At 38.3% G+C, this 288,358-nt stretch overlaps 5 protein-coding genes and 1 long non-coding RNA gene across 23 annotated transcripts in view; 3 read left to right on the forward strand and 3 right to left on the reverse strand.

The window, feature by feature from the left end:
• Positions 1-20,485: 20,485 nt before the first annotated feature.
• Positions 20,486-22,292, reverse strand: LOC127640194 (C2 calcium-dependent domain-containing protein 4C-like). Its single transcript, XM_052122632.1, has 2 exons — positions 22,149-22,292; positions 20,486-21,892 (listed from the first exon to the last, which is right to left on the reverse strand). The coding sequence occupies exon 2, from the start codon at positions 21,859-21,861 to the stop codon at positions 20,491-20,493; it is 1,371 nt and encodes a 456-aa protein (XP_051978592.1). The 5' UTR covers positions 21,862-21,892; positions 22,149-22,292; the 3' UTR covers positions 20,486-20,490.
• A 7,287-nt stretch (positions 22,293-29,579) lies between these two features.
• LOC127640202 (talin-2-like) lies at positions 29,580-217,954 on the forward strand. Its single transcript, XM_052122659.1, has 57 exons — positions 29,580-29,645; positions 113,801-113,974; positions 115,336-115,433; positions 115,590-115,719; positions 116,313-116,465; positions 117,263-117,405; positions 122,274-122,401; positions 122,683-122,746; positions 124,393-124,497; positions 130,301-130,456; positions 132,063-132,164; positions 134,121-134,197; positions 139,028-139,211; positions 140,473-140,586; positions 143,198-143,306; positions 145,249-145,457; positions 145,752-145,850; positions 146,161-146,328; positions 148,264-148,558; positions 151,218-151,384; positions 153,659-153,787; positions 155,943-156,056; positions 156,147-156,260; positions 156,488-156,622; positions 156,890-157,018; positions 157,178-157,280; positions 166,547-166,755; positions 167,790-167,909; positions 168,526-168,723; positions 170,114-170,253; positions 171,055-171,148; positions 174,794-174,883; positions 174,975-175,097; positions 175,611-175,754; positions 176,056-176,217; positions 176,409-176,549; positions 181,787-181,968; positions 182,851-182,983; positions 183,523-183,624; positions 186,103-186,273; positions 186,493-186,639; positions 189,132-189,233; positions 189,928-190,047; positions 192,357-192,503; positions 195,145-195,311; positions 196,025-196,208; positions 197,272-197,397; positions 198,507-198,623; positions 200,252-200,437; positions 200,988-201,095; positions 201,182-201,287; positions 202,666-202,790; positions 210,633-210,758; positions 210,842-210,904; positions 212,963-213,145; positions 213,420-213,545; positions 214,285-217,954. The coding sequence occupies exons 2-57, from the start codon at positions 113,839-113,841 to the stop codon at positions 214,411-214,413; spliced, it is 7,632 nt and encodes a 2,543-aa protein (XP_051978619.1). The 5' UTR covers positions 29,580-29,645; positions 113,801-113,838; the 3' UTR covers positions 214,414-217,954.
• A 29,786-nt stretch (positions 217,955-247,740) lies between these two features.
• On the forward strand, positions 247,741-277,171 carry LOC127640199 (tropomyosin alpha-1 chain-like). Of its 18 annotated transcripts, none has more exons than XM_052122644.1 (10): positions 247,741-247,994; positions 248,509-248,634; positions 248,792-248,917; positions 256,649-256,782; positions 264,355-264,472; positions 264,738-264,808; positions 267,952-268,027; positions 268,528-268,590; positions 268,685-268,754; positions 276,371-277,171. In XM_052122644.1, the coding sequence occupies exons 1-10, from the start codon at positions 247,881-247,883 to the stop codon at positions 276,451-276,453; spliced, it is 981 nt and encodes a 326-aa protein (XP_051978604.1). In that variant the 5' UTR covers positions 247,741-247,880; the 3' UTR covers positions 276,454-277,171. The 18 variants fall into 18 exon arrangements, with proteins under 18 accessions (XP_051978604.1, XP_051978606.1, XP_051978605.1 ...); XM_052122646.1 differs by lacking the exons at positions 267,952-268,027; positions 276,371-277,171 and adding exons at positions 266,671-266,746; positions 270,474-270,556; XM_052122645.1 differs by lacking the exon at positions 276,371-277,171 and adding an exon at positions 270,474-270,556.
• A 2,137-nt stretch (positions 277,172-279,308) lies between these two features.
• LOC127640191 (serine beta-lactamase-like protein LACTB, mitochondrial) lies at positions 279,309-285,033 on the forward strand. Its single transcript, XM_052122625.1, has 6 exons — positions 279,309-280,175; positions 280,894-280,967; positions 281,081-281,271; positions 281,494-281,809; positions 282,696-282,861; positions 283,832-285,033. Exons 1-6 carry the CDS (start codon positions 279,844-279,846, stop codon positions 284,367-284,369), a joined length of 1,617 nt encoding a protein of 538 aa, XP_051978585.1. The 5' UTR covers positions 279,309-279,843; the 3' UTR covers positions 284,370-285,033.
• LOC127640206 (uncharacterized) lies at positions 281,122-282,586 on the reverse strand. Its single transcript, XR_007970082.1, has 3 exons — positions 282,066-282,586; positions 281,737-281,806; positions 281,122-281,236 (listed from the first exon to the last, which is right to left on the reverse strand). It is a non-coding gene; the product is annotated as an uncharacterized LOC127640206 (long non-coding RNA).
• Positions 285,034-286,235: 1,202 nt separating the features above from the next.
• LOC127640201 (pro-neuregulin-4, membrane-bound isoform-like) overlaps positions 286,236-288,358 on the reverse strand; it is a 5,743-nt gene continuing 3,620 nt past the window's right edge. The window contains exon 5 of the mRNA XM_052122658.1: positions 286,236-287,249. Within this exon, the coding sequence (XP_051978618.1) occupies positions 287,180-287,249 (70 nt within the window). The 3' untranslated portion in view covers positions 286,236-287,179. The remainder of the gene's footprint in view (positions 287,250-288,358) is intronic.

Genomic DNA, 288,358 nt, shown 5'->3' on the forward strand with positions numbered 1-288,358 from the left:
ACGGCACAAAATTAGAAGAATAAAGTTATAATTTTATTATCTTAATGTCATAACATTATGTGATTAACGTTTTAACATTACAGGAATAAAGATGTAACGTTTTGGGAATATTCTCATAAAAGGCCTTGGACGAGAATAAAGTCATAAAATCTCTAGAATAAAGTTGTGTCATTACAGATTAAAGTGCACTAGTAATATTTTGAGAATAGCTAAAATGAGAAGATTATTTGTTACATTACAGGAATAAAGACGTAATGTTTATATTGCCTTAGTCTTTCTTTATGGATGGCTACTCCAATCCCAATCAATAATTACCAGAAGAAGAAAAAAAGTGGTACACAATATGGGACTTTTAATTATAAAGAAGGCCGAAATACACTTGGGACACTTATTTGGAAATGTCTGCTGTCCCAGATGTGAATCTGATTCAAACTGCTTACCTGAGCTCCTGAGTTCAAACCCTCAGTTCTTTTCAGGTGATTCATGAAAAAGACCCAGTTCAAAAGAGTCATTTGTTCACGACTCTCTCACGCTGGGTTTGTTGTTTGCTAGCGAGCTCATCACAACAGAATGGATGAAAATTGGCACGAGACACACTGGTGATGCACGCTTTAAAGATGTATTCAATAAATCACAAATTGATATCTGGCGAAACCGCATATGAAAGCACACAACACGACTCTCGCCAATGGCGACTCGTATGTTCAATTATTGTCGCAATCAATAATGTTTGGTCGCATTTGCAAACATTTTAGTCGCAGTCTGGAGTCCTGATACAGATTATTGTAATTATTGGGGACTAGTTACAGATGTTGGCATGAACTGTCATTAATGTCATTATAGTGCATTGAATCAAAAGTCATTAAGTTTGATAAAACTTTATATTCTAGCGATTTATTTTACATGCTGTGGTAACAACATAAAACCTAGGGACAGGCAGGAAAAACTTCACACTTTTAAATTGGACACTTGTAAGTTCTTTAGGCCATTTGTAGGTTGATTTCACCTAAAAGTGTAAAACTTTGACTCTGTGTGTTATTAAAACCGCCCTCTGTTTGAATGACCCATCCTAATGAAACGACATTGGCTCAACCAGTGGAAGATGGGGGAGTTTTCTGAAATCTGTTAAAAAACTGATTATTTTTGCAATTCCATTTGGTGATGCTAGTGGCGCAGACATTGTACACTTCTGCTTTAATCAGAAGAAAAAGATGTAAAAACATATTCAATGCTGGGACAGAAAGGGCTCATAGTTACAAAATAACCCCACATCTGGTTATTCTTTGTGAACATCAGATTGTGGAAGTCAAGGCAATCACCAGATGTTGCATTCAAATTTATTCACACATGGATCATGTCTAAAAGCTGTATCCTGTTTACGGTGCTATAATCAGATCTAGTGAAGTACAATCAGTACCTTGACATGGCTGTTATACACAGAGCCGGTCATAGTTGATGTCACCACCATAGTGTGTATATGTCTGCGGACATGTGTGTGTCTGGATTTTAGTGGCTACATAACCCAGGGCAGGTGCAGTTGTCTCCAGACAGATCCAGTACATGCAAGATTCATATATATATATATATATATATATATATATATCCTTTTACTTTTTACCATTACAGCAGTGAATTCAGGACATCTGCAATAGAGAATCTTATCCTTAAAGGAATAGTTCACCAAAAGACACCCAAAGAAAATCGTACACATCTGGGTTGGTGTGAGGGTGAGTAAATTATGAGAGAATTGTAATTTTTGGGAGAACTATCCCTTAAAATTGATATTTCAGGTTGAGAGAAGAATTTCAGAAGGTCAGAACCATGTAGAGATAGGACAGGAGGCTTTACTCTTCCAACCACCTTTTGTAAGATTGGGAAAATCAATCGACTGGGGATATGTTCAGTGTGTAAGTCATCAAGCCATAAACACGTAGAACAGAGGAACTTTGTGACCTTCAAGCATAACAAGCCTATGAATCATTCTACCAATGGATCACAGCACTGCTACACTGATATGATGTAATACAAACATGCTCCATAATTGATGAGGTGTTAATCATTGCAGAGATGCTCAGCAGAGTTTTTGTATAACATCCCGTAGTGTGAAAAGTGTTTTTTTTTTTAATGTTTTTATTTTAAGATATGACCAATATGCATATTTAAGACCCAGTTAGGGATCAGATTCTAGTACATCATTGGTGTGCATAATTATTATTAGTGGTGCATGTTTACAATTTGGACAAAAAAATTGAAAAAAAAAAATACTTATATTGAAGGAGACACCAAATATAGGAACTAGAAAATCATTTAAAAAGTAGGTTATTTTGATGATTTTGATACATTGAATAGCAATGCGCTAAAAAACATAATTGTGTCTAGAAGATAACCATAAAGCTGGGAAAATATCACAACATTCATACACTGTGTTTATTAACCCTAACCTTAATCTACACTCCCAACCCATAAATCTAACCCTAACGTTAGTAACAGCAAACGAGACTCTTGTGATACTTTCCCAGCCAGACAGTTACCTTCTAGACAGCCAGAACACCCTAGCAACTGATTAGCCATGCCCTGGCAACCATTTAAAACACTCTAGCATTGTGGCAACAAGTACTGCAGGCAAAAACCTCTCAGATTTTCTTCAGAAAATGTAAAACTCTACACAGAAAAACTTGGACCTGAGCCATATCAAGGGACCAGAATATCAGAACTTTTCTCTTTTAAATTTTGGCTAGCAAGCAACCTCTTCATAACCACCCAGAACACCCTAAAAACCCCCTAGCAATGTCCTAGCAATCACCCAACACACCCAAGCATCATGGCGTTTTTTTTTTTTTTTACGAATAGACTTGGTTAAAAACCCCATGAAACAATGTGATGAGTGAAGTTTTCTTTCCTTTGGTGATGTACTGTATATCCTAAAAAAGAGAAGGTTTGGGAGGGACATTCCGAAGGGCTCTCTCACTACTTTTTTTATGGAAAATGGGCTTTAGGTACATCACAACCATAAACCATGATTTGCTATTAGGGGGAGGGACATTCTTGATCTGGAGAGCATTTGACTGAACAAATTTCATGTAGTGTGGGATGAGTCATCAGTATTTTTGGTCAATTTTCTCAAAAGAAATCTGCTGTATATTTAAAGGGATAGTTCACTCAACATGAAAATTCAGATGTACATCTTTGTGCCCTTTTAATGATTCCCAATACACCATGGAGAACTGTAGTTGTTTCAGTTTTAGCAGCATTTCACCCATCTCCACTTGCAAAGCTGCTACTGAAGATGTTCTGAAATGCTCGCTCCTCCCCCGGTAGATGGAATCGCTCCTCCCATTCTACGGCGGATGGCAGTGGTTCCTCCGGCTCTCAGCGGCTGGCAGCGACCCCTCTGTCTCCAGGCAGCAGGCCGTGGCTGCTCCCCTGGTGGATAGCAGAGGCGAGGCTTCCACGACAGCAAATCCCTCTTCCCTTCCAGGTTTCGGCACCACTGTAACAGTTCAAAGATGGGCAAGGAGGAGGCGGGAACCGGCTTTACAGTCAACATAAAGGTTTAATGATATAAATAAATTTTATACAACATAAAACATAAATGAACACAGACACACATGCAGCATAACTGGAGTCTCCAAATCCCCTTTATCATGCTCTCCTGCTGATAAGATGAATCAGCACCGAATGTGCACCATCACGGCCCAGCCAAGCCCTCCTCCTTGTCACACTATCCCTTAAAATACTAAAGGTTTTTTCTCCTACTTCGGAGTACACTAGCTTATAGATGGCTTCAGAGCTAAAAACCATCAAACTCAATGTTGATCTCATGGGGTCTTTAAGAAAATCTTATTTGAAGTGCCTGGCGCAGGTTTCCATGTTGAAGTTTTTCTTTTTTTTTTTCAGGTGTGCCTCTCTCCAGATGAGCTCCATGCATGACTGCGCCAATTCATTTTCCCATGTTGTGACGCAGGAGCATGATGCTGCAATCACAACAGCAGTCTGAAGATTGCTCTCAATGACCCTGGCTCACTAACTCTATATGCAGAAGCTTGACAAGTTCAATTAACTTCAAATGTACTGCAAACACATGACTAGGCTAACATGACAGGCAAATAAATTGATGTTAAATTGCGTTGAAGTCCTGCTTTTACCTTGATGGAAAAAAGGCCTAAAGAGGCAACAGTAAGGCTTTTACGGTCTGAAATCTACACAAATCTAGGCCAAGAAGAGAACGTAGTCCATAAAATGTGCTTACTATTGTTGAGAAAGAAAGAGAGACATTTCAAGGGATCCAATATAATCCTGTATTCATGGAGAGTCTAAATTGAATGGATAACCATCATGCCTAAATATAATATGCTATGTTTTATCCTATTTAGTTGCAGTATTACTGTGAATACTGTTGTATAATGCATGTGACACTTTGTGATCTTTGGTGTTTTTCCAGGGAGTTGCACAGGGGAATTCCATGTTTTTCATCGCAACCCTTTTCCAGCATGTGAAGAAAAATTATTACTATTTACAAGAACCTCAAAGAACTGTGCAAACAAGTCTGTGCCAGGAACTTTCACTTTGCATTTGCCAAGCTAAGCCATTTACAATGAGGAAGATACACAATCGAGGAACATAAACATGTAGGTTTAAAAAAACCATGGTGTCTTGGGGGCCTGGGTACCTCAGCGAGTATTGATGCTGACTACCACCCCTATAGTCGCAAGTTCAAATCCAGGCCATGCTGAGTGATTCCAGCCAGGTCTCTTAAGCAACCAAATTGGCCCGGTTGCTAGGGAGGGTAGAGTCATATGTGGTAACCACCTTGTGGTCACGATTAGGGATTCTAGCTCTCAATGGGGCGTGTGGTAAGTTGTACGTGGATCGCAAAGAGTAGCATGAGCCTCCACATGCTGTAACTCTCCGGAGTGGCATGCACAGCAAGCCACGTGATAAGATGCACGGATTGACTGTCTCAGAAGCGGAGGCAACTGAGACTTGTCCTCCACCACCCGGACTGAGCTGAGTAACTGCACCACCACAAGGACCTACTAAGTAGTGGGAATTGGGCATTCCAAATTGGGAGAAAAGGGGATAAAAAATGTAACAGGTCCCAGAAAGAAAATAGTTCATATGTGTTGTTTAAACCATTGGATTTTAAAATACTCTTCACACCGGAATTCAAACTTAAAAAAAAAAAAAAAAAGGTAGCCTACATCCAAGGCACAATCAAAAAGGATGGAAAAATATGACTTAGTGGTAAACATTATAACTGTTATTCACTACTACTACTTTTTGAGAGTCAGAATGGTGAAAACAGTTTGGCGACATCCAAAAACTACCACATGGGGCATGATATTAACTTTAATAATGTCAAAACAAATGTTTCCATAACACATATGTAATTACAGTATTACATTAAAAACAACAACTGTTGTAAGCTGTCATATTGAATACATAGGGAAAAGAATTATCTCAAACTTTTCATGACCTAAATATTTTTTTTCAATGTAGTTGTGCTTGATCTAATGAGTTTTTCTAAATCTGTTGATATATTTTTATCAATTATGTCACTTATTTGTTAACTGTAAGTAACACAAATGAAAGATTGTTTCATGATAATATAGTAACGCTCAGAGGTTTTGATAAACCCCTAACCCTAACTTTTAGACTTCAGCAAGAAACTTGTCCTGCACCATTTGTGCTCCAGACATGAATGGTATTTCAAATCATGTGGCTTATTGAGGGCAGGGGAGAAATTAGTTTTCTAACATATTGGACTGCTCACATATTCATCACTGATTATTTGTTATTTCAAATTCTTCCTTTAAACCTGACCTGGAGAAGGGAAAATAACATTCAGCATGACTTCATCATGTGACAATACTTAATGAGCAGTTCTCAAATAATTTCTTGACCACAATGAAAACATAGAAACCACATTCAAACATAAACTAGCTTTTAATTGGCTAACCAAGCCAAAACGCCTGTTAAAATACAAACAGACGATAAGGAAAGCATGGTTTTCACCTCCATTGTTGGAAACACATGGAACAAAGCCAAAAAACTATAAACAAACAGGAGGGGCCTTTACAGTAAATGGTTGTTGTTACTTTATCCTTTGAAGGAAGTGCCACTCCCAAAGACATTTTGGGAAAACCATCATTCATTAAACATGCAAATAAAGTGGTATCTGTAACTTTTATTGTTCTTGCTGGTGTTATTATGACCATCGGTACATACGGTAGGTGAGACTAGGGCTAGATGTTGCTAAGAAGTGTCAATTTCTTAGTAGGTGCATACCTCAAAGTCTTTGCTACAAAAAGAGACTTTGAACATTTCCACTGTTATTGCCTAGGAAAAAAGATACAGTTCTTTGAATACACACTGACCAACATAACATGGTGTATGTTTTCCTATTATATTTTTATATTATACTTTCAAATATAAGCCTACTCTGAGAAATATTCACTGGAGTAAAAAGTGTGACAACTAGCCCCAGATCTCCTTTATACATAATGCACTGTTCTATTTTAGTGACAAAATGATCTAGGCCTATAGCAACAGTAGAATGTTAGGGTCGGAATTTGCATGGTGTTATGGCCATTACAGAGAGGTCTCTTTGTACAGGAAGTGAATTTGTCAGTTGTCAATTGTATTCCATGTTGACTTTCTAAAAGTGCAAATATGGCCAGATATTGATGGCAATGATATAGACCACACATAAACAGTACTCTCACGCATAACTGATACCAATGGCTAATAACCCTCTTATGATCAAAATATGTCCACATAATATTTATAAGCCCATATATTAAAGGGTTGGACATCTATATTTTCGTGAGTGTCCAAAGCGCAGCGCTACACGCTAGGACTGTTCACACCGTCTTATCCAATTTTCATGAGAGCGCTAATTCTAAGTGCAATTTTTTTGCCAATGAAAAGTGCACATGGGCATGGGTGGGAGTGTTTGAGCTATCTGCTGGTGTATGCCTGCAAACTGTGGGTGTATTGTATATTAATGAAGTAGCGCAAAGTGCAATTTTCCTGAGAAATAGGTCGTTGCACTAAGATGTTTCAATATCACCTCTTAACTCAGCGCAAAGTTTAAATTCAGTTCCTGCATTTTCATTTTGGAGATAACACCAGCAGGTGGTAACAAAGTTCATGTCCAAATTCTGGAAGTACAGAACATCAACTAATGTCCCTGACAATCACAATTTTTCAGGGGTAATCGCTTGAGATTTGTATTAAACTTTCTAGAGGTCATGGTTTATTACATGGTACTAGTGTTGTTGAGATTGATTTTTAAGTCACTGCAAAAGGGGCCAGTGGAAGAAGGAGAGACTAAACTGTTTGGAGTGGTGGTGGTGTAGTGGTCTAAGCACATAACTGGTAATCTGGTAATCAGAAGGATGCTGGTTCGACCCCCACAACCACCACCACTGTGTCCTTGAGCAAGGCACTTAACTCCAGGTTGCTCCAGGGGGATTGTCCCTGTAATAAGTGCACTGTAAGTCACTTTGGATAAAAAGCATCTGCCAAATGCATAAATGTAAATGTTTGGATTGGGTTTTTGTAGCTCTTCATTATTTTGATTATATTTCTGTTTTGTATAAATTGAATTTATAAATATTTTTGGTTTATTTTTTTCGTGTTTGCATACATTTTTTAAAATCAAAATTAATGTGTTTATTACTACAATGAGCCTAAGCCATGTATTTGAACTTCCACCCAATACGGGTGCACTAATATGCATTAATACTGTATAATTACTGCATTATTGCTGCAAATTCATGCGTTAATTACAACAATTACTTAATGATGAGTTAATAGTCACGTGCCTCAACAAGTAAAGTCATAAATTAATGATATCTTTGCAAAGTTAATCATGACTTGATAACTAATTTATCATTAATGACCATCATTGGACTTTATTGTTCTTTAACATCGGTTTCCAAAAACATTGCCTCACTAAAGAAAAAAAAAAAACAGAGCGATGCAGAGATAAAAAATAGAGATATACGAAATATTGCATATACATACCTTATATGCAATATTTTGTATATCTCTTTTTTATTGTTGTAATTAACACATTAATTTGCAGTAATAATGCAGTAATTAAGCATGTATTAATGAATATTAGTGCACCCGTATTGGGTGGAATTTCAAATACATGGCTTCAGCTCATTGTGATAATTAACACATTAATTAACACTATTAGTTAATATAAGTTGTTAGGGAATTGATCCACGATGACACATTTAATTAATAGCAATTCATATATGACTTAATATATTAATCAGACAGACTCTTTATTAGTTGCTGATGTGGCAATCATTAATGAATGGCTTAGTTAATCATGAGTCACACATTAACTTAATATTATCTGTGCATTAGTTCAGCATGAATTAATGCATATAAATGCACCCGTATTGTAAAGCTTTACCGAATTATATATTCCAACACACGCTCCCAAACATAAGGCATATGTCACTGAATGCAAGTAATCATGAGGTTAATCAGAATGTTGTCTGCACGTTATAACTGCAAGGAATTCATTACATTTAAGAGCCATAGTGGCTTCAACTTTTATTTTAATTTTAATTTTATACCAGGTTCCTCAGAAGTGATGATGTTGTTTTCTTGAAAACACATGTTTTTGTGATATTGTGATTTTGCACATAAATTAAATTCATAATTTGGATGGAAGGATGACTACTGAACATAGTATCAAGCATTTCTCATAGCTACATGTCTCAAAATAAACAGATTGATCACACTATAAATCTGGCAACAGTAGGTCAAAAGTTACGATGCTGAATTTCGGTCTGTGCTTACCGAAATTTTTAGGACTGCCCCTGGTGGCTGAAGCTGGAGGTGTTGTGAACCGTATCGACAAGTGTGACCTTCAGTTCCCTTTTAAGCTCTTCTCTCTGTGCTGTGTCATGAAGCTGATGCTAGGTTTCACTCCTTGGAGCCCCGATCTCCCTGAATACACAACACATTCTCACACCCCAACTCGTCACATATGGACGAAGCGTCCAGGACCCCTTGGCGTCACTTATTGACGCACTGGGTATACCTTTGGCGTCATTTTTCAACGTGCAGGGTAGTCCGATAGACTTCTATATTGTTAAACTCACCGATGAATGCGGTTAAACTCACCGATGAATGCGGTTGCCTATGAACGCGCTAAACCTTTGCTGAGAGGGCACTTTGATATCAGATTGTGAGGGTTTTTAAACATAAAAAAAAACAGTTGGAGGGCCAGATAAAGATGATCTGGGGGCCACCATTATACTAGCCCTGGCATAGATCATTTATTGTAGCCTATTCCTTTTTATTTTTATTTATTGCTGTCTCGACTCTCGACCCATTCGCAGCCCAAGACGTCAAATTTCAACGCTACAGGCTCCGGTTCTATCGGACTACCCTGCACGTTGAAAAATGACGCCAAAGGTATACCCAGTGCGTCAATAAGTGACGCCAAGGGGTCCTGGATGCTTCGTCCATATGTGACGAGTTGGGGTGTGAGAATGTGTTGGAATACAATAAAGTAATTCCAATCCTATTGGATTGAGATTCGGCATAAACTGGGCATAATACTGATTACCGCTGAAAAGGGTAAAGAGTTTGTCTCTCCTCTTCAGGTAAAATACTGAGGGAATGATGCTCACAGCTGCTATTTATACTCTCCAGAGGTGGAGCTTCGAGCATCATCTGCCAATAGGATTGGCGTGATTTTATTATATCCAAGGCGTAGCCCCTAGCAAATCATTTTACACTGGACTGCTTTGTTAATGAGTGTCAATATAAAACAGGATTTTCAAAAAAATTGATTCTCAAGAATGGATCGGTACCAACTGTTCGTGTTCCAGCTTTATATCCTGAAGATCACACTTTATATTTTGTGAATGTTTGCAAATCGCTTTCCCGAATATGCTTGTTAGCTGATACCACGGCTAATGCAGCTAAAGTTACCATTGTCTCTGATTGTATTCACGGAGACCAGAGCTATGTCGGGGGTGGGGAGAAGCAGCACATTTGCATTTAAAGAGACACACACGAAAACAGCATGTTTTTGATTCCACCCAAAAAGAGGCATTTACAACATGGTATAATAAATGATCTGTGTGGTATTTTGAGCTGAAACTTCACAGACACATTCTGGAGACACCTTAGACTTATATTACATCTTGTAAAAAGAGGCATAATAGGTCTCCTTTAATGGCGTCACAACCAGCACATCTATGCACCCCCTCAAACTGTCCCCTGTACTTTTTAAAACTAAGTGATGCCCTTGGAACAGACATACACAAGTTGTTGAGCCTCAGATGAGACTAACATGTTCCAGGTGCTTGCTTGTTCTACATATTTTTTCTGAAAAAAAAAAATACAATAAATAAACTAAAGTATGTAAGTCCAAATGGTAGTACTCATGGTACTGACATTATGGTTACTGTTTTTAGGTTTGTAACTGTGACTTTGACATTAGAGTACCTGACCAGGCAGAACATTCCAGCCAGGAATACCATCTCTCAGGTGATGACTGTTTAGTCTTCAACATTAGCACAGAGTTATACAGCTGTGTGCGCTGCACAAAGAGATAAAACAATGTTTGCTTGCTTGAAAGTGTATGGAGTTTCCAGCTACTTCGGTGGGTTCACCCAAGATTTCTTTGTATCCCTTGCTTAAAAAAACAACTTAGACTAGTATCAATTTCCATGTTAGTCCATGGGAAAAACCCTAAATTAATCAAATTAATAAAAAAACTCTCTTTTCATTTTTATGCTCTAGCTTCTGTGCTACTCTAGCTTCTATAAGAACTTGGCAGTGTGACACTGCAGAAACTGTTGGCTTTTGTAAGACAAATTGCTCATTCTATTCCTCATTTGTAAGTCGCTTTGGATAAATGTCTCTACTAAGTGACTAAAAGTAAATGTTAATGTCCAGGCTGGTTTGAGCTGCACTGGTGCCAGTGAAGCAGGTGAATCTGATGTTCGAATGGCTTAAGTTGTCTCTGCATATTAAGCTTAGACACTAGAATGTATTTTAAAGTCCAAAAATGTACACATTTCACTTTTAACACTCACCTGTCATCTTGTGATCTTCCTTGGCACGAATGCTTGTAGCTACTTGATGTTGATGACAACTCTAGAATATATATTTTTAATTCTAGGTCACAGACTAGTGCTAAGTATAAGTTGTCCGACTGTCTTTTTTTGGATGTAATATTCCTCTGTCCTTGGAACACAGAGGAGCATCTGTGTAACCAAGCAACACTTCTGTCACTGGACACTAAAGAGGGTCTTTTAAGTCATTCCTCCCTGTTCACAGAACAGACATAGCCTTGACACACATTCAGATGACTCCAGAATCTTCTGCAAAGCCCCAGAAAGATCCAGAGTATTAATACTCCATGCAAAAGTCTAGTTTGATCAACTAGTTTTTCTTAAACACTGAATGGTTTCGAAATATACACAAATTGTATAAAATCAGGTGATTTCTTTTAAACATGAATTAAATCTTTATATTATAACATCTTTATAATAATATGTTATTTATATTATATACTTCATATTATTATGAAGTATACTTATATAATGCAATTATGTAATGTATTATAACATTACGAATTATGGTGTATGCTTTTATCAATTAAAAGTATACCCCAAAAGACAAGTAAATATAATAAATAATACATGATAATTCAGATCATTATACATGTGTATATATATATATATATATATATATATATATATATATATATATATATATATATATATATATATTGTTTGTTTTATTTACATATCATTCAACATAACCTTAATAACTGGCCTGTAGTGGCCTTTAGTTGTCAAGTTATTCTTATGTTTCCCCTCAAGGACTCTTATTTTGAAGTTTTGAAGAGACTCTTATTTTGAAGTTTTATATCTTCCTCTGTTATGTCCTGTCCATTACCCTAATTGTATTCCAGGTGCTCCTCATCTTTTTGTTAGCCCATGCCATGTGTTTGTAAGTGGTGCGTTATTAGCCAGCACACTGCTGCTGTAGAGTTTGTGTTATTTTCTTTTTCGTATGTTTACCTTCATCATTGTATCCTCTTCTTTTGTTTACAATTAAAGTTCTGCTTTTGTATCCTCACTCACTCATCTCTTCCCTTCACAAACCATGACAATAGTCCACCGCAATCCATTTTCAAGCTGTCCGCTCTCACAGGACACGTTCTAATGTTCTCATTTTTGATTGTCAGTCAACGTACATATGCTTCAGATGGATACTTTAGAGCGCCTTACTGGTTTTCAGCATCATAAACGGCACATTTTTAGGAGGCTGTACCAAGTTAAAAGAAAATTAAACTTTAAAAATTGCATCTCAGATTCCCTGCATTCTGTTGTATTTTGTCTAGCTGTCTGTAACGTGCCTGTCCCGTGCAAGGAGCTCGAAAATAGGTCCTGTGTGAACATACTGTCATTTTATTACCGAATTTACTTACAAATCAGAGGTTACATATTTATAACTTTTGCTTTATTAGATTAGATTACATTACATGGCTTTCTGGAATACTCAGTTCTGATTGGTCTATGGCACCATTCAGTGGTCCGATATTGCTCTGTAACAACCGCACATCCATGTATCAGACCGCTCATCTGGGTACTTTGGGTCTCTCCTGCTTCTTGAATTACTGTGCGATCTGTACAAGTAAGCTAATAAAATAATTTGAACTCAGATCAATGTTTCATATGCATTTATTTGTGTATTTGGCAAGTAGTCTTGTAATAGGCTGAATAATAGAGTTAGACGGTCATTTTCAGAAAATAGACGATTTCTTGCTTCTCAAATTACAAAATTTCAATGCAAATCAATTTTATATGTCTATGTATTTGTTCTTTGGTTATTAGCCGTGTAATAAGCAGGATAATGTACAGTCAGCCGGGTATTATTGCAAAATAAACCCCTTCAGGGTGACACAAGACCCCTCCACTTCACGTCGGGATCCTGTTCACCCTGTCAAGGTTTATTGTGCGATAACAACCGGTTGACTGTACATTATCCCTTACATATATTATATTATATTAAAAAGTTAATATTAAGTATCTAATGATTTATTGAAAATGTGTCCACTTTGGAAGCATCATTGCTTTTATAGAAAGATTACCATATAACAAATCTATTAAGGACATACATTTGCATTACAACCTGACAAATTAATAATTAATGATGTGCCCAGTGCCATTCTTCTGCTATATATAGAGTCCCTGACATGTAAACTAATGTTAATATCTGTACTCTATGGTTGCTGTGCAGTAAAACACAGTAGTTAGGTGAACAGGTGAACAGGTCTAATATTACTATGTTATGTAATTTAACATGGCTGGATTGCTGTTTTGACAAATTAGCATTCAGAATTATATATTTTAAAGAGATATGATTTAAGAATAGCTTTATAATATATTACGTATACACAGACTTCATAGAACGTCTATTTAACATACAGTAATGAAATTACTGATAACTCCGACAAACTTTGAATAACAGTTTTGATATGAAACACAATCCATAATGTGGCAATCTGTCAGCAGGCAGTGGGAATCACCTGTAAATCCCCATTTATAACACAAGCATGTCAGCTGAATCAACAGGGAATACAACAATATATCTGCTCCCACTCAGTCATTAGCATTTGCCTGTTAAGCCATAAACGTAGATCAGATCTATGTGTAAAGAGGGTGACGAGTGCAATAGCTGGCGGTAACCAAGACAGTGAAAACCTACTGCACAAAGCATCCTGATCAATCAATACAACAACGGTGGGCAACCCCAATCTTTCTCTTTTTTGTCCATGTGAAAGGGGGGATTGCATGTACGTCACTACCAGAAAATATGTGAGGAGGCTTTCTTACAAAACGTCATTAGGAATTGTTCAAGAATAAAGGATCGCACAATGATAACATTGTGAAGTGTGTTCGTTCAAACTAATGACTGGCAAAATGCTTTCATGTTTGTCTTAGTAATCTACATTTACATGGCTCTATTTTTAGTTGTTTATAGCGCTCGTCCCCAGAACCAGATTAAGAGCTTTAAGCTTAATATTTAACTAGAAATATCACTAACTCAGAATAGCAACAGATGCTCTTAATGATACATCAGCACAGCTTAAAGCAGCTGATATCAGCAAAATCTGCTTTATGGTCTTGTCTCCTTTGGTTAAAAACAACTCCCTACACTGTTAAAGTGATAGTTCCTCCAAAAATCTGAATTCTGTGATAATGAACGCGTATGACTTTCTTTCTTTCGTGGAACGCAAAGGGAGATGTTAGGAAGTATGTCAGCTTCAGATTCACTTTCATTGCATATGTGTAAAGGGATCAATGGAAAGGAGGAGGCGAGAACCGGCTTTTCAATATAAATAATAGTTTTAATGATAAACTCAAAAGACCACATAAACACACACATGACGGACATGTCCGTGAACGATCTCTCTCTCTCGCACGATACTCTGCAGTCAACCTTTAAACCTCGGAGGCTTGATTAGCCTAATACAGGACCGGGTGTGTATGATCACGACCCGGCCCCGCCCTCCGCCCTGCCACAATATGTTTTGCATCCAATAAAAGTGAATGGTGACTGAGGTAGTAATTTTGGTTAACATCTCATTTTGTGTTCCGCAGAAAGAAAGGTGAGTAAATGATGACAGCTTTTTCATTTTTGGGGGAACAAGCTTCTCTCATAGAACTCATGAATGATCAACAGACGCCAAGATTTGAACTGGAAAATTACCCAAATTCTATTGTATGCATTCAGAAGACTTAGCTTTTGCATAGGATACTTTTGTGTGTGTGTGTGTGTGTGTGTATATGTGTGTGAGCATGTATTTATCACTTTGTGGGGACCAAATGTCCCCATAAGGATAGTAAAACCCGAAATGTTTGACCTTGTGGGGACATTTTGTCGGTCCCCATGAGGAAAACAGCTTATAAATCATACTAAATTATGTTTTTTGAAAATGTAAAAATGCAGAAAGTTTTCTGTGAGGGTTAGGTTTAGGGTTTGGGTTGGGTTTAGGGGATAGAATATAAAGTATGTATAGTATAAAAACCATTATGTCTATGGAAAGTCCCCATAAAACATGGAAACACAACGTGTGTGTGTGTGTGTGTGTGTGTGTGTGTGTGTGTGTGTGTGTGTGTGTGTGTGTGTGTGTGTGTGTGTGTGTGTGTGTGTGTGTGTGTGTGTGTGTGTGTGTGTGTGTGTGTGTGTGTGTGTGTGTGTGTGCGTGTATTTATCGCTTTTTGGGGACCAAATGTCCCCATAAGGATAGTAAAACTCAAAAGTTTTGAGGTTGTGGGGACAATTTGTGAGTCCCCATGAGGAAAACAGCTTATAAATCATACTACATTTTGTTTTTTGAAAATGTAAAAATGCAGAAAGTTTTCTGTGAGGGTTAGGTTTAGGGGTAGGGGTAGAGTTAAGGGATAGAATATATAGTTTGTACAGTATAAAAACCATTATGTCTATGGAAAGTCCCCATAAAACATGAAAACCCACAGTGTGTGTGTGTGTGTGTGTGTGTGTGTGTGTGTGTGTGTGTGTGTGTGTGTGTGTGTGTGTGTGTGTGTGTGTGTGTGTGTGTGTGTGTGTGTGTGTGTGTGTGTGTGTGTGCGCACTTTTTTGGTGCAACCTAATTTATTCAGGTTGATGCAGTCCAATTAAATTATATATTTTTTTTAAAATAGGTAAAGCGAGTTTGTTTATACAGCTAATTATAATTACCATCATATAAGGGTAATATAAGTGATTGCATGATTAAGAGAAAGCAAAAAAAAAAAAGACAAGTTAAAGTCATTTTTAAGTTTTCAAAATGAATAAGGAAAGAAAGTTCAAATAAAAGTTTAATTCAGATAATAGAATGGGCTATTAGTGGGCTGATAGTATAAAAGTAGAGCCAAAGAGATTAAACTGACTCTGGAAAGCAACAAAAAACAAGCATATTTGGTGGATGTATTTAGCAAATAATGTGGTCACATCAATGTTTTTGTCTGACACTGTTTCTGAGCTGGACAATATAATTTATTTTAACTGATGCCAAAGCAGATGTGCCCAGCCAGGCTGGCTGCTTATAAACCAAATGCTTAATTTAATTTGATTTGATGTGAGTACATAATAAAAAATATTAATTCTCTATTTTGCTGTGGGAACAAAAAATAACTTTTAATTAATCTGGAAGGCCGAACAAATAGCAGTGATGTTGACCATGCCTATCTGTGCAGAGCTCGACGTGGCAAGACATTAGGCCTAACCATGCTGAAACGAGTTGCCTGGCAACCATGAGGTCTCTCGCTCTCTCTCTCTCTCTCTCTCTTTCTTCCACAGTAAGGCCGGACTTTCTATAATAACGTGAATAAAGTATGACCACCATCTCTCTACTGAGGACTTGTGTAGTTGTCACAGTCATTATTTTCTTTAGAGAATGTACAAATCTAGATCATAAGTCAGTAAACATTAAAAATGCATATTTCATATCTGAAACCATTTGGTCATAAATAACAATGCCTCTTTATTATGATTTGGACAACCTACATTACAGTCACACTTCTGAATTGATTTACTTACATGTATAAACCATGATTCTTATTATCACCAGATTAGAACTAATCAACTGATGAAAAAAATCAACCAATGACCATCTGTCACACCTTTTATGAATATATTGATGGTTATGGATATGGGCGCTCTTTATGTACAGTATATATTAACAGGAATGACTTCTCTCTTTCATTCATTCTCACTAATATTTATTTTTTTGCATATTCATATTATGCATAAGAGCGGTAATAATAACCTAGAGCAGGCTATACGCTGTTTTGTTTTAAAGTATTACTGCACTCCTCATACATGCATTAATGTGGCAGCTCTGCCAGTGAAGCACATGAAAAACCCATGTGCTTTTGGCTGTTATGTGATCAAAATGCCCAGTGATGGAGGTAGGGACATTGGTCCGGGTACCCGATGCTCCACTGGCTGCCCCCGATCGAGCAGGAACATACCGCATACCTGTGAGTATTAAGGTACATACCAGGCCTTGGTGGATTCGGGTTGCTACCAAACCTCCATACATCAATGCCTGGTTCAAGGCGAGACGAAACCCTTACTTTCAACCAAGTGAAAGTAATTGATGGTCTATGTCTTCAGCCAGACATTGCACTCACATATCCATACTTTTCTATTATAAATGATCGGTTGTATCTAGTGACGCAGGACGCTCAGTTAAATGAAGATCCAACCCAGTTGTTGATATCAATGAGCTGTCGGGAAATGCTATTCCAGATGGCTCATCGTAATCTGATGGTGGGTCACTTCGGGCAGGAAAAGTCACTGAATCATCTAATGGCCCATTTCTATTGGCCGGGCATTTGTGGGAATGTTCGCAGATGTTGTGCATCATGCCGTGAATGTCAGGCCACCCCAAGAGCACCTTTGCACCCACTTCCCTTGATCAAGGTCCCCTTCGAAAGAATTGGTATGGACCTCGCCAGGCCATTAGAGTGGACGGCATGCAGACATCGCTTTTTGTTGGTTCTGGTGGACAAAGCAGTGCCTCTATGCAACATTTCAACATGTAGTGTTGTGGAGGCATTCTTCAGAATCATATCGAAAGAAATCCTCATTAATTAAGGCACTACTTTCATGTAACGTACACTATGCGAGCTCTATGAATTGTTGGGTATTAAATCAATTCAGAGAAGCGTGTCAAATGGTTCAATCAAACCCTGAAAAACATGATTCGTAAATTCGTGCACAAAGATGCTCGGAATTGGAATAAATGGCTTGTACCCATATTATTTTTAACCATATAAGTCCCGCAAGCCTCCACGGGGTCCAATTTTGGCTTTGTCCCATAGCTTTCCTGCTATTTTAGATCTAAATTCTAAATTAACTAGTCCTAGACCTTTTGGCAGATTGGAATCAAACCATTGCAGAAAGATTCAGCAGATTCCCAGTATGAAAATTTATCAAAGGTATATTGAAATTTTGGTTCATCGTCAAACAGTATGCCAAAACAAACATAGTTGGTGGGGCCACTTTTACTCAAATGGTTATAACTCTTGAACAGAATGAGATATTATCACCACATTTGGTACACTTATGTATGAGGACTTTCTAAGGACACACACCAAAAATTGTGTTATTGTGTACATCTGTTGTTGGCGCAATAATAATTACAAATCTAAAAAGGACTTTTACTATGGAACCGTTGGTCCGATTGACTTGAAATTGTGCATGCAGTTTCTTTGTCCAAGGTGTCATCAATGTCTATGAGCACAGTTGCATATCTTGAAAAATATGGCTGCCATCGACCAATCGGCTTACAGCAGCTTTTATATAGGGTTCAATAATGTAGATCGGAACAAAACCTGAAAATAATTGGCCACCAGGAGTAACTATCTTGTTTTACATGGGTGTAATACACCACAGTATTTCACAGAGAAACACCCCTTATTCTGAACAATTTTGTGATTTTGTGAATTCAAGAACCATTGGTGTGAAACAAATAATTTGTCAAATATTTGAGATAATTTTTTATAAAAAATACTTTTTCTAACTTGTCCTAGGCCATTCGTTTGTTCGGAACCAAACCAGTGCAGAAATATTCTCTGGAGTCCCAATATTAATAATTTTCAAAAGAATGTCGGAACTTTCCATTCACAGTATGCCAAAATGGACAAAGTGTGCATGGCCACATTTTTTTTAAAAGGTAAAAATTCTTGAATGGAATGAGATATCAGCTCAAAATGTCAAAGTGTCATGACGACACAAGAAACAAATTGCCCACCTATGCCACTTGGTGGCGCTGTAACTGTCAGGAATGTAAAAAAAAAAACATATCTCTGTGATTCTTAACCTGATGTTTCTGAAAATTAAGGCTCTATTATGAAAATTAAGCATTAAATTATCATTGTTTTAGGTGCTAACAGACTGTCTAATTAATGTTTAATATCGGTAACATGCTTAAAGGACCTTAAAGGCTTGAACCCCGTTAATCGCTGCTTGTAGCTATATTTCTATCTTGTTTTCAAAATATTTAGATATTTTTACTGCAAAACAGGATAAAGATACTGATTAAGAAAACAATTTTTGCTGTATCTTTGATACCCCTAATAGCTAATTATTTTAACAGTTTTCTCAGAAATCAGTCTTTCCTATTAGTCTGAGGTAATTATTTTGTAACTTTTGAAATGGTTAAGATCAGAGCTTAAGTGGGATTGACTGATTCAAGGTCATTGGAAAATCTGAACTTTCCTTTTACTCATGTTGTATGCTTGCCTACTTCGCAACCCTGTAAAAAAAAAAAAAAACGTTTTAATGAGAATGGTCCATCAACATCTCAAGTTACTCTAGGTATTTATAATCCCTGCAAAGGTCAACAGGAAACAAGGAAATAAGAGAAAGTGAGTTATTTTGCCAGCACCAAAGGTAGACTTGTTATTGTTTACTTCCTCAGTGAATAATATAGGCCCAGCCATTTAGGAATTACTGACATGTCAAATTGTCTAACACTCTTTTTAAGTTTAGTGCTGAGGAAATACAGCATATAGCTGAAATGACTTAAGTCAGTTTCAGACCCCAATCACAGGCCTCCTTTAGCTGAATGAGTTTCTATTAAAACCAGCCTATTTCTATTTTTATTCATTTTTGAGGGACATATGGAAGGACTCGTCCCTTTTTAAAATAACCAATAGTCTTTTCGTCATAGCTAATAGAGCACAGCTGCAGGCGGTATTAGAGGGAGGAACACTCTCAATCAATAGATCATTTGATTGGACAAAAGTCTGTGTAGTGCAAGATGAGTCACCAATATTTTTGGTCCATTTACCCATAAGAGAACAATAGTAAATTTGCAATGCGTGTTTCTGGTAAAAGTCAGTTTTGTCTAGTTTTTGGATTACATAAGTATATAGATGGCTTCAAAATTAATAGTCAGCAACTGCAAGCCACAAAACTGAAATATTTTCATCTGCCACAAAAGCAGTTTTTATATTTTGTAGAAAAGTTTATATTTGCTCAGTGTTAAATATGCTTTGCATTCTGTTTGGGCGAATATTAATATGTTGTATTAAAAAAACCTTTATGTGTAATTATGTGTAAACAAGTCGATCTGTTCATGATGAGATCGAAGCCCAACACGGCAATAAGGAACCTTTTGAGACTGTGATTCTTTTGATTCATATTCATAGCTGTTCTTTTCATGGATAAGTGATTATTAAGAGAATACCTGAAATGATCCCCTCTTTAAAGAACAAAGAACCATGGATAATATTTTTTTGCTTTTAATATAAAAGAAGTCTTTGGTAAATAAACAAATGTGAAAATAAATAGCACTTTATATAATATATAACATACTGTACATACACGCACGCATGCCCTCACACACACACACACACACACACACACACACACACACACACACACAATACATTAAGAAAGACAATTTGGATTGATTTAAAAGGTGACAATGTTAGTAAGAGGAAGATCACAGTTGCCTAAAATATAGTCTCTTTTCATGGTGGACATCTTGTTAACGACTTTGAATCGGAGTGACCTCTGGCAAAGATCATCCTCCATTATACCGTCAAAGAAAAAGTCCTCATTGAAGATCGGATTGCGGCTCTTTCGGATCACTGTGCTCCGCTGTTTCTGGACTTTTCCGGGCATAAGAGACAGACTAACGCTGCAGTTAATGCTTTTAGGGTCCACAGACAAAGCGTACAGGCCTTCCGCACTAATTAGTCGTACACGTAATCTCTGGTTCTCAGCGCAGTATTCTCCCAACAGCCGCAAGGTTCCATCCCTGCCTACAGGAAACAGATTTTCCTTCATCACTCTCTCCCGGTGCAGAACTAAGTCCATGGGGAAGATAGCAGGAGGTGTCAGGCCCAAACCACATGGGAGAGGTTCTTCAAGCCCTTCAGATGATCTCCTCATGACGTTGGGGCTGTTGTCTGTAGAACTACCCTCATCTGTTGATAAGGAATTGTTCCTGGACACAGCAGCTTTCCGGAGGTTGCGATAGAGCAGTTTGTCATGGCTAAGTGCTTTGAGGAGAGAAGGTTTTGGTGGGCATCTGTTCAGCAAAGGTGAACTGAAAGGAGAAGATTCAGCAGAGGAAGTAGTGTCACTGTCCAGAGTCCCCTGTCGGAGCAGGGTGAAACTTTTCGGAGAAAGTCGGGAGGTAAGAGTATTCAGGCTAAAGATAGAAGGAGACGGGGATGGAGGCAAGCCTGGGTTTGTGACCAAAGATCTGGAACATGTGCCGGACCTACTCCGGGGAAGAACCAAGGGGAGTCCAATGGAACTAGGGTCATTGTGGAAGAGGGACTCTTTTCTCCTGGTGTGGGGACTTTCTAGCAAGGTGCAAAAGCCATAACAGGTTTGAGCTTTGGCCAGGTGGGGCAGGGAAAGGGCAGCCTGGCTTTGAGGATCAGCATTGGTGTTTTCTTCATCACTACAGCCATTGTCATATGGCCCATCTTCTACACTTTCCACCTGGATTATATGGTTGTTGGGTAGCTCCCGTGCAGCAGCCTCGCGTTTTGGACTGCCCTTCTCGCATGGAGAGACTCTGATACATGGAGTCAGCCTCAACTGCTCCGAACTCTTGCCCTCCAGCTGGGTTGGGATTTTTGGGGGAATGCAGAACACTGGGATAGTGTCCGGGGTGATGATGTTGGGACATAGATAGACTTTCTTGGCTTTGTCAATGGATGACTTGTCTCCAAACATTACGTCTCCGATTTTGAAGCTGTATTCCGATATAGGAAGTGGTAGGTTGGTCTTTTCCACTGACACTCTGATTTTCTCTACCACCCACATGGGAATTCAGGTTGGAATCCGGTTTGAAACTCTGCAAAAGTGGAAGATTTGGCAATCATAAGTCTGGGCAAGTACGTGTCCATTCACTTAAACAGTAGTTTAAACCCAAAAATGAAAATTCTGTCCCTCGCTTGTTAAAATACATATGGCTTTTTTTCTTCTATGGAACACAAAAGGATATATTAGACAGACTTTAACTTTTTGTGTTCCATGAAAAAACAAAGTGAACAGGATGGTCACATGAAACAACGTGTAAAATCCGACAGACTTTTGCCTAAAAAGCTTACCTTATCTGTGTTTTCCAGTGGAAGAATTCACCAGAATGTCTATTCAGACAGGTTCATTAGAATGTTCTATATGCTGCATAAAACAGGATCTTCAAGTTGATCTTACAGGTGTGACTCTCTAACAAGCAGACTCAGTCTCTCTCCTCTTAGCCCGGTGTTTCTTTGTGACATATGTGAAGGGCTCTTGGCCTTATATACAGAGCAGCAGCATGGGTGGAGGCATGGTCTGTTTTAACACGCCCACCAGTTGTGGGAGGGTTGTCCCACTGTTAAAGGCTATCAATTCCCATTTAAACTCACAAGTGACAACAGCCTAATCTAAGCAACCAAATGCACGGAAAATGAAATGCAAGTAAGATTAGCAAATTGTACTGAAATGCAACACATTTTGTTAATAAGGCAAGTGTGTGTTTGAATTTCCATTACTCAGTGTGAGAATTGTGACATTAGGTGTGGTATATAGGTTAATGACAATTGAAAATGATGCAAATGAAGTTTATTAAACAAACAGAGCCAGATGAAAAAGGCATTTTTAGGCATACAGATGACGGAGCAAAGTTTTTGATGTATCTGGGTCAGCCAGTCCAAAGACAATACAGTCCTGTATTGAAAAGCATATTTATTGACTTTGTAAACATGCATTCACAAGCGAAGGTGTGGTAATACTACAGTTATGCCCAATAAAACTTACACCAAAAGAAAAAATTAAATAAAGTAATATATATATATATATATATAAAATCAGTGGCACTTGCAGCTCTATGACTGTACACACTCTGCTCTCCATGAGCGCTCCGATTGACCTGAGAAACATTTTCTATCAGAATATTTATAATGACGTCCCATATTTTTGTTGGGTGTTTTAAAATCAGAACTAGCGATGCCCGATTAGCAAATGAATCATTCTTTTGAGTCTGTTCTTTTCAGTAAATTGGCTCATCCTCGTAAGTCTGTCGTAAAAGACTGAAGTGATGTCTGACTAGCACCAGCTGTAGTTTGTTGTCATTACTCCACGACTCATAGCAATGGAGTCCAACACCAAGCAGGAACGGGGCTGGATCTAGTAATGGTAATAATAATAAAATTATTATTACCGGTTCTGGTAATAATAATATTAGCATAGATGTCATTCAATTTATTACAGAGTTATAGATTATGATCATTTTTTATGACAAATGTTTCTGGAAAATATCTGTGCGTACCCTCAGATGAAACCCTGCAGGCGCCCATGCAAACAATTGCACATACAAAACATGCAAAGTGTATGAATTACAACATCAGCACATTATTTACTTTCTTTCCTCCGAACACAAGAAATACTAAAAACACATTATAATTATTGGACGTAATAGTTCAAAATATATCTTATGTTCAAATACATAGAAAGAAACAGAAAAACAGATGAATTCTCTCTTGTCAAAACACTGATGGAAAAAACAAGTAGGCCTACAGGCCATAGATCTCAGGAACGCTCTCTTGTGGCAGGAGAAAGAAAATCTTTTCTAAATTTCAGTGTAGAATTTGCTTTAAAGTTCTCCAATAGCCCTACCACATCATAGTAGTCTGACAGACATTTTCTTAATATTTGTTTGGATAAAATGTGCGTGGCATAGCCTTTTCACCTTCATAAAGTTGATATATCTGAAACTAGAGCTGTCTATGACATCATCCCATGCGTATTTATGTCTTTGTTGACTGTTAGCTTATGGTCAAAGTTCAAGCAGCCTAATGCAGTAACCTAAGAGAATCAGAGTGGTGGTCAGACATAATGACCACTAGACTGATGCATTTTTGATGGTTTCTACGAACTGTTTTGTTCATGTTGAGTAATATTAAGTTCTTTATCAGCAGTGAAAGGCTACTCTAATGTTTGGCAAGCGTGAAGTAAACAAGGTTTTACTGTGAATAAAAGTTCTCAAAAAGCACTTTGAAGTCATTTAGAGGTTATGAACAGATGTACAGGAAATTATTGGCAAATGAATTGGATTTTGTGATACACAGTTGCAAGAGTCACCGCACACCAGTTTTGTGCCTTTTTCATCTGGGTTGTGCACCATTCAGAATTGAATGAATAATGTCAATTTAATTCAAATTCAATTCCTGAGGAAGCTAATAGGTTGTAGAATTGCTGTTTGAATTTAAGGAATAGAATTCAAATGGAATGTAATTCAAATAAATTAATATGACAATGTTTATTTTTTTAATAATACATTGGATTTTTCAGTATAACATAAAACATATTAGCATATGACCATATGCAAAACAAATGAGGTATTGCTGGAAAGATCACACTGAAATTAGTTTTTTCTTTGATCAAGTAAACAATGCTGAGAAAATTTTACTTGATTTTTGTAGGATTTTTTACAGAATGCATCTCAATGCAGTTTTTCTTTTACAACATACTTCTTTTCTTTTTAAGTCAAACCAACAAGCACAGAGGGAGTTCAAAGTGTACACAAAATGTTTATGTGGTTCAGTCCCATTTACCCTCTTCCCAGCATGCACTGGGGGAATGAACAATAGGGTTGCATTGTTTGCCTATTTGCATAGTTTTACATACATTGTTGTTGTTAATTTTGTTGTCACGTAAGGTAACTTGTTGTTTTGGGATGTCATGATGAATTTATTTCTTATTGTTACCCTTGTTGTGTTTTATGTACCAATTGTTGAGGTCTGTGCATATCATTTTAAAATACGATATATTCATTTTTTGTCTCAGAAATGTTCATGTGATGAGTAAATAAGTACGTTCCTTTTGATATATGTAAAGAAATGTACATAAGATATTCAGAATAATGAACAGTTTAATAAAGTAAATCAAGTACAGTACAAGTTTAGTTTAGAAATCTTTTTACGTGCCTAATATAATTGTTAAATATGTACATTGTACTGTAATATGTACAGCTATGTTAAAAGCATGACAGGTTGACATTTTAAGTTAATTTACTTAAAATAAAGTCGAATAATTCAACTTAAAAAAGCAATGCAAACTTAATTTCTTTATGCTCTATAAACACATCACTTTTACAGTATTAATAGTCAATAATAAAAATAATAAAATGTAAAAATGTTTACATTTCCATTTAGTGTATTTCTAATTTGCATTTTATTTATTTTTCTAGATAATATAAATAATATAATTTTAAATCTATTTTTACAATTTCTGGTATTGTACAGCAAAAACAAAATCGTATGATGGCTATGTTCATTTTTGAATATTTTCCCCTCTATTTTAAATAGAGAGAAACATTATTTCTAAGTTAAAAATATATATAATATTTAGGAACAAATAGGAATATTTGGTCAAGAATTATAATGTAATCATTTGCCACAAAAAATATGTCTGGACTAATGAAATTTGAACTGTTTTAAATTTCTTTTAATTGCAATTCAATAAATTTTACTTCCTATCATTCCTATTTAAATTCCAATTCAACTTCCTGTGGGGCGTGGCCAATTAAATTCAAAGTCCAACTCATAAATTGAAAGGGAGTTCATTCTGAAATTCAGAATTTTGCGCAACCCTGTTTTTCATTAGTTTACTTTAATTGGGTGAAAACAGACTGGACTGGTCTAGATAAAAGCCAACTTTTAATTCGATTTCCTTTATTTTAATCAAAATATCAATGCTTTCACATCCATAAAAGAACATTATTAAGGTTTTTGGTGAAATAAAAGGAATAAAATGAAGAAAAGAAAGAATAGTAATAATGAAAATAATTGTTATTATTATTATTATTAATATATAAAAATATGATTATTGTTATTTATCATGAAAAAGACAACTGATTCTATCTGCGAATGCAGCACACCCGAGGCTGAAATGATCATGCAAAACAAATTTTAAATGAGATTAAACAAGAAATAAAGAATTAAAAAGTGATTTCAACACAATAGGCCTCACTCATGAAGCATGAACAGAACAAATTTGTGTTTAAAAGCATTCTTACATTTGTAAATTGTCCCATTGTACACACATTTGTTCTGCTCATGTTCCATTAGGCCCAATGTTTGTAATTAAATAATGACATACCTCTAGATAATATTTTTGCTTAATTTTTCAAACATCTTATAAATACTGCCCCTCAACCTCTTTCATAGTTTTGTTTTGTTTTCCTTCTATCAAGTGGAGCTGACCCCTTACCCAGCAAGCAGCAGCTGGTTTTAATAATCATCATGGGTTTTAGGGTCACTTTTAAATGTGACCTCTAAATACCTCACTGAGAACTGTTCCACTCTGCGGCTCCAGAGACAACCCATCACACATTAAAGGATAAGAGGGCCTCTAACCAAATATTGATGTTTCGTAGACAAGGGGAGGAGTTTCAACACTGCAGTTTTCAGTTTGACCACTAGGTGTCAGCATCCTGTCAATTATGGTGAGCAAAGCTTCATTTTTCTCTTTAGGTCAAAAGAGCATGCAGAAATGCAGAGCTAGTGACTGCTTCTTCATTTACGTTACATTTAGAAGGTTTTATCTCTGTACTGTGATTATAATGAGATACAACATTAGAAATGATTGTTCTTTCCTATGTTTGGAAATTGTCTCTATAATTCCACAGCCATAATGGATATCAATCAAGGGCTTTTAAAAAAATAATTATATTTCGCAATAATTAATCCTTTTGAAAGACTCATACAATAATAACTTTTCAAATCGTTCTAGTAAGTTCAAGTAAGTTTATCTTGACATTATTGAATTACTACCATTAGTAATAGTGTGAACTTCACAAAAACATGTCCAGGTCACATTTCAATATTATATATTTTCCTATTTGTTTTTTTGTTTTTTTTGACAATTAAGATTTTTTTGCATTGTGGAAAACAAACAGTGTCAAAAATACTGTAATTCAATTATTTATTTGTATATTTCAGCACAAATTAAAGGCAGAGCAACAGATACTATCATGATGAATGACCACATTGCATTTTAAACAGATTATAATTATATCCTTATGATAAGTTATGTCAATATACTTGCTGTTATTTTTTAAATGCACACATCCAATCAAAAGCAACTCACATGCATAATAATTCACATTAAAACTACTGATTAAACAAAAAATAGCAGACATTTTTAGTCTTTGTCACCTCTGTTGTATACACATTCTCAGTAAGTAACAAGCTGGACTTCTGTTTTAATCACCTATAACTTTTCATGCCCAGTAGTCTATTTTTACCTTTGCAAGAAACTCCTATACACGCAACACAAGCCTTTGATCCTTTCTGACTTGTCTCAGTTATTTATCATTCAGCCAGGGATGCAGATGCTGGTATGGTCCATCTATTAATGCTTTATTTTTTATGAATGCATGACAGTACTTAACCCCTAATAATACACCCAATTTTCTGCTCCATTAGCCTAATTAGATGTGCTTGTATATTCATCATGTGCACAAGCAGCAGTTCAAATTCCATCACCACGACAACACTATCAGTTACAGCCACAGTCTGTAACGACTTACAATGTGCGCGCACACATTCTAAATTACTGTAAAGAGGAACAGAAATCAAATAGCTTATGCTTGACCATAAACTACAAGAGAAGGACTCAATTCATACAAAATCAATATCTCAGGCTGGTCATTGTGAGAAAGGTCACATGGTATACAAGATAGACTGCAGACATACATTCTTGAAGTCTTCATGGACTGCTGCCCTATAAATGTTTGATGGCAGTTCTCTGAGACTCACTAACAAAAGTGACCAGAGCATTTTTCTGAAATAACTAAATCAATGACTCATTATCCATTTCATATGAAATGGTAAAAACAACATTCATATTTGGATACTTTGTGATGAAAGCAATTTTTGCATACCCATGTGCGAGTACATTGCCAGAGATGGGCATATCTACTATCAGGCCTACTCTTATGTCTACGCAAATATGCTTTTGTTTGAAAACGCATGGATTTTGCTGCGATTATGCCTCTCATCCACACTGGAAGGGTGTTTTCTGACACTTAAATAAGTAGACATTTAGTACAGCGTTCTTTGAAAATCAATGACATAAGTAAATCGAAAATGCATTAGTGTGGACGTGGCCTCAGTAATGTTGCCTTTATACAAAGAAGTACTGAGGTGATACCATGGTTTTGAAATTATCGGCATCAGTCAAAAAAACGTGTCAGTTGGACAATTAACAGACGGGGTTCTTCTGATCTGTGTCAGTTCCATTTTATTCTGTTTTATATTTAGTGATTTTGAGTAAGTATAGTGTAAAGTATGTGCTCCTTTAAATTTAGTGATTACATTTGCTATCAATTTATTATGTGTATATCACCATTTATCAGCATTATTCTGTGCTCTATAGCTCTTAGTATCGGCATCACTATACTGTGTATATATATATATATATATATATATATATATAAACACACAAAACAAAAAAAATTATTCAACCAATAATAGAATTGTTCTGAATTATTACCATGGTCTCTATGTGGTACTCCAAGGTACAACAAAGAATACCATGGTACTGGGGTGGTTTTAGATGTCAGGGCCTTTTCTGAGCATATGAGGGCCCCAAACCAAATCCTACTTGGAGCCCCCTGCAAATACTCCCCCTCCCTATCATTACATATTCCCTTCCCCCTATGTATGTCTAATTGAGCCATAACGGATATCTGAGTCTTAATTGCATCTTTCAGTATATAAAAATTTACCTTGCATTTTGGGACCCCCTGGTGGTTCGGGGGCCCTAAGCGTCCGCTTATACTGTTTATAGCTAGAAATGATCCTGTCTGATGTAATGCCATGGTAATTTGATTAACCGATAGTATTGATTAACTGATTTATATTGACCTGGCAGATTAACTGGCCAATAATTTTCCATTTTTAAATTATTGGTCAAAATGTGCCAATTGGACATTTAACAGAAGTGGTAATTCTACTCTAAGACAGTTCTGAAATCTTCCAACAGCAATGTAAATAGTTAGTGCACTTGTATTCATCTTCTTCATTAATTTTGAGTTAATATAATGCAAAACATTCAAATTTAGCTCATTTTATTGTATCTGCAGTAAACCCTATTGGTATCATCCATTAAAAACCCATGTAAAATTAACACACAAAAAGCATGGTACTGAGTAATACCAAATTCAGGAAGGCTACTATGGTATTTATTTGGTATTCCAAGGTGTGTGTGTGTGTATATATATATATATATATATATATATAGGGGATTGTTTATGATTATAACCATTTTTTCACATTTAAAAGTGGACAGAAATACATGTGGAGAGGTCATGAAATTGACCCAAGCTGCATGCCCAGGTACTCATCAGTCTAATGATTGGGTGGGTAACTGAGAGTACGAAAGCGCACATCGTTTAGTAGTCGCATTTCAAATCAATTATCTCTACAAACTAGTATTGCCTCGATGGGGACCTATTACCAAGAGGGGCGGGGCATCGCGTTTCAGAGGCAGGACGGCAGCTCAGCTCGCGCTGCCACTGATCAACTCATCTATTGACGAGAGCGCGTGCTGCCTTTCAGGTAGGAAATCGCTATTTCCCCCCTCGCTTCTTGTTCGCAAATGACCAGTTTTCAAAACTACTTAACGACGGCATCGTATGTGTAGTGCTGCTTCGCCTGGAGTTCAAGGCGTATTGGTGTTGATTTATGGTGGACATGTTATGATGGAGCCGAATGAATGGGCGGTGTTGTGTTGAGTCTCGTGCGGCGTGATGTTTGATTTCTGAAATCAGTCATTGCATTAGAAATCAGTGATATTGATACTTCCGTGCGTATTTGTGGATTGAACGTGCAATATGTTTAAAGCGCAATAAATGTCATTATCCAATTTTGCTTCTTGATGTTTTTAAATGTTTCATACTTGAGGAGGATTTTAGCTACTTTGTCCGAACCGGAGTTGCATGCCACAGTTTTACATTTAATGGAAATATTGCTGGATGTCACGCTGGTTTTAGGTTGCATGAAGTCGCATTGACATCGAGGAATACGAGGAACGGGGTCGCGTAGCCTCCCTCTCCCAAATGTTGGATGGATGGATTTCTTTGGGAAATTAAACCTCCCATTTACATGCATAGTGTCAACGCAACCTGATTGCAAATGACTGAGAGACTCTGTATCCCCTGCAAGGGGTCGTTTCAGAAGGGCGAAATCTGAAGCCGCCATATTTTAATGGTATGTACTATAGCATTTATCTATATATCTCTACATCTAATCTGAATGCACATACTCAGATGTGTCCTTCAAACCATTGCACTGAATGCAATTACAACAGGCTCATCTCTAGAGACGTAGATATACAATCCAATTTTATGTATGAGCTCAAAATGTTTTAAAGCTTTAATAGTACATCGCCCTTGACAACTGGTATATTAATTGCACATGGCTCCCTTATATTTATCTGCCCAATAGTACCTTGATAGCAGCATCATTATAATATTCTAACAAACTAACATTAATCTTCAGAATGGAAATGATGCAATTTACTAATAGAACTCAATTCTCCTATGAAACTGAACAGGAAAAGGTTTTATCCAGAATTAAGCATTGAGCCCCTAATGCAAATTGCATTCATCCCTAAAACATAATCCAGTAATATTTATTTTAGAGTTGCATGCACAAATGAATATATATATATATATATATATATATATTTCAGCGGCGACATTCAGACAGCAATCTTCATGGGCATTTGCACTTCAGCAGCAGTGTTCTCGGCAGTTAATGTCCTGAAATTTAATATTTTCTCTGGTAGTCAGATGCAAATGGATGGGAATGAAATTATCCATATGTAGGTTGCATTTTCCTTTTTTAAAGAAATTAGTTTTCCTCCACATCCCATGTGTAGCACCACACCCTTTTGAATATGTGCTGTACTTCAAGACATCACAGCTTGTAATTAATAAATGCAAAGTATAAAATGTTTTATATATATATTATATCCACACCCACCTCCGGTATAGACCATTGCAAAATGATCCGTTTCGCTGGATTTACTATTTATAGGTATGTGTTTATAGAATAAAACAACAATTTTCATTTTACTCAAAGTATTGACAACATTACTTCCAAATGAAGATATTGTGATATAGAGCATTTATTTGCAGAAAATGACAACTGGTCAAAATAACAAAAAGATAGTGTTTTCAGACCTCGAATACTGAAAAGTAAAGTTCATATACATTTTTAAACAACACAATACTAATGTTTTAGGTTCACTCCTGGCACAAAACTTCAAGAAGCTCAGCTTTGTTTGATGGCTTGTGGCCATCCATCTTCCTCTTGATCACATTCCAGATGTTTTCTATGGGGTTCAGGTCTGGAGATGGGGCTGGCCATGACAGGGTCTTAATCTGTTGGTCCTCCATCCACACCTTGATTGACCTGGCTGTGTGGCATGGAGCATTTTCCTGCTAAAAAAAAACAATCCTCAGAGTTGAGGTACATTGTCAGAGCAGAAGGAAGCAAGTTTTCTTCCAGGATAACCTTGTACGTGGCTTGATTCATGCTTCCTTCACAAAGTCAAATCTGCTGATTGCAGCCTTGCTGAAGCACCCCAGATCATCACTGAAAAATAGAAAAATATTTCAGCTCAGTAGGTCCTTAAAATGCAAGTGGATGGTGATCAAGACTTTTGATGCTCCCAAAATCACAGACAGTCAGCATAAACGTCATCCATACGATTCACTTTCTGTCAGCAGCCATATACACATTCACGAGAGAGCCGTGCTTGAACATGCAAATGCGATTACGACACACATGTATACCGCTGCTGACTGGAAGCAAAATATAGTTAAAAAGAACTTTTGATATTGATCTTTTTCACACCAAAAGCAAATGTGTCACTTTAGAAGACATTAAGTTATCCATCGGAGTCTTATGGATGACATTTATGCTGACGGTCTGTTCTTTTTGGAGCTTCAAAATCAAAAGTTGAATCACAATCCACTTGCATTTTAAGGACCTACTGAGCTAAGATATTGTTGTAATTTTCTTGAAATTGGTTCTGCTGAAGAAAGGAATTCATACTCATCTGGGATGGCATGAGGGTGAACAAATGATGAGAGAAGTTTAATTTTTGTGTGAACTTTAAGGAGACCCATGGTTCTCTGTAACAGCAAAAAAAAAAACATTGTATGTGTGTGTTCCATGGAAATATAACAGCATACTGGTTTGACAAGACATGGGACTGGTAGTGAGTAAAAAATTACTATTTTAATGTTAACACATGTCTGATCTATAAAAAATAGGTGAAGAGGCTTTTAGTTCTCTGACTTCACTTTATTCAATGGGAAGGAAGCATGTTTTGGTGATGAAAGTGCACGGTGGGAATTAAAATGTATGATTAAAAGACAGAGAGCTCACTGGCAAAGGTTATTGCATATTATGTGTATTGATTATGCTGTTCTTCTGTTCTCAGTTTGGTGTTCCAAAAATGCTAGTCAGCAACAACCGTGTCTTGATAAACCTCTTAAAATTACATTTGAATACATGGCTGCCATGAACGTGTGATTGTGTATGAAGACGTGTGCTTTGGTGGGTTGATTTGAAAAGTGGGCTAAAGGGAAACCTTTACCCAAAAATGAAAATTATCTAAGCATTTACTCACCATCATGCCATGCCATATGTGAATGACTTTCTTTCTTCTGCTGAACACATACAAAGATTTCTAGAAGAATATCTCAGCTCTGAAGGTCCATACAATGCAAGTCAGTGGTGACCAAAACTCTGAAGATCCAAAAAGCAAATAAAGGCCACATTAAAGTAATTCATACAACTCAAATGGCCAGGCCACTTGAACCTCCAAAAGGGAGAACAAGTCGGCATAAATCTAATCCTTAAGACTCCAGTGGTTTAGTGTTTTTTTTTTTTTTGGACTTCTGAAGGAATATAGTTGGTGTTGGCACCAAAATCTAACTCCTTTTTCACTACACATCTTGTCATTCATTCGATCATCATTCAAGCTCGATTACACTTCCAAGCGCTTGACGTATGCGCAGAGCGCTCGATGGCATAATAATTTTAATTTGCCTATAGTGACCTATGATATGATGCATGATATGAAATTATAGTTGGTCATGTTTTCTTTGGCTTAAATTTAGTCTTAAAGGTGAGGGGTCAAATTAAATATGTTCACACAGTAAATTGACAATCTGCTGCCGAATGTTTCGGTACCAACTAACCCCATTCTGCCGATGTTACTGACAAGTGCCAATCAGGCATTTTAGCATCAAATCAATTGTGATTACTAGGGATGTTCTGATAACATTTATTTTTGAAAACGAGTTAGTCAAAAGAAACTAGCATAATTCAAAATACAACATTGGAGTTATAATATTTTTTTTTCTTCAAATAAATAGCATAACAAAGATTTTGCTTCAATTTAATACAGTTAGCCTACTGTTTTTTTTTTTTATTTATTTATTTTTTTTTATTATCATCAGTAGTAGAAGTATTGCAGGAAATATTACTTAACTATACAGTATGTTTCTGTTAAAATTGAGCTTTTATTTTGTCAGAAGCTTTTATTTTTAAGTGTTTCTGTATTGTATTGATGCAAGCTTCTCACTTCCAGAAAAGCAGGTTGCTACATGACCCAGTATGATTATTGAAATGCAAAAGGTTGCTATTTTATATTAAATAAATATAAAGCCTTTATGTGCCACATGCTTCAAAGTGAATTAGCGCTCTTCTCGCTGTCATCTGCTTCAAACAGTGTGCACAGTGCTCATGATGGTGCTTGCCTGTTTAAGCTAAAGCGCTCACATTTGAAGAGTGCAGCACATGCAAACTATATATTTATCTCATTAAATTGCAGCCTTTGCATCACCAGATGGAATTACAAATGTTTTCATACAGGTTTCCCAAACCCTCCCACTTCAGCCATTGGTCATCAAACAGATAATCCCACCTCCAACACATGCCATTGGTTGAGCCTATGTTATTATGTGGGGCTAGTCGGAAAAAATCACAACCAATCCTAAAGCCTGCAATGACAAGTACAGTGAAAAAAAGAGTTACATTCTGGTCGATTCTCAATAAAAATGTATTAAATTGTTTCAGAAAACATGGATTAAACCACTGAAGTCTTATAGGTTACTTTAATGTGGGTTTATGTGATTTTTGGATCTTCAAATTTTGGTCACCATTCACTTGCATTGTACAGACAGAGCTGAAATATTATTCTAAAAATCTTCATTTGTGCTCTGCAGAGGAAGAAATTCATACACATCTGGGATGGCATGAGGGTGAGTAAATGATGAGGGAATTTTCAGTTTGGGATGAACCATTCCTTTTAGCATGTTAAGAATAGTTGTTTTCAGATCATCAAGAAAATACTGCTAACACCTTTCCTCTGGCTGTCTATCCCATATGTGAGGTTATAATTAGCTCTCCCACTAGTGTCACAATCTGGGCTGAAGTTCTTGCTTGCCAATGTTGGATAAAATCTACACCACCAATGAAACTAGACACAAACAGAGGACAAAACAAGAATAAAAGTGAAATTGGAAGAAACCTAAATATAAAGTCCCTATCACTAAATGTCTGTTCAAGTCTGGATAGGATCTCGTTTAGGGCTTCAACTCAAACCCAGAGACACGGTAGGTCTTGATAATCCAAGAAGAACATTAAGAGAAACATTTTGGAAAGGATGCTGCACTTTCTGAGCACTTATGCAAGAGGATCAGTATCTCCCACAAATTAAAGCAGCTGTGTTTGATTCATTGGTGAACATGATTCTTCCTTTTGGTGAGCCCTTGCTTTTAATTATGGTCAGTTCAGTGTGATGGTTCAATTAATGTAGTGGACATGCTTCAAGATAGGAATTATTTGGAGCTTGGAGGACTGTTGCATAAGTGCTAAACCAAAACATTTCCGCTTTTATCTGACAAATTCTGCAATGCCCCATCACTCATGTATCAATCAATTTAAACTTTTAAGACTCCAAAATCAGCTTTCAAGCTGCCATAAAACCTGTTGGAGCAACCAACATCATTGTACAGTAGACGTCTGTAAAGCCAGTTGAGGTAATATAATCAGGCAATTAACGTGAGTCATATCATCTTACCTCATTGTACTGTATGTCCCTCGTATTTGCACCGAGTGTAATAAAAATCATGCCTTCTGAATATATTTTGTGCGCATTGAGCTGGATCACAAGCCTGCTGTTAAAGAGGCCATTATCAAAATGTTTTTGGATTATGGATTATTAAATTAACCCTTAACACTTACTTTTAAAAACAAATTTAAACCATGACTTGCACTGTACATAATTAAGTAATACTGGCATTATATTCATGCTGTTTAGCCAGAGGGGAACTGGCACCCACAGTGAGCCTGGTTTCCCACAGTGAGTTTTGTGTTCCTTGCCACAGTCGCCTACGGCTTGCTCACTGGGGCTCTAAATACAATTATTATTTAAATATTTAAGTATTTATTTTTATACACAATTTACAATTAAACCATGATGACTCTAAGACTTTGTAGATATTACAGTTTAATTTTCTGTTAAAGCATGATTTTCTGTAAAGCTGCTTTGAAACTATGTGTGTTGGGAAAAGCGCTATACAAATGAAAATGACGACATATACAGGACCGTTATGACTTGGGTTATTATAAGTTCTGAAAGAGCAATAATGTCCTTTACAATTTGAATGGTTAAAAGGCAGAAGGGTTATTGTTTGGTTGTTGTATTAAGTTGGCTAATCTGATACCCTTTTTAAGCCTACACTCATCCTCTTATAGGCCTATATGTTACTTAGGCTTTAATTAAGAGCTTATTATGTCTTATCCTGAAGTAATGTCATATGGTTCAGTATAATAAGAGACTTCCCCATGAAGATGAAAATCAATAATCTATTAAGTCATAGGTTTTGGCTTATTCTGTCATTTACTCATAGCCTATGTTTGACTTAATTATTGCTTGTTTTGTGATGTGCAAAGCTATCAAAAGTCTAAAGAAGACTTGAGATATAGTGCACAACTCATAGGGGTACAATGTGGCTAAAGGACCCTTGCCAGCAGCCATATCACCCTGTAGCTCATAACCGGTTGCCCACTGAAGCTAAGCAGGGTTGAGCCTGGTCAGTACCTGGATGGGAGACCTCCCAGTGTAGTTAAGGGGACACTGTACTGTAAAAAGGTACCGTCCTTTGGATTAGACATTAAACCGAGTGTCATTAAAAATCCCAGGGCACTTCTCGTAAGAGTAGGGGTGAAGCCTCAGTGTCCAGGCCAAATTCCGCCTTTTGGCCCTTCACAATCATGGCCTCCTAATAATCCCCATCAATTAATTGGCTCTATACCTCTACTCTCTCCTCTCCACCAATAGCTAGTGAGCATACTGGTGCACAATGGCTGCCGTCGCATCATCCAGGTGGATGTTGCAGACTGGTGAGCAGAGTAAATCGCTTTGAGTGTAGTGTCAGAAAAACACTATATAAATGTAATGCTCATTCATTCATTCATTCATTCATTCACAAGTCATAGTGGTGCAACGTGGCTATAGTTTTTGTCAGGGTCCTTAACTAAAGAAAATTCATTTTTTCTCATACTAAATCAACATTTTGACTTAATACATGCACTAATATGCTACATGCATCAACATAAAATGCACTTAAAAATTTTATATCAACATATTCAATTTTCTAAACCTGTACATCACTATAGAAGGTATACCTTGCTATTAAAATGGACACAAGAAGGGATGTTGTGATAATGCTGCTCGAGTCTATTAATCATCCATGGAAATCCCACATGAACACCCCAAACGCTTGAGTTATTTTTTTCATGTCTGTCCGAATTAGCACTGAGTGCCTGCTTAAAAATGGAAGGGAGTGTGTGCAGTATCGGCTCACCTGCGGCTCTTTCCCTGGGTAATGTAGGTGTAAATTATTAATCATGTATCAATGTATTACTATAATGTTATCTTAATGCCATTCATTAAAGCACATTATTGATGCTTGTGATAGATTACAGCCACGCAAGGAAACAGGAAGAACTAGCGTGCACGTTTTAAATAAACCCTCACATATTGACATATATTACCAGTGTACATCACTCATGTCGTGCGATGTCTGCAAACAGTGCCTGTTTTGTTAACGTCATTTGACCGTCACTGTTGTAATTAACTGCAAAAACAAAATGTTCCCATAAAGGAGAAATGCAGAGGGGTTCTCAATCAGCATTTCCTCCACTTGCCATTTTAACTACACACAATGTTGCAGAACAGTGATGTCATCAAGCTGACCCACGTGAAACACAGGTGGAGCGTATACATTTGATCCATTCAGGTGCATTAGCAGAGATTGTAACTGTGCCTGTCTGTTTGACACTTTGTTTTCTTGACCAAAGCTTGTGCTCCAGATGTGTCATTGAATGCACGGTGAACCGACCGCAGTGCTAATGCTTCCCGAACCGTGGGTGGCAAACGGTACAGTTAGTTTTTTTTACCGACAACCATTACACCCCTAATATTAATTTTTTTTGAGACAAAGTACTTGCATGTATTTCTCATTTTCAGTTACGTTCAAGGTGATTAATTCAAAAGTTTTCATAACTGTCCAAAACGTTATAGGCTAGTATTTGGGGTAAAAAGTAGTGATCGACCGATATGGGTTTTTTTTAATGGCCGATTTCCAAAGACCAGGGTGGCCAATAAGTCACACAACTTTTATCCAAAGCGACTTACAGGGACAATATACCTGGAGTTAAGTGCCTTGCTCAAGGACACAATAGTTCGGGAACTACATCTGTTTAAATGAGATATTTGCATATGGTATATATAATAGAAGTTTCATTGATATTTGCCTTTTATCATTAGAAAAGTACGTTAAAAGTGACAGAACATCTGAGGAGAAACTGTTAGATTGCCTGCTTCAGAGGAAGATTTATGAGTGGTCAGGATGCTGGATCTGCTGAAGTTGTGTGAGGTTGGTTTAATACTTCTGTTCAAATGATGTGCTTATTTGCAGATAGTATATGATATTAGTTTTATTGATATTTGCCTTTTTATAAAAACAGACGAACACTTGAACATTATGAGCTCAAACGCATCTGCCGCAGCTCTGATATGCAGACCGTTTAAATTAGACTGTTGCGCACCAGTCTATTATTGTAGTAACACGATGGCATGTAATAACAAATCGAACCGTATCTGGTTGTTTACATGTCTCAGGCCTAGTCCACACTAATACATTTTCGTTTGAAAACGCATCTTTTTCTCTCCGTTTTGGCATTCCGTCCACACTGAGACTGCGTTTTTGTCTGCGAAAACTGAGCTTTTTGAGAACGCAATCCAAAGTGGATAAATTTGAAAACGCTGTTTTCACATTGTAGTGTGGACTGTGAAAACGATGCTTTGGAAAACGATGACGCATTTTTAGTCATGTGATCTATCCAACCAAGATAGTGGCCTGTGTTATAGTGCTGTTGTGCCAGATTCTCACATTGATAGCGTTGTTAAAAAATAAATGTCACTTTGTACAACCTTCACATTGCATACCTTCTAAGGCGAAGGGAAGTTTACTCGGAATTGGCGTCCGGTGACGGAACACGAGGACAATTGCGTTTCAGACCGTACATGCAGCGGGGATGTTCCGCATGCACAGTGACAGCGATTAAAACATTTTCTTACGTTTCAGTGTGGACGAGCAACTCTTGGAAAATGCTTGAAAACTTGAGTGTGGACGGAGAGCGTTTTGAAACAAAAATGCCATTTTCAAATGTATCCGGATTAACGTAGACGTAGCCTCAGTCACTTTACATGTAAGCAGGTGAATATCGTCACCCTTAAGAAACAAATAGTTTTTGTTACATCACTAAGTAGGCAACCGCATGTGTTTTTTTACTCTATTCAATGTGCCTGTATGACAAGCCACAGGTCGATAAATACACATTCCCACACGTTTAAAGGGATCTTTCACCCAAGAAAGAAAATTCTCTCATCATTTCCTCACCTTCAGGCCATCCCGGATGTGTATAACTTTCTTCATCAGAACATAAATCAAGATTTTTAGAAAGAGATTTCTTGTCTGCAGGTCCTTACAATGCAAGCAAACACAAAAGTAATCCAAATGATTCCAGTGGTTAGTCCATGCTTTCATATGTGTGTGGGTGAGAAACAGAGCAATATTTAAGTCCTTTTTTTACTCTATAGCTACACTTTTACATTTTACATTTGGCATGAGGGTGCGTAAATGATGGGAGAATTGTCAATTTGGGGTGAATTATCTCTTTAATATACCTCTAAAACCTGAGAAATGTGGTGTAAAATCAACAACTACCATCAGATATGCAATATGTGTCTTTATCTCCTCAATTATTGGTCCACGTGCAGTAAATATGATTACATATTCAAACTAAATAACAACCGAGTTTGACCAAGTTGACCAAGTTACTTACTATGTTCAGTAAGTGCTGTTGTGGCAGGACAGGTGCGCAATCACCCTGTAAGATCTTCAAATATTGATCTTGTTCATATAAGATCATCGTTGGGTCATATTTGGCTTCAGTGGTTGCAATTTGTGAATTTTTTACCTTATTGATTACCCTTAAATAATACTTAATTGCACTTTATCATATTTGGAGCTCAACAGCCCTTGGTCACTGGTGACTGGTTTATGCTTAATGGAACAGAAGAGAGAAAGTCAAACCGGTTTAGTAAAGAGTGAAAGTAAATTATTTTTGTTTTCGGATGAACTATACCTTTACTGTTTTAGTGTTCCATTGCATCCGGAATTTCTTTGGCACACTGGAAAGATACTGGTGGTAGACTGATGGAGCTGGCAGGCAAATGCAATTTTGCAAACAATTTTAAACCATGTCTTTGGCTTTCTGAGGCTCTTGACTTTAAAGTTTTATGCATATGTCTAGTATCAATTAGATTAATTTAATAAAATTGATTCACTCCACTTATGAAATTGATTCTGGGTAATTAGTTTGCCTCTTCATTGGATGTCACTCTAGTTAGTATTAGGTCAATTTTGCTTGGTTTATCCTAGTTTCAGTTTAGTTTGATGTGCTTTGGTTTCATGCGAATTAATGTTTTCTTCTATGTTAAGAAAGCTCTGTCAGACATTGCTGAATTGAGCCTGACTAATCTAATAAAGCTAGCAGACATTTTTATTTCACACAGTATGTAAATTGTTTTTTAAACACAATGGATTGAGTGATTAAGATCCTCTGAGGTCAGTATAGTCCTAATTGAGATGGGTGATGGTTCCCCAGTTTAGTGTTATGCATTATGGAAAGCTAGTCAATTCCTTGAAATATTATTTAAGAGGTCTAATGGCTATATATGATAAGCTGTATTTTTTTAAACTACAATGAATCTCCCTTTCCCTCTGCAAATGAATGGCTAGAACAAGATTTCCCTCTTTCTAATGTTGACGTTGTTTCAGCTCCAAGAATAACATGCCTGGTTGTAATCCTCAGGAAATGTTTATTCGATGGACCGAGAGACAAAGGGTTTCATGGCTTATTGTCAGTGAAGAGAATCAGTGTGGTGTTTGTCCTAAAATGGCATGAAAACTTGAGCATGTGGGTGTGTTTTCCATAGCACAGAACCAAAATACCTGTATTGTTGAGCGCTTGTTGAACCTTAAGGCCCGGGTATACTACTATTTTTCTGCGTTCCAGATCTGATTGCGCCCGGCCGAGGACCACGCGGACTGTGCTGATGACAAACTTTTCATCATGCATATTGTGAGCGGAGTGATCAGCAACGTGGACAACCAAAGTATAATTTGGCCATTAGGGTGAAGATTACTCATCATAAATGTGTGTCCCAAAACCCCTTTAGTAACTTTTATGACAGAAACCTGAAAGAAAACCTGAAATTCGATTGACAAGGCTTGCAGTTAATTTTGGAACTGGTATTATTAGGCTGAATGACACATTTTCAGCCATTTAGGCACAGTTATCGCCCAATGCCGATCATATCAAAATCACCAAATTTTGGTTGATTTATTGGACTATCATTAGTCTTTAACACTGAAGTCAAGTCATTTATGAACTCATACAATGGTTTCATTGCAAGCCTTGGACTTGACTACTTTCTGGCAGTTAAAATTAGCACCTTCTTTCACAAGCCACAAGATAAAAGGAAGAAATGTTGTGTGCGGTATCTTTTGTTCCCAATGAGGCTGTTTGGGTTGAATAGAGGCGAGTTAATCAGGCTTGTCCATGTGAGTCTGCTCATTAAGTGGTTCCACCTTTGGCTCAGCTCTGCTTGTAAATGTTTTGAGTGTGGGTTTTGTTATTGTCAGCCGTAGTTCTCAAGAGATTTGTAGTGTATGGCAGTGGTGGACAATGTGCTAGTAGACACTTTCACACATAAAACCTGCGTGCACACACAGACACCCACATGTCTGGCAAAGACATGTGGAATCAAATAATAAATCCCGTCTTTTTAAATTCGCTGCCCGGCATTAGCATAATCAGGGAAGTAAACTTTGTTTTATTTGCATATAGCATGGGAATTGGAGATCGGATTTATATCCCTTGGGCGGAGACACATTTATGTGGCCAAGTGTAAATGGAATGTCCTTATTCAATCGGATAGCAATCCTTTCAGTAAAAACGCATGATGTGACAGAGTAAATACCACATTAGTTGCAAATCCCCACAGGGTGTCAGTGACTTTTTTTTTTTCACCTCTAGAGGCCCCTGTTTCACTGTAGATTCAATCAATTCTAACTGTAGAATCCCTCAGGCCGGCCACAGAGAAAAAAAATATCTATTGGCAACTATAGTCATAGTTTTTTTGCGATAACCATATTTCTGTAACCGTTAAACATCGGCCAAGTCGGGGGCCTGGGTAGCTCAGCAAGAATTGATGCTGACTACCACCTCTGGAGTTGCGAGATCGAATCCATGGTGTGCTGAGTGACTCCAGCCAGGTCTCCTAAGCAACCAAATTGGCCTGGTTACTAGGGAGGGTAGAGTCACATGGGGTAACCTCCTCTTGGTCACGATTAGTGGTTCTCGCTCTCAATGGGGCGTGTGGTAAGTGGATCGCGGAGAGTAGCATGAGCCTCCACATGCTGGGAGTCTCCGAGGTAACATACACAACAAGCCATGTGATAACATGCTTGGACTGACTGTCTTAGAAGTGAAGGCAACTGAGACTTGTCCTCTGTCACCCAGATTGAGGTGACTAACCGTGCCACCACGAGAACCTACTAATTAGAAAAGGGATAAAAATAAAATAAAAACATCGGCCAATAATCAATACTTCCAAAAAGTAACTTGCCACAGATTAATTAGTACAACTGATATTTTGTCTACTTCTAGTAAATCTGTATTTTGGTAATGCTATCACATATTAGTTATTTTGGGGGGGGGGATTGTTTTCTATTATATCTCAATTTAGTAATGCATATATTTTGATAATGCTGTGAACTAAATACTTTGCAAATCAAAGGTATTTCATCTCATTTGATAATTTTTTTTATTTGAAACTTGAATGAAAAATCTGGCGGCAAGGCAAGATGATGAAATGATGACTGCATACAAAGATCCTAGAGTGTTGGGCAGCCTCAAATAACCTATATCTAGACTGAATGCAGGCGACACAATGCTCAAAAACTAAATCGCATTATAATCAACAAAACTGTTTACACTGGAAGTACCCACCTGCAGCTCAATTTGCAGTGTAGACCAAAGTCTTCTCTTTTGTGGCAGATTTTAAAAAATCGCACATACGTGTAATACGTAACAGTTAAGCAGAATCTCTACCTATTGGTGCATTTATACTGTCAATTAGTGATGGGAAGTCCGATTCTTTTCTGTGATCCAGTTCTTTCGGATGGTTCGTTTCAATGAACTGGTTCAAAAAAACGATTCACCAGTTAATTTACATCACGTAATGACGTCACTATATTTAATGTATCGTAGAGTATTCACACAAACACATTCAATAAAGCCTGTGGGTAAATATGTAAGGGCATATTCCTGATTATAACATTTTATTTTATTAAGTTATAATAATAAGGGAGTATATTGTCATCAGTGTTTTATATTTCTTTCAGTAATTTTACAATACATTCTACATAAATGTTTTGTACATAAAGCACCCAATACTAACACTGATATACAAACGTGGATGTTCTACACATATTTGAAGCACAAAAGGTGATTAAACTAGTCTTAATAATCTCACCCGTTTTTACCGAAACCATGATTCAGCTCATCACAAATTCAGATACAGTATAATATGCACAATTACTCGATAGTAAAATTTGTTTACATCTCGTGACTGAAAAGTTTCTTCCCCTCATTCAAGTCCTCGGTTCATACATGCTCATCAGCTGCTCCCTGATCAGCAGTTCTCAGTATTATATCCGAAAGAGGCGATTTTCAGCTGATGCGAGAACTGCTGTGAATGACTCAATGTACTGTTGACTCGAGAGCTGCTGTTCTCGGATCAGTGTACTGTTGACTCGAGAGCTGTAGACTGAATCATCTTCATACGTTGATAAAATGGAAATACAATCAATTCATAAACATTTCTAGTGTGTTTTATTTGTTACACTCTCTGTTGTTCAGCAAAATTCACCTGAAACATACATTTTGCCACTTAATCACACACATGCTCACTGTCAGCAGCTCATCGGTTCTCAGTATGACGAACAACTCCGAACGAGGCGATTTTCAGTTCAGTGTACTCTTGACTCGAGAACGGCTGTGAGCGACTCATTGTGCTGTTGGCTCTAGAGCTGTTGCGACCAGAGCATTCAGTCCGATTTGTGAACTAGTTGGAGCAGTTAATTGCAAATGCAGATATCACCAGATATAGGATCATATTACTCCCGGTTATCGGCTCATTTCGATTTGGAGTGTCAGGCACATCCGAGAGACAGGTAAAGATAGAGTAAATTTTCAAATGATTCAGTCCGATTTGGTGAACTAGTTCAACTCATTCACTAAAAAGAACCGGTTCAAAAGAATGATTAGTTCATGAACTGGACGCCACTACTCTCAATTGATATATTTCTTCATACTGCCCAGCCCTACCTGAAAAAAATGCACATCAGCACATTTACAGTGCTATACTGTTAATCAATTAGTGGTAGTTGGAGACATCTCATATCACAGTAAAGATTATAAAATTCTGCTCACACTTTCCCACAAGTGCTAATGCATTTGTTCAAGGACCACAAATCATTCTGCCTTACTTTTTATGTAATTTTCCAAAAGAGATAAACATGGCCAAATTGTACAGCACCAAGAGAGTATTGTGTTGGAGGGGATATTTGTATGAGTCTCATTGTTGGATCTTTCCTCATTCACATTCACAGCTCTCTACTAATTTTCTTGTACCTCTCCTCACAGTCAGAGCCCTTTCGAGGGGGCTCGTCCAGGATCAGAAGTCAGCAAAATGAAGGGAATACCAACTAATCACGTTGTTGTGGATCCGTTGCTGGGTTACTGCTCAGGGAGCATGGAGTGTTGGGAAATGGGCCAGTCAAGGAATTTTGATCAAGTTTGGAAGGAGTTTGCCACACAGTTGCCAAGCGATTCACAGTGGTGGCTTGTGGAGGATTGTTGCTATTGTAACGTTATCATATAGTACATCGGTGATGATTGTTAACAGATGCTGATTATGATTGTGATGAAGGTGATTATGAATGTCATTAATGATGAGATGTGATTGTGATGAAAGTAGTGTTGAAGATGATATTGCTGTTTCTTCTTGTATGGGTTGCATTTACCATGCTACAGTTGCTGCTGTTATTTGCCTTCATCAGCATCATCGTCACAGTTCCATAAGTCAGAAAGTCCTTTCTCTAGGTTAAACATCATAGCCCTCAACCAAGGAGGTCTGTAATAGCTGTAGAGTGCTATGCATTAGCATTCCCATTCATCGCAATGGTAGAAAATATTTTAACATCCACAAAATGAGTTTTAAGTTTTGCTTTCAAGGCTTAATTTTCCCTGATGGTATCCTACATGGTAAAGATTAATAAAGCTGAAATTTTTTTTCTTGCTTGTCACAAAATTGAAACCATTTAGTGCATTTTTTTTTTAAAGTATATAAAGAATGTTTGGCAGTTAGGGATGCTCCGTTCAGGATTTTCATAGCCGATACTTGGCCGGCTGTGATTTTTAAATATCTGTCTGATCGTGGTTATTTGATCTAACCACAGTTATTTGAGAACACGATTATTGTGCACTTCAAATTCCTATAACATTTTAATGCCCAAATAAGGGAATTTTAAGCAAATATACTGTATATAAATGCCATCAACGGCTCGTTTGTGTCTCATTCAGTTGTACTCCTGTGTGTCACTGAAGTACACCACAAAGTCAACCGGAGCAGCTCCTGTCCTGAAGAGCACATGAAGTGCTTCTCTTATGTGCATGCCATCAGCAGATGCTTGCACCAAACTCCATCTGAAATATAGGGTTGCAGCGGTGTCACAGTATACCACGGTATGAACATTTACGGTTATCATAGCATGTACATTTGTACATTTATCTATGGTATTGAGAGAAAAAAATACAACTGGATGGAGAATCTCACCTGCGCCTCTCCCTTCCTCCTCGTCTGCCTTTCAGACTCGTCTAATTGTGCCACACACACACACACACACATGCAGTGGAGAAAGTGTCAGAGAGAAGCTAGGTGAGGGGGTCTGACAAGTGAGTGTCTGTGTGAGTTAAAGCAGTGTTTCTCAACTGGTTGTTCGCAGGTCTATTCGGACTGGGTCATGTACAGCAGGGAAAGAACAATGCCATATTTCTCCCATTGAACATATTTGGCGGCTGCCCAAGTGATGGCCTATTTAGGACAGATTTAATGATAATCTCAGAAACAGCCAAAAACTTCTCATCTGCACTATCGCACGAGGGTATCAGAACCAGCACGCGATAATTATCTGCTCTTCTCTCTGACGTGCACGTGCAACAACCGGGCTTCCCTCGATATTGCGGAGTGCAGAGACTTTTCTAGTTTAAAGCATTACGGAGAAAGTCAAATTGAACCTCTCAAACAGTAGGCAGCCCTGACATGCCAAACAGCACTGAGGAGGAGCAACAATGTGCTATGCGCTATTTTTCTTTTTATTATACATCATTGCCTTTACAAAATTCTTTCACATTTAACATGAGCAAAAGTAACTGTTATATTTTGACAAAATTTTATAGTTTCATATTAAATAATCTAAAGGTTGGATCTATTAGACCTCATATCAACAGTGGCAGTTGTAGTTAAAGTTTCAAGGTGTGTTTCAGCTAGTATTTATTTTTTTCATAAATACTATAATTTGTTGTTATTATTATTACTATTATTTAAGACTAGCTACACTGACCTAACCATGGTAATGAGGAGCCTTTCCTCCTGTGTAATATATATGTTCTGTTTGAATTATGTTTGAAATTAGGAAACAAACGGGATAATAATGGGCTCATATAAATAAATATGCTCTTCAATTTTTAAAAGGGAGGAGAGAAAATGTCCTGTTGTTTTTGTTGTTGACATCAAGAACAAAAATAATGTCACTTGATACAAGTGCTTGTACTTGAAAACCATGAACAAAACTATGCAACATAAAAGGAAATGTGACCCAGCATACATTAAATACAGGTTATGTTTAATCTATGGCAGGTCGACACTTGATGTCCAATGTAAAATCTGTCCTGAAGCAAAACCAGCTGAGAACCACTGAGTTAAAGGTACAGACAGGAGCAGTCACACACCTACAGTATGCTAATTATTAATAATCATAGGACATTACTTTAAAAGTTCACACAGCTGATGTTATTTGTCATTTTGTAGTTAATTTAGCATGCTATGCTAACATGTAAACTAACATGCTTTAGTTTGATCATGTTTATAATTCGGTTTATTATTATAATTCTATTAGCTTTTTTTAAGATGCGCGGATTGACGGTCTCAGATGCGGAGGCAACTGAGATTCGTCTTCCGCCCCCGGATTGAGGTGAGTCATTACGCCACCATGAGGACATAGAGCGCACTGGGATTGAGCATTCCAAATTGGGAAGAAAAATAAATTCTATATATTTTATAGATAGCCCTGTAAAAATTAAGCTTGGAGTCAAACTGAAGACAAACTGATAACCCATTGGTGGAATTAAACTTAATGTGACATTTTTGGTTATTGATTCCTAGTCATTATTTGATATAATATTAATAATTATTCCTTATTTTCGCATTATAATTAATACATTATATTGTTGTATATTAATATTGTATAAAGAATTATTATATACATAAGTTCCTTCCCTGCTTTTTCATTTAGTTGGATGATTGCATTAAAAGTTAATTTTTCACTTGTTGCTGCTTGAACTTCTTTAATGAGGGGAGGCCGTGCTCTTTCTTGAGGGCAAGAGATGAAAGGAAAGTGGAGAAAGAACGCATGTTCTGGATTCTACAGGTGCTACTTTATTAAATATCTCCTGATTAAACAGCATTAACAAAAGATATTTTAATAACACCACATCTTTAAAACTTGCATTATCACTGAGATGCTGATGCCTATGCCCTATGCCAGAGACTGAGAAGCTACCGCCATGAACGATAAGGACTTTTCCCTTTGCCTTGTCACGTGTGAAAATGCCACATTATCAGTACAGTATACAAACTTTTCTTATTTGCCATACCTCCCCCACTGCATCGTTCTTAACTGCTGAAACAAGCTAAATTGTTAGCAGCAAATCATCAGTGATTGATTTACCGTTAACAGCCCTAGTGGCAAGTGCACACAATTCCCAAATGAAAGCTAATGCACCAGACATAATTGCTAAAGTCATGTTAGTTTCCAGTCGTTTGAATTGTTTTGAATCTGGTAGAAATTTAGTGTGGGAATTTTTTCTGCACAGAAAAGAAGAATTGTATGGAGAGTTTTTAGTGAATGAGACCAATTGTCTTTTGAAGATGTCAAAATCTAGTTCGTTTTGCAATTCCATCTGGTTCTGCAAGTGGCACTGACATTGAAACAGTGCAGCTTGAGCTGACCCAGAAACCACATGCTACATCCTCTCTGTACCAAGCAGCATCCCTTAGCTCCTTCAGTTTTTTTCCAGCCGAGAGAGAGAGAGCGCGTTTGCCCACTGTACTTTTGGCAGTGGCACCATGACTCCAGTCCATTAAGTGAATTGGCATGGGGCTTTCCCGGGGCATGGCTGGATGGGATTGCCCCACCAATCAGCATGCACCCAGCCCCCCTTGGCAGCCCGTCCTCTCTAGTGCTGTAGGTTAATGACGAGGCTGCTTAAGAGATTGCTCACTGTACGGTTCATTCAGACCGAAGAAGAGAAAACAAGCAGCAGCATACATTGATATGATGCCGACTATTTTCGGATATTTTCCCCCTGATTGTTTTTTGTGATACTGAAGATTATCAGCATTATCAGGTATGAATCGCTGCCATGGCTACATGATTCTCTAAAACAGTTTGAGAAGGTATTTGTAACTTTTCAGTAATTTGTGAAGGGGTGGGTTGGGAAATGTTTTTAAGAGAATAAAGTACAGTTCTCACCTACCTGGACGATGTCCTTGTCATTGTCTAATGAAGATGTCATGCGTGCAGTGTTTACTGCTGGGAATGCTGCTGTGCTCTTGTGAGCTTTTCTGTGACATGTTGCTGACCCAGCAACAACAACTGTAGCTGTTCTTCCTGTGGATCTCTTTCTGTTGCTCACTCTCCTCTGTGCTTGCCTGCCTTTTTCTTTTCTTTAAGTTGTCCCATTCTCTTTTCCCTTTTCATTACAGTTTCCTTATCTATTTCCATTCTTTTAATTTCCCCTTTTCCTGTTCTTGCCCCTTTTTCCTTCCTCCTTTCTCCCTTTTCCTCTCCTCTGTGCTGTCAGCACCTCACTCACATTCTTGGATGAGAGGTGTGCAAACACAACATGAATTCTCCTGAGGGAAATGCACAGCATAGTCAGAAAATAATAATGAAAAATCACTTCTCATAGCATAATGCATCCTTATTGACCTTGTGAAATGGTCATCAAAATATTTTTATCATTTTCAGGCAATGTTGAAATGGATACCATGTGAGCATCCATCCATCCATCCATCCATCCATCCATCCATCCATCCATCCATCCATCCATCCATCCATCCATCCATCCATCCATCCATCCATCCATCCATCCATCCATCCATCCATCCATCCATCCATCCATCCATCCATCCATCCATCCATCCATCCATCCATCCATCCATCCATCCATCCATCCATCCATCCATCCATCCATCCATCCATCCATCCATCCATCCATCCATCCATCCATCCATCCATCCATCCATCCATCCATCCATCCATCCATCCATCCATCCATCCATCCATCCATCCATCCATCCATCCATCCATCCATCCATCCATCCATCCATCCATCCATCCATCCATCCATCCATCCATCCATCCATCCATCCATCCATCCATCCATCCATCCATCCATCCATCCATCCATCCATCCATCCATCCATCCATCCATCCATCCATCCATCCATCCATCCATCCATCCATCCATCCATCCATCCATCCTTATGCAGATTTGCGTATCTTTGTGTTCGTGCTCTTAATGAAAAGCAGGGTGGAGGACATTTCTCAGGACAGGGGGGTGACCACAGCAAAGTGACGAGTGAGTTCCCTTTGAGTTGCATTTGTTTCTGGTTGAATGGCACTGTATCATATTACTGAACATACAATTTCTGGATCCAGTCTCCTTTCTCCAGCATCTCTTTGTGTACCTGATTTTTAGCTTTTGAAATGTAAATTTTTGACTTTAATAGAATAAGTCTATTAAAAGTCTAAAAGTAAGAGGCTTTTGACAACATTGTAAAGTCTTTATATATTATAATATTTCCCTGATTCCCATGTTGGTAGAAGCTGTATGTAAAGTTGGGTTGTATGTTGTTTCACTTTTGTTTCTCTACTTGAGAGGGAGTCCTTGACTGTCCTATAAGCTAAATATAAGTTCACCCGAAGTCTAAATTTCAGTGCAATTTTAAAAAGAAACAAAAACGTATTTTTTAATGTTGAAATTTTGTTCAAATCCGCACAAAAATTGGTAGTTGGAAATGGTATGTGTAGGCTGTTGTTTATGGGCTATGTTATTACATTTTGCTCAATACAATCATTCAAACAGCAGGTAGACTCAATTGCTTCGTATGTTCATACCTTGGAAAAGGATTTTTCTTTGCATTACCCAACATGTATTTGTCTGGAAATGGTGTAATGGTTTGATAAGCATTTGCTTGAGATAGTAAGCATGTATTCAATATCAGACAGATATGGGAACCCCAGGCTAACTCTGATCCCATGATATCATGATGTCTAAGGTCAATGTCTTCCTAACCATGTCCATTTCCATATGAATACATGTTGTCATTCTGTTTGTGTGTTCAATTATCTGTTTGAAACAAAATCATGAAGGAAAGAGACAAATCATTGTGTTTCCCCTCACAAACCAGCCTGAATTTAATTAGTAATGGAATTTGAGAGTAAGCAAATCTGTGCCTTTCCCATTCATCTCAGAACCAGTAATCTGCATGAAATTCAAGCAATTACAGGAGCGCAATAAAACAATTGGGCTGAATCCAAATTTGCATAATATCCATCCTGTGTAGTATGTGAGATTAGGATTGGTGCATCCCAAATCACCTTGAAAAAAGTATGTCAGAGGTGCTTGGATGGCATACTATTTTTTTGATGGATTTTCAAAGTATAAACTCATTAGGAATGCGTAAATCTACATGTATTTTTTCAATTGACTATTCGGTGGGTTGAATGGACTACTTGTCAACTGATCTATTTGGTCTTTAATTTGGGCTCACCTGACCCCAGTCAGACATTTTTTGGGACATTTACATTAGATTAAGTTTGCATAAAAAAAAAAAAAAAACTAAGACAGAGTGCAACGGAATGCAACTGAACGCAGAGGACGTGTTTTTCAGTTGTTTGAAAAGTTTAACTATAAGTAAATAATGAATATTAAATGCAACACTCTTTGAAACATTCTCAAGAACAGCTCGAGACATTACACAACAGTCAAAGATACCCATCTGAACATGTCTGGCTGTAGCGGCAGTACTTTAACAGGAATTAATTTAAAGACAGCTTTTCCAAGAGGGTTTAGCCTTGCAAACTGTCTAACAAGCACTGTAGTAAAGTACACAGTCAGCATGCTAAATGAAAGCCCCACCATTTAAAACATCAAAACCAAAAATAAACAAAAATATCTTAACTGTTTGACTAGTTGGTTGTTGGAGGAACTAGTCAACCATCGTGACCTATCCCTAGCATCCATGCATGTGTTTTGGGCTACTACCAATAAACCCTTGCGCTATGCTAGTAGATTGGTTTGCGATAGCTCTCTGATTTGGTATCACACTTTTATGACATTACGCTGTGTGCTAACACTGGCATATTTGCTCACTTCATACTAAATACATTATTATCAGATTACGTGCTTTTGATATTTTGTTTCTTCAACAATTAACCTGTCTTGCTAGCCCAACACACACTGAAAATTCATGTTGTTTTTACTAAATAAAACTGGCAGCTGTGGTTCTCTTTTAAAATATATTTATTTTAATATATAAATATATATATATTTATATATTTATTCTGTTTTCCCTCTCTTGTTTTTAATATACAATGCTCTGCTCATTAAATTGCACAGTGTTCATGTGGTGCCTCTTTATGTAGAATATGAAGTGTTGGCCCCTTGAAAGCCCTGCTTGTGAATGTAGGCTAAATGGTGTCTTTATTAATTGTGGGAGAACACAATGTACTGTGGTTCACTGAGCCAAATGAGTGTGTTAATATCGTTGGCAGATAAATGCAAGCTGTACAGTCATACAGTAACAGGACACGATAAAAGCTAACATGCACCAGTAATGGGTGGAGAGAGAGAGGGCAGACGGTGTTGTCTTGTAGACAAAAGAATGGATCACATGATCACAGGTTCCTCTAAAGCTGTAATGCATGAGAGAGATATGGAAAATGGAAACAGGTGGGGCTTACAGTCTGCGATGGATATCTCAAGCTGAAACATGACTGATTATTTCCACCCCACCAGCATCCACTACAGCAAAATGCAATCTCACTTAAAAAGGGTGGGGTGGGGGATAGAATGAGATGAACAACACATTTACACGCACATAGCATTGTGATTGGCTGGAATCTTTGATAAGCTCCTGAAAATGCATAAGGAAATTCATTTGTGTTTTGGGTTCTGGTTCTTCTAAGCCTTAGACAGAATGGTAATGGATCCATTACCATCTTTGGTCTACTATTTAGCCTTTTACAAAAAATGGCAAGAACTTTCCAAAATTTGCAAGCTTCAATCTGATTAGCTGACCGCAAATTTCAGGGACTCAAAGTGTACAAGTTTGTATTGATCTGCCAGGAAAGTAATTCTTGCAAGTTCCCAGGCTGCTAAAGTGAGCACTTTAAAAGAAGAACTAGGCTAGTCATTTGACAAAGTTTGTGAGATTCATGGCATAATTTCATTGAAAAATAATCAAATTTTTTTTTATGTAGTTAGAAGCATCTTAATTACATGTCCTTGAACGCAACTGTTTATTCCCCTTTGTTCTTTTTATATAGAGTTATGCCCATTGTAATGTCAACATGAAATTTTCACAAGTAATTTTTCTTCTGTAATAGGATGTAAAAATGTAGGGTGGGAATTGACTGGATTGTGAAAAGTGAGTGTTATATACCATAAGGAAGCCAATTGTTTGGAGGACAGAAGTTGAAGAGAGCTGTGTGATGTCTGCCAAGAAAAACTTTTTTCTTCTTTGGGATAATGTCAGGGTTTTTCCTTTGTCAAAAACGGTCTTCAGTGGTGACCGACGTTCACATAAATGTTCATAGCGCTGAAAGTGTGGAGGTCCTATTTTTCTTCTAAGGATTATTATTATTAATATTTTTAGGGCCCAAACACTGAAAGTGCAGAGACCCCATTGTTCTTCTAAGGATTATCATTTGTAATTTCTTTTTTTTTTAGGATTTGGGGGCTTTTTGGGCACTTAACATGCTCAAAAACTTTGCAGTTGTTGGCCATTGCTCCTCAGTTGTTAGTTAGATAGTCTTTGTTAAACAATAAACTGTTTATTTGTTATGAAAAAATAATAGCCTAAACACATTTTAAAACTTAAATAAAACTACCACAGCTGTGATAAAAATGTTAGTAAGGGTGTGTTGTAATTAATTCATTTTCTCCCAACATGTAATGCCCAATTCCCACTACTTAGTAGGTCCTCGTAGTGGTGTGGTTACTCATCTCAATCCGGATGGCGCTGGACAAGTCTCAGTTGCTTCTGAGACAGTCAGTCCACCATCTCATGCATGACACCTCGGAGACTCCGAATGTGGAGGCTCATGCTACTCTCCGTGATCCACGCACAACTTACCATGTGCCCCATTGAGAGCGAGAACCACTAAGTGTGACCGTGAGGAGGTTACCCCATGTGTCTCTACCTTCCCTAGCAACCGGACCACTTTGGCTGTTTAGGAGACCTGGTTGGAGTCACTCAGCACACCCTGAATTCAAACTTGTGACTCCAGGGGTGGATGCTACCCAGGTCCCCATAGTAAGGGTGTGTAGATGTGAAAACTCTTGTTTTTGATGCTGGTGGAGGTGTTCTCTCTTTCTCTCATCAGTGCTGTAACCATTTGAAATGGTTGAATTGCTCCATAACTCTTTAAAATAGAAAATTCTTATATAGAATTAAAATGGGTTGTATGAGGTTTGTTATGTGCCATGATATCAAGGGAAGCCCAGTTTAATCATGAATGTGATCCTCTCTGCACTATCATGTTACCGGAGCGCGCATTTCGACGGAAGCCCTGTTGACACACCTGCACATGCTCCAGTATACAGTAGTAGGACAGAGAAGAGCGCATAATTTGCGTGAGAGATTCTCCTTGGTGTATTGCGAGACACACAAGTGATACCAGTCTTCAATCACCCAGCACACATCCGTGTACCACATGAAAAGCATATTCATCTTGCTTTCAGCACTTTATGTCATAAAATTTGCCTTGGCAGCCTGAAATTTCATTTTTGCCTCCATAGAAATTTTTTCAATGCAGGAAAAAAAACCTGAATGTGTATAGATGTTAATACAGTATATTCGCTGTAAGACTAGGAATATGGATTATGAACATATAAAGCAAAAGGGTGTTTAATGTTCATTCTTCAGATCTACCTGTCCAAAATTATCATTAAATGGCTGCTATACATGTCAGTCAAACAGTCTCTTCTATCTAAGTGGGTAGTTCTTGGCCAGAGTAAGCGGTAAAGTGTAGCAGACTTTATGCCGACTGTCAGAAGTCTGCCTCTGTGAGACATCTGGTATCTTTTTTTGCTATAATCAGAATCATTTGTATTTTTGCCAAAAAAAAAAAATTCTCAGTTACATATGTAACCTTGGTTCCCTTAGGGGAACGAGACGCTGCGTATGATCACTGTGGGACACCGTCCGTGTGTCACGTGGTCTGAAGCCTTATACAATCACGACAATTTAGTGGCTGATGGCGCTTAAGTGGCACCTCTTAGGGATCTACATCATGGGCTCCATAAAGGCACTCACTTTCGTGCCATTGAGTCAGATTTTCTGACACCCTGGTAACAATACAGAGTAACAGACCCTGTCTGGACAGGAGGCCCACTCCTAAATTCAACCAGCCCAGAAAATGTATGGCTTGTAGAGACAGTACATTATTATGTGCCCACAAAAGGATACAATGTGCCAGTCTCAGCATGGCATGAGCAGATCCGTAAACATCTCCAGACAGTGTATGTGTCAATCCAGGCTCTGTCTTATACATTGCCCCAACCCACGGAGGAGGTATCTGTCGTAACCACTTAGCTGTGACACACCTGTCCCAATGGAATGCCTGATATAAGAAAACAAGTTTCCATGGCAACAGAGCCTGGTAGCACCCACGTGTCACTCTGAAGGGATGAAGCTCATGCGTCAGTGGTTGAAGTCCCTTTGTGGAGTTCATCCAGCACTGAAAAAGGTCTAGTATGCTTAAATCCCAGGGCAATGACAGCGGACACTTATCAAGTTATCTGGGATTTTTACTTCCACTTCTGCCTCTAAAGAGATTTAATCAACCACAGGGAACATCTCCAAATGCTTTCAATTTCTTTTTCTCAATATTTATTGAAGATTTTCAGGATTTTATTTTCCAAGTTTCATTCCTTCGTCAACATAATCAGACTTTTGTTCATTTGATTGACAGGCTGTTTGACTGTCAGTCAGGTAGACAAATAGTTAATTTGTGTTTGATAGGTTTGACAATTAGGGTGATAACATTAAAGAAAACAAAAATGTACAATAATTTATTATTAGGTTTTGTGTAAATGTAAACACCAAGTACAATCTGACTAAATAAAGAGACATATTTTATACACACTTTGTCATCATTCAATTAGTTGCTATGTCTGGTCTTCCATCCATCCATCTTCAACCGCTTATCCGAAGTCGGGTCACGGGGGCAGCTGCTCCAGCAGGGGGCCCCAAACTTCCCTATCCGTAGCCACATTAACCAACTCTGACTGGGGGACCCCGAGGCGTTCCCAGGCCAGTGTGGAGATGTAATCTCTCCACCTAGTCCTGGGTCTTCCCCGAGGCCTCCTCCGAGCTGGACGTGCCTGAAACACCTCCCTAGGGAGGCGGCCAGGGGGCATCCTTACCAGATGCCCAAACCACCTCAACTGACTCCTTTCCACGCAAAGGAGCAGCGGCTCTACTCCGAGCTCCTCACGGATGACTGAGCTCCTCACCCTATCGCTAAGGGAGAAGCCCGCCACCCTTCTGAGGAAGCCCATTTCGGCGCTTGTACTGCATAACCTAGTTCTTTCGGTCATGACCCAACCTTCATGACCATAGGTGAGGGTAGGAACAAAAATTGACCGGTAGATCGAGAGCTTTGCCTTTCGGCTCAGCTCTCTTTTCGTGACAACGGTGCGATAGAGCGAGTGCAATACCGCCCCCGCTGCCCCGATTCTCCGTGAACAAGACCCCGAGGTACTTGACCTCATTCCCTACTTGGAGTACGCACTCCATCGGTTTCCTGCTGAGAACCATGGCCTCAGATTTAGAGGTGCTAATCCTCATCCCAGCTGCTTCACACTCGACTGCCAAGCGATCCAGTGAGAGCTGAAGGTCACAGACCGATGATGACATGAAGACAACATCATCTGCAAAAAGCAGCGATGAGATCCCCAGCGATGAGCACACCTTCCCCACCCTGACTATGCTTCGATATCCTGTCCATGAATATCACAAACAGGATTGGTGACAAAGCGCAGCCTTGGCGGAGACCAACCCCCACATGGAATGAACTCGACTTCGTGCCGAGGACCGGACACAGCTCTCGCTTTGGGCGTACAGGGATTGGATACGCCCTAAGAAGGGACCCCCGTACTCCAGCAGCACCTCCCACAGTCTCTCCCGGGGGACCCGGTCATACGCCTTCTCCAGATCCACAAAACACATGTAGACCAGATGGGCATACTCCCAGGCCCCCTCCAGGATCCTTGCGAGAGTAAAGATCTGGTCCGTCATTCCATGGCCAGGACGAAAACCGCATTGTTCCTCTTCAATCCGAGGTTCGACAATCGGCTGAACCCTCCTCTCCAGCACCTTGGAGTAAACTTTACCAGGGAGGCTGAGAAGTGTGATACCCCTGTAGTTGGCACACACTCTCTGATCCCCCTTTTTGTAGAGGGGAACCACCTCTGCCACTCCTTAGGCACTGTCCCAGACTTCCACGCAATGTTGAAGAGGTGTGTCATCCATGACACCCCCTCCACATCCAAAGCTTTCAGCATTTCTGGTCCGATCTCATCAATCCCCGGGGCTTTGCCACTGCGGAGTTGTTTGACTACCTCAGTGACCTCCCCCAGGGAGACCTCTGTAGACCTCTGGGACAACAAATCCCGGAAGGCCTCTTTCTTCAGTCGGACGGCTTCCCTGACCACCAGTGTCCACCACGGTGTTCGAGGGTTACCACCCCTTGCGGCACCTAAAACCTTGAGGCCGCAGCTCTCCACCGTGGCTTTGGCAATGGAAGCTTCGAACATTGCCCACTCCAGTTCAATGTCCCCAACATCCGCAGGGATGCCTGAAAAGCTCCGCCGGAGGTGTGAGTTGAAGATCTCGCGGACAGGGACCTCCTCCAAACGTTCCCAGTTCACCCGCACTACTCGCTTGGGCTTCCCAGGTCTGTCCAGAGTCTTTCCCCACCCCCTGACCCAACTCACCACCAGATGGTGATCGGTTGACAGCTCTGCCCCTCTCTTTACCCGAGTGTCCAAAACATATGGCCTCAGATCCGATGACACGATTACAAAATCGATCATCGACCTTCGGCCTAGGGTGCTCTGGTTCCACGTACACTTATGAGCATCCTTATGTTCGAACATGGTGTTTATTATAGATAATCCATGACTAGCACAGAAGTCTAATAACAAACATCCACTTGAGTTCAGATCAGGGAGGCCGTTCCTCCCTGGCCAAATACTCTGAACTGCTTTTCGGTGCATATGCACAGACAACAGTCAGAGTTTCCCCCCCCACAACCCGTAGGCGTAGGGAGGCGACCCTCTCGTCCACCGGGGTAAACTCCAACGTAGTGGCGCTCAGCCGGGGACTCGTGAGTATCCCCACACCCGCCCATCGCCTCACACCCTCGGAAACTCCAGAGAAGAATAGAGTCCATCCCCTATCCAGGAGTATGGATCCAGAGCCAAAACTGTGCGTCGATGTAAGCCCCACCAGATCCAACTGGTAACGCTCCACCTCCCTCACTAGTTCCGGCTCCTTCCCCCCCAGTGAGGTGACATTCCACGTCCCCAGAGCAAGCCTTTGCTGCCCGGGTCTGGTCCGTCGAGGCCCACGGCCTTCACTGCCGCCCATATGGCAGCGTACCCGACTCCTGCGGTTCCTCCAATGGGTGGTGGGCCCAAGGGATGTAGAGGGGGGTTCCACGTCGCTTCTTTGGGCTGTGCCCGGCCGGGCTCCGTGACAAACCCGGCCACCAGGCGCTCGCCGACGAGCCCTCCATCTGGGCCTGGCTCCAGACGGGGGCCCCGGGCTTCCTCCGGGCAGGGTAACTCCTCCTCTTGCCGTTTTATCCATGAGTCATTGTGAACCATTCTTAGTCTGGCCCCTCACCTGAGACCACTTTGCTTTGGGAGACCCTACCAGGAGCACATGGCTCCAGACAACACAACCCTCAGGATCATAAGGGCACACAAACCTCTCCACCATGATAAGGTGCTGGTTCCCGGAGAGGAGAGTCTGGTCTTATCTTGTTATATATTTTTTATATATATATTATATATTTTTTTCTTTCACTTAAACACCTCATTAACATTGCACATCAAACTGCTTAAACAAGCTGTGCATTTTCTTCTCATCTAGATCATATATATATAATTTTTGCATACACCCACACTTATCTAATCAAATACCAATGATTTAAATAAATGCAATATATTTATTATAACCTTCTCAAATGACTCACTAGGTTAAAGTAACATTATATCATCAGTCCAAACAGAAATTGAATTTGAATCTAGCATCAGCATCCCTGGGGATGACCGTAAGTTGATGCACTTCCCTTTTCACTCCGTGCTCCACTTTTTACAGTGTTCAAATTTTCCAGTTTGAGCTGGCTTCTTATACAAGTGATGAACTGCGATGTTAATCAATTGATCTGGTCACACTCTCAGTCAATGCACTCTTTTGTATGTGTGTATTTGCCTTGTAAACTGTACTCACAATCAAGCACCTGCTCCCTTTTCTCTCCATTCTTCATTTTTTCCCGCTTCTCTTGGCTTTTTCCATCGCTATCTGCATATTCCGTCAGTCGGCTTCTTCCGCTTTATTAACATTAAACATTCATAAAGACTTCTTTGTAGTTACTCTTTCCAGCATTTTAATCAACGACATTCAAATCCATGTTTTAGCTTCACACCTCCCACTTGAGCTCCTGGTTACTGAAACCAAGGAGTTCACACTTCTGTTCGTCTTTATAACTATTCTCTTTTCTGTTTTTCTTTGGGAATCAAGATGACTAGATGCCTGACATCTCTATGAAGAACTGTGGCTTGGATTCTGTTGTTTAGTTTCTTGGTAGTTTTACTGCCCTTGCTTGGGGCTCCTGCTTTGCTAGATTTGATGACTGGAACTGGGTAGTTTGTAAAGATTCTGACATTTATATATCTGGCAGTGCCTTTATGATCAGCATTGAGTTTGATTACTCTGGCCAATTTATATTAACCTCAAAACATCCTGGTCAGCCAACCAGACCACATCCCCTTCAGCAACATTGTGCCATTTGCTTCTCACAAATAAATTGGGCCTGCCAACTGACATCACTTCTTCCAAAACTTATTTACCTTTCCTTGGATGACTCTCAATCTTTTGTATGGGTACCCTTTGAACCTGGGTCTCCTTTTGGTCCTGACCTACCCAACAAAAGGGAATTGGAATTAATATATTCTACAAAATCCTCTTGTCTGTGTTCTTGAGTCTATAGGCCTCTCATTCACCAAGTTAGCAGCCATGTGGAGGAAGGTTTAGAATTCCCCCCATGTAAAAACAACATCACCTCCCAGGTTACAGCAGCATCTACAGCTCCATTCCTGTGAGGAGAGTCTGCTGGGTGAATCCAAATCCACTCTGTGCCATGTCTAGCAGCTTCTTCCTCTAGTTCAGATTTTTCCATTCCATCCAGAAATCTATAGAGCTCTCCCAAAGCAGGTTTGCTCCTATGAAGTTTGAGCGTGGATCAGACCACAACTTTCTTGGGTGTTCCCTAAATGTTGTGAATCTCTGATGGGCTAGCAGAAAACCTTCTGCTGACTGGTTGATTACTACATCAGTGTGAATAGCTCTTGACGCCATACAATAGCAGACAGTTCCCCAGACTTTGAGTGTAACTCTCTTCCTTGTCTTTCACTTCGTAAGGGCCAAGCAGGTCCTCTGTTGTAAACTCAAATGGTGTAGCTGGTCTTGCCCGCTCAGATGGAAGGTCACCAATAATTTGCTGGCATTGTTTTGCTCTTGCCTTCCTACTGATTATGCAGCTGTTATCTGGTTTCCAACCATTTATTACCCAGGCTTTCTTTCTCATTCTTAGAAGGGTTAGTGCTAGTTCCTCATGAGTTACATTGTGGGCTTCTTGGGCCAACAGTGTAGGCATTTTCTTGCTATTTTACTGTCAACACAGCTTGTTTTGTCTTCCACTTTGCCTTCATTGAGTTTTTGCACTTCATCTCCAGTCACCTTCTTGAAGCTCACAACACCCAGCCAATGACTTACTAGACTGGTCAAGCTGCTAAACTTCTCCATATCTGCCAATTTCTCGCTTAGTAGATCAGCAGGTATTCTCACTGGTGAAGCCTTTCCCACTTTTTTCCCTCTCACATCCCTATGGATACCTGGGTCAGGAGCATTGCTGGATAAGTCATCTTTTCCCACAGAGTCCATTTCCTTGGGGCTTGTAATCAGTCATCACTAGATCTTTCTTTTCCTGAGTTCTCGTTAGCGCCGATGAGAAGGCCTTCCTCTGGAGCTTGCTGACTTTTTCTCTAGCATCAGCAGCCACTCCGCTACTTGCCATCTAAGAGTTCCAAAAGCCTGTAAAATTTTCTTGCAGGGAGAACACGTCTGAACATCGATAGATACAGGTGTAATGACAGAACATGAGCTGGAGACTGGCACCTGCATCACTCGTGAATCTTGCTCATACATAGAAACAGTCTGTTGCCTTGGTAATAGGATGCTCTAGGTTCCCTCGCAGCCCTAGTTTGCTCAAATGGCTGAGAACGACACCTGTGTGTTGGGCAGTCAGAATGTCTGAGTGAGCTAACACCAACCAATCATCGAGATAATTCAACGCGGATGCCTTTAAAAGCCTCTAGTGCATCAGAGCTTCAACAATACTTTTCGTGAAAGTGAGTGGTACCAGAGTATGTCCAAACGTAAGAGCGCAAAATTTGTTCGCTTTGCCCCCAAAAGTGAATCTGAGAAGGCACCTCTGCTTCGCCGCAATCTGAATATGGAAATAAGTATCCTTCAAATCTGTTTTCACAAACCAGTCCCCCCAGCTGTACTGGAAATTATTTCTGTGTCAACATTCTGAATTGACTTTTCATTAGAGTGAAAATCAAACGTCTCAAATCCAGAATGGGATGCCATCCTCCGTGATATAACCATGCTCTATCATTCGAGTTACCCATTTCAAAATGTTTTGCAACTGCTGCCAAGTCATTAGATGGGCAGACTGATGAATGAATGCATGGTTTTCTCCTGTAGTGCAAAGTGTAACCACTAGATGGTGGTGACTGTTCTACAATCAGTGGCACAGCGGAAGGAGACCCCTCTGCTTTGTGGCAGACAAAACTTCGAGCATTTTTCATCAATAAAAACTTGAGCGGCCCCTCCGAAAGGTGCCGATACGAACTCCAAGTGTTCATCTGTGAGACGTGATATGTGTGGAGGGAGTGTCTGAGAGTTTTCTGTCACCCTTGTAAACAAAACCATTGCCTTGACCTACTCGTTTCCTAGCACGAGCCATGGGGGAAATTAAGGGTAAGTACAAACGGAGCAGAAGTAAAAACAAAAAAGCATTCCTTAACGCAATGCGCTTGGTTGGACTGCAAAACCATCGTGTAGAGCCAGCTGCTGTATGAAAAGAGCATTTTCCATACTGCCATCGAAAAATAGAGCAGAGATAGCAGTGCATGTCTCTTCTCTCGCCAGAATGCCCACCTGATCCACGAAATTGCCGAAAGAAAAAACTAGTTAAAATACCTTGCAACTCATGATAGAACCCAGAGATAATGACGACACAGACAATGCAATCCACGCGTTGGGTCGCCATAACTCAATTGGGGAATATTCTCTTATTCTAGTCCTCTTGTTCTGCGGCTGGGCACACGACTCTATTCATGATCCCCTCCACCACAAGCAGCAATTAAAATGGGCAGGGGAGAGAGAGAGAGGCCGAGGCCACTCCTCTATTGCCTTATTCATGTGCATTCTCCCAGAATGACACAGAAAAAGACAATAAGGACAAAGGGGCCTATTTTGTTTCCTTACCATCCAACAACAAATTCTCTCATACAGCGTTTTTTAATGCACACGGAGCTCCAAATCTGGAGGCCATAGAACTGGACCAAGTTGGAATAACACCTTGTGGTCAGAAATTGCAAGCCTCGACGAAGCGCCATTGTCTTGGTTGGTTCCTTGAAATGTTTGGAAAAACCGCATTGAAATTGATCTGAAATTTACACGGTCAACGACGTCCTGATGTTTTTGCCTCTCAAAAGGGGGAAAATAATCCTCGCTTCGACGTGAGTCACTAGAAACATGGGCTTAGACAGTTTGTGCACTGTGGAACAACAAATCTGATTCAGTGGCGCAAAAGCAAGTGCCTTTATGGAGCTTGTGATGTAGCTCCCTAGGTGGCGTTGCTTAAGCGCCATCAGCCAATAAATTGCTGTGATTGTATAAGGGCTTCAGACAATGTGACACTCGGACGGTGTCCCATAGCGATAATATGCAGTTCGAGTTCTACGAAAGGGAACCATTTATGCCTGCATGCATTTGTAAAAATCCTGTCATACTTGCCCATGTGCTTAACTCCGTATCTGTATCTCATTTGCCAGTTTCTCTTATTTCTTTTAAAATGAGTCCCCGCTGCAAGATGAAAGTTAAAAGAAACTTTTGTAATACATACAGTAACAAGGGTTCCACTGAATAAAACTACAGGCCGATGATGTGATCTATCCCGACATGATTTTCAGATTCACTGTCAATACAATGCTTGTTTCTCACCAGAACCTATCGTATGCCTTTTAGAAGACTTGCATGGCGCGCCAATCGCATGGACTACTTTTATGATAGTTTTGGGTAGGGCTGGGCGATATAGCAAAATATATTATCATGATATTTTTTTCCATATTGATCGATATCGATATTTGTTACGATATATAATTTAATAATGCTGCCCGTTTGAAAAGTATACTGATAATGATGCCTGAAGAAACCAGAAGGTTCAAGAGTTGTTGAACTATATAGTTTATTAACATAAATAACAATGCAAACATTTAACTGTGCAAACATGGATTGGTTGAGAATATATTTTGTTATAAAAGAATATTGATAAACTTTAAATCTAAATGTTAACATTTTACTTTTAGCAAACATGCTTTATCTGCCTTGACAAAACAATGCAAGTTAGCTTGCCTTGTAACTTATTATAAAATATAAAACTAAAAGCTGTGACTACAGTACTATCACATCAAATTTCTTTGGCAGGGCAGCAAACATTTCAAAATGTTTGTAGAGGTACAACCAAGACAATGAATGTAAACAAGTGAACCACAAAGTCCCTGGCAGATTTAAGTACTTAACTGTCAGATAAATAAAATAATAATTGTGTACTGGTTTTAAATATCTCAAATGTTTTAGAGGTAGAAATCTGAGTAAAAAGTGCAAAATGTTAACATTGTAAACCAGTCACTATGCTACACCTTTTAGGTAGTGCTCATCATATGTAACCCTAATTACCCTATTATAGGTTTTTTGCCAGAAAGACTAGTCTGTCCACAGCATCTGGTTTTAAAGCTGCCCTGTGCATGTTGGGCAAAACTTGTGGACTGAGTAAGATTAACATGGGCCCGCATTTTCATACTCTGGGTGTGGTCGCTGGGATGGTACCTTTTCAGGTGACCGAAAAGGTTTGTTGTGTTTCCCGTCTTGGTTATCACCGACCGACGGCATATTTTGCAGACCGTCTTTATTTGTGCATCGTCGCTTTTCAGATATCCAAACCACTTCCATATAATTGACGTCTTGTTACCTTTTTGTCAACAATTTCCTCAGCTTTGGAAGATAGTTCAAGTTCACTTTCACCGTCGCTTTCGTGTTCGTCGTTTCCACTCATTTTTTCTTTACATTCACTTTCTTCACTGCCGGTAGCTCAAATAGTGCTGTGCTAGCAAATGGGCCTGTACTTAGACGCACAAGCCAAAATCTGCGTTCTGACTGGCTGTTGTCCGTTTATTTCTGCTTTGTAATAGGCTGTTAGGTCTATCCATATCGAGTAAACATGTCAAAAGTTTATCATCGTAGTCTAAATAAATATTATCGCGATGCCATATCGAGATCTTTTTATCGCCCAGCCCTAGTTTTGGGTCTGTTTTAAGTGTGTCACTATCCACTTTTATTGTATTGAAAAGACGGTTCTTCATTTTCATTAAAACATCTCTTTTGTGTTCCGCATAAGACAAAGTCATATTGGTTTCAAAGGTGAGTAAATGTCCGAATTAAATTTTTTTGGTAAACTATCACTTTAAAGGTGACCACAGTTAGAGGTAAAGTTGATTTAATTGGTGTTAGAGCCACTAACAATTTGATTTGATTTCTATGTTGCCAGGGGAGCATGGCTATAGTGAATTATGAGGCCATCATACAAACAGAGCTCTGCATTGAATTAATCCACAACAAAAAACATGCTTTGTTGTATGAGAGATTCCACAATTGTCTTGAATGGGCAAATACCTTTTGAATAACTTATAAATAGAACATTTGAGTCGTGTCATAATAAGTTGAGATGAAGGCCGCCCAACAACACACTTTTTTTTTTTGGAGATTTTTGGCAAATTAGCATGAAGAAAGTTTAAAAAAGCAGGGACTTTACATGCACCGTACTTACCAAAATATCTGGGATGTTTGCCCGGCATGCTTGGCCATGTGTGGACAGATACATCCAATTCTATTCATGGATGTTAGCTATTGAGCTAAGCTTAGAGACTAATTTAATTACTATCACTAATGTATATACACACCACACACACACACATTAATGCACACACTCCCATATGAGGGCATCACTAATCATTTGGAATCCTTTGAGGAGGTGAGGAAGGTTAGGAGTGGTCTTTTTCTGGTCTGAAACAGTCTAGCGCACTATGGTTTAATTTTCCAGCTAATCTTCGCATGTGGGATTAGATGGCGTTTCTCCAGAAGGTTCTGTCCTAACCTAGTGACGTCTAAATCGGGGCTGGTGGCAGCAGCCTCAAAGATGTGCAGACAACCTTAGATTTTACTTAACTGAAAACAGTGCCTTGGAGTAAAGATTAATAAAGGAGCAGCCATAATAGATTACACCATACTGTTTCACTGGCATGTGTAAGTTGTAATTCAATACGATTCAATTATAGTATGTTTTTAGGTCTTTTTATCCCTTAAAGACACATCTAAATGGATATTTGTAAAACTAAATTACTTGGCGGAGGCATATGTGTCTAGAAAACTATTTCGTTTTAAATACGTGACCATATGCTCTCTTGCAAGAGATGAATGGGTGATTCTTAAAAAAAGAGTTTTGTGTATGAGATGGCACTTGCCTGAAATTGTTATTGACAACTGGGTGACTTTATGCGAGTTATTCATTCTTAGTGCAACTAGACTCCGGGATTCCAAAAATTCATGCAATGTGTCTTTTGTATTTAGAATTATTCGAATTTAGATAATGTCCCAGTGGTATCCAACAAACCCTTCTCAGGTCATGACTGCATCATGCATTTATAAAATTAGAAATTCTGAAACGCATGCATCCCATAAATCAGTGTTAGTTCTCAGTCACCAATTTTCACTAATCGTGCATTTAAATTCTGACATCTCAAAGACTACAACCCTCAACTGTTGCTTATTGTGCATTTGAATTATGACATCACAATGATTACAGTTGCTCGCTATTGCCGGTTGTGCTTTTGAATTACGACATCACAATGATTAGGCACCAACTATCACAGATTGTGCTTTGAATTGTGACATCACAATGATTACCGTCACCAACTATCACTGATTGTGCGTTTGAATTATGACATAATAATGATTACACTCACCAACTATCACTGATCGTGCTTTTGAATTATGGCATCACAATGATTACAATCACCTATACTATCACGGATTTTGCATTTCAATTATGACATCACAATGATTAATGTCGCTCGCTAATGCCGGGTGTGCATTTGAATTATAATATCACAATGATTACACTCACCAACTATAGCCAATTCAACATTTGACTATGAACTATGACATTTCAATAATTTCTGTAACTAGTATTGATTCTGCGTCTGAATTCTGACATCTCAGTGAACATAACTACCAACCACTGATTCTTCATTTGAATTTTGGCATGCGTAAAATTGCCAGCCATCACTGATTCAGCTATGAAAAAAGATTGCAGTTTTTATTATGACAAATACTGTGTTTCTATTTAATGCTGTTACCATTAAAACATTTTACAGCAGTTGCCGAAACCTAATTATAAACAAACCCTGTTAATATTTCATCTGGGGTTCATATGTTATCGACAATGTCCTGTCCGGTGCATTCTCGATACATATTTTTCACCCACACAAGTGTCAGTCAAACTTCCCTCGGAATATATTCATTGACTCAAACTTCACAGCTGCTTCTGCATCACGCACACACTTGATTGAGAACTTGCGAGACGGAGGCTCCTGACAGCACGTACTGAACGCCGTCAGGACTTCATTCAAGTAAGACTTTGAACCGTTACCACTGTTGCTGACAAGTTAAAAAAATGTAATCGTTAAGCTGCAATTACCACGTGACTGACATGATATTTGCAGTGAAATTGTGACACTTATCTTCACACATGAATTGCTCATTGCCAGTATATTGAACCACTTAATAATAATAATAATAATAATAATAATAATAATCATAAAACCCTGCAGATTCAGTCCAGACATTAGAAAATGTTTTGTATAGATGGATGGTTGCAGATGTAATACAACTTGTTTTTTGTGAGACCACTCTCTGTAAACATTCTGTTCATTTAAATGCACAATGCAGAAATAATACATGCCACACAATGAAGACAGGTCGGCACTCCTAAGAACATGCAATATTACATATTTATTCACTGTTATTTTCACATTAATGTGTAAAAACCAGAATGACAATTTTAAAAAGCAGCACTTACTGTTTGCACATGTTGAGGGGAAAACCCATCCAAAACTCTATATTAATGGCAAACGTTGACCTCTGAGACATTGGTATAATATCCGTTAATGCAGCATTGTGGAATGAATAAACATTGAAATCGCAATGTAGCCTTGCATGTCATATCCATGTAAAAAACAGCCTGCGTTGACAGCTTCAATTACAGTAGTACTGCACTAGCTAATGGCCCCATCTAGTGGCCGTGTGCGGGACACAATGAGATGACCGCATCAGATGATCCAGTGTTATCATATTACAGTCCAAATCATTAAGCTTTTTAAAATGATCCCTTCCCAAATGTTTGCTCTAGATTTCCTAAATTCTGTGCTCAATTCTATTTGTTAACATTAATGCATTAGTTATCATGAACTAACAATTAACTATATCTTTTTTTTTTACAGCATTTATTAATCTTTGTTAATGTTTTGTTAATAAATATAAAAATATTTTCATTGTTAGTTCATGATAGTTCCTAGTGCATTAACTAATGTTAACATAAACTAATGTGTGATCAGAAAAAAAAATTCAAAGCTAAAAGTTTATCTAGAATTATACGGTATTTTGAAGTGTCCACGATAACAATCTCGTGCATGTTAATTACCGTGATATACCCTATAACCGAATACTGTCACATGCCTAGCTGTCTATAGCCATCTTGGGCTTCTCTATTTATAAATCAGATTCAGTTAACATCTGTGGCAATAATGCTAATGGAGCTCCAGTATTGGGTACAGAACAGTGCATTTATTGTGTTTCCTGTAGCTTTGGACTAGATCATATGGGAATATCATATCTAAAATGAAGATTAGAGTAGCCGATGTCTCTGGGGACTGTCACTGTGTGGTGCCTCAAGTAAATGAGCTTTACTTTAAGACATGTCTGCTTTCCCTCCTTCGCCCTCCCACTCTAACTTAAAGCCCAAGAGAAAGACCTTATGCTTGTTCTAGACTGAGATTTCGTGTAGTTGGTCAAATGTATTTTGACGTACAGACAATGGAGCCAGGTCTGTTTCTGTCATCTCTGTCAGTGAGATTGAGGCTTAGGTAGTGTTTTCGACTGGTTGTCTAAAGATTTAGACATTTCCCTGCTGAAAAAATAACTTAAAACTTAAACCAGCTTAAAGGTTGTTGGGCGGTCTTAGCTGGTCTTTGTGTGCTGACACAGTTCTGACATTAGTACCATGTTTATTGATGGTTACAAATTGTTCACTCATTGTAATGTGTAATAATGGTAAGAGAGTTTTAAGTCTTATTTTTGAGTAGGTATAAGATCCCCCCTCCCTCATGTAGCAGCACCACCACGTCCGTCCTTTTTTAGACAGCTTCTTTTTTAAGTTTTTTATTTCCGCCTCAAGGGAAATGTTCAAATTTTACAGCCATGAGTCTTTCTATGTGGTGTAAGCAGTCCTTTTGATTCTGTCACATAAAGCCGTACATAAATATCTTGCCCTTTCATTATATCCTTGTGATACACTAAGCCTGAAAGCATTTGTTTTGGACTAGCATTAGATATCACCATCTAATTCTGGCTCATAATGGTGGTGTAAGGAATACATTTGATCTCAAGCCTAAACAAATAAATAAAATGCCAAGACCCTGAGCAAACATGTGCATTTCAATTTTATGCACAAAATAAAAAATAAAGACCATTAATCTGTGTTTTCTGTGCTATTGTTTATCTATGAAATAATATGAAAGTTACCATAGTTTCAGTATAGTAAGACTAAAGGGCCAGTTGAATTAAAAATTTAAATGCCAAACCTACGTCAAAACATTGAGCACTTTTTTGCCGCTTGGGTTGCCGCTTCTCCAACTTTTCCCCCCCGCAGGTGAGCGTATTTAATAATAACAATAAAGTTTATTTGTATAGCACCTTTCATACATACAGTAAAATGCAACTCAAAGTGCTTCACAGTTGGAAGTATAAAAATATAGAATTTAATACTTCAGAGAAAGTAAAACAAATCATGGCAATAAAAATAAAGCAGTACAAAGATAATAATAAAAAAAAGAATTAAAACAAATGTAGGGAAATCCATATTGTAAACATACAAATGGAATATAATGATAATCAGTAAAAAACATAAAATAGCTTAATCAAAATCTAGTTTGATTTTTAAAAATGTAAATGCTTGGTATTGTCTAAATTCAATTGGTAAAGCATTCCAGATTTTTGGCCCATAGTGGCTAAAAGCAGCTTCACCAGATCTCTTAAGATATACATTACAGTATGTAAGAAATTCTGCATTGGAAGACCTCAAACTGCGAGTTGGAACATAATTTGATAAACAGTCAGAAATGTATGATGGTGCTAAAGCATCAAGTGCTTTAAAAAATGTAATTTTATTTTTTTAAATCAATCCTGTATTTATCAGTAACCAATGCAACTGGTGTAATGTGGTCTCTCCTCCTGGATTTGTAAGCACTCTGGCTGCAGCATTCTGCACCATTTGCAGTCTATCTTTACAACTCTTTGGTAAGCTGGTGTAAAGTGCATTACAATAATCGATGCGAGAAAAAATAAAAGTATGAATATTTTTTTTTTTTGCATCAAGTAAAACAAAGGGTTGAATTTGTGCAATATTTCTAAGACGGTAAAACAGGCCTTACTATAATAATTATAATTGTTATGTATTACACAATTACTATTATTAGTGAAAACAGAAGGGTTATTTTATTTATTTATTTTTGAGCAAACACTTTATTATAATTGAAACTTGAAACCATTTATTTTATTGAAGTATGTGTTACACTTTTAAGAATGATGCGGCGTCCACTCTTGGTACATATGTGTAAAAAAAAAGTCTCCCTTTTGAAAATAAATAAATGGAAAAAATAAGAAAGCTAACAGAATTATAATAATAATAAACATGATCAAAAATATAATGTAACTGTAACATGTTATATAACTAAAGCTTGTTAGTTTGCATGTTAAATGAACTACTAAATGAAAAATAGCATCAGCTGTGTGAGCTTTTGTAGTAATGTCCTATGATTATTAATAATTAACATATACTGTAGATGCGCAACAGAGCCAGACTGCTCCTGTCTGTACCTTTTAACTCAGTGGTTCTCAGCTGGTTTTGCTTCAGGACAGATTTTACATTGGAAATCAAGTGTCGACCTGCCATAGATTAAACATAACCTGTATTTAATGTACCCTGGGTTGCATTTCCTTTTATGTTGCATAGTTTTGTTCATGGTTTTCCAGTACAAGGACATGCATAAAGTGTCATTATTTTTGTTGTTGATGTCAACAACCAAATCTACATGAAGTAGATTTTACAAATTTAAGAGCATATTTACTTATATGAGCCCATTATTATCCCATTTGTTACCTAATATTACATATTTATACACACATTACACAGAAGGAAACATTACCATGGTTAGGTCAGTGTGCTAGTCTTTAAATAATAGTAATAATAATAATAATAATAATAATAATAAATTAATATATTTATGAAAAATAAATACTAGCTGAAACACATCTTGAAACTTTAACTACAACTGCCACTGTTGATATAAAATGAGGTCTAATAGATTCTACCTTTTAGATTTTTTCATATGAAACTAGTCAAAATATAAGTAAATTTTACTCATGTAAAATCCTGAAACAAATTGGTAAAGGTGATGTGTGTAATTATTAATATTTTTAACTATTTTGGTAAAGGGGCCACATCGGGCTGTAAGTAGTGCATGGGGGGCCACATTGTATTACTTTTGAGGTACAATGTTCTGCATTGATTTGGTTTTTGTTTCTTTTAAGCCCAGAAATAGTTGTGTACTCAATTTTCTGAAGTGTATCTGTGACTAGTGAGACTATTCTGCAATTGCCTAAAGTATTGTATTGCTCTACAAAGATAGATACTTTTCTATCAGGTATTAAAAAAACGGAATAACGGCGGAGATTCTAAATTTATTTTGCCATCTCTACTTCCCTGTTAATTTATTATTCAGTTTTAATAATAATAATAAAAAATATATATTTATAGAACTTTTAATGTTTGTCGCAAAGCGGGCGAGTTTACTTGTTTTTTTCTAAAACTTTACCCGTTTACATGCTAAGAGTCATGGTTGCCAGATTGCACAAAATAAGTATAACATTAGGTGGAATATTTCCAATTTGCGCAAGTATACATTTCAAACTGGGGGTGTCTGGCAGCCCGAGCATGTTAAACGCTTGTGGAGACGCGTTACGTCCCAATGCAAGTTAACTGAAATATCCAATGAAAAATAAAAACGCTTTTACGAGTAATGAGCCGCGGGCTACCTTAAACCATGTGGATGGCCTGATCCAGCCCAACTTGGGTGGCCGCCGAAATATCTTCAATGGGAAAACCATGGCATTGCTCTTTCCCTGCTGTCACCCAGTCCGAATAGACCAGTTGAGAAACACTGCTTTAACTCACACACACACACACTCATGTCAGTCCCCCTCGCCTTGCTTCTCTCAGACATTTTCTCCGCTGCGTGCGTGCGTGCGTGCGTGCGTGTGTGTGCGTGTGTGTTGCAAGTTGACGAGTCTGACAGGCAGACAAGGAATAAAGGAGATGCGCAGGCGCATGTGAGATTCTCCATCCGGTTGCATTTTTTTCTCATTACCGTAGATAAGCAAATGTACATGGTATGATAACCGTCAATTTTCAAACCGTGGTATACCGTGAAACCAGTATACCGCTGCAACCCTAGTTCATCCATAATAGAATGTTGGAAAAACAATCAGACAATCTCTTTAATACTTGTGTGTCATTTGGCTCTACAAAGATACATAATTGAATGTCATCAGCATAAAAATTGTAGTTTACCTCATATTCATGAATTATGTTACCCAATACCCAACCAAAAAAACTCAACCTGGTTGCATATGTGTGCACACCCTTAAACTAATACTTTGTTGAAGCATCTTTTGATTTTATTACAGCACTCAGTCTTTTTGGGTAGGAGTCTATTAGCATGGCACATCTTGACGTGACGATATTTGCCCACTCTTTGCAAAAGCGCTCCAAATCTGTCAGATTGCGAGGACATCTCCTGTGCACAGCTCTCTTCAGATCACCCCACAGATGTTCAATTGGATTCTGGGCTCTGGCTGGGCCATTCCAAAACATTAACCTTCTTCTGGTGATGCCATGCTTTTGTGGATTTGGATGTGTGCTTTGGGTCATTGTCGTGCTGAAAGGTGAACTTCCTCTTCATCTTCAGCATTATAAAGGACGCTTTAAGGTTTTGTGCCAAAATTGCCTGGTATTTGGAACTGTTCATAATTCCCTTCACCCTGACTAAGGCCCCGGTTCCAGCTGAAGAAAAACAGCCCCAAAGCATGATGCTGCCACCACCATGTTTCACTGTGGGTATGGTGTTCTTTGGGTGATGTGCAGTTTTTGCGCCAAACATACATTTTGGAATTATGGCCAAAAAGTTCAACCTTGGTTTCATCAGACCATAACACATTTTCCCACGTGATTTTGGGAGACTTGATGTTTGTTTTTGCAAACTTCAGCTGGGCTTGGATGTTTTTCTTTGTAAGAAAAGGCTTCCGTCTTGCCACCTTGCCCCATAGCCCATTCATATGAAGAATACGGGAGATTGTTGTCACATGTAGCATGCAGTTCCTTTAATGTTGCTGTAGGCCTCTTGGAAGCCTCCCTGACCAGTTTTCTTTTCATAAATTTTGGAGGGAAATCCAGTTCTTGGTAATGTCTCTGTTGTGCCATATTTTCTCCACTTGATGATGACTGTCTTCACTGTGTTCCATGGTATATCTAATGCTTTGGAAATTATTTTGTACCCTTCTCCTAACTGATATCTTTCAACAATGAGATCCCACTGATGCTTTGGAAGCTCCCATGACTTTTGCTCTGAGATGCAACTAAGAAAATGTCAGGAAAATCCTACTAGAACAGTTGAACTTTATTTGTGATTAATCAGAGTCACTTTAAATTATGGCAGGTGTGTAATGACTGCCATTTAATATGAGTTTGAATGTGATTGGTTAATTCTGAACACAGCCACATCCCCAGTTATAAGAGGGTGTGCACACTTATGCAATCAGGTTATTGTAAGGTTTTTCATTTTTACCCCACAACGATTTCAGTTTGTTTTTCAATTGAATTGTTCACATTATAGGTCACATTAAAAGTGGAAAAAGTTCAGACATGATTTATCTTTGTCTCATTCTTTTACATCACAAAAACCTGGCATTTTAACAGGGGTGTGTAGACCTTTTTATATCCAATGTATACGTACCATGCTAGTACCATGGTATTTTTTGGAGTTCATTGGAGTACCATGTAATACCACAGTACATTAGTATGGTAATCAATCAACACCATGGTATTTATCAAAATTCCATGGTATTACCATCGGATACCACCACTCTACCATGGTACTGCCACAGTGCTGTAAATGTGATTGTAGGCAAGGAAATATCACTCTACAACAACTGTAAGACCAACAAAACTTTACTCTGTGCATGCATTTTTCATGAAAGGGCTTTTTAGAAATGATCCTCCAAAACATGGTTAAAGCACTACCAGAGAAACATTTTAGTGGTTTTGCCATGAATAAATGCCACTATTGCAATATTTCCCTTGTGAAACCGGGCTTGTGGATTCCTGCTGCTGTAATAAAGAGTAATACCTCAGCTTTCTTTAATAAGGTGAGAGGGCACATGGGCTGCAGTTCTTTGAAACCATTTAGCTATGCACCTTCCATTTCATGAACAGTCAGTCAGTGGTTTTGTTTGTGAACCAAAACTTAATTGAAGACTTCTTGAGAGCTATACTTTTACTAATTAAATATTATGGAACAATTTTTGTTCTGGTACTCTCCTTGTTGTTTTTGAATCTATAGACTTCCTCCATAATGGGTCATGTAAAGAGTGCAGATGACTATAGACAGTTAAACTACCTTTGCCAGTAGACAGAAGCATGTAATGAGCCTGTTAAGTTATAAGCGACTGTTTATTATGATTTAATTTCCCTATCAGTATGGATCATTACATTTTCTCATGCAATTCAGGACTTTTTTCACACTGTTGGTTTGCAACTCTGTAGCCAAAGAGCTTGCCGATAAACCCCTGGTTTTTCATAATAGCAGCTTTATTGTGAATCTTGATTAATGTTCATTGACATTTTGTACGTAAAAATTTGTATATGTTTACATTATTCCAATAGCATATTTGTATAAATTAACATATATATATATATATATATTAGCAAACACAGTGGTATAAAGAGTGAAATAAAAATGTATGATATTGCTTAATTACATTAAATAATGCTAATTGATACCATAAACTAGAGCTGCACAATTAAATAAAACTGACATCGCTATTTGACTTTGTGTGATTTATTAAACCACAGAGGGCTGTGATTCAGTAAAATAAAAAGGTTGTTTGCGCTCCTCTGTCTTGTCAGTATAATGTTATTGTATTATTACAGTGTTAGCAGAGTGGTTCCGAGCTCCACGGCTCAATCTCCTGTTTAGAGTAACAGATATACTCTGAGTTTTGTTCTGTTTGGTTTGGTTCTTGCATGCGCCAAGCACGTGAAAAGGAAACCGGCACATCCTGGGTGAAGCTGTCTTTATTTTCGTACGTGGTGGCGGCATCCCAGTCTCTGTTAGGCACAGATATCATAACATTATTATTATTATTAGTTTGGGATACAAGAGGTGTAATTCAAGCATCTTTATTAAATTAATTTAAGCAATCTGCATTAACAGTAGTACCTGTTGAATCCGCAAGCACTTCACAGAGATTTCCCCGCTCTTTTATTCACACAGAGAGTGTTGCCCTGAAAAGCAGAACTAAAATTACCAACATTTAAAAAAATGAAAAGGCAAGGAACGTAGATCAATTTAAATAAATATATATACAATATTTACTAAATATAATGCATTGTTAAAACAATATACTAAAATATTGAATAAAATAATTTTATAAAATGGTGACAATCAATAAATAACCAAGATTTTCACATTAAATTGAATCACTCCAGTTTGAATTTAAGCCTCATTCCTATAGGGCTATCTATCCTAATATATATTAGAGAATATTTTGTGTAAGCCTACTAGTTTTTAAGACCTATTAAAAACATTTATCATAAAAATGTATCATTTTGTTTTTGTTTATTTGAAATTCATTTTACAATACTTTTGTCAGCAAAAACTATGGCATTACCAAAAGGGAAATTTAGTTTGTGACAGTGAGCAGAAAGCTTAAATATAACTATTTTAAATAAATAAAGATTTATTTAGATAAAAGGTTAAATGATCGGTATAGGGATGGGTATTGGACGATTAGATGGATAGAAATTCATCAGATGGGCTTGATAAAATTGTGATTGAGGGGGTGCCAAAAAATAATGATGACGAATAGTGGACTGAGACTATCACAAAGTGGACAAAAACAGGTACACATTTGACAGGTATAGATTGTACAGAAACAGATACAAATAAGACTGTTCCCCCTTTGTTCACTGATTTGTTTAGTTATTTGTTTGTTTGTTGCTGAAGAAAAAGGTCTGAGTTCGGTTCTTTTTAAGAGGACTCTCAAAGAGAACCTTCAAAGAATAGCTCAAACTTGAAACATATTGAACCAGTTGCGGAAAATAGATACGGAAAATGCTCCGATTTTCCGTATCTTTTTTATCCTTTTCCCACACGCATTCCACATAAGCCTTAGTAGCAGGCAGGTAAGCCTGTAGCTCTCTGTTGGCCGACTCCAGAAACTGGTGCATGAATTTATAAATACTTCACGAAACTGGCCGCTATCGACTGGACCTCCGCCATCCAGATCCTGTGAGGTGTCCAACGTATAAGAATGTAAGTTATTTTTAATGTCCCCACTTGCCAACAGTTTCAAATTTTTTGGCATACTGCCCTCCCAGCACAGTTTAAAAAACAAAACTATTACAGTTCTCACCAGTTAATATTGTTTGAAAGGGGAGGCCTGGGTTGCTCAGCGAGTACTGACGCAGACTACCACCCCTGGAGCCTTGAGTTCTGAATCCAGAGAGTGCTGAGGGACTCCAGCCAGGCCTCCTTAGCAATCAAATTGGCCCTGTTGCTAGGGAGGGTAGTCACATAGGGTAACCTCCTCGTGGTCCTGATTAGTGGTTCTCGCTCTCAGTGGGGCACGTGGTAAGTTGTGTGTGAATCGTGGAGAATAGCATGAGCCTCCACATGTGGAGTCTCCGCGGTGTCATGCACGACAAGCCACATGATAAGATGTGCGGATTGACGATCTCAGAAGCGAAGGCAACTGAGATTTGTCCTCCACCACCTGGATTGAGGTGAGTAACCGTGCCACCACAAGGAACTACTAAGTAGTGGGAATTGGGCATTCCAAATTGGGAGAAAAGGGGATAAAAAAATAAAATGTAAAAATATCACTAATATGATAAGGATAATTGTAGCAAAGATTAAGCAGTGCTTGCCTTTAAGTGACCAACCCTTGCATAGCGTGAGTTGACTCCTCTGGACCGTGTGTTTAATGTTGTGACTGAGCCTGTAACCATTCAGACCATTCGAGCTCTGTTGAATGCTGTGTTACCCGCATTCCCTCGCCAGATAAGCCTGTCTGTTTGTTCTCAGTGAGTCCGCTCACTCCAGACATCCATCATGTCCCTGAATAGTAATTTCTTAGGGCAGAAACAGTATCTTTCTCTCTCCAAACAAGGGGCTCCTTCCATGCCAGCCAGAGATTCATGCAGTAACGGCTGGATATGACATCACCATGCGAGTAACTGTGCCACCAGTGACCGAAGCACAGTGTCTCTTTTATCCATCTGGTCTTGAATTCTTGAAAGATTTGAATTGATTGTTGGTGTTCTATATCTCTTGTGTTTCCTCTGTCTTCGAATGGTTCTTGGATCAGTCTTCTGTGAGGCATGGGAAATTGTTCTGTTTAGGACATGCCTTCATACAAATCAGCATTGTTCAGGACAGGATACATTCACCATGTTGTATTGCTGCTTAATTGGATAGATATGCAGTATTAGACAGAAGACAGAAAATGTTGGGGAAAAGCAGGAGAAACTGGATAAAATTATTATTTTTTTAATTGTCCCTTTTGGATTACTGTAGTTCATAACACATAGTTTTATTGCATATTATTGATTTGAAAGGTGTTTTAGGTTAGTTTAGAATATAGCAGGCTAAAATAGGTGCTTATGAGAGAAAATTTGTTGCTAGATTTGCCAAAGTTTGCAAGGTTCATGGCATCATGTCTTTTTATAAAAGATTTTTGGAAACATGCAAATGTCCTGGCTTTTGAATTCATAGAGCACATCTTTATATATTACTCTTTGTTTTCAGAATTATGTTCCGAAATATTTGGTACTAACTGCATCTGGGTGGACAAACTTAACACCGTTTCCAGTAGCTCCCTGAGACAAGCATTTGGATTATTCACAATCGCAATAGCGAGTCATGAGTGCTCTTCTTGTTTGTGCGCATACACTTGACCGCTATATATACACTCACCTAAAGGATTATTAGGAACACCATACTAATACTGTGTTTGACCCCCTTTCGCATTCAGAACTGCCTTAATTCTACGTGGCATTGATTCAACAAGGTGCTGAAAGCATTCTTTAGAAATGTTGGCCCATATTGATAGGATAGCATCTGGCAGTTGATGGAGATTTGTGGGATGCACATCCAGGGCACGAAGCTCCCGTTCCACCACATCCCAAAGATGCTCTATTGGGTTGAGATCTGGTGACTGTGGGGGCCATTTTAGTACAGTGAACTCATTGTCATGTTCAAGAAACCAATTTGAAATGATTCGAGCTTTGTGACATGGTGCATTATCCTGCTGGAAGTAGCCATCAGAGGATGGGTACATGGTGGCCATAAAGGGATGGACATGGTCAGAAACAGTGCTCAGGTAGACCGTGGCATTTAAACGATGCCCAATTGGCACTAAGGGGCCTAAAGTGTGCCAAGAAAACATCCCCCACACCATTAGACCACCACCACCAGCCTGCACAGTGGTAACAAGGCATGATGGATCCATGTTCTCATTCTGTTTACGCCAAATTCTGACTCTACCATCTGAATGTCTCAACAGAATTCGAGACTCATCAGACCAGGCAACATTTTTCCAGTCTTCAACTGTCCAATTTTGGTGAGCTCTTGCAAATTGTAGCCTCTTTTTCCTATTTGTAGTGGAGATGAGTGGTACCGGTGGGGTCTTCTGCTGTTGTAGCCCATCCACCTCAAGGTTGTGCGTGTTGTGGCTTCACAAATGCTTTGCTGCATACCTCGGTTGTAACGAGTGGTTATTTCAGGCAAAGTTGCTCTTCTATCAGCTTGAATCAGTCGGCCCATTGTCCTCTGACCTCTAGCATCAACAAGGCATTTTCGCCCACAGGACTGCCGCATACTGGATGTTTTTCCCTTTTCACACCATTGTTTGTAAACCCTAGAAATTGTTGTGCGTGAAAATCCCAGTAACTGAGCAGATTGTGAAATATTCAGACCGGCCCGTCTGGCACCAACAACCATGCCACGCTCAAAATTGCTTAAATCACCTTTCTTTCCCATTCTGACATTCAGTTTGGAGTTCAGGAGATTGTCTTGACCAGGACCACACCCCTAAATGCATTGAAGCAACTGCCATGTGATTGGTTGATTAGATAATTGCATTAATGAGAAATTGAACAGGTGTTCCTAATAATCCTTTAGGTGAGTGTATGCATGCATACAGAATTCAGCTCTTGCAGCAGGGGGAAATGCTCCACCAACCCATACAATTTGTATTACTAAAACATCTGAAATTTGACAGCAATCTTAACTAAATATCACAGGGGGCTACTTTTCATAATGCTTACCTCTAGTTTTATTCAGAGTGATTCTTTTAAGTATACAGTCTACAATATGGCCCTTTTCTTCAGTCACTTGTTTCCCAACAATACGTAATGCGTAATGTAAGTGTTTACTTACATTTATGTTGTTGTTCTTGGCAGATACTGTAACAGGTAGTTAAATGGCAGTTCACCCAGAAAATGTTATTTCTGTTATTATTTGCCCTCATATCTGTATGAATTTGCCTCTTTCGTAGAACACAAAAGGAGATGTTAGGCAGTATGTCTCCATTCACTGTACCTGTATCTTACAAGAAAAGTGATTGGTGACTGAAACGAACATTCTCCCTAACATCTCCTTTTAATTTCTACTGAAGAATGAAATTCATACAGGCTTGCAACAATACGAAGGTAGTGAACTATCACTTTAAGAGTTTAAGTCAATTCTCAACAGTTACATTAAACATATACATTTTAACAAAAGAAATCCGAAGAGAGCCTTGCTTGTATAAAGATTATATTAAAAATAGATTGATAATAATATTTTCATTTTATTTATTTGGTATAGTATTAATATTATAGTATTAATATTACTATCATTATTGTTTATGTATATTTAAATAATTAAAACTGCTCTAAGGAGATGAGATGTAGCTGTTCAAGTGTTTCTTTTCACCCTGCAGATGAGCAGTTCTGGTTGCTCTCAAGACCATTATACATTTTTTTGTGCCATTTTAACCTTTCTTGGTCTTGTATTTTGACGATGGATCACGGTATGAAATGCGGCAAAATTAGATGGCTCCAGTGTTGCGCACTTGCAATGATGACAGCTTTGATTATAAACAAGAACGATAGTTTTAACACATTGCTCGCTTGCAGAGATGCGGTACAACGCCATTCTCATGTCGGATTAACAGGTTTATATAGATCTGTAACATGTTAATAGGTGCGTCCTCACTGCGCACACTCGCACTGAACTCAACCAGCATTTAATAAACATCTGATAGTTGTACAAGGGAGAGACGCAGATGATTTATTTGCGTATATTGTGTAATTCCAGTTTGATTCAAAGATAAGCTTATTGATTTGATTTGCTCATCTGTATGGATTGATTTACCAGTTCTCAGCTACATGTTACAATTAATAAAATAGTGTCTAAATTCCCTGCATTATGAACGTGGAACATGCGGGATTGATTACATTTGTATGTAATACCTGCATCCATGCCAAATTTCATGCCCATATCATAATAATAATAAAGTTATTATTACTACATTAAGAAATTGCATAATTATATTAGACCTGCAATTGTTTTATAGTAACTATATTAATATTATTATTAAGCAGTTTATTAACACTGTATGCAGCATTGCTATGAGATCTGGTTAAACCTTTGAGATGATCTCACCTCTTCTGTCCACAAAAACCTGGTGTGATAGCGTTGTTTAAGATTTATATAAGAACTTGCAGTAAATTTGAAGCACTATATAATGCGGTCAGTGCGCATTACCAAACTGAAACCAAATAAACACATCTGTTATTCTATGCACGAGATAAAATTTGTGTGGAGTGAGCTCAGAACTATCTCACGTGTGCTCTGCTCACTCAGAACAGATCTTGTGCAGACTGTTTGATTAAATTACATCATAGCCCTTTGCGGTCATATATTGATTTCGATTTTATTTCGATGGATCATTCAGCCCTTCACAATCCAATAGAAAGACATGTTGTTTTTGCATTATTTTGCGGCACGCCAACTGTATCTCATCACATAGTGGCCCCTCTTTTGCTGTGGCGCTGTAGATTCTGTTGTAGCGGAGCGCCACTGCTGAACAGTGGTGCAAGAAACACTGATATAAATATTAGGGCTGTTGATTTAACACGTTAATTCAGTGCGATTCATTTTTTTGATGCAATTAAACGCAATGCCCCCGGACTGTAATAAGGAAGATTCCTGAGAAATACAAGCTTGTAGTACCACCTGATTACTTCAGAGGGCAGTAAGTGAAACTTCAGTATGGGCAATGTGCAGTTTATACAGTGAACAAAACAACCCTTCAGCAAACACACAACACAAACAGGCATTACATTCTTGCATTCAAAACACTTGATGGAGCACATATTCGAACTAAGGGATCTCAAGATGTGTTCTAAGTATTAAACTATATTTAACTTGACACGTTGACCTAAAAATGGTATGCTTATGATGGAACGCACCCGAGACGCTACACAAGCATGTCTCAAATAGGTGTACATTAACGGGTCCTTAAACAAGCCAAAATAAATCTCGAACTGATTGATAAATTCAATTGCAAAATGGATTGCTGTGAACTGTATGCCAGTGATTGACAATGAAGCACTGGAACATTTGGCGTCATTACAAGATGCGAAATACTTTCAGTGCTTGTGCCCCAGTACCCCACCTAGCGTCGCCCATGGTTTTAAAACCTTTCTGGAATATCATCCTTCTAATTGCTTAGCCTAGGGGATTTAAGGGAAAGGAGAAAGTATATGAACATGAAAAAATATACACATAGTAATTGGTCGACCTCGATAAGGGATGGGTCAGGACGGTTGACTAGTCATCCAACAACGACTTGTAGACCATTCTGACCCATTATACTAGGCTCCCCCAATGGCTAATTTGTGGTTTTGTGGGGAAAATGCCTCTACAGTTTTGATATGTGGATTACCTAAACTTGTTGAACACTGGTTCCTTCCAAATTGTATGTCATCTGGCCTTCTCATCCTGATCAGTCCTTGACAGAGATCCAGATTTCTCTGACGGCTATGGAGAGTCATTAGAGGAAGTGCTCGACATTTCTCCTTTTGGCTCCATCCAATGCTTCCCTCAAAGTCCTACTACCGCCCAACTCAGGAAAGGGATTTGAGTGGGAATGGCTCCCTAGTTCCCCCCAGACTAGAGCTAAGATTATAAATCATGATGGAATTTCATAGATTAGTCCTTTGGAAAGTGTGGGTGAAGTAGTAAGTTGAGTTGGCAATGTGCAGGTATTGGGCTCAAAAAGAGCTTACTCTTCAGAAGTGTTTTATGGAAGCCAGCGATGTCAGCACTGATGTTAGCTCCCTCTGTTCCCAGCTCACTTTCTGAGAGAGTGCAGGGAACATGTCACACCAACGTGAAAGAGCACCATTTCATCACCTCCCGATTCCTATTGCTCACAGTTCTGGTGCGGTTTCCTGAATGCAGTACTTGAGAAGGCAGGACTCATTATTGCTTCTGTTTCCATGTTACACAGGAAACCTCCATTGCTAAATTCAAGATTATTAGCAAAAATTAAGGGAATTCACCAAAAAGAGAAGTCACCGAACACTTTTTTGCCTGCATATGTGCTGTTTCAAATGGTTTTCTATGTAACCATATGCTAAATGGACGTCTTTGACCGTTGCGTCACATCACACAGTTTTTTTTTTCAGTGTCTCACTCAATAATGCAAAGTTTTAACCACTTCACACATGTTTAAACTGGTGTTTATTAACTCAATCTGTCCTCCAGAGTGAATGCTGTGAAGTGTAACGTGACATGTTTTTAATACAGTGCACATTAAATAACTCATGCTGGAGGATCAGTACAGTTTGAATGTACGTGCAATAGGTTAAAAACCCATCTTGAAACACTGGCGTTCTGTTCAATTGGATTTTTTAGCACAAGAATGCATTTGGGCTGAACTAAGGCATTCAAATTGAAATTCAAAATTTGGAAATTCGTTGAATTTTAGATGATAATGCACATTCAAAGCTAAAATGTTTCATTAGAATTTTGAATGTGCTAGCATGGAATTTAAAAGAGTGCAGGTGTCTCGAGATGCATTTTTAAAGGTCTAAGTTCTTTTTAACTGGAAGCTGCATCTAAAAAAACAGCACGATGCGACACAAAGGTCAAAGATGTCTGTCTAGTGCATGTTTGCATTGAAAAGCAACATAATGTGGTTTAAAACACAGTGTCAAGTTGAAAGGTGTTAAATTTAGATAAGCGCCGCTCGAAGTGTGCATTTGGTTGCACCTCCGTCTAGCATTCACACTCTCACCTATGGGCAATATAGAGTTTTCAATTCACTTAACCTACATGATTTTTTGGACTGTATTGGAAACCCACAAGAACACAGGGAGAACATGCAAACTTCCACACAGAAAGGCCCCGGTTGACCTGGGACTCGATCCGGGGACCTTCTTGCTGTAAAGCGATTGTTCTTCACCTTGCCGTCCAGAGGAACCACGGCTCTTCTGAGAAGGTCTCCCAAACCGCTCTTCCCACGGTGGCCTCTGTCTGATTTGAGAATGTGAATTAGCTAAATATTTTGATTTTGTCGTTTTTTGCAATTTACTTTAAAATGGAATGCATTTTGTTAATATTCTTTGCAATTAATTATTTATATAGATTTTTTGCACCCTCTTTTGAACTACAGAGACAACACTGATTTACTGATGTCTGGTAGCTTTCCCCCCCTAATTGAAATATGTCTCTTTCTTTTTTTTTCCTTTTCTCCCCAATTTGGAATGCCCAGTTCTCAATTTGTTGTGACTCACCTCAATCCGGGTGGCTGAGGACGAATCTCAGTTGCCGCCTCATCTGAGACCATAAATCTGCGCATCTCATCATGTGGCTTGTTGAGCACGTTACCGTGGAGACATAGCACCTGTGGAGGCTTCAAGCTATTCTCTGGGGCATCCACGCACAACTCGCCACGTGCCCCACATAGAGCGAGAACCACACATTATAGCAACTACGAGGAGGTAACCCCATGTGACTCAACCCTCCTTAGCATCCGGGCCAATTTGGTTGCTTAGGAGACCTGGCTGGAGTCACTCAGCATGCCCTGATTCGAACTCGCGACTCCAGGGGTGGTAGTCATCGTCAATACTCACTGAGCTTCCAAGGCCCCTCTGAAATAATGTCTTTAAAGTTTTAATGTAATTTGAATATTGGTAATATTTAAGAGAAAAATGCATATTTCCTTTGCCCTATTGACAGTCCTGGTATGAATGGCTGCTAAAGTGCCAACCCCAAGTGTCTATAATGTTCTGGTCTCTAGATGTGACCCAGGTCCCACCTTCAGAGTAAGTCTATGGCATGTTTTTCTGTTCTTAGGGGCTGACACTTTGGGTAATGTCTTACAGATTATATATTCCTCAGGGTGTCAGTTTGTTAAGGTTTTCATGCAATGCACCAAAGAGCACTTGGCATTTAAAACAGTTGTCTGGCACAAATTCCATACTACTATACTCTAAATCACTAAGGTCTCTCAAAACAATCTGTGACATGTAGTGGATATACAGGGTTAACCATAGCTTATTCACTCTTGACCTGCAGATGTAATGTTGTACATTATTTGAAACGGCACTCTACCACCAAGAAACTTGATCTTGCCCTTGCAAATAAGCGTACATTATAATTGTCATTTTCTTTTGTCTCACAAGAGTACTGCATCACATTAGACTTGGTTGTATATTATCAGCATTTGGGTTTGCTAGCCTCCACAGAAAGACATGCTGTGATTTAAGGCATTGAGATGCTTTGCATGGCGGCAGGGTTTTTGTAGAAATATATCTGTTTCTGTCAAACTTGGTTGCACAATCCTGCCACCCAGACATGTAAATATTCACAGGCTGTTTATGCAAAGGCTGCCTATTCTTTTCATGTACCTACATTAATGCATTTGGCAGATGCTTTAATCCAAAGCGACTTACAGTGCAATTATTACAGGGACAATCCCCACCTTCTGATTAACAGCCCTGTGCTTTAGCCACTATGCCACCACCACTCCAGACTACCTCTTTATATTTCCAAAACTTTTGAATACTTTGAGATTTCCATGAATTGTGTAATTATTGTAATTAATTGCGTTATAATATCATTTAATGTTATGTTCAGTAATGAACTGTAAAATATACCAAAATTACTTTTTATGGTGAATTTCTGGCAACAACAGCTGCCAGTTTTTACTGTAAATTTAACGGGATCCTTTTACAGTGTTGAGGACCCCAAGGCTGCACATTTTGGTTGTTTTCCTTATTTAACACACCGAATTCAGGTCATCAGCTGATGAGCTGAAACAGATGTGTTTAATTAGGGAGACAAATGTGGAGTGCTTGGGGGTACTTCAGGATCAAGATCGGACAGAACTTTTTGCATTTTGTAGTAAGGGAAACACTGGAATTTGCACCCCTTTATGATTTATTGTAGGAAAGGCCTGTTAAAATGGCCAAATGATCTCCAAGGGAGACATCTGCGTGCATGTGTCTTGCTGGAAATTGGGAATGCCTGTGAGCTCATTACAGGATTTAAGTTAAAGAGATGTGCTTGGGCATGACCAGGCCTCGGGCTGTAACTTACAGGCAAAGACCCCCCACGTCCTTCTCTTCCATCCTTTCCCCCCCCCGCTAATGACCAGTTTCACTGACCTCCCCTTCAGCAGGGATCCATGCCTCCCATTCACCCATATGCATGCTGGTATAATGACCAGCCCCTAGGCAGGGTCTGCCGGAATCAAACACCCACAAGTGCTCCTTTGTTCTCCTAACAGTCCCTATTTAACAGAGTGACACATGGAGGAAGACAAACGTCTATGGCCTGTAATTAGACCTTAATGTGTTCAAAGACACCCCCAAGCTTGCTTCTCTTCCATTCTGAAAAGCCAGTTGACATTTCAATGTTGAGCTTTTTGAGTGAATTTTGCCCCTATAAAAATAGACTGTAAATATAATGAAAACAAAAACATACTTCATTTCATCACTTTGCAAACTTTGGCCATGAATTGTTTGCTATTAGCAGCATCTAGGGATTTGATGGGTTCAAATAACTATTTAACATGCAGGCTGTCAAGTGCTACGAGCATTAAATGCTTAGATCAGCGATGGTGATTCAGCAAGGTTGTATAGTCTGTTGACTTACTGTTTCTAAAAGGGTGTCCGCTCCCTTTTTCAACTCTGGTGATTTGATTTCTGGTCAGGAAGGTAAGAATAGAATTTACTTGCTGTTCTTAAATGTGTGTATTGTGTAATTGAACATGAATCAAATATAAACACAAAGAAAAACAACTTCTTTAAGGGGTATTTCAGCACAAATCCTTTTACAGGCCGATTCTTCAGATCTCCAGTTGATTGGAACATGTTAATTATTGCCCTGATGGTGGAAATTGGTATTTTCAATGGTTTGGCTATTTTCTTCTAGCCACTTCCCATTTTGTGAAGCTTAACAACCTTTTGCCACAAATCAGAACTATATTCTTTAGTCTAACACACTGTGAATGATGATTAAGGGAATGTGGGCTGTGTGTTACCTCATATTTATACCCTGTGAAACAGGAAGTTATGGCTGAACAATTTCATGTTAGTAACCCAGGTGCACTAACAAAATATATAAAATATGAATGGGAATATACTTCAGATATATTTTACTCATAAGAATTTCCAGGGGTGCCAATAATTATGGCCAATGTGATTTGGAGAATTTTCTTATTTAATAATGAGATATTTCCCTCTTTCAATAGTTTTACTTTAATTAAAGGATTTTTATTTAATTTTTTTAAATGAAAGATCAAAAGTATAAACAATGCAGATTTTTCTTCTTTGCTCATATTTACCAAGGGTGCCAATATTTTTGCAAACTACTGTAAGTTCTGAACCCCCCAATCAGTTATTGTAACACAACTTGAAGAGCATGGTGCTAGCAATGCCAAGGCTGTGGGTTTGATGCACCAATGTATTGGCCAAACATCTGTTTGTATTTTATACAAGCGTAAAAATGCAGAACTACTATGCCTTCTTTATACATGCATCCCTACTAGTGAACACGCATATGGAAAAAATGAATACATTGAATGCACTGAAAGCTGCTTTGTGGAAAATTGACTGCCAAACACATAAACTTTAAAAAAAAATAAGGATAAAGGCCTAAAATAAAATACAATGCAAGAGGCGCCATACCAATTTAATCTACACATTCAGGTGTTTTGACTTAAAAGGGGCTTCAATATGGATTAGTGTTACAGTCAGTCTGCTTTGACTCTTTCCGAATGTCTTTTAATGAAATGTGGGGCTCTTTTGTTGCTTCTTGTGGGGGCCCAGGGATAGCCATCAGCCTTGGGAATGGCCCAAACTCAGATTGCCATGGAAACCTGTGGATGTGGAGCATGGAAAAGCACCTCCTGAGTTACTAACAAAGCATGGCAGCCTCCCTCTTCATGTGTTAGCGCTAATCCTTTAGCTGCTCCCAGCCTCCTTGCTGTCTTCTTATTTCTGTCGCTCTTTAAACGCCGGCAGTATCAGAGGAGATCCAAAAAGCTTCAGCTTCCCCTTTCTGGGCATCCTGAAAATCTCAGCCACCTCTGTGGCATTGCACTTTAAAGAGATATCTGCTGACAGTAAGTCCAATCAAACATCATTGAACAACTGAGCACAGTATAGTAAAGGTGTAGATCACCTCAAAATGAAAATTAAGACCTTATGGGTATTAAACAAGGAAAGAAATTGGGTTGGATTAAATTTTATCCATCCATTACATACCAAAAAGGAACCAGGTGGTTGGAAATAATGGTTGAAAAGTAAAACCGAATGTTGCCTTTAAATAAAAAGAAAAGTTGTTTCATTCGTACATCATTTTACATTTGACATTGCCATTAGACAAAGATGCAACTTAAAGGAAGTGAACTACAACAAGTACAGCACATGTATGACACACAACACTCATGCATATACAGTGTCAACACAATGGTATGATATGGTTGAAATTCTTTAAGATGTACATATGACTCAATAAGTGCCTGAAAAAACATATGTGTAGCTTATGTGTAGTTTGTGTTATGTGTAGCTCAATATGTGTTTGACAGCTGTTGCATCTCATACCTTTTCAGCATGGAAGTCCAGTTCTATCATTTGTTGTATTATCTCTTTGATTTATAAAAAAGAAAAGATCAAATGATGGCAGAATTATTTTCTAATTAATTATTTAAAATGTTTACACTTATTAGGCATTTTAAAGATGCATTTGTGATGGGTATGTGTGCCGGGTTGCTAAAGAACAGAGGTATGCAATGTAACACCCATGCATTTAAGGGTTAATATAAGAAATAAGGTCAACTTTGATTTCATATTGAATATAACTTGATTAACAAGTAAGACCAGTGGTTAACCAGCGTTACCAGAAAGACCATGCTGGTCCTGTTTTTTTTGGCAAATGCAATAAAAACCTTGTTCTTGCTTTTCATCATAAATCCACCGGGCACCATCTCCGTGTTTTCCAGAAACACGCCCTTGTTTGCCAGCTATCTGACACAAACGCACTTCCTTTGAACTGAAGTGAATAATAGATTTGTAGAAAAAGCTGCAATTCTCGCCTTTTTGAAGGCAATTTAAACTTCAATTTTTCATCCATGTCCCAAAGCTTTTAGTCTGGATTGTGAAAGAAAATGTTTTATATCCTCATTTCTACCAGAAAATAATGGTCATTTCTGGTTTGCTTTGGATTGCCAGGGTTTGTTTTTCATGTTTAGCCCTGACTCTGGTTGTTGACCAATCATTAATCATTACGGTGCCCATACAGTGAGAAGAGGAAGCTGCCAGGATAATTGAGAATGGACCGGGAAGCCAGTCTTGCATGAGTGCTTCATCTGACAGTCTAGCTGCGCGGCCTGCTCTGCTTTTCTGTTATTTAGGCATTGGCTACACAGAGGGGGAAGTTTAACCTTGTTCACCAGTGTAGTGGACACTTTGAGATCAGGTAATTGGTAGGTGAAAGCAACAATTTGTGGTAGAGAGGAGTAAAGCTTGTGCATAGTGTAAGTGGTTTACTTTAGAGAAGGCTTCATTTAAATTTGCATACTTGTACTAAATACTAAAAGTGCGTTCTGAGTACTCAATAGTTTTGTTAGTTTGTTTTCTTTTTTTGTTTATTGATTTTGTTTTTTTCTTTTTTCTACATATTCTCTCTACACCCTACCCTTGCGCTCTTTTGTACTATAACAAAAAAATACGAATTTGTTTGCTTGTTTCTCCAGCTTCTATCTGCTTCACCTTACCCTTATGCTCTTTCGCTCTCTAAAAAAAAAAATAAGTGTTTTGTTTTTTTGTTTCTTCTGATTCTATCTGCTTCACCCTACACTCGCACTAGATCTGATATGCAATACGATATTCCTATTATGATGTCATCGGAGTGCACAGAACATCATAACCCCCACCGCCCAAATCAAAAATAATAAAATGACCATCTATCCCAGTGATAAATAATACTTCCAAATTGCACTTAGTTTGTGTATAATATGCAGTTTTACCATTAGCTACCAGTAGCAGATATTAAAATTAGGGCTGTCGATTTAACGCGTTAATTCAGTGTGATTAATTTTACAAAAAATAACGCGTTAAAAAATTTTACTTAATCGCATGTCCATAATAAGGAAGATTCCTGAGAAATGCAAGCTTGTAGTACCACCTGTTTACTCCAGAAGGCAGTAAGTGAAATTTCAGCTGTATGAGCAACGCACAGTTTATGCAGTGAAGAAAACACTTAAGTAGGCAGAACAACACAAACGTGCATTACGTTCTTGCGTTCAAAACACTTGGAGCACAACTGATGTTGTCCTGTTCGCCGCTGTCCTGGAAGTGTCTGTGGATTCTCTGGGTGCGTGCGTGCTTTACCTCTCTGATGGCCCGGGACAGTTTGGCCCTCGCTGGTCTTAGGGCAGCCTTGCCACCTGCTCAGAAGGCCGAGTCTCGGGTCCTCAACAGCGCACGCACCTCCGCAGTCATCCACTGCTTCTGGTTGGAGCGTGTGGTGATGGTCTTGGAGAAGGTGACATCATCAATGCACTTGCTGATGTAGCTGGTCACTGATGCTGCGTATGGCGACTCTATCAACTTGGAGGAATATGTTGCAGCCTCCCTGAACATGTGCCAGTCAGTACACTCAAAACAGTCCTGAAGAGCAGAGATGGCTCCTGCTGGCCAGGTTTTCACCTGCTTCTGGAGCAGTTTTGTGCATCTGACGAGTGGTCTGTATGCTGGTATTAGCATAACAGAGATGTGGTCCGATTAGCCGAGGTGGGGGCGGGGCTCCGTCCGGTATGCGCCTGGGTTGTTTGTGTAAACAAGATCAAGCGTGTTCACCCCTCTTGTTGCAAAGTCCACATACCGATGGACTAATGTGAACTCCGGTCATAATAACAGTGATGAATTCCCGTGGAAAATAAAAAGCTCTGCATCTAACAGTCACAAGCTCCACCAGCGATTAGCAGTAACTAGAGAGTAGCATAGAGTTATTGCACCATTACGTGTTGATGTAAACACACAAGCCACCACCGCGAGTCTTACCGCACAGAGCTGCTTTTCTGTCGGCATGAAACGAGGCTAGCCCATCTAGCTGAATGGCGGCATCTGGAACTCTGTCGCTGAGCCACGTCTCCGTGAAATCAAAGACGCAGTCTCTAAGCGCACGCTGCGTAGTCTGCTGGAGTCGGATGTTGTCCAGGGAGAAAACATTTGAGTGCAGGATATACGGGAGAGCCGACCGGCTAGGGTTTGTTTTTAGCCTAGCATGGACCCCCGCCCTCTTGCCGCGCTTTCGCTTCCTTGCACATCGCATACGACGTCCCCTCCCCCGTGCACCGGCATCAGGCGATGTCTAGGACTGGAGGTCATCATGCAGCTTGATTGTTGCCTGAATCTTATATTTTAACAGTGTCTAGCGATGGTCGACACGAACACCGGTTGCTCCGATGTCCATTTGAAAGAACGCAAGAACAAAAAAGAAATAAAATAATGTAGGCCTAAATGCTCAAGTGCACATATTTGTTCTGACTGTCTGCTCAGACTAACAGCCTCACCTTTTGTTCCTGTCAATCAGACACGCAGTGACAACCGATGACCCAAAGATGCGAGAGAGGGCGGAGCCAACTTATTATGCTGTTCAGATTGTATTTGTTTTGAATTGTTAGATTTATATGCCCTTTGTTTATATACAATAAAAAGTTATACTTTAAATGCAAATGTTTAATATAACATCTTTTTTTTAAAGAGCCGTTTGGGAGCCAAAAGAGACGCCTCTTTTTGGTAAGCTGAGCCGAACAAGCCGGCTCACTGAAAAGAGCCGGAATACCCATCACAATTTGGGGAGTTAGTATTTTTTACATTTTTTATTTAATTCTACAGCTTATATTTGCTTCACTCTAGCCTAGCGCACTTTCTCTCTAACAAAAAATAGGAATGGTTTTGATTCTCGCTGATTTTTTTTTTTGTTTTGTTAGTTTTAGTTTTTTGTTTCCACCTTCCATTTGCTTCACCCTATTCCTGTACTCTCTCATTCTCTCGTAATTTCATTGGCTGTTCTTTATTGCTGCAAGTTGCCTATGATCTGGGGCTTTTTGGTGTAGAATATTGCAGGCTTAAAACAAAGTCTTGTTTGTTGTGTGCTAAGCTTAAGTAACTTTGCTTTCCACTGTTAGTTGTATAATAGAAATCGAGAGTTGGAATTGGAATCTGCTTGTGCTTATGTGTTGTTACATCATGTGAACTAGTGAAGCCGACCTTTAAGATAGGGTTAACATGCTCGTGCACTCACATAAACTTCTTACTTGAGCAGCTTCGGCCTCTTTGTCAGCTGCCCTGACTCTATCTCCAAGCTTCCCATTTGCTGCCTCTCATGTTTAACCACGATCATGTTTCCAGTTATCTCTTGTTCTCTCCATAGCAGACCCACTCCATCACGTTACAGCCTGCTGTCATTGTCATGTTCTCTGCCACTGTTCCTGACATTACAATTGGCATGACGCTGGGAGTTGAACCAGACCTGGCTCTCTCTCTTTGTCCAGTGCTCCTCAGATGGTTTCCTAGGTGTAATATTACATTATTGTGATTTACTGTTGTTGTCAAACAGCATGGGAATTATGTTGCACTGGGTCATTCGTGTGCAGCTTAACACAAATGGGTTAGAGGCTCAGCATGCTGACTTAGTGCCTTTCAAAAGTATTCAGATCCCTGACCAATTATCTCCTGTTACTGAATTACAAATGGTGCAATGAAATGTAATTCTGTTTGATATTTTATTTTAAAACACTGGAACACAAAATACATTTTTGTTAGGTGAAACTGGTTTTATGTTGGGAAATATATATATAAAACTGAAATATCATGCTTGCATAAGTATTCAACCCCTGTGCTGTGGAAGCTGCCAGGTTACACAGATGAAAGAAATTGCCCTAACAAGGACACAATTATTTTACCATTGGAATCCACCTGTGAATCATAAAAATTGCAATCACATTTTCTGGATAAAAAAACATTGTTGAAGGATCATTGGTCAGGCTGTAAATCTAAAGGAAAATTAAGACCAATGAGCATTCCACAGAAGTTAGAGATAAAGTAATACAAATGCATAGATTAGGACAGGGTATAAAATAATATCCAAATGTTTGGATATCTCAGTGATCAATAATCAGGAAGTGGAAGCTGCACCACACCACCCAGGCACTGCCAAGAAAAGGCCGTCCCTCAAAACTAAGCACACTAACAAAAAAGAGACTTGTGAGAGAAGCCACAGAGAGGCTAACAATCACTTTGAAGGAGCTACAGAGTTCAGTGGCAAGGAATGCAGTAATAGTACACCAGTCAACCAAATCAAGAGCACTGCGTAACGCTGGCCTGTATGTGAGTGTGGCAAGAAAGAAACCGTTACTCAAAAGTACCATCTGAAAGCTGCGACGTGGGAGAAGGTTTTGTGGTCAGATGAGACCAAGATTGTTGGCCAAATTTCAAAGAGCAATGTGTGGCACAAACCTAACACTTCCTATACCTCAAGACACATCATCCCTACAGTGAAGGATGGTGGTGGCAGCATCTTGCTGTGGGGATGCTTCTCATCAGCAGGGACTGGGCATCTTGTTAGAATTTAAGGAAGAATGGATGGAGCAAAATATAGGAAATTCTGCAAGAGACAATCATCCCAAACACAAGTGGCTCAGAACAAAAAGATAAATGTCCTACAGTGGCCCAGTCAAAGTCCTGATCTCAATCCTATTTAGAATCTGTTGCACTATTTGAAAATTGCAGTCCACAAGACACCATGTTTGAAGCTGGTGTCATTTTATTGGTGGTTTTCTTTGTTAAATGTGTTTTATAAAACGTATAGTTATGTCTCAATTCTAATTGGACAAGCCACGTTGAAACCACACATTCATATGAATGTGCCAAGTTGCTATTTTTATGTTGCTTCTTACAGTTATGTTGATAATTAATAATAATTTATAATATGTAATTTTACATATTTTACAAGGCACTTCAAGGCACTTCACTTTTTGTCATGCTGAAAAACACCTCGCATGGTAACATCACTGTAACGCACAACCTTCCGTGGCTTTTTATTTAATATCCTGTCGCCCGGTGGCAGTTTCTGTCGTGAGTGTTTAAAATTGCCTTGAGGTATATGTTGAGTGCGACCACCAGCTGTTAGTCTCTTTAAAACATACCTGAGGTCAGTTTTAGTTGTTTTGGTAAATGTGTTCCAGTTCTGCAAACCGTGGCGATGAAAAAGAAAGCTCTTCTCTGCATCTCCTTTGATGGTGAGGAATGTTTCGCTGCTGTTATGAGCAAGCAAGCGGAACGTGCATCATGTATCATATTCACTGTTACGGTGAAATGGGAGATGTAACGAGTCTCTTTATTGTGCAGACCAGTCAACCCATATACACACACATACTCAATTTTTTTTGACTGAAACGGGGTAAAACGTTTAGTTCTACTGTAACTCTAAACCACCACCTGTGGCTGGCTAAAAACAGGGTTCGGCCATAATAAAAAATAAAACCCTTTTACATTTAATATGTGTGATAATACCAATTTCCATAGCTCGTAAATCAAAGTGTTGCTTACAAGCTATATTCTTGGGGCCATTTGGATTTAACCCCTGACAGAGTACAGTAAGTAGCCAATATACAGTACAGAAGAGTCATAGAAGCACCCCATTGTTGAGTTCTGTTTTGAATCCAGTGTCAGACATCATTACATGCATCATAATATCTACACTGCCTGGCCAAAAAAAAAAAGTTTTAAATAAACAGATACTTAAGAGCCTATGATTGGCTGGATCATTATTGCAGTGATTAATATGTTTCAGCTGGCAACAATTATTTTAACCCTAACAGATGCAGTGTGTAGCTTCTCATTTCTTAACCATGTCAGAAGATGTTACTGTGTTTATTAAGGGGCAAATGATTGGCCTGCATCAAGCAAAGAAAACCAAAGGAGATTGCTGAAATCACTGGAATTGGGTTAAGAACTGCCCAATGCATTATTAAAACCCTGAAGGAACCCTTGACGGTGGTGAACCGTCAGCTTCACGGAAGAAATGTGGTCAGAAAAAAATCTTGAATGATTGTGATTGGAGATCACTAAAACGCTTGGAAGTCATATAGTGAAAAATCAAATGTAGAACTCACAGCTATGTTTGATATTGAAAGTAAGAGCATTTCCACTCGCACAATGCAACGAGTTCTTACAGGATTGTGACTAAGCTGTGTGGCCACAAGAAAGCCACTTGCTAGTGAGGCTAATCGAAAGAAGAAAAAAAAACAACTTAAATTTGCTAGGGAGCATAAAGATTGGACTGAGGAGCAATGGAAAAAGTGAATGTGGTCTGATGAGTCCAGATGTAAGTGTGTCAGGGTAAGAAGGGAAGCGCATGAAGCGATGCACCCGTCATGCATAGTGCCCACTGTGCAAGCCTCTGTAAGCAGTGTTATGATCTGGGTTTGCTTCACCTGGTCAGGTTTTGGCTACAATTAAGTCAGCTGACTACTTGAATGTACTGAATGACCAGGTTATCCCATCACTGGATTGTTTCTTACATGACAGCACAGGCATATTCCAGGATGACAATGCCAAGATTCATCGGGCTCAAATTGTGAAAGAGTGGTTCAGGGAGCTTGAGGAATAATTTTTACACATGAATTGTCCACCACAAGGTCCTGTCCTTAACCCCTTTGAAAGTCTTTTGTGCTGGAGAAGACTTTACGGAGCGGTTCGACTTTCCCGTCATCAATACAAGATCTCGGCCAAAAATGTATGCAACTCTGGATGGAAATTAAGACGTTGCATAAGGTTGTCGAAACAATGTCATGGCGAATGTGCACCGTAATCAAAGCTAAAGACAGTCCAACTAAATATTGGAGTATGCAACTTTTTTTTTTGGCCAGGCAGTGTATGATGCCTAAAGTGGCGTTCACTTTGACAGTGATTAAACCATTCTTACTCGACTATATAAACTAATATTAATCAAATGGCAGATAATTTGCTTAAATCTAAGCTCTGCTCAATTTTGTCCCAATGCCAACTGTTGCTGCTGCTCATGTCACATCAAATCACTGACTCTCACTCAAAATAAATTCTATTCATTTTGTTTCTCCCAAATGCTATCTTTAAGAACACTCTTGAATAGTTATATTTAGATTTAAAGTAAAGTGTGGTGTCTTCTGTTAAGTTTTCCAATTTCCTTGTTTTCTGTTTGAATGTTTTTCTGAATTCTGTTTTAAAGTTTAATGACATTTTATCATATAAAACTGTCTTATCAAATGAAAACAAAACAATTACTTGTCTACATACAATTGCAATATTTAATCAAATTAAGTGCTTGCAGATCCTCACAGCACATTCCAAAACAAAGGGTTTTTATTTATTTATTTATTGTTTTTATCAAATACAGTGCTGCAAATTAAAACCACAGTAATAATGAAAGCATTCTTGCTTGTGAGATATTGCTTAATATAATGTAATTACTATTGATTTATTATTATTATTGTTATTTTTTTACTATTATTCATACTACATTGTATATTACGGTTTACTATATAGCAGTAAAATATTTATTAAGCAATTTCTTCCGACAGGCAGGCTTCAGACTCATTTTGAAGTGTACACCACAGGCATACTGTGTATTTGTTTGTTTACACATCAGCCTTTTGTGGTTTAATCATTATAATTGGGCATATTTACATTTTTAATTCATTCCGTTTTTTTGACAGGATGCGCGATTCCGTCCATGTTTTCCATATCGTGGAAATTATAGGGCCCTATACAGAGGTAGGATGACATCACGGCATGTCTGAATCCAGTGTTTGCATCACATCCTGACTGCTTAGATGCCTTCATCTGGTCAGTTTTTGAATGCAGCATAGTTACTATCTTCACTTCCTTTGATTACCCAAAATCCAATGTGTTTATTTGAAACCAATTCTAGAGAATAATAAGCATAGTAGATACTAAATATGTGCTTGGTTGTCTAAAGCACCCCTGAATTTGTATTAGACCATTAGACATGACTTAATGGTGACTCAAAAGGCTGACCAAAATGATCATCCTTACATGGTGCCCTCATGAAAAGAGCCTATATCTTTCCTCTTACTTTCCACTGACATTCTCATTTACATTGCATGCTCTGGCACATTAGCGTTTGTGATAATGTCACGTTGCTTCAGTTGTGCTGAACCTCAGTGAGGTCCAGAAGAGAGGGAGAGTGTGTCTGTAATTGAGTCTTGTTTTTTTTTCTTGATCAGTGGAAGTGAGAAGGAGATGCCAGAAATAGGAGAGTTGTTAGGAGAGATGCCTAACAACAAGGCCAGTGTTTCTGCCTGATTTGATTACATTCCTGGCAGTGTGTTTTTCTGTTCCGCTCTCGAGGGAGCCGCTGGAAGGTTACTGGAGATCAGTGACTCTACTACAACTCCTTCCTCACTCCTCCATCATCTCCTGCTCTCTCCCGCTGACTGACATTCCCTATGACAATGGCCTGATGAGAAGTCCGTCCCATTCGGTTATAGAACATTTTCTGTGAGGATAATGCCAGCTGTCTGCCCCATATTACACAATGCAATGGGGGTCTTCACCACTTAGACAAGAGGTTTGGCAGCCTACCTTTACCACTGAATGATCAGTTTGGATGGACTTTAATTCTGGAAAGCATGGAAAAAGGCTGTGTGCTTAATCTTAAGTGCTAAAAAGATGAGAGTACTCATTTAATTTGAGTAAATGTGTTGCCTTAAAGTGAGGTAATGACCTCTTTCAAAATTATGGGTTGCACATTATTTTACCTTGGAGTGGTGGTGGCGTAGTGGGCTAAAGCACATAACTGGTAATCAGAAGGTCACTGGTTCGATCCCCACAGCCGCCACCACCATTGTGTCCTTGAGCAAGACACTTAACTCCAGGTTGCTCCGGGGGGATTGTCCCTGTAATAAGTGCACCGTAAGCCGCTTTGGATAAAAGCGTCTGCCAAATGCATAAAATGTCAATGTAAATTTTACAGTATGGTTCTACATTACTATATAATTAATTAATTTCTAGGTACTAAACCTACACCTAACCTTAACCCATATTAAGTACATGTACTTGCCTAATATAACTCAAGTGTACTTAAGTACACTAAGTATACTGAAAATACACATACTGTAAAATAAATTGCAACCAAATTATGTAATCAAGTTTGCCTAATGTGGCTTAAATTTTGTTTGATTCTAAATTACAGGTCTTTAAATGTCCCCATAAAGGCCCGGATATACTTTGTTTTTGTGTACAACTCGGTTGACCTCGTTGCCTTTCAAAGTATACTCTTCTGACCAGGAACGAATGTGTTCGACGCATGCAAACTATGACTGCTTTGTGGTACTCTTTTAGTATAGTCAATGGCAGGCGATGCGCACTGATGTCCGTGTGTCGAAAAAATCTGAACCGTGAAAAGACAGTGGCAAATCCAACAAAATTCTTTAGGAAATAAATATAATAAAAAAATACAAATAATTATGCAACAAATGCTGTTGATTGAGCTTAACTTCTATTGAACCGGCATATTACATACTTGTTAGCGTATGCACCCTAAATATACATTTTGGACTGTCAAAAAAATGGAGTACATTCACTTGCATTGTTTAGAGGAGGCCTGAAATTTAATACTAGAAGTCTTAAATTCTGTTTTGATGAAGAAAGAAACTCTACATCTTGGATAGCCTTAGGGTGAGTAAATTATCAGCAAATTTTCATTTTTGGGTGAACCATTCCTTTAAACACGTAGCCATGACAACCCAAGTTGGTGGGCGTATGTCTGAGTATATGCAGCTGTTAGGGTGGAGTTGAGAGGTTCCTTTTCTCACTCAAACTCATTCTCTCTCTGACTCTGTCATGTAATAAGGTAAGAAGGGATTGAGAATGTATTTTGTATTCTCCGTCTTAATGAATCCTTGCATGGACTCGCTTTTCTTCCTCAGGTTTCTTGGGCAAGAGGCTCGTTTTTGATAGAGTATGTTTGTGTGTTCCATTTTTTGTTTCGGTGTATATGAGTCTTTAAGGCTGTTGTAAGATGGCATAGATCTGGGCTGGTTACGGAAAAGTTTGTAGGTTCAAATCCCACAAGAAGCATTTCACCATTGCCTTTCAGCAAGGTACTGCACTAAAAGGGATAATTCTTTCTGCAATTTCTGTATTGGACATCAAGTTTTTCTTGCCCAGCTCGACTGTTGACTGCTACTTATCTTGATCCCCATGCTTGTTAGTAAAACCAAATCTTTTAAGATATTAATGTGATCACAAGAAATAAACCAAAATCAGACTTAATCACTCCGCAACCTCTGAGGGCAGAACAGCCCTGGAAAGACAATGAATTTAGCGCAGTGTTACGGTGTGTTTGGAAGTGCTGGAGGCCACACTGAATGGTAAATTGTCTGCATTTATATAGCGCTTTTTTAACCTTAGCGGTTTTCAAAGCGCTTTACACTGCGTCTCGTTCACCCATTCACACCCACATTCACACACCAATGACGGCAGAGCTGCCATGCAAAGCGCTAGGCTGCCATTGGGAGCAACTTGGGGTTCAGTGTCTTGCTCAAGGACACTTCGGCATGTGGAGTCATGCTGGCCGGAAATCGAACCACCAACCCTGCAATCAGTGGCCAAACCTGCTCTACCACCTGAGCCACAGCCACCCCTAAACATGACAGACATTGAAAACACAGGATACTGTTCACACATTGATTAGTTTGAGCAATCCAATGAGCTTCAAAGAGGCCAAATTGCCATATGGTTATAGGGGAATTTCGTTGGGGATTGGAAAACGAGAGAAAGACGTTCTACATTGTGGGGTATTTTTAGCATCTGAAGAGCTGCTTTTTAACTTTTCACAGAGAGGAGGATGCATAATTTCTGTCAGCTAGCATACCGCTTATCTGTCTCTTATCTCTAGTACACAACCATAGTGCAGTAATGTAAATACAAATCTCATGTACATATGTAAATTCACACATTTAATTCAATAACTGTACATGCCCCTACCTTTCACAAACATTACCATTTGAACAAGTACATAAGCCATTCTGTTACATGTCCTATTCTTTGTATGTCTATTTATACTCTTACCTTGTTTTATATTCTGTATCTCACTTTAATGTTCTGTATACACTTGTTCCTCATATTACCAGAACAATTCCTTGTGTACGTGAGAACACTAGGCAGTAAAGCTCATTCTGATTATGATTGTATAGCTGTAAAAACAAACCTATAAACTCAGAGGTCAAAAGAGGTTCTTTAAAAAAGCAATGCCATTAACACTCTCTTTCTCTCACTTCTTTCTTTCTTACGTATACAGTTGTAACTATGCACTTTTGGCAATACCACTGAAATTGACTTTAACCCTTGTGTTGTGTTCGTTTTGTGTTAACACATTTTGTGTTCCCGGTCAAAAATGACACTAAGATTGTTTGTAAATCTCTCATATTGCATATGAACTCAGCAAAAAAGTTACAACCTCTCACTTTCAACTGCTTTTATTTTCAGTAAACGTAACATGGAATGCAGTGGAGTAGTGGTGGTGGCGTAGTGGGCTAAAGCACAGAACTGTTAATCAGAAGGTTGCTGGTTTGATCCCCACAGCCGCCACCATTGTGTCCTTGAGAAATACACTTATCTCCAGGTTGCTCCGGGGGGATTGTGCCTGTAATAATTGCGCTGTAATTCACTTTGGACAAAAGCGTCTGCCAAATGCATAAATGTAAATGCACATGTGTAAATATTTGTATGAACTTAAAAATATTCAGCTACTAAAACATAAACTGAACAAGGTTCACAGACATGTGACTACAAGAAATTGAATAATGTGTCCCTGAACAAAGGGGGGGTCAAAATCAAAAGTAACAGGCAGTTTCTGGTGTGGCCAGCTGCATTAAGTACTCATTCATTCTGCGATAAACGCAAGTCCAACCATCACCCCTGGTGAGACAAAACCACTTGTCAGTGAAGAGCACTTTTTACCAGTACTGTCTGGTCCAGCGAAGGTGGGTTTGTGCCCATAGGCGACGTTGTTGCCGGTGATGTCTGGTAAGGACCTGCCTTACAACAGGCCTACAAGCCCTCTGTCCAGCCTCTCTCAGCCTATTGCAGACAGTCTGAGCACTGATGGAGGGATTGTGAGTTCCTGTGTATCTCAGGCAGTTGTTGTTGCCATCCTGTACCTGTCCCGCACCAATCCTGTGCAGATGTTGTCACACGTGGTCTGCCACTGCAAGGACGATCAGTTGTCCTTCCTGTCTCTCTGTAGCGCTGTCTTAGGCGTCTCACAGTACAAGCGTTGCAATTTATTGCCCTGGCCACATCTGCAGTCCTCATGCCTCCATGCAGCAAGCCTAAGGCATGTTCACACAGATGAGCAGGGACCCTGGGCATCTTTCTTTTGGTGTTTTTCAGAGTCAGTAGAAAGGTCTCTTTAGTGTCCTAAGTTTTTATAACTGTGACCTTAATTACCTACCGTCTGTAAGCTGTTAGTGTCTTAATGACCGTTCCTCAGATGCATGTTCACTTTAAGAGTTTGTTTCCTCCACCTTCCACCTGCCCCCGCTGGTCTCTGTTCACATCATATTTTTTGGGTTCAAACGCGGTCTGATTACATCATCAATGTGTGTTTAAGCGGCAACTGTTTATTACTGTAAGTAGGCAACAACTCAAGTAGGCATCAGCTTCACTGTTATTGAAGTATTCATCTCTTTGGATTTACCATCAAAACATTACATGCAAAAAATGACAATTATGTTTGTCTGCCATGGATGCATTGAATGTGCAATGATGTGAAGAATATTAGCATTTGTCTGATGCGAGCCAATGGATGTGTTGCAAGTGAAGACTGTGAGCTGCTCTCTGAAGAGACAAAAGCTGGTTTGAGAAATGCATTAAACCATAATAATTGCGATCGGGAGCCTGCAAAGTTGCCAATTGTACGTCATCAATAAGGGTTCACTTCCGCAATTTGGTATGATTGCATTCATGTTAGCAGCAAACCAGAGCTTACATGAACCGTACCCCAAACCACCTTTTCAAGTGGACTCCGGTGCAATTCGTGGGTGCGCACCAAAAGTTTGGAAAACAGTGTTCACACCACACAAATGAACCGAACTTTGACATCAGTCAAACTCTGGTGCGCACCAAAAGTGCTAGTGTGAAAGGAAAGCACCCTTACTGTATGAAATTCCCACAGACACACATAAATATAATACGTTTTTTCTTATTACTTCCTGAAACCTGCATATAGCATAGGCCAGGGGTTTCAAACATACGACCCGTCATCTCAAGCCTGTGGGATGTCTGAAAACATTTACTTTGATTTTGCCTGTAGCTTGGGTATGATGTATTCATAATATTATTTTTATCAGCAACAGCAGAACAGATAAACATTTAAATTTGTGGTGTTGCATGTAACTATGTTATAGCTTGCATGATCAACAGAATTTATTTTAATTGCTTGCAGAGTCACGTGTATCAGCGAACACCACACATGAGTAGGGAGAACTCGCCCTCTCAAGCTGTGACAGTGCGCTCTTCGCTATTCACCTAGACAGAACTTCATCTTTCATGAGTGTATATTATTTAATTTTCTGATTGCTAGTGCTGCAGATACACTGATCATCTGACCATGCTAAGGTAACTGTTGCCCCATAACCTATATTAATTATCGATTCATCTGCCATTACATGGTTAATTCCAGTGATGACTAATTGCGGGCATACAGTGCTATCCGACAGCCGGTTATTTCGTTCTCGTGTTCCTCTGGCTTGCTTGCCGTTCACAACTTAATATTTTCGGGTTCTATCCGAAGATATAATTGATAGTACAAGTTTTATTGATTATATCTTGGCTGTCTGATTCCCTGCGGTCCTAACCGAGGATGTGCAGTAATCGGCTGACTCATGGCTCACAGCTCCATCGTCACCGGCTTCCTGCCGAGATGTAAGCTGTGTCCGAACAGGCTTCTCCCTGATGACGGACACAAACGCTGTCCATCGTGTTTAGGAATCCGGCATTTAAGAGAAGCTTTGACGGATCCGTGTTTGCACTGTAGTATGCTACTTATGTCAGAGAGACAGGTAACTCATCGAATTAGATCCTCACTTGCCTGTTAGCCTCGCACAGCATGATTCAGGCCCATGGCATGCTCAGAATGTAACTTAGAATGTAACTTAAGGGCGGCTGTGGCTCAGTTGGTAGAGCGGGTCGGCCACTAATCGCAGGGTTGGTGGTTCGATTCCCGGCCCACACAACTCCACATGCCGAAGTGTCCTTGGGCAAGACAATGAACCCCAAGTTGCTCCCAGTGGCAGGCTAGCACCTTGCATAGCAGCTCTGCCACCATTGGTGTATGAATGTGTGTGTCAATGGGTGAATGAGTCACAGTGTAAAGCGCTTTGAATACCGTTAAGGTTAAAAAGGCGCTATATAAGTGCCATTTACTTATGGTACCATTTACCATTCTGTGAATTCTGGATGACCGCAAGAGTGCCTTGTCATTCTTGCATTGTCAGAAAGCATTCAGAGACTGAGTACCGAGCTACTGTGGATTATATTCCTTATTGCTATATTTTCTCGACCTACTTAGCTGCCACTGCGATTATCCAATAGTGCTTAACACTGCCTCTGGCGGTCATCTGGAATTCACAGAACTACAGTTACATAAGTAACTAGCATTTAAGTTCCTTGGTGTTTTATGTTCAGTTTCAGATGGTTTATTGAGGCTAAAGCTCTAGCCAAAGAGAGAGCGTTTTTCTCTTTTTATTGTAAATATTATTGCTTGATATCCTTCAACTATTTGTGATGTAATCTTTGGTTAATGAAATTAGAAAATTCTGTTTTGTTCAGAGTTTAAATTTAGCACCCACATCCCGCCAAATGTGGATATTTTATGCGCATTGGTGTGTTATTTTTGTGGCGGCACAACTTAGAAAGTGACATGCGACAAGAAGTGCTGAAGTACACACTTGATTATATTTTGAGGAACAGATGAAAGAAAAGCCATTGATGCATGTATTTGAGTCGCTGTGTATTCAGAGGCACTCTGTCGCCCATAAGCACAGCTCTTCTCATGGAACACGCACATGTAGAGTGCTCAATGTTTCTGCTGTTTTAGTCATCTGAAAATAGTTTGCTACTGCAAGAACAGTGTCATCCATGAACGATGCAAATGACTTCAGACCATCTCAGGAGGTGCTCTAAATTTACTTCGCTTGATTTTCACAGAGCAGTTTGCTTTTGCAAACATTGTGAATGCAATATTGCTTAATTCCAAACATTTGTGGCTAAATACATAACCATACAAAGCAAATGACATGCAGTGACATTAATGAATTGTCATGTGTGTCATCATAATTCATAATTAAGTTGTGGAGAGTGGTGGTGGCGTAGTGGGCTAAGACACACAACTGCTAATCAGAAGGTCGCTGGTTCAATCCCCACAGTCACCACCATTGTGTCCTTGACAAAGGCACTTAACTCCTGGTTGCTCTGAGGGGATTGTCCCTGTAATAAGTGCCCTGTAAGTCGCTTTAGATAAAAGCGTCTGCCAAATGCATAAATGTAAATGTAATTCACTACAGCTTCAGAAGTGGTGTTTCATATACCTTTATGAATAACGAAAGTGAATTAAATGTCCAAGAGTCAAATTTGTATTATTTAATTCTTTAATTTTCAGATATATATTTAATTATGTATTTAATTAGGGTGACATCAAACAAGTAAGTTGACAACATTACACTGAACTTATACATTTTCAAAACATAAACATAAGTCAGAACATATTAATAAACAGCAGCAATTAACAAAATGTTTCACTTAAAAAAAAAAAAAAAAGACAGTGGTCAGGGGCTCAAGTGAATTAGTGAATAATTTATTTGAACTTGTTTATTTACGTGAACTCTCTGAACCATCTGAATGACTAAAATTAATTGTAGTTCCCAACACTCAGTATAAGTGCATTTTTATTTTAACCAGAAATTGTTTTTTTTAACTGTCCTAAATGACGGATTCACTTAAATGGTTTGCATTTCAATGGTTTGCTGGAAAAAACAGCTTTGACTGGAACGAATTTCTTTGCCAGTTCAGGCTGGTTTGTGATGGTTTGGTGCTTGCCTTGCAGGGAGACCAGCATTGCTATGGTCGGCCAAGTATGATTTTTCTGGTTGGACTGACTGACCAAAGAACTCTTGCCGGTTAAGCTCAAAAATATTTTTTTTTAACTGGCCGAAAGAACCAGTTCACATAAATGGTTTGGATTTGAATGGTTTTCTGAAAAGACCAGCTTAGACTAGAATTTATTTCCTTGCTAGCTCAGGCTGGTTTGTTCTGGATTCGTAATGGCTTAGTAGGGGGACCAGCATTGCCATGGTTGGCCAAGCATGGTTTTTCTGATGAGGCTGGTTGACCAAAGAACTCTTGTTGGTTAAGCTAGTCAAGAAGCTTGTTGGGAAAACCATAACACCAGCGTCCCATGCTGGAGACCACAATCCAAAGCACAACATTTACTGTTGTTACATGTTGTTTCGGCCACATTCTTTTAACCTCCTCCTTAGAGCCTCCTAAAATATGGTTGATCCAATTACCATTCAATTGTGTACATTTTTGAGAAGAGTGAAATGGTCCCAGTGCACTCTACTGTAACTAACAAAGACAATTTCTCAAGCAGATTGTAGTATTGTCTTTGTCTATAGGTCAGTGTGTCATTCTGATTTGCATTCAAACTAGAGCAGAGATTTTCCAAACTCTCTGATAATAGACAGCTGTGTCCTTTCCATACGAATTCCAGACTTAAACACCCCGTAGAATAATTTTAGGAGTGCAGTTTTTTTAGGGGCTGACACAGAGACAGGTTTCAGTGTTATCTGTCAGGTAGCAACGACGTTTTATGCATATTATTCAAAAAAATATTGCATAAAGCACCTTTAACAATAGATTTTGGCATGGTGAAATGACTATTTCCATATTATAGTTTTTGCATAGTGTATCACAAGCAGAATTACGCTCATTGTTTTCTGGTGGCTATAAGGCAGAGAATTCTATGCATATGGTACATCACTTCTCAAATTTCTGCACTAATAGCTATGCGCTTAAATTTCATGTAGTGCATAAAAGACTATGCACCCTAAAGACAGATAAGACCATGGTGATGCCTCTCTGTTCCTATAGTTATCCACAATATAGGAATTGTAATGAAGCAATAGCAATTAATCTGGTTTATAGGCTAAATCACACTCAGCTCTTTGCAGCTCTTGTATTTATGAAGGCTGATTAATGTGCACATGGAGGAGCAAGCCATTTTTATAGCTGCCTGATTTACGTCTTCTCAATTACTCTCAGTTTGATGAGTCAGAGATCGTTAATATGGAGCACATCATTTGCATTTTAGAGTTGTTGAGGGGGGGTGGGGTGTGTTGGCAATGGAACATCTGTGAAGAAAATTTGAGTGGTGCTTGACTGTGCAGAAGTCACAATGACAGGGTATTCATGGTAGTTGTCTGGGTTGCTAAGTGGTAATAAGGGTGTTCTAGGTGGTTGGTAGGCCATTGTTCGTCAGTTACTAGGATGTTCTGAGAGGTTGCCATTCTGGCCAAAAGAGTTTACTCCCAAGTCTCTTTATTATGGTCTCTATATTGCTTGGGTATAATAAAAGTGTGTTAGCGTTTTATTGTCCACCAGGCGTAAATCATGTCCAGTCAATTAGAAATTTAGCACAGCTCTTTTCAACAAGTTTGAGTGCATGTCCATAGCACAAACAATGTGGGACGAGTTACCTATTTTATTTACATATTATATAATATATTAAAAAAAATGTAGGTTCTATATTTCTATAGATTTTAAATGTATAATAGAAAAAGGTACCTTAGCTTTGTCAAAGCCAGAGTATTTACTGTGCATGTAAGACAACAGTGAGAGCAGATGAAGTGATAACTGATGAAAGATGGAAAGCAGGAAATTACAGGGATGAGTCCAATAATGAGCAGCTTTGGTCCAGCTTCTGCTGATGGTCACGGTGATATGAACGTTATTGTTATTAATGTCAGGAACTGAAATGAATGCTAACTGAGGTTCGTGGAGATTTAGTTTCAGGTCTCTCAATCTTTTCATTTAATAGTGAGAGTGGGTGGCTTAAACAAATTGTGACTTCTGGGGCGGCTGTGGCTCAGGTGGTAGAGCGGGTTGGCCGCTTGTCACAGGGTTGGCGGTTAGATTCCCAGCCCACATGACTCCACATGCCGAAGTGTCCTTGGGCAAGACAATGAACCCCAAGTTGCTCCCAATGGCAGGCTAATGCCTTGCATGGCTCAAGTCATGAATGTGAATGTGAGTGTGAATGGGTGAATGAGATACAGTATAAAGCGCTTTGGTAACCTCTAAGGTTAAAAAGGCGCTATATAAGTGCAGACCATTTACCAAAATGAGAACAAGTACCAATTGGACATAATACTGGATAGTTTTTCTATCTCTTTCTCTCTTGCCATCTTTTCTAGAATTAATTTAATTTAACTATAGTATCATTACATTTATGATGTAGCTTACTAACTCTGTAACTTCTAAAAAATTATGTGTAAATTCCTGTGATCTGTGGAAAGTCATTGGTTAAAAGGAGCAGTACATCTGCATAACAGAGCAGCTGGGTAGAACATGATCATTGTGATACAGAGTTATTGTGTTTGTGTGTGTTTAAGTCGGGAGCGCACTGTAGATCACCCTCACGTCTTTCTACACCACAATCTCCCTCAAAATATCCTGTTTGTCTTCCCAGGCTAACGTTCATTCAGAACCACCCTAAATGGAAGGAGTGCTTTCAATTGACAAAAAATGACATAGAAAAATATGACCCAAGGTCTTCCCTCCATCATTTATTGAACCTTCATCAACAAGCAACAATATTACCATTGATATCTGCCTTCCTTTGTTGCGGTGCCAATGTTTATAATAAAAGTAAGCCTCACAAAGATAGGCCTTGTTTAACACAAGCGTCCCGGTCTGTCTCTCATTGCAAGCAGCTGGACAGAGATGTTTACAAATCACAGCTGGACGTTCTTAGGCCCATCTTCCAAAGCTGAAATTTTTGCTCTGGTTCCGAGTGCAAACACTTCCAGATTTTTGCTCTATGTGGGCTGACTTTCATATCAGCTAGGGCATGAGAAAATGTTTCTCACAGATACATTTGCACAGAGTGTGGTTATTATCTTCAGAGAATACAGCAGTTTGCTGTATTATAGCAGTTACTATTTTTGGATGTTCTGACAGGGAGGGTTATTTGACCATCTGATAGTACTGCCATTAAACGCCTTCAGGCGAATTCATAAGAATCAAAGTGTTCACACATGTAGCAATAATTGTCAGTCTTCTCTGTATACAGGAAGCTCATAGCAACACATATTGAATGGGTTAGGATTAGCAGAAAACAGATTTGCATAAGCTGACATCAGCAAACCTTTCTTGATGAACCCTTAGACAAGGCTTAGACATCATGCCCACAAACTGTCCTTGGAACATTCACTGACAGTTTGAAGCTTATAGCACAAAGAAATGTCAAGAGCTTACTGATTTTTCCAAGTGAAGTCTGGTTATTGGCTGGCTTCGACACACTTTCTGACACTCAGGCCAGATAGGCTACTACAGTGAGCTTTTCCGAGGAAGAATTAGTTGCTGAATTTGCCAGTTTGCAAGGTTCATGGGATTTAACCTTGGTAAGATATTCCAAGTTTTGTTTGCAACACTTCGTAGTTGAGATATACTTGAGTATACCTGTATATTCTCTGAGGTAAGTAGAGGAGAGAAAGAAAGGAAGGAGGAGGTTTATTGGGAAATGTGGCAAATACTTCAGTAACAGTGAAACTGGCATCTCTCCTCCCGAGTTGTTACCAAGCTGCTGGTCTGAACAGTTGGAGCCAGTATATGGGGCGCAGCTACCAATTTACGGGAGTGTATGCAAAAACAATGTTGGTACCTCCTTAACATTTTGCCATAGTACTCACGTTGATGGCACAATTGTACTGCTGTTTGGATCCAAAAGTACAGTGTGAAAAGGGGAGTGGAATAGAACTCTGGTTCAGACCAAGCTATGGAATCAAGGCTAAAAACACTAAGAAGCCTAGGAGACTGTCTGAACCCATAGTCCATGTCTAGGATTTTTCACACTAGCCTAACATTCAACCATACCTCCTTTGCCTGAATTTGACTGAGCCTTAATGCCTGTTCAGGTAGGAAACTGAGTTCACTCTCCTTCTGATCATTGGCACACACTCGATAATGAATTCAGACTCTGTGGCCTCTTGGGCTCTGCTCTTTGCTTTTGTTATTAGCGCAAATCACTGCACTGCAATCCCTTCCAGATGGCCCTATCTGTTCCTCTGCCCAGTTGAATTGCCCTTTTTATGACTGCCTCCCAAAGCAAGTTTTCATGTATCTTTTTGTCCCCTTCCGGTAACTTCTTGCTGTTTTTAATTTTTTTCTGCACAATGTCAGCATAATCAGCATAATTTAATATGCCCGCTGTTGTGGGGAGGCCTTGGCTCGGTTTAGATTATGCCCTCGAGAGGCACTTAAAAGTCCAACTTTAAAAGCAGAGATGTTCTTAGAGCATCGTTTTAGATTTCCAAGTCTGTTGCTGAGGTAGGAGTGGCTAAGTAGTTTATAGTGTTGAATGGTCTACTGGGGTCACAGAGAGAAGATACAGTAAGTTGTTCTCAAAATGAGGAAATTAAGTCAAGACTATAGAACTCCAAATGCATGATGTGGAAGGAACTAACATTCAAGTTATATAAACGGCTGCTTACCTCACCCCTTTGACGATTCTTCTGGCATCCCTCCATCATTCCGTCTCCACCTTTTGTCTATATAATTAATCAACCCCATGGGCTGGTGGTTAAGGAAACTTTAAGCTCGAGTTTCCTGTACGCCTTTAATGTGGACAGCAAGCAAGACTGTTTACCCTTTATCAGTCTCAAAGGTTTCATGTAATTTAACTTGTAAACGATGACATCATAATTAAGTGCATGTAATGCATTGGCACAGCTGTGACCCATTGCTTTTTGACCCACCCAAAGAATTCCACAAAGATCCACAGATTTCCACAGAATTTTAACACCTGTTACTCACAAAGTTCTACACATTTGGCAACCATCAGCCAGTTTGTTTCTAATTAGTGGTGCTTGCTAAAGTAAGCTTTTTTTAAACCCCCAAACCCTAACACACTGTCCACACCAGACAATGGCCGATGTTGCGTCACACTGCTGTGGCTTAAGGTTGTCAACACTAGCAAAAGTGATCTGTAGCACCAAGCACATGTAAGAAATAGAACAAAGAATAGGCATGAAGAGTTCTCATTGCAAATGGTGCCATTCCATATAGATTCAGGCTCCTTTGCCTGATTACAGATTTTTCCCTTTGTTGTGCTGCAAAATCCATACAGGAATGGACTGACTGGACAATTTACCAATTGTTAGTCGCCATGACACTAAAGGCGTTCAAACAGAACGGTTCTCTGTCCTAAGTATAGTTAGTTAACCGTGCTTAGAAATCTAGTTCAGGAATGGTTTGTAATCCAAATAAACAAACTGTGCTTACGTAGAAATCCTACTTTGACCATTATTCACCGTGCTCAGAACCATTCGGACCAATGTTGGAAAAGTGCTTATTGATTACAATGGGAGCGATGAAAAGTAAAACTGGCCAATAATCCCATATAATTACATTTGAAAAGGACTTGAGCCTTATCTACATCATCATTGAGACTTGATGTTGGGCTGTATTCACTTGGGCCAGTAAATAACACCCAGAACCCCCCAACAACTGCAAAGCAATGCTCTTGCAGCCTGTCATAATATCTTAGCAACCGTTTTGCACTTCCCTAGCAACCAACTAAAACACCCATGCAACCGCACAGCAGTGTGCTAATAACCTCACAGAACATTTCTGCAGTCAAATAGCAACACCCTGGCAACTACTCAGAACATGAGTTTTTAGCACGGTGTCTAAATAACATGGAAGGACATGTGTCTAGAGAAGTCCATCTAGCACATGGTTACATAGAAAAATAGACAGATACAGCTCTCTGTTTATTTAATATGTATTTTTAAATCCGTTACACAGATTTTTCATCACATTCAATGGAAAACATGAGAAATGTGTGCACATTCCATGCAGGCCTAGGTCAGTCCTTATATTACAATGGTAATTCCCTTCTTTCCTTGTGTCTTCCAGGCTTGACACAATTATTAGTGCATGTAGAGAATCACATGCTGTTTCAGGGTTGAGCAGTATGAGAGGTGGAATGCTTTGAGCCTGTTGGGAGATTCAGTAAGAAATGAGAGGTATTTTGCATTGTCTGTCACGCACGGCCTAAGCGTGGGCAGAGGGGAAAGAGAGTGGCAGGTTATATGAGGGAGATTAAGGGGCCTGGTTGTACCTCTCTGTGCTTTCGCTCTCAGTCATTCTCTGTCTCTCCATCTCTCAAACTCTCTTCAGATGGCCTTTGGGTTCTTAATGTAATATTTGTGCCATGTGGGGTACTGTGCTACTGCTTATTAAAATGCTGTTTTAAATGAACTTTTATATATATATATATATATTACATGAAGAGAGTTTTATTTGCTTCCCAAATCGCATCTGGTGGTTGGCAAGTGTTAAATTTGGGCCCTGGTATTAAATATGTTGGAGTTGTGTGTTTGGTTGCAGTGAGACATCTCATTTGGTCCACAATAGCGCAAGGACGACACAGAGCTAGTCCCTGTGTGTGTGTGTGTGTGTGTGTGTGTGTGTGTGTGTATGTGTGTATGTGTGTGTATTTGCTTGCTGATTGAGTGGACTGACAATGTGGAGAATCATTCACAAATCCATTATGAAAAAAGATTAGTTCCCTCACTTCTGTTGAATTACTGCCTTTTGAGATGCTGTCAGACAGACACATCTCACTTCATACTCTGTTCTGAACCACTTCAACTGGACTGGCTGAGATTCTGGACTCTTAAGATTATAAGTTTTGACTGAGATGTCTGCTGTATTTTTATTCTGATTTCAGAGCCAAAGCTTGCATTTGTTATTGTATTTAGACAGACAGAGATGGCACATAAAGTAATGCAAGAAAACCCTGTCAACTTCACTACGTTCATGATTTTTTAAATATTGTTGTAAATACCTGAATTTCTGGAGTGGATTTGGTTATAGAATGATACTGACTCCAAAAAATAACCTTGTGTATATACAGAAAGGAATTAAATGCACTCAAGAGTCAAAATAAGAGTGACAACAGTAAACAGTGTGTAAGGCCCTATGAAATCTGTTTTATGTTTCCCAAATATTTTTTTCTGAATTCCATGTTTTAATTTTATCAAAAAATTGTCTAATCAAATATATTCATAGTACTTAAATCAAATAAAAACAGAACAATTACTTTTGACATACCTTTTGCATAATGTTGTTTATCAAATGCAGTGCTTGCAGATCCTCACGGCGCATTTCAAAGCTCAACATTGGAGTTATTTTTTGTTAAATACAGTGCTGCACAGCAGAGCATTACAGTATTAATGAAAACATTTTACATTTACGCATTTGGCAGACGCTTTTATCCAAAGCGACTTACAGTGCAATTATTACAGGGACAATCCCCCCGGAACAACCTGGAGTTAAGTGCCTTGCTCAAGGACACAATGGTGGTGGCCGTGGGGTTTGAACCAATGACCTTCTGATTAACAGCCCAGATTAACAGCCCTGTGCTTTAGCCACTACACCACCACCACTCCTACGTTTTTGAACACACACAGATGTTTAAATATAAATTTTATTATTATTGATTTTTTTATTATTATTATTATTGAATATTACATTTTACTATACAGTAGTAATATTTTTCTTTTGCAATTTCTTCAGTTTCACTCGTCTACTTACATTGAGCTTTCATTTTGTTTGAAAACCAAATGTAGCACTTTGCATATTTTTGATGACAGCTTCTCACTTCTGGATAAGCAGTTCACTATATGGCTTAATGTGCTTACTAAACCACAAAAGGCTGTGATTTAATTAATAAATATATAGTCTGCATGTGCTGCATGCTTCATAGCGAATAAGTGCTCTGTTATTTGTCACCTACACACCATAGAACGTGCATGATGTATATGATGATGTTTTATCACTGTTTGAGTGGCTAGCTTCACACGTCACTTTTAAGTGCACAGAACATGCAGACTGTATTTTTATTTAATTACATCTCAGCTTTTGTGTTTTAATGATCATACTAGGGCATGTCATGATTTTACTTTTATTAATTGTGCATTCATACATTTAATTTCTTCAGAATAAATTTCATGACATTCCACGTTTAAAATTTATTATGTTTTTACGACTGGTTTCCGAGGTTCCTTCCATGTTTTACATATCGCAGAAATTATACTTATGAAATTATATATATGATTTGAGTCTGATCTTTGTTTCGAGTCTGATCTCTAATCTGATCTCTGTTTTGAGTATATCCTCCATTAATTTTGATAGGGTGAAGTCTAGTGAGTCTGATTCTGGGTCACTGATATGTGTTTGATCTTTGTTACGAGTCTGATCGCTGATCTGATCTCTATTCTGAGTCTAATAACCTTAAAATTATTTCTATCATAAAGACTTGAGTAATGTTTAAGATGACATTTATTTGATGGAAAAACAGGAATGTAATGTCTCTCTTTGGCAAAAGAGATTATACTCGGAACTGTCAGATCCTCCTGGAGATTGGAGGCAGTGGCGAGGTGCCTACCCCCATTCAGGACGGGACTCAACTGGTGGCGGTGGGGTGGTCGAGTTTGCCGTGATGGCACACTGAAACAGCAGTGCGTTAGAAGCAGACATATGATTGCTAGGAGTTACCTAGCTGAATGGTGCTAGGATGTACAGCTGCGAGTCTTCTCACTAGAACTATGCTGCACTTACATGTCTTGTGCTTCTACTTTTTGGTCACTGATTTGAGTCTGATATCTGTTATGAATCTGATCTCATCTCTGAATCTGTTCTTTTATTCATATGATCTCTGATGTTTCTCTCTTGTATCAAGTTTACATTTCATAGATTTGATTTTTGGTTGAGTAAGCCAAAGCTAAACACCCAGTTAGCAGTAGAATCTACTCTGTTCAGCATTTAAAGGCAGTGCTGTTCTACTAATTGAATAGCTATATTACAGTCATCTTACATGGAAGTAAGGAGCTGATGTTGTAAGCCCCCACAAAGCTCTGATCTCACTCTCTTATCTACAGTGGTGGCATATTTCACTAATGAAGTTAGTGAAATAGGTGCTGGAGTTAAACTTGATTTGGAATTCACATTTGATGTGTGCACATTTTCTTCTGCTCCACATAATCCAGTGCGAATTCTGATTATTTATTTATTTATAGTTTTTTTGTGGGTCTCAAAGAATGTAGTGTTGTCAGTAGTTGCCATGAAAGCATTACAGAGGAACTAGATTTGAAATCTGACATATGAATTGTTTCATCTTTTCAGGTGTGCTAGCAGGCACTCCCATTTGAGCAGCTGTCAATATGGTGGCCCTGTCGCTGAAGATCTGCTTGCGGCAGTGCAATGTGGTCAAGACGATGCAGTTTGAGCCCTCCACTCCAGTTTACGATGCATGCCGGATTATCAGAGAGACAGTTCCAGAGGCCCAGAATGGACAAGGTATGATTTCCAAAACCAGGTACCACCAGGTTTCCTGCCTATTTTCACATGTCTCACCATTCATGTACTCTTCCATGAAAAGTATTTATTAAGTATTTCTGAGTAAAACAATATAGTCTTTTGAGACATTTTTGTTTTCATTTTAACCATCACATAATGTGGGCGTTTCATATCAGAGTTTACATTCAATGAAGGACTACTGCCCTCCTAAAACAGCTGTTGGTTGAAACTGAAGCAGCCTTGGTGATGTCAGGCAAAAAGGAAATGTGTTTCTGAAGTTTACATTTTCATGAAAGATTACAAAGACTATCATTGCTTTTCTCTGGAATAATGTGCACTTACAAATTGTTCACAATAAAAACAAGAATGTTAAAAAGCATATAGGGTCAATTTTCTGCGCAAAATCTGGGTAAAAGATCTATGCAATTCAGTGGAATGGATTTATATATGGTAAAATGAAACTGAGCTGAGAATACTACACTTTTTGTAGGTGAAACTATTATCAAATTTGTCAAGATATTTAATTAACTCACATAATGTTTAAATTCTGCCTAAATCAGCGGGTCTAGACAGATTTTTGGATTTCGATCTAAGTCTAAGGTCATGTCACATTAATACATTTTCATTTGAAAAGGCATTAGTTCACTCATTTACACCTTTCATCCTCACTAGAATGACAAAACACTCTTTATTACCGCATACTTTGGAATATGATGACATTAGAAAACTGAAAACATTTTCAAATGAAAACTGATTACTGTGGATGTGGCCTATACCAGCAGCTTCACATCAGCATTGCAGAGTAGATGTGTCTTTATCCGCATGTTGAAACTTGGGCGTTAAAGTGTTATGCTATGCGCAAACTCGGTTGATCATCAGTTATATTCTCGAGCGAGTTTGATAGATCAGAGCACTCTCTCTCACTGTCTCCACAAGTCATCAAGCCATCAGAAATTCAAATATTAGATGCTGTCTGTTTGCAGAAGCCTGCAAAATGGGCTTTTCTGCAATATTAAACCAATGTGAGTCGTCGCCTGGGGATGAATTTGAAGCTCCGCCACTCTGTGTACATTCATTGTACGCCCAACTACATTTATATGACGACTCTTGGCTGATGCAGTGGACATGATTGCTACCCTCAATGGCCACAATGAATTGGATTGATCTTATAAATGTCAATTGTTTCCAAAGGCGTGCTTCTTCGGTATCAAAGACAAATTGCTTTGTGGTTTAATGAAGAGTCTGAAATGTATTATGTCCATATTTGTCAGTGGGAATTTATTTAGAATCAGATCTCATTGATTGCGTATCTACTTCCATGGCGAGTGGTTTTCTCAATCGTGTAAAATTAAATATTGCAGCATCAGATTACGGGCTGTTCCTGTCTGACGATGACCCCAGGAAAGGGATCTGGTTGGAATCAGGACGCACCCTTGATTACTACATGCTGCGGAATGGGGTAAATCAAATTATTAAAACATTTGAATTCTCTTTAGAATTTTGACAGAGGTATATTGAGATATTATAAAGGATGCTTATATTTGTTACATGTTTGTGTTCCCATTGTCATTCTAAGATTCATAGTGCTTATTTGCTTGTCATCTCACTTGTACAGGATGTCCTGGAGTACAAGAAAAAACAAAGACCTCAGAAGATCAAAATGCTGGATGGGACCATCAAAACCATCATGGTGGATGACTCCAAAACAGTAGGGGAGCTGTTGGTCACCATCTGCAGTAGGATAGGTGGGTCCTCTCTTTATACTTCCCCGATCAAGCATTTTTTGGTATGTCCATGGACCATTGAACTATATTGTACATAAAAATAGAAAGGGCAGTCTGAAATCGCCAGTTCCAATTTGATTGGCTTCTACACAATTTCATGGGTACACACATTTTCATCAATCCACTTGGAAAAAAAGAAATGTGCAAGGTAACAGGCTGCAACCATGAGCACCTCAGAGGTGCAGTGTCTAGTTCTTGTCATTGGATCTTGTAAAAGATATTCTAGAATTTTGTTTTTAGAGACTTGTTTAAGTGGGCGGTTCTTAGCCAGAATAGGCTGTAATATAAACTAGACTTAATGCTGATAGTCAAATGCCCTTGGTTTGTACAACTACTCTAGGAATGCTCATTCCCCTCTTATATTCTTAAGTTATTCATTTCTTCTTGGTCTTCTTTACAATCTGTGGTTAAATCTGGAGGCACAAAGAGTGATTATGTTCTCAGAGTTTTCTGAGTGGTGAATGATAAATTCAGTCCAAAACCCCAAAATACTTTGTGTAAACAAGAAAGAACGATTGACAGACGAAGAGTGCTGATTATCTTCTGCTCCCCAGGAATCACGAACTATGAGGAATACTCGCTGATCCAAGAGCAGGTGGAGGAGAAGAGGGAGGATGGGATGGGAACACTGAAGAAAGACAGAACCCTCCTAAGGGATGAGAGGAAGATGGAGAAACTGAAAGCAAAACTTCACACAGATGATGAATGTGAGGCTCTTAATCAAACTGCACTTAGAAGAAACATTAGCAAACATACAAATCGCCCCAGTAGAATTACACAAATACACTTCTGAGAGATTCTAACAAAAAACGAAATGTTTGTTGTTTGAGCATACAGGCTTACAGAGGATTACAAAATCATTTCAAAGTCCAAATCTCTTTATTTGACATTGTTTATTTTTAATTTCTTAATCTGTGAAAGATTAGGGAACGTCTCTGTGGATACATAATGGAAGCATAACATTAACTTTTTCCCGTTCTGCCAATATTAACCTGCAGCACTATCTTTTTTGTGGCTTTGTAATAACCATATTCATATGCAATGGTATTTGTATTGTACTTCAGGGTACCACGGTATTACATTTCCACACTTTGTATTACATACACGGCAACTGCATCTCAATAGGGCAAAACCATTGTGTTGGTGTCTACTGCCTACATAAGCAGCTGCCTTCTGAAATGGGACCTTATTTGAAACACTCATTTGAAATAGACTGATTTAAAACACTCTTCATAGACACCATAACACAAATACTCCACATGCAACACAAATAGCACATGTCATTTGAAATGCACTGTTTGGTGTTAGCTAATGTTGCTAAGCTAACAAAGAGAAAATACATCAAAAAAATATTGGGTAAAATAGTAATTTCTTTAGCATTGAATGCAGTAAATTTATAGTTAATGTTTTATTTAATTTTTCGAAAATACTGCATTAATTATGCTATCATAAGAAAACTGAATTCAGTAGCTAATGCTAACCTCACTGAATGTTTTGCTCCTAGTGAACTGGCTGGACCACAGTTGGACGTTTCGGGAGCAGGGTGTAGAGGAGAGCGAAATACTTCTTTTACGGAGGAAGTTCTTCTATTCCGACCAGAACGTGGACTCACGTGACCCTGTCCAGCTCAATCTCCTTTACGTTCAGGTTAGAGATCGTACTTTTGACCTAACTACAAGCTAAGGGTGTGCAAAACTACCAATTTTCATAATCGACTAGTCGGTTAAGGATAATTATGTAAGCTATAAGTAGGCTCTGTTATGTTCACGTGACCCCAAACAGATGATTTTCATAGGGATATACAGACTCTTTAACATGTTAACTAACAGAATTCAACAAAAATCTAAGCTAAAGATCTATAATACCTTATCCCTTACAAAAAAATCAAGAGTTCTGGCGAACTTGCCACTTTTCCCCACTCATTATTTTCACATGCAAATGAGCTTTGCGCCAAACTCTTCATTGTCGCCAAAGGTTTGCAACAGGTCCACCACTACCGATGAGGAGCTGCAAACTTCTGGCAAACGTGTGCGACAAATCGCTAGCTAATTTGAGTCACGAGTGGGCAAGTTTGCAGCAAATTTGTTTAAAATTATCAAAATAAGAGAAGAAATAAGAAAGGCTCCAATACAGAGCCTTTCTTGCACATCCTGAACACAGAATGACACGCTTTAATGTAACCAGAGCACTCTGAAGACTCTCCTCGCTGCTCATTCAAAAGTGCAGTAATGCAAGATAATGATGCGGATGCACAACATATATTTCACGACATCCAGAAGTTTAAACCTTTTTGACTGCAACTATTAATATTAAGCAGTGTCATACAGAATCAGTAAAATACTTAAACTCTCTAAAGCACCTCAACAATACGGGAACATTACTTACAGCAGAGGATTTAACGTCCGACAGTAATCATCTTGTAATATATTGTTGATGTGGTGCTTTGATGGCTGAAACAGCAGCGGTGCATAAATGGACTAAACTTAATGTATTAAAGAGACAAAACTTCTTGCAGAAGGTTTTACTGTGCTGACTCTCATTCACTTTTAAGCACAACAAGCTTTAATCATGAAATATTTGCTCTCCAAGATGTTGCGTGTCTCATTTATTTGAGAATTGCATTTCCCATTGAAACCACCATCACTAAAAATATTATTGTTAGTAGTAGACTCCCACAGATCAACCAGTCAGTTGTTGGATGAAAAGTCAGAACATATTTGATGTGTAATATACAACTGTGTGGAACAGAATTTTGGACCAATGAGATTTCATTGTTGGCAGGGGTATCCAGCAATGCACAACGGCAATAGAAACCAAGTGTCCATCAAAATGTTTTGTCATGTGAAACTGTTGCTGATCATGGTTGGTTTGGACAAAACTCTGATTAACATGAAAGAGATTTGATCTATTGATTTATTCGATTTATCGCCTTGCCTTTGCTATGGTGTTATTCTTCTCTTTTACTAACATTCTGTCTGTCATCTGACTGTCTTTTTGGCTGAATAAACTGTATTTCACCAGTTTGCCAAAACCACTCTGCCGCCACCTGCTTGAACAGTTAATTCGGTTTTCAGAGCTACTATTCCAGAGACATTAAAACGTTTGGCTTTTTAGTTTTATGAAAGCAGTGAAATATTACTCTGCACTTAAAAGAGGTTGCCCAGAAGGCAATCCGGTTGTCTTCACAGATGCTGATTTTGTTGATTGTCTTTTCCTCAACCGTAGGCTGTACGATTTTACAGTAGCTGGTACCTGATTGGAAAAGTTGTCTTTGCTCATTCACCTCATCCTAACGAGGCACAAAGCGAGATGTTTTGAGCATTGCATAGTTTTTTATATAATTATGTGGAGCAAGAGACCGATGAGATTTCACTGTTGGCAGGACTATTGGCACAGTGCAATGAAAATATAAACCAAGCGACGTAAGAAGTAAGAAGTTTGATTTTACAGTACCGGACTATGGATTGGCAAAATTAGCTTTTTTCCTTAAACCTCATCCTAACTATGTGCAGTGCACATAGTCATTGTAGGTGGTGCTACAAAGCACAATGCAATAAAAATATAAACCAAGCAATTTTCTGCCTGATGATCATTGTGCACGTTAACAGGGCGGCCCATATATGCGCGTATAAGAGCCGGTATGGTTTTCTGCTCCCTTGAAATGCTCAGGGTTGGAAGACGAATCGTTCAGGGCGACCCTCCCTGCTCCAATACAAAGTTTTCCAACTGTGTCTGTGTGTGAGTACCTTTGCAGTAAATAATCTATTTTGCAAGGTTGTTTACAGTTATGGCTGGTTAGGGCGAAAACTCAGATTAACATAGAAGTGATGTTATTTATTGCTTAACACTTCAGTTAAGACACTGTTTACACATTTGTGTAAATGCATTGCATTCTTTCACTCTGACTTGAGTCATAATGGCTAGTGTCACAAAATGGCCAGTGGGTTTTTTGTGCATGCATGCATGTAAGTGAGTGTGTGAGCGATCCAGTGCACATTCATGTGTCCACTCGAGGAGAAGAGCGCACTAGTGCAAGATTCCCCTGAGGTTGTAAGCTGTGTGAGGAGCAGGCGGGCCACAGTCTGGCTCACTGCAGATGCATTATTTTATCTCAGTTTCTGACAAACATACACACACACTTGCACTTATTTGCTTATGTAAGAAGATATATAAGCACATATTTGATTATATGAGACTACTTTGTCTGGATTCATCTGTGGGAGTTAGTGTGCGTCTGGAATGGAAAATATAAAATAAGAAAAAAGGACTTTATCATTTGCCTCATTTCCACATATGCATTCAAAGTACCCTAGTGTTACCATGGTAATGTCCAAAAAACATGGTAATGCCATAATGCATATATACTGTATATACATATATAAATGTTATTACAGTACCATGGTACAATGTCCAATAAATTGTCCACGTATGAAAAACATGGTCTTACCATTGTACATGGGATTACTATGTATTAAAGATGATATGGTACGTATGAAAAAAGTGGTATTACCATGGAACAGTGTCCAAATAGCATGATATTATCATGGTACTATGCCTGAAAAACATGGTATTACCATCATAAATGTCCAAACATATGCTATTACCATGATACATGTCCTAAAAATACATATTCTATAAACCTTAGTATTGCTTTAGTACCATGTGCAAAACATGGTAATGCCAGGATAGCATCTTTAAGAAACATGGTAATGCCATGGTACATGTCTAAAAACATGGTATTACCATCGTAAATGTCTAAAAAAAAAAAACATGGTATTACCATGATACATGTCCTTAAAATCCATGTTCTATAAACCTTGGTATTACTATTGTACCATTGTCTACAGTCGTGGTATTCCAATGGTACAGTACCCCAAAAACATGGTAATACCATGTTATGTACTATATAAATTAAAAATGTTATGGATACCACAAAGATTTTAGTGTATCCATTCTGGCTCATAGTTGCACATGAGTCAGCACAACACACACACACACACACACATAGTAACACTTCTCCCTCCCTTTCCTCTCTCTCCCTCTGTCTCTTTTCCTCTCTAGTAAACACACACACACCCCCCATGAAATTCTCTGAAATGGTGCCACACACACACCCACATACTTTGAGAAACAGAAGAGCGGAGCTCACACACATGTAGACACACACAGGCTTGCACACATGCATGGGAGCAGGATTCTTTGGCAAGCCGAAGGGGATTTCTCCACATGACATTGAGCAAGAGAGCGAGCGAGAGACACTGGGGCGGGATGGAGTGATATCTGGGTTTGTCACGATGTGTTTTTATTAACCCAGGCTGAATGTTTCTGCTACTGATACCATATCGATGTTATCTGGGAGCATTGCTTGATTATTGGTGAATTTCCTGAGGGTAGGGTCCTCACACACAAACTGGTTTATTATGGTGTAAAATTTCCATGACCTCATCACACTTTTTCACTCTCTTCCAAGAGTGCACTGAAAAGTATACACAAACAAGTGTGTGTACATTTTTGGCTGTTTGGTTTGAATTACCTCATTCTGATAGTAATACATTTGAAAATCACTTGGTAACACTTTCAGAGGCTCGGTGATGACACTAAAACAATCAGCACAAAACAATCTTAAGAGAGGGTGTCTGTGGACACTGTGTTTAAATGGTTAACTCTAAACCCTGGATTAGACCATCCACCCCTCTCTGCTTTTAACTGTAGTCAGGTTTCAAGAGACCACTAAGCAAGCCCTAGCGGCCACCCAAAACACCTAGGAAACCACTCAGAACATCGGATCAATGTTTTTATACTTTGGCGTGTAATTCATCTTGCACCGTTTAGTACCTTAGCAGCACCATAGCAACCACCTAGAACACCAAAGCAAATGCCTAACAATGCCTTGGCGACCATCCAGAACCTAGCAACACCATAGTGGTTACCAGAGTACCCCAGCAACCACTTAGTAATGCCCAAGCTACCATCTTAAAAACCCTAGCAACCACCTACCGATCACCCAGAAGACCCTAACAATGCCCTAGAAACCACTCGGAACACTTTTTTTGGGAAACTCAATTGCATAGTTTAAGCTCCTTAGCAACACCATATCAACCATCCTGATTCTCTAACACCCCAGCAACCACCTAACTTTGCCCTTGCTACCACGCAGAAAAACCTAGCAACACCCCATTGGACACACTGACCACCCCAGCCACCACCTAACAATGCCTTAGCGATCACCCACAACACCTTAGATACCACCTAACAGCACCCTAGCATTTACCCTGAACATCCTAGCAACTGCCGGGAAATGCCCTAGCAACAACCTAGAACACCCCCAGATACCAGCTAGCAACATCCTAGCAACCAACTAGAATACACTAACAACACCCTATAAACCACTTTGAACACCATATCAGTGATTTCCATCCAATACTCTGGCATGTACAGACAACATGAAAATCTAGTTGTTGGCACTCTTGTCACGTACTGTAACTTAAGCTCTTGTTTCCTGTCTCTTTTTTCAGGCCAGGGACGACATCCTGAATGGCTCCCACCCGGTGTCCTTTGATAAGGCCTGCGAGTTCGCTGGTATTCAGGCACAGATCCAATTCGGTCCCCACGTAGAACACAAACACAAGCCAGGATTTTTAGAGTAAGACCACATGCCTTTCAGTTATGGTATCATATGCAGCCCATTTTACACTGTCACTCTAAACACATACCCACATGCACCTCTTTGTTGTTATCTGATTACAGTTTCATCAGACTGTATCTGTTCATTTGTGAGAATTTATGGGAAACATTAAGGGTTGATGTGGGTATACCCAGATATGTAGATGTAATTCCAGCCAGGATGACCTCATGTGTTTTGTTCTGTTGTGAGGGGAATTTGTTTTAGTATCTTGAGTATATACATGTGAAATATGTTTGCAGCCTAAAGGAGTTCCTACCGAAAGAATACATCAAACAGAGGGGGTCGGAAAAGAGAACCTTTCAGGTATGTGGCCCTCTGTTCATTTTACTGGATTATTTCAGAGCAAAATACCATTAGCTCAGCTTTCAGCATGTATTCAGCCTGAGAAAAGGACTGTAAGGGTCTGGATGTATTGGTTGGGACCAGCTAGCCCACATGGATTAAACATTCGCACTGCATTGCAACTTAAAGGAATGTTCAGGGTTCAGTACAAGTTAAGCTCAATCGACAGCATTTGTGGCATAATATTGATTACCACAAAAATTAATTATGACTTAAGCAAAAATCAAGGTGACAAAGGGGCACTTACAATGGAAGTGAATGGGGCCAATTTTTTAACGTTAAAACGAGTACTTTTTCAAAATTATAGGCACAAGTCATAAACAATATGCATGTTAACATGAGTTTAGTGTGATGAAATCACTTACTAACCTTTTCTATGGTAAGTAAATTTTACAACTTTGTTGCCTTGTCGATGTAATGCCCACAAACACTAAAACCCTAAAATGACTAATAATGACCATTTAAACAACTTAACTGCATAAATAATACATGAGTATTATAAGTGTTACATTTTTGCCTTAAACCCTCCATACATTGGCCACATTCACCTCTATTGCAATCTACTGTAATCTGGATTGTTGCTTTTTTAAAGAAAAGGGGGGACGAGTCGAAATGTGTTTTTGTGGTAATGAACATTATGCCACAAATGCTGTCCATTGAGCTTAACTTGTATTGAATCAGATTATTTAGCAGAGATGGGTCACTTCTATTTAAATGAATTGGAGAAATTGGAACACTCAAACAAGGAGCTCTGAGCACCCATCAGTGGATGTAGAATGAAGTCCCACCTTACAGTTAAAAGAGCCAATCACCTGGCAGTCAACTCTAGAACATGCAGGCACATTAGCTATACAAGCCGGGAAAATTGTGTTTATTAGTGTAATATGAGGTAAAGAATCCAATTGTATTGCTGATTTGAAATATGTTCTTTGATTTTAATCTTGACCAACCATTTTTGTGATTTTGGTCTTTCTCCATTCAAGTAGATAGGAGCTGCACTGGCTGACTGGAAATAGCCTCCAGTGTGTTACATGTTACAGAACAAGCGTGTTGTTTTACATGGTTTTAGAGTGGGTGTGACCTAGTGTTTATAAAATGCTGGTAACTGAAAGGTTCTAGTGACAGGAAAGGGCAAGCCATGAACTTTGATTGCGTAGTGAATTTGGTGGTGGCGTAGTGGCTAAAGCACAGGGCTCTTAATCAGAAGGTCACAGGTTCTAACCCACCACCATTGTGTCCTTGAGCAAGGCACTTAACTCCAGGTTGTTCCGGGGGGGTTTGTCCCTGTAAGTCGCTTTGGATAAAAGCATCTGCCAAATGTGTAAATGTAACGGCAGGAACGCTACCCATTGTAACAAAGTAAAAGTAAAACAAAAAGTAAAATTCTGTCTATTATGACTTGGTTGATAATAATCCAGGTAAATCCACAACATACTCTTTCCTGCAACCGTATCATCCATTGAGAAGCTCACAGGTTGTCCCTGCAGTATTGTTCCATTAATAACTTTTCTAAGTGTTCCTATAATAAGTTTAACAAGGCCATATGGATAACGTGTATCCTAAATGACAGGAAAATTGCAAAAGTTTACATCTAATCCTCCCAACAGGACCACAAAAGCTGCGGTGAGATGACGGAAATTGAGGCAAAGGTGAAATACGTGAAACTTGCCAGGTCCTTACGCACATACGGGGTGTCGTTTTTCCTGGTCAAGGTAAGTTGCACTGTAAGATACAGTGCTTTTGTGTCATGAAGACTCCTGTACTTTATGTTACAGGAGCTTTGTGTCTGTGAGAGACAACAGATATTAGTACACTAAAGCAGTGAAAAGTGTGTTCAATAATTCATTTTTAACACAGAGAACACAAGTGAGGACAGATTAAAATGAATGTACAAATCACTGGACCACAGATTGAACATCCCTCTGGTTAACAGGGTATCTTCTTGCTGACAATTACAGATAGAAAATTCTCTGTCTCGTAACAACTCTGTCAGAGTATTTTACTGTCAGTGAAGTTTTGTTCAGTCCACATTGGTTGAAGAGCCCTTAACAGAACCAGATGTCAAAAATCATTCAGTTCCAATATGTATAATAAGAACCACTTCTCAGTTTCCATCCGTATTGTCTACGTGTGTGTGGGTGTGTTTCAGTATGTGTGGAGGCAAAGGCAATAAAATCTGTCTCTCAGAATCATATTGAACCTGTCGGTGTGCTCCTCGCCCTTCCCTTCTGATCTGTGAGATTAAAAGTCAAGCGTCGCCTTTCTGTTCCGGTTCTGGTCTGACATGGACTTGAAAGTGTAGTGCTTTTTAGTTTTAAGAGACAGCCTTTTTAAGCATAACTAAAAACCTAACCAACAGTGTGAGCAAAATAAATAACTGCTTTTATTACACAAGGCCTATAGTTAACTGATGGCCACTGAAAGACTCACATTGCATAACATACTGACATTTTTTTACTGTAGTGTGTAAATTGTCAGCTTTACACTAAGCTAAAATGCTATTTCTAGCCATTTTACATGCACATGTGGCACGATCATATATATATTATAGTCAAAACAAGTGAAAAAATCTACCAATCCAAAGTATTTACAATACGTTACTGACCTTGAGTAATCTAACGGAATATGTTACAAATGACATTTTACAGCATGTATTCTGTAATCTGTAGTGATCAGAAGTAACCCTCCCACTCCTGAATGTAGGTGTAGGGTTTATTTGGGACTCCAAAAAAGCACAATGAACACAGTTTGTGAATGACGCATGCTACTCTCTCAAGACTATAGGTAACAGAGGGGTTACCTTTTAGACACAATACTGCTGTCTGTACAGTTGCGAGTTGCCTATACAGCTGGAGTTTTGCATAAGGCCCCCTGCGGAAAACAAGTTTGAATTTCTCCAATGGTTGGAGTATTACTGAACCTCTTCGAGGACAGAGTGGGATTCTTTTTTCCTGAAATAGTTTGTGTTCCCTCGCAATAAGTTTTGCACCCCCTCGCAATAAGTTTTGAGTGCCCTCGCAATAAGTTTTGCATTCCTTTGCAATTAATTTTGAGTCCCCCTGCAATAGTTGCGTTCTCTCGCAATAGTTTGCTTTCCCGTACAATAAGTCTTGCGTTCCCTCACAAATAATTTACATGGTTTTACTACAATAACCATATTTTAGTGAAACCATAGTAATAATACAGTAAAAGAAAACAATGGTAATAAACATCATAATTTTGATGTTACTATGGTTTTATCACTAATATATACAGTAGTTTAACCATAGTTTTTGGAATAAAAACAATGTAAACACAAGATTGACCATAGTTATACTGATTAAATAATTTATATTAATACTGATACTAATTAAACCCACAGTTTCTACCAAAATTATTGTAGATTAACCCTGATTAATCTTGTTGTTACTATGGTTTTACTACAAATACCATATTTTGACCATGGTATTTGTAGTAAAACCATAGTAACTACAAAATTATGATTTTTATTTCCATTGTTTTGTTTTCGTTTTTCTGAGAAATAATATTACTTAAGAGTAAATAAGTAGTTTGCAGAAAATGTACTCAAGTAATTGTTACAAGTTACTTTATGAAAATTATATATTTATATATATATATATATATATATATATATATATATATATATATATATATATATATATATATATATATATATAGTATAAATGCTTTCATTTTTATAACAGACATTTTTGGTCTTGAAAGAAATGTATGCTTCCTTTCACCAAGGATGCATTACATTTATCAAAAATTATGGCAAAATTATTAAATGCAAATCATTATTACAGTTTTAAATAATTTATTAAAAATTCTCACCTATGATGGCAAACATATACTGTGTCACTAATTCCTTACAAAAGCATTCTAAAGTGCTAATTTGGTACTCAAGAACATTTTCTTGTTATTAGAATAATTGAAAATGGTTGCACTACCATGCGGAAATCACAATACAGCGGCTTTTGTCCCCATTTGCTGAGGTATTGAGTTCTTATAAGTTACTTTACACTTGAAAGTGAAATTTTGGTTTTAAAACAACATTTCTCCTGAAATTTTATTTTCTCCTAAAGTCTATTGTTTAGAGAGACGAAGGCCATTCCATGCATTACTATTTTGAAAAAATAACCTCTAACCAAGATAAAGAGGGAAGTGGACGGATAGAGGCACAACAAAAAGACATGTAACAGACTTCTCACAGGTCCTAAACTAGCAGCTTCTAAATGCCAAAGACCTGCATTGCCGCAAGATAATTCTTGGACAAACAGACATTTTATGAATACAACATTTATTTAAATAGAAGTGGCCATATGTAACAATCTTAATGTCTCTAAATCATCTCAAAACTACATAATGTGCATTGTGACTGAAAAAGAGTCCTATTTCAGGGTTATTCTCATTCAACCCATCTCATGACCCTATTTACTAATATACATTCCTGGACTTATTGTGCACGATACATCAGTGTGTGTTATTCCCAAAGAAACAAAAATGTCATCTTACAATTTTTCATGGTGAGTATCCTGTCTCACCCGGAGATACTATGGAACTAAAAGGGTTTGTGTGTAATGTTTCATGATGAATAATTTGATAATGCATTATAAATACAGTCTTAATAGAAGGTGCTTGTCGCTCAAGGATCTGTTTCAGGTCATTAGTAGTATGTTGCTAAGTGCAGAGTTTTAAATTTACAGCACTTATAAATAGATTGAACTGCTTTGACTGTGAAAAAGCACCATCCCTGACTGATGGGGACAATTACAATGAACGTCTTTTAAAAAAATCTATTTTTACTCGCAGTAAATAAATACTGCCCTTGAAAAGGGACGCCATTTGAATATAATTACTTTGAACAATATGAGCAGGTTTTGCAGTGAGGTAAGCCATTATATTTATAACATGCTCTTATCACAACGTATGTTTGACCCTCAGGTGAAAACAATAGCCGAGGGATATACAGGGAAAAAGGTCATTTTCAAATGTTCAGCGTTGTATTATTATATATATTTGTGTGGCGGTCCGAACCTCCTGGCTGGATGCCATCTGCACTGTGTGCCAGCTGCACTGCCTGATTCACTCTGATAGCTTTGCACATGCAACCCTGATCAACCAGACAGACAGAAAGAAGATGGATTCGTTGAGTAAATCACAATTTGCATATGATTTGTATTTAGTATTTTTAGTATTCCTCAGTCTGTCTTTTATAAAGAGTGTAGCACAAAAAATAAATTGCAAAATTGCCTAAAAAATTAAACTAAATAAATAATAATAACTATAATGGTTTAAGGACCAAAATGTGTATAAGGTCTTTACAGACCTGAGGTATGTAAGACTGTTGTGTTTTTTCTGCACTTCCATAAATTATATTTTTTATGATTATTTCATATCTATTTAAGTTTACTATCACAGGATAGTAATTTTTGTGTAGCTAATGTGTAGATTATGTGTTATATGCTTCAAATGTAATCTTATGAAATTTCAGTGTGAATGTCATGAATCCTGTTCTAGATTTGTCCTGATTTGTTGCATTATATCTTTGAGTGATGAAAATAAAATATCACAATATATTTTATTTGATTATTTCCTAATTGTCTTGAAAATATTTAGAAAATCTGACTTTATCTGGGCATCCATTTTTGATTTTTAACCACCACGTCGCAAACCACTCAATTGCATTGGACCCCGGACATCGGGGCTCCCGCCCCGGTAAAAAAGTTTGTGGTTCACGTTAGAAGCCGGTGGGGTCATGACAGCGGAGTTTTTTTTTTTAAGTTGGGTTCGGGTTTGTAATTTATGAAAAATATATTGGCCGTCCAAAATTTTTTCGCTCGCATGCTCTCACTCACAGATATGCGCAAATGGGGCTGTTCACACCGAACGTGTTTTTGCCTGCGTCTGCTCTGTTTTGCCATTTGCTTTCCTGTGTAAACATGTACTGGATGAACGTCCATACCTGCTGCACCGTGTCTCGCTGTTTCTTCAGTGTCTCACAGAGGACTGGCACATTTTTAGACACTGTCATGTTAATAAGATCTTCAGGTTTCAAAAATGCATGCCAAGACAGCTGTCTTCTGTATCAGTCGTTGAACTGTCTAGATAGTTGTTTTTTAGCACAGGTGTCACAAAGATTTAACCTTCTGAGCAAGTTCAGGTTGTAAAGAGGGGACTGTTCCAATGTTTAACATTGTAACAGATTGTTCTGCAACAAGCAAAAAAAGTAAAGGGTTGGTCACAATATAGTTAGTGTTTTATTCATATGCATGCTAATGCAGGAAAGGGAAAGCTTACGCAAGCATATGTGAAGAACTTTCAGCTTTCACTGTGTACCAACATTCAAGTTTCATCCACTTAGACCTGCAAATTCATATAGAAAATACATTTGATCAATAGAGCATTTGGCTGAATATAAAACATGCAAGAATGTTTAAATGTTAGCAGAATCACAGCTTATACAAGTTTTACTCACCCTAAAGTCATCCAAGATTTGTGTGACTTTTTCTTCTGCAGAACACAAAGATTTTTTTGTAGGTCCATACAATGCAAGCGAATGGTGACCAAAACTGTGAAGCTCCAAAAGCACAAAGGAACCATTAAAGTTATTCATAAGACTCTAGTTGTTTAATCTATGCCTTGTAAAGTGATGTTAGGTGAGGGTAAAAAAAATAAAATGAAAATAAATATAAAAACATCAGTATTTAAGTACTTTTTTTTTTACGATAAATCTTCACTTTCACATTCTTCTTTTGTTTTTTTGGCGATTCGCATTCTTCGTGCATATCGCCACCTACTGGCCGGAGCTGGTTAAAGGTGGAGCTTTATAGTGAAAAAGGATTTGTTTCTCACCCAGACCTATCATATCACTTCTGAAGGTATGGATTAAACCACTGGAGTCATATGGATTACTTTTATGCTCCCTTTGTGCTTTTTGGAGCTTCAAAGTTTTGGTCACCATTCACTTGCATTTAATAGACCAACAGAGATCAAATTTTCTTTGTGTTCAGCAGAATAAAGAAAGTCATGCACATCTGGGATGGCATGAGGGTGAGGACATTTTTTGAGTGAGCTATGCCTTTAAGAATAAAAGTGAAATATGAAAAGTAATGAAGAATAAAATAATACAAACAATATGAGAAAGAGAAGCTGGAGTAGATATTTTAATATTTTTAATTTGTTATTCACTGTCATTTATAATTTATTGTTCAAAACAACACATGATATGTTACAGTATATTCTGTTGCGCATTTTGTTTAGTCCAAAATAATTTAACTTTGCTTAATGTTTGAATTGCATTTGTCCTTTCATTCTGCAAAGAACATAGTAGAGAGAAATAAAAATTAAAAAAGGCATGTGTGCAGGGCGACACTTTTTTTTCAACATGATTAATGAGCAAAACAAATTAATCAAACATATAAATACAGAAATGAAGTCAGCAATCAGCTTCTCATTGTATATTTCAGCACTCACCACACAATAAACAAATGGCCATGTGTTATTTTTAAACAGGAAAAGATGAAAAGCAAGAATAAGCTGGTCCCACGTCTGCTAGGCATTACCAAAGAGTCAGTGATGCGGGTGGATGAGAAGACCAAAGAAGTGGTGCAGGAGTGGCCACTCACCACAGTAAAGAGATGGGCGGCCTCCCCCAAGAGCTTCACGTTGGTATGCTCCATTATTCATTTAAAATGAATCACAGGATGTTTGCTTGTCCCTCTATATTCACTGTATCTACCTTTGGTTTACATTTTTGTGATTACAAGTGTGATTGATGTCTTCCAGAGCTCTTCTTAATGAAAGTTTCAGATATAATGTTTTTAATTAAAATCTATAGGAGCTTTAATGCAAAGGAATTATGACGATAAAATTGTAACCAGCATGATTCCAACTTAATCAGCTCTTTGAAGGCTTGAAAATAACACAACAGGTGGCAGAGGCCAAAGAAATTAAAGTTTGCTTCCTGGAATGTGTCATATCCATTTATCATTATGATATTAAATAATAAAATATATAAAAAGAAAAAAGCACATTACCAGTCTTAGTGCGAGAAATTCACTTTTTAATAAGGGGAAACATTTTCTACTAAAATGAACTTAATATAAAACACAGTGTGTCGTAAATTATGCCAAATATTTAATTGAATCAATTCAAATAAATTCTCAATCTGAGCATATTATGGATGTTAACTATAAAATCAAATCAACGTCAAATACTAAAGTGGCAATAAATGATGCATAAAATATCAACACAATTAGCACACAGCTAGAATACATTTAAAGGTGCACGAAGTCATTTTTTTCCTCATTAAAAAAGCTCTAGTCTTTAAGAAATTAATTGTAATTTTTAAACATGTAGGAAATCATGAGCACTAACAATAAAATGAAGACTCCAGTCATATTAGAAGCCTTATGAAAAGCTATTTATTCCTTCATGGAGAGGGTCCGCTCATGGGGGCGGCCATGTTAGAATCACATGACCAGCCGAATACTACTCCCTTAATCTCAGTAACCAACCTGTTATTTGGCTCTTTCACTCACTAATTAAAGTAATCATGACTGATTGTGAATTGTGAATTTTTACATTGGCATCAGTAACTAAAAACGATTGCGTTTGAATGTTACTGCATCCAGGCCACTAGGTGTCAGTGTAAGTCCAAGTCAACATGAACAAGAACTTACTTAGTGCACCTTTAATTTGCCAATCCCTATGATAGATGTTAGACAGCTCTCTTCTGTCTACCATCGCAGCAGATAGTCATGTAATTGTCTCCGACTTGTTACTATGGTGTCTGCTAAGGCACTGAACCTACAACTAGCTATAGAATACAATGAATGAAAAGAATGAATAACTATAATATTATATAATGAAACATCAAATGTTTGACTACAAATCAGAGGAACTTTCTAGAGCTTTTGTTGCCCTGGACTGTGGTTAACATCTTTATAAGTTTATATTGTGCTGTGATTGAAAAACAGTGTAATTCCAGCTGTAATAACATGAGTTTTCCTTGATATGATGTCCTTGTCTTTGTTTACAGTAGTGTTTTAACCTTGTTATGTGATGCACAGGTCTGCTCGATCATTAAGAGCCAATTATAGCATCTCATATACTGCGCTTGTGCTGCAAGGACAGCTCTCAGACTTCCTGTCAGCTAAAATACAATACTAGCATTCAACCTGTACAAGAAGACAGCCTTGAGATGTGTGCTTCTGAAACCAAGTGTGTGTGTGTGTGTGTGTGTGTGTGTGTGTGTGTGTGTGTGTGTGTGTAGGACTTCGGTGAGTACCAGGAGAGCTATTACTCCGTCCAGACCACAGAAGGTGAGCAGATCTCACAGCTCATTGCTGGATATATTGACATCATCCTTAAGAAGGTAAGTCACTGTCAGACACCTGAGCGCATGTATTAAAGGGATAGTTCACTCAAAAATGTTGATACTCGCCCTCGTGTTGTTTGAAAACAAAAAAAAAATAATTTTTCTGTGGACACAAAGAGTGATATCTTGGTGAATCGCATACATTTATGCGATTTTGTTTTTATTTATTTTACAGAAAGACAAAATAGCACTATTTTTGTAGCATTTTAATTTTTTGCAGTGTGAAATATTTACATGACAATTAAGCGCAATTCTCCCAATTCCCATTACTGTAATATAATAATAATAATAATAATAATAATAAAAATAAGAAAACATAAAATGTCAATGGTCATGGTGGTTTTGTTGTGCTGATTTTAATGACAGAAATTAATTGCATTACAGAACTGGGAATTACAAAAGTCTGTCAAGAACGTGTTTGGGCCATATTTCAACCTAATATAATGATGATGATAATAAAGATATTTATGTATTATGCTGTGTATAATTTAGATATTATATTGTATTTTGTATAAAGCCAATTAAGCCCTATTTTTGTGTAATTTTGTTGTAGTGTGACAGTATTAACATGACAATTAAGCACATTTCCCCAAATTCTCATTACTGTAATATAACATATATATATATATAATGTGTCATGGTGCTGATTTTAATGAAAAAAATATTATAATAGTTTTATTTATTTTTATTTATTATTACAGGGACAGTGCATATTAATTAACATTGCTGCCAATATGCCAGAATTAGCCAGAAGGCTATTTTTCGTCTGCAGTCCCAGGACAGATGTTAAAAGTCACCCTAAAAAAGACTAAAATTACATATATATATAAAAAAAAAAAAATAAATAAAATTCCGGTCGAATTACAGCAAACCAACAATCAAACAAACATCTGACAAAGACATAACATGTTTTGACATTTATGGAATTAAAGTCTGTCAAGACATTGTTTGGGTCATACCCAATTGTATCCTTTGTGGAACTCTTTCTCTTCGAATTTTTTTCCTCTTTATTTTCTGTTCTTTATTTTTTTGTATATTCGTGTTTGTAATTTATGAAAAATATATAGGCTGTCCAAAATTGTTTCGTGCATGCACTCTCACTCACAGATATGCGCAAATGGATGAGTTAGGGGCTGTTCACACCGAACGTGTTTTTGCCTGCGTCTGCTCTGTTTTGCCATTGTTTTCCTGTGTAAACATGCACTGGATGAACGTCCATACCTGCTGCACCGTGTCTCGCTGTTTCTTCAGCATATTCATATATATATGAATATGACTCTGGCTTTGACCACAGGTATATTTGTTAAGGTCAGGATGGGGTTGGTGATTGGGAGGGGGAAGGGAATAATGGGGGTTAAACGTTGATACTGTGTGTGTTTGTTTGTATGTATGTATGTATGTATGTATGTATATATATATATATATATATATATATATATATATATATATATATATATATATATAGCTTTATTCTGTTTCATTTATAACAATCAATAAAAAGTGTTAATCAGAAAATGAATATTAATGCAAAATTTTTTTTAAATCAATTGTAAAGTATCAAGGTTGTATTTGTTGCACTGCATTTAATTTTAGCTGTTTTTAATTTAAAAAAAATATTAGTGTTAGTCATTTTGCTGCAAAAGAGTAAGAAATTGTTGTATTACAGTAATGAGAATCTTTTGAATACATCACTGAGAATAATGAGAATTACAGTGGAAAAAAACACCATTAATGCAGTCCATGCCAATTATGCTGTAATATGTTATAATATATTCACTTATATGCTATATACCAAGTCTTCTTAAACTAAATGACACTAACAAACTTTGTGATACCGACTTACAATGTTTTGGGTGAACTTTCCCATAAATAATCCAGTCTGTAGTGAAGATATTCCAATGCTTGTTTGTCACTCTTTTAGGTGAATGTATTTTTGTCTTGTGCCCTTTACAGAAACAGAGTAAAGATCGGTTCGGATTAGACGGTGATGAGGAGTCCACTATGCTGGAAGAATCTGTATCCCCGAAGAAGTGAGCGCAGTTTCCCGTTTTGTGTACCCATGATGCTCTGTTTTAAAAGGGCACCTATCTTCTCAATACTCACAATGGCAGCTTGTCGCTCTTGTAATTGAATTGTGATCACACATCCAGAAAACCTTTTTGTTGTTGTATCACGGCGCTGTTTCGTTTGTATTCAACCGATGCCTAATGACTTTGGAGGAGAAGCTCAGTGTGCACAGGAAGGAGCTGAGGGCAAAAGAGCCCAATTATTATTTCCACAAAAAGTGCTTACTCATCAGCAAGACATCTAATAAGATACCCTGTTCCTTGAAGAATGAGAAAGAGAGAGCAAGTTAGAAAATGTGAGGGAGAATCCAGTTCATATTTAATCCCAAAATCATTAATAATACATTTATATTTAGTCACTTTTATTCTGAGCAAGTATTATCCTATATTATCAAAACTTTTGAAGTTTGCAGTTGCCAAGCAACATGGCAACTTGGTGTATTAACATAGATTGTGCTGTCGCAAGTGTGCATTTATAGTTATTTTACAAACTGTTTATAATAAAATCTTGAGTCATTTCTATTCTGAAAATTTGCTGGAATTTTGGCCCATTCCTCCAGACCGAACTGGTGTAACGGAGTCAGGATTGTAGACCTCCTTGCTCACACACACTTTTTCAGTTCTGCCCACAAATGTTCTATCAGATTGAGGTCAGGGCATTGTGATGGTCACTCCAATACCTTGACTTTGTTGTCCTTAAGTCATTTTGCCACAACATATGCTTGGGCTCATTGTCCATTTGGAAGACACATTTGTGATTGAGCTTTAACTTCCTGGCTGATGTATTTAATATATCCACATAATTTTCCTTCCTCATGATGACATCTATTTTGTGATTTGCACCAGTCCCTCATGCAGCAAAGGACCCCCATGACATGCTGCCACCCCCATGCTTCACGGTTGGGATGGTGCTCTCTGGCTTGCAAACCTCACCCTTTTTCCTCAAAACATAACAATGGTCATTATGGCTAGACAGTTCCATCAGACATTTGTTTCATGAGACCAGAGGACATTTCTGCAAAAAACGATCTTTGTCCCCATGTGCACTTGCAAAATGTAGTCCTGCTTTTTTATGGCTTCTTCCTTGCTGAGCAGCCTTTCAGGTTGTGTCGATATAGGACTCGTTTTTACTGTGGATATAGATACTTGTCTACCTGTTTCCTCCAGCATCTTCACAAGGTCCTTTGCTGTTGTTCTGGGATTGATTTGCACTTTTCACACCAAACTACATTCATCTCTAGGAGACAGAAGGAGACAGTCTCCTTCCTGAGCAGTATGATTGCTGCGTGGTCCCATGGTGTTTATACTATTGTGTACTATTGTTTGTACAGATGGACGTGGTACATTCAGGCATTTGGAAAATGCTCTGAAAGATGAATCAGACTTGTGTAGGTCCACAATTGTATTTCTGAGGTCTTGGCTGATTTCTTTTGTTTTCCCCATGATGTCAAGCAAAGAGGCACTGAGTTTGAAGGTAGGCCTTAAAATACATCCTCAGGTTTGCCTCCAATTGACTCCAATTAGCCATCTTAAGCTAATTGCCTTAAGGCTTGACATCATTTGCTGGAATTTTCCAAGCTGCTTAAAGGCATAGTTAACATAGTGTATGTACATTTCTGACTCACTAGAATTATGATATAGTCAATTAAAAGTTAAACAATCTGTCTGTAAACAATTGTTGGAAAAATTACTTGTCATGCACAAAGAAGATGTCCTAAACGACTTGCTAAAACTATAGTTTGCTTATATGAAATCTGTGGAGTGAGTTTTAATGTCTTAAACCTAAGAGTATGTAAACTTTTGACTACAACCATATATATATATAGTAGTTATGCTTTAAAACATTTTGCATGTATGGAGCCAGATTTCTGCCAAATGTAAACAAACAAATAGAACATTTTGCTAACACAATCCGCTTTGCAAAGGAAATCTCGTCTCTCAAACAAACAAAGTCATTTGCAAATACAAAGGGCCATTTGAGAGAAAATGAAGAGTAGTGCTTTGTTAATGTGTTTCATATGCCAAAAGTTTCTGTATTTCAGAATCTTTGTATAAGACAGCTCCCGCCAGGGCCGTCCTTAAGGCAGTGCAACCTGTGTGGTCGCACCAGGTCCCGCACTTCGGTGGGGCCACGTGGCGATAGGATCTAACTCCCCTACCCTCCATTAACCAGTGCGGTCCCCCTGGAGATTGCTACTGATGGGGAGATCGCTATCGCGGGGTGCCCTGGCCCGTGAACACTACCGACATGGACACAATGTTTTTATCTCGTTATTAGTAGAACATTTCTCGTTTTTACCTGATATGGGAAAATATAAAAATATAAGGATAAAATATCTATTTATTTTTTTTACTAGAATTTATTGTATAATAAGTAGTTTTTACCATGTAATAAGTAGTAACAACATAACAGAGTGAAATGTGGCAGCAATACACCATCTACTGTTTTAAGAGAATGTGGCTCAGCCCATTTATGAGAAAATCATTGATGCATTTGTCAGAAAATCAGGACTGTTGTTGAAAAAATGGTGCCAAAAGTCACATGACGCACAAGTGGTATGTATTTGTTCACATAGGATTTTGTATTTGTTCGACAGTCCTGTAGAATTTGTAGAATTGATTGTATTTATTTGTGAAATATGATGTAGGCCCGTGTGAAACTACTCCATTTTCTCTCAAATGGTCCTTTGTTTTTACAAACCGCTTTGTTTGCTTTAGAGTTGCATTTTCCTTTGCGAAGCAGATTGTGTTTGTTTGCAAAACGTTCTATTAGTTTGTCTAAAAGTCACATTAAGGCAGCATAAAAGTAATCCACATGACTCCAGTTGATGAATTAATGTCTTCTGAAACAAATCGATTGGTTGGTTTATTAATGATAATTAAAATTTACAATACTTGTGTGTTATACATATTTCTAAAATCGTATTTACGTATAATACATTTATTATATGAATTCATATTTTCATATGTTCATCTGTTTTTGTTTGTGCAACAGCTGAAGGGGGTGAAGAAAATATAGACATTATTTTGAATTTGTTGAGTAGAAAAAGCGTTTCTCTGAGGTGTTGTAGAAAATAACTCAAAAGTAATTCGTAATGTTATTACTTTCCAATTAAGTATTCTGTAATCTGATTAAATATTTTAGGTGTAGTGAATTACTTTTTGTTACTTACCTAACACTGGTTTCAGTCTATAGTGGTGTTTGATTTGTGAATGAAACATTACAGTCAGTTCTTTTTAATACATTTGTTGAAAGAGTTCACAGATTTTATGCAAATTCATTTGTATATATAATTATTATTTTTTTAATTCTTATCTAATCACAAATGACTGGAAAGGTCTTGGAAAAGTCATGAAATTACTGAAATTAATGTAGCTAAAAAAAAAAAGTGTCCATACAGTATAATTTAAAATACTGTATTAATGAGAATGGGATTTTAAATTTTATTTGCATTTCAGTTAGAATTTGGGTGGAGTAATGTCATGAAAATAATGTCTCAAATTTGTTTTAACTTATTGCCACCGGGACATGCTCTTCATCATTAGATTCACACGCTAATGTTCCTCTGCTCTTCCAGCAGTGTGCTTTTTATCCAGGCATGGGCTCTGGTTCTGTCAGAATCCCATATACAGATGGCCTCACGTCCTCAAGCGCTGCCTGGAAAGTGGTTGTTATTGGCGATCGCATCCCACTTCTCTCTGCTCAGAGCCCTCCAGAGACAGAAACTCTGGGCATCAGTGTCTGCGTCTGTCCACATGCCAATTTACTCATGTTACTACTAGCATTATAATCCAAAAATTGAGGCCTTTTACAATGAGCTGTAATTAAGCAATAGTGCCTGAAGCATCTGTTTCGTTAGTTTGAAAAGGAAGGCATCACTCAGCTGATTTTAATGGCTGTCAGTAATTAGCACAACAACAACAACCATTATTCACAGATATAAGGGGGATATGGAGCCTGACAGCAGCGGGGTCATGCAAGGACAAACAGAGCAGTCATGATTCAGTTGAGTAGTTCTGATATTGAACTGTGAGATTTGTTAGTCCAGTGGTTATGTTTTTATTGAATGTATACTGTAGGTCAATTTGCTGAAGGAGCAAAGTTGCATAAAATATTAAGACTTTTTTTATGGAATGTAATTGAGTTAAGTTTTCTTATCCCATTGGCAAATAGCTTTTTTTATGCAATTTTGCTTCTCAAGTAAAAATAGCTTGTTTTAAGGTTGTTTGGATATTTAAACTGAAAAACAGGACAAAAATACAGATTAAGAAATGTATTTTTTGCAACCATTTTTTTTATTTACAATAATCAGGCAAATAAATAGAAGATACATAAATTTATTTATTTATTTGTTTGTTTATTTACATATTCTAAGTTGCATTACAAATTTGTAAGGGTCAGTGTTTCTACATTCATTGAAAACCAGTCAGGGAATTTTTAAATCAAACTTTTAAAATTCCAGGCTTGAAAAAGTCATGGAAATGTATAAAATCCTAAAATTCATGGAAATTTCTGTTGTATTTTTTTTTCTCTTGCATGGAGTATAACTTGCTCGCAAGGCATAGTGATGTCTGATTTGTGAGTGAATCTGTCTTTTGATTAAGGTCAAAACTGTAACATAATTCCAAATGCTTTGAAAGATCCTGGAAAATGTATAGGTAAAAATACATTAATTAATTAATTAATAGGTAAAAAATAAGTGGGAACCCTAAAGGGAGCACATGAACCCTCAGTTAGAATGGGTATAACGCTTCTGCCTGAAATCATCTAATCATGAATTGTGTTGTTCGCAGGTCCACCATCCTCCAGCAGCAGTTTAATCGGGTGGGTCGAGTGGAACACGGCTCCGTGGCACTGCCTGGCATCATGCGATCGGGGTCCATTGGGGGGCCAGACACATTTAACATGGGTACCATGCCCTCAGCACAGCAGCAGATAACCACGGGACAGATGCACAGAGGACATATGCCCCCTCTGGTGAGAATGTGCAACTGCACAGATGTTTCTATCAGCGATCACATTATCCGCAAAGAGGTTTAGCTTTCAGTGCTCCATCTGTTACTTAAATCTTCATTGTGATTTGTTTGTGCAGAATGTAAATTAGATTGTCACATTTGATAATTGGGATAATTGGGGGCTTGGAGCTGATGGTTATGGTGACTAGATATATTGGAATATAGGAATATTCCAGATTCAAACATGTTAAGCTTAATCAACAGCATCTGTTACATGCTGTGATTACCACAGGAAATAATATTGACAGTGGACAGTGTACAGTGATGCGCTTACTATGGAAAATATATTTTTAGTCTTTCTTTAAAAGCTATAATCTGTCTAAATCATAGCTGTGTGAAAGTTAACTTGTTTACCAGCGTTGCATAGTCATTACATAAAACGTAAACAGACAAGCTTAGCAAATTTATCACACTAGTCTCAACATGAACTCAGTTGACAACAATTTGATGCCTATTGTTGGTAACCACGGAACATAATGTCCTTTCGGTCCTGGTTTATTAAAAAAAAAAAAAAATTGTTGTTACGATAATGCACTTACAATGGAAGTGAATGGGGCCAGTCCATAAACGCTACATTTTTAAAAGAATACCCATAAGATGTATATATTATGTGTGCTAACATGATTTTAGTGTGATAAAATCTCTGTTTTACATGATGTAATACAATTGCTTACAGTGATTAGAGGGTTTAGCATTAAGTCGTCGTGACAACAAAGTTGGATGTATAAGTTTAGCAAGCGATTTTACTGCACTGAAATCATGTTAACACGTAAAATGTTTACATCTTGTGCCTATACTTTCGAAACAGTTTGCAAAGCCTTGCCTCATAGATTTCTTTTGTAAGTACATTACTGTAAAAGCCAACTTTTCTTCTTTTCTTTTTTCTTTTACAAACTTGAGAGACGAGACCAAAATATTGTCTGTGTAATCAAACCTGCTACAGATGTTGTCGATTGAGCTAAACTTATATTGAACCCAAAAAATTCTGTTAAAAACATGCCATTATATAGACTTCAGTGGTTTTAAATTCATACTGTAAGACTCCTGTGATGTTGTCAGCCATGTGTTGTTCGAAGCTTGTTAGAAATTGTCCGTGAGCTATTATGCCTTTGATTTAGACGCTTAGCCTCAGGTTGCTCCAGGGGGATTGTACCTGTAATAACTGCAATGTCACTTTTGATAACAGCATCTTCTAAATGACTACTTAATTCCTGTGCCTTTAGAGTCTGGCCCAGCAAGCATTGATGGGCACTATCATCACCAGTATGCAGGCCGTACAGCAGGCACAAGTTGACCTGGGAGAGGTGGATAATCTACCACCACTGGGACAAGACATGGTAAGAACCAAGACCAAAAATCTGATGTAAAGTTACAGTAGAATGGCTTTTTTCCTGATGTTCACACACAGATGTTCCTGTGTGTGATGAATTATGCAGTAGAAGGTTGTTAGTTCAAATCCCATGAGCAACACAGAGTCAGGTAGAGGTCTTAAAAAGCTTTATAATATGGTTATTTAGACTGGTGGCCAAAAGTTTGGAATAATGTACAGATTTTGCTGTTTCAGAAGAAAATTGATACTTTAATTCACCAAAGTGGCATTTAACTGATCACAAAGTATAGTCAGGACAAAACAGCACCATCACTGCACAATCATGCTAAATTGCTAACTAGAAAATCACTTGCCATTATATCAAACACAGATGAAAGATATTTGGTTCGTTAAATGAAGCTTAACATTGTCTTTGTGTTTGTTTTTGACTTGCCACAGTATGCAATAGACTGGCATGTCTTAAGGTCAATATTAGATAAAAAACGAAATGTCAGTAAATCATTGTTTTGAGGAATGAAAGCTATGCAATGCTTGAAATTTCACACAAAGTTGTACACTACAGTCTTCAAAGACAAAGGACAACTGGCTCTAACAAGGACAGAAAGAGATGTGGAAGGCAGATGTACAACTAAACAAGAGGATAAGTATATCAGAGTCTCTAGTTTGAGAAATAGATGCCTCACATGTCCTCCGCTGATAGCGTCATTGAATTCTACCCGCTCAACACCAGTTTCATGTACAACAGTAAAGAGAAGACTCAGCGGTGCAGACCTTATGGGAAGAATTGCAAAGAAAAAGACACTTTTGAAACAGAAAAACAAAAAGAAATGGTTAGAGTGGGCAAAGAAACACAGACATTGGACAACAGATAACTGGAAAAGAGTGTTATGGATCTTAACCCCATTGAGTTTTTGTGGGATCAGCTAGACCAGGGGTACTCAATATGCAGACTCTGGTCTGGATCCGGACCAAAGGACAATTAAATCCAGACCAAGGTCTGAAGTTTTGTGCTAGTTAGTTATCAGACACCTGGCTAAGTGATTATGTAAGCATACATGTATTCGCCCGTGGAGAGGGAATAAAACACGTTCAGCGCTACTCACTTTATTCCTGCATTGCCTCTCTCCCTGCTAGAGACATGAGGCACCACATAAAGCCTAATTTACTGTACGTATGAGTTGCAGGTGCTTTTATTTTAACAACAGTAGTGGAGACACCGCTACATGTACTGGCATCTTTCGCTTAAACGCACTGCAGAAAACAAAAATGAAGTGAAACTATGTTCATCTGTCTGATATGCGATTCAGCCGGTTCAGCAAACCAAGTTTGTCTCATGACAAGTTAACGTGCCGCCTTAAGACTATAAAAACATTTTCCATCTAAATTTAGCTTCATTAATCAGCATGTTACGAGCCTTTCATAATAAACAGATTTTTGTTCTAATTTTGTGAAAGTTAAACAGATGTCATCATGGCAAGGAAAGCCTATTTATCCTTAAATTCATCAAACAGATATGTAATGCTTCACTGTTATGTAAATTGTTTGTGTTGTTAGTAGATTCTCACTTTAAGGAAAATATAAAAATGGTCCATTCAGTCTTTTACATTTTATATATTTTCTCTCAGGGGACACCCCTGAACCCACAGTTTTGTATCTGTCATAAGGCCTCCTATGTCCCATACATGGGTGTAGATGAATGTAAAAATATTTAAACAAAACTGGACTGCTGTCATTCAACATCAAAACAAAGATCTTATCTTTTAATATTCACATCCAAGTGCCCTCGACTGATGAAGTCTTGATTAAATATTTTAATCTTTTGATAGAAAAGATCTCTTAGACCCCACTAGCTGTCTCTGGACCCCCAATCTCCTCATCAGGATCTTTTTTACAAAGCACTTTTGCTATCAACATGGCTATTTATAAAAACTATTAAAAGATACATAATTTCTTAGCCATATAACTACTGACACTATATAAGCTACTTACTATCCGCACCTTTGCTGGAAAGGAAATGTAGAGACTGGACCTCTTGGAACTTTAATTGAGTACCCCTGAGCTAGACTTTAAGGTGCGTGAGAAATGCCCGACAAGACAGTCACATCTCTGGCAAGTGCTACAGGAAGTGTGGGGTGAAATGTCACCTGAGTATCTGGACAGCTGGAATATCAAGGATCTGTAAAGCTGTCATTGCTGCATGTGGAGGATTTTTTGATGAGAACTCTAAGTAGTTTAAGAAGTTCTGAACATTTTTTTATTTTATTGTAATAGTAAATTTTCATGTTTTTAATGTCCTAACTATACATTGTGATCAGTTGAATGCCACTTTGGTGAATGAAAGTACCAATTTATTTCTAAAAGAGCAAAATCTGTACATTATTCCAAACTTTTGGCCACCTGTGTATATAAAGTTGTTTGTTATTTCAGCATTATAGTAATGGATTGTCACATTGTTGTATTTTTATTGATGTAGAGATGGTCATTGATAATTTACCTGAGCTTGGATAATATTGATTTTCCTTAGCAGACAGGAAAGCCAAAGAATAAAGGTTTATGTTCTTTTTGAAGAAAACATTACTCCTTTCTAGTTTCTACTTTCTTCTGTTTTCTTTGAAAAGGCATCCAGAGTGTGGGTTCAGAACAAGGTTGATGAATCCAAACATGAGATCCATTCCCAAGTGGATGCCATCACAGCCGGTACCGCATCCGTGGTGAACCTCACTACCGGTATGTAACCACCGAGAAGAAGAATTGTGAATTGTTTTCTTAGATGGCAGGTATCAACTTATTCTCTGATTTTTATCCTAAAATGATTTAGAGGAAACAAAAATAGAAGTGAACAATGAGACAAAAATATCAAAAAGTGTTACAATACCCACTTTAATTGGGTCTAAACAAGAGACCCATGGTCGAAAAAATTTTTTTCTGATTCCTAAAAAATAAGACTCTATTTGCCCTAATAAATATTTACTTTAATGATTTTGAAGCTGAACTGCTTGGCTAGTTTTTTTGTATTCCTTCCCTCGCTCTGCAGAGATTCCATGCAGACCAGACCAGGTTTTTGCCGGATTTAATCTTCCCAATGCCATCTGTTTGATGGTGCAGAAATTTGCCTGTTAACCATCAGCCGAACCCAAATTTTACTGTTTTTTGCAGTCTGTGCTTTACATCTGTTCTCATGCCCTGAAGAGCTTGTTAGGATAGTCTGATGTGTCTCAATATACAATTTATGTCAGAGAGAGATATTGCGTGTGTGTGTGTGTGTTTGGGGTGTGCATGGATCTAATGAAGGTCTGGTATTAAGATTTGTATGAAATCACAAAAATTGTCCTTTTTATTGCATATGCTGCATATTTGAGTGCAGACAAATATGATTGAGCTGTGAGAAAGGCATGAAATCAAAATTGACCCAATTTACTTGCTTTAATAAATGTGCCTGGCTTTATTGTGAACAAACAGTGCACACGTTGTCTTTTCTTACAGTTCTTAACAAGAAAAATGTAAGAACTTTCTCTGGTTTTGACCCCTGCCCCCCAAAAATCAATGGTATTTTTTCACTTATTTTATTTTCTGCCTGGTGAAAAACCTTCATTATGTACTGCTAAATATTCTCTCTGAAATGCAACACATCACTGAATTTCAATACATTGAAATGTGTTCAAATTAAAGGGATAGTTCACCCAAAATTGAAAATTCTCTCATCATTTACTCACCTTTATGCCATACCAGATGTGTATGATTTTCTTTCTTCAGCAGAACACAAATTAAGATATTTAAGAATACCTCAGCTCTTTAGGTCCATAGAATTCAAGTGAATGGTGGAAAGAACTTTGAAGGTCCAAAAAGCACACAAAGCCACCATAAAAATAATCCTATACTCAGTTGGTTTAATCCTTGCCTTCTGAAGCGATATTACAGGTGTGGGTGGGAAACAGATCAATATTTAAGTCCTTTTTTACTTTAAATCTCCACTTTCACTTTCTCTTCCACATTCTTCTTTTTTGGGGGGGTGATTTGCATTCTTTTGCATATCGCCACCTACTGGTCGAAGCTGATCAAAGGTGGAGATTTATAGTAAAAAAAGGGACTTAAAATGTATCTTATTCATACACGCCTATCATATTGCTCCTGAAGACATGGATTTAACCACTGTAGTTGTTTGGGTTTATGGATTCAAAGTTCTCACCACAATTCCCTTGCATTGTATGGACCTACAGAGCTGAGATATTCTACTAAAATCTTTGTGTTCTGCAGGGAAAAAAATAAGTCTTACACATTATTTTTGGATGGCATGAGCCTGAGTAAATGGTGAAAAAAAAAAAACTTTCATTTCTGTGTGAACTATTCCTTTAAAATTAAGAAGATAAAAGAGGTTAATTAAGTTAAAATCTCCTAGTTTTTCCTCGCCTGAAATAAAAAATATTTTACCAACCGAAAATGGTTTGACTGTAGTAGTTGGATTAAGCTTGCCTACCTAGTCATCCAACTGTTCTCCCTGTCTGACCAGCTGACAATTGCTCATAACGCCTATTAAACCAGTAAACCAGACCAGCCTGATCAGGCAGGAGGACCAGCTAAAAAAACAATAAATGATATAAGACTGGTGTATGCTGTTTTTCATCTTGGTCAATACATCTGCATCTCCCTTTCCAATTCCACCTCTCTCCAGGTGACCCGACGGACACGGATTACACCGCTGTGGGCTGTGCCATCACCACCATCTCCTCCAACCTGATGGAGATGTCCAAGGGCGTGAAGCTGCTGGCTGCTCTGATGGAGGACGAGGTGGGCAGTGGCCAGAATCTCATGGGGGCTGCCCGGACCCTCACAGGGGCCGTATCTGACCTGCTGAGAGCCGTGGAACCAGCTTCTGGAGAGGTGACAAATGCGAACACACAAACCCCATGGGCCCCTTCACATCTAATCCGTCAGTCACACACTGGTGTTTACAGGCAGATTGATAATGAACTCGTTAAGATGTGTTTTTACATTCTGGTTTACAGAGTGCAGTCACAGTCTGTTTACTTGTTTGGCTTGTGCTAGACAGGGTAATTGTAGTGGAGTGTAGAGTTGATAGACAGGATGTGTTTAACTGTGCATGTTCGCAGTTCTGAGATGTGCTGGTTGTTGAATAAGGGTCTTTGTTTACTTTGTGTTGATTTCACCATACAGCCCAGACAGACGGTGTTGACGGCAGCGGGCAGCATCGGCCAGGCCAGCGGAAACCTTCTGAAACAGATGGGAGAAGGAGAAACAGACGAGAGATTCCAGGTGCGTATGTAAACCGAAAGTGATCATGTCTGTCTAGATTTTATTTCTGTTAATCAGTAATCAACTGTTTCTGGAAGCTACTTTGAAACTGTAGCTTGCAACAAAGTACAAACTCTTTATTATTTAAAGTATTTTAGGAAAAAGTAGTTAACTACAAGCTACTTACAAATTATTTTGCTATTTAAGGGGACAGTATCTTTTTAGCTTTTTATTGCTGCCTGTTTTATTCTGTATCCTTGCATTTGTTTCATTCATTAGCCTGTGCCAGGTTGCCTCACAATGTGTTGCTTTTTTTACAAATATGTTCCAGGACATTATGATGAACCTGGCCAAAGCAGCTGCTAATGCCGCAGCCATGCTGGTGCTCAAGGCCAAGAACGTGGCACAGGTGGCCGAGGACACAGCGCTCCAGAACCGGGTCATTACTGCCGCCACACAGTGCGCGCTTTCCACCTCACAGCTGGTGGCCTGCACAAAGGTATGCTTTCAAGCTCAAGTACATATTACTGATCATTTAAATGTTCTACTGACAACTTTTAGAAGAATGTAATGGAAATACATATGTCTAGAGATATTGATACCTATAAAACGGCACATTTATTCACTGAACAATGTTTTTTGCGATTGATTGGTTTGTGTGTGTTTTAAATATTTGTTTTAGTGGTCAACCGATTTAGGTTTTTGAGTGGTCAATGCCGATATTTATAGAGCAGGGTGGTTAATGGTCGAAATAATACCAAAATATATACAATATGTTATACCATAATTTAATGATAATAAATTAGACATTCATAAAATTGTTTAAATAATTAAATAAACAAACTTTCTTTCATAGTATTCACTTAAAGATTTACTCATATTTGCTTTTTACAACACAGCTCTTTATGTTTGGTCATTCCATTATTAAAATTGTGGAAGTTTGCAAGATTAGTTGCATTAAAATCCTAAAAATGTAACGGCACTTAAACATTATGTAGGTTGCTTTACATGTCTGTCAGACCACCACTTCACATTTAGGTAGCCGGTTCTTGGTTAGAATTAGGAATATTGTGACACTAATTTGCCAAATGGGATCAATTAATGACCAATACTGTATATTAAAACGGCAGACATTATTACGTTGACGCTTATCAGCCAAATGACAACTGTTATCGTCCAATAAATCAAAATTCCAGACTTAATACTATCAAAAGTATGGCAAGCGACACTAATAATCCAAATGGCAAAATGTGTTGATCATTATATTAAATCTCTAGACTTTATATTGCTAATATTCGGGCTTGGGACACTAATTGGCAAAATGGGAAAAATCCTTGGCCAATATATTAAAACTCCAGAATTTAATTACTGATGAGCCAAAATATGACCACTCACAGATGACACGAATAACGGTCACGCAGGCGTTGGAACTGGACATTGGAGCAGTCTCCTGGTCCGATGAGTCTCGTTTTCTTTTACATCACGTGGACGGCTGTGTATACAGTATGTGCGCCGTTTACCTGAGGAAGTGATGGCACCAGGATGCATTATGGAAGACGGCAAGCCAGTGGAGGGAGTGTGATCCTTTGTGCAATGTTCTGCGGGGAAACCCTGGGTCCAGACATTCATTTCAACATCAATTTGGCATAATGAAGAGTTCAAGGTGTTGCCCTGGCCCGATTGAGCATCTGTGAAATTTGCTGGACCAATAAGTTTGATCCACGGTGACTCCACCTTGCAATTTACAGGATTTGAAGGATCTGCTGCTAATGTCTTGGTGCCAGATACCACAGGACACCTTCATGGGTCTTGTAGAGTCCATGCCTCGGCAGGTTGGTGCTGTTTTGGCAGCACGAGGTGGACCAACAGCATTTTAGGCAGGTGGTCTTAATGTTTTGGCTCATCAGTGTATTGTCAAAAGTCTGGCTTGCAGAACTAATCAGCCAAATGACAACATTAATTGGCCGATATATCAAGACTCTTGACTTTATACTGTTAAAAATCTGGCTTGCGAGACAATATGGCCAAACAGGGAAAGATATTGAACTGGCAAACTTTTTTACCATTCTGGCTTGTGACACTAATCGGGCAAATTGGGAAAATTCAAGCCATATATTAAAATGTCAGCTCAACAATAATAGGGCAAAAGTTTAAGTTATTGGGCAATTGTGATTACTTAAAAATACCAAATATTGGACAAGTAAAATTTTTTTTTTAATATAACAAGCTTAATTTAAATAATTTTACATTGTATCATGATGTTTATTTTTATTATACAGCTGTTCATTTTTATTAGTTTTCTATAAATGCCTTTATTGTTTTCAATCAGTGCAATTTATTTTAATAAGATCTTTCACCTGAAGCCAGAAATAATCTGTTGCTATTCTGAATACACTGTCTTTTCAATCTATTTTGATGTGTGTGATTGTGGTAGGTGGTGAGTCCCACCATCTCTTCCCCAGTCTGTCAGGAGCAGCTGGTGGAGGCGGGGCGTTTGGTGGAGCGCTCTGTGGAAGGGTGTGTGAAGGCGTGTCACGCTGCCTCAGAGGAGGACGAGCTCATCCGTCAGGTGAACATGGCGGCTGGCGCGGTCAGCCAGGCCCTTAGCGACCTACTCCAGCATGTGCGGCACTATGCCAGCTGCGGAGAGCCAATCGGACGCTACGACCAGGCCACTGACACCATCATGACAGTGACGGAGAGTATTTTCACCTCGATGGGGGATGCAGGTTAGACTGCAGATACAATTTAACCTGTACTGAGACTTTACAAGCATTACATTGCTCAACATTAAAGGGAGAACTAGATGTTTACTTTTTGCGAAGAAAATGAATTTGGTGCTTGCCTGTGCAAAACTCGACACCGCCGGGGTGTTGCTATGGTGTTTCCTGCTGAAAAAAGAAAGCTATTAGCTGGTCTCCGAGCTTGCCTGAGCTGGTTATGCTTGTCTGTTTAGATGGTTTTAGAAGGGTTTGCTAGTCAAAAGAGTCCACCACCAAATTTCTGATATTCTAGTCCCTAGATATTGTCTCATGTCCTTCTTTCAATGTAAGTTTTCCCACCAATTTTATTGTATTAGCAAGCACCACTAGGTATTTCAGGTCTACTAGAATAGAATTAAGATGGGATTTATCATAGGATGTAGAACTGTTCCAGATTACTGATAATTTATTTAATAAATGGAATTGTAATTCAAATAAGCATTAAAAAACAGTAAAACACAAGAGAGTTTCTTTTAGCTCTTATCTTAAATATCTTTAAATAGTATCGTCCGAACAAAGCATACAGAACCCGTACAGTATCTGTGCTATAACACAATTGGATTTGCTTTTCCATTGGAACACGTTCCGAACAAATTTCCTGTGTTCCTACCCTCATTTTCTTGCCCGCCCGTGGCCCTACTTATAGCAACCCACAGTCAAAACTAATGTTGCGACTGAAGTGCTCTGAAAAAAATATATAATTTCAATATCTAACTATTGAACGTTGCTCAGCCTTTGTATCTCATCTCCACTGCTGTTGGTTTTCTGGTAGAATTTTCCTTCCAGTTTATTTTGTCTCATTGAGGTCTACAAAAGTTATTTTGTCTGTAGTGTCAACCAAATTTTTAGCTGTTTTCAAAACTGAAGATGTTTGTTATGCTCTGGCCGTGAGTATTAAAAATCTTCAAAAGATTCTACGCTTGCAAGGTTGTCGAAAACATGTCATACAAATCTGCTACAGGGGATCAAATCTGGACTCAATCAAGCACCCTGGCTTTGAACTTTTTAAAAGAAAACACATGGCATTAAAGTACTAAGGGTTTGGTTACAACTGCTCAATAAAACACGGACTACTACTTGAGCCAACAAATCAGCATCCAAGATATAGTGATGTTCAATTATTAAGCTTTCAAATAAAAATTGACCCTGTTTACTGATCTTGTTGCGCACGATACTGTACATGCTGTTCCAAAGAAAATGTTTTATATCTTTGTAATTGGTTAACGTTAACATGTTAATGCTAGTTTTACAGAAATTACATACTTCAGGGCTCCAGACAGTGACCAAACATAATTGATCGCGACAATAATTTAACATTAGTCACCATTGGGACATTCGGGTTGTATGCGATCATGTGAGGTTTCGTCAGATATCATCTTGTTAGTTATTGAATACATCTTTAGCGCATGTGCCGCTTTTTACCCGTTCTGTTGTGACGAGCTCGCTGCACCACACACAACAACAAACCCAGCATGAGAGAGTCATGAACAAATTACTCTTTTGAACCGGGTCTTTTTCATTAATCACCCAAAAAGAAATTAGGGTTTGAACTCAGGAGCTCAGGTTAGCAGTTAGAATCAATTTCTCAGCGAATCATCCGTCAGTGTGTTCACAACTGAGAGCACAGACATTTCAAAATAAGAGTCCCATGTGTATTTCAGGCATATATATATGAGATCAAACTTTTGACACTTGAGGGCACTTGAGGTACTAAACAACTATTACAAAAGGTGCAAACATTCATAGATGCTCAAGAAGACAACACACTACAATATGCATACTTTTCTTTATATAATTAAATGTAATGTAGATTCTGAAGGGCAGTACTAAATAAAAAAAATGATCTCTTATATTTGTATAAAATATGAAAGGGGTGTGAACATTTATGAGACAAAAGGGAATGCAAACTTATCTTTTCAACAATACATTCTGTTTATTAAACCTCATATTAATGGGTTATCAGCTGTCTTCCTTTTTTTTGGCTTTCTATCTTGTTTCTGAACAGCAATCTAAATCAAGAAATTCTATGATTTGGCAATTAAAAACAGCTTTTTGGTTCCTTAATGTTTCAGTTTAGAAGCCAATGGCTCCTATGTAATTTTTTTGTTAAAAATGGAGCCCTGCACTTTACCTTTAACAAACGTTCTATTTTCACTCTGAATGCATGTTAGATTCACATAGGTGAAACATCCCATACACACATCCTTGATAATCTCGTCAACGCTTGTATTTCTGGATCAACGTTGGTGTTTGGGAAATACAGATCCTATTTATGGAAAAGGTGTAGGCACAATTTTAAAAGGCCCCTGGATCGATGATGTACTGCAGGTCACGCGGGTACATGACTATTTGAGTGCTTGGGTTCCTGAAGGGATATGAAGCGAATGCAGAGTGATTTCCAAAGAGAACAGCTACAACTGTGCCAGATTCACACAGATCAAAGAAACATGGAATGGTTATGGGTTTTTTTCCCCCCAATTTGGACCGTCAAGGACAGTGGAGCGAAGAATATGCCGTTAGATGTTTCTGGAGAAATACAACGTCTGCCCACACTACATGATATTATGGTGTTTGAATAATGTTAAAGTGCAGAAACTGTATGTGATGGTTGGTTGTGTGTTTACAGGTGAAATGGTGCGACAGGCACGGGTTCTGGCCCAGGCCACCTCTGACTTGGTGAATGCGATGCGCTCTGATGCCGAGGCTGAAATCGATGTGGATAATTCCAAGAAACTGCTCGCTGCTGCCAAGCTATTGGCTGATGCCACTGCCAGAATGGTGGAGGCTGCAAAGGTATGAAAACTAACAAGAGAACAGAGATAATGAGTACCAGATTTTTGAACATGCACCATTGTTATACCTTTTTGAAAAGCAGCTAGAATTGCTGCCATGTATTGAATTTTTTTTAACATTATAAACCATGAGGGGCGCCTCTCTAACAGACATATGCAAAACAGCATGTTGGGCTACACCCAATACCTTTGCGAGGTTCTACAACCTCCACATAGAACCGGTTTCGACCCGAGTGTTACAGGTTAACAAAAGGTAGGCCGGGCAGCCGGTCGAGTGTGTCGCTTGCATTTGCGCCTTTCCCCTTTCAAGGTGATAATGTGCGCTATCTTGTTCACAACAGGTGAACCCCCGCAACTGGTGAACACTGGACGCCTCTTAAATTTCTTAAGCACTGTTCGGTGACAAACTTGTCAGAGGAGTAACGCCGCCAGGCCCAGTACTCATGGTATGCCCCTTTTCAGGTGAGCCCGCGTACTTTGGCTCAGTGCTCCATATGTGGCGATTCCCCCCTCGGTATTCCCGTAAGATGGGTTTCCACTGTTCGGTTTCCCATCAGCTGAACCCTGTGTTTCCCCTCGACAGAGCTTCGCTCACTGGTGCTGTATACCCTCTCCATAGATAGGGTCCTCCCAGAGGTATCATTCCAAAAGTGAACTTCATGTAGGTAAGTCCATGTAAGGTATTCTCCACATGTTAACCTCCCTCTGGTAGGTTGTGGTCTCTGTAGTGCTCTCCCTCCTGGAGAGGGAAGAGCACTTCCCCAGCGCTATTCTAGCAGGTGCTCTGCGGGATATTTTACTTAATACAAAAAACGGGAAATGCCACCACCTGTAGCCTCCTCAGGTAAGTGCCTCCTCCCACCCTTAACGGACCAGAGAGAAGCCTTATCTAACTCGCTGGAAGGTCACAAAGTGGTCGAGCGCTCACTGCGAGGCACGCAGCAGCTTGCCCATGTCCACTCCTCCAGACATCGTGGTATAGCTCAGTGCCAGCAGCGTTTCGTATAGGAACTCCTAGTGTCACTACATCGACACAATGTCGAGTGAGTGACGGAGAGGTAATGTCTTGGTTACTGGAGGGAATGCAACGTTGTGTCCCTCTTGCCGCAGCACTGAACCGACCACTGACATGGCCGGGAATCTCTCTCGGCACAAATCTGAATTAGTGGTGCACGCCATCTATTTTATACCCTTATGTCTGGGGTGGAGAACGGCATGCAAATTCCACTCACCATTGGCCTTTTCAGTAAAAAAGCAAATGTGATTGGGGCTTTCAAGAGCAAACCCCTAGTGTCACTACATCAGCACAATGTCTCCTTCCCTCCATCAGGGAAAAGAGGTTACATCAGTAACAAGATGTTTTTTTTATCCAGGACTCAGAATCAACAGCGATGCTGTAAAATTTTGCTTCCCCTCCTCTCACTTTTCCATCTCTGTGATATCTGAAAGAGCCTTGAGCCATGATTTTGATAGACCAAAAATAAAAAAACATTCTCAGTCCCAACTCAGCAATGCAGAGAAGTATAAATGCTCAGGATGTATTTAATGTGCACAAATATTAAATGCTGTCTTGTGGCTTGTTAGGCACATTTGAGCCATGATACATTAATCACAACATCCCTGCAATTATCAAATGTAAAGATGAGGAATGTGTCGCAGACGGTTTCCTTGGTTACAGAGATGGAGCAGACAGCACTTTTTCTTGGCATTGAACATTATATAATACACCGTAAATGTGCAGATGGCATAGACAAGAGTTCTGCTAGCTGTGACATAGCTATCTGCAACAACTCTGTACTCTGAGAATTTTCATTCACTTCCAGTTTAGCCATCAAGTAAGGAGGTAAAATGGAACTATGGCACTTCATACTTTATTGTTTGAAACGTACTTAAACATACAATATCCTTGACTCATTATTTAATTGGTCAATAAGAATTAAGATTGAATTATTAAATCAATCAAAATTAATATTTTATTAATTATTATTTAAATATGCAAAGCAACCATATTTATTTCCGAGATGATAAATGGATGCTCCTTGCTGAATTAAACATGCAATATAGTGAGGTCATGTGACAACAATGTAGAAAATGAAATAAGATATATTGTGCTGTATACAGCATACGGCACAGTATACAGTTAGCTAGTATTCCATTCAGAGACAAAAATACAGATGACAAGCTAATAAATACAGATGACAGTAAATATGGGGACTGCTATAAAATCAATAAAACATTTTAAAACAGTAACTGTGACTGACTTGTATCTGTGCAGGGGGCTGCTGCATATCCTGAAAATGAAGACCAGCAGCAGAGACTGCGCGAGGCTGCTGAAGGGTTACGGGTCGCCACCAACGCTGCTGCTCAAAACGCCATCAAAAAGAAACTCATTCACCGACTGGAGGTGAGGAGATGCATAGTGTATTATCATCCCACCTTCACTTCAGGTTCCCTCTGTGATTATTCCTGCCTTCTGACACTCAGTAAATTATAGACTCTGTGGTGCAGAGGAAGCTAATCAAATGTAAGTATGGATTATGAGTACTTGATGCTCTTTTTTTTTTTTTTAAAAGGATTCTTCATTTATCTTGGGGTTATGTAGATCTCAACCCTCTGCTGTCAGTCACTTTAGGCTGTGGAACAAAAGTTTGTTGTGTTTGGCCTAACTGCTGCAGAGTCATTCCTATGTATTCCAAAGATCTGTGTACCACTGACCTTAAAGTTCAGTTTGAAGGAACTACTCAAGTTAAAGATATTATAGAGAGACAAGTCAATTGTAAACATATGAATGGGAGAAATCATAATGTAGAATATGGCAGCTGTGGAAATGGAAGTCCCGCATTACAGTTAAAAGAGCCAATCACCATTTTGTTCGACATTGTCCGTCACATATGCATTAGCTGGTCCAGCCTGAAATTTAGAAGGGTTTTTTTTTTTGAAGAAGCAGCAGAATTGATTAAACAATTGTTACTTGACAGATTTTATTGCTAATTTGAAATGATATGAACTGTTCATGTATGACTAGAAAATAGCTGACCGAAGGCATTTCGAATATGGCCGCCAGGTGACCTTACTTGTCTTAAAGAGACTTTGCTCAAGTTAAGTATTTTAAGTATGGCAGTAAGGTTCATGGTTCTTATGAATGCTATCTGGAAGTAAGCTGCTGTTGATTACGTACATGGCGGGTTCGCCAATAGTGTGGTAGCATCATCAAGTTGTGACTTTCAGGTTTCAAGCTTTGTTGTCTAGCTGGGTTTCCATCCTCACATTTGTATGTGCATTTTGGGATATAACATAAAAACAGCTGGAAGGAAACTCCAACTTGCAAATAAAATCTCCAAAATGCACATAAAAAAGTATATGCTCGCTTGATGTGAATATGAACTTGTGCATGAACTATAATGGAAAAACATTTGCCAAATAAACTCCTATTGAATTTATTAGGAAAACAAGATGTGCATCACAAAAGTAATGTGACCGGATAATTTGTTTATAACTGGACTAACCAGCGGACCAGTCATCACATCTGAAATGTGCTCTGGTAATGCTTAAAGAATGGTGTTTAGAAAATGCATAGCCTGCATAGGCTTTGAAGAGCAAATAAGTTGAATAAAAACTTGAACTATGCCGAAGAGCAGGTTTATTGACATTTAAAAAAAATATGTATTTTAGATCTGTATGTTAAAGACATAAGGAAGGAGGAATGCACACACATAATGCTCCTAGAACTGTGCGATACACTGTTGCTCCCAGACATGAGACAAAGTTCAAGTGTTTTGTTTGTGTGCTCTAAACTGGGAGTATTTTATTAATAAAATAGTCACAGTGGCTACAATTTCTCTGGATGTGATGATTTTGTTCTTTAGAACATATGGGATGGAAACGAGGCTTTATTTGCACATTGTGCTATATAATGTTTTTTGCATAAATTAAATTGTGGCCCATTTTCCGTAGCAAGTATTTTTCTAGTTAGAGCTTGGGTTGCTTACAGTAGAGGTCATTGGCTGTTTCTCAACACAAATTCCCTGATGTGACTATCCAGTGGAATCCATCATCCTGTACCTTGTTTTTTATTTTCTCATCAACAAAGATGGCTTTGTTTGTTCAGTACTTTTTTCCTTTCTACCATCCATCTTATTTCCTCAAACAGTGAATATTCCTTCAAAATATACTCCGTGTTCTTGCTTTCCTTTTTCTTTTTCCTTACCATATTTTGCTGATACTTCAAAAGTGTTTCATGTGGGATTGCAAATTGTGTTTTTCTAGTTGGATTTCCTGTGAAAGTTTGGCAAAAACCTTTTATGTTAGAAGTAAGGACAAAGGACAATGGTAAATGCTCTGCACTCTGCCACTTCATAGGACATTTAAAGATATTGACTCCAAACAATTGTGTCATTGTGCAGTTAATCTTTTCACATCTATGCAATTTCAACCTTACAATACCAGTTAGAGAATCTGTGGGTCAGAGATACTGTTTTGTTCCATTGTACCCCAATCTGTATCTTTTGTTGCTAATTATTGCAGATGTTCTTGATATATGTTTTATTTATCTGAAACAGAATGCAGCTAAGCAGGCAGCAGCGGCTGCAACGCAGACCATCGCAGCTGCCCAGAATGCAGCTGTGTCCAACAAGAACACCATGTCACATCAGCAGCTAGTGTTCAGCTGCAAGGTATTATTGTTCGGGACTAATGGATAATGGGATACAAATTTAAGTCATACTGTTTTCCTTGACTCTTTTTGTATGTGGTTTTTCCTCCAGGCTGTGGCAGATCATATCCCACAGCTAGTGCAGGGAATAAGGGGCAGTCAGGCCCATCCAGAAGACCTTGGTGCCCAGCTAGCCCTTATCATCGCCAGCCAGAGTTTTCTACAGGTAGTCTGTTTAATGGATTGTCCTATCTAAAGTTTCTAGATCACGTCTAATTATCACAACCTGTAGTTTTGTCAACTGGATTTCTTTAGGCATGTCATATTTTTTATGTTTTGTCAGTAGAACAATAAACATCTGTCCCTTGCAACCTTATTTCCAGCATCTACATTGACTAAGGTCTATTGTCCACTCACACTGTTGGTGTTTGTTTTCCATTTGACTTCATACAGCCAGGTAGTAAAATGGTGACGTCGGCCAAATCGGCCGTTCCGACAGTAACTGACCAGGCTGCTGCAATGCAACTCAGTCAAAGTGCCAAGAATCTGGCCACCTGCCTGGCAGAGCTGCGCACAGCTGCACAAAAGGTACTCAAAAATCATTGTTTAGACCTTTAAAAACTTGAAGATCATTGGAATTACCATTAGGGCAGGTCTAGTTCATCTTTTCTCTCCATTTTTAAATTGGACACACACAAACATTGGAATGTAGCTCAAATACTAGTAGCACACATTGAAGATGTTTCAGCATCAAAGCCCTCATCTGATATCTAATATAGCATATTAAGCACAAGTTTGGCACTTACAAAAGCTTTTTTGTAATGGGACTTGTTGTTTGTGTTTACTATTTTGTAGGCTCATGAGGCATGTGGTCCTCTCGAGATTGACTCTGCACTAAGTGCTGTTCAGACCCTAAAGTGTGAACTACAGGATGCAAAAATGGCTGCACTGGACGGACAACTCAAGCCCCTACCAGGAGAATCAGTAGGTCAAAATTGCAACTTATGTTTCACATATCAAGATGCGAAGATAATAGGACTCATTAGCGATAATTCTACTTCGTAAGTGTTCTCGCTATAACACCATGTTCTCTGTTACTCTGGACCCCTGGGGGTCTCATGTTTAAAACTCTTGTGTCTGTAGTTGGAGAAGTGTGCGCAGGATCTAGGGAGTACGTCCAAGGCTGTGGGCTCCTCCATGGCCCAGCTGCTGACCTGTGCCGCTCAGGGCAATGAACATTATACCGGTGAGGTGACCTCTAAGCCTTTGATATATGAACCAAAAAAGGGAGATTCAACATTAAATATTAAACACACAGATATTTAAAATTATGTGTCCAACGTGATTTACACAAATAGCATACGCTTCTGGATTAACATATGATTTTATGGTTGGGGCATTGATTGGTCAGTAGGAATGTTATTCTAGGACAAAGGTTTTGATTGAGGAACATGAATGATAAGACATCAAAATATTGGTCCACAAATACATAATGTACATTTGCACTGATGCTTTTATCTGAAGAAACTTACAATGCATTCAAGGTATAAATTTAATCAAGATGTGTTTTCCCTGAGATTCAAACCCTTGACATTGGCAGTACTATTGCAATGCTATACTGCCTAATTTCACTTACTTACTAAATGGAAATTGACTCACTTCACTGCATTCATGATATACATTTTATTACAATGTTTGTTCCCAGGGAATCAAACCCATGACCTTGCCGTTGCTAGTGCAATGCACTACCAGTTGAGCTAAAAAAAAGTGTCCAACAACCTTTTGCAGAAATGTGTGGCGGAACGATCCGCCCCTCCCTCTCATCATTGTCGACCCGCCTCTGAGAGCACTTCCTCAGCCAGGCTCACAACGGGAGTGGGCAGGAGAGAGAATAGGCACATTTTTATCTCCTTATGTGCACATACTGGCATCCTTGCAGATCCAGGAGCAGAGCGGGGAAAGTCCGACTGAGTTAGGTGAATTGGATGCGATGCTGGGGGATTGGAGAATTTGTAGCAACCAAAAGGCATGAATACCGGGCCGCCTTCCCCTCACACTCACTGCGGCTCCAGGGAAGAGAGGCCACCAACGAAGCTGCCATGTTTCGGACCATGGAGGGGAGCGCATGGTGCCCCCAGACACCACCCATGTCCTGGATCCGTCTCTGGACACTCCCCATTCTACACAATGCTCCCTTTCACCGCGAGGACAACAGATTCCCCTTTATTTTGAACTGTATTCCTCCTGGACACTATTTCCCCCTTTTTATGAACATTTTGATGTTTTTGTTATTTTCAATATCTGCCTTTCCGAGGCTTGACGTCACACCCACTTGGTCTGCACTTGCTCACCCCACCACAGTGGTGGAGAATGCGGGCATGAGTGTGGGCAGAGATGGCACAGTTGGAAAAACACGGTGACATCACTCTTCCCCTCATTCGCCAGTTAGATTAAAATCCTGGAATGGGTTAGAGAAAACACGAAGGAAGAGTGCAGAGCCACTATTTTCACCTTTTTATGACCATTTTTATGTCTATTACTATTTTCAATATATGCCTTGACGCCACAGTCTCTTGCTCACCCCACCACAAATCTCTAAAATCACTTCCTTAAGAATGTGCCCACATAAAGCCGGTACCTCAGGAACTGCCTGTGTTTTCCTAACAAACTGTTTGTTCTGAATTAAAGGTGTGAAAACTGAGAGGAGAGCATTGCTATAAATTACATGCACAACCCATCAGTTTTTCTTTCTTTCTGGCTGGATCTGTGCTCTCAGGAGAGCCCCTGAGCCCAACCCCCAATCCACTTTGGATCTTTCTCAAACCAAGAGTATAACTAATGCCCATCCCTCATTAATCTTATTTTCACTAGATTTAACATACCATCAGCAATTGGGCTCTACTTGGCTGGATAATGCAATTTGATACAATTTGCCCACATTCACTTTTACTGTTTTTTTCAAGTTTCGTTCTACAAGGAAAGGCCAGATTATTTATGGTGCCTCATTTTCTTTCCACACTCATTTGTCTGAACATCAGGGGCATTGCGGGTCAGTCATGAACCAAAACGAGGCTGAAGCTTTATTTGGAACCAGGTGTTTGGTCTTGTGCTTTGCATAATGCTTCAGTTGTAAAGATTTATTGAAATGTGTCCCTCATTTTGCGAGAGTCAAGGTGATCAAAAACAAATCAAGGATTATGTCTAGTTTCAGTGAAAGTATTGTTAATTTGTAATATAATTGTATGGTAATGGTACAAGATTGTACAGTAGCAGTCAACCAATATGTGTTTTTCAATTGTCGATACCAATGCGGATATCTAGAGAATAGGGTGGCCGATGACTATAATGTCAATGTATGGTACGATATAAGCAGAGCAAAGGAGATGTAAAAAATGAATTGTATTAAATTAAATAAACAATTATTTGACCTAATGTTTTCTTTGAAAATCAGCAAAGGTCAGACTTGTGTAAATCGTACAAGCAGTCTGATTATTTACATTTTAACGATGATGCCAAAAATCTTATTAAATAACTAATATTTGGTATTTGATAAAACAATATATTGGCCAGACCGGTTAATCTGTCAATACTGGGCATTTGATAGACGGATGCATCAGCAAAAATGATTAATTAGACAATATTTGACTTTTGATAGACAGCATATTAATCGGACCAGTTAATTAGACACTATTTAGCATATGTGAGACCGATATATCTGCCTGACTGATTAATTGGCCCACATTTGGCATTTGACAGAGAGACATATTGGCCAGACCAACAGTCTGTCTGATGATATTTGGCATTTGATAGACAGATATATTAGCTAGGCTGATTACCTATCCAATATTTGAATTTTGAGAGAACGATATCAGTCAGACTGATTAATCTACAGATATATCAGCATTTAATAGACAATACATTATTCTGACTCATTAATCACAGTGTTTTCCACAAGATTTTCTGAGACTGTAGTGGGTGGACCTTGGCCCCTCTAGGGGTTCTGGGGGCATGCTCCCCCATAAGAACATTTTCAAGTTAAATACATCAATCTGGTGCACTTTGAGAGCAAAATTAAGAGGCTAGATCTATGAAGAAATTTGTGCTCTTGTGAATAATTTTGTGTGCTAGTAGTAATAGTTACGTTCATAGTCACGACCGGCCCCGCCCTCCTCCTCACCACACTCTTCCCTCCGTCGTCCCCCCCCCCCCTTTTCGGGTGGGGTGCTGCCCTTCAGGCATTCCCCGTCTTCCTTGTGACCTGGATGGCAGACAAGGGGAGGGAAAAGGGGAGAGGGAAAGAGTGAAGCAGAGCGTCAGTAAGAGAAAGAGCAGAGAGAGAGAAAAAAATGCTCGTCGGTTTGCCTGGTCCTTGACCACCACTCCACCCTCTGGCAGACAAAAGCCGCTCCTCCCTGGGCAGACAGCAGTGAGTCTTTGACCCCTGGTAGATGGAATACCCCTTCGCATTCTGTTGGCTGGTAGCGAGCCCCTCCTCCCATCACAGATGGCAGCTGTTCCTCCGCGTCCAAGCAGCTGGCAGCGACATCTCCGTCCCCCGGCGGACGGTCGCGTCTGCTCCTTTAGGCAGATGGCAGTGGTGAGGACTCCAAAACAGCGCATTCCTCCTTGGGTTTCGGCACCAATGTAACAGGGTTGAAATGGGAAAGGAGGTGGCGGAAACCAGCTGAATAGTTAAAGTAATATTTAATGTAAAATTAAAACAAAGACACAAATGCACACACGGCAGCTGCCTGGTGCTCACACTTCTATGGAATGAGATCTACTTTTTCGTCATGTTATTGCAGCAAGATCTACCATGTAAAATAAAGGCTATACATTATCACAATACCAAAATTTAAATAGTCAGTAGTGAAATTTGACAATTCTCAATACCAGCTTCAAAATCACAACAAATAATTACACTTGTCATGGATGGTGAGTCACTTGTTTTTCCTGTGTGTTTGTTTTAGTTTTTCCCTTGTGTGTGGCCAGCTGTCGCTGATCAGTCGTATCACCGTTGCCATGACTATTCTGGCACTTCGGCTGTGCGGCTGTTTTGCAACAGCAGTTGTTCATTCTCCCTGCTATATTTTAACCACGCTGTGTGTCTGTTTTGTTGCCAGATTATTGTGTTGTGTGTCTCTTCCTCACGTCCTCTAGCCTCGGTCTGTCTGTCACTGCAATGTGTGTGTTTCTCTCCAGTGCCAGTCTGCCAGTTGATCTGTCTTTGCCAGTTCAGTGGATTACTCTTCTCTTAGCTCTGCTCGTCCTTCCTCTTTACGCCAGGGTTTCAGCCTTCCTCTCATCTCTCATCTCCGGTCAAGTGCACAGCATCCAGCATTCCCTCTCATCTCTGACCACTTGTCAAGTGCACAGCATCCTCACGTTCCGTTCACCTGCTAAGCTCTGCTTCATTGCCTCTCTTCAACGTCTTATCAGCCAATGCTGGTTGATCCCATACCCTCTGCATATTGGTTCCTTTCTTGATTCCGGTAACAGGATAATCTGGCCACACATGGATCCAGTGGAGGACACTGGTCTTCATGCTGCACTCTCAGAACAAGGGGTGCTGCTGGGGCGCCAACAGGAACAGATCAGTTCCACCAGTCAGGCCTTAGAGATGGTGGCTTCTCAGCTGGTCAAGTTAACATCCATGGTGCAACAGCTTTGTCCCGACACCAATCCCACTCCTCCTCCCTTGTCCATCCGTGTAGACAAAATGCTTGCTCTTCACCAATGCTGCCGCCAATCTCCATCCTCCCAGACTACGGTGTGCCCCAGCCATTTCCATACTGTCCCCTGGGTCATCGGAGCATGATCTCTGTTTGTACTTTGCTCTCCCTGGCCATATTTATGCTACGTGTACAGTAAAAGCTGCAGCTTGCCAGTAGAGGAGGGTGACTGGTGAGCACTACTCCACTGATTAAACTCTCCTCCCGACTCGACTGCAGTGAGATACGTCAAGTCAAGAACTTTCGGCTCTTTTCGACTCCAGGGTCTGAAGGGATGTTGAACTAGCCCCGAATTGGAACGTTCCCATCATGCCCCTGGTGGAGCCTATCACTACTCACACCATTAGTGGGTCCGGCCTCTCTCTGGTCACTCAAGTCACATGGCCCCTCACCCTCGTGTCTGGAAACCATTCTGAAAGCATCACCTTCTTCCTCCTCAAGTCACCATCCTCCCTGGTAATGCTTGGACACCCCTGGCTGGTAATCCACAACCCACATATTGATTGGTCCACTAACTGTGCTGGCCTCGAGTCCCTTTTGTTTGCCTAACTGTCTTCTGCTGTCTCCCCTGTTGAGCTGGTGGACTTGTCTGGAGTACCTGGTGGCCTACCATGACCTGAGGGTGGTGTTCAGCCAGTCCCGTGCCACGTCCCTCCCTCCTTACTGTCCGTACGACTGTGTGATTAACCTACTTCCAGGTTTTTCTTCGCCTCGAGGTCGCCTATGTTCTCTTTCTGCTCCAGAGAGGGAGGTCATGGAAAGGTATATCAATGAGTCTCTTGCAGCCGTTATCATCCGTCCTTCCTCTTCACTGGCTGGGATGGGGTTCTTCTTTGTGGAGAAGGATGTTTGCTTAGACATTGAATTGATTATTGGGGGCTGAATGACATCACAGTAAATATTTTTTTTCCTTTGCCATTGATGTCTTCAGCTTTTGAACTCTTGCAGGGGACGACCATCTTTACAAAGTTGGACCTACGCAGTGCTTATCACCTTTCTGGATCAGGGAGAGGGATGAGTGGAAGACAGTTTTAACACCACTAGGGGGCACTTTGAGTACCTGGTTATGCCTTTCGGCTTGGCCAATGCCCCGGCTGTCTTCCAGGGGCTTGTTAATGATGTGCTTCCGGACATGGGTGATTGGTTTGTTTATGTCTATCTGGATGACATTCTCATTTTCTCCCAGAGCATTCAGGACCATGTCCAGCATGTCAGTAGCATGCTTCAGTGACTGCTAGAGAACCGGCTCTTGGTTAAAGCTGAGAAGTGTGTTTTCCATGCACAGTCTGTTCCATTCCTGGGGTTCATCATTTCATCTGAAGGAGTCCGAATGGATCCCAACAAGGTCAGGGCCATCTCAGATTGGCCAACTCCAGATTTACGAAGAGCTGTTAGGATGTGTCTGGGGTTTGTCCATTTTTTTTTTTCGGTTTATCTGGGATTTCAGTCAGCTCGCTGCACCTTTGACGGATCTCACCTCCACCAAAGTTCCTTTTTAAGTGGTCGCCTGTGGCTCAGATTCATATCTCTCCTGATCCCTCATGAGAGTTTGTGGTGGAGGTAGATGCATCAGAGGTGGGCATAGGGGCAGTCCTGTCACAACGTTCTTCCTCAGATGAAAGGATGCACCTGTGTGCTTATTTTTCTCATCGCTTTACACACCCATTATGGAATTACAATGAGGACAATCATGAATTGTTGGCTGTCCGGCTGGCGTAGGGTGAGTGGCGACCTTGGTTCGGGGGTGCCATTCGTGGTGTCATAAGAACCTCAACTATATTTGCACTTCATAAGATCTAAATTCCAGGCAGGCACGCTGGGCACTGTTTTGATTTTTTACTTATCGAACGGGTTCCAAAAACATCAAGCCCAATGCTTTATCTCAATGCTTTGAAGTCAAGACCTCCATTAAAGTCCGGATACCATTCTTTCCCCATCACTGGTGGTCATGGTGGGCATGGTATCCTGGGAGGTGGTTTCCAAAGTCACACGCAGCACTGTCATTCCCGTGGAGTGCCCAGCGGGTCTGCTGTTTTTTCCACAATCGTTCTGCACACACGTACTGCGATTGGGTCATTCGTCCAACGTAGCCAGTCACCCAGGGGGGCGACCGCACTCAAGCCCTGATTAGAGTGAAATTCTGGTGTCCAAGGCTACGGTCTGACGTCCGTCAGTTTGTGGCTGCCTGCTCAGTTTTTGCTGTTAATAAGACTTCTCAACGCTCTCCAGCAGGGCTCCTCTGACTGCTGTCAGTACCTTCGAGACCCTAGTCTCACATTGCCATGGATTTTGTTACCGGTGTACCCCCCTCCCATGGCAACATGGTCGTTTTGACTGTATTTACCGTAGAAGGTCTGTTTGTCCACTAAGGAAATCCAAGTCCCATCACATAAACTGGTGCCCAAATTCATCTGGCCCTTTTCCATCACCAAGGTGCTTAGTCTGGTGGCAGTCCAGCTCAAACTTCCCAATTACCTGAATCGTATTTACCCTGTTTTTCATGTGTCTAAAATAAAACCGTTTTCTCATTCTGAGTTACATACCCCTGCTCCCATCCTACCTCCCCCACGGTTCGTAGGAGGTGCTCTGGCTTACACCGTTGGGTGCCTTTTAGATGTTTGGTGGAGAGGCAAAGGGTTCCAATATTTATTCAACTGAGAGGGCTATTGTCCTGAGAAGTGTTGGGTTCCGGTGGGTGATATTCTGGACAGCGCCATCATCGATGACTTCCATCGCTGTCATGGTGGGTCCACTGTGGGCTCCAAGAGTCACCCGTGGGGGGGTACTTTCACAGTTGGCGAGTCACCAGTTTGTCCTGCGTGTTTGTTTTAAGTTTTCCCTCGTGTGTGTGGCCAGCTGTCGCTGATCAATCGTATCACCATTGCTATGACTACTCTGGCGCTTCGGCTGGGCGGCTAATTAGCGACAGCTGTTGTTCATTCTCAGAGTTTATTTTAACCCTCCTATGTGTCTGTTTCGTTGCCAGATTATTGTGTTGTGTATCTGTACCTCATGTCCTCTAGCCTCGGTCTGTTTGTCTCCGTACTGTGTGTGTGTGTTTCCCTCCAGTGCCAGTCTGCGAGTTAGTCTGTCTTCGCCAGTTCTGTGGATTACTCATCTCTTCACTCTGCTCATCCTTACTCTCTATGCCAGGGGTTCCAGCCTTCCCTCTCATCTCTCACCTCCGGTCAAGTGCACAGATCCAGACTTCCATCTCATCTCTCGCCACCGGTCAAGTGCACAGCATCCTCACGTTCCGTTCACCTGCCAAGCTCTGCTTCATTGTCTCTCTTCTACTCCGCTGAGGTCGATGCCAGTTGATCCCATAAAATCTGCCTGTCTTGATTGTTGCCTTGTGTAAATTAACTGACTCTGTTTTTCTCAGCATTGTGGGTCCTTTCGTGATTCCTGTGACAAACACTAACTAATATGTTAATTATTGAAGATTGGTTTCAAGTTCTTAAGTAATTATTCAAGACTAGGAAACAGTCAGTAATAAAATAACAATAAAAACAGTAAAATAATAGAACAAAAAATTCAAATTAAGAAAATTCTGTGCTTTTTTTAACAGCTTTAAAAGTTTTTAACAGCAGTTTCAGGTATTCAATAAACATTCAGAATGAAATGCAACATAAAACTACTACTGGCCTTCACTGTATGATTATAATACATTAATACTTTTTTAAAGCTACTAAAGTTATTCAGTTAAGAGTGAGTGTTTTCTTGTACTGGTTGTTTGATTATTATTATGACACATTAGACAGCAGCAGGTCTTGTAGCTTACATTTATACTTACAATTCCGAAATTTTTAAAACAAATCCACTTTTTTCTCTGCTGTTTATGTTCAATTTAGACTCGCATAATTCATTTTGCCGGAATTTTTATCCATTCAGGCACGCATCAAACAGGGCACAGCTATTACTAGATCGCTTACAAATTATGTCCACGTGCTCTGGATTACTTTCAACAGCAGAATAAGAATATGAATTTTCTAATAAGTGACAAAGGCCTAGGCTATCACAAATATAGCTGGTTATTTTTTTATTTATTGATGTTCTAATCAGTCTGATTGTATGGTTGGGCAAGCAAAATTCTCTTTCACTTGCCCCTTCAAAAATCCACTTGTCCCGGACAAGTGGACAGGTGTTAATGTCGTTAAAAGTGGTTATCTGTGTTGAACTTGCTCCTCAGATTTTGAAAATAGTTAAGTTGTGTGTGTGAGCATGTGCGCGTACAGCAGGGTGGAGCAGGGAGGAGGCTGACTGACTGTTTGGACTGATGCTTTGCCGAAGCAATACCGCAAAACACAATGTTAGAGTTGTCATTATGAGAAGTGTAACAGTCACTGTCTAGGTAATTAATGGGAAACACTGATCGTATGAAATGTATCGTATGTTAAAATGATATATTGGCCAGACAGATTAATCAGCCAATATTTGGCATTTGATAGACCAACATATGAGCTAGACTGAGTATTCAGACAATATTTTACATTTGGTAGACAATATATTAATCAAGACAAATAATCCGACACTATTTAGCATACATTAGATCAATATAGCTACCAGACCGATTTATTTGATAGACCGGCATACTGGCCAGACCGATTAATCGACTAGTATTTTGCTTTTGATAGACTGGCATATCGGCCACATCAATTAATCTGCCAAAATGTGCCATTCTGAGATAAGAATTTGATACAGAGGTCTAAGATTCACATGTGAGAGTGACTCTGCATGTATAATTTATGCGTGTGTTTATTTGTGCATGTTGTGGCAGGTGTAGCCGCGAGGGAAACCTCTCAGTCCCTGAGGACGCTGGCCCAGGCTGCGAGGGGAGTAGCAGCGAGTACCGTGGAGCCTCAGGCCGCAGCTGCCATGCTAGATTCTGCCTGTCATGTGATGGAGGGCTCTACCATGCTAATCCACGAAGCCCACCAAGCCCTAATGTGCCCTGGAGATGCAGAGAGCCAGCAGAGATTAGCGCAGGTGAGGCATCGTAGATTAAACATACATTACACACATTTAACCTTTAAACAGTGCACAAATAAAGACAGATGTCATCCCATCTGTGAGAACTTTTATCGTGACAAGTAAACAAATTGAAATGGCAGATTGTTTACACAATTTTCCAAAGCAAAATATATACTGTATGTTTGCGAAAATCTGATGTTTTTATTTTTCTCTCAACTTGCGTCATTTTGTTCATGATTTTGAGGATGAGGGAATCTGCCTAATGACAAGCTTCTACCATGTGTCAAATGCATTTCTGACAAAATATTAGAGAGTTTGATTGGATGCATTGCCTTTTGAGGTAAAAATAAATAAATAAAAGCAAATAGTTTTCTCCTAACTTTTAAAATGTGATAAGTCCATTTATTTTGCTATCCTAACTATTATATCCATAATTATATGTTAAGTTATATATTTAATTATTTGATCAAACTTTAATATTTGCATTTAGCACTGTTTTTTTCCCCCTGCTGCTTTATCAGAACAGACCTATGACCCATTTTTGGTCACTTCCCACCTTTTGAGAGCCATCCTGGTCTACAAAGGCAAAACACAGTAACTACACCAACACTGAAACTACAAAATGGCTTCAAAGATAATAGTGTGGATTTTGTAGGTATTACAATTTCCACACTCTGTGTACTCAGAGCAAAATGTATAGCTATTGCATATTTATTCTAATTTAGAGAGTATAGTATTATTTATTTTTTTGTCAAGTACTATGTAGAAGCCCCCCTTTTGGCAATTATCTCCCATAGAATAAACTATTCTCAATTGTCACTGTTTCCTGGTGACCCGAATTCTGAAAGGTGCCAGCACGCCTCCTTATTTGCGCAGGTATCTTTGGGAGACAAGCATATTGCTTGGTTTGTCTGTTACAGTGGCATAAATAAGGGACATGGAATCCACTGTTTGGCTGATGGTCTGATTTGAATATTATATTCCCTCTGCATTACCCTGGGCCATTGTAGAGTTATTGGAGGGTTTGTCTGGGTGTGTGTGTGTTTCAGGTGGCAAAGGCTGTCTCTCACTCCTTGAATAACTGTGTGAACTGCCTACCTGGACAGAAGGATGTGGATATGGCTCTCCGGAGCATCGGCGAGGCCAGTAAGAAACTGCTTGTGGAAAATGTGAGTTGTTGTTCTTTGGTTACTAACCATTTATCATTGCTGATTGTATCTTAGCTATTATTATTTGGCTCTCTGGAATTCTTGATTCTAATTGGTCAGCCATGGAGTTCTGTGGTCAAATATGACCACTTAATTGTGCAATTGACTGTTTTCCAGTGCAGATGATTTTCTACATATCTGTGCTAGTTTCAGGTGTCTCAGATCACTCTGCTGTCTCTTTCTTCACACATAAAATAACGTAAATTTAAATCAATATTTAATGTCCATTAATTGATTTATTTGGTAAGTAGCAGTGTAATAAGAGGCGGAATGTACAGTCATTTGTTAATTTGGAGGTAATGATTTGCTCGAATTCCTTAAATCTCCTTAGTGTTTACTTTCCCCTGAAAGCATCAGAGCCATGAAAGTGAAGTTTTTTTTATTGTACTCAGTCATTTAGCTCATGTATTTATGAGCTTTTGTTGTCAGTATGTCTTTTCCGTTGTTTAAGTCACTACGTAAATAAATGTGGAAAATATGTTACAGTATTTGGGACTTGAGAGCTCACACTTTTCCACATGACTCTGCTATAAACTCAGCCATAACTGTAATATTTCACCCTCTCCTTGTTCTTCAGCTTCCTCCATGCTCCAAATCCTTCCAAGAGGCCCAGACGGACCTGAACCACACAGCAGCCGAGCTGAACCACTCTGCTGGGGATGTGGTGCAGTCGTCGCGGGGCACCAGCAGCCAGCTGGCTGTGGCCTCTGGCAAGTTCAGCCACGACTTTGATGAGTTCCTAGATGCCGGTATCGAGATGGCCGGTCACACTCAGGTACTGTTTTCACACTGTTTTAATTGTTGTTGAATGTTATTCTATGCACACATGCTTCAGATGCACATCTTTGGCTGTCGCGCCATGAGTAAATAACTTAGAATAATACATATTGCGATATACATATTTAGCAGTTCCCTTTATCGCTCCCTTTATCGCTCAGCTGCGGTAGGTTTGGCTGGTTAGTTGTGCCATTTAGCCCCTGGTGGTGTACCAGCAGAAAAGTTTTATGGGAGAAAAAACATGTTTCTCCATTGACTGCTACTCAAAAGTTACATGAAAATCGTAAAAAAGAAAATCACATCAAAATAAACTGTAAAAATGCCCTTGTTGTCTATGATTCCATCATTTTGTGCAACTTTTCACCCTCAAAATCAATTGAAGCTTGTCAAGTAAAATCTTGTTACACTGTGTAATTCTTATGTTCGCATGTATATGTTCAAATGTGCTTAATGTCCGAATCTAAAACCTGCTCAAGAAAAAAACAACAAAAAAAACTAAATGGTTGTCATTTTTCAAGCGCCTTTTAAATGCGTTTCAAAGTGTTGATTAATTTGTTAATTAGCGCCTCTCATTTAATTCACCCAGGCACATAATTGTCCCAGAGAGCAAGATGGCACTCCATCCAAATGACATTTATGACAATGTTCTGGTTCTGCATGTTTTCATTAAAGAGCACCTATTATGGTTTTTAAACAGTCTGTTGTGAATGGTCTACCACTTATTGTAGTGTTTGAGGGCGGGTCAAAGCTGTTTGCGAGCAGCTAATGAAGACCAGAGGCAGGTTTTTTTTGTTACCAAATGACATAGGTTAGAACAGGAAGTAAGTCTGGAATTACTAATGATTCGTTTCAGGTGTTCAAAATTGGTTCTTTCTTTCGGGAGTCAATAACTCCAGTTGTCATGCACTTTGATTTTTGAAAAAAAAAAAGACATTCACAAACAGCTATATAGCACACTACATGAAAGGTAATATTTGAAAAACCATAATAGGTGCTCTTTAAATTGTAGAGGCAGGTGAGAAGAGGGGGTGATGGAGCCTAACATGCCCCATGAAGGAGGATAGTGAAAGACAAACCAGACTTTGGACAATTGGGATACTTCCAGAAATTACATAGCAGCCAGTTAATCAGAATCGAACTGGCAATTTTTGCCAGATTTCACAATTTTTGTTTTGTTATTGTATTAGATGACGCAATTGGTCGACGTATTGTGGAAACAATGAGCCCTTTTACAAATTGATTAACCATAAAATCTAACCTCTTTTCAAGGTTTTTAAAAAGAATGCCATTGCACATTGTTCTGCAGAAATAACAAAAATTGAAGAACAAATAGTTTGCATGCCCAATAGCTTCACTGCATACTAAGATGCTTTGTTCTGTTTCCACAGTCCAAAGATGACCAGATCCAGGTGATTGGGAACCTGAAAAACATCTCCATGGCATCCAGCAAGCTGCTCTTGGCAGCCAAGTCCCTCTCCGTGGATCCAGGGGCTGCAAATGCCAAAAACCTCCTTGCAGCTGCGGCCCGGTAGGAATGAGATTCAATCAGCATTCTGGGGAGAGTTTAGAAATCATTAACCCAGCATTCAGCACAGTGTATATCAGCAAAAATCAACTATTCAGCTTAAAGTTTTCATACAGAGCTGAATTAGCTGTGAGAGTGTGCGAGATGTTGGCGTGTGTGCATGTGCTGCTTGTATCCCCTCAGGTAAAGCAGCTGGTCCTGAGTGTTTTGGGCTAGATTGATTTCTGTTCCCTTAATGAGGAAACAAACACACATGCACACACACTTGGTTCTAGGCTCAGTTTAGTGAAAGAAAACATAATTTTGTCATGATTCTGGTGTGTTTGTGAGGAGTTTAATGAGTTTGTTTAAAATGGAGATTTTCACCCACTCTCCAAATTGTCACCCCCAAGCCCTTGTAGGTGCATTTTTTGCCATTCTGACTTTTAATGTGTGTGGGTGTGCGGTGGGGTTGGGTGGTTTACGAGGTTTACGTGGTTACAAACTGGTTATTACAAGGTTATTCTGCTATAAATGTGGTTTTCATTTCTAAAAAACATTTCTAGTGTCCCCATAATTAAAATTGCTTAAAACATAATAAACTATGTTTTATTGAAAATGTAAAAATGCAGAATGATTTTTGTTAAGTTTAGGATTAGGGGTAGGGGATATAATCTATAGTTCATACAGTAAAAAAATAAATATGTCTATGGACAGTCCTCACAAGGATAGCCGCACCAACGTGTGTGTGTGTGTGTGTGTGTGTGTGTGTGTGTGTGTGTGTGTGTGTGTGTGTGTGTGTGTGTGTGTGTGTGTGTTTTTCAGAGCGGTGACAGAGAGCATTAATCAGCTCATCACACTGTGTACCCAGCAGGCACCAGGACAAAAAGAGTGTGACAACGCTCTACGAGAACTAGAGGTACTCACGCACACTGTTCTGACGCTTGTGTACACTGTATTTTAGCACAAAACCTTATTCACTAACTCGCAATTTAATTTAACCAGAAATACCACAACACACTGAGGATTTAAGTCATCAGACAGTATTTTGAGTATTATACATTTATGCATTTGGCAGACGCTTTTATCCAAAGCGACTTACAGTGCAATTATTACAGGGACAATCCCCCCGGAGCAACCTTGAGTGAAGTGCCTTGCTCAAGGACACAATGGTGGTGGCTGTGGGGATCAAACCAGCAACCTTCTGATTAACAGTTATGTGCTTTAGCCTACTACGCCACCACCACTCCATTCTGACTAATTTTGTCATTAGTGAAAAATGTATCTTAATATCACGAAGACTACACTTCTTTTTTTTATGCACGTTTTGGAAATTGGATTTGCATCTTTTTAGCAAGCCTTTTTTATGCAATATCCAAAAATTTGTTTTAAAGTGTGTGGATTGAAACCAAGCTTGTTTCAGTCTTTTCTGTGCAAACACAGCTCTTTTCTATTGTAGGTTGTGCTTTATTCACTGAGAGCAGTCTGCAAACAGAATTTAATTTGAGATGTTTGTGTACATTTTTCTATTAATAATGGCTGAAGTAATTCATTAAATGATGTACAAATGATGGAGAAGACTGTTAACCGACCATATATCCTGACGCATGTAGTCAAGTGCACTTTTGGCATTTTAAAGAGGGATTTCAGGTGCCTGCTTCCCAGTGATGGAGTGATGCTGTACCGTCCCATTTCAAAAATAGTCTTTGGTGGTGGCTGACATACATGATCATCTATATGCACTAAGTTTGCTTCATATTAATAAAATGTATTATGTGATATGCAGATTAATTAAGCATATTAATCGCAATTAATCTCAAATCTAAATATTTGCTGATAATACATAAATAATTATACTTAGATTTAAATACTTTTAAACATATATATTTAAAAAATAATCATATAGACAATTAAACTGCATTACAATATTGTGGTAGAAGAGTAAAGCTTTGATAAGACCATACAAACAAGGGAATTTTGAAGGCAGTATATTGTTTATTTCCATATAATTGAATAAAAGTCTATTATTCGCCAACAGTCCACAGCATTTCATTTTGCAATTGAATTTGTCAGTCTGTCCGGATAGATTTATTATAAGGTCTTATCTAAGGATGCGCCAGTGTTCATATGCATCAGATGGATGCTTTTGGAGTGTCACTCTTTGATTGTGTCGTGTTTTTACGTCGCTGTGTCAAGTTAAACTTAGTTTGAATCTTAGAAAAAGGCTTCTCGAGATTCCTGCATTCGGAATTGCGCTCAATCCAGCTGTGTTTGAACACACGAACACAACCTTCCTCATATTGAGCTGTCCCTAGTGTCAAACAAACCAGAGTGTTGATTGTTGTCTGTACAGCAGTGCATTTTCTGTACATCTGGAGTTTTGCTTACTGCCCTCTGCTGAAAAGTGGTGGTGCTTCAAGCTTGAATTGCTTCGACAGAAGGAATATTCCATATTACAGTTTTTTTTAGCTAATTATTTTTATATATAATTAATCGCAAACTGATTCTTGAGATAAAGGACAAAATATCTTTTAAATCTTAGTTTTTATTTTTTAATACAAAATTCATTTGAAATGGAGATATTTGTAGAGAAAGGTGTCAGCTAACAAACCATGTAAGGGAACAGGTTTTTATAAAAACACTTTTTCACTTCATAACTTACATCTTACTGTAATTGTATCAGCTCTGTCAGACACACTAAAAAGTGAAATAAGTAAAGTGAAAAATACATTCTGTCATTTTTTTTTTTTCCTGTTTTCACACTATTCTAAAAATTCTGACGCAAATGACAAAATTATTTTCCATAATTTCCATTTAGTTTTTTTCTCCATTGAAACTGTCTCTATAACCTAAACTATATAACAAAATTATTCGTCAAATCTAACAGAAATTACCACAATGGGATGACAGTGTTGGCATGTTGAAGCTGTGATTGCTGAGACTTCAGCATTGTTTATTTATAATAAATAAAAATATATATAATACTTACCTGACCACGTGTCCTACAGTTGCAACCACCTTGAGCAGGAAGTGGGAAAGAGTAATAGCTGACCATGATATTGTCTGATTTATTCAGGATTATAAAAAAATTGAAGACACAACTTTGATAGGCAGGTTTGTTTTTTTATGTAAAATACGATAAAAAAAATGTCTCTGTGAATTGTTTGATATCTTACAGGTCCCTACCTTTCATTTGATATTTTGATTGATATATTTATACAGTACTGTGCAAAAGTCTTAGGAACATAAGATGTTTCACAAAAGCATTTGTCTTCAGATGGTTATTTATATCTTCAGCTTTAGTGTGTCAATAGGAAATATAAATGTTAGACTCCCAAACATTACTTTTGCAAATTAAAAGATTAGAATAGATGAACAGGAAGCCCTGCAACAGATGTCATTTCCCCCACAAAGCCTCCCACTGAACACCATGTCAGTCTGAGATTACAAGAGAACAAAAGGGGGGTCAAAATCAAAAGGAACAGTATCTGGTGTGGCCACCAGCTGCATTAAGTACTGCAGTGCATCTCCTCCTCATGGACAGCACCAGATTTGACAGTTCATGCTGTGAGATGTTACCTCACTCTTCCACCAAGGTACTTAGAAGTTCCCGGACATTTCTGTGTGGAATGGCCCTGGCCCTCACCCTCCGATCCAACATGTCCCAGACGTGCTCAAAGGGATTGAGATCTGGACTCTTTGTTGGCCATGGCAGAACACTCACATGCATCATGCACAGAATGAGCAGTATGGCTGGTGGCATTGTCATGTCAGGATGAGCCTGCAGGAAGGGTACCACATGAGAGAGGAGGATGTCTTCCCTGTAACCCACAGTGTAGAGATTGCCTGCAATGACACCAAGCTCAGTCTGATGATGCTGTGACACACCGCCCCAGACCATGACGGACCCTCCACCTCCATATCGATCACATGTATTGTTTTCTTAGTAGAATTCAAATGGGGTGCATAACTTTTGTGGTCTGCAACGCAACATAAGAGAGAAGCCAGGTCTACGATCCCGTATCTGTAGTGCGGCAATCGAGGGAAGCCTGGTTGACTTTCGTGCACTTGCGTGCTTTAGTGAAAAGTGATCAATCATCACGCGCAAATCACTGTTTTCGATGAGATCACTGAATGCATGATGTATATCATAAAATGTGCTTAGGCTGACCAAAATGCCCCTTGGGCAGTTGCCAAAAACGTTTCAATGCAGGAAAAACTGTTGACGCTGCACACTCTAGAACCATTCTGCAAGATCAGAAATTGCTCTGTGCCGATTGAGTTCAGCACTTAATTTTATGGGCACATTGGTACCTTTACCTGATTTGCATAATTCTGTTAGTGAATCAGGCACTAAAACAGCGTAGATAGCATGTGAAAATAAACTGCACTATCAGTGAGTGCAAATTATACTTAGTTAATTCCCTTCTCAGCCTCTGAAAAGATGTGAAATATTTGATATCTTAGTTGTTCATTTACTCTTTTTACTTTTACACGGCACTTTGATAGTCTACAAGCAATCTTACCCTCTCTCTCTCTCTCTCTCTCTCCCACATATACACAGGCCGTGCGAGGAATGCTAGATAATCCAAATGAGCCAGTCAGCGATCTCTCCTATTTTGACTGCATTGAGAGCGTTATGGAGAATTCCAAGGTAAAGAATCCATTGCAACATTCCAACATTTTCTAAAAAATGAGAAGCTGTTTATTCCAAAAGGGGATCTAATACTTTTCGGTCTGAGCAGGTTCTCGGGGAGTCTATGGCTGGAATCTCACAGCATTGTAAGACGGGAAATGTGCCAGCATTCGGCGATTGTGTAGGTGTGGCGTCCAAAGCACTGTGTGGGTTGACCGAGGCAGCGGGGCAGGTGAGCTCTTTGGCTGGTACCGTCTGATACTACTCCCACAATGTACCCGGAGCGTTGCTTTAGAAACACTTTTTTCTATAAAGACAACATGAAATTGTATTCAAAACACAGTTCAAACTGAGAAAAATACTTTCTCCTTTCTGAGTGTAATGCGCAAAGTCAGCTATAAGTAGGCCATTTAGAAGTTTATTTCCCCAAAAGTAGGAATAAGTGCGGCCTATTGGAGTGAATTTGGAGTGTTCAGCAAACCAGTTTGAAATAAATTGTTATTTTTGCTATTCTGTTTGGTAGCACTTGTGTCGCAGGCATTTCTGCAGCTTTAACATTTGTAACCAAAGGCATTAACTAAGAATGTAATAGGAACCATTTTGATTGTTTTCCATGATGTGTTTAAGATTAGTTTGCTAAATAAAAATAATTTCTCCATTTCTCTCTCTCTTATTTAGATGATTTTTTTACATTTATACATTACATTTTTCCAAAGTAATTTACTAATGAGCTCACTCCTTTCAGGCCTCCTATTTGGTGGGTGTCTCCGATCCCAACAGCCAGTCAGGTCATCAGGGATTGGTGGATCCCATCCAGTTTGCCAGAGCCAATCAGGCGATTCAGATGGCCTGTCAGAACCTTGTGGACCCAGCCAGCAGTCCTTCCCAGGTGGCTATTTTAAATGTTTCTTTCTGATTTAATCCTCTAGGACCTCTGTAAGCATTTGGGTTATTCTTATGAAATTTTCAAGAATATGTCATGGTCGGATTTTACCCAACATCAAAGAAAATCTGAAATGATTCTTAACACAAAATAAACAAAGCCTGCATTTAGGGCCATTCATAATTTTTGCATTGTGACATTAACCTCCCAATTCTCAATACTGGAAGGACGTTTTACTTGTACTTGACCCATTGTTTTCAAGGATGAGTCTAATTTTTACTATATTATTATTTATTTGTTTGTGTAGGTTTTGTCGGCAGCTACAATCGTTGCAAAGCACACCTCAGCCCTTTGCAACGCCTGTCGTCTGGCGTCTTCCAAAACAGCCAACCCTGTAGCCCGAAGACATTTCGTGCAATCAGCCAAAGAGGTCGCCAATACCACTGCTAACCTTGTCAAAACGATAAAGGTATGACCTGTAATTAATTGTCAAAAGGTAATTTGGTACTGGAGTAATTCTGAATTTATTGAATTTTCACCATTTGTATGAAGACTTGAGCTAGCCTGCTATTTGCAACCATATAGCCAGCAACAAAGCTTCATTTGTGTGAGGGTTGCAGTATTTTACCCTTAGTGATCTTCCTCTACTTTTCATCTCAGGCCTTAGATGGTGATTTCTCAAATGAGAACCGTGAAAGGTGCCGCGTGGCCACGACCCCGCTGATTGAAGCTGTGGATAATCTCTCAACCTTCGCCTCCAACCCAGAGTTTGCTAGCATTCCTGCACAGATAAGTAATGAGGTGATGAAACACTGAAAACCGGAATATTCAATGTATTATTTATTCTCCCAGTGTATGTGTGGGTCAGAATTTGCTAACATTGTGGGAACCAATTGTCTCCACAAGGATAGTAAAACCTGAAATCTGAAACTTAGTAGGGAGTAGCCAAAGGTCACTATGAGGAAAACTGCTAAAATAAACATACTAAATAATGCCTTAAAAAGGGTTAGTGGATAGAAAATGCCAGTATCTGTTGTGCCTACTGTTTTTTTTTTTCGATTATTATTTTTAATGTATTTAATTTTGTCCATATTATCATTCTTGTACAGTTCGTATTTAATATAAAATAATAACATTTAAAAAAACTTAGCTTAGTGTAAAACAATAGAAGTCAATGTAAGTCCCCACCATGTTGCTGCACTTTTTGTGGGCCAAATTTAAGAGAATGTCCTCACAAATAAAGTAAAACATTTAATATTTGTATATATGTTATATGGTTAATATATGGTTAAATTGCACTTTGAGGCAGTGTTGGTCACTTGATCTCAAGTACGAGTTCTCAATGTCCGAGTCCAAGTCACCAATATTGTGTCAGAGTCGAGTCCAAGTTGAGTCGCCAATAACTGCGATGAGTTACGAGTCCATGTCATAAAATAAGCAAATAAAATAATATTTCTGTTACCATTTTAAGTTTATTGGCACACACACATTCAGCCTTTCAAAGTGTATTGTACAAGAAACCATACACAATAACTGTAGGTTTTTATTTTTAGTAATGTTACTTTATAATGTTGCTTTTAGGAACTTTAGGCACAATTTTCTTCATTTGTTTTTGTTATTAGTTTAGTACTAATTCTTTGTCTTGAATAATTAATTGAGAACTTAATAAAATTCCATCCATCCAATCATCAATCAATCAATCAATCCATCCATCCATCCAATCATCAATCCATCCATCAATCAATCCATCCATCCATCCATCCAATCATCCATCCATCCATCCATCCAATCATCCATCCATCCAATCATCCATCCATCAATCAATCAATCAATCCATCCATTCATCCATTCATCCAATCATCCATCCATCCATCCAATCATCCATCCATCCATCAATCAATCAATCAATCCATCCATTCATCCAATCATCCATCAATCAATCCATCCATCCATCCATCCAATCATCAATCAAGCCATCCATCCATCCATCCAATCATCAATCAATCCATCCATCCATACAACAGTGCCTTCTTGCCATTTATTTGAAGTTTAAATTCTCAGGTATTGTCCTCTAGTGTTATATTATCAAAATTCATTTTAATTCAGGCATTGGAGCAATTCACATGATTTTTCATGTATGAATGGTTGGATGTCCTTTTAACAATGGGATTACTTAACTGTTTTAGCCTACATTTGTGATAGACTTGCATCACACGAGCCAGTCTCCATCTCTATGTGAAACTGTCATTAACACATGAACACACGTCAACGTAATCTTATGTTCCTGTTATAATTATAACTCATAATAATGATTTACGATTTTGTTCCACATATTATCTAATTTTCTACGTATGTGCCACCACATAGATTCTGAAAAATCCTTTATGCTTTCGATACACAGTTGCGCAGGTACGTTTTCTCAATGTGTTTTTGTTCATGGTTTCTGTCATTTGATTTGCTCATGTCTCGTACATTGTCAGTGAGCTTCAGAATATAATTGTTGCAGTACGATTTTAACCATGTATTATGCACCACCAACCAAATGGCGAGTTGATTTCTCAAACTCTGGTATTCTCCTTCGCTATACCACGTCTACAGAGGCAGAATATTTGTATGAATAAACAGAGGCGGAGTTATTTTGCTTTATAATAGATTTGCGGGTACACATGACATGTTTTGAGTGACACACGCACACTCTGAACGAGAGCAGGGAGATTTCAGAGTGTGCGTCCAGATTTGAGTGAAAGCAAATTAAATCGGAATCAGAGATTCGTGCTCGTGCAACCAGGACAATACATCACATACATGAGATCTCAAGCCAAAACGTAGAAGTTAATGGTTGTAACAAGTCAGAATGCACTCAATCCTCGAGTCCAAATCAGAGTCATTGGTGTTCGTCCGAGACGAGTTACGAGTTATCATTATCACGACTGGAGTCTGACTCAAGTCCGAGTACTACAACACTGCTTTGAGGTTTCCCCCACTGCCTGCATGAATATCTAGGTGACTCCTCTGTCTTTGAAAAATTGCCTGTGATGTTGTGCCAAAACTAAATGGTTTCTGCCCGTTCACAGACTGTCTGACAGTGAACTTACTATTATCTGCTGTTTTACAGGAAGCCCAAAAGGTCAATGAATGTTAAGCAGATTTTTACATTATTTTCAAACACACTTCATGTTCTTTGAATATATGGTCACCTTAGTCTGTTTTTTGGTTGGCTTATGGGAGTGCGAGTTAGTTCTAACAACAGCTTAACTGATGTTATTAACAACTTGTTCATTATTTAAAGGATAGTTCAACCAACAATTAAAAATCACAATTTACTCACCTTTATGTTGTTCAAAAGTGAAAAAAATTATGTTAGTTACGAAGTTTGTTAGTCTTAGTCAACATTTACTTTCATGAAAGTGAGTGGTGACTAATGCTGACATTCCTCCTAACATTTCCTTTTGTGTTACACAGAAGAAGAAAAAAAAAAGATTTGGAACAACATGAAGGTGAATTAATGATAGCAGGTGATGTCAATGATTTTTTGTTTGTTTTGTTTTGGGGTGAATTATCATTGTATTGGTGCACTTAGTCATTTTTTCTCCATTAAAAAAGTTTTACTCCTAAAGAAATAAATTGCAATTTTGAAACATAAAATATGTATAAAATCATGAGCACTCACATGAGATAAAGACTCTAATCACATCAGTAACCTTATAAAAGCTGTTTTATTCCACATTGGGCAGGGGCGCCCTCATGGGGGCTGCCATTTTAGAATCACATGACCAGCTGAATACTACTCAGTAGCCATCTTGAATGCTGCTGCATCCAAACCACTAGGTGTCACTGTAAGTCAATGATGACACAAACTGTGTGCACCTTTAATGCTGGTATTTAGGACCGGAAAAGACTGAAGGTGTCTTGTCAATATTCAGGTTATTTTGTGACTGTTGAGTTCCTTTATGTTGATTAGTTGAAACTAGATATGTAAAGTCAAAGTCTTTCTTGCAAGTCAGTTCACTGTCAGCTATCTTTGGAATGTTTTCGGGAGACTATTTCCAATTATGGCAGTGCATCTCCTATCTACTTGAATAGGGGGACACCAAAATCTCAAAAACTGCTTGCCAAGCTTACGTTTAAAACATAGACTGTAAAAAAAGATGGACGACGTACCTTCACTCTTTTCCATTGGTGAGAACTGAGTCTGCGCAGTTGCGATTTCGGGACCAGACCTGCGCAGTAGTGAGCAGGAAGTAAAGCCGTGAAATCAAGGCCCCGCCCTCACTCTCGCTGAATCAATCGCAATGACACGCCCCTGCGCTTTTGACTTTTGACTTATGACGGTGTGAAATAATTAATTATAGATATTTAGATATTCAATTTAAAGCTCCAATCTCCTCAGTCCTCCGAAGATCCCGAAAAAAAGTCTGTTGGTGCTTCAGTGACTACTTCGCTCAGAGAACCTGTCAATCACAGATGTCAATCATGTCACAGCACCGTTTTTATAGCATCAAATAACTGACAAAAAAAAAAACAACTTATTTTGAAAACAAACACTTGAAATTACATCAACGTGATAGTTTCTGTAATTTACTGTAGTTTCTATCTTTGGAAAAAAGATATCTGAAGTGTAATTTAATTGTTTAGTTGGTCTCACGTCCCGTTGAATAACATGGAGGCGGGGTTTATGACCTATACTAGGACCAGTCACCGGGGGGCGATCGAGATGTTTTGGCTTCACTTTTGAGGGCTTGTGTGGCACACTTGGTTTAAACAGCATATTTCAAATCAGCAGTAAAATCTGACACATTGTGCTTCATCTCATAATATGCAACAAAAAAAAAACGGCTTGTATAGCTAATGCACATGTGCGTTCTCAAATTGATTAACAGGTGATCTCTGTATCTAAAAGGTTATTGGCTCTTTCGCCTTTAAGGCAGGACTTCCTTTCTACATCTGTTGACCATTGGGCGTTTAGAGCTCCTTGATTGGGCATTCCAATTTCACCCATTCATTTTGACAGAAGTGGTCCATCTCTGATAAATAAATAGTCTCTGGTAAAGTTTGTCAAGATATGTAAGAGCTCAGCGTGTCTTGAGGCTGAATACCAGTTCAAATCCAAGGCTTGCTGAGTGACTCCAGCCAGGTCTCCTAAGCAACCAAATTGGCCCGGTTGCTAGGGAGGCTAGAGTCAAATGGGGTAACCTCCTCATGGTCGCTATAATGTGTGGTTCTCGCTCTCGGTGAGGCGAGTGGTAAGTTGTGCGTGGATGCCGCAGAGAATGGCGTGGGCCTCAACACGTCTGCGCGGTATCAAACCACGTGATAAGATGTGCGGATTGACGGTCTCAGACATGGAGGCAACGGAGCTTTGTCCTCTGCCACCCCGATTGAGTCACTACGCCACCACAAGGACTTAGGGCGCATTGGGAATTGGGCATTCCAAATTGGGGAGAAAATTTGGAGCTTAAAAGCTCAAGGAGGAGCTAGTGTTTAAATTGTTGGTCTCAGTTTAAGGAAATTTTTTTGGGGACAACAAAATTTGAAGAGTAACAGTATATTGGCTTTGTGAAGCCAACATAATAATTGTATTTGTTGATTAATAACTTTTTAGGGTTGGATGATATTTTTATGATATTTTCAACATTTTGGTTTTATATTTGGTTATAATATATATGATATACACTTTTATTGAAAGAAACTATTGAAAAAAAGGGAAAGGTCCTTGACTTTAAAAACAGACTAATCAATGTCCAAATTAAAGTGTAAGCCACACATCTAAAGTAACTAAGGAATGCTGGGCTTACCTGAGGGTCAGTTCCACACACTAAAGACATGTTTTTTTTTTTGTTTTTTTTATCAAGCTCTTCCTCGTGTTCTCATTCACAGTGATTTTCAAATAGTTTGCCCACCATGCGGCACTGATTTGCAGAAGTGTGATTGAAGCGTTTCTCAAATGTAATATTACCTTTTAAAGTGATGTATTGTCCTCGATACGTCAGAGCCAGATGCTACATACTGAACTCTATTAAATTTCTTTCCAATCCCAGGGTTCTGCCGCCCAGGAGCCAATCCTGCGCTCTGCTCGTTCCATGCTGGACAGCTCCACCCACCTGTTAGAGACCGCCCGCTCACTCATCATTAACCCCAAAGACCCGCCCACCTGGTCCATCCTGGCAGGCCACTCCCGCACTGTGTCAGACTCCATCAAGAGCCTGATTACATCCATCAGGTTCGTATCGTGTGAATAAAGACTGATAGTTGGAACATTTATGCTTTTTGTCTAACAAAACTCCTTTTGTAAAGATTCAGTTAAGAGCCCTCTCAGAGAGTTATAGCTCGAGCCATCAAACTCTAAAACCTGTGAAATGTCACCAACCAAGGGAAAGTTCAACAGATAGTCTTAAAGAAAACTTTGCAATTCCGAAATGCCTGTTGCTTAAACTTGTTTCTGACTTTTTTTGGCAGATTTTCATAATTTTTTGAAAAACATTACAATACCTCAATTATTTGTTCAGAAAAAGAGGAAACGATCCAATGGCTCTCTTGTCTGTACATAATAACAGCTGGATAACAGATTGTGTGGGACTTCATTGGGTTGTATATTGTAGTAGGAAATCAACCCTTAGTGAGTTTTGATTTTCAGTGAGAGTGCCCAGGGTGATGGACTAAACACAGATCAGATATGTATGCTTATGTTAAGGGTGCATACAGATAAACTGATCTGAGATCGGTGGATGTGAAGAGCTGATGTTGTCCTCTCAGCTATAACATTCTCAGCTGTCACAGGAACAGCGGCTGGGATCCGTGCATACCTGGCTGCCCTCCGTGTTTACTTTCCTCCCAGAACATTCAATCAGATCTGATGATCTGGGAACTTTGGCAGCACTTAAACTATAGATTAAAAATAAGAAACTAAATATACTGAAAACTGAATCTAGCAGTCATAGAATGAAAGCCAATGTAGCTAACTAAACTTAAGTGAATATTGAAATAATACAATTTAATAAATCCTGTAATGTGATGTGCAATATCCAGATTGTGTGGAGAAAGTTTATTCAATTGAGACCCATCTAAAATGTATATAGCAACCTCTCATGTTCTGTTGACATAGGGACAAGGCTCCTGGACAGCGGGAATGTGACCATTCCATTGACAGCATCAACAAGAGCATCAGAGACATTGAGCAGGTGTCTCTCGCAGCTGTAGGTCAGAGTCTGCCCCGCAGAGATGACATCTCCCTGGAGGTAACAAAACACATACGTCACTTTATGTTAATTCCTGCTGTTAGCATTGTATGTGAACTTTTGAATAAACTGTTAATGAATGCATTACTCTAGTATGGTGCTATTTGGTATTATATCAGCTCTAGACCTCGGCTTTAGAGGATCCATGTTAGTAGTTTTGTAGCATTTTCTGTTCTCTCTAAAAAATGTATAATATTTTTAATAATTATTATTGATTTTGTTGAATTAATATTATTTAATATACTTTTATTTTAATTATACTTAAAATAGCTGTAATATTTAATTTAGCTTATCATGACAATTTCCCCTGTCTAGGCTGCTTTTGCTACCTATATGTAAATGAGCTCTGTTATGATTGGCTACCCTTTGTGAATGTAAAATTAGATGCTGAAAAAACACAAAAATGCCGAAATGCACTGGATGGTCAATGATGTCCTTCTAATGCATATTTAAAAGGAAAAACTTGGAAAAACAGTTCAGATAGACGCATTAAAGCGATGTTTGTGAATGGATCTGTCTAATGTTAGTGCTCCTTTTAGGCTTTACAGGAGCAGTTGACTTCTGCCGTGCAGGAAATCGGTCACCTCATTGACCCCATCTCTACTGCAGCCCGAGGGGAAGCTGCTCAGCTTGGACACAAGGTAGAAACAGGGATGAAGCACAAACGATCTTACCTCTGCATTGTACTTAAAGGTGGAATCCATGATTTCCTAACATAGAAACTCATACTCCTACCTAATGCTTATTTAAGCATTAAGATATGAGCGGACATGCTACAGTATGTTGTGAATAGAGTCATGGCTGAAGGGCATTGTTAGCCACTTACGAATGTAGTCAAAAAGGCATGTGACCACACCGCATTTGAGGTGTAAACGCTAGTCGTTCCAGTATGCGTCCAGGGCAGCAGCGAAGTGCCACCCCTCACCTGTCAATCAACCACTGTGCTAAAACAAGAGTTTAAACTTTGCTGATAGCATGCTGCTTTAAAAAGAAATAACTATGTCTGATATCAACATGCCAAGACGCTGATAAGAAGCACACACATCTGAAGCTCAGCTAACACAGGTACTGCACTAAAACAATGGATAATTCTGCTCCATGTTGCGTGAGTGCTTAGATTAAATTTCAAGTGCATCTGGGAGAAACAGCATGCCAGTTTTTTTTTCAAAATTTCCTTGTCTTTTCTCAATTTTGCATGGTTTATTATCATGCAAAGCTGGTGTGTTTTCAAAGTTAAATGTAAAAAACAGTAACTGAACAAAGATATGCAACAAAAATAATGACCAGCAATGGGTTCTGCACAGTGATGCAAATTGGAGGTAGAACGATATATCGTTTTTTTTATATAATATATATATATAATAACTTGGTAATTAGAAGTCTTTATTTAGTCACACATTATACATTTGCACATATACAATGAAATCTTTTTTTTTTTCACAAATCCCAGATAAGCTACTTTTAGCATTGTAACAGAGCCAAGAATGTACCTAGTGAATTTTGTGCCTGTTTGTAGTTAATAGTCCCAGTTATGCTCCAAATCTGAATTTCTCTGGTTATTATTGGAATTTTGCACAATAAACTGCATCTGGGATTTTATTAATTTTGGACTCTTGTAGACTCTGTGCCATAATAAGAAAAGACCAAGAGTTGTTTTGTTATTTACATTCTATAAATAAATTTTAATAACTATGTGCCAATTAATCAGTTATAACAGGTAAAATCCACTATCGGTCAACCTTTAACACAAATAGTAGCTTGGTGACAAGGTCATAGCAGTGCTTTATCACAAATAAAGCATGGCTATTGACCAATTCAAATCAAATCACTTTACTGTCACACTACCATGTACACAAGTGCAACAGTAGGTGAAATTCTTGTGTGCAGTTCTGAGCAACATAGCAGTCATGACAGTGACGAGACATATACCAATTACAATAACATATTTACACAACACAATTTACATATCAAATGTACACATAATTACACAACACAATAATAATATACAATGTACAGTAAACAATACACACAATATAGAATACACATACAATAAAAATATATATATATACAGTAGATGTATTGAGGAGAATATAATTATGACAGTCCAGTGTGTGATAGAAGATGATGATTAATAAATTGCAGTGCTGATTATTGAACGTGAGAGATCAAATGTTCAAAATTCTGATTGCTTGGGGGAAGAAGCTGTCATGTAGTCGGATGGTGCGTGTCCTGATGCTGCGATACCGCCTGCCTGATGGTAGCAGTGAGAACAGACCATGACTCGGGTGGCTGGAGTCTCTGATGATCCTCCAAGCTTTTTCCACACATCGCCTGTTATATATGTCCTGGAGGGAGGGAAGCTCACCTCCGATGATGTGTCTGGTAGTTTGCAACACCCTTTGCAGGTCGTTGCGGTTGTGGGCGGTGCTATTGCCGTACCAGACGGTGATCCAGCCAGTCAGGATGCTCTCTACAGTACTAGTGTAGAACCATGTGAGGATGTGGTGGTTCATTCCAAACTTCCTCAGCCGTCTCAGGAAGAAGAGGCGCTGGTGAGCCTTCTTCACAACGGCCTCAGTGTGGACGGACCATGTGAGTTCCTCAGTAATGTGGACACCGAGGAACTTGAAGCTGCTGACTCTCTCCACCGGTGCTCCATTAATAGTGATGGGGCTGTGTTCTCCGTCTTTCTTCCTGAAGTCCATCACAAGCTCCTTGGTTTTACTGAGGTTGAGGGAGAGGTTGTGCTCCTGACACCAGCGTGTCAGAGTGTGCACCTCTTCTCTGTAGGCTGTATCATCAAGGATCAGAACTATTCATTATAGAGCATGATTTGCATAATTAGGACTCCTGGATTAACATTCTTTGTTGTTTTCTGAAACAGAGTTCCTGTCAACCAATCATTGCCTTCTGATTTTAGAGTCAGGTCTGCAAGGGATTGTCAGTACCCTTTTTAATAGTTATTCTGACAACAACAAGGATATTGAATGTCCCTTTTAACTGGCATCGTACTTCTGTACCTCCTAATTGTGTAAATTATGTTAAAATAGTGTCACTTAAGATTGCAATATGGCAGTAAATCGATGATAGATATTGATAATTCAAGTTGTACTTTTCAGGTGACTCAGCTGGCTAGCTACTTTGAGCCAGTGATCGTGGCATCAGTGGGACTGGCGTCTAAACATGCTGACCACCAGCAACAGATGAATATACTGGATCAGACCAAAACCCTGTTTGAGTCAGCCCTACAGATGCTCTACGCTGCCAAAGAGGGCGGAGGAAACCCCAAGGTATGACATAACAATAAAAAATGGGTCCAATATGTATGGAGAAAAAGGTAATGGGGACCTTGCAGATTTGCAACCTGTAGTGTCTTACTGCATATTCTATTCAAATGATGTCTTTTGGATTTGTTTGTTGGTAAAGTGGTGTTTATGGGTCTATAAAGGCCACCTTATTCTCATTGTGATGTGCCAGTGATATGTATTCACTGTTCTCTCCTCTTGAAGGCAACACACACTCATGATGCCATAGCCGAGGCAGCCCAGCTGATGAAGGAGGCTGTTGATGACATTATGGTGACTCTAAATGAGGCAGCCAGTGAGGGGGGAATGGTGGGCGGCATGGTGGAGTCCATCGCTGAGGCCATGGGACGGGTCAGTGAATATGCAGAAATACATCCAAATCTAGTGTTCGACCAACAAATGTTTTTCCATATCCAATGCTGATAGTTAGAGAGCAGTGTGGCTGATGACTGATAAAATTCCAAGAAATGGCGTCCAAAAGGTGAAGAAATGCATCTAAACAAACCATACTAACTAATGGCATCTGGCCATTGAATTTGTACTAGTATGGAAGTATATTAATGACAAATGTATTTGATACAAAAAGGTAGGGATGTCCCGATATTGCTATACCAGTATTTGGTCCGAAACTGCGCTCATGTACTGATACTGGTATCTGTAAAAAGCTCAGGTACCAAAAACTGATTCCATCTGACGTATGAATGTTATTACATAAACATTCAGCCCACAAATGAAAATCATGTTATGTCCTAGTGAGATTATTTAACCGCAAAAAATGCGATTTAATGAGATAAATATATTGTTTGCCAGGGTTGGGGAGTAACGGAATACATGTAACTGGATTACGTATTGAAAATACAAAATATAAGTAACTGTATTCCACTACAGTTACAATTTAAATCATTGGTAATTAGAATACAGTTACATTCAAAAAGTATTTTGATTACTGAAGAGATTACTTTGCATTTTATTGTCATTTGTTTCATTTAATATTTAGTCCTTTCAGATGTTAAACATTTATACATATAAATGATGCGATCCAAAGTGCATTTGAACAGCGGTGAAACACTTTCTTATGATGTGTTACATTCATACGAGCAGACAGAGAAGTACGTTTGAAGTAAGTTTGGAGCAGAAGAAATAGAAATAAACCTTGTGTAAATTGACAGCTTTACGCTAAGCTAAAATGCTATTTCTAGCCATTTTACCTGCACATGTTACCAGACACAATCATGTTTTTTTATCAAGAAAATTTACGTTGGGTCAATTTCTTTTTTTCTAGTTAGACCTTTGATATTAGGGCAAAAATCTTATTCTTGATAATAATTTTTGTATTGTTTTCCTGTAAACAAATTAATAATATTAAATATGCTTTATTAACAAAGATAATGTTGTACTGATGGCGGCTGCTCTTATCTGTTAAGGCTCCTACAAGTCTCATACAGGGAAAACAACGTCATGAGCATCACACGTTTGTAGCAAATGACAGTTAACAGAGTGCAAATTTACATTGTTGCACGAGGCACATACAGAGTACATATTTATTTCATTAAATTGCAGCCTTTTGCAGATTGATCATCACTTTGAGTCTCTTACCGACCGACTTTTCCAGAATGGGAATCAGCGTTCATAACGTCAGAGCTACTTGGTGAAAAGAACACAAACACTTCAAAATAAAAGCTCTGTCAGAATTAATGTTGAATTTATAGAAAAAAAAAAAATTATGATAGAAATATACCTCTACTGTACATTTTTGGAATATTCACTGTAATACTGCCACTACTGCTACTAATAATAATAATAATACTAATGATAAATCAGTAGTAATTGTATTATACTTAAGCAATATCTAAAATCTGTGATGCCCGTTATGCAGCACTTTATTTGACAAAGTTGTATTTTGGATTGTGCTGTGAGGTTCTGTATATAAGCACTTAATTTGATAAAAAAAATACAATATTATGTTGTAAATTAATTGTTATAATTTCGTTTGATTAAAGTATTAATTTATTTATTTATTTAAACCCCATTTTGATGATAACATTTAAATAAACTATTGATATGAGTTTAGAAAAAAATAAAGATCAACTCCGTATCGGTGAGTACCAAAAATGAAGTATCTGCACTCGTTCTCAAAAAAATGGTATTGGGACATCCCTACAAAAAGTATGTTAAATTCCACAAATTGATTAAAATACAACCGATTTTACCACCCAATGGCGAAGCTTAGTATCATGCAACAGCACTCTACTCGTTTCCTGCATTACCCAGATGTGCAAGGTTGGATTTTCAGCCCAATTTGAACTACTTACATTTTTAAGGCAAATTTGTAAAGCATAGTATAATGGACCAAATATTACCTGGCAAATAAGAAAGCTGTAAATGTAAAAAAACCTAAAAATATTTTGGAACTGATCTTTTGGAACGTTTGGAATGTTGCTGGCTTGCAACATTTCGTGATCCTGTTTCCCTTTCTTCACCCTATAATTTCTTGTCATCTCCCCCACTTTCCCTATTTAAAAAATGTCAAAAAGATCAAAATCCTTTCTGTTCAAAAGCTCTATCTGACAGTCACACGTGTAAACTCATCACCGATGCTTCAGCTTTCTCTTTATCTCATTATTAACCTGAATTAGCACAACTTCTGCATGTATCAGCGGTGAATGTGTTCAATCCTTCATTGTACTGACTCATGTAGAAGACAATGGCATCCAATCTCTGTTCTCATTTATTTTCTCAGAATGATCACAGTATTGCGCACATGCACTACACAAACACCGTCATTTGTATTAGGATTCGTTCCAGCATTGCATCATTGTTATCTGGGTCTGTTCGCTCCACAGATGGATGAAGGTACTCTGCCGGAGCCTGACGGCACTTTTGTGGATTACCAGACCACCATGGTGAAGTTTTCAAAAGCAATCGCTATTACCGCACAGGAAATGGTGAGCACACTTCCATGGTCACATTCTCCATTGGCTTACTCAAAAGACTCCCACTTCCTCTCTGACACTTGTTGGCTTAATGTGTGCCATTTTAAATGTTTACTTATTGCATCATGGGTTATTGTCGGGCCGGCATGGACTTTTTTTCAAATTTTCTGCATTGAAAATACATGGAAATACTGTGGGAAATATGCAGAATTCTGCATAATGGATGTAAATATGCTGAGGGTATTATATTGTTATTTGTAAGTATTGTTAAATTATCCAAAATGATAAATAGTTGTACTTGTATGGGTGTTTCTTCAACTTTGGCACTTTGGCACTGTGAACTTCTAGAAAGTAATGTGTTTTTCCACCGCATCTCAAATTTTGTATTGTGCTTAATAGTATTCTGTGGTCGAAATTACACTGATGGAAATTCTATTCTTTGTTTTATAAATAAATTTTTTGTCTTGCTACATTTTATGTATCCTAAATACAATCAAATTATATTTTCACACTTTTTGCATAATTTGGCAAGTCACATACAGGGGGAAAATATTGCCTAGATAATTGCCAAATATTGCCAAAATATTTTTGGGTGTTCTTTTCCTTTAATGAAAGAAAAAAAAGTCAATTTCTGACACTGCTGTGCATTGATTTCATAGTTACCATGCTTGTTTACACTGCTGTGTATTCTGATATGTGACCGCAGATGACTAAGTCTGTGACATGTCCGGAGGAGCTGGGTGGGCTGGCGTCTCAGGTGACAGTGGATTACAGCCAACTGGCACAGCAAGGCCATCTGGCAGCCGCCACCGCCGAACCAGAGGAGGTGAGGATCAATCCAGACAAGTGCTGATGATACCCCATGACCATTCATCTGGGATATACTTGCTCACACACACACTAACAGAAGCACAGATGGCCCGAGCCATCTCTCAAACTCAAATTTTCCAAGCAAAATTTATAGTTCTGTCGATATTTTCATTTATGCTTTTCGTAGACACTACAGTACATTTTTATCTGTATATGTGTTCACTGGGAACCAGCATTGGGTAAGTTACTTTCTAAAACACAAAAAATAGAAAAATAATATTATTTTATAAATATCTGTAACCCAAGTAATGTACTTAAAAGTAACTTAATTGAAAGTCAGTAACTGTAATCTGATTACAAACATTTTAAATGTAACGTGCTTCTACTTTTTGTACCAAAAATCCATTAGATTACAGCAATTATTTACCTTATAATTAGATTACAGCCAATGCTGCTGGGAATCTATTAGTTTGGCATTGCCAGCACCATTCTCAACCTGTTAAAACACCTTTTATGTTATTCCAAACCTGCATGACTGTCTCTCTTCCCTAGAACACAAAAGGAGAAGTTTAGCAGAATGTCCGCAGTGCTCTTTTCCATACAATGACAAACGCTGTTGAGCTTCAAAAATAATGAAAAAGCACCATAAAAGTGGTCCACTTCAATAAATTTAAACCATATATGGTATTCGGTTATTTATAATATTTACTAATAGAAAAGTGATACATTGAATTTTTTTAACCTCAGATTCATTGGCCTTTCAAAAGGAATAGTTCACCTAAAAATGGAAATTCTCTCATCATTGACTCATCCTCATGCCATCCCAGTGTGTAAGACTTTCTTCAGCAGAACAAAAACAAAGATGTTTGGAGGAATGTCTCAGCTCTGTTGGTCCACATAATGCAAGTGAATGGTGACCAGAACTCAGAAGGTCCAAAAAGGACATAAAGACAGCATAAAAGTAATCCACACAACTTCAGTGGTTAAATCCATGTTGATAGGTGTGGGCAAGAAACAGATCAATATAGAAGTCATTTTTTTACTATAAATCTCCACCTTGTACCAGCCCCAACCAGTATGTGCCTGAATGTGAAAGTCACTTCCACACCAGAATGTGGAAGGAAAAGTGTAGATTTTTATTTTTGGACTTAAATGTTGACTGTTTCTTCAGAAGATATGGATTAAACCACTGGAGTCTTATGGATTACTTTTATGCTGACTGTATGTCCCTTTTGGACCTTCTACGTTCTGGTCACCATTCACTTGCATTGTATGGACCAACAGAGCTGAAATATTCTTTTAAAAATCTTCATTCGTGTTCTGCAGAAGAAAGAATGTCATACACATCTGGGATGGCATGAGGGTGAGTAAATGATGAGACAATTTTCATTTTTGGGTGAAATATTCCTTTTAGTTTATATGCTTTTCATTTCATTGAATACATTCAGGTTTTAAGAAATTCATTTAAAGATAGCCATACATTAGGTTTTGAATGAGGGTGAGTAAGCTGACTGAAATGTTCAATTTGGGTGCACTAATCCTTAAATTCACATTATTTGGGTCTGTTTCTTGTAAGTGGAATATTATTTCATGTAGCTCAACTGGTAGAGCACAATGACAGCAACATAGATAACAGGTTCAAATCCCATGCTGAATAAATGAACCCCTTGGATGCACTGCAATTCCAACTGAATAAAAGCATCTGCCACATGATTGAATGTAAATAAATGTAACCTCATTCACAGTCTTATTTTAGCACAAAGCTAATGAAAACACATGTGCTTCAGACATGCACAGACTCACTGTTATCCTTTAGGTCATGATCAAAGGGGTAAACACCAGCCAACACATTTCACACCTTTACTTGATCAAATTGTTTCTTCCCCATGTTCGGAAAAAAAAGTAAACGCACTAGCCACCAGCTCTCTCTTTGCTAGCGTTTTAACATAAGTGGCCGCTGCTGTTACCATAGCAACCCTGCACCCCCACAAGCCTTAAAAGCCCATTGTGATATTCATAATGAAGAGCCGCCCACCCATGGATCTGTGTCAGGTAATGAACATACAGTGCTGTCAGGCCCCCTCAAAAGCAGTCAGAATCACTTCTTAATTATTGCATAGAGCTTTGCTGAACGGAAGCAGAGCCTTTTCAGTCGCTGAGATTTAGATTTGGAACCAGATTCACGCATAGAGGCTGATTGACTTGGATGGCAACTCTTTCGTAGACTTTGATAGTTCACCCAACAATGAAACATTTTGTCATTCACTCACCCTCATGCTGTTTCAAACCCATATAGCATTCTTTTGGTGCCTTTTTTTTTTTTAGGTGGGATCCCAGATCAAGAGCCGGGTGCAGGAGTTGGGTCACGGCTGTATCTACCTGGTGCAGAAGGCTGGAGCTCTTCAGATGAGCCCGACGGACAGTTTCACCAAGAGAGAACTGATCGAATACGCTCGTGCCGTCACTGAAAAGGTAAGCCTGTTTGCCACTGTTTGTAGTTGGTACTTTACAGCTGTACAGCTTTCCTCGTTACAGCGCTTGCAAGGCAGTACTGTATTGATAAAAAGGGTTTGTTCTACAGGAAATCGTTAAACATAAGTATTTCACTTCTGTGGTTAATTCGGTGCAAACCACTTGACGTACAGACTCCATTCCAACTTGTTGTTGATGGCTTCAGCCTTTTTGCTATCTGTTTTTGGTTTTTATACTCTGATTTAATCACTGAAAAAAAAAGCTTTGCTTTGTCGGCGCATGATTTACTGTGAATGTTTGTTCCAGGTGTGAATGGCTTGTTAGGAATCCATTGTTTTGATTCAAAATGTTGATGAAAATTTGTGCTTGGTGTGCAAAGGCCATTACTCTCTGCTTCTGATGTCAAAACATGCACACACATTGGATAAGCCGGTAAGAACGGCAGTAAATGTGTTTACATGTGACGGGAATCAGTGTAATGGGCAAAAATCTACCTGTGTCAAATATCAGTCGTTTTTTGCGTAAACTGTTTCTGAAAAACATTTAAGGTGTTTACATGAATTATACATTGTTGGCTTATTAAGCCAAATAGAAGATTGTGCATGTAACGCACTCAATGAGAGTTGACTGCCCATTTTCAGTGAGTGTGAATGTTCTCGAATTATTCCCTGTTTCTTTTCTTTATGTTGAATATTGTAAATGCCATTCATCATGGTGTTATATTGTCTTTGATTACATCTCAATAGCTGGAGTTTGTTTAGTCACCGCTGTGGGCGTGCTGTTGCCCCTCACTGCTTTAAATGAGCTCTGTTTGAATGTGTGCGAGTCCCCCGCCAGCCGGATTCAATTCAAATCTCTGCTCTTGCCTGGAATCATTTCTCTATTAAATGTGAATATGGATGGTCACCTTTGAATGCCTCCCTCATGGCTTTCCAACTATTGGTGAAGATAACGCTATCATTCTCTCTCTCTCTCTCTCTTAGTATAATAGTTTTGCTCTAATGGACTTTTCCATCTTTCTCTGTGCTGTCAGCTGCCTGTCACAGCCTATTTCTCAGCCTCTATCTCTCTCTGGTGTTTGTGCTAGACGTAGATATTTTTGCTCAGCTGTAAGATAAGTTTGTGTTGCTTCTATGGTAGTCTCAGGCTGCGTCCACATCCATTAGTACATTTTAGTTGAAAACTGATTAATTATGACACAGAACAAAACTTATTTGGTTTAAATATGTTTATGCCTCTCATTCACACTAAAATGGAGTGTCCTCCACCAAAAATGCTCTCCATAACTGCATGCTTTGGAAAAGGTTGACATTGAAAACTGAGTTTTCAAACTTAAATGGATTCGCGTGGGTTTAGCCTGAGACCCATAGACTGTTCACTGCCTGTCTGATAAATATTGCTACATAAAACTAGAAGATAAGAAAAGGATTATTTTATTTATTTAAATTTAAAAACTTTTTGCATTCTGTTTTCTAAGTACCAGGTGGTACTTTACGAAGCATGACATTTTACAAATAAAATTCTTCTTAACTACTATTTTCTAACTAAAGAAAAAGTTAAGAATATTTTGTGTTTCTAGAAAATGCATCTTTAGAATGTTTTTTAATCCTCAACATTAATAGCTAGATGCTTTCTTAAGAATTTCTTATAATTTATCCTAAGATCTTTCTTAATTTTCTAATGAAGATGTTCGTGAATTCAGCACCAGGTTGATGTAACGAGCACATTTAAAGGAATAGTTCACCCAAAATGTTAATTCTCATAATTTACTCGCCCTGTTGCGTACACATCCCTGATGTGTATGACTTTCTTCTGCTGAACACAAAAGATTTTTAGAAGAATATCTCAGCTATATAGGTCCATACAATGCAAGTGAATAGAGACCTGAACTTTGAAGCTCCAAAAGCATATAAAGGCAGCATAAAAGTTATCCGTAAGACTCCAGTGGTTTAATTTGTGTCTTCTGAAGCAATATGATAGGTGTGGGTGAAGAAACAGATCAATATTTAAGTCCTTTTTTACTATAAATCTCTACTTTCATTTCCACATTCTTTTGTTTTTGGTGACTGGGCAGGGAGGAGAATTTATAGTAAACAAGGACTTAAATATTGATTCGTTTCTCACCCACACCTATCATATTGCTAATGAAGACATGGATTTAACCAATGGTGTCTTATGGATGATTTTTATGCTGCCTTTATGTGCTTTTGGAGCTTCAGAGTTCTGGACACAATTTACTTGCTTTGTGTGGACCAACAGAGCTGAAATATTCTAAAAATCTTTGTTCTAAATTTTTATTCTAAAAATCTTTGAACCCTACATTTGAACGTACCAATACTAATTAATAGTCAAACTTTTTTCATTGTAAATTTTCTAAATATAATTACATATTTATATATTAATTACATAGCTATTAAATGCTTTAATTAGTTCATTAGTGTTGACTGTGTTGTGTAAAAGCATTGTAAAAACTAAACTGCAATAGTGTGTGAACAAAGAGTGTGTTTGCTTGGTGCTTTACATTCTAAACGTTATTCATTTCATTAATAGCACTTAAGTTAAAGTCCTATGGCGTGGAAAGCTGTGCAGACGTTGCCTATGGAATGTACTGTATGATGAAGTGTGATTCTCTCTCCTGCAGGTGTCTATGGTGTTGTCTGCCCTGCAAGCAGGTAATAAGGGCACTCAGGCCTGCATAACAGCGGCCAGTTCAGTCTCCGGCATCATTGCTGACCTCGACACCACCATCATGTTTGCTTCTGCCGGCACTCTCAATGCAGAGAACGAGGAGTCCTTCGCTGACCATAGGTGAGACCCGGCAGAATATTTCAGGATTTCCGTAAGAGCATGGTCAAAGGTCCGAGGAAATTATTTTTATGACTATTATGAACATTTCCCCCACAAATTTTCATTATATGATGGAAAATAAAATCTCTAGTGGTGGCGTAGTGACTCGTCTCAGTCCAGATGGCGGAGAACGAATCTCAGTTGCCTCCACGTCAATCCATGCATCTTATCAATTGGCTTGAGCGTGTTACCACGGAGACATGGCACGTGTGAAGGCTTCACGCTATTCTCTGCGCCATCCACACACCCCACCGAGAGCGAGAACCACATTATAGTGACCACGAGGAGGTTACCCCATGTGATTCTACCCTCCCTAGCAACCGGGCCAATTTGGTTGCTTAGGAAACCTGGCTGGAGTCACTCAGCACGCCCTGGATTCGAACTCGCGACTCCAGGGGTGGTAGTCAGCGACAATACTCGCTGAGCTACCCAGGCCCGACAAACACATATATTTATTTATTTGGAGTAAAACAAAAATCTGTGGTAATCAACACTATGCCATAGACACATTTAATGGAGCTTAACGTGCTAAAGTTATGTTTTGGGTCTCAGAGGAAGGAGAGGCGAAAGACTAAAAAGAGAATAACCCAAGAATAGTCTTTGTACAGGTAATAGAATAGGGCACAGAACATTGAGTGTGTTATCAGAAGCATGTTTATTTCTTCACTTTTCAGGGAGAACATATTGAAAACAGCCAAAGCCCTGGTGGAGGACACCAAGCTGCTTGTGTCTGGTGCTGCATCGAGCCAGGAAAAACTCGCACAGGCCGCCCAGTCCTCTGCCAAGACCATCACACAGCTTACTGACGTGGTAAAACTGGGCGCCGCAAGCATGGGCTCAGAAGACCCAGAGACACAGGTGCGTGATTCACAGTTTGTGCTCTGCCGTATTTACATAATCTGTCAAATCTTTTTCACACTGATTTTTGCTTCTCTTTCCATCTGTTCCTATATATGTCCTATATACATCTATATCCTGTTTTACACCTGGACTCAGTGTACTGAGAATGTCATTAGCTCTTCTCTCAAGTGTGTTGGTGACTCTGATAAGCAAGAACACTTTCTCTAACTCATATGTCTAAGAGTCAATGGCATGTATTAGGGGTCAGCAGAATGGCCAAAATCTTTTGTGTTTACTAAAGTTATATTGTGTAACAGTATATGCCAATTTTGACATGTTTTGAGGGTGTTGCAGAAAGCAGGGAAAGAACAATGCCAGGGTTCTTCCTCCATTAGATTTTTTTCCATACAAAATTTTGCACTGCCGGGGCAAATTTATTTATATTAATCTTGCGTTCATTTGCACAGTGCGACTGAAGCCTAATTTTCACCTGAGTGTGAACCACTCACACCAATTATCTGCTCTGCTGGAACCTACTGCATCTCTAGAGTGCGCAAGTCAACCTGGCTTCCCTCGATATTGCAACGCAGACCACAGAACTGATGCAGCCCATTTGAATTCTAGTGAGAATGTTCTAGTTTAAAGCACAATGGAAGAACTCAATCCTCTCAAAAAATAGACAGCCCTAACATGCTAAACAGCACTGAGGAGGAAAAGAGATACATTACAAATTACACATCACCCCCACCCTTACTGATCATGATTTTACAGAAATAACAGTAATTGTATTTTAACAAAATCTTTTAGTTTCATATTAACGATCTATTAGGTAGAATCTATTAAACCTTTTTTATAACAAATGTGGCAGCTGTAGTTAAAGTTTCTAAATGTGTTTAGGCTACATTTTCATAACAAATACAATATGTTCTTTTTAGAAAGACTAGTCTTGAGTCACCACTTTGTGTCCAATGAAAAATGTGGGTCTTGAAGAAAAAACTTTGAAGAACAATGCCATATTTTTGCCAAAATAGGGGACATCAACCCAATGTTAAAGACACACCGTTTTCTCTGTCTTTCTCAGGTGGTTCTGATAAATGCTGTCAGAGATGTTGCCAAGGCTTTGGCTGAGCTGATTAGTGCCACTAAATGTGCCGCAGGCAAAGCAGCGGACGACCCCTCCATGTACCAGCTGAAGAGTGCCGCCAAGGTACTGTGTGTGTGTGTGTGTGTGTGTGTGTGTGTGTGTGTGTGTGTGTGTTAGAGTGACTCAATGGCCACATTGCAGGGGACAAAACCAAGCTGTGATAATACACTGTAAAGATGGCTAAAGTGCATTATTTCCTGTCCACCCACCCCGACCTCCCCACTACTGTCATTATTACAATCTAGCAAAGCATATATTATTAACTTTGTAAACCTTATTACGCAAAAATTAAAATGGAACTCGCTGATTTCCAGTTATGCTGTGGATCAGTGTGCACAGTTTATCATATGAAGTGATAAAACTTTCCCCAGGCCTGTATTAGCAGAAATTGTATGGGTTCCAAGCTGGAATCTTACTTCACTATCTTTTCATGCATTCCTTAATCATTTATTCATTCACAGGATTGCAATGTAATATTATATGTTTTGTTTATCATATTTAAGTAATGATATTTTATTCAGTTTGTGATGCTCTTGTGACCTTCACACAGATTTATTTTTTTACATTCCTCCAACATATGGTGAATATTGGACCTCTGGGATTTCCCAGAAGGCATTCATTGCACTTGTTTTTGCAGTGTATGTTTCAAGAAGTGGTGGTATCCCTCAGGGCTCAGTATTGGGTCCTTTTTGTTTTTCTTATATTTCTAGCTTTGCTTAAAACAAGGTTTATATTCTGTTAGAGGCCTCAGCTGTGGTCCATAAAAAAAGATCAGGTTTAATCACAGGACACTTTGCTGATGTTTTGTTCTGTATTTATTTTGAATTGAGTTTTTGTTTTTCCTCCTTTTATAAAAGGATTTTTTTTTTTCATGATTTACAAGCCATTTCTGTGTGTTGTTCCTTACCCATGTGACTTTCTTCTTCAATTAACATTTTTTGTAATATACTGGTCGCTATGTTCCATGCAATAACAATAAATGGTTATACATGTGTAAAAAAAAAAAATTAATATGACCGTTCGATTCATTAAAAAGTTCCAACTCAGAGGAATCATTTGTTCACAAATCTGACATCGCTCTCGTGAACTCACTTTGGGTATGAGAAAAGGGCATTTCAAATAAAATTATCACTGAGTGTCATTGACTGCTTTCTTTTTTTCTGCTGATGCAGGTGATGGTGACAAACGTGACCTCTCTCTTGAAGACTGTGAAAGCGGTAGAAGATGAAGCCACTCGCGGAACGAGGGCTCTGGAAGCCACAATTGAGTGCATCAAACAGGAACTTACTGTACGGAATATTGTTTAGCTCTATTGCAAAGCCTAGTGAGCTGCCTCATTGCTTATAGCTGCCTTTTAAGGTAACATCCTAACTGAAACAGAACCAACTGATTTCAGTAAAGTTTGTATGTTAGCATATTGCTAAGCTAACAACATGATACACTTATCAGCAAATTTTGGGTAAAATAAGAAATTTTTAATCACACTGAACAAGTTTTATCTATATTTCAGTATTGAATGAGAAAAGTTCATAAGTTTATTATCAGAAGCATGCCTATGATGCCTTAAAATGCCTCCTCCAAAAGGGAGCTCACTTGGTTTATTACAATTGTTTATCTCACTTGTGACATACAATCTCGCACACATTGGAATTGTTCCAAGAGACACTTTCTTAAACTCTCAAAACTCGTTGGAAATGTCAGTTGTGTTATGTCTATTTTGATCTCGATTAAGATATACTAATTCAATCTCCGCTTATTACCATCTACCCATGAATTAGTACCAATTAGGTCTGGCCTAATTACTTTAAGCCTATATAGAGACTAAGCCTGTCCATCTGTGATATGCACTGGTAATACAAAGTGGGGAGTTTGTCTGAGAATGTGCCTGTTCTCCAACTGCTCCTCGTTCTACTTCTCCCATGGGCATCCCTACAGTACTCCACTTATCAGGGGCTATGTGACAGATTGAGATATTGAAACAGGAATGCAAAAGATTCCTTGCTGTTTGTTTTATCTTCTGGTTTAATCCTCATGTTATCAGACTACTGTTGTGGAGCTCTGAGCATTCAGCAAGCGTGACTGTGTTACTTTATTAGTGCACTGACAACACTACACTTATGTAGTTGGCTTATCTTGTATATGGGGTTGGTGTTGTTGTTAAAGAAAGAATGTTCCTTTAATCTCAGTTTGCTCCAAGGAGACTTTCATTGAAACTTAAAGGAATATTTCACCCAGAAATTAAAATTACCTCATCATTTACTCACCCTCATGCCATCCCAGATGAAGACACACATGAAGATTTTTAGAAGTATATCTCAGCTTTCTTAGTCCAGCATAAACGTAATCCATATGGTTAAATCCATATTCTTCTAAAGTGATATGATAGGTTTGGTTGAGAAACAGATCAATATTCAAGTCCACGTTTGCTATAAAATCTCCTCACTGCCCAGTACATGGTGATATACCTGAAGAATGTAAATTGCTAAAAACAAATGAAGAATGTGATGGTGAAAATGCAGATTTATAGTAAAAATTGGACTTAAACATTGATCTGTTTCTCACCCACACCTTTCATATCTCTTTTGAAGACTGGGTTTAACCACTGGATTTGTATGGATTAATTTTATGCTGCCTTTATGTGCTTTTTGGACCTTCAAAGTTTTGTTCAACATTGTATGGACCTACAGAGCTGAGATATTCTTCTAAAAATTCTTCATTTGTGTTCTGCTGAAGAAAGAAAGTCATACACATCTGGGATGATATGAGGGTGAGTAAATGATGAGAAATACATTTAAACTACAAATATGCATGAAAGTTACAAACAAATTCCACCAAAACCAGTCATGTGATGAAAAATAAAGACTAAAGAGCTATAGATGTAATGCATATAATGTCTACCTGACTATCTTTCTTCCAGGTTTTCCAGTCCAAGGACTTTGCGGAGAAAACGACCACCCCTGAAGAGTTCATCCGCATGACCAAGGGCATCACAGTAGCAACGGCCAAAGCGGTGGCAGCAGGCAACTCTGCCCAGCAGGAAGATGTGATATCCACTGCCAACCTGAGCCGAAAAGCCATCTCTGACATGCTGTCCACCTGCAAGGTGTTTATACACATCACACACACACAATATCGCTACATGCTGATCAACAGTACCATTTGGAACTAACCCACTTTTGACTCCTAAACTGCACCATCTAGTGGCATGTCTGACGGTTGCTACTAGCAACAGTGTAAGGCAACTGTCATTTGTTAACTTTTAGCCAACATCCTTGAGATTATATTATATTATCATTATCATCCTTGAGATATAATTAAAACATTTCGATTTTCAGGCATAGAGACTGCTTTACATGTCTCATCACTGTAGCTAATGTGATTTATGAAGTGTATGCTCTTACATTTGCCCCCACCTAGAATAATTGCCACTGAAGTGTATGTATTAGTAGTTAAATAAAATGGGTTAAATTACGATATTGCACATAAGATTGCATAATATTATAACACTATCATATTTTATTAGACTAATAAAATTGCACATTGTAAGACAACGATACTTGTTTCCTGTTTTATAATTAGCTATAATGTGAATTTAACATTAGATGTGGCACAGGTGTAATGTAGGTCACATGTTGCAAATGTATATTTCACAGCAAGCCGCATACCACCCAGAAGTAGGCAAGGACGTGAGGAATAAAGCTCTGCTCTACGGCATCGAGTGCACCACCGGATACATCGACCTGCTCGAACATGTCCTGCTCGTGAGTGTGTGCGAAATTGAATGGCTTGTGTTTATGCTTGTGTTTGTGCGAGCCTTTGTAACTTTGCGTGTTTACTCTAAACGCAGGTGCTACAGAAACCCACGGCCGAACAGAAACAACAGTTGGCTGTACTGTCCAAGAAAGTGTCCGGATCGGTCACAGAGCTAATTCAGACTGCCGAAGCCATGAAAGGTGAACACAAACACATACAGTACATGCACACAATCAACAACAGAACTGATACAGTTAATCTTGTTTTTTTCACTTTAATTAATCTCAAATCAATTTAGCAATCTATGTACCAGTGCCTAATTAGCTTGCTTTACTCAGTACAGCTTGCTTTATCCCATATTCAGTTTGCTAAACCTTGTTTTTAGTAACAGAAAAAAGCTGAACCTGTCTGGCAACAGATTATCTTTGCAATTAACTTGATATGGTAAAATGTGTTAAATGGATTACTGAACTCTTAAGGCCCTGACATACTTCATACGAAATCGAAGAACGAACAAGTATGACATTTACTGTAGATCAGAATCTGGAGATATGCCTTTTATCATATTAACAATCTTTCATACACCCATCTTTGCATTAATAAAAGTGTCATTATAAATTAAGATAATAAAGTGTAATCTGTGCATATTATGGCCGCATGGTTTCTTTTCATAATCAATTAGCCAAAATGACTATTTTTCTTCAAACATAATTTTGGCTCTGAGCGAATAAGGACTTCTTTGCGAGTATGCCTGGGCCATTTTTTTGGTAGCTATTCATAATCAAATTAATCAAAATTGCATTTTTTTCCTTTTTATATAAATACGATTTTTTTAAGCTCTTTCAAATGCAATTCTAATCAGGGAAAACGATAAAGAAACTCTCATTCCATCAGTACTTGCGTTTGAGAATTGTGGTCTATTGAACACAATATGTGCAGGTTTAATAGAGTCAGTGGTCTGATGGCACACTTTTGCTCTTTTCTATAACAAGTACTTTTGTTTTTTTCTTCTCTGCCACAGATGGAGGTGAGTATCATACACCTGTTGTTGTTCTTATGTCAGGCCACACACACTGTGTATTTGACCCGTATGGAGACACACATATACAGATGAAGTGATGGAGTGAGGGAGAAGAGAGAAGATAGAATTGAATTCCCTCTGGTTTAAAATAATCCTCAAACACATTTTCTCCATCTGTTTTCACAAGCTGTTTAAAGAGAAAAAAACAGATGTCTTTTCATGCCAATTAAAAGTTGGTAAAGGAAAATGCAAAGAAAAGCACATTTACTCTATAAATGGTCATTAATACCAAATTTGTATGATTATCCAAGAAATGAATGAATGAGTATGAGTTTAATAAACTGCCAATCAGCACTAAGAATGAATAAAAAAAATGTGTACAGTTGTGGTTGTCATGTTACATTTGTTCCTTGCATGATTTCTTTTGAGTTATTTCAACTGTCAACAATATTAATGGAGTACATTGATAAATGTGATCACTTTTTCCACGTGTCTGCATAATGCGGTAAGTGTATTGTGAATGTGGGTCATATTGATTGGGTTTGTCCCCATCTCAGGTTCAGATTGGGTGGACCCAGAAGACCCAACAGTAATAGCGGAGACGGAGCTCCTTGGTGCCGCTGCGTCCATCGAGGCTGCAGCCAAGAAACTAGAGCAGCTAAAGCCCAGAGCCAAGCCAAAGGTATTCATCCATCTACCTTCCATCTCTACAACACCACACTGTATCGAGATTACCCCGAACACTGCCATAATCAGCCGGCCAACAGAACTGTCAAGTCAATGTCACTTAAGGCAGCAGGAATGTTCCATTTCTATTTTTGGGTAGGGGGAGGTGGTAATTTATCTCATGGATTAAATTAATCATGGCTGACTGTGAATAGTGAATTTCTGCAATGCCATTGGTAACTGAAAACTTTTGCTTTTGAATGATTCTGCATCCACTTCCCTAGGTGCAAGTCCAAGATGTCATACTGTAACAGTTTTAAAAGCAGGTGTTACAGTACATAAAATATCACAGAGTGCACCTTTAACAATTTGATATTTTTAAGCCTACAGTGTGCTGAAGGGCTGTGGGTCATTCCTGTTATACAGTAACTTTTGAACTCTGTAACTTTAATGTATATGCCTGTGTTGTAATTGAGTATTTATAAATGGCGTATACCAGACTTTCAGAAATATGCTCTGGTTAAGCACTTATAACTTCATTTAAGTGCCTTAAACTTCAAGTAATAGTTCACCCAAAAATGAAAATTCTCTCATCATTTAGTCACCCTCATGCCATCCCAGATGTGTACGACTTTCTTTCTTCTGCAGAACACAAATTAAGATTTATATAAGACTATATCAGCTCTGTAGTTCATTTCAATGTAAGAGAATGGTGGTCAGACTTTGAATCTCCAAAAAGCAGATAACGGCTATATTAAAATAATCAATTTGACTCAAGTAGTTTAATGTTGTCTGAAGTGATCCAGTTGGATTTGGGTGTGAACTGACCAAAATAGAACTCCTTTTTCACTGTACATCTTATCTTGCAAATTCTAGGCTTGATCATGATTTCAAGCTCGATTACACTTCCTAGTGCTTGACACATTCACAGAGCGCAAGATCGCACTCACATTCGCTAAGGAGACTGCTGTCAAGATTTATAGTGAAATTTTAATCTCTTCTCACCCAAGACTGACTGGATCACTTCAGAAAACACTGATTTAACCAGTGAAATAATAGGGATTACTTTTATGCATCCTGTATCTGCTTTTTGGAGCTTCAAAGTTGACCACCATTCACTTGCATTGTATGGACCTACAGAGCTGAGATATCTTAATTTGTGTTCTGCTAAAGAAAGTCAGTCATACACATCTGGGATGACATCAGGGTGAGTAAATGATGAGACAATTTTCATTTTTGGGTGAACTATTCCTTTAATTATAACTTGAGCATTTAAACAATGGCTAGTAAAACAGGATGGAACCTAAAAGGATGGAAATAAAGGGCTTAAGTTTGTCATTGAGAGATTGAGTCTCAACTTAAATAAGGGTGTCAACTTAATACTGAAATTCCTGAACAATCTTTTTAAATTGTGATATCATGCAGATTTTGCAAAACATCACAGAATTCATCAGATTCATTGCTAATACTTAAAATATATATATGTGTGTATGTATGCACTGATGAGCCAAAATATTATGACCACCTGCCTAATATGCTTTTGGTTCTCCGCGAGCCACCAAAAACAGCACCGACTCACTGAAACATGGACTCTACAAGACCCCTGAAGGTGTCCTGTGGAATCTGGCACCAAGACATTAGCAGCAGATCCTTCAAGTCCTGTAAATTGCGTGGTGGAGCTGCCATGGATCAGACTGGTTGGTCCAGTACTCAAGCGGATTGAGATCTGAGGAATTCGGAGGCCAGGGCAACACTTTGAACCCTTCATCATGATCTTCAAATCATTCTGAAACAGTGTGTGCAGTGTTGCAGGGCATATTATCCTGCTGAAAGAGGTCACTGCCATCAGGGAATACCATTGCCATGAAGGGGTGTACCTGGTTGTGCCAAATTGACGCTCACACGAATGGCTTGACCCAGGGTTTCTCAGCAGAAAATTGCCCAGAGCATCACACTCCATTGACGTCTTCCCACAGTGCATCCTTGTGCCACCACTTCCACTATCCCCAGATAAACGACACACACGTACACAGCCGTCCATGTGATGTAAAAGAAAATGGGTCTCATCGGACCAGTTGACCTGGATCCCGATCCCAAGCTCACGTAACCATTGTAGGTGCTTTCAACAGTGGATCATGGGAAATCTGACCGGTCTGTGGCAACGCAGCCCAATATGCAGCAGGCTGCGATGCACTGTGTGTTATGACACATTCCTCCTGTAACCATCATTAACATTTTCTTTGACTTGTGCCACAGTAGACCATCTGTCGGTTCGGACCAGACGGAATAGCCATCATTGCCCTCACACGTCGGTGAGCCTTGGGTGCCCAACACCCTATCTCATCGGACCACTGTTGGTAGGTACTAACCACTGCAGACTGGAAGCCCCCCACAATCCTTGCCATTTCAGAGATGCTCTGACCGAGTCATCTGGCCATAACAATTTGGCCCTTGTCAAAGTTGCACAAGTCTTTAGTCCTGCATCCATCACGTTGATTACGAGATACTGATTGCTCGCTTATCATCCAATCTGCACAGACCTTGACATGTGGCCTTGTTAAGAGATGATCAATGGTATTTGCTTCACTTGTGAGTGGTCATAATGATTTGGCTCATCAGTGTGTGAGTGTATATACACACTCATATTTGTTCTGTTCTTTGTATTCCAAAATGATGTCACTTGATGACACAAATTCTTTTTTTAAACATTTGGACTAGAGAAAGGGAAAAAATAAAGAAACGCCTTGAATATTTCTTAATAAATTGCCCGTTTTTCACATTAGTTGTTAGTATTAGAGTGCGCTGAACTTTTTCTCAGTTTGAAACTCATCTCAGAAAAGAAGGTCAGCACTTTTTGGAAACAGTTTCCCCTGAAGCTCCTTTATTGTTCCATCCATCTGTGTTATAGCTTAGCTGTCACTGATGCTTTCCCCCTTAAAAACATTCATCCACGTTTTACCTCTCATAGCAAAAACTGTCTTCCCCCGTTGGGTGTGTCAATCACTTCCCACAGCAAACCCACAAAGCAAACTCAAACTTACTGGCAAGAAATGATCGTATCAGCCACAGGCCCAAAACTACAGAGAAATAATATCTCTAATAACACTGGATTATTGTTTCAGGGCAAGGACACGGATTTCCACAGATATTCATAAAGCTCTTCATATCGCAATGCTCAATATAAAGTTACTAACTGCAGTTTGAATTATTGCTCATGGTGCAAATATTATTGGAATAGCTCATTTTGGGGTGTTTTTGTGCTAATATTCAGATGATAACTCTCTTTGAGTACTGTGCCGATATAGACCATGTTTTTTATTACAGTGTCCATCCATCCATCCATCCCTCCATCAGTGTAACTTTCTCTCACTACGTTGAGTTAGTCAGGCTTGAGGTTCTTGTCTTACTGAAAGAGGGATGAAGTTGTTTTTGTTGTCACCACCTTCCGTTCATACATTTCATCATTCTCTGCACACTCACGCTGATAAAAACCCATTTCAGTGACATTCATCCTGCAGTCCTCACATCAAGACGTCTACACATCATACCACAAAACTCATTCTGAACCAGTGTGAGGACACATGACCATGCTTGTCCACTTTATCATGTGTTTCAGTATTTTAGATGGGGGATGAAAGTTAGTGCATGTCAGCATACAGAGTCACTGGTGCTTAATATCACCCCTGGAGTGTCTGTTGCCGTTCTCCCTAATAAATCTTCATCCCTCACTTTCCCTTTAGACCTCACTCCTATATCCATCCTTGTCTTTAACCCTGCTATCCCAGTATGCCCTAATAATCCTCTCTATTCTCTTATTTCCTCCTCCTATTCTCTTTTTTTTTTATCCTCTCCTCTTCCCTCCTCTCCTCTGTTCCAAAATCTAGTGAGCTACATCCTGCCTAGATAGGCAGCTGCCGTCATAGCAGCTTCTTAACTGAAATGGAGCCCATTAAGAGAGTAATTTTGAGCACTCTTCATAGGCAGCAACTCCATGCATCATTTAATTAGATCTTCTCACATGCAACGCACTGGGGACTTGACTCACAACTACGGGTAGGGCCAAAAATCTAAACCAAAGGGATATACTCACACTAAGGGCTATAACCACAATATACACAGAGGACAAGTCCCCCCCCAATAATCAAATATGGTCAAAGGCTATAAAACACTATTAAGATTTCAGTATAAAGACAAAATAAATGTAGTCCATATGATTTGTGCACTTTACTCAAAGCTTTCTGGGGCTAACAAAAACAGTTCTTATTGACCACTGATGTCAAGGTCCAACAAAACAAAATGTAATCCTTTATTCAGAAAATAATAGAATTTAGCGACTTAACTATTTTAAAGCACCAAAGAGGATATTTCTTACCTCAACGCCCACATCCCCAACAAAACAAGGTGTTTGTTTTCTAGAACCTAAAGGTCTAAAAGCTGAATTCAGGCCCTTCAAAGACCTTGTGCAAACAATGTAGAAAATATCGACAGAGAAATTTTGATGACATGGGCGATTTCATTTATGACCACATGAACAGAAATTTCGAAATATCAGATTTTGCCTCTATGGTTCATCATTTATTTTGGTTCGCGATATTAAACCGGTATATCGGTCTGCCTTTACATTCTGCGATTGCCTACCAGAGAAGGATGCATACAATGCTACCCATGAATTTGGACAAAATATCTAGAGTGAGCCTGTTATGCCTTAAAATGCTGCCTCAGTAGGCAGCTCACTTGGCTTTTTTGGACCTCCCCTCTTCTCTCTCTCTCTCTCTATCTCCCCCTTGTTCTGGAGGTGAGGTAGACCTGGAAGTCTTTCTGCAGGGCTCTGTTTGATATGTTTGATATATTAGGTTGTTATTCTGTCCAACTATATATCAAACATATTTCTACAGTGTTCTGCTCTGTCTCCAGACTGTGTGTGTGTTCATGAATGTGTTATTTTGTGGCTTGAGGCAGAAGGTGGGATGGTGTGTCTTAAGTCATGTCGAATTGTGCTATTCTCTTCAAGTAGGTATAGCTGCAGGCCAGAGACCTCAAAATGGGGTGGGATCTCCAAAAGAGGGTGGAGTTTCCCAGAAGGGATGTGGTTACTCAAAAGGGGGTTGCGCCAACTCCAAAATGGGGCATCAGTTCTACTCACGGTTAAGGCTAGGGAAAGGGTTAGGTTAGGGGCTCCCTATATCTTTAATGCCGGTTTGGAGCTTCCGCCTGTTTTTGGAGCAATGCCTGCAGCTATACCTTCCTTGTTCTCTTTGACCCTTTGATTCTGAGCTGTGTGTATCTGAGCTGTTATTGCAACTCAGTGCCACAAGGTGTCCTCCTCAGATCACTTTGTCAAAGCGACATCTCGCCTTTTCCCTGTAGTCATGGCTACAGTATGTTTGCAAAGGCATACTAATTTGCAAAAATGTGTGGTATACCAACACAAACCAGTAAACCAGAGCAGACTTTACACAAAGACATTCCAGTTTGATGAATGAACTGATAGTAATGTCAACTGTGATTTTCAACTGGGAATTTTCATCATTTTTTTTTTTTTTTTCATACTATCAGAAAATAAGACTTTTTTGTATTATTACATTTAATACAAAATGTAAAGTTTTACAGGACAATAACATAGCTCTGTCATGTGACAACAATGTAGCATATACCACGGTTTGAAATGTTTATTGCAGAATAATGCCAACTGATTCACTATACATATATATATATAGACTACAGTTGAAGTCAAAAGTTTACATACACTTCATTCTCTCTACTATTATTCTGACATTTCACATTCTTAAAATAAAAGTGATCTTAACTGACCTAAGACAGGGAATGTTTTCTATGATTAAATGTTAATCAGGAATTGTGAAAAACTGAGTTTAAATATATTTAGCTAAGGTGTATGTAAACTTCTGACTTCAGCTATATATATATATATACACACACACACACACTGGCAGCCAAAATTTTGGAATAATGTACAGATTTTGCTGTTTTGGAAGGAAATTGGTACTTTAATTCATCAAAGTGGCATTTAAATGATCACAAAGTAAAGTCAGGACATTACTGATGTAAAAAACACCATCACTATTTGAAAAAGTCCTTTTTGATCAAATCTAAACAGGCCCTGTTTTACCCAACACACCAACAACTTATCCTTGAGTAATCATGATAAATTGCTTATTTGATTCTAGAAAATCACTTGCCATTAAATCAAACACAGTTGAAAGATATTTGGTTCATTAATTGAAGCTTAACATTGTCTTTGTGTTTGTTTTTGACTTGCCACAGTATGCAATAGACTGACATGTCTTAAGGTCAATATTACATTTACATTTATGCATTTGGCAGACGCTTTTATCCAAAGCAACTTACAGTGCAATTATTACAGGGACAATCCCCCCGGAGCAACCTGGAGTTAAGTGCCTTGCTCAAGGACACAATGGTGGTGGCTGTGGGGTTAGAACCTGTGATCTGATTAACAAATGTAGTGCTTTAACCACTACGCCACCACCACTCCACAATATTAGGCCAAAAAATGACACAAAAGAAATGGCTTTCTCTAGAAAAAGGAATGAAGTCTATACAATGCTTAAAATATATAAAAACTGAAGATTTCATACAAAGCTGTACACTACAGTCTTTAAAAACAAAGGAGAACTGGCTCTAACAAGGACAGAAAGAGATGTGGAAGGCAGATGTACAACTAAACAAGAGGATAAATACATCAGAGTCTCAAGTTTGAGAAATGGACACCTCACACATCTTCCGCTGACAGCTTCATTGAATTCTACACGCTCAACACCAGTTTCATGTACAACAGTAAAGAGAAGACTCAGGGGTGCAGGTCTCATGGGAAGAATGGCAAAGAAAAAGACACTTTTGAAACAGAAAATCAAAAAGGTTAGATTGGGCAAAGAAACACAGACATTGGACAACAGATAATTGGAAAAGAGTGTTATGGATCTTAACCTCATTGAGCTTTTGTGGGATCAGCTAGACTGTAAGGTGCATGAGAAGTGCAAAACAAGACAGTCACATCTAAGGCAAGTGCTACAGGAAGTGTGGGGTGAAATGTCACCTGAGTATCTGGACAAACAGACAGCTAGAATGTCAAAGATCTGCAAAGCTGTCATTGCTGCATGTGGAGGATTTTATGATGAGAACTCAACTTCGATGAAAAATCGAATTGTAATAGTAATTTCACGTTAAATTCATGTTCTTAATATCTTGACTATACATTTTGATCAGTTGAATGCCACTTTGGTGAATAAAAGGACCAATTTCTTTCCATAAGAATAAAATCTGTACATTATTCCAAACATTTGGCCACCAAAAGTTTTATATTTATATATTAATGGGCAGTGTAAAGTATAATCTGTGCATTTTCCGGTCAGTTAGATTTCAGAATGACCTATTACCATGCTACTTGTTTTATTCTTGCCATATACAGGGCAAAGTATGCACTGTGCCCTATGCTTGAAACATATCAGCTGTGTTTCCAAAAAATGTGAAGTATGCATCCAGACCACATTTCATCAATAATGTAAGAATGTAATGCACTCAAGGTTCCAGAGTGGCATGATCCATGTAAGAACATTAGCATACTGCACACAGTTCACATACTGTATACTACAAAAATCATTTGGGTAGTATGGTAGTATGCAATTCTGAACGTACTCATAATATTTAGGTCTTCATGAAACATGAGCAAAATTAATTTGTGTAAATCAATCATAAAAACATTGTTGCGTAAATTGTGACATTCAGTTCAGTGGTTTTACGGAGTGATTTGAAAAACTTCTGCTTACTACTCCTTGAATATTAACAGTTTGTTATACATCTTGTTTTCCTGTTATGTTTGCAGCAAGCTGATGAGTCTTTGGACTTTGAAGAGCAGATCTTGGAAGCGGCCAAATCCATCGCTGCGGCAACCAGCGCACTGGTCAAATCAGCATCGGCCGCCCAGAGAGAGCTAGTAGCACAGGGCAAGGTACTAAAACTATGAGTTATAAGTATTATTATTATTATCATTATTATAATTTTCATGTTTAATCATTGTAATATTTTGTAAAGGTGGGCTCCATTCCTGCCAATGCTGTAGATGACGGCCAGTGGTCCCAGGGTCTGATATCAGCTGTGAGTGTATTTGTCCTTCCTATCTATTTGAAAGGCTGTGAGTTGAAATCCTGCAACGGTCGCTAAAAAAATCGATCACCAATGTGCCCTTGAGCGAGATTCTCCAGTGGGACTCCCTGTAATATGTGTACTGTAACAAAGTCTTTCTAGCAAGTCAGTTGACTCGGTGGCCATCTTTGGAACATTCTCGAGCAGGCTGGGCAGCTATTTTTCTATGGATAGCAGCTCCTAACTTCTTGAATAGGGAAAGAACGAAATCTCCAAAACGGTTGGTCAAGATTATGATCAAAGAAGATCATTAAAATCTGACAACACTGGAATCAAAAATTGTGCTTCTTTACCTCATATTGCACTAAAAGACAAGCATTTTCCTTGTATAGCTAATGCGCATGTGTTCTCAAGTTGATTGACTGGTGATGTCTGTATCTAACAGGTGACTGGCTCTTTTACCTGTAAGGCAGGACTTCCTTTTCTACATCCATTGAGTGTTGGGTATTCCATTTTCTCACGGCCCGTGCATTTTAAGTCTAGGCCTTCAGTGAGGTTCATGCCATTAAGAAAACACCGTTGTGCAAATAGTAAGACACCCTATGCCAATGGATATCATACAGTTGAAGTCAGAAGTTTACATACACTTAGGTTATAAGTCAATAAATCTCCACAGATTTAATATTAGAAACTATAGTTTTGGCAAGTCGTTTAGGACATCTACTTGTGCATGACATGAGTAATTTTTTCCAACAATTGTTTGCAGACAGATCGTTTCACTTTTAATTGACTATATCACAATTCCAGTGGGTCAGAATGTTTACATACACTAAGTTAACTGTGCCTTTAAGCAGCCTGGAAAATTCCATAAAATATCAAACCTTTAGACAATTAGCCAATTAGCTTCTGATAGCAGGTGTGCTGAAGTCTACCTGTGGATGTATTTTAAGGCCTCTCAGTGCCTCTTTGCTTGACATCATGGGAAAATCAAAAGATATCAGCCAAGACCTCAGGAAAAAAAATTTGGGAGCAATTTCCAAATGCCTGAAGTACCACGTTGATCTGTACAAACAATAGTATGCAAGACCACACAGCCATCATACTGCTCAGGAAGGAGACATTCTGTCTCCTAGAGATGAATGTAATTTGATGCGAAAAGTGCAAATAAATCCCAGAAAAACAGCAAAGGACCTTGTGAAAATGCTGGAGGAAACAGGTAGACAAGTATCTATATCCACAGTGAAATGAGTCCTAAAAAATAGCTGTCCAAGAGCATTCAGTATACAAAAAAACTCCAGACAACATGAGTTGAGGAAAATCTGATGTGATCTTGGAGCTTTATACAGATTTATACAGCTCGTGCCATTGAAGAGACTAAGTTTATGCCTCACAGCCTCGTTGTCATTCTCATTAACAATCAAAGATGGCGCTAGCGTGAATAAGGTCTCATTCAAATGACGTCCATCACTTAAAGTGAGATTGCGTCACTCAAGGCCAGCTAGAAGGCCTCGACTGGGACATATCCTAAAGACCATACTCCCTAAGAACAAATAAATCAATCTGATTGGCTGATGAATCTGACATTAGAAGCCTATTCATTTGCACTGTTGATGGATTCTGTAGAAATTCTGAAGGCCTAACGGGGTGGAGCTCAGACTCACACTCGGCTTCGGTCATGCGATTTAAGAAACAAGCGTCACGCTTTGTTTGTAAGCATCAAGGAATAAATTCTGATTGGATAAACTTTTCATTTTCCTTATTCGTTTGGAGATGAATTATGACTGGAAAGCGATTGAATACATAGGAAAAATATTTATATTTAGGCACGTTTGGCCAGCAGAGAAGGCTTTGCTGGCCCTGAGAATTCACCACTGATTTTAATAGAAGTGACCCGTTTCTGCTAATCACTAATCACTAATCACTTATCATCGCTATGGGTGAAGTGTAAAAAGACAAAATGGCTAAATAACAGGTTAGTTAGTTAGGGTCTTTGTTTAGGCTTTTTGACCAAACCAAGTCTGTTACCAATTATGTCAAGCCAATATAATTAGTAATTTTGCACTCTTTCAGGCCCGGATGGTAGCAGCCGCCACCAGTAACCTGTGTGAAGCTGCTAACGCCTCAGTTCAGGGTCACGCCAGCGAGGAGAAGCTAATTTCTTCAGCTAAACAGGTGGCTGCTTCTACAGCTCAGCTGCTGGTGGCCTGCAAGGTCAAAGCTGATCAGGATTCAGAGGCCATGAGGAGATTACAGGTTAGAAAACTCAACTAAAGATCTAAATCTAAATAAAAAAAAAGAGCAAGACATTAGCATATAAATGTCTTTTTGTTTTTGTTCAGTTATGTTTTACAGTTCAACCGAATCTCATCCAGTGTACAGTTTTGTATGTTTTAGTGATAGACCAATATGTCAACCCAGCTCATTAATCGGCCGATAATTGCCAATTTGAGATTAACGGCTTTGACCTTTAGCTGTGCCTGCTCGGCCTACCGTATTTATTAGTGCTTCAATTTGTGTTTATGTACAGGCTGCTGGTAATGCAGTCAAGCGAGCGTCTGACAACCTAGTGAAGGCAGCACAGAAAGCAGCCTTCGATAAAGCTGAAGACGACAGCGTTGTGGTTAAAACGAAATTTGTTGGAGGCATCGCTCAGGTGAGAATTCTTCCCATGTGACACATTGACGTTCTGATCTCACATTTCCCAATTACACATCTATTTGTCTACACTTGAGTTTGAATGTCCTTTTACTTCCAAAATGTCTTACAATTAGAATAACTTTGTGGGATTTGACATTTAGAACTTTATTTTGGATTTACAAAGACATCAGCTGGATTTTAAAGCTGTGGTTTTTTGCCAGACATCCACAGCTAGCGTTTATGCCGGGCCGTTTCTCTGCAAACGTCTTGTTTTCCCATTTCATCCCAGGCTAGATGCGAATTAAAGACCATGTGTCTGCCTATTCAAAGCTTCCTTCCTCCCAGAATGCCTTCATGTCATGTCTTCATCTTGAGAGGGTATTGAAATGTTCTTAACATGTTACAAAGCCTGTTTAGTGGATGGCATGTGTCTTTGCATGTACACTGGCATCATGGCCAACACAACAAATAAAGATTTCTCACTAAGTCCCCCTTCAGAAGTCCAAGACTTGATCCATTTGTTCTATTCCGTGCTACAAAACATTTGTACATACATTGTAGCATTGAAATCAGGGGCGTGGTTACGATTTCCCAAGCAATCAACCAACCTGACGGCAACCAACATCAAAATAATTATCTTGGCAAAAAGCATTTTATTTTATTTTTTTACATATTTTTTACTAAAGACAAAATACAAATCATACATTGTTACATACAATTCCTTTGAGTGACTGATTGTTCTGTTCTTTTCCCAGATAATTGCAGCACAGGAGGAGATGCTAAGAAAGGAGAGGGAGTTAGAGGAAGCACGGAAGAAGTTGGCCCACATCCGACAGCAGCAATACAAGTTCCTCCCCAGCGAACTGCGAGAAGACCAGAGCTGAACGCTTCTCACACAGTCATTGGATGTGATATCTGCTTTGGGTCATTATCGTTAACAACGATTGGCTGCTCCTCCCATGGGGGGGGCATAAATCGCATGTGATTGGATGCTTTGATATCAGGTGGCAGAAGTTAAATGTGATTGGCTTTCCACTTACAAAAGCATGGGACTAGCACCGCTGATTGGCTGTTTGTCTCACATTTGACGGGTGTGATTGTGTGAAAGGTTGCTTCTGTTACATAGGGCTATTCTGTTACATTCTTGTTTATTTAGTCATGTATCTACACTTGTTAGATGATTTGTATATGTTTTTGCGTGACTGTGCGTGTACATGTTTTATGTATCTGTCAAGTATCCCACACCTTACCATAAGGTTCTCTATTACTATCCTATACAATCTAAGCAAGTTCCAACCAATGTGAAACTATCAATATCTTAAAACCTGAGGATAGCAGCAGAAAATCAGACAATATTTAGTTTGAGCCTACGAAGTATGGTCAGATCAGAAGCTTTGGTTGTTTTCTTAGGAATAACCTGCTTGAGTTATGACTCATGACGATATAAGCTTCTAAGGCCTCTATAATGCACTGCTTGATTTTTTTTTTTACATATCCCACACTAGAATTGTATTTAAGTAAGTTTATGAATTATAAGTAGTTATTTTAAGGAAAGAATGTTCTGGGTGTGCTTAGTCTTGTTATTTATTGACAGAAGAAATTTAACTTGAGTTGCTTAGTCTTTCGTTTGTAGATCTATAAGTTGGTGGCTGAACGGAGTTGAAAAAATAAATTAAGTACCTTGTCTTTCATTGTACATTTCACACAAACAGTCATTTTGAATGTCCTTAAATCATTACTTCATATTGTACTGTCAAAGGTTACGATATTTGCATCAAAAATTCGAAATAACTATTTGATTTCTGTGTTGATAACTGGATGCCACTAACAACTTAAAGGGATAGTTCACCCAAAACTGAAAATGATCTCATGATTTACTCACCCTCCTGGCATCCCAGATGTTTATGACTTACTTTCTTCTGCAGAACACACAGTAAGATATTTATAAAATAATTTCTCAGCTCTGTAGGTCCATACAATGCAAGTGAATGGGTGCCAAAGATTTGAAGCTCTAAAATCCACATAAAGGGAGCATAAAAGTAATCCATAATACTCCATGTGATATGTGTAGTAATCAATGTGTTTAGAGACAATATGATTGGTAAGGGTGAGAAATTGATAAATTAATTTTGTTTATCAAAAATTCTCCTCCCTGCCCAGTATGGGGGTGATAGGTGAGAGTGAAGGAAAAATGACTGGAATATTGATCTGTTTCTCACCCACACCCATCATTTCACTTCAGTAGATATGGATTTAACCACCAGTGTCATCTGGATTAATTTTATATAGCCCTTAATTCTGGCATCCATTCACTTGCATTGTATGGACCTGCAGAGCTGAGATATTCTTCTAAAAATCTTTGTTTGTGTTCTGCAGAAGAAAGTAAAAATTAAAGTCAAAAAAATAAAATTTTCATTTTTGGGTGAACTATCCCTTTAATAATGCTTAAAACATTTATTGTTATATACTACATACAGTTTCACATACGTAGTAGGCAGTATACAGGAAACTTTGTACAGTATGCACCAACATCTCATTGGCTGTTCCACAGATACACTCTTTTTGAATACTTATCTTAAAATTTACTTCCTATTTGAGATTGTACTTGCATCGCTGTTAGAAACTCTGCAGGCCATTGCACATCAGTTGCTTTGAAGGATTCAAAGGTGTCAATGATCTTTAATATAGACTCTTACCTGCAAATAACATGTCTTTGTACTCTGCTTATTGTCGTGTATGGTTTTTGTGAGAAAATGACAGTGGAATTATTTGAGAGGGTGAAATTCCTTTTTTGTTTTCCATTTGCGTTAGAATTACGTAGAATAGCTTGTGGCGCTTAAAGGAACAGTGCACCCAAAAATGAAAATTCTGTCATGACTTACTCCCTCCCCCTCTTGTTGTTCAAAACCCATATGACATACCTTCCATAAATTATGACAGAATTGAAATTTTTGGGTGACTTTCCCTTTAAAAGAGAAAATACACTGTATTGACTGTTGTGTTAACGTCTTGTCACTCCTCAGATCTGGACTGCATTGTGTCATAGTGCCTTATTCTGACTTCGGTAGCTCAGTGTGTAAATTACTCTTTTATGCTGCTTGTGGACCAGATTTCTCTGCGCGGATCTGTAATGTAACAAAGTTAACATAACGGTAAAACTGATCTCAGATCAGTTAAAGAGCTCCATTGCTGAGTAAGTGTATAAAGCGTCATTTTTTCAGATGAAGCAGATGTTCTCTGTCCTGTTAAAGGGATTGTTGAAGCAAAAATGAAAATTCTGTCATTTACTCACCCTAACATTGTTACAAATGGAGAAATATTGAATGATGTGCAAGTTGCTCTTTTCCATGCATTTACAGTGAATGGGGACCTGAGCTTTAAAGCCTCAAAATGGTCACAAAAGAATAATAAAAGTAGTCCATTTGCTATATTCCAAGTCTTCTGAAGCCATGCAGTAGTGACTAACAAACTGAAGTTTACATCGTTATTCACTGAAAATCCTGGCATCCACACTAGGCCAGATGCAGCAATCTCCGATTCATCAGCAAATCATTGTTTTTCATTTTTTTCAAAGAGTCGGTTGATTTGGTTCATTGTCAGCGAATAACGACGTACATTTCGGTCATTTTCTCACGTTGAGCGATCATATGGCTTCAGAAAACTTGGGATAAAGCTCAAGTCATATGGGCCACTTTTATGGTGCTTTTGCATCTTTTCCCCATTCATTAGAACTGCATGGAAAAGACAACTAGTACATTATTATTATTATTATTATTGTAATATATGAATAATGACAGAATTCCCATTTTAGATGAATTATTCCATGATATCTAGCTTTGGATGTGTACAGCATTGTGTCCGGTCTACGCCCCATGTGGCGACCAAATCTGATGTCCATTGGACAGTTATTTGATGGTTATTTGTTACTTGTTCTGCAATATTGTACCCACTGAGGCCTAAAGATGCTCTCGCCTTGGCAGGCCAGTATACTGTCATATGTATTCTTTATATTCATTTAGATGTGTAGCTTCAATACAAATTAACATGCCACAGTAACGAGTAGAAAGAGGAAGAATTCTTCATTAGCACTGACTGCTTTCAGTTTGTCTACAAAAAGAGGAATATTACAATACGTCCCAGAAAATGTGTAAGACTATCTTTGATGAACCACTATGTCTGAAGGTTTTTTTTTTTCACTTCAGTTGCTATAAATGGAGATATTGCAATATGTGGTTGATAATGTGGCATCTTTTAGTGGAGCCGAAGAAAACAGTACAAACTATCGCCTTTTTAAGTAGAGCTAGGGCTTTCTTTAATCAACTGACATAGTAATATTAATAATAGTTAACATTAAAATACTGTATGTATAATATTGATCAGGACATGAAAGTATTTTTTGTATTTCCCTGAAAATAAAGTTTCAACAAACAATGATTTTTGAACGTGTGTTTGTGTCTATATTAATATGTACATTTTATTTGGTTTATTCAACAAATCCATAGCCCAAAATATTAAAATACTAAAGGAATAAAATACCCTTGTTTTGGGTCGTTTTGACTAGACCTGGGCTTGATCTGGGAAGAGTGTGTCTCTTAAGGTCTTACAGTAGCCTGTGTGTCTTTTTTTTATGTGATTCTTAACCCAAACTAAATTTGTTTTTTTTCTTGATCTAATTCGTCAAAGCAGACATACACTGAAGTAGTCAAATGTTGACATTAGTTTTAAACCATTTATAAAAATGTTGGCATATGAATGTACTTACAACCCAGCTGGTACTTGAATTAGCTGCCTTTTACAACAATAATAATAATATCTGTACAACATAATTTATAATCGCTACAGTATGAATACAGATTTGATTTTAGTCAATGTCTAGAAATAGACATGATGCATCTCTGTAGGTGTCGCTGTTACTCATGTGTGTTGTGGTCACGGTCAGTCTTGGAATTAAATTGCCGAAGGACAAATTACAGTGTGTGTGACCAGAAAGGACATGTGGCAGTTTCTTCAACTCCAGAGAGCGAACTGTAAGAAAACAGTATGTTTGTCAAAATGGGTGAGCAAAAAAAACACCGAACTCATGGATATTCACAGGAGTGTTCCATTATGGATTTGCATTTTTAAATGATGCAAATTGCTACAGTTGAAATGAGGTTTAGAAACATTCGTTTCATTAGTACCCAATATATAATACAATTAAGTCTTACTATGTTCAGTTCATGTATTATTGTCTAAGACAGGAAGTCCAAAGATGTTCAACTGACTAGAGTAAACCTTGTCTAATCAACATAAGGCTGATGGAGTGTTTTACTTGTATGAGTTCAGCCCACTTGAAAAGAACTGGCTCTTTTGAGAAGCCATTCAACCACTACAAATGCACACCACACACATTTGACATACCAGAGTAAGATGAAATGATGTTGTGACTTGTGTCAGATTCATTCAAAACTTCTTCATGAATCCATGAGATTTAGTGTATCAAGCACTTGGCAGAATGGCTTGAATGTGTCATATGCACTGATCTATGTTATATATACACTCACCTAAAGGATTATTAGGAACACCTGTTCAATTTCTCATTAATGCAATTATCTAATCAACCAATCACATGGCAGTTGCTTCAATGCATTTAGGGGTGTGGTCCTGGTCAAGACAATCTCCTGAACTCCAAATTGAATGTCAGAATGGTAAAGAAAGGTGATTTAAGCAATTTTGAGCGTGGCATGGTTGTTGGTGCCAGACGGGCCGGTCTGAGTATTTTACAATCTGCTCAGTTACTGGGATTTTCACGCACAACCATTTCTAGGGTTTACAAAGAATGGTGTGAAAAGGGAAAAACATCCAGTATGCAGCAGTCCTGTGGGCGAAAATGCCTTGTTGATGCTAGAGGTCAGAGGAGAATGGCCGACTGATTCAAGCTGATAGAAGAGCAACTTTGCCTGAAATAATCACTCGTTACAACCGAGGTATGCAGCAAAGCATTTGTGAAGCCACGACACGCACAACCTTGAGGCGGATGGGCTACAACAGCAGAAGACCCCACAGGATACCACTCATCTCCACTACAAATAGGAAAAAGAGGCTACAATTTGCAAGAGCTCACCAAAATTGGACAGTTGAAGACTGGAAAAATGTTGCCTGGTCTGATGAGTCTCGATTTCTGTTGAGACATTCAGATGGTAGAGTCAGAATTTGGCGTAAACAGAATGAGAACATGGATCCATCATGCCTTGTTACCACTGTGCAGGCTGGTGGTGGTGGTGTAATGGTGTGGGGGATGTTTTCTTGGCACACTTTAGGCCCCTTAGTGCCAATTGGGCATCGTTTAAATGCCACGGCCTTCCTGAGCATTGTTTCTGACCGTGTCCATCCCTTTATTGCCACCATGTACCCATCCTCTGATGGCTACTTCCAGCAGGATAATGCACCATGTCACAAAGCTCGAATCATTTCAAATTGGTTTCTTGAACATGATAATGAGTTCACTGTACTAAAATGGCCCCCACAGTCACCAGGTCTCAACCCAATAGAGCATCTTTGGGATGTGGTGGAATGAGAGCTTTGTGCCCTGGATGTGCATCCCACAAATCTCCATCAACTGCAAGATGCTATCCTATCAATATGGGCCAACATTTCTAAAGAATGCTTTCAGCACCTTGTTGAATCAATGCCACGTAGAATTAAGGCAGTTCTGAAGGCAAAAGGGGGTCAAACACAGTATTAGTATGGTGTTCCTAATAATCCTTTAGGTGAGTATGTGTGTGTGTGTATATATATATATATTAGATCAGTGGTCATATGGCCCATTTCTACTATTAAGCTATAACACTGAGTAATAAATCCGCAGTCGAGTTTGTAACTTGTTCTTGCGACTTTATATCTGGTAATTGCAACTATTTTTTGTAATTATGAGATATAAACTCACAATTCTGACTTTATATCTTGTAATTGTGACTTGATTTCACGCAATTGCGATTTTATGTCTCGGAATTGGTCATTTATACCTCGCAATTTCAAGCTTATATCTCGTAATTGCGACTATCTCGTAATTACATATTTCTCGCAATTGCAACTATTTTTGATATTGTGACAATATCTCGTAATAGTGACTTTATTTCTCACAATTGCAAATATAAAAATATGCACAACCCCAATTCTGAAAAAGTTGGGACAGTATAAAAAATACTAATAAAAACAAAAAGGAGTGATTTGTAAATTATATTCAGCCTTTGCTATATTGAAAGCACAACAACTACACATTATATGATGTTTTACCTTGTGAATTTCAATTTTTTTTTTAAACATTTCAAATAAGATGATTGCAACACGCTCCAAAAAAGTTGAGACAAGGGCAATTTAAGACTAATAACCATTTGATGAGTTGAAATAAGTTGATGTGAAATGGAATTGTGTCATAGTATATAAGGAGCCTCCAAAAACAGCCTAGTCCATCAAGAGCAAGGATCATTCGAGACTTGTCAATTTGTCAAGAGGTGCTTCAGCAAATAATCCAGCACTTTGAGAACAAAGTTCCCCAAAGACAAATGGGAAGTATTTTCTGAATTTCACCCTCTACAGTGCACAATATAGTTAAAAGATTCAAGGAATCTGGTCAAATCCTGGTGCGTAAAGGGCAAGACGAAAAACATTTATGAATGTGCGTGATCTCTGATCCCTCAGACATCACTGTCTTAAAAATATAATTTATCTGTAATGGATATCATGAACATGGGTATGGGACTTTAGTAAACCTTTGTTAGTCAACATCATTCGCTGATGTATCCACTGACGCAAGTTTAGACTTTACTATGCAAAGCAGAAGCCATACATAAACACTGTCCAGAAGCGCTGCTGCCTTCTCTGCGATCAGTCTCATCTTAGATGGTAAATAGAACAGTGGAACTGTGTTTTTTGGTCCGATGAGTCCACATTTAAGCTGTTATCATCATCAGGTCCAAAAGCCTGTGTGTATGGGCCAGGGGTGGGCCAGGGCCAATTGCATGGGTGAGGGCACCATTAATTCAGACAGATATGTAAAAAATTTGGAGCAGCATATACTGCCATCAAACACCATCTTTTCCAGGGATGTCCCACATAGTGGCCAAATAAAGACAGTGCGGGTGCTAGATTGGCCTGACAGTAGTCCTGACCATCTCCATTTGAGAATGTGTGGTGCATTATGAAGCGCACAATACAGCAATGAAGATTCCGTACAATTGTGCAGCTGAAAACCTGCATAATGGATGAGTGGGGGGAAAATCCATTTTTTAAACTTAACAAACTTGTGTCTTCAGTGCCCAAATGCTTAATAAGTGTTATTAGATGAAATGGTGATGTTTCACAGTGGTAAACACTCGACTGTCCCAACGTTTTTGGAGCGTGTTGCAATCATCTGATTTGAAATTACTGTACATTTTTTTAAAACAATGAAATTCACAAGGTATAACATCATCTTATGTGTAGTTGTAGTGCTTTCAATATAGCAAAGGGTGAATATAATTTACAAATCACACTTTTTGTAACAATTTCTTCAGAATTGGGGTTGTAAACATATGGCTTTTATAAAAATGCTTCCTTAAATTACAATAAAAGCATTTTTCAAATCGTGCTGCATAATATGAATGACCCATGATTTTTCTGTAAGGTTGGGTTGAAAGTTTCATGAATGGTGTTAAAATAAAGGCCAAATAAGGAGAGCCATGAGAGGACCTCATCTGAAAACCACACAGCTCTGCTCAGTCATGTGAGGAGGTCGACTGCTGGGTGGCAGGATTCTTTAAAGTCTTGATCTGAGACAAGATGGGAAACCTTGTAAATGATGAGAACTCTCTGACCCAATATACACACACAAATCATATTTGGCCCAGCCATGAACTTACATTTGCTGTATTTTGTGTTCATGATTGTGTGTTGGTGTTTATGTTGGACAGAGTCATATGCAGAGCTTTATTCTGTTTCAGCTGACAGTCACTGACCCAGCCCTCTGCCTGTGCCATATTCATGAAGGGTAAAGACAACAACTGGAATGTAATTGGAAAATTAGGTAATGTAGGTGCTTATTTATCAGGTGTGATCATCTAACATACTCTAAACTGAATACAAACATGCCTTTTAAAAAGCACAAAATATTAACTGAGAGTAAAATGGTGTTGTGCGATGATATTTGCTAGCTAAGGCTCTTAGCTTGCCATTTTTGCACTTTTATTCAACCCTGTAACATTTTTCAGTGCAACAAGGTTGGCATAATGTGGCACATGCTGAGCAATGTTTACAGACAGACATAAAACCCTTTACTCTTTATTAAATCTACTATATGTATCAGCTATGTGTCTATGTGTGCTTGCTGATGCTAGCATGAGCAGCACAAGCAGTACAGTCTCCTTCCTGTCAGATAGACACATTTTTGTGAAATTAGAGGCTCGTTGAGACTCGGTTTAGTTTGCTTTAGTTGTATCCCACAGGAATGACGCTGGCACAGAGAGGGCAGCGGTCGCGTTTCTCTCTGACACGCTTCAATGATTTACACTTCACTGAGCTGCTGTTCAAAAACGTATAATATGCAATCAGTAGGACTGCTCTTCTCAGAGAAGGTTACACGTAGGAATTTATATTATATTATTATATTATATTATGAAAATAGTTTTCCTGTTTGTTTGGGTTTTTTTTTTTTCACAGTTAAATCTCATTTAGAGAGGATCAGCCTACCTAATTAATTATGGAGTCCAAAGTAGTCTGAATTAAATCATTAAATAAATATTTAAATAAGTAATTTAATGCATATATATATATACACTTTTTTAAAAAAATTATTTCAGTTTGAGTAATTTGGCCCATTACTCCATAGAAGGCATGAGGAAATTAATATTCCGTTCAAAATATTTAATGTTTTAATATGAATATTTATTTCTTTTTAATAGTTACATAAACTTTTAACATTTTAATTTTTTAATTTTTAGTAATTTGGCCCATTACTCCACAGAAGGCATAAATAAATATTACATTCAAAATAGTTGTATCATTTAATATGAATAAATGTTTCTTTTTTACAATTATATACACTTTTATTCATCATTCACATTTCTTTTTTACTAAATTATTTAGGTCCAAGAAAACTAAAGACATGAAAAGGGAAAACAATTTCCCCCATTTACATCTATTCTTAACTCACTAAAACACTTTTTCGTGTGTGTACATAAGAAAAGTTTTCATTGCATGAACAAAATGTCACCCTTGTACATGGTTGTGGGAATCTTAAAATTTTTTAGATAGATTAATGTACAAACATTAAAATAATTTTACAAATAAATAATACAAATTTACCAAAAATTAAATGAATAAAAAGTGCATGTTTCTTCTGTGCAACACAAAAGAGGACGTTTTTGAAGAACTTTGACGCTGCTCTTTTCCCCTATACAGTACAATGAAAGTTAATGGGGACTGAAACTGCCAGTCCTTAACATTCTAACTAACATCTCTTTTTGTGTCCCATATTAATTCATATGTGTTTAGAACAATGTTCATTAACAATTCCTTTAATGATACATCAGTTCTGAAGTGGAATTCAGTACCCAAAGTAGAAGAGACACAGAGAGAGAGAGAGAGAGAGAGAGAGAGAGAGAGAGAGAGAGAAAATGTGCTTTTCTGTTGTCACAGCTGTTTTAAGCAATGTTCTCTACTAGGAATGAAAAACAACTCCCATTTGTATGCTTTGTACAGTGTTTCCATTCTTAATGAATGAATGAGTTAACGCCGCAGTTAACACTTTAAAACTACCACTGGGTCTGGATTGAGTCTGCCTCAAGCTTGTGCTACCTTAGATAAAGGCATGAGTGAGATCATTACAAATAACTTGGCTTTTAAACACAGTCAGTTTTCTTTGTGTTGACAACAAGGAATCTGCTTGGAGTGGGATGTCTTTTCAAAGTGTAAACTCAGCAGGCATAGTGGATTGAAAAGGAGCTGTAGACAGTGGTAGATCTGTACACATGACTATTTTAGGCTTGTTCGTGAAAATGATTGTCTGACGTCCTGGATCATAGTGTCATCTGAGTAGCGAGACTTAAAGGATGCTTACTTGGGTGGCTGCTTATTGTCTGAGCTCTCCTTTGAGGGAACAGGGAACTTACATCTGGTCTTAGTTAGCTGTGTGTGTGTGTGTGTGTGTGTGTGTGTGTGTGTGTGTGTGTGTGTGTGTGTGTGTGTGTGTGTGTGTGTGTGTGTGTGTAAATGGTAAATGGTCTGCACTTATATATGCCTTTTTAATCTTAGCAGTATTCAAAGCGCTTTACACTTAGTCTCATTCACCCATTCACACACACATTCATACAACAATGGTGGCAGAGCTGCCGTGCAAGGCGCTAGCCTGCCATTGGGAGCAACTTGGAGTTCAGTGTTTTGCCCAAGGACACTTCGGCATGTGGAGTCATGTGGGCCGGGAATCAAACCACCAACCCTGCGATTAGTGGACAACCCACTCTAACACCTGAGCCACAGCTGCCCCGTGTATGTGTGTGCGCACGCACGCGCGCTGAGATTGTGGGTGGTTAGTGAATAAGACGCATGTTTTTGCACTGAAATACTGTGTGCAAAAGTGGGACTGCTGTTTAAGCCGGTGCCACACTAGCAGACTCAAAACAACTCGTCGATACATAATGGTGGAGGGGTGACAAACATATCAACTCTCTGCAACTCTCTCTCTCTGATTCATTGTCATGTGGAGCACATTGAAATGACAACAGGAGTAACGCGTGAGCATAAACAATTGTTATAGAGAGATGTAGGGTGTTTTCAGACCTGTACCATGCTTGAGTTGTTCTGAATCAGGGAATAAAATAGTAAAATGTCACATTTTCTTTATGGTTTGGTTTTCACAAGGTTATATTTCAAAATGGACCAAAACTGTTAATTTCAGTTGTGATTATTTTTATCCATCTTTAGTGCTTTTGTATTATTTGGTCACGGAGCTCTCTCTCTCTCTCTCTCGCTCTCTCTCTCGCCCTCTCACGCTCGCATTGTTGCACACACACACATACACGCTGAAAGGGGGAATCCATGTTTTTATCTGTCAACATGTTGCTGGCATCGTCTTACCTGTGTCTGTTCTGCCAGCATCCAAAAGAGAGAGGCGATCATGATCGATATAATATAACCTTCAAAAAGCTATATCGCCGTTTTGATGATGAATTACAGTGACGAGCTGACCAACAGATTTCTTCTCCATCCAGGTGTTAATTGTTTTGGTACGGATCCGAGTGTGATTGTCATGTTCATATATGCCTATACGAATCGGAACAAGGGAGAAAACGCACCAGGTTCTGAAACAAATGCTCTAATCAAGCCAGGTGTGAAAATGCTCTTAGGAAGCAATTTATAACTTTACCTTGTGAGAGTGCATGATTGAAAGATGCTTCTTTCAGTGAGTAAAGAAATTACGTTCAATAAAAACTTTTTTGTGGCTGTGCTTTCTGATTCTTTCTGATCTTTTTTGTGTAGGAAAAAGGCAGGAAAAATGCTTTGTGACAGAATCACTTTGGATTACAATTAGCATTTGTGATTATATGCAGCTGAGTGCGATGAAAACATTCAGATCATCTTGACTTCTTGTCAGTTCTTCAGTAAAATAAGAACTCATTGGTCTCTTGACGAGAAAACAAGAGCCTGCCTCGGTGACAGAAAGATTTTTATCAAGCAAGCCTGATGTGCTTTTTCAGTTTTTGAAGCCATTATCTCAGCAGGGAGTCCCGAAGTCAAGTGATTGACAACCTCCCATTGACAGACGCTCATGCGTGCTTCATCTCCCTCCATCTGACAGGCAATTTTGTAAATGAAGCTCATACATGAAAATCATTAAAAAAATGGTCTGGTGTGGCATGGGCTTTAATTCAATTATCCCACTCTGTGCAGACTAATCTCATGAAAAATCAGTGACAGAATAGTTTTGTCTGCCAAACTTGCTGTATGCTTTCTGAATGGGCAGACTGACAAAGCAGGAACTACAGTTGCGATGCACAGCGCAAGAACTTAAAAGGATAGATCACCAAAATGTAAATTCTCCTATCATTTACTCACCCTTATGCCATCCCAGATATGCATGACTATCTTTTGTCTGCAGAACACAAACAAAGATTTTTAGAAGAATACAGTATCTCATTGACTAATGTTGACCAAAACTTTGAAGCTCCAAAAAGCACTTTAAGGCAGCTTAAAAGTAATCCATATGACTATGGTTTAAATCCATGTCTTCTAAAGCAATCCAATCAAAGTTTGGTGAGAACAGACCAAAATATATATTTTACACAATGGGGGTCAATGTTAACACAATGTTAAACTGCCAAACAAAGTATTTAAAAATGAAACAAATTCATAAATATTAAATAAAAGGTAGGGATCTGTAGGACATCAAACAACAGATCAATTCAACTTTATAATATGTTCCATAAAAAACTGTCTATCAAAGTTGTGTCCTTTGTGTTAACACAGTCAGATTCTTTTTATAATCCTGAATAAAACAGAAAATATCATGGTCAGCTTCCCATTTCCCACTTCCTGCTCATGGTGGATGCAACAGTAGGACACGTGGTCTGATAAGTTTGATATTTTTAAACAAACAATGTTGAAGTCACAGTAAATGTTATACTGTATGTCTTGGTTTTCAGTTCCCAGGCCACTGTGTGTACCACTTCATTAGTCCACAATCTGTTCTATGACCTTATTTGTTGCTGTTTACTCTGTTAATATAATATAACTAGTCATCAGCATTTCACGAGTCAGCTTGAGCTCACACTTTATAACCAGGAGCCAATGTTGGACACTTCTAAATACCAGAGAAAGCACCTCACAGCTGGCACTGGGCTGAAGAACACTTTTAATCATCCAAGCCAATCCATCATTCTAACCCTCCGTCTTCATGACACAACCTTTGCTCAGGGTGGCATGTCAGACTGTCCTCACGTCTCATGTTCAAAGAGTTTCTAGACCAGCATTTCTGCCTTTCAACACCTCACCATCAAATTCCGACAAACAAGTACATAAATGAGCATTATGCTGCTGAAAAGACCAGTTCCAGAGACAAATGCCTTGATTTGCCAATGGTAGACCATTGTTTCTTCATGTGTGCTAGTCTGGAACAGTGCCAACGAACCTTCAAAATCAGTCTTTGGTGTAATGCAACACCTTGCTGTCTCATTCTGAGAAAGGAAACCTCTCGATCCAGCAGTAGGTGTTTTCACTATTTTTCTGTCTCACGGCTGTGGCTTTCCCCACCCAGACGGTACTCAAGCTGAATAATCAGCAGTGAACAAAGGCTTGTTGAGTTTCTGGAAATATGCAGAGGAAATAGGTCTCTCTCGTTTCGACAAATAGCCCACTTTTGTGAGGCGTTGAATGAACCTGCATGAACCGAACAGTAGGATAGAGAACATGTTTCTTTTCAGTCCAGGGGCGAATTTGAAATGTTTGCCGTTGAAGCCTAGAATACACTGTATGAACTTCAAAATATTTATTGACACCCTAGAGCTTCAATCCTTCATGTTTTAACAGCAGTTTTGATTGCTTACTGCATACTATTGAGTATAATGTATACACAGCTTAATTTTATTAAGTAAAGAAAATGTATTATGCAGTGTTAAGGATTTAAAACAGTAGTATGCTACATTGTTGTGCTACGTGATCTCTGGGGTTGGCAACTTTTCACCATGCGAATAAGGAATTTTTGATTATTTTGACCACTTTAGTATGAGACAGGGCCCCCTCATTTCACCAACAGGAGCATATTCCAGATTTTTGAAAAGGGGTCTTTCTACAAAATGATGGGACGATCACGTACGGGATTTGTTAATGTCGGCCACATTACAGGATGCCCGAGGTAATACAGAACTTTTGGAAACCCTAGTTACCCCACCAAGATGCCCGGTTAATTTAGCAGGAGGAGTCCATCTTGGAAATTAAAAAAAAAGGTTATTTTGCATTTCTTTTTTTACTTTTGACAGCACAACTAAATATTGATGATATGTAAAATTGTGGGATATAGTATTCCATACTGTGTGTACTGTATATTGTACATTTTGGCAAATCTAGCAGGTCATCTGGATAATCAACGGATATAGAAAATGTGCACACTGTGCTAAATAGATATAGAAAGGTACCACAGTATAGTAGTATGCTATTCTGAACACAGCCTACAGTTGCAATGGATCAAGGAACCAGCTAAATAGCATATTAGTGACCGGATCAGTGATATTATAGAGGACAAACTCATCACCCAATCACATAAGCTATGTTGTATGTTTGGAATGTACAACTGTACTATTTCAACAGTATATAAATATTGCCCGAAGCATACTCATACTCTAGTATGTGAACGCAGGCACTTCTGTCTACGCAAGTTCGACTTCGTGCATCATTGCATTTCGAAATGTGTCAGACCGCAATTCATAACACAATGCAAGTGCATGCTGCATTCTCAGCATCACCCCTAGGGGCACTATAGTGAACTTTAGCATGAACTGACTGCTTCTGTGGTGAGTTGTCTCTTTCAAGTCAACTACTGTCATGGCGGTGCAATAGTTTGAAGAGAATATTGCTAAGAAAGTAAGTTAAAGTCAATATATTTACAGCAACTTACCTGAATAATAACACATCCAGTTTTATGGCACACATTTTTTAAGGTATGGTAACTCTGTTGCCCCCTTGAGTACTTAAGTTTGCTACCAACAAGACGCAAGAGCACACGTTAAGTATGTTGCATAATGCTCTAGAAAATCACAGTTCTCCTTTTGGTGTTCTCTTAAGTACCTTTTTTTCCCCATTTTCTCCCCAATTTGGAATGCCCAATTTCCAATGCGCCCCAAGTCCTCGTGTTGGCGTAGTGACTCACCTCAATCCGGGTGGCAGAGGACGAATCTCAGTTGCCTCCGCATCCGAGATTGTCAATTCGCACATCTTATCACATGGCTTGTTGAACACATTACCGTGGAGATGTAGCGCGTGTGGAGGCCCATGCTATTCTCCGCGGCATACACGCACAACACACCACGAGCCCCACCAAGAGCGAGAACCACACATTATAGTAACCACGAGGAGGTTACCCCATGTGACTCTACCCTCCCTAGCAACCGGGCAAATTTGGTTGCTTAGGAGACCTGGCTGGAGTCACTCAGCGCACCCTGGATTCGAACTCGCGACTTAAGGGGTGGGAGTCAGCGTCAATACTCGCTGAGCCACCCAGGCCCTCCAAGTACCTTTTGAAAAAGTGACTATTTCATACTGTATGTTTGACTTTCTTATTTTCTGTTTTATTAAATGCAGTTATTTTATTTTAGAAAAGGGGCTTCTAAGTTTACCCGTGTTCCTGTCATCTGATTGGAGATCTTTCAAAGAATCTGACCCTTGATGTGCAGAGACATTATCTTTGATCTCTTCAGAAGATCCTGAGCCACAAGAGCGGTTTCCTCCTCAAAGATTTGACAAGATATTGGACTCCCCCACTGTTGACTGTAATCTCCCTCCCTCAGAATGCTAGTTTTCATAAAACATCACAAGCAAGGTAACTGACACATGATCAGATTTTATGACTAAGTTTGGTAAAGTTCAGCTGAACGGTTCATTTTAGATGAGTTCCTCTTACCCAAGCCTCAATTTCATTACCTTCATTGAACCCCACATCAAGACTGACATGAAAACAGTCGTAACATCTGCACAAATACGGACCGGGGCTGACAGCTTGTCAAGAGGTGTGGGTTCCTTTGGTATGTCTCATTCAAAACAAGCTGCAGTTGTGATTCAGAGTCTCTGTTAACACAGTTTGCGTTAATGTGGGTCTCTGAGGGCTAAATAAGCTAAATAAATGTTTTTTTCCCATTTTGAATAACATAAAATTCACTAAATGGACTCAATTACATCAGCTATTACATGCTTTTGCTTTTTAAATCACACAGTGCCACAGACAAGCCAACAAAAGTTTACTTTAAAAATGTATGTAGTGTAAACGGTTCTGTATCCTCATTTAGCCCTATTTGATTTGTCTTGTCTTGTCTGCAGATGCATATGACATATGCATAGTCAATAGTGCATACGAGCACATACCTAGAAGTTTAATAGCACAGTGAAATGGAAACAAAACCATTTAGGAAGCTGTAATCTCAACAGAACAGCTCATCATGACAGCTCTCTCAACATACAGCTCCATATATGGGAAGATTTGCTCCAAGTGCTACCATGGTTTTCACCTACTGACATTGAGGAATGGAAAAACTTGGCAAATATTGATGGAGTCTTGTCAACGTCAAACTACACATACCAACACACATGCTAAACTGCCAAAATATAAAAATGTCAATTTCACAAGAGTATTCAGATGAGTGAAACCTCACTGTGTTTCTGTTTCTGGAAAATAATGTGGTCTGTCTACAGGTGCTGTTGACTGGTGCTTCTAAACTGGATTTGCTTAGATTTTACATTACATAAATTGCAATCCAACAAAATACCAAACCTGTATTTAATTTAGCCTGGGTTGTATTTTCTACCTTGCATAGTTCATGGTTTTCAAGGTTGAGAGCATGTCACACAGCCTTTCCATGTTGACATGTGACTAATTTAGTTTATTCTTAGCTTCTGACGTTGACAACAAATGATATGAGAAGCATTTTTGCTTCTTTTTTTAAAGTTAATAAGCCTAGTTAATTTGCTATCTTGAATGGTTAATAGTATGATTAGTTGCATTATATTATTTGCATTTGGGTCAATAACATGAAGCTCTTTATTTATTTATTTATTTTTTTTCTTCCTTGATCTATTAAAAATCCAATTCAATTTTGGAATATGTGGACTGAAATATTATTTTATAAATATGTATTTAATAAAATCTGCAGTGAAACTATTTTGTTTAAAAATATTATTAATATTTGAAAAAGTTTTACCCACCAAGTGGTGGTTTAACCAACATGTAGGTAGCAATTGTGTTGTCATGTGACAAAACAGAGATAACCCATTTAGACCCTCATGACTGTGTGTGACGTTTTTAGAAAATATCAGATATTTTGATATTTTTATGAAAATTATTGTCTTTAGCTAAATTCATTATATTTGTCCAAAATATGTTTTACCTTGAAAAATATGTTTGAAAACTTGTTTTTAATTAATGATTTTTTTTTTTCAAATTTCTCTTTTTTTAAGGAAAATACTATAAATGTTTTAAAAAATGTATGATATCAACATGGGCACTTATTTTTATCACCTCAGACAACCTTATTCGTCAGTGACCCATTTGACACTATCTACGACCCAATCAGATCAGACCAGCAACCATGGCTGTACTGGATTGGGATGGATGGATAGATAGATAGATAGATAGATAATCATTTTAGATAGCAATTTTAAAGGAATATTCTGGGTTCAATAGAAGTTAAGCTCAATCGACAGCATTTGTGGCATAATGATGATTAATTTTGACTTGCCCCTCCTTTTCTTTAAAAAAAAACTAAAATCGAGGTTACAGTGAGCCATTTTTTTAATTTTGAAACACTAAATGTTTCAAAAGTATAGCCACAAGACATAAACAGTATGCATGTACAACACTGATAATATATATATATATATATATATATATATATATATATATATATATAACTGGATCACTGATGCAACGTTAAACTGCCAGAAGGAGGTGAAGCCACCGGAAGTGTTTGAGTGGCCATCTTGGTATGCCCAAACTGTCATAGAGCATCAGTGACTGACAGGTGAAAACACCCCTGTGAACTTTACATCCTAACTTACATGAGAACATACCCACATCTGGTGCAACCCAGCTCTGGTGTTGGCACGCAAGTCAGAATTGAGGTAGGCTATGAAAACATGATGAAATTAAAGCAAGTTTCTAAATTATACCAATGATCTTATTTTGACTCAAACAATATTGGCTCCTGTAGATGGACATCAGAAAATTATTTGCATGAAGCAGAGACAGGAAAGCAGAAAGGAGAGATGCGTTTGAGGGAGGTAAGACTTGATAAACAAACTACATCCTCAGCCGTCAGAGTCAGGTTTCAGACCTCAGAAGAAAAACATCAAGTCTCAGGAAAACATCAAGTCTCAGGAAAACCACCTGTCTTTGATTGTGTATGATAACAATGAATCAACCTTTTGGATATGAAATTAATCATTTAATTAGCCATCGCTAGTTTAGGACACTACATAAACAGTTGGCAGTAACTATGGCTGCTGTGTGCTAATTACCTAGCGAAATAAAAATATAAGACTATAGTTTGGCCTGTTTTGAGTTGTTGTTGCAGTTAAACTTAATGAGTTTCAAACATCAGTTTAAACTTACACCAATTATGTTAGCTAGCTAGTTATTAATTTATAGAAACAACACTTCTGCTTTTATAAAGTTAGAGATATCTCAGCTAGTATCACAAGCTAGCAAAAACCTCAGCCAGTTTAGCTGCCAACTCTGCTCATTCTGAAAACTTTTTGTCTAAAGCCGTTTCGTCTGAGGCCGTTTTTCCTGACGTTGGATAATGCAATTCCATAGACTTACTTGACAGAGGTTTTCCTGATGTGTAATATAGAAGAATGCATTGATAGTATGTATTTTATACTATAAAACATGCTGAGAATGTTCATGTACAGAATGTTGAAGATACTTAAATAAATATTTCATAAAGATTAATATCTCTACATGTTTACCTTTCCCAGTAGTTGTTGGAGTGAAGGAATTGTGGTTAAGCAAGGTTTTGTATAGCGCATTGTGTTGTACACTTCTTGCACGCAGCAGGCTTTCAAGAAAGAAAAAAAAAAGCGATATGAATAATGGTGGGGGCCTGTGCCCCAGTAGAGATTTATGTCTAGCAACAACCCTGGTATAAGTGCTTTACGTGTCTGTCCCTCAATCTCAGCGTGCCCGCTGTGCATGTGATTATAGAGGGAGAGAGAGAGTGTGCTCTTATTCAAGTGACCACGAGAACAAGCCACTTTTTAATGAAAACATGAACAAACACTTCGATGTTCTGAAAATGTCTGTTTCTATTTTACCTCAGTTTCAGTGAACTTGTTTACATTCAGCTGATCTGTTCGCCGATGAAGTTTGTTAGAGATGGATACTGTTTGATGCTGATGTACATAACTCACTCGAGATTTCAAGAAACAGGAAAAATTCCCAACTTTAAATAAATAAATAAATAAATAAATAGATGTGTAGGACATTTGCGTTGTAGGGATGTGCATGCAGATTTCAGATATAAAATCGGTGATTGAATGACTAATGTTTACTCACTGAAATTAGATGATTTCTATTAAGTCATTAGGGACATTGGGATGTTTGAGCATAGCAATGTGGCGCAGTGGCTTCACTGACATGGCTTCACTGACAAAATCCAGTTATATATATATATATATATATATATATATATATATATATATATATATATATTAGTGGTGGAAACATGATTTTAGTGTGATGAAATCGCGTACTAAACTTTTCTGTGTAAAGTTATTGCCAGTTTTACAACTTCATTGTCATGACGATGTAACGTCAACAAACCATAAAATGACTGTTCATATCACTGTATCCTCATTCATTGGGGGACTAGTTGAAGAGGGACTAGTTGAAATACATTTTTGTGGGCATCAACTTTATACAATAATGCTGTCGCTTGAGCTTAACCTTTATTGAACCCGGAATACCCCTTTAAGAATAATAATGCACTAAGATATTTTATTTTCTCTGAAGGTGAAGAGAGTTCAGAAGTGGGTTTATCACAACAGAACAGCTTGAAAACTTTGTCTTGTATCAGCAACCACTCAAATGTGGCCAGTCAGTGCAGGAGAATTCCTGGCCTGCATCTGGCCCTGATGCTGTTAAGGAATCTCTTATCTTGAGGATGTAGAGCATAGCACACTGCCGGGAAGTGCTTGTTGACTCTCTCCCAAGAACCTCACTTCTTACTTCACACCACCCAAACAGAAGTGTTTAACACTGAGGTACTTGAACTTAAAGGATTACTATGTTGATCAAATAGCTAGAGGGTTTTCTGATTGACATCAATGAGCAACAGTTGTTTTGTTTTTTAGACTTTATTAGATTGTTTTCCACTCATTTTGAGGTAAAGAAGGGATTTCAAGCCATCTGGAAGAGAATAATCAATGTCATCTCTTGCCACATCTGAATTCATCCTTTTGGCCCATTTGTGGTGGTTCTTCATTTATGGACATGAACCTTCCTGTATGAGATATAGGTCTGCGTTTTCTCCAGCTGTGTCAGTTAAACATGAAAAAAATGCTTCTTAGGGAGAAACTCCCTTTCCAGCCCACAACTATTGTATTTATGGCTGCCACCCGCAGCAACTGTAGAAAAACAAAAAACAACAAAGCCATCAAATGAATCACATTCCTCTGCCAAAGCTGCTTGTTTTTCATATTATCATGAATGACATGAATTACAGAGGAGTTGGTCTGCTTTCTCTCCTCTCAATTATTTATGATCAAGGAGTTTAACTTCAGATAACAACTTGGCCAACAGCTTCAAATGCACGTAGGAGGAATGCAGTTCCTAAAGTGACACCTTAGTAATTTGAAGGCTGTTCGTGTGAAAATATTGTCTGGCCACATCACAGTTAAGCCCATGATGAAAGCAATGATAGATGCATTGTGGTCAGAGGGAGGGGAGGACCATTTTGGACAGTCATCTCTTGCCAGCAGATCTGAGACCAGATGTTTAGTTTTTCCCATAATTGTTAAGAAAAAGCCTTCAGAAGGCTTGAAATAGAGCAAACAATTTATATGCACTACTTTTGTTATTTCATGGTGTTCTTTGAGATCTTTGCCCTTTGTAGAGCTCAGCAGTAACTATAAATGGTTGTTGATTCATAACTGTGTACAATTATTCATAATGTGTACAAAACTTTCAATTTTCATTTTCATTTTTGGATGAACTATTCTTTTAAGGTAAGAATTTAGGGAGACTCGTTACAACAGTTTTAGCTTACCCAGATAGCACACGTATGTCTACTAGATGTCTGTTTTAGATCTTTTCATCTGGAAAGCATCACAATCTAATTAAAATCTGCTAAGAATCTTAAAAAGATCAGATTTCACTTCCGATTCTGGATGCGAATGGAGTAGACGCCATGTGCTTCCTGTACAGATTTGTTTTGTTATCAGTTAATAATCCTCTGCCTGTTTAATTTTTCAGAATATAATGGGATAACAAGTTTAATAACTAAGGAAGCAGAAAAACGGCACATAAATCAGCCAAAGAAGCAAAGAAAAATACCATTGTTTAAGACGACACGTCCGCTGCTCATGGCGAGGTTAGCATGTCGGAAGATCACAGAGCCGCTCTCTTTGCTGATTTTAAAACTGCCTTGTCATCTATAGAGGCAAAACTTGACCTCATCCAGACTGTGGTGTCAGACCATGGACCACTAAAAGCACCATTGGAATCCAACGCAGTCCTCATCAGCGAACAAATCCACTCTCTGGAAGCTGTATGTGGTGAACTAACTTAGAACTACGCTAAGCTCAATGGCAAAACAATGGACTTGGAGGGCCGCAGTCGGCGTAATAATATCAGGATCATTGGCTTACCAGAGTCCGAGGGGCTCACAGTGTTATTTTCCGAGATCCTGTTGGAAATTATGGGAGAACAGATTTTGCCGACTCCCCCCGAGTTTGACAGGGCTCATCGGGCTCTGATATCTAAGCCGAAAAAGGGATGGAAGTCGAGAGCGATAATAGTTCCTTTTCATCTGTACCAGATTAAGGAGGTGGTGATACGAGAGGCCCGTGAGAGACCGTGGTAAACAGATTGCCATCTACGATGACTACAGTCCAGAGGTTCTGTTCAATATCATGGGGTAATGACAGAGATTTACAATCTTGGATTCAAGCCATCCCTTATTTTCCCCACAAAGTTGAGGATCTTGACCAAAGAAGGTGAGCAAAAGCTGCTAGCATCCGTGGATGAGGCCAAAGAATTCTTGATGGCTCACAGCAGCGCCTCTTAGAGTGTGACGATGGCCGCTCTGTAGACTTGAATGGGGACCATGCTCCTCTTGCTCTTGACCTGACCTTTCTAAACATGCCTTCTTCTAGGCGATACTGCCGTTTTAATACTTTGCTCTTGTCGGTTAAGAATTTTGTTTCCTTCGCTGCTGACCAAATTTTTTTTCTCTAAGCATCAATAAATCAGCTGACATTTCAGATTCAATAGTGTGGGAGGCCCTTAAGGCATATAAGGGCTTGTTCGATCCCCACAGCCACCACCATTGTGTCCTTGAGCAAGGCACTTAACTCCAGGTTGCTCTGGGGGTATTGTCCCTGCAATATGTGCACTGTAAGTCGCTTTGGATAAAAGCATCTGCCAAATGCATAAATGTAAATATATAAGAGGCCTAAATATTTCTTATGACGCTAATAAAAGAAAGCTTTCTAAAGAAAAGCTCATTTTTCTTGCTAATGAGATTTCTAGTTTGGATGAACAATACGCTAGGTCTCCCACGCCAGACCTGGATAAGAGACATCTTAAACTGAAGTTAGAGCTTGACTTGCTTTCAACCAATGAGATTGAGGGTCTTCTGAGGAGAAATAGGAGTGTTTTTTATGAAAGTGGGGAGAAATCTGGGAAAGTATTGGCCAGTCAGCTGCGTGGGCTCTGAGCAAAGCAAAATATAAGTGGTCTTCGTCTAGATAATGGGGATGTCACAACCGATCAAAGTACTATTAATGACAGGTTTAGAGACATTTATTCTACTTTGTATACATCTGATTCCTCTCTGCGGGGGGACATTTAAGTTTTTCTCGGCCGAATAAATGTCCCCACTTTATCCTCTGATGTTTGGAACCTTTTAGAAGTGCTTATTTCTCAGGAGGAAGTGGCGACTGCTATCTCTTCCCTACAATCTGGTAAATCCCCAGGACCTGACGGTTTTCTATCAGAGTTCTTTAAAAGATTCTCTGTTCAGCTTGCTCCCTTTTTGACATCTGTTTTTTTTTCTGAGTCTTTTAAGACTGGGACTCTTCCCCCAATGCTAAATCAAGCTTGTATCTCTTTATTACTTAAAAAGGATAAAGACCCTTTAGATTGTGCGTCATATAGGCCGATTTCTTTGCTTAACTGCGATATAAAAATTTTTGCGAAGGTGCTTGCCTCAAGACTTGAAGTCCCACTATCATTTCCCCAGATCAAACGGGGTTTGTAATGAATCGTCAATCATTTTTTAATATCCGCCGCTTACTTAATGTGGTATACTCTCAGCATCAGGCCATTCCAGAATGTGTTGTTTATTTGGATGGCGAGAAGGCGTTTGACAGGGTGGAGTTTGAGTACCTTTTTTTAGTTTTGGAAAAATTCGGATTTGGTCCGGTCTTTCTTTTGTGGATTAAATTACTTTATAGTGCTCCCTCTGCAGTAGTCCTGACCAATGGTCTGCACTCTAAGCCATTTAATTAACCATGGAACTCGACAGTGCTGTCCACTAAGTCCACTACTATTTGCTCTAGCTATTGAGCCTTTAGCAATTGCCCTACGCGAGAGTCAGCAGATTACTGGAATTACCCGGGGTGAGGCCGTAAATAAAGTAACTCTATATGCAGATGATTTATTCCTTTTTATCTCTAATCCACAAACTCCTTTACTCGCAGCTCTATCTTTGCTTGAGAATTGTGGTCGGTTTTCTGGTTACAGGCTTAATCTGCACAAGAGTGAATTTTTCCCAATTAACAAGGATTAGACATGCAACTACAGTATTCCAATATCCCATTGAAACTAGTCAAAAATAAGTTCACTTACCTTGGGATCTGTATCACTCGCCATCATAAGCATCTTTTTAAACATAATTTTGGCATGCTTCTTGAACTGATTAAGAAAGATCTTTCTAAATTGTCTCCTTTAAAGATATCTATTATTGGGTGCATTAATTAATGGTGGTGCTCCCTAAACTTCTTTATCTTTTTCACCCTTTGTCATTTTTTAAATCTTTGGATTCTGTTATTTGGAATGGTAAGCACCCCCACCTACGTAAAGTATACCTTCAGAGGTCTAGATGCAATGGTGGTATGTCCTTACCTAATTTTAATTTTATTGGTGGCATTATTACCTTTTGCCCAATAAACCATCTTGGGTGGACATGGAAATGAATGCTTATATGTAAATGTGCAGAAAAGGCAGCGAACACACCCCACCTCCCTCCTCTCAACAACTTTTGGCTCCCCTCCTTCCTGACATGTAACATATTAGCCAAGGGCTCCATTTCCATTATTTATAACTTAATGACCAATCTGGCATCTTCCTCTCTAGATAACATTAAGAGAGCTTGGGAGAAAGACCTTGACAGACCACTTTCTGAAGATACATGGAACTGTGTTCTTAAACAGGTCCACTCATTGTCAATGTGTGCTCGGCACTTATACAGTTTAAAGAAGTACACAGAGCTCATATATCCAATGTTAAACTAGCTCAAATGTTTTCTGGTACTAGCCCCATGTGCAATAGATGTCAATGTGCTGAGGGATCATTAATTCACATGTTCTGGACATGCCCTAAATTACTGCCGATTGATATTTCACACCCTTTCAACGGTTCTTCAGCACAGATTAGAGCCAGAACCTCTGGTGGCATTATTCATAGTTGCTCCAGAGGAGTCATGGATGTCAGCATCAATGTTAGCATGAAGAGCAATACTATTAAAGTGGAAAGATCCCTCTCCACCCACTCAAACTCAATGGATTGGAGCTATGATGTCTTGTCTCTGCCTTAAAAAATTAGGTACTCATTAAGTTCTTGTAAAGTTAGATTTTTAAAGATGTGGTGCCCTTTTATTGACTGTGTTGATAAGTCTACTTAAATAATGCCCTATTATTGAGTGTGTACTTGTATCTGTTTTTATTTTCATTTGAAGGTTGATGTATGTAGTCATGTTCATATGCTCGGTTCTTCTACTTACAATTCTTATCTGAATTAATGGACAGCATGGACGCTACTCTGGTGATTTGATGGTGAGTGTTGGGGGATTGTTAAGTGTGATTTATATTGTAAAAATCAATAAAAACACTTTGAAACAAAAAGATCAGATTTACAAACATTCTTAATCATAAAAGTTTTAAAGACATCTACTGAATGTCTTATTGACAACTGAGAGGAAACGTCTTTTAGACCTAATGCAGAAGAGCAAATAACCTAAAAAATATATCTTCCAGATGTAAACACACACATAAAATTGATATCTAGGTGATGTATATGATGCACGCAAAACCAAACACAAAATATTGCTATCTAGCCTCTCAACAACAAGACTCAGACAGCCAAAACAACATGAAAAACTTTACAGCTCTATACAGTTCTTAGGTTCTTATATTTTAGTACAAATTAGATGTATTTTATCCGTTCTGCCTCACCTTTGTCTTTCGGAGCATGCACACAATGCAGAGGCATTAAAATGTATACCTGCTGGACAAAATAAAGCTACAATTGTGTTTTTGCACAAAAATAGCTACAGTAGATGCAACGCAACAAATAAAGCAGAACACAGACTTGACGTGTTTTTAAAAGTGTTGTTTTCATCTAAAAACATGGCACTCGTGCATGATTAAGGGTAAAGGTCAAAGACTAGCACGTTTACAAAGTTGAAAAACATCACAGACGATCTTGTAGATAGCATTCCACTTGGTTTTAAAACCTTTAAAAATCGCCATAGGACTGGTATTAAATCAGTTCCAAATAAAAGAAACAAAGGATTCCTCTCCTAACATCATTATTTCTGCCCTGAGGGGGCTGCGGTCACATAGGCTTTACAGTAGAAATACACTGGTGTTCAAAAATCTGTCTGTCCCTGTGCTGAGAGACCACCTCCATCAGCCCTGATCTCTCATTGCAAACAGCTTGCAGCAGTGGAATGCTTCACATCTATGTACTGGGTACCAACAGCAAAACATGAGACTCCTTATCCCAGGGCATATTAAGTTCACAATCCAGAAAGAAGCTTGATCACCAGCGCAAGGCTAACTTCTTCCAAGTCCATCTGTGTGACTGTTATACCCTCAATGTGGTTATAGGGCCGCTATGTAGGAAATCGTTTGCCTGTGACAATGGTCAATTATACAATTTAACGTCATTGTACAAACATATTTCACCACAGGATATGACATTTGACCACTCAGAATAAAGTATTCCAGAGAGCCATGTAATAGAACTCAACAGTGCCTGTCCACAGTGTCAGCCATCTTGGTTTTTCCCATTTATTTTAATTTTTTGTAATAGGAATGTCAAAAAACAAACAAAAACAATTTCTAAGCCATGAACCAAAGCAACCAGCATTGAGTGAATCATAACATTACACATTTTCTTTAATTTGGTAATGAGCTACAATCCCATGAAGCATTGCAAATGATGTAATCAAAATAAAAATCATGTAAAAATATAAAACCATTGATTAAAGTTGTAGATTTTAATAATAAAATCAATATACTGTATATTTAATGTATTTAGCAAAATATCGCAATATTTAAAAATGGGAAGGGTGGTCGCTGCTGGGCTCTTTTGCCACGATTCACATATTGGTGTATCTCTTTTCAGGATCATGGGTAATGTAGTTCTTCACCAGAAATTCTACTACTAAGCACTATTTTTTAGTTTTAAGTTGAAATAGCGCAGACTAATGGCTTCAGAAGGAGCATATACCATCGATTAACAACCTCAAAGCTCACAGAGCAGTATGTCTGTCTTTAAAGGTTTATTGGTTATTGTTTATAATCACTTCCCAGATGGAAAAATATTTATGGGATTTTTACTTCTGGAACCAGATCATTGGGCTCTATAAAAAGGCTTACTTTGCCAAAAAATGGAACGATGACAAAAAACTTCTTACCCTCTAATTGTTCTCTTTGTTTTCATTTTCATTGGCCAAAATGCTCTTTTCCATGCTAAGAAAGAAAATAAAAGAATTAGGGCTGTCAAGCACCAAAAGTGACAAAAAATACCCTTAAGTAGGCTATTTCCAGTCTATTAAGTTTTCCAGTCTATTCTTGTAAATCTTATAAAGCCAAAGAACAAAATGCATGGAAAAGAGCAGCTTGGACATTCTGCTTTTGTGTTACATGGAAAGGAAAATCAAATGGGTTTCTGACAACATGGGGGTTGAGTAGATGTTAGAATCTTTATTGTAATATATGTTGTATACAAACTCAACCCATGAAAGCTTACTGTAAGCGATATAACTTATTAAGTTTATTATTAGTGGCACATGGGTCTGATCATTCCTCAAGTGATAAATAACAACGCATTTGATTTCACTGACATGTATGAGTGGAAGTGAGCAAGCCTGGATACACTGCAAGTGTATATGTGTGTCCTCACCCCCTTGATATGTATGTTTTGCAGGTCACAATTTGCAGTGGGGTAAAGTTGCACCTCTGCCACGCTCCATTTGCTGTCCTGAATACATTTGTTTCCGTATGGTACTGGTTAATCCTCTCTATATATACACCACAATGTCCAAGACCTCCTCAGATGGTATCAAAGGGTGAGATCTTGAGAGACTTACTTACAAGGTCAAGTTAGTCACTGAGAATGAATTCTCAGTGTTTTGGCTGGTTCCTGCATCAAGAGTCTTCAGCCAGGGATGTGTCTTTAACTGTAAAAGAAATATAAGTCCATTTCCCGCTTTGAAGAGCCCTTCAAAAAATATCTGTCACTGGAAAACGACGCACTTAAATGTAATAATTGCAATTTAAATCTTTTTTGGAAAAATTTTAATTTCCTCAGAATTGTAGTATGCCTATCAATGGAGAAACAGGTTTTATGCCATCATAGGGTGTAGTTCCAGCATCTACCAGCAGGGGCTAATGCAGATATGATAACCAGCTAACTGTTGAATAATGAATTACATTTAGAAAATTTTGGTGTAAATTATACCTTTAAATAAGTACTTTAACTGTTTAAATATTACACAGAAGGTTCAAATAAGGCACTGTCTACATACAGTATGAAAAGATCCAGAAATGGCCTGCATCAGTTTGTATTGAATGTAGTTCTGCATGCACGTCTGAAGATGGTCTATGCAGATTTTTCTCTGTCTTTCATTCCATAATCCTCTGTAGACATGAGATGTGTGACCTCCCTTCAGAAGCTTCCGAAGAGTCATTAGCAGAGCCTCGATACAGTGATCTTTGAAGCGTGAATTTGATCAATTTAGAGGGTTGGGCATAAGGTTAATTCGTAAACTTGTTTTGATTGTATATTTTTGTCTTGTTGTGCAGTAAACATTCCTAACCATCCTTAAAACAAGATGCATTTACATGAGAAGCAATTTTTTTTTTTTACTGAAAAACAAGTCAAAAATACTATTTTTTTTTTTTTTGCAAAGTAGAAGAAATGCCATATTATCATTACTGCTTTTTTTACTGTAACTTTTTCTCTAAAAACATTCTGTTTGTATTTTAAAGCAATGTTGATACATAGCCAACTGACAAAATTATCCCATTCTCTCTACTGTGTATTTTATCATATGCACTTGCCCCCTTTTTGGGAATGGACAGTGTTGCTGCCCTCCCAAGGGTCATCAGCCTCAGATAATCATGTATCCAATGCAAGGGCAGACCCTTTTTCCATCTCACCATGGATGGTCATGGGATTGGATGTGCCATAAACTAAGTTGGTCTCTTAGATTACAAGATCACCAGAGATAAACCGCCAGTCACCCAGAGAAAAAACTTTGCCAAGAGAACAGCCAAACATAAACAATGTCCTCTTTATGGAAACAACAGTTTTCCTTATCACCCCCTAGTAGTTGTCTGGACCAGATGGGAGAAAAGAAAAGCTAATCATGCCCATTAGACTGTTCCATTCATTTCTTACAGTGAAATATGAACTGTTTGATTTGTATTAGCTGGACTGGAGAAAATTAAAGGTTCTCAGCTAACATTTTCTCTCTCATCTCTGTGCAGCCTGTCACTGTAAATGTGTTATATGAGGGATTGTGGACTAAACCAAAATAACTCTCATATAAACAGTTTAATAAAAGTTGAACAAAGACATTTCTTCCTGCCAAGAATCAGCGCACATCTACAGAAATGTCTTTTTTAAAATACACACTAGTATTACTATTTCTCAGTGAGTTACAAAAACAACCTGATGGTGGGCAACACACTCTTATATTTTGTTAGATTATCGAAACCTGTCAAGAAAATATCCTGGTCATATTTCACCCCAAATCAATACAAAATAAAATATACAAATTATATTTTGAATGAAGAAAATTAAGGCTATATTTAGAACTTTTTTTCATTTTGACATTATTTTCAGGACACTTAATCACAATTTACTCCCAATTCTCATTACCGTAACACATCCATTTAACTTGTACTATTCCATTGTTTTTAATGGTGATTCTCAATACCACAAAACAATCTTTTTTTTCTTTACAGTATTACATTAAACATTTAGTGAAAAATGAAATGCAGCACCAAGAGAGTATTACTATGATGAATAAATACTTTACAATTTAAACATTGCGGTAATGAGACATTTTTACCCCCCAACTTTCTTACCGTAACAGATCCAGATATTTTACTTTTACTATTTCCATAGTTTTCAGTGTTGATTCTCATTACCATAACACCGTACCATTTTTTTATACAAAAATAGATGATGATTTTTTTATTTTATTTTATTAAAATCATCTAAAATTAAAAGCATTACCAAACGAGTACTACTATGACGGATAAATACTTTACAATTGAAATAGTATATAATTATTTTATTTATTTGTATAAATATCATGAATCTAATGTCACAAAAAAATATATAATGCAAAATATTATTATATTTATTTTTATTTAATCATTTTAAATGTATAATTTGATTGATTTATTTGAGTAAAATAGGACTCGGATATTTTCTTGTATCATCTCAGATATTTGTTTTCCAAAACACAAACTGTTGTCTGCACCTCTGACACCTTCTTTAGTTCTTTATTCCCAAATTGTGTTGATGGCTTGATTGAAGTTGCAGTCCTTCAAGGTATTTAAACTATTTATATTTCAATTTCATTTAAAAGTCATTTGGGGACTGTTTATTCCCAGGATGCCACAGTGAATCTAGTATGTCACCACAAATGGAAAAAGACTGATGTAGAAGTAAAGTCATAAGGATACGCTCTTGCTTTGAGTGTGAATGGTAACATGAAATGACCTGCACATAATGGGGGTCTTTCTGTCTTAAACATGAGATAAGAATCTCTATAAAGCTCTTCTGTATATGGCTTTTATGATTGTAGGACATCATTTTCCAAGAATAATTTAGCCATAAATACTATCTGAGTGATATGTTACATAGTCTGAGCCTAAAACATCAAACTACATCTCACCCTCTCTTACACACATACTTGGACTATAATGGCAAAACAGCACTTAGTGACACACAAACCATGTTAAGGAAGGAAAACAACACTTTTGCTGACATCTTAAATAAAATGATATTTTCCCCACTTAAGTTACAGTATCTTTTGCATACTAAAACAGCATGTTAATGTAGTCTTGTTTCTAATAATAGTCCTACTATTTTATGAAGAACTGCTTCAGAAAAGAAACTGTGAAAAGAGACCAGGGTATAGTTAAAGACTTGTCTTATTTTAAGGTATCATCTTATTATGTTTAACCACTTGGCTAAGTACCTTGAAATTTACAGACTGGGGCAGGTGTTTGGGTATTAAGACAGTCCTAAAAATACTCTGAGAAGCATTTGTTGGCTGAAGGATAACAGAAAGACTGGTCAGTGGGATCAGTGTCCCAAGGAAACAAAGTGAAGTTTCCACTTTCATATATCTTGGGAAACATATAGAGGTACATTGCCGAGGGCCTTTTGATGACTTAATAGAGGGTCGGTTGGGGTAGGATAAGTCCATGCAGGGCTCTGAAACTCATATAGTGCAGAGATGTTGAAATAAGGGCACATTCGAGTTCAGATAATGCTCAGACCAGGCTGATGGTTGTTTAAGAGATTAAGGACATTCTAAAAGTGAATTATTCTGCTCCTGTTTGTCCATGGTGCTTTAAAAACTCATTTTCGATAGGCTACATGTAGCTATTTAGATTTGTCACAGTTAAAACATTTTTCCTAAAGAGACTGTGTAAGAGCAGATCCCTTCAACACAAAAATAGTTATGTATGGGGCAAAACAGGCATGCGCATTTTATCACGCTGGACGCATTCTTGCCTACAGCCTGTGGTATTTTTCAATTGCTGTTCTATGTAAACGAGTCAGACAGACATGTTTTTTTGGCCATTGTCACGTCGTGCTGTTTATTTCTGCATCTCGCACCATGAGCCATTTGACACCATAACAATTTCAGACAGAACACACTCTTGTGCTAAAAATAGCTAGATGTAGCGCAACAAATAGAATAGAAAGCAGCGGTCTGGAGACATACTTTACATAAAAATACGCATTCGCTGATGTGAGCACTTGGCCACCGTAATGTATGGCCCAGTTGAACATAGAGAACTTGCGTTCTTGCATTACATTCAAAAGTCTGTGCTGTTAAACTTGGTGTGTTTTTATTCAGATTGTAATAAATATATTGACTATACTTAACTTTAGGTCTTCAAACTATTGCTCCGCCCCTGACAGGGAACTCTCAGAAGTGGACAGTTGATGCTAATGTTAGCTATATCACCCCTTGTGGCAGTGTTGAGAATGCAAAGTGTACTTGCCTTGTGTTATTAATTGCAATCTGACACATTTTGGAAAGCAACAATGCAAAAAATCAACCTTGTGTAGCTAGAAGCGTCTGTATTTGCGTATTCCGAGTATTATTGCTGCAACCGAATATCATTACTTCCTACTACTGTATATAGTATGCCAAAAACAGCATGCCAATTGAGATGTGGCCTATGTCTGAATCATCAGTATACATAAAACAGTAAACGAAAAATACCCTGATGACCTAGCCTACTATTTTGTGTGAGATTCTGAAGTGCAGATCAACTGGACACATTACGATCCCATGATCCCTTGGGAGCTAAGGCGATATCACGTTCAAAATGCTGCATTTTAAAAGAGCGATGGTCAATGGTCATTTTTGTGGTTGTTGTTTTTACATCCTACAATCACTGAGCACTTTATTAGGAACACCTGTACACTTATTCATGCGATTATCTAAACAGCCAATCATGTGACAGCAGTGCAATACATACAATCATGCAGATATGGGTCAGGAGCTTCAGCTAATATTCACATCAACCATCAGAATGGGATCACAGAAATGTGAGCTCAGTGATTTCGACCGTGGCATGATTGTTGGTGCCAGATGGGCTGGTTTGAGTATTTCTGTACCTACTGATCTTGTGGGATTTTCATGCACAACAGTCTCTAGAATTTACTCAGAATGGTGCCAAAAAACATCCAGTGAGCGTCCAAAATCCAAAACATCCAAAACATCCAAAAACGCCTTGTTGATGAGAAAGGTCAATGGAAAATGGTCAGACTGGTTCAAGCTGACAGAAAGGCTATGGTAACTCAGATAACCACTCTGTACAATTGCAGTGAGCATAATAGCATTTCAGAATGCACAACACATCAAACCTTGAGGCGGATGGGCTACAACAGCAGAAGACCACATTGGGCACTTTATTAGGACCTTAGTGTTCCTAATTAAGTGCTCAGTGAGTATATATTTGAGTCACGAGTCAATGTCCACATTCCCGGATGAAGGATGCCCGTAATCTATTCATACTATTCACTTGCATACCTAAAGAATGTACTGTTATATGGGCTGATATGTTTGTCCTTCATTAAATACAGTACATAACCTAACAGTAAGTGATGAGTGTGAGTAGATACAATGACACCCGGGACAGAGAGGTTCAGCGACCTTGGTGTGCGCACATGTTTGTACAATTGTACAGAGATGATTTCACCTCTGAAGTACTAAATTGTGCCAAAAAAATTACTAAAACAGCAATTGCGTGTGGGGTGGCCAATTGGGTGGCCAGGCTTCGGTCCATGGTGGCCACAGCCAACCCTGGCCACCTCCTAGCTCCGCCACTGTCAGCCCTTATATAGGCATATAAACGGTCAAATGTCAAGCAACAGCGAATCGTCATTCAGATCCATAAAAAAAATCCACGGGCATGGAGAAGCAGCCCAGCTTGGCTGGTTCCAAAAAAGTATTGAATGTTTTGAGGAATTCAGTCACCCCTCCCGTGAAAGTATATATTTGAGAGCGCGCGCACAGGAGCGAGCGCGCAACTCCAGCTCTGCCTTCAGTTCGGTTCAGTTCAGACGCTCAAACGCTCCCGACATTTCTAATCACATTGATTTCTATTTAGAAATTTAGAGCAGCCGAAAAAAGCTTAAGTAGCCATGGATGCCATTAAGAAGAAGATGCAGATGCTCAAGCTCGACAAGGAGAACGCCTTGGATAGAGCTGAGCAGGCTGAGGGAGATAAAAAGGCAGCGGAAGACAGAAGCAAACAGGTCTGCAGTTTTTTTGAGGATTTTTAAAGAGTTAACCAGAAAGTGCACGCGCACGTCTCGTGCGCTGCATGATAAATGGATTTTTACTTCGCCTGAGTGGATTTTGTAACAGAAGTTGGGTCAAAATAAGGAGTGTACATGAGTGACACCAAAAGTCCCTTAATATAATTTGTAATAATAGTGTGTCCTTTAATGAGTTATCTCGTTATAAAAAAAAAATATTAACTCTCGTTGTAAATTCTCCGTTACTTTTATTTTCAGACATTCCATCGTCAAATGAAGCATGTGATGTGCATGCTAAATATAGGGCTATATATATATATTTTTTTTAAATTATATTTTGTATAAGTAACCATTTATTTGCTATACACGATATTCATTCATTAAAACGTATTTAATGACTGTTTATTTAATAATATATGTAATTTAACGTAGAAGAGGTTCATGTTTTAAAAGCATTTGTAATAGAGGTTCACCTCATGTGTTATGAAAACTGTCATTTATGCATGTGTAGTTAGAGGACGAACTAATTCAGTTGGAAAAGAAGTTGCGCGTAAGCGAGGACGAGCGCGACAAAGTGTTTGAGGACTACCAAGGTGTAGAAGAAAAGCTTCTGACCGCCGAGGAGGTCGCCACCAAGGTATTTTTCTGTCTGAATCTCGCTAACTTACTTTCTTTTCTCTGTCTGTTTCTCTGTCGGTCTTTTGCCTGCGCGCTCCTATGCGCGCTCACCACGCACGCACGCTCTCTGCTTCCCGCACTTCACTGCTGTCAATCAATCAATTAAACACGCTCAGCTTGAGGATGACCTTGTAGCACTGCAGAAGAAACTGAAGGCAACTGAGGATGAGCTGGACAAATATTCTGAGGCTCTTAAAGATGCCCAGGAGAAACTGGATCTGGCTGAGAAGAAAGCCGCAGATGTGAGTATGGAGCATCACTGCATCCACGCATCTTCTCTCTGACACTTTTGGCATGCCACTTAATACAATGGTCGATTTATGTAGCCTACAGTATATTATTTATATGTCATTTATATAGGAGTCTGTTGTCATACAAGAATGTAATTGAGGTTATTGCAGACCCATAGGAAATTGTATTGCTGATGTTTCTCTTAGTTCGGGACACTAATGTAGTGCTCAATTATGTTTCAGTTAAGTTTCAACTTTGTCTCAGAAGTTACTCCTAAAATAGCACAAATAAAAAATAGATGCAAATGAGACAATTTGGTTTTGGAAGAATTTTATGAGAATTCTTCATTCACATTGAATCCTCTTGGCAATACCATGGATATATTTTCTTTAGAGAAAAATGTGAAATGTTGGAAACAAATGTCCATTTGTTCACATTTTAATCACATTGCTGAGAGAAAAAAAAAACAAGTGTGATATTAAATAGATCTTCCGTGTTGGGTGTAAAGTAATTTATTACTGTAATCTAATTACTTTATAGTAATTACTTTAAGAGTCTACTGTAATACATTACATTTGTAATTCTTACATTCTTTTAAGTACATTACTTGGGTTGCAGATATTTTAAAATAATTTAATTTATGTAGAATGCACTTAAAATGTACATTATTTGAATATGCACGTCTGTTGGCATTATAAAAAACATTGTTTTGAATTTGATAAGTGGAAAAAAAACTTCTGTTACAAGTGTTTTAAAAAGTATTAGTAGTGTAAGTAACATTGTAATATAACATAATATCATGCTTGATGTTATGCCATAAGGCTCGTGCACTGTATCTGTGACATCGCTTACTGTAAGATCACGAAAACATCAAGGGCAAAGTTAGCGTAAAGAACTATGAAAGGTCTATAAACACAATCTACATGCCCCTGACCAAACATGGATTATTTGCATGGGTATGCAAGCATAAAAACATGACTTAAATTCCAAGACAGAGAGAGAGAGAGAGAGAGAGAGAGAGAGAGAGAGAGAGAGAGAGACAGAGCAGGCAGGATGTTATATTTAGCCTAGAGCTTTATATGGTAAAGACGCTGCTCAACTTCTTGGGCTCTGCCCTTGAGTAGCCTTTGAGAAAAGCTGAACTTCTTTAGCTCTTTTCTTTATATGGGCCTGTTTTTATTCATTTAGATTGAAAACTGACCTGTTTTCTGTTTAAGGCATTATTAGATAAACCAACATTTTGGAAAAGGTTAATCGTTCAAACTGTGCTATTCATTTTCTTTGTTTTTTTTGTTTTTTTTTCAATAAAATCGATGCTTAAGGATTCACTTAAGGATTTTCATTTAAGTTAATATACTTATATAGTAATATAAGGATGAAAGATAAATAATTTAATAGACAAGGCCAATTGAATGTATTTTCTTAAATGGGACCCACTAGTGGGCCTCAGAAAACTTCCTAGGGGACTCAAGATGACTCAAAATCAAGCTATTTAAAAGAAATTAATTAGCTATAACATAAATAATATAACTTGCAATAATAAATCTATCTAATGCACACACACACATACGCATATCAAATTTATAATTATAATTCAACAACTGCCTTCAACAACTGTTCCTTTTAAAGAGCATGTGGTTCTTAAAGGGATAGTTCACCAAACAAATTATATTTCACTCATTTACTCACCTTCATGTCACCCCAGACGTGTATGACTTTCTTTCTTCTGTTGAACACAAACAAAGATTTTTAGAACAATATTTCAGCTCTGTAGGTCCATACAGTGCAAGTGAATGGGGACCAAAACTTTGAAGTTCCAAAAAGGACATAAATGCAGCATAAAAGTAATCCATACTCTTGTGGTTAAATCTATATCTTCAGAAGCGATATGATAAGTGTGGTTAAGAAACCAGTTTCCCTTTCACATGCTATTCAATTTGTATTCTATGTGCATATCACCACCTACTGGGCAGGGTTGATAATTTATATATATAAATATATAAAAGGACTTAAATATTGCTGTGTTTCTTATCCACACCTATCATATTGCTTCTGAAGACATGGATTTAACCACAGGAGTCCTATGAATTACTTTTATGTTTCTTTTATGTGCTTTTTTGAGCTTTTATGAGCAAAATGTTGGTACTAATTTACTTGCATTGTGAGGACCTAAAGAGCTGAGATATTCATCTAACAATCTGTGTTTGTGTTGTGCAAAAGAAAGAAAGTCATACACGTCTAGGATTTCATGAGGGTAAGTAGATGATGAAAGAATTTTCATTGTTGGGTGAACTTGTAGGTCTGTTCCGATAAAGGTAATATTTGTTTATAATAATAATAATAATAATAATAAACAACAACCACCATAGAGTTTTTAAAACTGTATAATAAAACATTTAAAAAAGATAATATTAAAATGATCTAACACTGTTTGTAGGTCTGTTCCGATATGGGTTGTAGAGAGCAGGGAAAAATCTTTAAACCTTCTGTAATCACAAAATTAATTGTCATAAATTTTTTTAATCCCTGACATTCCTAATTTCTGCCAATAAAGTTGGAAAACAAGCAGCTTTGTCATCATCATTACAGCAAAAGTACCAGAGATTGAGGACTTGTTGTAGACAATAAGGGGCCTTGGATTCAAAGAGGTTGAGAATCATTGGCATAAAAGATGGTCATGTGACCATTGTGCAAAACTTGATAGAAAGATATCGACACACTCGAGTTGTTTAAAGAAGGCCTACTTAATTGATTCGTTATCAGGTAATTAAAACGTTATTTGTGAGTAGCAAAATACAGAAAACGCCTTGATTCTCAGTTTTGTCCTGTACAAATAACAAAGCCTTTTACAGTGGTTATATCTGCGGTTTGGACGCCCCCTCGTGTACCATACGAAAACTGCAGGCCCTTTGGACGCAAGTTTCCAACAATAGATTTTAGAATAACTTAAAAGTTTAAAAGCGTATATTTTTAACCTTTACACAAACTATTTTATTAATTTTATTTTCAATAAAACAATTAACGTCTTACCATTTCAATTCGTTTAGATAACTTATAATGACGAAAACAGCACTGTTCAATGCTCTAATAATCCTCTAGAGGGCGTTACAGGATAACGCATGTTAGTGCACCAGTGCAACGCACCCCTTCCCCTGCCAGCCTTTCCGCATATAGCTCAGTTTCAGCATCAGCACCCCAGGCATCGTTTCAGTTAACCACCAGGCTATTCATTAACACGTTCAGGTGTGCCACAGGTGCAGGACGTAAACATGCCATACCTGATGGACCTACACATATAACCTACACAGTTTTAACTATGAGAATAATAATGATTTTGTCATAAAACGTACGTACATACACTATAATTCACCCCATCGTATCTAACATGAAAATATGGATACACTAATGAAACTGGGTAGACAGGAGCTGCTTTATGGTAATGACGTCGTTCGAGGCTCGCCTATGAAAACATGGTTACTTCCGGTGTGATCTGTTAACGTTACTCTGCGTCCTGCTACACAGATAGGGAGAGCGTCACTGCGTGCATCTGCAAGAAACGCACTGAAATACAAAGCTTTAAGTAGTTATTTAGAATAATAATGGCGGCTACATCGTTGGAGGCAGTGAAACGGAAAATAAAACTGTTGCAAGACCAAGCGGACGGGGCTGAAGAGAAAGCGGAGAAACTGCAGAAGGAGTTGGTGCAGGAGAGGAAATCCAGAGAAGCAGTAAGAACAATACAAAGTATCAAATGCATGTGTTTAAATGTAACTCCGCTTTGTTACGTAATGCGTTCTAACGGGAATGCGCTAATTTTAACTGTCGTATCTTTAGAGCGGATTTGGTGTATTTGGGGGCCGTTCAAACGCAGCGCAAGGAATATAACATGACGCAGGTGTCTCGAGACGCGTTTTAACCGTTGACGTTCATTTTAAAGTGACACTGCGTGGAAAAAACGCGACCCTTCTGTGCGAGACGCTGAGTTAAGAGCGAGGCGTTGAGTAATGGTCTAAGACGTCGTTTTAGCGCGTGTTTACGTTGAAAACAATGGAATAAACGGCGTAAAACGGGTGTGATGTGAACGGCCCCTTAATATAGCGTAATCTCGCTGCCGCCCTGCTGCGCGCTGTTTGCTAGCTTGTAAACGGATGGATTTATAATACATCTCGCTTTATAAATTAACTATATTACTTACATGAGAAGCTAATTAAAATGTTATTGTGTTGAAATGGACCATTAAAACTAGAAAGCCGTGTTGTTTTTACCCCAAACTTTGAGAATGCTGAGGGCATAAACACGAAACACTGTTTGCTGTCATAATGTAGAGCCGACTTACAATTCAGTTAGTTAAGCAAGTTTAACCGATGTGAATAGGTTCTTGTTTGATGAATATGACCATTTCCTCTGAAGTATTGCAAGCTAATAGTCTACAGCCGTTTACTTCCATTCCTGGAGCAAATTGTTCGTGTTCGCTATAATTGTAGTACTTTCATCGTGATGGACAAAATATTGCTGCCTCAGGCTGTGTGCGGACGTTATGAGGCATTTGAGAGCAGTTTGCCTTATATGGCAAGGCTGCTTTGTCACATGCAGTGGAACTCACCTTGCTCTAAACAAGCAGCATGCACAGTCACACTGCAGGAAATACTGACAGTCAATGTACGGCCTTGCTGATATTCCTTTAGTCTGCTGTTGAAGCATGGCATTAATAATTAGTCTCGGTTTTATCTATAGGGTTGAAACTGATGGGCGCTTGAAAGCAATATAGAAGTTCAGTGTTTGCTTTTGAGGTTATCTGTGTTGCTTTCTAGATTTTCATATCTCAGCTGACAGCATAAAATGCACCTTTTCCACTATGTAGTTCCCTTTAGTGGGAAGTCCTATCGCTGGGCTGGGTCTTGAGCAGGGGTAGTTTTTATGCATGCTTTGAAAACATCAATGGATCTTTTTGTTTTCATAGTGTTGCAAGACTATGCCTTAATACATTTAGAATAATGTAATGTTTTATATAGTCGTTTTTCAGTAGAACAGTGGTTTTTAACTGGTTTCATGTCATTACCCAGGTATCACGTTGGGCATAAAGTGGTGACCTTATACCGTATTAAAATAGTTTATCATACAGAATGTCAATATAAATATATTACAATGAAATAAAAAGGTCAAACTATATGCATGTCATATGGCTGAATAGGAAGTTCACAATTTTGTAAATGCGTAAACTGAAGAAGTGTGATTTAAACACATGGAACATGTGTTAGGCTGGTAGTATTGTATTAGAATCAGCAATTTTACCAAGTGACGGATGAATTTGCACTACAGTACCATAGAGTTTGATTGGACCTTTTTATGTCAAAAATAGATGGGAAGCATTTTTTCTGTGTTTTAAATGTTGATAAGCCTATATGTTTTTGCTGTTGTAATGATACACAATTATATGGTTACATTTAATTAATTGGTATTAGTATTGTTTTTTTTCCCTGCTCTCTACAACCCATATCGGAACAGAACTACAACCAGTGTCAGATCATTTTAATATTATCTTTTTTTAAATGTTTTATTATACAATTTTAAAAACTCTATGATGGTTGTTGTTTATTATAATTATAAACAAATATTACCTTTATCGAATCAGACCTACAACCTGTGTGACCAGTGTCATTTTTTGTTTAATATTATACAGTTTTAGAAACTCTTATATTATTTATTATTATTGTTATAAATATTGAGAGGAAATTGATTTTCATGGGCATTTTTTTTACCTTTTATATGGGAATATCGGAATAGACCTACAACCATTTGTCTGAAAGTGGTAATATTGTCTTTTTTTTTATATTGTAAATTTTTAGAAACTTTTTTTTAGCATTATATTAGTTTTATTATAAAACAATGTTAAGAGGAAATTGAATTTCTGGAGCATTTTTTACCTTTTATCTGTTAATATTTATCTTACACATAAAACACAGTGTTGTCTGTTTTAGCAAATAGGCCTCCTTCAAATGGATCAATTTATTGAAATGGTCAAAACCGTGTCTAAACTAGAGGTCGACTGATATCGAAGATGGTTTAAAAGGCAGATTAATCAGCCGTTAGTTTTTAACATAAATGTATTGAATGTTAAAAAACAAGTCTTTCCTTACAGTGACAGGCACAGACATAGATTCCACAATTGTCTAAAATTAATTCAATCCCAAATGCATTTTATTGTGCAACTAAAATTCAATTAATAACAAGGAAAAATATGATGTGGTGCATAACACAGGACATTTAAAGATGGACGAGCCGGTGAATACACGGCAAGTCTTATTTTTAAATGTTCAAATGCTCCCAGCTCACATAAATGCATAAGAGAAACTAAAATATACATTCTTAAAATCATATAAAAAGTTAAAAAAAATCTATTAGTGTTGATTTTTGCAGATAACTATCTGCGCTGATATGTCAGTAAAACCGATATCAATTAAACGCAGATATCGGTCGACTTCTAGTCTAAACCCAAAACTAGATGGGCTTAGACTAGAACATTCTGAAATGTATCAGTTGAAGATAGCAGATTAAAAAAAGAGAAATTCACTACATATTTACATAATTTTTTTTTAAATTGTTTTTACACAAATATTAAAGGAATGGTTCACCCAAAAAATACAATTCTGTCATTTACTCACCCTCATTTTCATGGGCATTCAACCATAAAAGTAATCTATACGACTCCTGTGGTTAAATCCATGTCTTCTGAAGTAATATTTTAGGCATGGGTGAGAAACAGATCAACATTTAAGTCCTTTTTTAAATATAAATCTCCAAATTTGACCAGCTCTGACCAGTAGGTGGTTCAATGTGAAATTAAATCTACACTTTCACTTCGAGGAAAAAAAAGGACTTTAATCTTTTTCTCACCCACACCTATCATATCACTTCAGAAGACATGGGTTTAACCACTGGAGTCGTATGGATTTCTTTTATGCTGCCTTTTTGTTTTTGGAGCTTTTAAAGTTCTGCTCACTATTCACTTGTATTGAATGGACATACAGAGCTGAAATATTCTTCTAAAAATCTTTGTTCTGCAGAAGAAAGTAAAACCCATCTTTCCATTTTTGGGTGAACTGTTCTTTTAAATATTTTTCCTGATCCTGGTTTGATTCTGACCCCGTTGATGACACTAAAATGGTTGAACCACTGCTGTAGAAGACCTTTTGAATTTAAGTTGTATTGAGGCACATAAAGCAGTATTCAGTTTCATTGCAGTTTGCAAAATTAGGCTTGAAATCAGCCAGCTTTCATTATTTGCTGGGTACCATAAACAGCCTGTAGTTCTCCACTGTATATATATATATATATATATATATGTATATATGTGGCCTTTGACTGTAATCAATGTAGGTCCATTGTGACTCCCTCCCACAGCCTATTAATGTTGTCCCAGCGGCTCTGTAATGATCTGAGGGCTTAGTCCTGTCTCTTCCATTTGCATTGCTGCCATTACGTGCTATATGGTGTGTGCTCATGCATGCACAGCAGATTAAATCGCTGTGGCTCAGTAGGTCTTAATGGAAGTTAGTGAGCATTGCATTGCCATTTAGAGACAAATTACAGTGTCATCAAAACATGCATTTGATGGTTACAAGTGCAAGCCGGACAAGTTCCAGTATTTAGGGCTATGTGTATATGTGTCACTGTCTTGTGTGCAATTGTCTGCTGATTTGTCTTTCACATTAACACTGACTGAGATATCTGTGCTCTTCAAGGCTGAGGGTGATGTAGCTTCCCTGAACAGACGTATCCAGCTGGTTGAGGAGGAGTTAGATCGTGCACAAGAGCGTCTGTCCACAGCCTTGCAGAAGCTGGAGGAGGCTGAGAAGTCTGCCGATGAGAGTGAGAGGTAAATAGTATATATTCTCTATATTCATAAAACGTAGTATAGTACAATCTATCTAAAGTACAGTATTAGCGGCCGCACAAAGAGTATAAGAGAATGTGTCTCAAGATGAGCTTTTGAAAGTTGACATACTTTTTAACCTGACACTGCATCTAACAAACATGGCACTCCTGCGGGAGACACTAAATTAACAGCTCAACTTTCATCTAGCGCATGTATACATAGAAAAATGGTGCTAAAACATGTTCAAATGTGAATGCCCCTTTAACGTAGCAGAATTTCTCAACTCATTTTGCTTTACGTCATTGATGTGATGGTCTTTATTTATTTTATATCCAGATCTATTAAATTACTCAAATACATTACTACAGTTTGCACAAAACAATTACTTGAATACACTTCTATGATGAACATGTTTTCAATTACGGAGTTCAAAGTCAATTTTATATTTCTTCTGGGTCTTAAAGTAAAAAAAATATAATGTGCTGTAACTGTCTGGAGAGTCAGTCTCATTACTGCTGAAATTCTTGAAAAAAAATATTGGCATGAGTAGTGCAAAATAATCTCTATTTCTTTGTAATAAACAAAAAGATTAAAAAAGGTTGCCCACCAAATCCAAAGTCAGTTGGTGTAACCAAAAATGTTTTATCATGCGACTAAAACATAAAATAAAGAGGACCCCTTTAGACCCTCAAGACTGTTTGTGAAGTTAAAATATATATATTTTGTCATGATGATCTGGGGTGCTTCAGCAAGGCTGGAATCGGGCAGATTCATCTTTGTGAAGGATGCATGAACCAAGCCACGTACAAGGTTATCCTGGAAGAAAACTTGCTTCCTTCTGCTCTGACACTGTACCTCAACTCTGAGGATTGGTTTGTCCAACAGTACAATGCTCCATGCCACACAGCCAGGTCAATCAAGGTGTGGATGGAGGACCAACCGATCAAGACCCTGTCATGGCCAGCCCCATCTCCAGACCTGAACCCCATAGAAAATCTCTGTAAAAATCTCTGTGATGGTCACAAGCCATCAAACAAAGCTGAGCTTCTAGAAGTTTTGTGCCAGGAGTGGCATAAAGTCACCCAACAGCAATGTGAAAGACTGGTAGAGAGCATGCCAAGACGTATGAAGGCTGTGACTGAAAATCAGGGTTTTTCCAGCAAATATTGATTTCTGAACTCTTCCTAAGTTAAAAAATTAGTATTGTGTTGTTCAAAAATGTGTATGAACTTATTTGCTTTGCATTATTTGAGGTCTGAAAACGATGCATCTTTTTTTGTTATTTTGACCAGTTGTCAATTTCTGCAAATAAATTGTAAATATTTTTATTTGGGAGAAATGTTATCAGTACATAGATAAACATAGAATAAAACATAAATGTTCATTTTACTCAAATGCATACCTATATTGAATTGAGGCCAAACAGTTCAATCTTCAATTCATCAAACCAGAGAATCTTGTTTCTCACAGTCTGAGTCTTAAGTGCTCTTTTGTGTCTTGCACTGTGGAGAGGTTTCTGTCTGGCCACTGGTGTTGCAGTGTTGGCTGTCCTTCTGCAAGTTTCTCCCATCTTCACACATGATCTCTGGAGTTCATGGAGAACCAGAGTGACAATCGGGTTCTTGGTCAACTCTCTTACCAAGGCCCTTATCCCCCGATTGCTCAGTTTGGTCAGGCAGCCAGCTGTAGGAAGAGTCCTGGTTGTGCAAACTTCTTCCATTTAAGCATTATGGAGGCCACTGTCCTCTTGGTAACCTTCAATGCAGCAGAATTCGTTTTTGTAGCCTTCCCCAGATCTGTGCCTTGCCACAATTTTGTCTCTTGAGCTCTGAAGACGGTTCCTTTGAATTTTCCACAGGTGGGCTCCAGTCAAAGTGTAGAAACATCTCAAAGGTGATCCAGAGAAATGGGATGCACCCAGAGGTGGGTAGAATAGACAAAAACTGTACTGAAGTGAAAGTAAAATTACTTAAAAAAAAGATAATAACTCAAGTAAAAGTATAAGTACTAACATAAATAATTACTTGAGGAAGAGTAAGAAAGTACTCAATTAAGAGTACTCGAGTAGTAGTAACTTGTTACTTTCACAAATGACATAATAGACATTAACTCCCTTATATTTCATTACATAATACACATTGAACATGTACAACAGAACTATTATTATTAATGGAAATGCTGTCATCATTCACCATCATGTTGTTCCAAATCTGTGTGATTTTTCTTTCTTCCATGCAACACAATAAGGAGATATTAGACAGAATGTTTGCCTGAGTCACTATTTACTTTCAGCAAATGTTTTATTTGTTTTTCATATTTTGAAAGTGAATGGTGACTGAGACTGTCAGTCTCTAACATTCTGTCTAACATATTTTGTGTTCCACATAATACAAAGCGTCACACTGGTTTGGACAAACATGAGGGTAGAGAAATTATAGCTGAGCTATCACTTTAAAGGTATAGTTTACACAAAAATGAAAATTCTCTCATCATTTACTCACCCTCATGCCATCCCAGATGTATATGACGTTCGTTCTTCTGCAGAACACAAATTAAGTTTTTCTTAAATAATATTTTAGCTCTGTAGGCCAAAATTTTGATGCTCCAAAAAACACAAAGGCAGCATAAAAGTAATCCATAAGACTCCAGTGGTTAAATCCATGTCTTCAGATGTGATATGATATTATTATATTTCATATTATTAATCTTGAAATATCAGCTTGTCTTTGTGTTAAATGAAGACATCGCATGAAGAAACGAAGTGTGTGTGTGTGTGTGTGTGTGTGTGTGTGTGTGTGTGTGTGTGTGTGTGTGTGTGTGTGTGTGTGTGTGTGTGTGTGTGTGTGTGTGTGTGTGTGTGTGTGTGTGTGTGTGTGTGTGTGTGTGTGTGTGTGTGTGTGTGTGTTTTCACTGTGCGGAGTGAAGAAATTGTTTCACTTTGAAGAGCTTGATGCTGCAGCAGTGATTGAGTGACAGTCTATGACAGCGTCTCAGCACCGACAGCTCTGTGAACTTCAGCGCTCGTAAAAGTCCCATTCAATTATCTCTCAATAAATTACACCTTAATTAAAATTAAACCCAGTAATGTAACAACAGTAACGCCATCCATTGTAAAGAAGTAAAAGTAAAAACATTTCATTAGAAATGTACTTGAGTGAGAGTAAAAAGTACCCACATTTAAACCTACTCAAAGTCCTTTTTCCCCAAAATGTTACTCAAGTAAATGTAACGAAGAAAATGTAGTGCGTTACCACCCACCTATGGATGCACCCGAGGTCAATTTCAAGTGTCGTCAGCAAAGGGTCTGAATACTTATGGCAATGTGATATTTCAGTTTATTCTATTTATTTTTTATAAATTTGCAGTTATCAAAAATCTGGTTTTTGCTTTGTCGTTATGGAGTGTAGATTGATGCAAATACATTTTTCTTTTTTTAAGCATTTTAGCATAAGGCTGCAACATAACAAAATAGGAGCAAATTAAGGGGTCTGAATACTTTCTAAAGTGTGTGTGTGTGTGTGTGTGTGTGTGTGTGTGTGTGTGTGTGTGTGTGTGTGTGTGTGTGTGTGTGTGTGTGTGTGTGTGTGTGTGTGTGTGTGTTCCTATATATATATTTTCAAATGTTTGGGACTAACACGGTGCCAAATATTGTATCAATATCAGCCATATGAAGTGATTCATTTACAACAAAATACAAGTTTAATTTTTAAGTTTCAAATTATGCCCAATTACCTGTATATTTTAGTTGCATGTTGTTTATTGCCGTTATTAAGGGATAAAGTTAAGCGCAAAGCCAAGCAGCTTTTAGAGTTTTGAATATAGAATTCATGTGCTTCTACAGGTGTGCGTAGATCAGTTTTTTACAGCAGCTACGAATATGGCTCAAGAGTTCGAACTAGCCGTTTCATAATATTCTACCGTTTTGAATCTTAACTCAGCACTCACTAATATGAAGCTGTGTTTGCACAGATATCACACTTGCAATATTAGTTTGTTACTTTTTGTCTGTATCCATCCAGTTTCAATTAAAAGGAAAATAACAAAATGAGATGAAGTACATTTTCATTTGTAAAGTATATAATTCACTGAATTATCCCTTCAATGTCCAGAAAAAATAACTGTACCGTGATATATACAGTCACCATAATGATAGATTAGTCATGCCGTGATCAAATATTTCCATACCGCCCACCTTTAGTATACAGTATATACATTTATGCTGTAGTACTGCATATTGTCCAGTCAAGTGTGGTGTTCTGCAGAACTGTAAGCTTGATTCACTAAAGCAGAACATGTCAGTTGAACTGGTGTTTCACACCCCATTCCTCCTCCCTCTCGCTGTAAATTTGGTTACTGTGTGCAGCCTTCGCAGTTGTGCTGTTATTGAAATGACAACATGCTGCCACTTCCTAGTCTACCTAGTCTGTACATCTGGTGCCATGCATAAAGACTGTTTGTGTGAGCATTAATGGAAGTGTAATTTGCTAATCACTAGGACTGCTAGCCTTCATGAGAGTTTCGTAAACATTCTAGATGTATTTAGTGGTGGTCACTAAGGCAAGCATCTCTAATGCTATTGATTATACAGTACTTGGTGTAACCTAAATTAAGTATCAAACTTTAGTGCTATAACTGTCACACACTGTTTGTGCTATGGAAATCAAACTGTGCAGCTTGAGGAGAGATGTCTTATTCATTTTCAAAGCTTGGCAGACAATAAAACTTGCAGCAAATATTTTTTTTATAGAGGCCATAATGACACTTGGGGTTGGCTCTTTTGACTTGAGCCAATTAGCAACCACCTAGCAATGCCATAGCAACCACCCTGAGCACCCTAGCAGTGTTAAAAAAAAACACACTGAACACCTTTGCAACTGTAATAGCAGCATCCTAGTCGCTGCAACACCTTTTGTAGCATTGGTGAGATAATGTTTGCAGAGCATTGACTTTTTACAAAAACTTTGGGGTTTTTTTCTCTCTTTTTTTTTGCCTTTAAAAGGTTGGATTAGACTTTGAAAGACCTCCTACTTACAGCAGTTACTCAAGAACATTACAGAAGGTTGTAGTCATGATTCGTATGGTGCTGTTTTTGACCTTAAAGACTGATTTGAGCTGTTTATGCAGAGCTAGCGGGTTCCTGAATAAACAGTAATTTGTAGGGGCGCTAGGCTGCACTTCCTGTTCCTTTGTTTCCCTACACAGAAGCTCTCTGTCTCCAGCCCAGTGTCCCAACATAGAGTCACTCTGTACCAAGACCTGCTCTGGCTCTTAAGTGCTAACACTCCAGCCTCAGAAGGGACACCCACTGACATGTTGCACACAAATGGCTGGTGCTGGCAGTTTCCAGTCTGAGTGGCTGGCTTTACACAGCTTCTGAGATTGAGAGACAAATGTTGTTTTTATCAGTCCGCTTGGAAATAGTCGCATTAAAAAGGTATCTAGCTATGCCACCCCTGGAGATGCGAGTTTGAATCCAGGGCATGCTGAGTGACTCCAGCCAGGTCTCCTAAAGCAACCAAATTGGCCCAGTTGCTAGGGAGGGTAGAGTCACATGGGGTAACCTCCTTGTGGTCGCTATAATGTGGTTCTCGCTCTCGGTGGGCCGTGTGGTAAGTTGTGTGTGGATGCCGCAGAGAATTGCATGAAGCCTCCACACGTGCCATGTCTCCGCGGTAACGCGCTCAACAAGCCACGTGATAAGATGCACGGATTGCCTCAGTGTCTGAGACAGTCAACTGCCATTTCATCTTCGGCCACCCAAATTGAGGCGAGTAACTATGCCACCACGAGGACCAAGAGCACTGGGAATTGGGCATTTGAAATTGGGGAGAAAAGGGGAGGGGAAAAAAAGGTACACCGCCAATATAATGGTACTTCAGATAAGTAAGACTTTGAAATTTGTTTGAGACACTACTGTAGCATGTAAACTAGATATCCACAATAGAGGTAGACCAATATGTCGGTTTTACTGATTAATCTATATCGATAGTTGCTTTTTGGAATTTTCTGTAAAAAATAATATTCTAAATCTTTTTTTTTTCTGTGTTCCCCTGTGGCAAGCACTAAAGGATTCTACAGTTAAAAAAGTTTGTTTCTAAAGTATAACAGTGGCCTCTAGAGCTGACATTTATATAATTACTGATTATTTAATCAAGTGTTTTAAATGGAAGCGTGGGCATGCATAGAAAAATTTTATTATATGGAAATGTGTTCCATCAGCACATACATTGCGTCTCCAACTGCAAATCTTGTGTATAATTATAAACCTTATTCCACCTCATCTGGTGAAATTATATATTTATAAAAACCCTTCATCCGGTGAATGTACACTCACCGAGCCCTTTACTAGGTTCACCTGTACACCTACCATTACTTCTTCATGTGATTATCTAATCGGCCAATTGTGTGGCAGCAATGCAGTGTATAAAATCATACAGATATGGGACAGGAGCTTCAGTTAATGTTCACATCAACCATCAGAATGGGGAATAAATGTGATCAGTGATTTCAACTGTGGCATGATTGTTGGTGCCAGATGGGCTGGTTTGAGAATTTCTTTAATTGCTGATCTCCTGGGATTTTTACGCTCTAGAGTGTATAGAGAATGGTGTCAAATCATCCAGTGAGTGGCAGTTCTGCAGATGGAAATGCCTTGTTGATGAGAGAGGTCAATGGAGAAGGGCCTGACTGGTTCTGGCTGACAAAGTTTACATTAACATAGATAATCGCTCTGTACAATTGTAGAGCGCAGAATATTATCTCAGAATGCAAAACACATTGAACCTTGTTCTACAACAGCAGAAGACCACGTTGGGAACTTTGTTAGGACCATAGTGTACCTAAGAAAGTGCTCAGTGAGTGTATATAGACTATAAAAAGCGTGGATAATACTTGTGTATATAGAACATTGTAACAAGTCCAAGTCTCTGTCATTTCAAAATAGAGTTCTTCAGACTTATTTATTGTTAAAAGTCCCAAATTATACAGGATTATATGGGATTTTGGTGAACAATTATCTAAATCTAGGATTTTATTGATTTTGGACTACCTGTAGCCTCTTTGTCTGTGCCCAGCCATCATAGTAAGGAAAGACTAAGATTGATTTTTTTAGTATTCTATAAATTGATTTTAAAACTATCGGCCTATTAATGGCTACATGTCAATCAGATAGTCTTCTCCTGTCTTAGTGGCTGGTTCTTTTTCCTTAAGAAACAGAATTGTAATAAAAATCTGGCAACACTAGACTAGAGTTTAGCTGCAGACAGATTGATCAAGTTTGAATGACACGGATGCTGAAGGTGGAGAGCAGGTTACGTAGTGGGCTAAAACACATAACTGGTAATCAGAAGGTTGATGGTTCGATCCACACAGCCACCACCATTGTGTCCTTGAGCAAGGCACTTAACTCCAGGTTGCTCCGGGGGGATTGTGCCTGTAATAAATGCACTGTAAGTCACTTTGGATAAAAGCGTCTGCCAAATGCATAAATGTTCATGCATCTTCATTTTTCTCATGTCTCTTCTCTTTTTTTTTTCTTTTATTTTTACTTCATTCCTTGCTTCCTCCGCCCAGAGGTATGAAGGTAATTGAGAACAGGGCTATGAAAGATGAGGAGAAGATGGAACTGCAGGAGATCCAGCTCAAGGAAGCCAAACACATCGCTGAGGAGGCCGACCGCAAATATGAGGAGGCAGGTTTCCTCCTCCACCAAACCACACACAAGCGCGCACACAGGAAAAAAGAAAAACACAAATGGCATCCTGCCCAACCAAAATCATGTGACCTTTCACACTTGAAGTGTGAACTAGCGTGAGAGTTTAAGACAGATGTGTTGTATTTTGCTAATGAGTATTTTTTTGAATGCATTGAAAACTTGCTTTTGTTTCACTTGATTTTTGCAGAATTTGGTGGCAGTACAGGTGTGTGTAAGTGTGTTGTCTGGCTTGTGTGTGCAGGTGGCCCGTAAGCTTGTGATTGTTGAGGGTGAGCTGGAGCGTACAGAAGAGCGTGCCGAGATGTCTGAGGGGTACGAGCAATTCCTGTTGCCACTTGCATGTTGGCCCAAACATATACACACTCATGCATGTGAATCTTCAGAAACGCACACAACCTTGCAGTGTTTTTTTATAAGGTGGTATACACACAGGATGTGTTCTGCACAGCAGAATGGACCAGAACGCTAAATATGGTGGCTGTAGTAATGGAAGTCCCGTCTTACAGCTAAAAGAGCAAATCAACTGTTTGATTGTGACATTGCCTGTGTTAACTCAAAAACCACTCGCACATTAACTGGACCAGCTTGAAAACATTAGTTTTTTTGTGTGATTTGAGTATATATATATATATATATATTTTTGTCGATTTGAAATCTTTTGATTGTAATCGTGACCAACAGTTCTGGAGATATCAGTATCCTAAGTAGATAGTAGCTATATTTACATGACAGAAAATAGCTGACTGGAGGCATTACAAACATGGCCGTCAAGTGACCTGAATTGTCTTAATGGGATTTTGGATGAACACAGGGGTCTCAAGATGAGTTAACGCCTAGATTTGTTTTTTATTTTGATAAATATTTTGTCTATATTTACTCTAAAATGGATGTATGCTAGCTTACTGTTATTTAGCAAGCAAGTTTGGTTTCTGAGGTAAATATAAATTTCTCGCTAGAGATTCTCCGTAAAAGAGATCTCTCTCTTTTTAAAAACAACAAAAACAAAACTAGTTGTGGTAGTTTCTTAAAGGTGCACTCAGGAATTTTTATGTGTCATCTTGGATGGACCGTGACGCCTAGCGATGTGGATGCAGCATCATTCAAACGCAGTATATTTCAGTTACCGATGCCATTGTGGAAATTCACTATTCACAATCAGCCATAATTCATTTAATTCACAAGTTTAAGTGTCCAATAAAAGGGCAGTTACTGATATTTAGAGAGTAGTATTCGGCTGGTCATGTGATCCTTTCATGGCAACTCTCATGAGGGGACCCTCTCCTTGTAGAACAAAATCCCTTTTATAAGGATACTGATGTAACTGTCACTGGAGTCTCAATCTTATGTGAGTGCTTATGATTTTATACATGTAAATCAAAATTATTGTTCTTTTAGGAGTAAAACTTTTTTTTAATGAAAAATTACTTTTTAATGTTGTGCAATTCAGGGTAACAATTCACCACCAGGATAAAAGCCTGTGGATTGTCATTGACAAATGTTATACAGTCGGTGCTACTATAAACAATCAATGCATTTGAGATGCTTTTCCCGCCCCACCTTCTTCTGATTGGTCCATTGTTTAAAAACTGCCATTGATGACGGTGCCAACAGAATTTTACACTATGTCTTAAAAACCTAATGGTGTGAGATCAAGAGAAATTACTTTTGGGTGGGCCTCTAAAAATGGATGGGCCAATATTTTCCCCCAAAACTTTCCTTGGCAACAAAGGCGGCACATTCAAACAGTTATTTCACTCTTTCAGAAAGCAGAATTTATGCATATTTTATAAATGTAAATGTTTGAAGTAAAAAAATATCTCTAATATTCTGGGTGGGCCTTGGTATAATTTGGGTGGGCCCAGGCCTACCCCGGCGCACCCTTGGCTACACAACTGTGCGAGATGCTGAAAAAACAGCAAGACACAAAGGCTGCAGATGTCCATTGGACAGGCACATAGACCAACAAACAAAGAAGTAGAGGCAAAAATGCATCCTGTGTTGAACCTCTTAAGAATTGTACTCCCATATTGCTAATACTGTATCTAACACATGCTTCCAATACCTTTTTTGTTTCTTTTTTTTTTTTCTTTTTTATTATTTTTGGTTCGCATGTTCGGTTAACTTGCATGCCTCCCACGGTTGGAATGCCCTTGCACACCTGCTCACACTAACAGACGCAATAGAAGATTACAGGATGAGCTTCGAGTGTTGGACCAAACCTATAAGTCATTAAAGGCATCAGAAAATCAGGTACTAAACTAATCACGTGAAAACTAATCACATGAACGGTCTCTTACATGAATGACGCCCTCTCCTGCCTGGCCTCATATACCCTGTAATAGGCAAATGCACTGTTTCCCCTGCTTGTTACCCGTGACGCCTTATTTGGTCTATCTTTTTTTTTGTGAGTTTTGTGTTTCCTCACACATTAACACCTTTCAGTGTTGTTGGCTTCACACTCTTGTAATTGGCAAGAATGCTGCAACTTGAATGCTTCTAATTTGAGATGGTGGGTCTCGTGAACTAGGCGTACTTGTATTTGTGCTTCATACCTGATTCGAAATTATGATTCATAAGTAAATTTGCACTTTAATTTTTTTTATAAATTTTGTATATGATTTGGAATCAGCTTAAACCACATGTATGCAAAAATTACAAACGTCTGTTGGTCTAAGAAACATGGAATGTGTTACGGCCCAAAATATACTTGCAGATGATTCTAGCTATCGTGGGTTGTTCTGAAAGTTGTCGGACGTCAATTTTTAACAGTCCAAGTATACATTGCATTCTCAGCATTGCCACAAGGGGTGCTATAGTGGATATCCCTAGTCTAGGCCAATATAACAGGCTTGTTTTAAATGGTTTCGAGAATTGCACACTTTACTCAAAGATCTTGCTGCACATGTTCTTCTACAAGAGCACATCTTCAGAGAGCGTAAGAATATGTTTGTAGATTGTGACGAATGGCTGTGCAGGGGAGGTTGTGTGGAACGCCCTTAAATGGAGATGTTTTGGACATTTATTATGGTAATTGCCAACTGTGGGTACACACACCCTCATTTAGAACAATCCGGTTTCATCAAAAGTTTTTTGAACATGTTTGTGCATACACACCTGTTGTGAATACTGCAAATATTTTGTGACACTTTTCTTGTCTGCGCATGTAAGGGAGCACTTGTACGCAATTATAAGTGAATGAGACCCATTATTCTTAAAGACAGGCATGTTACGTAGACTTAGTTTTTTCACTGTAGCACATTCCTTCTGTGTTGAGGGGGGCTTTGTGCTCCCCAATTCCTACCCGTTTTTTTTATTGATTTCTAGGTTTTTGTGTCTGTTTCTCCTTTGTTCTCTTACTGATGTACCTCCATTCAACCTGCCTCTGGTTCTCCTTTTCCTACTCCTCCTCTTCATCTGCCTCCTTTCCTCCTGTGTTCTGTTGTGTAAAACACCAGCAAATGCGCTGAGCTTGAGGAAGAGTTGAAAACTGTGACCAACAACCTGAAGTCCTTGGAAGCCCAGGCCGAGAAGGTAGGTGTGCTGCCAGCCCCAGGCACACTGTCCACCCCTCCTAACTAAACCAGGATAACCAGTGTGTCTGATATGTTAAACGATCCATCTTTGATGTCAATTTCAGGGACGGGTTAAACTGTCTACTTGAGGTAACATCCTTGTTATAAAGACGAACTAAGACCCGTCCATGCTGGATTATGGTGAAACTGGTTGACCAACATGACTTTTTGGAAGCTGGTTACAAATTCTTGCTGGTCAAGCTTGATATATTTTATTAATAACATTATCTTTTGGGACACAATGGGGTATTCATCAAGCAGGCCCATTCAAATCTAATGTCTTTTATTTGTCGTATTAGTGTACAAATGTCTTGCTAATCAGAAGTCTTGTTAATTTATTGGTCAAAAGGTGTGGAAACCCTGAAATAACTGTATTGTTCCTCTTGAGTTGAGTCAAGTGTTGCATGTTGTCAGGTGTGCTGATTTTGTTTTTGACTTCTGTCCTTCACTTGCTTGCAGTACTCACAAAAGGAAGACAAATACGAAGAGGAGATCAAGGTTCTCACAGACAAACTGAAGGAGGTAAGCTTTGCGAATCTTTATCCAGGATGTGTGTTTTGATAATTGTTCCTAGACTTGGCAGCAAACCATTCTATGAATGTTTCTCTCGCCGTAGGCCGAGACCCGTGCTGAGTTCTCTGAGAGATCAGTTGCCAAGCTCGAGAAGAGCATTGATGACCTTGAAGGTATGAATTTAATTTACTCCCTTCTCATTTTCACAGTTCAATTTCTTTTTTAGGCTCATTCATACATGTGATTGTGAAACATTCAGGGAGAAAATTGCTTTGCTCCAGGTCATGTGGTTTAAACGTTCAAACTTGTATTTCTCTACTGTCATGCTGTTCCTCAAACCTACTCTACTGGCCTTCTTTTAACTTCCTTATTTGTTGAGTCATTGAATTATCATCTCTTTTTGAAGAGACCAATAATTGGCCAGATCCTCAGACAGGTTTTACATTGTTTTGTAAGATGACATCAGAGCTTTTATAGAGGTGCAGTTACATGTAGTTTATACTTGATTAGTTTTTTTATGGGATGGTGTTAAATATTCTTCTTCTGTTCTAGTCAGTTGGATTAACCCAAGCCTGAGCTGATTTTCATAATTGTATCAAGATGTCAGTGAAGGGAATGTTTGCACTTTGTTAATGTATTTGTGATAATGCATGGTGCCTGGCTAGATTGTCTTCAGTGGGACAGACATTTTAAAGAAAGTTTTCAAAAATGAAGTTCTGACATCATTTACTCACCCTAATGTTGTTCCAAACCTGTATAATAAGACTTACTAGAACAGCTATGAAGATAATATGTCCGGAGTGCTCCTTTTCCATAATGAAGACTTGGGCTTTCAAACTCCCGAAATGATAAATACAAAATAAAAGCAACATAAAGTACATTTAAAGTATACAATTTGACTTGTGCGCTATATTCTATGACTTCTGAATCCACGTGATGGCTTTGTGGAATGAACAAACAGCAAAAAAATGTAGTGACAATCTCTGCCTTCACCATCATGGGCATTTATCAAAACACGATCAACGGGGACCAACCCAAGTGAAATTAACAAGGAGAAGAACCCCTTGGTCTGACAAAGAGATAAACTGTTGCTCAGCTTAAACAAAAATGACCCTCCCAAATATCACATCCAAGTACCGCCCCTTTTCACCATAGCTCTCAAATTTTATTCAGTTCAAAAATGGCCCACCTATTGCACCAGGTGTGGCGTCATTTGAAAAAACACACAAGAATCAATGATGGGTTAAATCAGTGATTTTAAAACTGGAATGACATCTTAATGTGCCAGGTTTTACATTTAGCAAGAGTGCGTATGAGATTTGAGGACCAAGTTGGATGAGAACATTTTAACGACTTGTAAAGAGTTACATGGACTTCTTTTATGGTGCTTTTATTTTCATTTTTGGAGCCTGACAGCATCATTATGAAAAACACACTGACCATAGTTAATATCTGCCTTAGTATTCCACAAAAGAAAGTCAAAAGTTTAAGCAACATGAGGGAGAGTAAATGATGACAGAAGTTTAATTTTTGGGTCAACTATCCCTTAATCTCATTAAGCTTTGATTGTACACTGTGTGGTATCTGTCCAATAGATGACTTGTGAAGGACTTGGTCACTCTGTTGTTTAGTATTTATTTCTCCCAGGCTCTGAATAATTTGTCATGGTCTGTGCCTGGAATTCCTTTCCATTCCTCTATAACTTTATTTTCTGTTTCCCCTCCCTACTCTCTCTTCACATCACTCACTCTCGCTGTATGTCACTCCATTCACTGGGGCCATCTTGCCACTGGATTGGATGCTTCACTCCTGCACCTATTTTTATTCCCCCACCCACCTTTTCCTCCATCCCCTTCCTCCTCTCCACCAAACCCCATCCCAACCTCCAATAGATGAGTTGTATTCCCAGAAACTCAAGTACAAAGCCATCAGTGAAGAGCTGGACCACGCTCTCAACGACATGACTTCAATGTAATTCATCTGCTATCCATGTCTGTGCCCCTCCCCATTACCCATAATCCCCCGTCTACGTCTCCTTCTGTAAATAAGGTCTTGTGTCTTTAATTCACACACTGTGACCTCTTTCTCCATTTAAAATTCACTGCTATCTCTGTAACTCTACAAGACCCATGGTTCCTCATACTGTTCCTTGAGGTCTGAAGTGTCAAGTGATTTGGTCATTGGTCAAATGTAGAACAGCGGAGCCATGGCTTGTAGAGGCAGAGTATAGGAGTTCTGTTCTTTCTAAGTTTTTTGGATTTATAACCCTGTATTATTATAATCGTTGTCTAATATTGTAGATTAAAAACAACTAACTCTTTGGTTAAAATGGTCAGTACATGTTTAGTACGAGGACTGGGCTGTAAACATTACAGCAAATGTATTTGATGATATTCAATATTTATTTATTAGGGCTGTTGATTTAACATTTTAATTAAGTGCGATTTAAATTATGTGGAAAATAACATGTTAAAATTAACACATTGATATTCCCCCTAACCTGAACATAAATTCTGCACAAAGTATTGAACTTGCTTCTTCAAGTACTACTTTGATGATTTTGCATGTCATCAGGTGGCGGTCAGTTGACTTAATGGATTGCTGTGGACTATAGGCAAATTTTAGACTTGTTTTTAGAGATATGGAAATTAAACAAACAATATATTGACTTGTAAAGCCACTTTTTGTATTTAAGTATTTTAATTTGTATATATATATATATTATACATTATATAATATAACATAACATTTTATAATCATTATAATAAATATAATAAGGTATTTTAAATCCATAAAATTATTTTCTCTGCAAATATTGAGGTGTGATTTATTATGATTTAAGTTTAAAATTAATTGATTAACAGCCCATATATATTTGCTCTTAACCATAATGATTTAGAAAGCTGTTGTTGCCATGTAGATTCAAAATGTGTAAAACAAAACGGAGAAATCGCGAAAACCTAGTTTAAAATAACCAATGAATGATATCTGCGGTTTAAAATATATTTTTATTATATGCTCCAATGTAACAATACATGATGATAATAAACAGCAATATGTTACCTGTCTATTATATACATTTTTATAAAAAAAAAAAATTGAAATATGCCAAAAGCACATCTGTGAAAATTAAGTGGCGAGTCATACAAATTAATGGTTAAATCGGTTGTTTTGTATGGATTCAGAGAAATTAACAGTATGAGAACTGATTTGTGGAAATCAATCAAATTTCCCAACTCTATTTCAGTTGGGGGGGGGGGGGGGGGGTTGTAGGTTGCCAGGTTGAGCTCACAAATGGGTTGAAATGTGTCGATTGTGTGAGTAGGATGCATTTCATGCAAGATCTGGCAACTGGACAACCTTGGAATAATATATTGATGTGATTATTCATATAACAATGTTTGGGCCATACAAATTACGGGAGTTTCCTGTGAGAAGTAATGAAACGGAAGGGGGCGGGAGATGGGTCTGAAATACAGGAGACTTCCGGGAAAAACGGGAGTGTTGACAGGTGTGCCATATATTCTTATTGTGATGCAAATTATGGGTGCGAATCTAGTCTTCTGGCACAAACTTACGAAACCTGTTGGCCAAGTAAAATAGAAATCAAATCACAATATTTTAAAAGTTAGTTTGTTTTATCTCGAACATATTCAATATATTGCCCAGCCCTACTCTCAGTACTGTGACATCTTAACCCCAAGCATGTGAAGAATATTCAGAAACGCACCACTGTTTTACGGCATTTCGTGCTCTGTGACTTCCTGCGTTTTTTTTTTTTCTGTCATGTACCTTTCTGAAAAGTTTCATTCCTCCGCTACTAACAAGGTCATCTTCTGTTCAGAAGAGAGTCCCAAAGGCTGTTGTTTAACTGTTTCTGATCTGTCAACATCACATTTGATGTTGCATAGTAGACTTCTTTAGGACAGAAGTGTGAGCTGTTTGGTAAGTCAGCCGTGTGATTGTTTGGCTCTTCTCAATGGAGACTGAATTCATCAGGTACATGGCGATTAGCATCAAAGCCTGAAGCATTTTCTGATACGTAACTATCAGCGATTTGTGTGTGACTATAATAATTAACCGCAAGTAAACAGCATTGTGGCTCCTGAGTGCAGTGGTTTCTTACATTTCCTGTTTGGAGTTAAATTGCCTCTCCCAAATCTGGCACTTCCATCACCACTGTTCTACTTCTCCCCTGTGCAGATAAATTGTTCAAACCACGACGCCTCCCGCTGGCTGAACGACATCATTCTGCTTTTTCCAGCCTTTCGTTTTCCCTCATCCCTCGAAACCTGCCTATAGCTCCCTCCACATGGTGTTTCCTCTCTATCTCTTGTACAAAACCTTTCATTCTTTTTGCTTTATGTAAAAATAAACATTCTTCTTTCTATGTAAAACCATACTTTCTCATTTTTTTCATTCTTTTTTTGTTCTTTATTCTTTTCTATGTGCTTGATAGTTGTGGCTCTAATAAAGTCAAGAAGTCATGGATTATATCATTACTATATTAGCTCATTCAGTGAATGTTATAAAAGTGTGAACAGAGGAGAGACAGTGATGTCAGTTGTTCCTCTAGTGTTTGACACATGTCTTTTTATGTGGGGAACATTGGAAGAACTCAACACGTTGGTTTAACCACATTTACATATTAGTCAAATTCTTTCTCTCGCATTCAAATTTCAATGGGTTTATAATCTAGGTTTCTCATGAGAGTAGCTGAGTCACTTCTAATGTAAAATGACTTCTGTTTCTTAAAGGGATAGTTCACCCAAAAATGAAAATTCTCATCATTTACTCACCCTCATGCCATCCCAGATGTGTATGACCTTCTTTCATCTGCTGAACGCAAACAAAGATTTTGTGAATAATTTCTCAGCTCTAAAGGTCCATACAATGCAAGTGTGAATGGGTGCCAAACTTTTGAAGCTCTAAAATACATAAGGGCAACATAAATGTGCTCCAGATTACTCTGGTAGTGGTGTGGTGAGAGACAGATCAATATTTTCTTTTTCTTTTTTTTTCTTTTTTTTTACTAAAAATTCTCTCCGCTGAAGTCGTATGGATGACTTTTATGCTGCCTTCATGTGGATTTTGGAGCTTAAAAGTTCTGGTCACCATTCACTTGCATTTTATGGACCTACAGAGCTGAAATATTCTTCTAATCTTAATTTGTGTTCTGCAGAAGAAAGTAAATCATACACATCTGGGATTCTAGGATGGTGAGTAAATAATTTTTGGGTGCTATTTTTTGGAACTATCCCTTTAAACCACATTGACTACTGATAGCTGTTACTCTAGAAACCTTGCTTGAACTGCACTGCTGTAATATGCAAATACTGCACCCAGAATTTACTTACTACAACCCAAAGTCACTTCTTGATAATGATGTTCCATCAACAGAGTGGTGACTAGTGGAGGTAAATGTTAATTTGTGGTGAGCTAGTTCTATTTCAGTTGGACTAAACAATAATTTTCTCTTTAGTCTGACTATCAGACCTAGATCATGCAATTGTAGCTAAGCTTCATCCAGCATGTAAACACTTTTATCGGCCTTGCTGTTGTGCATGTCCTTTGAAAGACAGAGGTGACAAGCGACATGGTTTGAACTCTTAGGAATAGTTCACCCAAAAATTTTAATTCTCATCATTTACTCACCGTCATGCCATCCCAGATGTGAATGACTTTCTTCCTCTGCAGAACACACATGCTAATTTTTAGAAGAATATTTTAGCCCTATTGGTCTGTACAATGCAGGTGAATGGTGACCAGAACTTTGAAGCTCCAAAAGCTCAAAGGCAGCATAAAAGAAATCCATACGACTCCACTGTATTAATCCATGTCTTCAGAAGTGATATTATAGGTGTGGGTGAGAAACGGATAAATATTTAAGTCCTTTTTTGCTTAAAGTGGAGATTGACTGGGCAGGGAGGAGAATTTATTGTAAAAAAGGACTTATGTTGATCTGTTTCTTACCCACACCTATCATATCACTTCTGAAAACATGGATAAATTACATTTATGCTAATTTATGTGATTTTTGGAGCTTCAAAATGTTGTCACCCATTCTCTTGCCATTGTATGAACCTACAAAGCTCAGAAATCCTTCTAAAAATCTTAATTTGTGTTCTGCAGTTGAAAAAGTCATACACATCTGGGATGGCTCAAGGGTGAGTAACTCTGAGAGAATTTTCATTTTTGAGTGGACTATTCCTTTAACTGACCCAGTATTTTATGTATGATGATAACTGTGTATACAAATGTGCATAGAAGCTACATAGCAGTGCTCTAACGAACACTCAGAACACCTTAGCGACCTCATAGCAATGACCTAGCTGTCACTTTGGGTTTTTTTACATGGTAAAACACATATTTCGTGGTATTTTATTTAGTATTACGTATTACTAATTTAGTATTCGTATTACGGGACCCATATTACATGGTTTATTTTAGCCTCTAGTAGGATTACACTGCTTAGTGTAATGTATATGACATTGTTTTTTTGTTTTTTTTAGAGGTTTAGTGAGTTTCTCAACTTCAAAAAGTATGTGTTTCTTCACTTTGGGTGACTTTGTTTCTTGCTTCCTCAAAGACAACTGTTAAGCTCTTAATCTGCTGATTACATATGTTATACGCATTTGACTCAAAGCTCAAAAAGGTGAACAGTTTCACCCCATTCTATTGGATCCATTAACCCTTAGAATCACCTATCAATTCCCTGCTGTCTGATCTGATAAAACCATGCCTTCAGAAACACCTTCTCAACACTTGTCAGGACTGTTCTTCAGGTTTGTTTCTCTCTGTGATGCTTGTACTCTTCTCTTTAACATAGAACAAATGTTAACTAACACTTCTGCTTCCTTCAGCTTTTCTGATGTCTGTCTTTTCACTCTGTTTCTCTCTTTTCTTAATCTGCTGCCTCGACCGCTCCTGTAGATCACCTCTACCAACAGCTCGAGAAAAACCGTCTTCTCTCTAATGAGCTAAGAATGGCGTTGAATGAGGATTAAAACTAGTGTGGCCTTTTTATAATCACCAAATGCATCTGTTGTGATTGAAAGTTCAAAGAACATGTTGTGTATGGAGGTTATTCTTTTGCTGCCTTCAAGTCAAATCGGAATTATTTTATTTACAAGATGAGTACACATGAACACCATGTCGTAATTACCGGTGGGAAACTTGACCCATTTTCATTTTTAAATGTTGAGTGTTTCAGAATGATTGTGCACTGACAAGCTTGCAAAACAAAACTACATTTCACATCATTCTCTGTGGCAGCATGAAAGTGATACAAAAAAGCAACCATTATACATTTAATGTGCCTCCTTTTGTGCTAAAAAGCTTCCTCTCTTTATCGAAGTACAGAAAAATATTACATTTCCCAATGCATTTATTTTTGTTGAATCTCATCGCAATTATTACTTCTGAACTTGCAGGGAAGAACTCCGCAGATGGACTTGAAGGCAGCATTTGTATAATTGATGACTACCAAATGAATCAGGATAAAATCCAATGCCTTTTGCTTTATGCAAGAGACAGCACTATTTATCTGTGTTAACGGTTATACAAATATATACTTATTCATTTAAAGCATGCATTGAGTGTGTAAAATACATTATTACGACTGACCAGTCTTGAGTGATGTCCGACGAGGTTTCAGTGTAGTTGCGGCTGCTGTGTTTTCACCAACTAATGTTTTTTTGAATGAACGTAATTGAGTAACCAAGTGCATGTGATGTCATTCATGGTTTACATTTAATATTCATGTTTTTTTCACTTGATGTTCTAACAGAAAAACTTTCACATGCTAAAGAAGAGAACCTCGATATGAATCAGAAGTTGGAACAGACTCTATTGGAGTTGAATAACATGTGAAAAGCCTGGTCTCACAATGATGATGTCTGCATTTTGTAATCATTGAGTGTTTGTTTCCTCCTGACAATTATCAGATTGAATAACATGTGCCATTTGTTACAAAGCTTTAGTTTTTCCATGTATTATTATTTTTTTTTTTAGGGTAATATTATGGTACGTGTTTATTTTATTCTGTTTGTGCACAAACAAAACAAAGTTAGCAACAATTGCACTTAATTATCAATATATGCACATAACTGTTATCGTGGACATGGAGTTGGAAGCCAAGTTTAAATAAAATTGAAAGGTTTTCTGTTAAAGTGTGCATTGGATTAGGTTGTCCTATGTATACTGGTGCTACTGTGAAGGCAGATGTCTAGCAGTGTGTAGCTTTTAGGTTTATGATTTAACCATATACACATTTCCAGTTTAGATTTAGATAAAACATTTTGTGCCAATATTTAGGCCTGGCTTTAAAGGGACTTATTTACACTTTTTTTTTTTTACACAATCTACCAATTACAACAGGCAATGTCAGGCAACGTTATTTGCAATTATGCATTATTGGGTTTGGTTACACCAAAACCCACATGGTTCAAAATGTCTTCATTTTGAATTTTGAAAAATATGAAGTTATATTTGGTTGTGCTTTGTTCATTTTAGTCATTTTAAATATAGGTGTATTAAATGTATGTCATATATAAAATGTACAAAGCTAAAATAAATATAAATTAAACTACTCCGTTTGACATTTTCTAAGCCTCCTGTCTCTTTTTGAGCTTCAGTGTACTTCAAATGAAGAGCCAATCTTTGCATGCTCCACTCCAAATGCAAAATGTTGTTCTTTGTTAACCTTCGCAAACTAATTCTCTTTATTTCCCCTCACTTGCAGGGGATGTTGCCTAACAACACATGCTAATCAGCCCATTTGCTTCCTGTATTACATTTCATGTTTGCTTCTGATGGCTGTGAGCATCTCTGGCAAAATATATCACAAGTTTCCCCCTGGATGACTTGTTTTCAGGAAGTAAAGGCCCTAAAAGACTGAGATTTCAAAGTTGTGCTGCACAAACTTAAATGCAATTAATGAATGCAGATCAGGTTTGTGGGAAAGATATTTTAATTGAATCATCATGGAACTGAACTTTGGATGTGAAGCTTTTTAAAGATTTAGATGGTTGCAGACTGATTTGAGTAAAATCCGTAACAGTAGGTTGACTTTTCTTTGGAAAGAAATGGGTCTGTGCTTACCGAAATTTGAAACACTGCCATAGCCAAAGCGGCCAGCGTTGGGCATATGGACACATGGGAGCTCCATTTTCTGGGTGAAATATCTACAAAGGGGCACCAAAAGCAAGTTGTGGAGTGAGTTGTTTCCATCTGTTCAGGCTGTAATACAGTGAAGCAGAATGCATATTTTATATACTGAACCCCCTAAATCTAACTATCAGTGGAGTAAAAATTTGATGCAAGGAAAAATGCAACCTCTGAATCACACTCTCTATGGATTATGCAAACGCGATTTACATCCTTGTCAGATGCATGAAAGACCCGGGTTCATATCCCGCAATGGAACAAGATGCTCATTCTGTTGTGCCACAGGGGAATGTAAACATGCTCGAGCCAATGCAAAAATGTCTAATAGGAGATGGTACTTCTAGTGAGTCTGCACAATGTGGCCAATTGGTGCCGGAGGTATTGGAAACATGCCGACTTCCTCTACGATGTTGTTGATGGTATATGGGTAATTGATGAATAGCATCCCAGTTAACTTTACCATTAACCTATTGTTTACCAAAAATTAAGTTAAAATGCATAAGGAAAATAATGTTTTAGGTGACACAATTTTTTAAAGGGTGCTGGTTTAAAAATTCACATTTAAGATATGAATGTGTAATTTATTTTTCAGAACAAATAGTATCTTCAAGCAGAGTTTCACAGACTTTGTTTAACTCTTAGCAAAGGAAAGAAAATCATTATAAAACCTATAGGTACCCATGGGGAATTAGCTTTCCTGGTTTGCCGACACATTGACGTAGTGGCTGAATGACTATAATACATACTGTAAGTGCGGCATTAGTATGTGCTCGAGTTAATAGAAACTGTTTAGAAGAACCAGACTTTTACAATTAAGCCATATATATATTCCCAAAAAATTACTTTACGTTTTTTATATGACATCTGGTCATCCGATAATTGTGCCAGGTTTATTCTGTAATTTATTTATAAATCATAAGGCTTAGTATGATAGCACAAATTTTAAAAAAGTGTTGTTTTCATTTCAACTACCCATAGTCCTACAGTATGTGTTCTGACTTCTGAAACACTTGATTTCAAAACCAGCCCATTGTGTGCAATCCAAAATGATTCTTACTCTCAAAACTATACAGTTTAAGCTGATGCAACATTTGTACTCTTGGCAGTGGTGCAAGAATTGGTTAGGCATGATGGGTTTAAGGCTTATCAGTGTTTTGTCTGATGCTTTGATGGCAGGTATATCACGTATAGAGCCTAAAGCATTTCAAATTAAATGTGTAGGTATAGTTGACTGTCACACATGTTGCCTGTAACTAGCTGTTTTTAATTTTGTTGAAAAGGGCTATTCATTGTCCATTTGATCTCGGTGGTCTGACATACATTAAACCACTGTGCCTTATCCTTCATTGTGAACACAGCCATGCATATCCACAGTAAAAAATGGTCTCCTTGCAAGGTGAGTGTATCATTGAGGGATGGATAAGGTGCTTTGGTGAAAGTATCACAAGCACCTATTTTATTTATTTATTTGATTTGTCTCATTTGATTGTAATGATAATTTTAATAAAATGTAGAGCGATACAGTAAGCGGTAGGACATGCGAAACAATTTCATTTGTGTAAACAATCGTCTAACTACGTCAAACATTGACTTATTACAGAATAAACGAACATGTGGCTTTCACCAGTCGTTTGTAATACAGTAAAATATGTTTCCTGTGAATTAACGTACAACAATGAGCTATAGTTCACTAACTGCCACTATGATTTGTAATGTGACATGTTAAGGCGGGGCCTACTTTCATGAACGGAATCCGGACATCTTATTGGCTCGCGTCACAGTCACAGCTGACTCGTGAGCCAATGAGCTACTATTTTTGATAGTGCTACATTTTTCATAATAAAAGCCAGAGTCAACGTCAACAAAGCTTTATTGGCACGATTGTCCGATTTTACAATATTACCAAAACGTATACTGTACTCTAACGTTTTATATATTATAAGTAATTTGCGACTTTTGTTCTGAAAATAGACCGCGCACGCGTGTGTGTCAGCTTTTTTTGACTGCAAACGGGAACTATACGCTGTACACCTGTTAACTACCGATTTTAACCCGTTTTTATCACGTGGTATTATTATTAGTCGATTCACAGCCATGTCTCGGTTACTGTGTTTATCACGGGGTATCATTTACACAAAGTGTAGATACAGTGCGCAGAAATCCGAGCCCTTCTTGTCTTTGTTGTCATACAGAGATAATCTGATGAGAAGATTAATTTCAACACAGAGAAGAACTGTCTTCACATCCTATAAGAACAGATCTTTGTGGATATTCGGCATCGGGACGGGCTTTATTTTGGCTGTGGGGTTGAAATATCGCGATTCTGTGTCTAATCACTGTGATTGTGATGTACAGAAAACAGACAGAGCTGAAACTCTCTCAAAGTACAGAACTGCTATAGAGATCAGCAGAGACCTGCTACAGCGGTATCCAGAAACAATTTATTAAAGTACTATTTATACTTTATTCTTGTATACTGTATGATATACTGTATGATATAAATGTCAAGTTCTGCTGAATGCTCTTTTGTATATTTAAATATTATAAATCTTTGAACTCTAACTTTATACTTTTGGAATTTGAATTTATTAAATTTTTATATTTTTGAAATTATTGAAAAATAGAAATGTATTTAATATTTATATTATAAATAATATCTATATATTGTCTTTACTATAATTTTATCATGTATATTTTTTATTTGTTAAATATTTATATCCAATGCTCTCCAAAATAAAATAAAAATACATATTTAGCATAAACAATATTAAGTCAAAATATCAGGGACATATATTATTTTCTTAAAATACATGATTTATTTTTTTAAAGACAATTTGTCTTAATAAATTAAATGAATGCTGATTTTTAAAAGAAAATAAATATTTTGTCCTGACCTTCAATTACATTAAGAATGAGATTTTGGAGGGATTCATTAATAAGAATTTGTGGGAAAATCTGCTTAATTATTATGAAAATAATATCACTCTTTCTTTTATGAGAAATATGTCTTTTGCTGTCGGTGGTGGTGTTTAAACCCACCACCCATTTTCATTTGGTGAAATACGACCCAGATATGTCTTAAAAAGATTCACTAGATGCCTCTTACTAAAGTAAAGAATGGACTGCAAATATAACATTTTTCAGGAATCAAGTTGAAGTTGGGGCCCCAGGAATGGTTATTGGAGTCTCGGTGGATGGCAACCAAGTTTGGTGTGAAGGTAACTAGATCCTGATATCCAGTGCACATTTACACCTAACTCAGTTCCTTTGCAAACTGCCTCAGAAAAAAGATTACTAGTAGATCTGACAGTGAATGGTTGATGTCTCTCAGGGGTTGGTTATGCAGATCTGGAGAACAGAGTGCCTTGCAGCCCCGACACAGTGATGAGAATCGCCAGCATCAGTAAACCTCTGACCACAGCGGCCGTCGTTCGACTCTGGGAGGAGGGTAAGATAAATCTAGATGCAGCTGTGCAAAAATACGTCCCTGAGTTCCCAGAGAAGCAATTTGAGGGAGAAAATGTGAGTAAAAAAACAAAAAGATATTTTGATTGATTAAATTACTGTAACAAATTAAACAATGGTCTTAGAACAACGGATAAGGCAGTGTCTTAATTAACAAGGCTGCATTTGTATTAATTAACACAGTTTTCCATGAAGAGGACTTCATTACTTTTTGATAAGGTTTAATGAATTGTAATGAATCTAAGTTAAACTCACTTCTTTGTTTTGTCCTTAAACTAGGTAACTATAACAACTCGAATGCTCCTGTCTCACTTGAGTGGCATCCGTCACTATGAAAAAGATGCCAAGAAAGTGAGAGAGGACAAAGAGAAAGCAAAGCGCCTTCTGAAGCCCCCGGAGAAGAAAGAGGAAAAGGACTCAGCTGATAGCAAAGAGAAGCCTAGAGCAGAGGACAAAAGTGCTAAATGCAAAGAGGCCAAAGCGGGCCAGAGGAAAAAAGAGTTTGAGCAGGAGGAATACTACCTCAAATACAGCTTTGAGAATGTCATTCAGGCTTTGGACTTATTCAAAGACGATCCTCTGATTTTTAAACCTGGTATGATACAAATGCTAAATTCAGAATAGCATTCTGCCATATTCTACTCTTAAGTATGTCTGCTGTAAGTATAGATAATGTAAAGTCCAGTCAAGCACATTCCATTGTATTATACCATAGTCCACATATTAAGCTCCGCATAATGCGCTTTCTGTGAAATGTTGGCACAATATGCTAATTGTTTATTTTTTTAGGGTGAACTATTTCTTTAAGGGATAATTCACCAAAAATGTAAATTATCTTATCATTTACTCACCTTCATGCCATCCCAGATGTGTATGACTTTCTTTCTTCAGCAGAACACAAATTAAGATTTTTAGAAGAATATTTCAGCTCTGTAGGTCCATACAATGCAAGTGAATGGTGAACTCAGAAGGTCCAAAAAGGACATAAAGACAGCGTAAAATCCCTATGACTCCAGTTGTTAAATCCATGACTTGATATGATAGGTGTGGGTGAGAAACAGATCAATATTTAAGTCCTTTTTTTACTATCAGTCTCCACCTTTGACCAGCTCCGACCAGTACGTGGCTGAATGTAAAAGTGAAAGTCCACATTCTGATGTGAAAGTGTAGATTTTCAGTAAAAAAAAAAAAGGACTTTTTCTCACCCTCACCTAACATATCACTTCTGAAGATATGGATTTAAACACTGAAGTCGTTTGGATTACTTTTAAACTGCCTTTATGTCCCTTTTGGACCATCAAAGTTCTGGTCAGCTGAAATATTCTTCTAAAAATCTTTGTGTTCTGCAGAAGAATAAAAGTCATACACATCTGGGATGGCATGAAGGTGAGTAAATTATAAATGAATTTACATTTTTGGGTGAATTATCCCTTTAACATTTGCATTTTGAGTAAGAGACGCTTGTCTGCGATTGCTGGTAGGTTCTACGTTCCTGTATTCCACACATGCCTTCACGCTGCTTAGTGCTGTGGTGGAGAGAGCAGCAGGTCAACGCTTCCTCGACCACATGATGAAGATGTTTCGTGATCTGGGCATGTTCAACACAGTGCCAGATGAGAACGACCCAATAATTTACAACCGCTCAAGGTACTGGTGCAACAGAACAAAAGCCACATTCAAGAGCTCATTCGTTTTTAGACACTTTTGATAATATACACTCAATACACTTGTCCGTGTGTAAATATGTTTATCTCACTCCCACGTTCATTGTCCATTGTTTTAAAATGCTGTGTGTCAAAAGTTGAAACGATTCTAAGTTCAGTCATGAAACTCTACATGGTGCAAACTGAAATTTGTTTTGACATGCAATCTGTATGCCAATCGGCTTGTGTACTCTATGTCCCAAGCTGGTTCATTGACAATCACATTCTCTCTTTGACTAGCATTTAAACTTCCCGAGTTGTTTGCACTTAAACCATTTTAGCTGCTGCGCCCTACAAGAGTTTCCTCTCTGAAACCCTCCTCCACCCCAGCACCACTTGTGTTGTAATTGTATGTATGTCTAATTGAGCAGCTACAGCATGTCTTTCATGCTCAACGCAGCATGTCTTTGTATTCTAGAAGTAGCAAGACTTCGTACTTACTCTGCAGTAGCAGCATAAGCAAATCTAGTCTGCCAAGACCAAACCGACCAACTTGTCATTTCCATTATAACACCTTAAATACATTTCAGAGAGATACTGTATACAATATTTACCTTCATATAGTATATTATAAAATGTCGTTTATGGTGAGATGTTGAAAAAACAAGAGATGCGATAATGGACAAAAATGTCAGTTTAGCATATTTATACAACAACAAAAAAATAGCATAGATGGAACGCACATAATTTTTCTTCTCACATAATGAAAACATTTCAGCTAAAATCTAAATTGCTCATCCATTTATTTATTGTTAAGTATCCGTTTAATAAGCAGGATAATGTACAGTCAGTCATTATGACAAAATCACCCATTCAGGGTAATACACAACCTGTATGGTTAATTTTGAAATTGTATTGTTTAGAGTTCATTGTAGATTTAAAAAATGAATGCTACAACATCTTCCCCTCTCTAGATTCTACCATTTCAATAAAAAGGGCCGTATTGTGAACTGCCCCTATGTGGACAATTCATACAAATGGGCTGGCGGGGGATTTCTGTCCACTGTTGGGGACCTTCTCGTCTTTGGTAACGCTCTGCTCTACAGCTTTCAAATGGCCAAACTGAAGAACACAGACGGGCTTCTCCCCGGCTTTCTCAAACCCCACACAGCCAAAGCCATGTGGGCACCGGTGGACAAAACCGAAGCATCATGGGACAAAGACGGACTGTACGGCCAGGGCTGGCTGGTTGTGGAGAAACAGCAGAAATACGGTCAGTGCCACAATCGCAGGCATTACGTCTCGCACACAGGGGGCGCTGTGGGAGCTAGTAGTGTGCTATTGGTGTTACCTAGAGAGAGCACACAGGTCACGGATCAGAAGCTGACCCCTCCACAGGGTGTAGTGGTGACCATCATTACTAATGTGCAGTCGGTGGGACTGAATGCCACCGCGCTGAAGATCGCCCAGGAATTTGACAAAGCCAGGGATGAATACGTTTCATTTTATTGACAGCTGATAAACACATGCACTGCAGTATTCCTTTTTAGCCATTTCAGGAGTTTTCTGTGTCAAACATCAGGCATTTTAAGCAAATGTATGTCTGACCTGCCATACCACGCCTTGATTATGACAAAAAATATTTTTGATAACCTTTATACATGTATGAGCTGCCTAAAAAGATGAATGAATAAAAATATATTATGGAAACATTAATGGCAACCTCCTTTATTGATCTTTTCATTTTTATCCTACTTAATATGATACATTTATAAAAGGGTAGAGCCTGTGTTCTGTTGGTGACCAATTACAGCATCTTAAATATACCCTTTTCCTTAAATGTTCATATATTTTAAACCTTAAATATTGATGTTGAATAACAACACATTTTTCATAATTTACTAACCTTAATGTCTTTTCAAACCCAATTTGTTTCATTATTTCTTATGTGGAACACAAAAGTGTATTAATGAATATTGAGGTCCATCTTTCAATACTTTTTTTTTTTCTTTTCTTCACTTTAAAGCTTAAAAAAAAGACCAAAAGTATTATTAAAATATTCTATGTTTGACTCATATTCCAAGTCTTCTGAAGAAATAAGTTTTGGTGAGAACCAGCATAAAATGTACATCATTTTCAGTTCACAATGTTTAGTTTTTTTTTGCGAGTACAGATTTCACATGTTGTATTATGTTTAAAGTGTGATTATGCTGATCTTTAATGTGTGATACATTTTTTAATTATTACATTTTTATATTTTTCAAAATGTATAATATTTCCTTAACTTTTTGTCTGTTGTAGTTGGACAATTTGTCATTTTGCACAATATCATAAGCTAAAATATTATTTTAGTGAATTAAATGATATGCCATTTTAGTCAAATTGACTAAAATTAATACGTTTTGCATGACAAAACATTGACTAAATTTGAAGTAAATTTTCATCAAAAATGATTAACATCTGAAAATTAACACTCCTCCAGAAGACTTGGAATGTGATGCAAAATTTGCATGGACTTTTATGATACATTTTGGTCCTTATAAAATAGTGATGGAATCCAACTGGAATTCTATCAATGTATTTAAATCTATCTAAAGAATTCTAATTGTCATTTTCTTCAAGATAAAAACAAAAACTAGATCTTTTAGAACACAGTTTATCCAGTAGGATAACATTTGAGCCCATTAAGATCCTTTCAGGTTTTGTTCCAAATTATGATGTACACGTTCTCTTAGGAGTTTTAGGCATGGGATCTGCAGACAATATGCTGCTAGCTCTTGTCTGATATAGAATAGAAGTTACCACTAGATGGCAGCTTTGCAATGCATCATACTTGAATTATTTGTCAAGACAGAGCAGAGCATTTAAATGAAGTTCAGATGTGTTTTTCAAACAAGTAATCAGAGGAACAGCGTGTTATTTTTTTTTATTCTATTTTTAATAAGTTGTATAGTTATTTCAATTGTGTGTAAAAACAACAAGAGGCAATGGATAACATTTATTCCTTATTTTTTATTTTTGTCAAATACTCATTGTTGCTAATTATTAGTCTTTAGATTCAAGTTAGTTTGCATGGAATCAAATTCCTCACAATGTGTGGATGTGTGTTTACAAAAGAATGACAACGAGGCTGTGAGGGATAAACTTACAGTCTCTTCAATGGCACGAGCGGTATAAAGCTGTAAAAAGCTCCTAGATCACGTCTAATTTTCCACAACTCATGTTGTCTGGAGTTCTTTGTATACTGAATGTTTTGTCCGTGGAATGATCAAAAAACACTTTAAACTGCTGCAGTACAGCCCATTGAAGAGACTATATTTATCCCTCACAGCCTCGTTGCCATTCCCATTAAAAAATCAAAGATGGCGCTAGCGTGAATAATGTTCAAAATATAGGCGTACCTACCTTATAAGCACACATTGTGAGGAACAAGATGTGTGTTTTACTTCAAAGTTCAACTTTATTTGACGCATGACTCTGTTGGTATGACGGAATTTAATGTATTTTAATTATTCTGCGTTCGTGGAATTCCATTGAACTTAACGTCACTTTATTGTCAGATTTGTGGTCACATTAGTAAGAGTAACTGTGTAATTAACCGTGTGTGACTAATTTAACCAGTCTATGACGTTAAGAGTAGTCTGTTGCTAATTTTACATATTGGGAGTTAATATGAGTGAATAAGTTTGCATTTTATTATATAAGAGAATACATCCATGTAATCAAAGTTTTAGCCAATACAAAAAAAGGCACACTGCAAAAATCCATAAACAGAATGGCAGCTGTTCACACATTTATTCATTTATTTATTTAACCACATATGTGTTTGCTTCTGAATATAAAGAAAATGAAAAACCCAACCCCCTCATCTCACCCCACCCTTCCTTAAATAGATATAATTAAATGTATTATATACAGTATGTGAGGATGCTATTTTGAAATGTTTTTTTTTTTTTGTTAAATAGCTGATGTCTGGTCTAATGTTAATTTCTGTAGAATCTGCATCCTTCTGTGACATATTTAAATTAATCTGATTTAATCGATTCAACGATTATTTATAAAGTTATAAAAAGAGAGAGATGGTTTGCTGGTAGCTGGCACTCTGAGCAACTAAACCAAAGTATTGTGTTTTAACTCACACTCACTGTCCCAAGACCTCCACAAGCGGGTGATGTCACAAGATAACGTCCGCTTGTACGTGTTCCACAATCATAGCAGCGTTGTACGTAACATCAAGGCCTCTTTTAACTATGAATGTCGAGTCCACATGCCACGTTTCCTAGTGAGTCCCAAAAGTCGAATCCACACAAACTCAGTAAATCTCATACTCTTGATTTGACCCTCCAGTACTCTTCTGCAGGTTTTGGTTGACTTTGGGCAGCTTTCTTCATTCTGAGGATAATAAATAGATAGTAAAGAGAGATTATTATTATTATTATCCACAAGATTTAGAACTGTTGTTTTCATGCTAGTTTGATAACTGCTGTTTTTCACTCTAAAGTTGCGGTCACATTTACCTTAGCACAGCGCAATTTGCTGCCACTGGCGAAGAAGGTGTGGGTGGATGTTAAGCACATGTGAAACCAGCAAAAACGAAATGGCAAGCAGCCTCTTTTTAATTCTGCACTTTATACTCTGTCAGACTGAAGTTAAAAACAAACTTGAACTCCACACGAAATCTGTGAAATTCTTCGCCACCAGAAGTCATTATCACATGGATTCCCATTGATATGACTATTTTACGCAATGAATTTGCCATGGAAAGTAAATGTGACCATGCCTTAAGGGGGTATTCAGAGCGAACATGTTCTTCCGCTATAAAAATCTAGATGCAGCGCAACAAATAAAACAGAATTCAGGTGTTTTGAGACGCATTTTAAAAGTTGATGTGCTTTTTAACATTACACGGCATCTAAAAAAATCGCATTGCTCCTGCGCAAGATGCTGAAAAGACTGTGAAACACATCACAAAGACATCCATCTAGAAACTGTTTATATAGGAAGAACTTCTGAAAATCAGCAAAGATTGACACAAAAATGCTTTCGGTGAAAACGGACCCTAAAACCGTTTGATCAGCTCCTATTTGTGTTAAACTATTTAAAATTTGAGCTGTAAAGTTGGCATACTTTAGTAGGCAGATAAACTTTTGTTTATGCGTTTTTAGTGAAGTTTCTGCGAGCGAAGTTTCTTCCATGTATCATCGACTTTACATAGTCATAACTAGCTTTGACAGACTGGATGTAAATTTGCACAGACAAGGTTAGTGGTAAGCAACTTTATTACACTTGTCTCATGTGAATATAGTGTTTTAGTCTTGTGGCAGCACATAATGTTTATTCCAGTGCCCCTTAAACATCCATTGTAAGTGTAATCAAGATGCTGTCCATATAGCTTAACTTGTACTGAACATGAAACATTACTTTAATGATGTCGAATTTTACTTGTGCAACTTGCTAGTAGGGAAAGGTAAACACATTTGAATTGATGCAAAAATGTCTAA

The sequence above is a fragment of the Xyrauchen texanus genome, chromosome 49 (genome assembly GCF_025860055.1).
Source record: "Xyrauchen texanus isolate HMW12.3.18 chromosome 49, RBS_HiC_50CHRs, whole genome shotgun sequence".
Classification (NCBI taxonomy): domain Eukaryota; kingdom Metazoa; phylum Chordata; class Actinopteri; order Cypriniformes; family Catostomidae; genus Xyrauchen; species Xyrauchen texanus.

Coding starts and splice junctions, on each gene's coding strand:
- LOC127640191 (XM_052122625.1), top strand. CDS start 279,844: ATGTCTCGGTTACTGTGTTTATCACGGGGTATCATTTACACAAAGTGT. Junction 280,176..280,893: donor AGCAGAGACCTGCTACAGCG/GTATCCAGAAAC, acceptor AACATTTTTCAG/GAATCAAGTTGAAGTTGGGG. Junction 281,272..281,493: donor AGCAATTTGAGGGAGAAAAT/GTGAGTAAAAAA, acceptor TCCTTAAACTAG/GTAACTATAACAACTCGAAT.
- LOC127640202 (XM_052122659.1), top strand. CDS start 113,839: ATGGTGGCCCTGTCGCTGAAGATCTGCTTGCGGCAGTGCAATGTGGTC. Junction 122,747..124,392: donor CGGAAAAGAGAACCTTTCAG/GTATGTGGCCCT, acceptor TCCTCCCAACAG/GACCACAAAAGCTGCGGTGA. Junction 156,261..156,487: donor CCAGCCAGAGTTTTCTACAG/GTAGTCTGTTTA, acceptor GACTTCATACAG/CCAGGTAGTAAAATGGTGAC.
- LOC127640194 (XM_052122632.1), bottom strand. CDS start 21,861: ATGTGGGTGGTAGAGAAAATCAGAGTGTCAGTGGAAAAGACCAACCTA.
- LOC127640199 (XM_052122644.1), top strand. CDS start 247,881: ATGGATGCCATTAAGAAGAAGATGCAGATGCTCAAGCTCGACAAGGAG. Junction 248,918..256,648: donor CTGAGAAGAAAGCCGCAGAT/GTGAGTATGGAG, acceptor GTGCTCTTCAAG/GCTGAGGGTGATGTAGCTTC. Junction 264,473..264,737: donor CCGACCGCAAATATGAGGAG/GCAGGTTTCCTC, acceptor TTGTGTGTGCAG/GTGGCCCGTAAGCTTGTGAT.